Source organism: Aristolochia californica, unplaced genomic scaffold (genome assembly GCF_029961685.1).
Source record: "Aristolochia californica isolate CCGP_79_NKW_82.1479 unplaced genomic scaffold, dmAriCali1.0.hap1 SCAF_10, whole genome shotgun sequence".
NCBI lineage: Eukaryota > Viridiplantae > Streptophyta > Magnoliopsida > Piperales > Aristolochiaceae > Aristolochia > Aristolochia californica.
The window spans coordinates 18,543,326-18,831,683 of record NW_027181771.1 but is presented as its reverse complement, the minus strand read 5'-3'; the positions used below and the strand labels follow the sequence as shown (position 1 = coordinate 18,831,683).

At 30.7% G+C, this 288,358-nt stretch overlaps 1 protein-coding gene across 1 annotated transcript; it reads right to left on the bottom strand.

Annotated features, from left to right (window-relative positions):
* Window positions 1-47,880: 47,880 nt before the first annotated feature.
* On the bottom strand, window positions 47,881-49,396 carry LOC137942879 (uncharacterized). Its single transcript, XM_068788602.1, has 3 exons — window positions 49,208-49,396; window positions 48,697-49,128; window positions 47,881-48,615 (listed from the first exon to the last, which is right to left on the bottom strand). Exons 1-3 carry the CDS (start codon window positions 49,394-49,396, stop codon window positions 47,881-47,883), a joined length of 1,356 nt encoding a protein of 451 aa, XP_068644703.1.
* Window positions 49,397-288,358: the final 238,962 nt, after the last annotated feature.

Sequence of the window (288,358 nt, the reverse complement as noted above, 5' to 3'; positions counted from 1 at the left end):
GAAAATTATAAAGTTTATGTATACAAAAAAATTTGAAATATAAAACATTTAAGTGAAGAAAATTATTTCACACACTAAAAATCAACACCAATGTATTGTTATCCATGTTTGGAAAATCCCACTAGTACAACCCCTAATAGCTTGATGGAAATTTAAAAGAAAGATATTTATAATTGATCCTAACATATTTTAAATGTGGTGGATATGCATGCCTGAAATATGTTGAAGATGCAAATGACCTAATGATCCAAAAATTTTAAAGAGTAGAAAAAATTAAATTCTCAAGTTAACGTGCGGTGGGATATTTACCAGAGCCAAAAAACCAACTTTTTGCCTATTTTACAAAAAGCGGACCTAACAATCATAGATCATCGTAAATATTTTGATCAATTAATGATGGGTAACTGCTATAATTTTTGCTAGAAATGACTTATGGTTTGGGAGTCAACACTCATTTAAAAATGTCTCCCCCCTCTTCCGATGATTGCAAAACCCAATATATAAAAAACTAAAAGAGTTTACAATCCTTAAAAATCACAGATAATTTTTGGAATTATCTCTCTCAGTATTTGTGCTTTTCCATTTTGGATGTTCAATATTGTTTCAAATCAAAACTTGAGTTTTCACTCTCCTCGTTTTCTTATTAACAAAAAGATTAGGCAAATAGCTCACAACAAAATGAAAATTTTATAGTTTAAGAATGCAAAAAAATTCAAAAAATATAATAAATTTAAGTGAAGAAAATTATTTCACGCTCTAAAAATGAAAACCAAAGTATTGCTAGCCACGTTTTGGAAATTCCACAAGTAAAACTCCTAATAGTTTGGTGGAATTTTTTAAGAAAGAAATTTCTAATTGATCCTAACATGTTTTAAATGTGGTGGATATGCATGCCTAAAACATGTTGAAGATGCAAATGACTTATTGATGCAAAATTTTGAAGGAATAGAAAAAATTAAATTCTCAAGTTAACGTGCGGTGGGATATTTACCAGAGCCAAACAACCCACTTTTTGCCTTTTTTACACAAAGCGGGCCTAACAATCATAGATCATCCCAAATGTTGTGATATATTAATTATGTTTAACGGCTATAATTTTTCTAAGAAATGACTTATGGTTTTGGTGTCAACACTCAGTTAAAAATTCCTCATTCCCTCCCTCCCCCCCCCCCCCCCCCCTCCCCCCTCTCTTTCGATGATTGCAAAACCCAATATATAAAAAACTAAAAGAGTTTACAATCCTTAAAAATCGCAGATACTTTTTGGACTTATCTCTCTTAGCATTTGTCTATTTCCATTTTAGATGTTAAATATTTTTTCAAATCCAAACTTGAGTTTTCACTCTCCCATTTTTCTCGTAAACAAAAAGAGAAGACAAATAGATCACAACCAAATGAAAAATTTAGAGTTTATCAATGCAAAAAATTTTGAAAACTATAATAAATGTAAGTGAAGAAAAATATTTCACGCACAAAAAATGAACACACAAGTTTTGTTATTCTTGTTTGCGAAATTCCACTAGTACAACCCCTAATTTCATGGTGGAATTTTATAAGAAAGAGATTTCTAAATGATCCAAAATTTTTTTAAATGTAGTGGATATGCATGCCTGAACCATGTTGAAGATGCAAATGACCTAATGATCCAAAAATTTCGAGTGGAAAAAATTAAATTCTCATGTTATTGTGCTATGGGATATTTACCTAAGCCAAACAACCCACTTTTTCCCTATTTTACAAAAAGCGGACCTAACAATCATAGATCATCGTATATATTTTGATCGATTTATGATGTGTAATGGCTATAATTTTTATTAGAAATGACTTATGGTTTGGGAGTCAACACTCAGTTAAAAATGCCTTCCCCCCCCCTCTTTTGATGATTGCAAAACCCAATATATAAAAAACTAAAAGAGTTTACAATCCTTAAAAATCACAGATACTTTTTGGAATTATCTCTCTCAGAATTTTTTCATTTCAATTTTGGATGTTCAATTTTTTTCAAATCCAAACTTGAGTTTGCACACTCCTATTTATCTCGTAAACAAAAAGATAAGGCAAATAGATCACAACAAAATGAAAATTTTAGAGTTTATTAATATAAAAAAATTTGAAAACTATAATAAATGTAGGGGAAAAAAATTATTTCACGCACTAAAAATGAAATCACAAGTTTTGTTATCTATGTTTAGGAAATTCCACTAGTCCAACACCTAATAGCTTGTTGGAATTATCTGTCTCAGCATTTGTGCATTTCCTTTTTGGATGTTCAATTTTTTTTCAAATCAAAACTTGAGTTTTCACTCTCTCATTTTTCTCGTAAACAAAAAGATAAGGCAAATAGATCACAATAAAATGAAAATTTTAGAGTTTATGTGTGCAAAAAAATTATAAAACTATAATAAATGTAAGTGAAGAAAATTATATCACGCACTAAAAACGAAAACCAAACTTTTGTTATCAACATTTAGGAAATTCCACTAGTACAATCCCTAATAGCTTGGTTGAATTTTATAAGAAAGAGATTTCTCATTGATCCTAACATGTTTTAAATGTGGTGGATATGCAAAGGGATATTTACCAGTGCTAAACAACCCACTTTTTGCCTATTTTACAAAAAACAGACCAAACAATCATAGATCATCATAAATGTTTTGATCGATTAATGATGTGTAATGGCTATAATTTGTGTTAGAAATGACAAATGGTTTGGGAGTCAACACTCGGTTAAAAATGCCTTGCCCCCCTCTTCCAATGATTGCAAAACCCAATATATTAAAAACTAAAAACGTCTACAATCCTTAAAAATCATAGATATTTTTTGGAATTATCACTCTAGGCATTTGTGCATTTCCATTTTGGAAGTTCAATTTTTTTTCAAATCCAAACTTGAGTTTTACTCACTCATTTTTCTCGTAAAAAAAAAAAGGCAAAAAGATCACAAAAAAAATAAATTTTAGAGTTTATGTATGCAAAAAATTGAAAACTATAATAAATGTAAGTGAAGAAAATTATTTCATGCACTAAAAATGAACACGAAAGTTTTGTTATCCATGTTTGGGAAATTCCACTACTACAACCCCTCATAGCTTGGTGGAATTTTATAAGAAAGAGATCTCTAATTAATCCTAACATATTTTAAATGTGGTGGATATGCATGCCTGAAACATGTTGAAGATGCAAATGACCTAATGATCCAAAATTTTCAAGGAGTAGAAAAAATTAAATTCTCAAGTTAATGTGCGGTGAGATATTTGCCAGAGCTAAACAACCCTCTTTTTGCCTATTTTACAAAATGCGGACCTAAAAATCATAGATAATCATAAATGTTTTATCAATTTATGATGTGTAACAGCTATAATATTTGTTAGAAATGACTTATGGTTTGGGAGCCAACACTCAGTTAAAAAAGCCACACACCCAAACCACCCCCCCCCCCCCCCCCCCCCTCTCCCCTCTCCCCTCCCCCCCTCTTCAAATGATTGCTAAACGCAGTATATAAAAAAACTAAAAGAGTTTACCATCCATAAATATCACAGATAATTTTTTTTTCAAATCCAAACTTGAGTTTTCACTCTCTCATTTTTCAAGTAAACAAAAAAATAAGGCAAATAGATCACAACAAAATGAAAATTTTAGAGTTTATGTATGCAAAAAAATTTGAAAACTATAATAAATGTAATTGAAGAAAATTATTTCATGCACTAAAAACGAAAACCAAAGTTTCATTATCAATGTTTGGGAAATTCCACTAGTACAACCCCTAATAGCTTGGTGGAATTTTATAAGAAAGAGATTTCTAATTGATCCTAACATATTTTAAATGTGGTGTATTGCATGCCTGAAACATGTTGAAGATGCAAATGACCTAATGATCCAAAAATTTCAAGGAGTAAAAAAAATTAAATTCTGAAGTTAACATGCGGTGGGATATTTACCAATGCTAAACAACCCACTTTGGCCTATTTTACAAAAAGTGGACCAAACCATCATAGATCATCATAAATGCTTTGATCAATTAATGATGTGTAATGGCTATAATTTTTGTTAGAGATGACTTATGGTTTGGGAGTCAACACACCCTCCCCACCCCCCCCTCTTGCGATGATTGCAAAACCCAATATATTAAAAATAGAAAAAATTTACAATCCTTAAAAATCACAGATACTTTTTGGAATTATCTCCCTCGACATTTGTGCATTTCCATTTTGGATGTTCAATTTGTTTTCAAATCCAAACTTGAGTTTTCACTCTCCCATTTTTCTCGTAAAGAAAACGATAAGAAAAATATATCACAACAAAATGAAAATTTTAGAGTTTATGTATGCAAAAAATTTAAAACTATAATAAATGTAAGTGAAGAAAAATTTTTCACACACTAAAAATGAACACCAAAATTTTCTTCTTCATGTTTGGAAAATTCCACTAGTACAACTCCTAATAACTAGGCGGAATTTTGTAAGAAAGAGATTTCTAATTGATCCTAACATGTTTTAAATGTGGTGGATATGCATGCCTAAAACATGTTGAAGATGCAAATGACCTAATGATCCAAAAATTTTGAGTAGAAAAAATTAAATTCTCATGTTAACTTGCGGTGGGATATTTTTACCAAAGCCAAACAACCCACTTTTTGCCTATTTTAAAAAAAGCGGACCTAAAAATTGTTGATCATCATAAATGTTTTGATCAATTAATGATGTGTCACGACTATAATTTTCTAGAGAAATGACTCATGGTTTGGGAGTCAACACTCAGTTAAAAATGCCACACCCCCTTTTTCTGATGATTGCAAAACCCAATATATAAAAAACTAAAAGAGTTTACAATCCTTAAAAATCACAGATACTTTTTGAAATTATCTCTCTCAGCATTTGTGCATTCCCATTTTGGATGTTCAATTTTTTTTTCAAATACAAACTTGAGTTTTCTCTCTCCCTTTTTTCTCGTAAACAAAAAGATAAGGCAAATAGATCTCAACAAAATAAAAATTTTAGAGTTTATGTCTGCAAAAAAAAATTTAAACTATAAAAAATGTAAGTGAAGAAAATGATTTCACGTACTAAAAATGAAAACCAAAGTTTTATTATCCATGTTTGGGAAATTCCATTAGTACAACCCCTAATAGCTTGGTGGAATTTTGAAAGAAAGACATTTCTAATTGATCCTAACATGTTTTAAATGTGGTGGATATGCATGCCTTAAACATGCTGAAGATGCAAATGACCCAAAGATCCCAAAATTTCAAGGTGTAGAAAATTTAATTCTCAAGTTAACGTGCGGTGAGATATTTATCTGAGCTAAACAACCCACTTTTTGACTATTTTACAAAAATAGTACCTAACAATCATAGATCATCGTAAATGTTTTGATCAATTAATGATGTGTAACGGCTATAATTTTTGTTAGAAATGACTTCTGGTTTGGGAGTCATCACTCAGTTAAAACTACATCGCCCCCCATCTTCCGATGATTGCAAAACCCAGTATACAAAAAACTATACGAGTTTTAATCCTAAAAAATATCATATAATTTTTGGAATTATCTCTCTTAGCATTGTGCATTTCCATTTTGGAAGTTCAATTTTTTTTCAAATCCAAACTTGAATTTTCACTATCCCATTTTTCTAGTTAAAAAAAAGATAAGGCAAATATATCAATTAAAAAATGAAAATTTTAGAGTTGATGTATGCAAAAAATTGAAAACTATAATAAATGTATGCGAACAAAATTATTTTACGCACTAAAAATAAACACCAAAGTTTTGTTATCCATGTCTAGGAAATTCCACTTGTACAACCCCTAATAGTTTGGTGGAATTATATAAGAAAGAGATTTCTAATTTATCCTAACATTTTTTAAATTTGGCGGATATGCATGAAAGAAACATGATGAAGATGCAAAAGACCTAATGATCCAAAAATTTCAAGGAGTAAAAAAAATTAAATTCTCAAGTTAACGTGCGGTGGGATATTTACCAGAGGCAAACAACCCTCTTTTGCATATTTACAAAAAGCATACCTAACCATCATAGATCACCGTAAATGTTTTGATCAATTAATTATGTGTAATGGCTATAACTTTTGTTAGACATGAGTGATGGTTTGGGAGTCGACACTATGTTAAAAATACATCGCCCCCTCTCTTCGGATGAAAGAAAAACCCGATATTGAAAAAACTAAAAGAGTTTCCAATCCTTTAAAATCATAGATACTTTTTGGCATTATCTCTCTCAGCATTTGTGCATTTCCTACTTTTTTGGCATTATCTCTCTCAACATTTGTACATTTCCTACTTTTTGGAATTTTCTTTCTCAGCATTTGTGCATTTCCTACTTTTTGGAATTTTCTTTCTCAGCATTTGTCCATTTCCTTTTTGGATGTTTATTTTTTTTTCAAAGCCAAACTTGAGTTTTCACTCTCCCATTTTTCTAGAAAACAAAAAGATAAAGAAAATAAATCAGAAAAAATGAAAATTTTTGAGTTTAAGTAGGCAAAAAATTGAAAAGCATAAGAAAAATAAGTGAAGAAAATTATTGCAAGCACTAAAAATGAGCACCAAAGTTTTGTCATCCATGTTTGGGAAATTCCACTAGTACAACCCCTAATAGCTTGGTGGAATTTTGTAAGAAAGAGATTTCTAATTGATCCTAAAATATTTTAAATGTGGTGGATATGCATGCCAGAAACATGTTGAATATGCAAATGACCTAATGATCCAAAAATTTCAACTAGAAAAAATTAAATTCTCAAGTTAACGTGCAGTGGGATATTTACCACAGCCAAACAACACACTTTTTGCCTATTTTACAAAAAGCGGACCTAACAATCTTAGATCATCATAAATGTTTTGATCGATTAATGATATGTAACGGCTACAATTTTTGTTAGAAATGATTAATGGTTTGGGAGTCAACACTCAGTTTAAAATGCCTCCCCCCCCCCCTGTTCCAATGATTGCGAAACGCTATATATACAAAACTAAAAGAGTTTAAAATCCATAAAAATTACAGATACTTTTTGGATTTATCTATCTCATCATTTGTCCATTTCCTTTTTGAATGTTGGATTTTTTTTCAAATCCAAAATTGAGTTTTCACTCTCCCATTTTTCTCGAAAACAAAAAAAAGGCAAAAACATCACAACAAAATGAAAATTTAAGAGTTTCTGTGTGACACAAAATTTGAAAACTATAATAAATTAAAATGAATAAAATTATTTCACAAACTAAAATTGAACACCAAAGTTTTGGTATACATGTTGGGGAAATTCCACTAGTACAATCCTTAAAAGCTTGGTGAAATTTTATAAGAAAGCGATTTCTAATTGATCCTAACATGTTTTAAATGTGGTGGATATGCATGTCTGAAACATGTTGAAGATGCAAATGACCAAATGATCCAAAAATTTTAGGGAGAATAAAAAATAAAATTCTCAATTTAACGTGCAGTGGGATATTTACTTGAGCCAAACAACCCACTTTTTGCCTATTTTTAAAAAAGCAGACCTAACAATCATTGATCATCGTAAATTTTTTGTTTGATTAATGATGTGTAAAGGCTATAATTTTTTTTAGAAATGACTTTTGGTTTGGGAGTCAACACTCGGTTAAAAATGCCTCGCCCCCCTCTTCCTATGATTGCAAAACTTTCTATATAAAAAACTAAAGGAGTTTGAAATCCTTAAAAATAATACATACTTTTTGGAATTACCTATCTCAACATTTGTCCATTTCCATTTTGCATGTTCAATTTTTTTTAAATCTAAACTTGATTTTTCATTCTCCTATTTTTCTTGTAAACAAAAAGATAAGGAAAATAGATCACAACAAAATGAAAATTTTGGAGTTTATGTATGCAAAAAATTGAAAACTGTAATAATTGTAAGTGCAGAAAATTGTTTCACGCCCTAAAAATGAACACCAAAGTTTTGTTATCCATGTTTGGGAAATTCCACAAGTACAACCTCTAATAGCTTGGTGTAATTTTATAATAAAGTGATTTCTAATTGATCCTAGCATGTTTTAAATGCGGTGGACATGCATGCCTGAAACATGTTGATGATTCAAATGACCTAATGATCCAAAAATTTCAAGGAGAATAAAAAATTAAATTCTCAAGTTAACGTGTGGTGGATATTTACCAGAGCCAAACAACCCACTTTTTGCCTATTTTAAAAAAACCGGACCTAACAATCATAAATCATCATCGTAAATGTTTTGACCGATTAATGATTTTTAACTGCTATAATTTTTGTTAGCATTGACTTATGGTTTGGGAGTCAACACTCAGTTAAAAATGTCTCGCCTCTTCCGATGATTGCAAAACCTAATATATAAAAAACTAAAAAGTTTACAATCCTTAAAAATCACAGATACTTTTTGGATTTATCTCTCTCAGCATTTGTGCTTTTCCATTTTGGATGTTCAATTTTCTTTCACATCCAAACTTGAGTTTTCACTCTCCCATTTTTCTTGTAAACAAAAGGATGAGGCAAATAGATTAGAACAAAATGGAAATTTTAGAGTTTATGTATGCAAAAAATTGAAAACTATAATAAATGTAAGTGAAATAAATTATTTCACGCCCTAAAAATGAACACCAAATTTTTGTTATCCATGTTTGGGAAATTCCACTAGTACAAACCCCTAATAGCTAGGTGGAATTTTATAAGAAAGAGATTTCTAATTGATCCTAACATGTATTAAATGTAGTGGATATGCATGCCTGAAACATGTTGAAGATGCAAATGACCTAATGATCCAAAAATTTCAAGGAGAATAAAAAATTAAATTCTGAAGTTAACGTGCAGTGGGATATTTACCAGAGCCAGACAACCCACGTTTTGCCTATTTTTAGAAAACCAAACCGAACAATCATTTATCATCGTAAATGTTTTGATTGATTAATGATGTGTAAAGGCTATAATTTTTGTTAGAAATGACTTTTGGTTTTGGTGTCAACACTCGGTTAAAAATGCCTCGCCCCCCTCTTCTGATGATTGCAAAACCTTCTATATAAAAAACTAAAGGAGTTTAAAATCCTTAAAAATAATAGATACTTTTTGGAATTATCTCTCTCAGCATTTGTGCATTTCCATTTTGGATGTTCAATTTTTTTCACATCCAAACTTCAGTTTTCACTCACCCATTTTTCTCGTAAACAAAAAGATAAGGCAAATTGATCAAAACAAAATTAAAATTTAAGACTTTATGTATGCAAAGAATAAAAAACTATAATAAATGTAAGTTAAGAAAATTATTTCACGTACTCAATAGGAACACGAAAGTTTTTCCATCCAAATTTGGGAAATTGCACTAGTACAACCTAATAGGTTGATGGAATTTTATAAGAAAGAAATTTCTAAGTGATCCTAACATGTTTTAAATGTGGTGGATAGGCATGCCTAAAACATGTTGAAGAAGCAAATGACCTAATGATCCAAAACTTTCGAGCAAGAAAAATTAAATTCTCAAGTTGACGTGTAGTGGAATATTTACTAGAGCCCAAAAACCCACTTTTTGCCTATTTACAAAAAGCAAACCTAACCATCCTAGCTCATAAATGTTTTGATCGATTAATGATGTGTAATGGAAATAATTTTTGTTAGAAATGACTTATGGTTGGGGAGTCAACACTCATATAAAAATGCTTCGCCCCCCTTTTTTCTGATAATTGCAAAACCTAATATATAAAAAAATAAAAGAGTTTAAAATCCTTAAAAATCACATATACTTTTTTGGAAATGTCTCTCTCAGCATTTGTGCATTTCCATTTTGGATGTTCAATTTTTTTTCAAATCCAAACTTGAATTTTCACTCTCCCATTTTTCTCGTAAACAAAAAGATAAGGCAAATGGATCACAAAAAAATGAAAATTTTAGAGTTTATGTATGCAAAAAATTGAAAACTATAATAGAAGTAACTGAAGAAAATTATTTCACCCACTAAAAATGAACACGAATGTTTTGTTATCTATGTTTGGGAACTTCCACTAGTACAACCCCTAATAGCTTGGTGGAATTTTATAAGAAAGAGATTTCTAATTTATCCTAACATGTTTTAGATGTGGTGGATATGTATGCCTAAAACAAGTTGAAGATGCAAATGACCTAACGATCAAAAAATTTCTCTTAGAAAAAATTAAATTCTCAAGTTAACGTGCGGTGGGATATTTACCAAAGCCAAACAACCCACTTTTTGCCTATTTTACAAAAGGCGGACCTAACAATCATAAATCATTGTAAAAGTTTTAATTGATTAATGATGTGTAACAACTATAATTTTAATTGGAAATGACTTATGGTTTGGGACTCACCACACAGTTAAAAATGCCTTGCTGACCCCTCTTCCGATGATTGCACAACCTAATATATAAAAAACTAAACGAGTTTAAAATCTTTAAAAATCACAGATACTATTTGGAATTATATCTCTCAGCAATTGTGCTTTTCCTTTTTGGATGTTCAATTTTTTTTCTAATCCAAGCTTGAGTTTTAACTCACCCATTTTTCTCGTAAACAAAAAGATAAGGAAAAAAGATAACAACAAAATGAAAATTGAAGAGTTTATGTATGCCAAAAATTGAAAAATATAATAGCTGTAAGTGAAGAAAATTAATTCTTGCACTAAAAATGAACACCAAAGTTTTGTTATCCATGTTTTGGAAATTCCACTAGTACAACCCCTATATAGCTTGGAGGAATTTAATACGAAAGAGATTTCTAATTGATCCTAACATGTTTTGAATTTTGTGGATATGCATGCCTGAAACATGTTGAAGATGCAAATGACCTAATCATTCAAAAATTTCAAGGAGTAGAAAAAATTAAATTATCAAGTTAACATGCGGTGGGATAATAACCAGAGCCAAACAACACTCTTTTTGTCTATTTTTCAAAAAGCGGACCTAACATTCATAGATCATCGTAAATGTTTTGATCAATTAATGATGTGTAACGGCTATAATTTTTTTTAGAAATGATTTATCATGTGGGAGACAACACTCAGTTAAAAATACCTCGCCCCGATGATTGCAAAACCTAATATATAAAAAACTGAAAGAGTTTACAATCTTTAAAAATCAAAGATACTTTATGGAATTATCTTTCTCAGAATTTGTGCATTTCCATTTTGGATGTTCAATTTTGTTTTTAAATCCAAACTAGAGTTTTTTGTTACTCACCCATTTTTCTCGTAAACAAAAAGAAATGGCAAATAGATAACAACAAAATGAAAATTTAAGAGTTTATGTATGCAAAAAATTGAAAACGATAATAAATGTAAGTGAAGAAAATTATTTCACACACTAAAAATGAACACCAAAGTTTTGTTATCCATGTTTGGCAAATTCCACTAGTACAACCCCTAATAGGTTGGTGGAATTTTATAAGAAAGAGATTTCAAAGTGATTCCAAAAAGTTTTGAATGTGCTGGATGTTTTGAATATGGTGGAAATGTATGCCTGAAACATGTTGAAGATGCAAATGACCTAATGATCCAAAAATTTCACGGAGAATAAAAAATTAAATTCTCTAGTTAATGTACGGTGGGATATTTACCTGAGCCAAACAACCCACATTTTTTCCTCAACACCCCTCTTCCGATGATTGCAAAACCTAATATATAAAATTTTAAAAGTGTTTACAATCCATAAAAATCACATATACTTTTTGGAATTATCTTTCTCATCATTTTTACATTTCCATATTGGATGTTAAATTTTTTTCCACATCCTAACTTGAGTTTTCACTCTCCCATTTTTCTTGTGAACAAAAAGATAAGGCAAATAGATCACAAAAAATGAAAATTTTAGATTTTATTTATAAAAAAATTGAAAAATATAATAAATGTAAGTGAAGAAAATTATTTCACGCATTAAAAATGAACACCAAAGTTTTGTTATCCATCTTTAGGAAATTCCACTAGTACAACCCGTAATAGCTTGGTGGAATTTTATAAGAAAGAGACTTCTAACTGATCCTAACATGTTTTAAATGTGGTGGATATGTACGCCTAAAACATGTTGTAGATGCAAATGACCAAATGATCCAAAAATTTCAAGGAGAATAAAAAATTAAATTCTCAATTTAACGTGCGGTGGGATATTTACCTGAGCCAAACAACCCACTTTTTGCCTATTTAATTTAGGCGGACCTAACAATAATGATCATCGTCAATGTTTTGATCGATTAATGATGTGTAACGGCTATAATTTTTGTTAGAAATGACTTATGGTTTGGGAGTCAACACTAAGTTAAAAATGCTTCGCCGCCCCTCTTCCGATTATTGCAGAACCTAAAATATAAAAAAACTAAAAGATTCTAAAATCCTTAAAAATCACATATACTCTTTGGAATTGTCTCACTCAGCATTTGAGCATTTCAATTTTGGATGTTCTATTTTTTTTTCAAATCCAAACTTGAGTTTTCACTCTCCCAATTTTTTCGTAAACAAAAAGATAATGCAAATAGATCACAACAAAATGAAAATTTTAGACTTTATCTATGGAAAAAATTGAAAAATATAATAAATGTAAGTGAATAGAATTATTTCATGCACTAAAAATGAACACCAAAGTTTTGTTATCAATGTTTTGGAAATTCCAGTAGTACAACCACTAATAGCTTGGTGGAATTTTATAAGAAAGAGCTTTCTAATTGATCCTAACATGTTTTAAATGTGGCAAATATGCATGCCTGAAACATGTTGAAGACGCAAATGACCTAATGATAAAAAAATTTCAATGAGAATAAGATATTTACCTGAGCCAAACACCCAACTTTTTGCCTATTTTACAAAAAGCGGACCTAACAATCATTGATCATCGTAAATGTTTTGATTGATTAATGATGTGTAACAGCTATAATTTTTGTTAGAAATGACTTATGGTTTGGGAGTCAACACAGTTAAAAATGCCTCGCCCCCTCTTCCAAAGATTGCAAAACCTAATATAAAAAAATAAAAGATTTTACAATCCTTTAAAATCCAAGATACTTTTTGGAATTATCTCTCTCGGAATTTGAGCATTTCCATTTTGGATGTTAGATTTATTTTCAAATCCAAAGTTGAGTTTTTCCTCTCCCATTTTTCTCATAAACAAAAATATAAGGCAAATAGATCACAACAAAATGTAAATTTTAGAGTTTTTGTAGGCAAAAATTTGAAAACTATAATAAATGTAAGAAAAGAAAATTATTTCCCGCACTAAAAATGAACACCAAAGTTTTGTTATCCATGTTTTTGAAATTCCACTAGTACAACACCTAATAACTTGGTGGAAATTTATAAGAAAGAGGTTTCTAATTGATCCTAACCTATTTTAAATGTGGTGGATATGCATGCCGGAAACAAGTTGAAGATGCAAATAACCTAATCATCCAAAAATTACAAGGAATACAAAAAATTAAATTCTCAAGTTAATGTGCGGTGGGATATTTACCAGAGCCAAACAACCCGCTTTTTGCTTATTTTACCAAAAGCGGACCTAACAATCATACATCATCGTAAATGTTTTGATCGATTAATGATTTGTAACGGCTATAAATTTTGTTAGAAATGATTTTTTTTCAAATCCAAGCTTGAGAATTCACTCTCTCATTTTTATCATAAACAAAAAGATAAGGCAAATAGATCAGAACAAAAAGAAAATTTTAGAGTTCATGTGTGCAAAAACAATTAAAACTATAATAAATAAAAGTGAAGAAAATTATTTCACGCACAAAAAATGAACTTCAAAGTTTTGTTATCCATGTTTGGGAAATTCCACAAGTACAACCATAACTTGGTGGAATTTTACAACAAAGAGATATCTAATTCATCCTAACATATTTTAAATGTGGTGGATATGCATGCCTGAAACATGTTAAAGATGCAAATGACCTAATGATCCAAAAATTTCAATAAGAAAAAATTATATTCTCAAGTTAACATGTAGTGGGATATTTACTCGAGACAAACAACCAACTTTTTGCCAATTTTCCAAAAAGTGGACCTAACAATCATAGATCATCGTAAATGTTTTGATCGATTAATGATGTGTAATGGCTATAATTATCTTTTAGAAATGACTTATGGTTTGGGAGTGAACACTAAGTAAAAAATGCCTCGCCCCCTCTTCTGATGATTGCAAAACCTAATATATAAAAAACTAAAAGAGTTTACAATCCTTAAAAATCACATATACTTCTTGGAATTATCTCTCTCAATATATGTGCATTTCTATTTTGAATGTTAAATTTTTTTTCAAATCCAAACTTTAGTTTTCACTCTCCCTATTTTCTCGTAAACAAAAAGATAAGGCAAATAGCTCACAACAAAATGAAAATTTATGAGATTATGTATGCAAAAAAATAAAAACTATAATAAATGTACGTGAAGAAAATTATTTCACGCACTAAATATGAACACCAAAGTTTTATCATCCATGTTTGGGAAATTCCACTAGTACAACCTAACAGGTTGGTGGAATTTTATAAGAAAGAGATTTCTATGTGATCCTATCATGTTTTAAATGTAGTCGATAAGCATGCCAGAAACATGTTGAAGAAGGAAATGACCTAATGATCCAAAAGTTTCGAGTAGGAAAAATTAAATTCTCAAGTTAACGTGCAATGGAATATTTACCAAAGCCCAACAACCCACTTTTTTCCTATTTACGAAAAGCAGACCTAACAATCATAGATCATCGTAAATGATTTCATCAATTAATGATGTGTAACGTCTATAATTTTTTTAGAAAAGGCATATGGTTGGGGAGTCAACACTCAATGCCTTCCCCCCCCCCCCTTCGATAATTACAAAACCAATTACATAAAAAACTAAAAAAGTTTACAATAAAATCATACATACTTTGTGGAAAGATCTCTCTCTGCATTTGTGCATTTCCATTTTGGATGTTAATTTTTCAACTCCAAACTTGAGTTTTCACTCTCCCATTTTTCTCGTAAACCAAAAGATAAGGCAAATAGATCACAACAAAATGAAAATTTTAGAGTTTATGTAAGCAATAAAATTTGAAAACTATAATAAATGTAAGTGAAGAAAATTATTTCATGCACTAAAAATGAACACCAAAGTTTTGTTATGCATGTTTGGGAAATTCCACTAGGACAACCCCTAATAGCTTGGTGGAATTTTATAAGAAAGAGATTTCTAATTGATCCTAACATGTTTTAAATGTGGTGGATATGCATGCTTGAAACATGTTGAAGATGATGGCGTAGAAAAAACTAAATTCTCAAGTTAACATGTGGTGGGATATTCACCTGAGCCATACAACCCACTTTTCCCCTATTTTACAAAAAACCAACCAAAAAATCATAGATCATCGTAAATGTTTTGATTGATTTATGATGTGTAAGAACTATAATTTTTATTAGAAATGACTTATGGTTTGGGAGTCAACACTAAGTTAAAAATGCCTCGCCACCACTCTTCCGATGATTGCAAAACCTAATATTTAAAAAACTAAAAGATTTTAAAATCCTTAAAAGTCACAGATACTTTTTGGTATTATCTCACTCAGCATTTGAGCATTTCTGCTTTGGATGTTCGATTTTTTTTCAAATCCAAACATGAGTTTTCACTCTCTGATTTTTCTTGCAAACAAAAAGAAAAAACAAATACATCACAACAAAATGAAAATTTTAGAATTTATGTATACCAAAAATAGAAAACTATAATAAATGTAAGTGAAGAAAATTATTTCATGTACTAAAAATGAATACCAAAGTTTTGTGATCCATGTTTTGGAAATTCCACTAGTACAACCCCTAATAGCTTGGTGGAATTTTATAAGAAAGAGATTTCTAATTGATCCTAACATTTTTTAAATGTGGTGGATATGCATGCCTGAAACATGTTGAAGATGCAAATGATCTAATCATCCAAAAAGTTCATGGAGTAAAAAAAAAATTCTCAAGTTAATTTGCGGTGGGATATTTACCACAGCCAAAACACCCACTTTTTGCCAATTTTACCAAAACTGGACCTAACAATCATAGATATTTAATGATGTGTAACGGCTATAATTTTTTTTAGAAATGACTAATGGTTTGGGAGTTACCACTCTATTAAAAATGCATCACCCCCATTCTTCTGATGATTGCAAAACCTAATATGTAAAAAACTAAAAGAGTTTATAATATTTAAAATTGACAGATACTTTTTGCAATTATTTCACTGACAAAAATTGAACACCAAAGTTTTGTCATCCATGTTTGGGAAATTCCACTAGTACAATTTAATAGGTTGGTGCAATTTTATAAGAAAGAGACTTCTAAGTTATCTTAACATGTTTTAAATGTGGCGGATTGCTAGCCTGAAACATGTTGAAGAAGAAAATGACCTAATGATCCAAAAATTTCCATTAGGAAAAATTAAATTCTCAAGTTAACGTGCAGTGGGATATTAACTAGAGCCAAACAACCCACTTTTTGCCTATTTTACAAAAAAGAAGACCTCACAATCAAAGATCATCGTAAATGTTTTGATCGATTAATAATGTGTAATAATCATAATTTTTATTAGAAATGATTTATTGATTGGGAGTCAACACTCTTTTAAAAATGCCTCGTCGACCCCTCTTTCGTTGATTGCAAAACCTAATATATAAAAAACCATAAAAGTTTACAATCCTTAAAAATTATAGATACTATTTGGAATTATCTCTCTCAGCATTTGTGCATTTCCATTTCAGATATTCTATTTTTTTCCAAATCCAAACTTGAGTTATCACTCTCTCATTTTCCTTGTAAACAAAAAGATAAGGTAAATAGATCACAACAAAATAAAAAATTTAGAGTGTATGAATGGAAAAAATTGAATACTATAATAAATGTAAGTGAAGGAAATTATTTCACGCACTAAAAATGGACACCAAAGTTTTGTTATCCATGTTTGGGAAATTCCACTAGTACAACCCCTAATAGCTTGGTGGAATTTTATAAGAAAAAGATTTCTAATTGATCCTAACATGTTTTAAATGTGGTGGATATGTATGCCTGAAACATGTTGAAGATGCAAAATGACCTAATGATCTAAAAATTTCAAGGAGTAGGAAAAGTTAAATTCTCAAGTTAACAAGTAGTGGAATATTTACCAGAGCCCAACAACCCACATTTTGCCTTTTTACAAAAAGCAGACATCACAATCATAGATCATCATGAATTTTTTGATCGATTAATGATGGGTAATGGCTACAATTTTTGTTAGAAATGACTTATGGTTTGGGAGTCAACGCTCAGTTAAAAATGCTTCGCCCTCTTTTTTCGATGATTGCAAAACCTAATATATAAAAAAAAAAAGTGTTTAAAATCCTTAAAAATCACAGATATTTTTTTTAAATATCTCACTCAGTATTTGTGCATTTTCATTTTGGATGTTCAATTTTTTTTCAAATCCAAAGTTGAGTTTTCACTCTCCCATTTTTCTTGTAAACAAAAAGATAAGGCAAATAGATCACAAAAAAATGAAAATTTTAGAGTTTATGTATGCAAAAAAATAGAAAACTACAATAAATTTAAGTGAAGAAAAAATTTTCACGCACTAAAAATGAACACCAAAGTTTTGTTATCCATGTTTGGGAAATTCCACTAGTACAACCCATAATGGCATGGTGGAATTTTATAAGAAACAAATTTCTAATTGATCCTAACATATTTTTAATGTGGTGGATATGCATACCTGAAACATGTTGAAGATGCAAATTACCTAATGATCCAAAAATTTTGAGTAGAAAAAATTATATTCTGAAGTTAACATGCAGTGGGATATTTACCTGAGACAAACAACCCACTTTTTGCTTATTTTACAAAAAAAGGACCTAACAATCACAGATCATCACAAATTTTTTAATCGATTCATGATGTGTTACGGCTATAATTTTTTTTTAGAAATGAATTAGGGTTTGGGAGTCAACACTCAATCAAAAATGCCTCACAGCCCCTCTTCCGATGATTGCAAAACTTTATATATAAAAAACTAAACGAGTTTACAATCCTTCAAAATCACAGATACTTTTTGGAATTATCTCTCTCAGCATTTGTGCATTTCCATTTTGGATGTTCAATTTTTTTTCAAATCCAAATTTGAGTTTTTACTCTCCCATTTTTCTCTTAAACAAAAAGATAAGGCAAATAGATCACAATAAAATGAAAATTTAAGAGTTCACGTAAGCCAAAAACTGAAAACTATAATAAATGTAAGTGACAAAAATTATTTCGTGCACTAAAAATGAACACCAAACTTTTGTTATCCATGTTTGGGAAATTCCACTAGTACAACCACTAATAGCTTGGTAGAATTTTACAAGAAAGAGATTTCTAATTGATCCTAACATGTTTTAAATGTGGTGGAAATGCATGCCTGAAACATGTTGAAGATGCAAATGACCTCATGATCCCAAAATTTCAAAGAGAATAAAAAATTAAATTCTCAAGTTAACGAATGGTGGGATATTTACCTGTGCGAAACATCCCACTTTTTGCCTATTTTAAAGAAAGCAGACAAAACCATCATAGTATATCGTAAATGTTTTGATCAATTAATGATGTTTAACGGCTATAATTTTTGTTAGAAATGACTTATGGTTTGGGAATCAACACTCAGTTAAAAATGCCTCGCCCCCCTATTCCGATGATTGCAAAACGTAATATATAAAAAACTAAAAGAGTTTACCATCCTTACAAATCACATATACTTTTTGGAATTATCTCTCTCAGCATCTATGGATTTCCATTTTGGATGTTCAATTTTTTTTCAAATCCAAACTTGAGTTTTCACTCTCCCATTTTTCTCGTAAACAAAAAGATAAGGCAAATAGATCCCATAAAAATGAAAATAATAGATTTTATGCATGCAAAAAATAGAAAAATATAATAAATGTAAATGTAAACAAAAAGATAAGGCAAACAACCCCCTTTTTGCATATTTTACCAAAAGCGGACCTAACAATCGTACATTATCATAAAAGTTTTGATCGATTAATGAAGTGTAACGACTATAACTTTTGTTAGAAATGACTAATGGTTTGGGAATCAACATAGAATTAAAATTGGCTCACCCCCCTCTTCTGATGATTGCAAAACCTTATATGTAAAAAACTAAAAGAGTTTAAAAACCTTAAAAAAGACAAATACTTTTTGGAATTATCTTTCTCAGCATTTGTGGATTTCCATTTTGGATGTTCAATTTTTTTTCAAATCCAAACTTGAGTTTTCAATCTCCCATTTTTCTCGTAAACAAAAAGAAAAGGCAGATAGATAACAAAAAAAATGAAAATTTTAGAGTTTATTTATGGAAAAAATTGAAAAATATAATAAATTTTAGTGAAGAAAATTATTTCATGCACTAAAAATGAACACCAAAGTTTTGTTATCAATGCTTTGGAAATTCCACTAGTACAACCTCTAATAGCTTGGTGGAATTTTATAAGAAAGAGCTTTCTAATTGATCCTAACATGTTTTAAATGTGGTGGATATGCATGCCTGAAACATGTTGAAGATGCAAATGACCTAATGACCAAAAAATTTCAATGAGAATAAAAAATTAAATTCGCAAGTTAATGTGCGGTGGGATATTTACCTGAGCCAAACACCCAACTTTTTGCCTATTTTACAAAAAGCAGACTTAACAATCATTGATCATCGTAAATGTTTTTATTGATTAATGATGTGTAACGGCTATAATTTTTGTTAGAAATGACTTATGGTTTGGGAGTCAACACAATTAAAAATGCCTCGCCCCCTCTTCCGAAGATTGCTAAACCTAATATAAAAAAAACTCAAAGATTTTAAAATACCAGATACTTTTTGGAATTATCTCTCTCAGAATTTGAGCATTTCCACTTTCGATGTTAGATTTTTTTTTCAAATCCAAAGTTGAGTTTTCCCTCTCCCATTTTTCTCATAAACAAAAAGATAAGGCAAATAGATCAAGACAAAATAAAAATTTTAGAGTTTATGTATGAAAAAAATTGAAAATTATAATAAATGTAAGAGAAGAAAATTATTTAACGCACTAAAAATGAACACCAAAGTTTTGTTATCCATGTTTTGGAAATTCCACTAGTACAACCCCTAATAGCTTGGTGGAATTTTATAAGAAAGAGGTTTCTAATTGATCCTAACCTGTTATAAATGTGGTGGATATGCATGGCGGAAACAAGTTAAAGATGCAATTGACCTAATCATCCAAAAATTTCAAAGAATACAAAAAATTAAATTCTCAAGTTAATTTGAGCTTTTCCATTTTGGATGTTAGATTTTTTTTCAAATCCAAAGTTGAGTTTTCCCTCTCCCATTTTTCTCATAAACAAAAAAATAAGGCAAATAGATCACAACAAAATGAAAATTTTAGAGTTTATGTATGCAAAAAATTGAATTATCTCTATCAATATTTGTGCATTTCTATTTCCAAACTTGAGTTTTCACTCTTCCATTTTTCTCGTAAACAAAAAGATAAGGCAAATAGCTCATCACAAAATGAAATTTTAAGTGGTTATGTATGCAAAAAAATGAAAACTATATTAAATGTACGTGAAGAAAATTATTTCACGCACTTAATATGAACACCAAAGTTTTGTCATCCATGTTTGGGAAATTCCACTAGTACAACCTAATAGGTTGGTGGAATTTTATAAGAAAGAGATTTCTATGTGATCCTATCATGTTTTAAATTTGGTGGATAAGCATGCTAGAAAAAATTTGAAAAAGGAAATGACCTAATGATCCAAAACTTTCGAGTAGGAAAAATTAAATTCTCAAGTTAACGTGCAGTGGAATATTTACCAAAGCCCAACAACCCACTTTTTTCTGATTTACGAAAAGCGGACCTAACAATCATAGATCATCGTAAATGTTTTCATCGATTAATGATGTGTAACGTCTATAATTTTTGTTAGAAATGACAAATGGTTGGGGAGTCAACACTCAGTTAAAAAGGCCTCCCCCCCCCCCCCCTTACCCCTTCGATAATTGTAAAACCTATTATATAAAAAACTAAAAGAGTTTACAATAAAATCGTACATACTTTGTGGAAATATCTCTCTCAGCATTTGTGCATTTCCATTTTGGATGTTAATTTTTTTTTCAAATCCAAACTTGAATTTTCACTCTCCCATTTTTCTCGTAAACCAAAAGATAAGGCAAATAGATCACAACAAAATGAAAATTTTAGAGTTTATGTAAACAATAAAATTTGAAAACTATAATAAATGTAAGTGAAGAAAATTATTTCATGCACTAAAAATGAACACCAAATTTTTGTTATCCATGTTTGGGAAATTCTACTAGGACAACCCCTGATAGCTTGGTGGAATTTTATAAGAAAAAGATTTCTAATTGATCCTATCATGTTTTAAATGTGGTGGATATGCATGCCTGAAACATGTTGAAGATGCAAATGACATAAAGATCCAAACATTTTGCGTAGAAAAAACTAAATTGTCAAGTTAACGTGTGGTGGGATATTTACCAGAGCCAAACAACCCACTTTTTGCCTATTTTAAAAAAAGCCTACCAAATAATCATAGATCATCGTAAATGTTTTGATCGATTAATGATGTGTAAGAACTATAATTTTTGTTAGAAATGACTTATGGTTTGGGAGTCAACACTAAGTTAAAAATGCCTCGCATCCACTCTTCCGATGATTGCAAAACCTAATATTTAAAAAAATAAAAGATTTTAAAATCCTTAAAAATCACAGATACTTTTTGGAATTTTCTCACTCATCATTTGAGCATTTCCGCTTTGGATGTTCAATTTTTTTTCAAATCCAAACTTGAGTTTTCACTCCCTGATTTTTCTTGTAAACAAAAAGATAAAGCAAAGACATCACAACAAAATGAAAATTTTAGAGTTTATGAATACCAAAAATAGTAAAATATATTAAATGTAAGTGAAGAAAATTATTTCATGCACTAAAAATGAACACCAAAGTTTTGTTATCCATGTTTTGGAAATTCCACTGGTACAACCCCTAATAGCTTGGTGGAATTTTATAAGAAAGAGATTTCTAATTGATCTTAACATGTTTTAAATGTGGTGGATATGCATGCCTAAAACATGTTGAAGATGCAAATGACTTAATCATCCAAAAGTTTCATGGAGTACAAAAAAATAAATTCTCAAGTTAATGTGCGGTGGGATATTTACCAAAGCCAAAACACCCAGTTTTTGCCAATTTTACCAAAATTGGAGCTAACAATCATAGATATTTAATGATGTGTAACAGCTATAATATTTGTTAGAAATGACTAATTGTTTGGGAGTTACCACTCTACTAAAAATGCCTCACCCCCAATCTTCCGATGATTGAAAAACCTAATATATAAAAAACTAAAAGAGTTTATAATTTTTAAAATTGACAGATTCTTTTTGCAATTATCTCTCTTAGCATTTGTGCAGTTCCATTTTGGATATACAATTTTTTTTCAAATCCAAAATTGAGTTTTTACTCTCTCATTTTTCTCGTAAGCAAATAGATAAGGCAAATAGAACAGAACAAAATGAAATTTTAGAGTTTATGTATGCAAAAAATTGAAAACTATAATATTTGTAAGTGAAAAAAAATTTTCACTGACAAAAACTGAACAACAAAGTTTTGTCAGCCATATTTGGGAAATTCCACTAGTACAATTTAATAGGTTGGTGCAATTTTATAAGAAAGACTTTTAAGTGATCCTAGCATGTTTTAAATGTGGTGGATTGCAAGCCTGAAACATGTTGAAGAAGCGAATGACCTAATGATCGAAAACTTTCCAGTAGGAAAAATTAAATTCTCAAGTTAACGTGCAGTGGAATATTTACTAGAGCCCAACAACCCACTTTTTGGCTATTTACAAAAAGCAGACCTAACAATCATAGTTCAACGTAAATGTTTTGATCAATTATTGATGTGTAACGGCTATAATTTTTGTTAGAAATGACTTATGGTTTGGGTGTCAACACTCAATTTAAAATGCCTCGCCCTCTCTTCCGATGAATGCAAAACCTAATATATAAAAAAATAAAAAGAGTTTACAATCCTTAAAATTGACAAATACTTTTTGGAATTATCTCTTTTAGCATTTGTGCATTTCCATTTTGGATGTTAATTTTTTTTTCAAATCCAAACTTGAGTTTCCACTCTCCCATATTTCTCATTAACAAAAAGATAAGGTAAATAGATCACAACAAAATGAAAATTTTAGAGTTTATGTATGCAAAAAATTGAAAACTATAATCAATGTAAGTGAAGAAAATTTTTTCTCACACTAAAAATGAACACCAAAGTTTTGTTATCTATATTTTGGAAATTCGACTAGTAGAACCCCTAAATAGCTTGGAGGAATTTAATACGAACGAGATTTCTAATTGATCCTAACATGTTTTAAATGTGGTGGATATGCATGCCTAAAACAGGTTGAAGATGCAAATGACCTAATGATCCAAAAATTTCAAGGAGTAGAAAAAATTAAATTATCAAGTTAACGTGCAATGGGATATTAACTAGAGCCAAACAACCCACTTTTTGCCTATTTTACAAAAAAGAGGACCTCACAATCATAGATCATCGTAAATGTTTTGATCGATTAAGGATGTGTAACAACTATAATTTTTATTAGAAATAATTTATGGTTTGGGAGTCAACACTCAGTTAAAAATGCCTCGCCGACCCCTCTTCCGTTTATTGCAAAACCTAATATATAAAAAACCAAAAGATTTTACAATCCTTAAAAATTATAGAAACTATTTGGAATTATCTCTCTCAGCATTTGTGCATTTCCATTTCGGATATTCCATTTTTTTCAAATCCAAACTTGAGTTTTTACTCTCTCATTTTCCTTGTAAACAAAAAGATAAGGCAAATAGATCACAACAAAATAAAAATTTTAGAGTGTTTGTATGGAAAAAATTGAAAAATATATCAAATGTAAGTGAAGAAAATTATTTCAAGTACTAAAAATGAACACCAAAGTTTTGTTATCCATGTTTGGGAAATTCCACTAGTACAACCCCTAATAGCTTGATGGAATTTGGTAAGAAAGATATTTCTACTTGATCCTAACATGTTTTAAATGTGGTGGATATGTATGCCTGAAACATGTTGAAGATGCAAAATGACCTAATGATCTAAAAATTTAAAGGAGTAGAAAAAGTTAAATTCTCAAGTTAACAAGGGGTAAAATATTTACCAGAGCCCAACAACCCACTTTTTGCCTTTTTACAAAAAAGCGGACATCACAATCATAGATCAACATAAAATTTTTGATCGATTAATGATGTGTAACGGCTATAATTTTTGTTAGAAATGACTTATGGTTTGGGAGTCAACACTCAGTTAAAAATGTTTCGCCCCACTTTTTTCAATGATTGCAAAACCTAATTTATAAAAAACTAAAAGAGTTTTCAATCCTTAAAAATCACAGATACTTTTTTTAAATATCTCTCATAGTATTTGTGCATTTTCATTTTGGATGTTCAATTTTTTTTCAAATCCAAACTTGAGTTTTCACTCTCCCATTTTTCTCGTAAACAAAAAGATAAGGCAAATAGATCACAACAAAATGAAAATTTTAGAGTTTATGTATGAAAAAAAATAGAAAACTAAATAAATTTAAGTGAAGAAAATTATTTCATGCACTAAAAATGAACAACAAAGTTTTGTTATCCATGTTTGGGAAATTCCACTAGTACAACCCATAATAGCTTGGTGGAATTTTATAAGAAAGAGATTTCTAATTGATCCTAACATATTTTAAATGTGGTGGATATGCAAACCTGAAACTTGTTGAAGATGCAAATGACCTAATGATCAAAAAATTTTGACTAGAAAAAATTATATTCTGAAGTTAGCATGTAGTGGGATATTTACCTGAGACATACAACCCACTTTTTGCCTATTTTACAAAAAGCTGACCTAACAATCATAGATCATCATAAAAGTTTTGATCGATTCACAATGTGTTACGGCTATAATTCTTGTTAGAAATGAATTATGGTTTGGGAGTCAACACTCAATAAAAAATGCCTCACTGCCCCTCTTCCGATGATTGCAAAACCTTATATATAAAAAACTAAAACAGTTTACAATCCTTACAAATCACAGATACATTTTGGAATTATGTCTCTCAGCATTTGTGCATTTCCATTTTGGATGTTCAATTTTTTTTCAAATACAAACTTGAGTTTTTAATCTCCCTTTTTTCTCGTAAACAAAAAGATAAGGCAAATAGATCACAACAAAATGAAAATTTAAGAGTTCATGTATGCAAAAATTTGAAAACTATAATAAATGTAAGTGACGAAAATTATTTTATGCACTAAAAATGAACACCAAACTTTTGTTATCCATGTTTGGGAAATTCCACTAATACAACCACTAATAGCTTGGTGAAATTTTACAAGAAAGAGATTTCTAATTGATCCTAACATGTTTTAAATGTGGTGGAAATGCATGTCTGAAACATATTGAAGATGCAAATGACCTAATGATCCCAAAATTTCAAAGAGAATAAAAAATTAAATTCTCAAGTTAACAAGCGGTGGGATATTTACCTGAGTCAAACATCCCACTTTTTGCCTATTTTAAAGAAAGCAGAGCAACCATCATAGTATATCATAAATGTTTTGATCAATTAATGATGTTTAACGACTATAATTTTTGTTAGAAATGACTTATGGTTTGGGAGTCGACACTCAGTTAAAAATGCCACGTCCCCCTCTTCCGATGAATGCAAAACCTAATATATAAAAAACTAAAAGAGTATACAATCCTTAAAAATCACATATACTTTTTGGAATTATCTCTCCCAGCTTCTATGCATTTCCATTTTGGATGTTCAATTTTTTTTCAAATCCAAACTTGAGTTGTCACTCTCCCATTTTTCTCGTAAACAAAAAGATAAGGCAAATAGATCCCAACAAAATGAAAATAATAGAGTTTATGTATGCAAAAAATTGAAAACTATAATAAATATAAGTGAAGAAAATTATTTCACGTACTAAAATTTAACAACAAAGTTTTGTTATCCATGTTTTGGAAATTCCACTAGTACAACCCTTAATAGCTTAGTGGAATTTTATATGAAAGATATTTCTAATTGGTGCTAACCTGTTTTAAATGTGGTGGATATGCATGCCTGAAACATGTTGAAGATGCAAATGACCTAATGATCCAAAAAATTCAAGGAGTAAAAAAAATTAAATTCTCAAGTTAACGTGCGTTGGGATATTTACCAGAGCCAAACAACCCACTTTTTTCCTATTTCACCAAAAGCGGACCTAACAATCAGACATTATCATAAATGTTTGATCGATTAATGATGTGTAACGACTATAATTTTTGTTAGAAATGACTTATGGTTTGGGAATCAACACATAATTAAAAATGGCTCGCCCCCCTCTTCCGATTATTGCAAAACCTTATATGTAAAAAACTAAAAGAGTTTACAAACCTTAAAAATGACTGATACTTTTTGGAATTATCTCTCTCAGTATTTGTGCATTTCCATTTTGGATGTTCAATTTTTTTTCAAATCCAAACTTGAGTTTTCACTCTCCCATTTTTCTCGTAAACAAAAAGAAAAGGTAGATAGATAACAAAAAAAATGAAAATTTCAGAGTTTATGTTTACAAAAATTTGAAAACTATAATAAATGTAAGTGAAGAAAATTATTTCACTCAGTAAAATTGAACACCAATGTTTTATTATCCATGTTTGGGAAATTCCACTAGTACAACCCCTAATAGCTTGGTCGAATTTTATAAGAAAGATATTTCTAATTGATCCTCACATGTTTTAAATATCATGGATATGGATGCCTGAAACATGTTGAAGATGCAAATCATCTTATGATCAAAAAATTTCTAGGAGTACGAAAAATTAAAATCTCAAGTTAACGTGCAGTGGAATATTTACCAGAGCCCAACAACCCAGTTTTTGTCTATTTACAAAAAGCGGACCTCACAATCATAGATCTCCGTAAATGTTTTGATCAATTAATGATGTGTAACGGCTATAATTTTTGTTTGAAATGACTTATGGTTTGGGTGTCAACACTCAGTTAAAAATGCCTCGCCCCCCTTTTTTCGATGATTGGAAAACTTAATATATAAAAAACTAAAAGAGTTTACAATCTTTAAAAATCGCAGATACTTTTTGGAAATATCTCTCTCTGCATTTGTGCATTTCCATTTTGGATGTTCAAAGTTTTTTTCAAATCCAAACTTGAGTTTTCAGTCTCCCATTTATCTAGTAAACAAAAAGATAAGGCAAATAGATCACAAAAAAATGAAAATTTTAGTGTTTATGTATGAAAAAAATTGAAAACTATAACAAATGTAAGTGAATAAAATTATTTCACGTACTGCAAATGGACACCAAAGTTTTGTTATCCCTGTTTGGGAAATTTCACTAGTACAACCCATAATAGCTTCGTGGAATTTTATTAGAAAGAGATTTCTAATTGAACCTAACATGTTTTAAAATTTGTGGATATGCATGCTTGAAACATGTTGAAGATGCAAATGACCTAATGATCCCAAAAATTTGACTAGAAAAAATTATATTCTCAAGTTAACTTGCGGTGGGATATTTAACAGAGCCAAACTACCCACCTTTTGCCGATTTTACGTAAAGCGAACCTAACAAACATAGATCATCATAAATGTTTTGATCAATTAATGATGTGTAACGGCTATAATTATCTTTTAGAAATGACTTAAGTTTTGGGAGTCAACACTCAGTTAAAAGTGCCTCGCCCCCCTCTTCCATTGATTGCAAAACCAAATATATAAAAAACTAAAAGAGTTCAAAATCCTTAAAAATCACATATACATTTTGGAATTATCCCTCTCAGCATTTGTGCTTTTCCATTTTGGACGTTCAATTTTTTTTCAAATCCAAACTTGAGTTTTCACTCTCCCATTTTTCTCATAAACAAAAAGATAGGGCAAATATATCACAACAAAATAAAAATTTAAGAGTTTATGTAGGAAAAAAAACTCTAATAAATGTAAGTGAAGAAAATTATTTCACACACAAAAAATGAACACTAAAGTTTTGTCATCCACGTTTAGCAAATTCCACCAGTACTACCTATTAGCTTGGTGGAATTTTATAAGAAAGAGATTTCTAAGTGATCTTAACATGTTTTAAATGTGGTGGATATGCATGCCTGAAACATGTTGAAGAAGCAAATGACCTAATGATCCAAAAATTTCAAGGAGTATGAAAAAATAAATTCTCAAGTTAACGTGCAGTGGAATATTTACCAGAGCCCAACAACCCACTTTTTGCCTATTTAAAAAAAGTGGACCTAACAATCATAGATCATCGTAAATATTTTGATTAATTAATGATGTGTAACGGCTATAATTTTTGTTAGAAATGACTTATGGTGAGGGAGTCAACACTCAATTAAAAATGCGTCGCCCCCCTTTTTCCGATAATTGCAAAACCTAAGATATAAAAAACTTAAAGAGTTTACAATCCTTAAAAATCACTGATACTTTTTGGAAATATCTCTCACAGCATTTGTGCATTTCCATTTTGGATGTTCAATTTTTTTTCAAATCCAAACTTGAGTTTTCACTCTCCCATTTTTCTCGTAAACAAAAAGATAATGCACTAAAAATGAACACCAAAGTTTTGTCATCCATGTTTGGTGGAATTTTATAAAAAAGAGATTTCTAATTGGATCCTAACATTTTTTAAATGTGGTGGATATGCATGCCTGAAACATGTTGAAGAAGTAAATGATCTAAATTCCAAAAATTTCAAGGACTAGGAAACATTAAATTCTCAAGTTAACGTGTAGTGGAATAATTACCAGAGCCCAACAACCCACTTTTTGCCTATTCACAAAAATGGACCTAACTATCATAGATCATCGTAAAAGTTTTGATCGATTAATGATGTGTAATGGCTATAATTTTGGTTAGAAATGAGTTATGGTAGGGGTGTCAACATTCAGATAAAAATGCCTCGACCCCCTTTTTCCGAACCTAATATATAAAAAACTAAAAGAGTTTACAATCCTTAATAATCACTGATACATTTTGAAAATATCTCTCTCGGCATTTGTGCATTTCCATTCTGGATGTTCAATTTTTTTTTATATTCAAACTTGAGTTTTCACTCTCCCAATTTTCTCGTAAACAAAAAGATAATGCAAATAGATCACAACAAAATGAAAATTTTAGAGTTTATGTATGGAAAAAATTGAAAAATATCATAAATGTAAGTGATGAAAATTATTTCACACACTAAAAATGAGCACCAAAGTTTTGTTATCCATGTTTGGGAATTCCACAAGTACAACCCCTAATAGCTTGGTGGAATTTTATATGAAAGAGATTTCTAATTGATCCTAACATTTTTTAAATGTGGTGGATATGCATGCCTTAAACATATTGAAGATGGAAATGACCAAATGATCCATAGATTTTTAGGAGTAGAAAAAATTAAATTCTCAAGTTAACGTGCGGTGGGATATTTACCAGACCCAAACGACCCACATTTTGCCTATTTTACAAAAAGATGACCTAACAATCATAGATCATCGTAAATTTTTTGATCAATTAATGATGTGTAACGGTTATAATTTTTGTTAGAAATGACCTATGGCTTGGCAGTCAACACGCAGTTAAAAATGCCTCGCTCTTCCGATGATTGCAAAATCTAATATATAAAAAGCTAAAAGAGTTTACAATCCTTAAGAATCACATATACTCTTATGAATTACGTTTCTCAGCATTTGTGCATTTCCATTTTGGATGTGCAATTTTTTTTCAAATTCAAACTTCTATTTTCACTCTCCTATTTTTCTTGTAAACAAAAACAAAAGGCAAATAGATCACACAAAAATGAAAATTTAAGAGTTTACGTATGAAAAAAATTGGAAACTATAATAAATTTAAGTGAAGAAAATTATTTTGTTGTCCATGTTTGGGAAATTCCACTAGTACACCCCCCATATAGATTGGTGGAATTTTATAAGAAAGAGATTTCTAATTGATCCTAACATGTTTTAAATCTGGTGGATTTGCATGCCTGAAACATGTTGCAGATGCAAATGAGCTAATGGTCCAAAATTTTCATGGAGTAAAAAAAATTAAATTCTCAAGTAAACATGTAGTGGGATATATACCAAAGCCAAACAACCCACTTTTTGGCTATTTTTAAAAAAGTGAACCTAACAATCATAGATCATCGTACATGTTTTGATCGATTAATGATGTGTAACAGCTATAATTTTTATTGGAAATGACTTATGGTGTGGGAGTCAACACTCAGTTAAAATAGCATCCCCCACCAACCCCCCCCCCCCCCCCCCCCCCCCCCCCCCCCCTCCCCTCTTCCGATGATTGCAAAACCTTATATATAAAAAACTAAAGGACTTTAAAATCCTTAAAAATCATAGATATTTTTTGGAATTATTTCTCTCAGCATTTGTGCATTTCCATTTTGGATGTTCAATTTTTTTTCAAATCCAAACTTGAGTTTTCACTCTCCCATTTTTCTCGTAAACAAAAAGATATGGCAAATAGATCACAACAAAATGAAAATTTTAGAGTTCATGTATGCAAAAAATTGAAAACTATAATAAATGTAGGAGAAGAAAATTATTTCACGCAAAAAAAATGTACACCAAAGTTTTGTTATCCATGTTTTGGAAATTCCAATAGTACAACACCCAAATAGCTTCGTGGAATTTTATAAGAAAGAGATTTCTTATTGATCCTAACATGTTTTAAATGTGGTGGGTATGCATGCCTAAAATGTTGAAGATGCAAATGACCAAATGATCCAAAAATTTCAAGGACAATAAAAAATTAATTTCTCAAGTTGACGTGTTGTGGGATATTTACCTGAACCAAACAAACCACTTTTGGTCTAATTTAGAAAAAATGGACCTAACAATCATAGATCATTGTAAATGTTTTGATCGATTAATGATGTGTAACGACTATAATTTTTCTTAGAAATGACTAATGGTTTGGGAGTCAACGCTCAGTTAAAAATGCCTTGCCCCCCATCTTCCGACGATTGCAAAGCCTAATATATAAAAAACAAAAAGAGTTTACATTCCTTAAAAATCACAGATAATTTTTGGAATTATTTCTCTCAATATTGGTATATTTCCATTTTGGATGTTCAATTTTTTTTCAAATCCAAACTTTAGTTTTCACTCTACAATTTTTCTCGTAAACAAAACAAAAAGGCAAATAGATCACAACAAAATGAAAAATTTAGATTTTATGTATGAAAAAAATAGAAAACTATAATAAATGTAAGTGAAGAAAATTATTTCACGCACTAAAAATGAACACCAAAGTTTTGGTATCCATATTTGGTTAATTCCACTAGAACAACCCCTAATAGCTGGTGAAATTTTATAAGAAAGAGATTTCTAATTGATCCTAACATGTTTTATATGTGGTGGATATGCATGCCTGAAACATGTTGAAGATGCAAATAACCTAATGGTCCAAAAATTTCATGGAGAAGAAAAATATAAATTCTCAAGTTAACGTGTGGTGGGATATTTACTAGAGCCAAACAACCCACTTTTTGCCTTTTTTACAAAAAGCGGACCAAACAATCATAGATCATCGTCAATGTTTGATCAATTAATGATGTGAAATGGCTATAATTTTTGTTAGAAATGACACATGGTTTGGGAGTCAACTCTCTGTTAAAAACGCCTCCCCCCTCCCTCCTTCTTCTAATGATTGCAAAAAAAAATATATATATAAAACTAAAGGAGTTTAAAATCCTTAAAAATGACAGATACTTTTTGGAATTATTTCTCTCAGCATTTGTGCATTTCCATTTTGGATGTTCAACTTTTTTTCAAATCCAAACTTGAGTTCTCACTCTCCCATTTTTCTTGAAACAAGAAGATAAGGCAAATAGATCACAACAAAATGAAAATATTAGTGTTTATGTACGGAAAAAATTGAAAACTATAATAAATGTAAGAGAAGAAAATTTTTCACGCACTTAAAATGAACACAAAAGTTTTGTTATCCATGTTTGGGAAATTCCACTAGTTCAACCACTAATAGCTTCGTGGAGTTTTACAAGAAATAGATTTCTAATTGATCCTAACTTGTTTTAAATGTGGTGGATAAGCATGCCTGAAACATGTTGAAGATGCAAATGACCGAATGATCCAAAAATTTCATGGAGAATAAAAAATTATATTCTCAAGTTGAAGTGCAGTGGGATATTTACCGGAGCCAAACAACCCACTTTTTGCCTATTTTAAAAAAGAGGACCTAACAATCATTGATCCTCGTAAATGTTTTGAACGATTGATGATGTGTAATAGCTATAATTTTTGTATGAAAAGACTTATCGTGTGGGAATAAACACTCAGTTAGAAATGCCTCGCCCCCTCTTCCGATGATTGCAAAACCCTGTATATAAAAAACTAAAGGATTTTAAAATCCTTAAAAATCATAGAAAATTTTTGGTATTATCACTCTCAGCATTTGTGCATTTCCATTTTGGATGTTCAATTTTTTTTCAAATCCAAACTTGAGTATTCACTCTCCCATTTTTCTCGTAAACAAAAAGATAAGGCAAATAGATCACAACAAAAGGAAAATTTTAGAGTTTATGAATGCAAAACTTTTAAAAATATAATAAATGGAGGAGAAAAAAATTATTTCACGCACTAAAAATGAACACCAAAGTTTTGTTATCCATGTTTGGACAATTCCACTAGTACAACAATTAATAGCTTGGTGGAATTTTATAAGAAAGATTTCTAATTGATCTTCACATGTTTTAAATGTGGTGGATATGCATGCCCAAAACATGTTGAAGATGCAAATGACCTAATGATCACAAAAGTTTCAAGAAGGATAAAAAATTAAATTGTCAAGTTGACGTGCAGTGGGATATTTACCTATGCCAATCAAACCACTTTTTGCATATTTTAAAAAAAGCGGTCCTAACAATCATAGATTATCGTAAATGTTTTGATCGATTAATGATGTGTAACGGCTATAATTTTTGTTAGAAATGACTTATGGTTTGGGAGTCAACACTCAGGTAAAAATGCCTCGCCCCCCTTTTTCCGTTAATTGCAAAACCTAATATACCAAAAACTAAAAGAGTTTACAATACTTAAAAAATCACAGATACTTTTGGGAAATATCTCTTTCAGCATTTGTGCATTTCCATTTTGGATGTTCAATTTTTTTTTCAAATCCAAACTTGAGTTTTCACTCTCCCATTTTTCTCGTAATAAAAAAGATAAGGCAAATAGATCACAAGAATGTGAAAATTTTAGAGTTTATGAATGTAAAAAATTGAAAACTATAACAAATATAAGTGAAGAAAATTATTTCACGCACTAAAAATGAACACAAAGTTTCGTTATCCATGTTTGGGAAATTCCACTACTAGAATGCGTAATATTTTGGTGGAATTTTATAAGAAAGAGATTTCTAATTGTTCTTAACATGTTTTAAATGTGGTGGATAGCCATGCCTAAAACATGTTGAAGATGAAAATGACCCAATGATATAAAAATTTCAAGGTGAAGAAAAAACTTAATTTCCCAAGTTAACGTGCGGTGAGATATTTACCAGATCCAAACAACTCACTTTTTGCTTATTTTACAAAAACCGAACCTAACTATCATAGATCATCGTAAATTTTGTAATCGATTAATGATGTCTAATTTTGGTTAGAAATGACTTATGGTTTGGGAGTCAACACTCAGTTAAAAATGCCTCGTCCGCCCTCTTCCGATCATTACAAAACCTAATTAATAAAAAACTAAAGGAGTTTACAATCCTTTAAAATCATAATTACTTTTTGGAATTATCTCTCTCAGCATTTGTACATTTCCATTTTGGATGTTCAATTTTTTTTCAAATCCAAACTAGAGTTTTCACTCTCCCATTTTTCTTGTAAACAAAAAGATAAGGCAAATAGATCACAAAAAAATGAAAATTTTAGAGTTTATGTATGTAAAAAAATTGAAAACTATATTAAATTTAAGTGAAAAAAATTATTTCACGCACAAAAAATGAACACCAAAGTTTTGGTATCCATGTTTGGAAAATTCCTGTAGTACAATCCCTAATAGCTGGAGGGATTTTATAAGAAAGATATTTCTCATATATCCTAAAATGTTTTTAATGTGGTGGATATGCATGCCAGAAACATGTTGAAGATGCAAATGACCTAATGGTCCAAAAAATTTCAAGGAGCAGAAAAAATTAAAATCTCAAGTTAACGTGCGGTGGGATATTTACCAGAGCCAAACAACCTACTTTTTGCCTATTTTACAAAAAGCGGACCTAACAATCATAGAACATCGTAAATATTTTGATCGATTAATGCTATGTAACGGCTATAATTTTTTTATAAATGAATTATGGTGTGGGAGTGAACACTCAGTTAAAAATGCCACGCCCCCACCCCCCACTTCCATTGATTGCAAAACCTTTCTTATAAAAACTAAAGGAGTTTACAATCTTTAAAAATCACAGATACTTTTTGGAATTATCTCTCTCATCATTTGTGCATTTCCATTTTGGATGTTAATTTTTTTTTTCAATCCAAACATGAGTTTTCGCTCTCTCATTTTTCTCATAAACAAAAAGCTAAGGCAAATAGATCACAACAAAATGAAAATTTTAGAGATTATATATGCAAAAAATTGAAAGCTAAAATAAATGTAGTAGAAGAAAATAATTTCACGCACTACAAATGAACACCAAAGTTTTGTTGTCCATGTTTGGGAAATTCCACTAGTACAACCCCCAAATAGCTTGGTGGAATTTTATAAGAAAGAGATTTCTAATTTATCCTAACATGTTTTAAATGTGGTGGATATGCATGCCTGTAACATATTGAAGATGCAAATGACCAAATGATCCAAAAATTTCAAGGAGAATAAAAAATTAAATTACCAAGTTGACGGGCCGAGGGATATTTACTACAGCCAAACAATCCACTTTTTGCCTATTTTACAAAAAATGGAGCTAACAATCATAGATCATCATAAATATTTTTATCAATTAATGATGTGCAACGGCTAGAATTTTTGTTAGAAATGACTTATGGTTTGGGAGTCAACACTTAGCTAAAAATGGCTCGTCCCCCTCCTCTGATGATAGAAAAACCTTATATATCAAAAACTAAAAGAGTTTACAATCCTTAAGAATCATAGATAATTTTTTGAATTATCTCTCTCAGCATTTGTCCATTTCTATTTTCGATGTTCAATTTTTTTTCAAATCCAAACTTGAGTTTCACTCTACAATTTTTCTCGTAAACAAAAAGATAAGGCAAATTTATCACAAAAAAAAGAAAATTTTAGATTTTATGTATGCAAAAAATTGAAAACTATAATAAATGTAAATGAAGAAAATTATTTCACGCACTAAAAATGAACACCAAAGTTTTGGTATCCATGTTTGGGTAATTCCACTAGAACAACCCCTAATAGTTGGTGGAATTTTGTAACAATGATATTTCTAATTGATCCTAACATGTTTTAAATATGGTGGATATGCATGCCTGAAACATGTAGAAGATTCAAATGACCTAATAGTCCAAAATTTTCATTGAGTAGAAAAAATTAAATTCGCAAGTTAACGTGCGGTGGGATATTTACCAAAGCCAAACAACCCACTTTTAGCCTATTTTTTAAAAAAGCAGACCTAACAATCATAGATCTTCGTAAATATTTTGATCGATTAATGATGTGTAATGGCTATAATTTTTGTTAGAAATGACTTATGGTTTGAGAGTCAACTCTCAGTTCAAAATGCCTCCCCCCCCCCCCCCCCCCCCTCTTCTTCCGATGATTGCAAAACCTATAATATAAAAAACTAAAAGAGTTTACTTTCCTTAAAAATCTCAAATACTTTTTAGAATTATCTCTCGTAGAATTTGTGCATTTCCATTTTGGATGTTCAATTTCTTTTCATATCCAAACTTGAGTTTTCACTCTCCCATTTTTCTCGAAACAAAAAGATAAGGCAAATAGATCACAACAAAATGAAAATATTAGAGTTTATGTATGGGAAAAATTGAAAACTACCAAAAATTTAAGTGAAGAAAATTATTTCATGCACTAAGAATGAACACCAAAGTTTTGTTATCCTTGTTTGGGAAATTCCACTAGTACAACCACTAATAGCTTCGTGGAATTTTACAAGAAAGAGATTTATAATTGATCCTAACATGTTTTAAATGTGGTGGATAAGCTTACCTGAAACATGTTGAAGATGAAAATGACCTAATGATCCAAAAATTTCAAGGAGAATAAAAAATTAAATTCTCAAGTTGACGTGCGGTGGGAAATTTACCATAGCCAAACAACCCACTTTTTGCCTATCTTACAAAAAATGGACCAAACAATCATAGATCATCGTAAATGTTTTTACAGATTAATGATTTGTAATGGCAATAATTTTTGTTAACAATGACCTATGGTTTGGGAGTCAACACTCAGTCAAAAATGCCTCCCCCCCCCCCCCCCCCCCCCCCCCCCCCCCCCCCCCTCTACCAATGATTGCAAAACAAAATATATAAAAACTAAAAGAGTTTACTTTCCTTAAAAATCACAGATACTTTTTGGAATTATCTCTCTCATCATTTGTGCATTTCCTTTTTGGATGTTCAATTTTTTTTCAAATCCAAACTTCAGTTTTCACTCTCCTATTTTTCTCGTAAACAAAAAGATAAGGCAAATAGATCACAACAATATGAAAATTTAAGAGTTTATGTATGCAAAATATTGAAAACTGTAATAAATGTAAGTGAAGAAAATTATTTCACGCACAAAAAATGCCCCCCCCCCCTCTCCCCATCTCCCTTCTTCCGATGATTGTAAAACCTTATATATAAAAAACTAAAGGAGTTTACAATCCTTAAAAATCACAGATAGTTTTTGGAATTATCTCTCTCAGCATATGTTCATTTCCATTTTGGATGTTCAATTTTTTCTCAAATCCAAATTTGAGTTTTCACTCTTCCATTTTTCTCGAGAACAAAAAGATTAGGCAAATAGATCATAACAAAATGAAAATTTTAGAGTTTATGTATGCAAAAAACAGAAAACTATAATAAATATAAAAGAAGAAAATTATATCACGCACTAAAAATGAACACCAAAGTTTTGCTATCCACGTTTGGCAAATTTCACTAGTACAACCCCTAATAGCTTGGTGGAATTTTATAAGAAAGAGATTTCTAATTGATCCTAACATGTTTTAAATGTAGTTGACAAGCATGCCTGAAACATGTTGAAGATGCAAATAACCTATTGATCCAAAAATTTCAAGGAGAAGAAAAAATTAAATTCTCAAGTTAACATGCGGTGGGATATTTACCAGAGCCAAACAACCCACTTTTTTCCTATTTTACAAAAAGCTGATCTGACAATCATAGATCATCGTAAATTTTTTGATCGATTAATGATGTGTAACGGCTATAATGTTTGTTAGAAATGACTTATGGTTTGGGAGTCAACACTTAGGTAAAAAGTACCAATCCACCCCCCCCCCCCCCCCCCCCCCCCCCTTTCCTCCACTCTTCCGATGATAGCAAAACCTAATATATAAAAAAACTAAAAGAGTTTAAAATCCTTAAAAATCACAGATACTTTTTGGAATTATCTCTCTCAGCCTTTGTGCATTTACATTTTTTATTTTAAATTTTTTTTCAAATCCAAAATTGAGTTTTCACTCTCTCATTTTTCTCGTAAACAAAAAGATAAGGCAAATAGATCACAAAAAAATTAAGATTTTAGAGTTTATGTATGCAAAAAATATATAACTATAATAAATGTAAGTTAAGAAAATTATTTCACGCACTAAAAATCAACATCACAGTTTTTTTATACTTGTTTGGGAAATTCCACTAGTACAACCCTTAATAGCTTGGTGGAATTTTATAAGAAAGAGATTTATAATTGATCCTAACATATTTTAAATGTGGTGGAGATGCATGCCTGAAACATGTTGATGATGCAAATGAGCTAATGATCCAAAAAATTTAACGAGTCGAAAAAATTCAATTCTCAAGTTAACGTGTTGTGGGATATTTACTAGAGCCAAACAACCCCCATTTTGCCTCTTTTACAAACAGCGGACCTATCAATCATTGATCATCGTAAATGTTTTTATCAATTAATGATGAGTTATGGCTATAATGTTTTTTTAGAAATGACTTATGGTTTGGGAGTCAACACTAAGTTAAAAATGAGTCGCTCCCTTTTTTTGATTATTACAAAACCTAATATATAAAAAACTAAAAGAGTTTACAATCCTTAAATATCACAGATATTTTTTGGAAATATCTCTCTCAGCATTTGTGCATTTCCATTTTGGATGTTCAATTTTTTTTAAAATCCAAACCTGAGTTTTCATTCTCCCCTTTTTCTCGCAATAAAAAAGATAAGGCAAATAGATCACAAGAATATGAAATTTTTAGAGTTTATGTATGCAAAAAATTAAAAACTATAATAAATTTAAGTGAAGAAAATTATTTCACACACTAAAAATGAACACCAAAGTTTCATTATCCATGGGGAAATTCCACTAGCACAACCTGTAATACTTCGGTGGAATTTTATAAGAAAGAGATTTCTAATTGATCCTAACATGTTTTAAATGTGGTGGAAAGCCATGCCTCAAACATTTTGAAGACGCTATATGACCAAATGATTCAAAAATTTCAATGAGAACAAAATATTAAATTTCCAAGTTAACATTCGGTGGGATATTTACCAGAGGCAAACAACCCACTTTTTACTTATTTTAAAAAAAGCTGACCTAACAATCATAGATCATCGTAAATGTTTTGATGTTTAATGGTGTGTAATGGCTATAATTTTTGTTAGAAATGACTTATGGTTTGGGAGTCAACACTCACTTAAAAATGACTCGTCCCCCCTCTTCCGATGATAGCAAAACCTATTTAATAAAAAACTAAAGAAGTTTACAATACTTAAAAATCACAGATAATTTTTGGAATGATCTCTCTCAGCATTCTTGCATTCCCATTTTAGATTTTCAAGTTTTTTTCAAATCCAAACTTGAGTTTTCACTCTCCCATTTTTCTCGTAAACAAAAAGATATGGCAATTAGATCACAACAAAATGAAAATTTTTGAGTTTATATATGAAAAAAATTGAAAACTATAATAAATGTAAGTGAAGAAAATTATTTCATGCACAAAAAATGAACACCAAATTTTTGGTATCCATGTTTGGGAAATTCCAGCAGTACAACCCCTAAGAGCTGGTGGAATTTTATAAGAAAGAGATTTCTAGTTGTTCCTAACATCTTTTAAATGTGATGGATATGCATGCCTGAAACATGTTGAAGATGTAAATGACCTAATGGTCCAAAAATTTCAAGGAGTAGAAAATATTAAAATCTCAAGTTAATGTGAGGTGGGATATTTACCAGAGCCAAACAATCATAGATCATCGTAAATGTTTTGATCAATTAATGATGTGTAACAAATTAATTTTTGTTAGAAATGACTTATGGCGTGGGAGTCAACACCCCCCCCCCCCCCCCCCCCCCCCCCCTCCCACCTCTTCTGATCATTGGAAAACCTTATATATAAAAAACTAAAGGAGTTTACAATCCTGAAAAATCACAGTTACTTTTTGGAATTATCTCTCTCATCATTTGTGCATTTCCATTTTGGATGTTCAATTTTTTTTCAAATCCAAACTTGAGTTTTCACTCTCCATTTTTTCTCATAAACAAAAAGATAAGGCAAATAGATCACAACAAAATGAAAATTTTAGAGTTTATATATGCAAAAAATTGAAAACTATAATAAATGTAAGTGAAGCAGATGCAAATGACCTAATCATCTAAAAATTTCTTGGAGTAAGAAAAATTAAATTCTCAAGTTAACATGCAGTGGAATATTTACCAGAGTCCAACAACCCACTTTTTGCCTTATTAAAAAAAGTGGACCTCACAATCATAGATTATCGTAAATTTATTGATCGATTAATGATGTGTAATGGTTATAATTTTTGTTAGAAATGACTTATGGTTTGGGAGTCAACACTAAGTTAAAAATACCTCGCCACCCCTTTTTCTAATGATTACGAAACCTTATATATAAAAAACTAAACAAGTTTACAATCCTTAAAAATCACAGACACTTTTTGAAAATATCTCTCTCAGGATTTGTGCATTTCCATTTTCGAAGATCAATGTTTTTTTCAAATCCTTACTTGAATTTTCACTCTACAATTTTTCTCGTAAACAAAAAGATAAGGCAAATAGATCACAACAAAAAAAAAATTTAAACTATAATAAATATTAGAAAATAAAATTATTTCAAGCACTAAAAATGAACACCAAAGTTTTGTGATCCATGTTTGGGAAATTCCACAAGTACATTCCCTAATAGCTTGGTGGAATTTTATAAGAAAGAGATTTCTAATTGATCCTAACATGTTTTAAATATGGTGGATATGCATGCATGAAACATGTTCAAGATGCAAATGACCTAATGATCCAAAAAATTCAAGGAGAATATGAAATTAAATTCTAAAGTTAATGTGCGGAGGGATATTTACGTGAGCCAAACAACACACTTTTTGCCTATTTTACAAAAAGTGGACCTAAAGATCATTGATCAGTGTAAATGTATTGATCGATTAAGGATGTGTAACAGGTATAATTTTTGTTAGAAATGACTTATGGTTTGGGAGTCAACACTCAGTTAAAAATGCCTCACACCCTATCTTCCGATGATTGCAAAACCTAAGATATAAAAAACTAAAAGAGTTTACGATTCTTAAAAATCACAGATAGTTTTAGGAAATATCTCTCTCAGCATTTGTGCATTTCCATTTTGGTTGTTCAATTTTTTTCCAAATCCAAACTTGAGTTTTCACTCTCCCATTGTTCTCGTAAACAAAAAAGATATAAGGCAAAAGATCACAACAAAATGAAAAATTTTAAGTTTATGTATGCAAAAAATTGAAAACTATAATAAATGTATGTGAAGAAAATTATTTCATGCACTAAAAATGAACACCAAAGTTTTGTCATCCATGTTTGGGAAATTCCACTAGTACAACCTATTAGCTTGGTGGAATTTTATAAGAAAGAGATTTCTGAGTGATCCTAACATGTTTTAAATGTGGTGGATATGTATGCCTAAAACATGTTGAAGAAGCAAATCACCTAATGATCCAAAAATTTCAAGGAGTAGGAAAAATTAAATTCTCAAATTAACGTGCAGTGGAATATTTATCAAAGGTCAATAACCCACTCTTTGCCTATTTACAAAAAGCGGACCTAACAATAATAGATCATTGTAAATGTTTTGATCAATTAATGATGTGTAAAGGCTATAATTTTTGTAAGAAATGACTTATGCTTTGGGAGTCAACACTCAGTTAAAAATGCCTCGCCCCCCCCCCCCCTCTTCCAATGATTGCAAAACCCAATATATTAAACACTAAAAGAGTTTAAAATCCTTAAAAATCACACAAAAATTTTGGAATTATCTCTCTCAGAAATTGTACATTTCCATTTTGGATGTTCAATTTTTTTTCAAATCCAAACTTGAGTTTTCACTCTCCCATTATTCTCGTAAAAAAAAGATAAGGCAAATAGATCACAACAAAATGAAAATTTAGAGTTTATGTATGCAAAAAATTGAAAACAATAATAAATGTAAGTGAAGAAAATTATTTTATGCACTAAAAACTAAAACCAAAGTTTTGTTATCCATTTTGGGAAATTCCACTAGTACTACCCCTAATTGCTTGGTGGAATTTTATAAGAAAAAGATTTGTAATTGATCCTAACATGTTTTACATGTGGTGGATATGCATGCCTGATACATGTTGAAGCTGCAAATGATCTAATGATCCTAAAATTTAAAGGAGTAGAAAAAATTTAATTTTCAAGTTAATGTGCGGTGGGATATTTACCAGAGCCAAACAACCCACTTTTTGCCTAATTAAGAAAAACAGAACTTAACAATCATATATCGTCACAGCTGTTTTGATCGATTAATGATGTGTAACGGCTATAATTTTTGTTAGAAATGACTTATGGTTTGGAAGTCAACACTCAGTTAAAAATACCTCGCCCCCCTCTTCCGATGATTACAAAACCTAATATGTAAAATATTGAAACGAGTTTATAATCCTTAAAAATCGCAGATACTTTGAGGAATTATCTCTCTCAGCATTTTTGCATTTCCTTTTTGGATGTTCTATTTTTTTTCAAATCCAATTTTTAGTTTTCACTCTCCCATATTTCCCATAATAAAAATGATAAGGCAAATAGTCACAAGAATATGAAATTTTTTGAGTTTTTGTTTGCAAAATATTGAAAACTACAATAAATGTAAGTGAAGAAAATTATTTCACGCACTAAAAATGAACACCAAAGTTTTGTTATCCATGTTTGGGAAATTCTACTTGTACAACCCCTAATTGCTTGGTGGAATTTTATTAGTAAGAGATTTGTAATTGATCCGAACATGTTTTAAATGTGGTGGATAAGCATTCCTGAAAAAGGAAATTTCAAGTTAAAGTGCGGTGGGATATTTACCAGAACAAACAACCCCCTTTTTGCCAATTTTACAAAAAGCGGACCTAACAATCATACATCATCATAAATATTTTGATCGATTAATGATGTGTAACGGCTATAATTTTTGTTAGAATTTATACTTGGTTTGGGATTCAACACTCAGTTAAAAATGCCTCACCCGCCCTCTTTCGATGATTGCAAAACTTAATATATAAAAAACAAAAAGAGTTTACAATTCTTAAAAATCACAGATACTTTTTTGAATTATCTCTCTCAGTATTTGAGTTTTTCCATTTTGGATGTTCAATTTTTTTTCAAATCCAAACTTTTGTTTTCACTCTCTCTTGTTTCTCGTAAACCAAAAGTTAAGGCAAATAGATCAGAGCAAAATAAAAATTTTAGAGTTTATGTGAGCAAACAATTGAAAAATAAAATAAATGTAAGTGAAGAAAATTTTTTCATGCACTAAAAATGAACACCAAAGTTTTGTTATCCATGTTTGAGAAATTCCACTAGTACAACCCCTAATAGCTTGGCGTAATTTTAGAAGAAAGAGATTTCTAATTGATGCTAACATGTTTTAAATGTGGTGGATATGCATGCCAGAAACATGTGGAAGATGCAAATGACCTAATGATCCTAAAATTTCGAGGAGTTGAAAAAATAAAATTGTCAAGTTAACATGCGTTGGGATATTTACCTGAGCCAAACATCCCACTTTTGCCTATTTTAAAAAAAGCGGACCTAACAATCATAGATCATCGTAAATATTTTGATCGATTAATGATGTGTAACAGCAATAATTTTTGTGATAAATGACTTATTGTTTGGGAGTCAAGACTCGGTTAAAAATGCCTCCTTCCCCCTCTTCCGATGATTGCAAAACCTAATATATAAAATACTATAAGAGTTTAAAATCCTTAAAAATCACAAATACTTTTTGGAATTATCTCTCTTAGCATTTGTGCATTTCCGTTTTGGATGTTCAATTTTTTTTCAAATCCAAACTTGAGTTTTCACTCTCCCATTTTTCTCGTATACAAAAAGATAACGCAAATAGATCACAACAAATTGAAAATTTTAGACTTTATGTTCGCAAAAAATTGAAAACTATAATAAATGTAAGAGATGAAAATTATTTCATGCACTAAAAATGAACACCAAAGTTTTGTTATCCATGATTAGGAAATTCCACTAGTACGACCTCAAATAGCTTGGTGGAATTGTGTAAGAAAGAGATTTCTAATTGATCCTAACATGTTTTCAATGTGGTGGATATGCATGCCAGAAACATGTTGAAGATGCAAATGACTTAGTGATCCAAAAATTTCAAGGAGTAGAAAAAAAATTAAATTCTCAAACTAGAGCCAAACAACCCACTTTTTGCCTATTTTACAAAAAGCGGACCTCACAATCGTAGATCGTCGTAAATGTTTTCATCGATTAAAAATTTCTAACTACTATAATTTTTGTTAGAATTACTTATGGTTTGAGAGCCAACACTTAGTTACAAATGCCTCGCCCCCTCTTCCGATGATTGCAAAACCCAATATATAAAAAACTAAAAGAGTTTACAATCCGTAAAAATCACAGATACTTTTTGGAATTATCTCTATCAGCATTTGTGCATTTCCATTTTGGATGTTCAATTATTTTTCAAATCCAAACTTGAGTTTTCACTCCCCAATTTTTCTTGCAAACAAAAAGATAAGGCAAATAGATCACAACAAAATGAAAATTTTAGAGTTTATGTAGGCAAAAATTTAAAACTATAATAAATGTAAGTGAAGAAAATTATTTCACGCACTAAAAATGAACACCAAAGTTTTGTTATCCACACTTGGGAAATTTCACTAGTACAACCCCTAATAGCTTGGTGGAATTTTATAAGAAAGAGATTTCTAATTGATCCTAACATGTTTTAAATGTAGTGGACATGCATGCCTGAATCATGTTGAAGATGCAAATGACCTAATGAACCAAAAATTTCAAGGAGAAGAAAAAATTAAATTCTCAAGTTAACAAGCGGTGGGATATTTACCTGAGCCAAACAACCCACTTTTTTGCCTATTTTACAGAAAAGCGGACCTAACAATCATAGATCATTATAAATGTTTTGATCGATTAATGATGTGTAACGCCTATAATTTTTGTTAGAAATGACTTATGGTTTGGGAGTCAACACTCAGTTAAAAATGCCTCGCCCATTCTTCTGATGATTGCAAAACTAAATATATAAAAAAATAGAAGAGTTTATAATCCTTAAAAATCACAGATACTTTATGTAATAATCTCTCTCAGCATTTGTGCATTTCCATTTGGGATGTTAATTTTTTTTTTCAAATCCAAACTTGAGTTTTCACTCTCCCAATATTGTCATAAAAAAAAAAGATACGGCAAAAAACTCACAACAAAATGTAAATTTTTGAGTTTATGTTTGCAAAAAATCAAAAACTTTAATAAATGTAAGTGAAGAAAATTATTTCACGCACTAAAAATGAAAAGCAAAGTTTTGTTATCCATGTTTGGGAAATTCTACTAGTACAACCCATAATAGCTTGGTGAAATTTTACATGAAAGAGATTTCTAATTGATCCTATCTTATTTTAAATGTGGTGGATATGCATGCCTGATACATGTTGAAGATGAAAATGACCTAATGGTCCAAAAATTTCGAGTTGAAAAAATTAAATTCTCAAGTTAACGTGCAGTGGGATATTTACCAGAGACAAACAACCCACGTTTTGCCTATTTTACAAAATGCGAACTGCACAATCATATATCATCATAATTGTTTTGATAGATTAATGTTGTGTAACAGCTATAATTTTTGTTAGATATGACTTATGGTTTGGGAGTCAACTCTCAGTAAAAAATACCTTATCCTCCTCTTCTGATGATTACAACACTTGATACATATAAAACTTAAAGAGTTTACAATCATTAAAATCACAGATACTTTTTGGAAATATCTCTCTCAGCATTTGTGCATTTCCATTTTGGATTTTCAATTTTTTTTCAAATCCAAACATGAGTTTTCACTCTACCATTTTTTCTCATAAACAAAAAGATAAGGCAAATAGATCACAAAAAAACGAAAATTTTCTAGTTTATATATGTCAAAAATTGAAAATTATACTAGATGTAAGTGAAGACAATTAATTCTTGCACTAAAAATGAACACAAAAGTTTTGTTATTGATGTTTTGGAAATTCCATTAGTACAACCCCTATATAGCTTGGAGAAATTTAATATGAAAGAGATTTCTAATTGATCCTAACATGTTTTAAATGTGGTGGATATGCATGCCTGACACATGTTGAAGATGCAAATGACCTAATGATCCAAAAATTTTAAGGAGTAGAAAAAAATAAATTATCAAGTTAACGTGCGGTGGAATAATAACTAGAGCCAAACAACCCTCTTTTTGCCTATTTTACAAAAAGCGGACCTAACAGTCATAGATGATCAAAAATGTTTTGATCGATTAATGATGTGTAACGGCTATAATTTTTTTTAGAAATGACTTATGGTTTGAGAGTCAACACTCTGTTAAAAATGCCCCCCCCCTGCGTCTCTTTCGATGATTGCCTCCCCCCCCCCCTGTGTCTCTTTCGATGATTGCAAAAACTAATATATAAAAAACTATAAGAGTTTACAATCCTTAAAAAACCAAAGATACTTTTTGGAATTATCTCTTTCAACATTTGTGCATTTCCATTTTGGATGTTCAATTTTTTTTACAATCCAAACTTGAGTTTTCACTCACCATTTTTCTCGTAAACCAAAAGATAAAGCAAATAGATCACAACAAAATGAAAATTTTAGAGTTTATGTATGCAAAAAATTGAAAACTATAATAAATATAAGTGAATAAAACTATTTGACGCACTAAAAATGAACACCAAAGTTTTGTTATCCATGTTTGGGAAATTCCACTAGTACAACCCCTAATAGCTTGGTGGATTTTTATAAGAAAGAGATTTCTAATTGATCCTAACATGTTGTAAATGTCGTGGATATGCATTCTGAAACATGTTGAAGATGCAAATGACCAAATGATCCAAAAATTTCTAGGAGTAGAAAAATTTAAATTCTCAAGTTAACGTGCGTTGGGATATTTACCAGAGCCAAACAACTTGGTTTTTGCCTATTTTTCAAAAAGCGGACCTAAAAATCAAACGTCATCATAAATGTTTTGATCGATTAGTGATGTGTAATGACTATAACTTTTTTTAGAAATTACTTATTGTTTGGGAGTCAACACTGAGTTAAAATTCCCCCCTCCTCTTCCGACAATTGCTAAACCTAATACCTAATATATAAAAAACTAACAGAGTTTACAATCCTTAAAAATCACAGATACTTTTTGGAATTATCTATCTCAGCATTTGTGCATTTCCATTTTGGATGTTCAATTTTTTGTCAAATCCAAACTTGAGTTTTCACTCTCCCATTTTTCTCGTAAACAAAACGATAAGGAAAATAGATCACAAAAAAATGAAAATTTTAGAGGTTATGTATGCAAAAAATTAAAAACTATAATTAATGTAAGTGAAGAAAATTATTTCACGCACGAAAATTAATACCAAAGTTTTATTATCCATGTTTGGGAAATTCCACTAGTACAACCCCTAATAGCTAGGTGGACTTTTATAAGAAAGCGATTTCTAATTGATGCTAACATATTTTAAATGTGGTGGATATGCGTGCCTGGAACATGTTGAAGATGCAAATGACCTCATGATCCAAAAACTTCTAAGAGTAGAAAAAAATTAAATTCTCAAGTTAATGTGTGGTGGGATATTTACTAGAGCCAAACAACCCACTTTTTGCCTATTTTACAAAAAGCGGACCTAACAATCATAGATTAGTACGAACCAGTCAACCTGTGATGAAACTAGATACCAAATCTGGTAATTGCCCCCATGACCTTTCAAGTTTGGATGGAAACCGCGACCCGTTGCTTAGCAAAGCAAGAACCTTGGTATGGTGAAGACGCTAAAAACGGGGATGGAAATCCGTTTGATAAGTCAATATTGAACGCCACAAGGAAAACCTTGATAAGTTTGGAAAAATTGAATAACTCACACAATATCAATAATGATCAAAGGTTTTTTAATCCTTGTACAAGTCTTCTATTTGTAATGGTGGACGTGGTAGAATCTAGGTAAATAAATCTCTACCCCTAATTACATCCAATTAAAGGAAAACTTAAGTAACTTGGCTAAAAATAGAAACCTAATTTAATTTCAACATGATCTTTTTAGATAAGCTACCAACTCGTGGATATTGTGGTGGATTCCACGACATCTTCTAAGATAAGCTGCCTACACGTGGTTATCCTTGTGGGTCCCACGAGATCGCTTGGTGGGTCCAACTAGCTTGTACCTCCATGGTGGGTCCCACAATATAACAGTGTAAAACCAACCCTTGTGGGTAGGTCCCACTAGCTTGTGGCTCCATGGTGGGTCCCACAATATAACAGTGTAAAACCAACCTTGGTCCTTATCATTCCCCCCCTCTTGAGATGGATTTGTCCTCAAATCCTCACCATGGTCGATCTTTCTCAATTGTTGCACCCTCACTTGATACTCATATACTTGTTTAGGTGTCATCAGAAATAGAGTGATTGATTTCTGATTGAGCTTAAATGAGTACTTGTTGGTGAAACCGTCATGTTGCACACATTTGTCAAATTGCCTTGATCTTCCTAAGAGGAGATGTCCAACTTGTATTGGTACCACATCACACAATACCTCATCCTCATATTTATCAATTTGTAACGGTACAACAACCTCTTCTTTCACGTGGCAGTGAGTGTGAAAGATATTCTTCCGCAATACTTCTACTTCCTCTTCTTTAGCTGTCAAGCTTAAGGCACCTTGTGCGACTAGTTCAAGCATGTCACCATTATCTTCTCGTAACTCCTCAACTCTGCTAGGAGCGTCCTCCAATGGTGGCATGCTATCTAGATCAGCTTCATCTTCCGAATCAATTTCAACATTTTCTTGGATCATCATAACTTGCTTGTTTGGACATTGGCTAGCTATGTGTCCTATCCCCTGACATTTGCAACATGCAATCTAACTATAATGAGTCAAAATAGGGGATAATTTACCTTGAGAATCCTTGGTAGTGGTGACTGTTTTGGGCTCTCGTTTGGCCTTGAAGGTGGATGAAGTTTCTTCTTTATTTGGGTAGCTTGACCTCCAAGGTGTTGTACTTGAATTCTGTGGTCTTGGACTTGTACCACTTCTCTTGAGTTGTCTCTCAACTGTGATTGCCATATCCACCAAATCTTCCAATTCCACATAATCGTTTATGTATATCTCGATTGCATTAGTAATCTCTCGGTTTAAACCATTAAAAAATCTGGCCATTGTCGCGTCTCGATCCTCCTTCACATTGGCTCTAATCATAGCCATCTCCATCTCTTTATTATAATCATAAACGCTTCGGTTACCTTGATAGAGACCTTGCAACTTGAGGTATAGATCCCGGTAGTAATGTCTTGGCACATATCGTCCTCTCATCACTTTCTTCATCTCATCCCAATTTTCAATAGGATATTCTCCCTTTCAATAGGATATTCCCACCACACAATAGCATAATCAGTAAATTGAATCGAGTTTTACCTTCTTGACAATCGAAAACCAACTCCATCTTCCTTTCCCACTTGAGGTACGCTTCAGGATCACTTCTGCCTTGAAACACTGGAATTTTCATCTTGATATTTCCCAAGTTTTGATCTACCCGGTTCCTAGCTTCTTGATTCCGGTCATATCTCCTATGACTGGCCATTGACATCCTACCAGACTCCTCGAAATCATAAAATTCACCCATATCCTCAACTTCCCTTCGGTACAACTTGTTCCTCCTTGGGATATTCGGCACAAATGATGATTGCACTCGTTGTGTTTCATTTTTTGTCCATTATAACTCCTCCCTCATCATCCGTCTCATCTCCCCCATTAATTCTTGCATTTGCAGATTCAGAATACCGGATGATGGAATCTCTTGATCTTGCCACATGATTAAAAAAATCTGCAAACAAGGTTAGAATAATATGCAAAAGAGAATGGGTCCAACACTTTTTTTTTTTTTTTTGCTTTGATCCAAGTTGACCTGGTCCGAGTTGGATAGGGAATCCTCTTTTTTGTTTTTTTGGACCCGAGTTGACCCCGTCCGAGTTGGCCTGGGTTGACTCGTTTCAGTCAGCCCGGTCCGACACGAGACTCAGTTCACTGAGTTGAAGAGGCTAGACCCGTAGCTGATTCAATTTTTCATAACTTAGGAAAATTTTTAATTGGGCAACAGCGTCTTCTTACTTCTTTCCTTCTACCGATCCATCCCGAACAGTGCGGCGTCGGTAAGTTCGAGAAATCAATCGACAGCAGAGCCTTCACTCACGGTACCAAAAATGGCAGGCGATGTGGTTCTTTTCTTCTCACGGCACAGAACAAGCGGTATTCTCCCTCATGGCACCATACAGTATTCCACACGGCACCAAGACCAGAGACGGAAATCCAGTGGCTCTCCGAGGATAAAGGAATGTCAGACTGGCTTCCCGAAAGCTCGATGATAATCCAACGGGCTCAGAGGCCATTGTCTTTGTTAGCACAATTTTTTTTTCATCGTCTTCTTCGGCAATGGCTCCGAACAGAGCTTCTCGTCTCTGGCGACGGCAACGAGAAGGCTTCTCCTTCATCAGCAATGACACAAACAGATATGCAAAATAATAAACTCCTCCTTCTCTTTCGCAAGCCTCAACAGCAACATTCTCTGTCTTTTTTTTTTTTTTTGACAATGGTGCCGAACAATATCTTCCTTCTTCGGCGACGGCAAGAACAGACTCGTTTGCACTTTTTTTTCTTCTTTCTTCTTCTTCTCGACAACGACTAAACTTCTTCTTTGTTCCTTTTTTTTCTTCTTCCTCTCGGCTTCAATCGTTCATTTTTTTCTCCAATCAATCGTTCTTCTTTTTTTTTTCTTTCGGATTTTTTTTCTCCTTCTTGGCTACGCACAAATCAGACGTTTGTCTCCGATTTTAATTTTTTTAATAAAAAATTAAACAAAAAGGTTAAAAAAACCTGATAAACCAAAGCTCTGATACCAACTGATACGAACCACCCCAACCTGTGACGAAACCCGATACCAAATCTGGTAATCGTCCCCAAGAACGATTAAAGGAAAACTTAAGTAACTTGGCTAAAAATAGAAACCTAATTTAATTCAGACGCTATCTTCTTAGATAAGCTGCCAACTCGTGGATATTGTGGTGGATTCCACAAGATCTTCTAAGATAAGCTGCCAACTAGTCGATATCCATGTGGGCCCCACTAGATTTCATGGTGGGTCTCACTAGCTTGTACCTCCATGGTGGGTCCCACAATATAACAGTGTAAAATCAACCCTTGTGGGTAGGTCCCACTAGCTTGTGGCTACATGGTGGGTCCCACAATATAATAGTTTAAAACCAACCATGGTTCACATCACAGATCATCGTAAATGTTTTGATCGATTAATGATGTGTAATGGCAATAATTTTAGTTAACAAAGAAATAGATATAAAAGGCAAATAGATCACAACAAAATGAAAATTTTAGAGTTTATGAATGGAAAAAAATTTAAGCAAATAACAAATGTAAGTAAAGAAAATTTATTCACACACCACAAAAGAACACAAAAGTTTTGTTATCCAAGTTTGGGTAATTCCACTAGTTCAACCCAATAGCATGGGATTTTATAAGAAACAGATTTTTCTACACATGTTTTAAAAAAAGGATATGCATGCTTGAAACATGTTAAAGATGCAATTGACCTATGGATCCAAACTTTATTAAGAGAATAAAATTAAATTATCAAGTGAACGTGCGGTGGGATATTTACCCGAGTCAAACAAGCCATTATTTTTCCCATTTACATAAAGCTGACCTAATGATCATAGATGATTGTAAAGTGATTTATCATACATAACATGCTATATTTTTGTAAGGAATGACTTACGGAGTGGGAGTCAACACTCAGTTAAAAATCCCCCGCCTCCCCCTTTTCTCGATGATTGCAAAACCATATATATAAAAACTAAAAAGAGTTTACAATCCCTAAAAATTGATGACACTTTTTGGAATTATCACTCTCTACATTTGTGCATTGTGCATTTCCTTCTTAGATGTGTACTTTTTTTTTCTTAAATCAAAACTTGAGTTTTCACTTTCCCTTCATATCGTAAACAAAGAAAAAGAGATAAAAGGCAAATAGATCACAACAAAATGAAAATTTTAGAGTTTATGTATGGAAAAAAATTTAAAGCAATAACAAACTTAATTAAAGAAAATTTATTCACACACCACAAATGAACACAAAAGTTTTGTTATCCAAGTTTGGGAAATTCCACTAGTTCAACCCTAATAGCATGGAATTTTATAAGAAAGAGCTTTTCAACACATGTTTTTAAAAATTGATATGCATGCTTGAAACATGTTAAAGATGCAAATGACCTATGGATCCAAACCTTTTAAAGAGAATAACATTAAATTCTCAAGTGAACGTGCGGTGGGATATTTACCCAAGTCAAACAAGCCATTATTTTGCCCATTTACAAAAAGTTGACGTAAAGATCATAGACGATTGTAAAGTGATTTATCGTGCATAACGGACTATATTTTTGTAAGGAATGACTTACGGATTGGGAGTCAACACTCAGTTAAAAATCCCACCCCCTCCCCCTTTTCCCGACAATTGCAAAACCTTATATGTAAAAACTAAAAAAGTTTTAAATCCCTAAAAATTACAGACACTTTATGAAATTATCACTCGCAACATTTGTGAATTGAGCATTTTCGTTTTAGATATGTACTTTTTCCTCTTAAATCAAAACTTGAGTTTTCACTTTCCATTCATCACGTAAACAAAAAAAAAAAAAAGAGATAAAAGGCAAATAGATCACAAAAAAATAAAAATTTTAGAGTTTACGTATGGGAAAACCTTAAAGCAATAAAAAATTTTGTAAAAAAAAATTTATTTACATACCACAACTGAACACAAAAGTTTTGTTATCCATGTTTGGGAAATTCCACTAGTTCAACCCTAATAGCATGGAATTTTATAAGAAACAAATTTTTCTACATATGTTTTCAAAAATGGATATGCATGCTTGAAACATGTTAAAGATGCAAATGACCTATGAATCCAAACCTTATCAAGAGAATAAGATTAAATTCTCTAGTGAACGTGCGGTGGGATATTTACCCGAGTCAAACAAGCCTTTATTTTGCACATTTACATAAAGCTGACCTAACGATCATAGATCATTGTAAAGTGATTTATGATGCGTAACAGGCTATATTTTTGTAAGGAATAACATACGGATTGGGATTCAACACTCGGTTAAAAATCCCCGTCCTCCCCCTTTTCTTGACAATTGCAAAACCTGATATATAGAAACTAAAAAGAGTTTACAATCCCCAAAAATTAAAGACACTTTTTGGAATTATCACTCTATACATTTGTGCATTGTGCATTTTAATTTTAGATATGTACTTTTTTTTCTTAAATCAAAACTTGAGTTTTCACTTTCCCTTTTTCTCGAAATCAAAAAAAGAGATAAAAGGCAAGTAGATCACAACAAAATGAAACTTTTAGAGTTTATATATGGAAAAAATTTAAAGCAATAACAAATGTAAGTAAAGAAAATTTAATCACACACCACAAATAAACTCAAAAGTTTTTTTATCAAAGTTTGGGAAATTCCACTAGTTGAATCTTAATAGCTCGGAATTTTACAAGAAAGAGATTTTTCTACACATGTTTTAGAAAATGGATATGCATGCTTGAAACATGTTAAAGATGCAAATGACCTATGGATCCAAACCTTTTAAAGAGAATAACATTAAATTCTCAACTGAACATGCGGTGGGATATTTACCCGAGTCAAATAGGCCATTAATTTGCCCATTTACAAAAAGCAGACCTAACGATCATAAATGATTGTAAAAGTGATTGATCACGCGTAACGGGCTATTTTTTTTAACGAATGACTTATGGATTGGGAGTTAACACTCTGTTAAAAATCCCCCTCCTCCCCCTTTTCCCGACTATTGCAAAACCTGATATAAAAATACTAAAAAGAGATTCCAATCCTTAAATATTACAGACACTTTTAGGAATTATCACTCTCTATATTTATGCATTGTGCATTTCCATTTTAGATGTCTACTTTTTTTTCTTATATCAAAACATGAGTTTTCATTTTCCCTTCATCTCATGAAAAAGAAGAAGAGATAAAAAAAAAAAAGATCACAACAAAATGAAAATTTTAGAGTTTATGTATGGAAAAAATTTAAAGCAATAACATATTTAAGTAAAGAAAATTTATTCACACACCACAAATGAACACAAAAGTTTTGTTATCCATGTTTGGGTAATTTCACTAGTTCAACCCTAACAACTTGGAATTTTATAAGAAAGAGATTTTTCTACGAATGTTTTAAAAAATGGATATGGATGATCGAAACAAGTTAAAGATGCAAATCACCTATGGATCCAAACCTTTTAAAGGGAATAACATTAAATTCTCAACTGAACATGCGGTGGGGTATTTACCCGAGTAAAACAAGCCATTATTTTGCCCATTTACAAAAAGTTGACCTATGGATCATAGATGATTGTAAAGTTATTTATCAAGTGTAACGGGCTATAATTTTGTAAGGAATGACATATGGATTGGGAGTCAACACTCAGTTAAAAATACACCGCCTCCCCCATTTCCTGACGATTGCAAAACCTGATATATAAAAACTAAAAAGAGTTTACAATCCCTAAAAATGATAGACACTTTTTAGAATTATCACACTCTACATTTCTGAATTTTCATTTTAGATGTGTACTTTTTTTCCTTAAATCAAAAATTGAGTGTTCACTTTCCCTTCTCCTCGTAAACAAAAAAAAAAAAAGAGATAAAAGGTAAAAAGATCACAATCAAATAAAAATTTTAGAGTTTATTTATGGAAAAAAATTTTAAGCAATAACAAATGTTTGTAACGAAAAATTATTCACACACCACAAATGAACACAAAAGTTTTGTTATCCAAGTTATGGAAATTTCACTAGTTCAACCCTAATATCTTGGAATTTTATAAGAAAGAGATATTTCTACACATTGTTTAAAAAATGGATATGCATGCTTCAAAAATTTTAAAAATGCAAATGACTTATGGATCCAATCCTTTTAAAGAGAATAACATTAAATTCTCCAATGAACGTGCGGTGGGATATTTACCCGAGTCAAACAAGCCATTATTTTGCCCATTTACCAAAAGTTGACCTGACGATCATAGATGATTGTACAGTGATTTATCATGCGTCACCGGCTATATTTTTGTAAGGAATGACTTATGGATTAGTAGTCAACACTTAGTTAAAAATCCTCAGCCTCCCCCTTTACCTGACGATTGCAAAACCTGATATATATAAACAAAAAAGAGTTTACAATGCCTAAAAAATTACTTTTTGGAGTTATCACTCTCTACATTTGTGCATTGTGCATTTCCATTTTAGAAGTGTACGTTTTTTCACAAATCAAAACTTGTGTTTTCACTTTCCCTTTATCTCATAAAAAAAAAAGAGATAAATGGCAAATAGATCTCAACAAAATGAAAATTTTAGAGTTTATGTATGGAAAAAATTGAAAGCAATAACAAATGTTAGTAAAAGAAATTTGTTCACACACCTCAAATAAACACAAAAGATTTGTTAACCAAGTTTGGGAAATTCCACTAGTTCAACCCTAATATCTTGGAATTTTATAAGAAAGAGATTTTTCTACAGATGTTTTAAAAAATGGATATGCATGCTTGAAACAGGTTAAAGATGCAAATGACCTTTGGATCCAAACCTTTTAAAGAGAATAACATTAAATTCTCAAGTGAACGTATGGTGGCATATTTACTTGAGTCAAACAAGCCATTATTTTGTCCATTTACAAAAAGTTGACCTAACGATCATAGATGATTGAAAAGTGATTTCTCATGCGTAATGGGCTATATTTTTGTAAGGAATGACTGGTGGATTGGGAGTCAACACTCAGTTTAAAATCCCCTGCCTCCTCTTTTTCTTGACAATTGCAAAACCTGATATATAAAAACTAAAAAGAGTTTACAATCCCTAAATATTACCGACACTTTTTTAAATTATCACTCTCCACATTTTTGCTTTCTGCATTTCCATTTTAGATGTGTAGTTGTTTTTCTTAAATCAAAAATTGAGTTTTCACATTCCCTTCATCTCGTAAACTTTAAAAAAAGAGATAAAAGGCAAAATGATCACAAAAAAAAAGAACTTTTGAGTTTATGTTTTGAAAAAAATAAAAGCAATAACAAATGTTAGTAAAGAAAATTTATTCACACACCACAAATGAACACAAAAGTTTTGTTATCCAAGTTTGGGAAATTCCACTAGTTCAACCCTTATAGCTTGGAATTTTATAAGAAACAAATTTTTCTACACATGTTTTAAAAAATGGATATACATGCTTGAAACATGTTAAAGATACAAATGACCTATGGATCCAAACCTTTACAAGAGAATAACATTAAATTCTCATGTAAACATGTGGTGGGATATTTACCCGAGTCAAACAAGCCAATATTTTGCCCATTTACAAAAAGCTGACCTAACGATCATAAATGATTGAAAAGTGATTTCTCATGCATAACGGCCTATATTTTTGTAAGGAATGACTGGTGGATTGGGAGTCAACACTTAGTTAAAAATTCCATTCCTCCTCCTTTTCCCGACAATTGCAAAACCTGATATATAAAAACTAAAAAGAGTTTACAATCCCTAAAAATTTATGACACTTTTTGGAATTATCATTCTCTACAATTGTGCATTGTGATTTTCCATTTTAGATATGTACTTTTTTCTTAAATCAAAACTTGAGTTTTCACTTTCCCTTCATCTCGTAAACAAAAAAAAAGAGATAAAGGCAAATAGAGCGCAACGAAATAAAAATTTTAGACTTTATGTATGGAAAAAAAATTTAAAGAAATCAATAATGTAAGTAAAGAAAATTTATTCACACACCACAAATGAACACAAAATTTTTTTATCCAAGTTTGGGAAATTCCTCTAGTACAACCCTAATAGATTGGAATTTTATGACCAAGAAATTTTTCTACACATGTTTTAAAAAAAGAATATGCATGCTTGAAACATGTTAAAGATTCAAATGACCTATGGATCCCAACCTTTTAAAGAGAATAACATTAAATTCTCAAGTGAAAGTGCGGTGGGATATTTACCCAAGTCAAACAAGCCTTTATTTTGCCCATTTACAAAAATAGACCTAACGATCATAATGTTTGTAAAATCATTTATCATGCATAATGAGCTATATTTTTTTAAGGAATGGCTTATGTATTGGGAGTCAACACTCAGTAAAAAATCCCCCGCCTCTCCCTTTTCCTGACGATTGCAAAACTTGATATATAAAAACTAAAATGAGTTTACAATACCTACAAATTACAGACACTTTTGGAGTTATCACTCTCTTCATTTGTGCATTGTGTATTTCCATTTTTCATATGTAATTTTTTTTCTTAAATCAAAACTTGAGATTTCACTTTCCCTTCATCTATTAAAAAAAAACAAAGAGATAAAAGGCAAATTGAACACAACAAAATGAAAATTTTCGTGTTTATGGATGGAAAAATAGAAAGCAATAACAAATGTAAGTAAAGAAAATTTATGAACACACCTCAAATAAATACAAAAGATTTGTTATCCAAGTTTGGGAAATTCCACTAGTTCAACCCTAGTAGCTTGGTTTTTTTTATTAAAAAGAGATTTTTCTACACATGTTTTAAAAAATGGATATGCATGCTTGAAACATGTTAAAGATGCAAATGACCTATGGATCCAAATTTTTTAAAGAGAATAGCATTAAATTCTCAAGTCGACGTGTGGCAGGATATTTACCTGAGTCAAACAAGCCCTTATTTTGCCATTTACATAAAGCTGACCTAACGATCATAGATGATTGTAAAGTGATTTATCATGAGTAACGGGCTATATTTTTGTAATGAATGACTTATGGATTGGGAGGCAACACTCAGTTAAAAATCCCCTGCCTCCCCCTTTTCCCGACGATTGCAAAATTTGATATATAAAAACTAAAAAGAGTTTACAATCCCTAAACATTTATGACACTTTTTGGATTGTGCATTTCCATTTTAGATGTGTACTTTTTTTTCTTAAAACAAAACTTGAGTTTTCACTTTCCCTTCTTCTCGTAAACAAAAAAAAAAAGAGATAAAATGCAAATAGATCAAAACAAAATGAAAATTTTAGAGTTTGTGTATGGAAAAAATTAAATGTAAGTAAAGAAAATTTATTCACACACACAAATGAACACAAAAGTATTTTTATCTAAGTTTGGTGAATTCTACTAGTTCAACCCCAATAGATTGGAATTTTATAAGAAAGAGTTTTTTCTACACATGTTTTAAAAAATGGATATTCAAGCTTGAAACAAGTTAAAGATGCAAATGACCTATGGATCCAAACCTTTTATAGAGAATAACATTAAATTCTCAAGTGAACGTGTGGTGGGATATTTAGCCGAGTCAAACAAGCCCATATTTTGCCCATTTACATAAAGCTGACCTAAAGATCATAGATGATTGTAAAGTGATTTATCATGCGTAACAGACTATATTTTTTTAAGGAATGATTTATGGATTGGGAGTCAACACTCTGTTAAAAATTCCCTGCCTCCCCCTTTTCCCGTCAATTGCAAAACATGATATTTAAAAACTAAAAGGAGTTTAGAATCCCTAAAAATTTATGACACTTTTTAGAATTATCACTCTTCACAATTGTGCATTCTGCTTTTCCATTATAGAGGTGTAGTTTTTCTTCTGAAATCAAAACTTGAGTTTTCTCTTTTCCTTCATCTCGTAAACAAAAAAAAAAAAAGATAAAAGGCAAATAGATCACAACAAAATGAAAATTTAAGAGTTTACGTATGGAAAACATTTAAAGCAATAACAAATGTAACTAAAGAAAATTCTCAAGTGAACGTGCAGTGGGATATTTACCAAAGTCCAACAAGCCATTATTTTGCCCATTTACATAATGCTAACCTAACAATCATAGATGATTGTAAAGTGATTTATCATGCGTAACAGGCTATATTTTTTTAAGGAATGACTTATGGATGGGAGTCAACACTCGGTTAAAAATCCCCCTCCTCCCCCTTTTCCCGACGATTGTAAAACTTGATATATAAAAACTTAAAAGAGTTTACAATCCCTAAAATTTAAAGGCACTTTTTGGAATTATCACTCTTTACATTTGTGCATTGTGCATTTCAATTTAGATATGTACCTGTTTTTTCTTAAATCAAAACTTGAGTTTTCACTTCCCTTCTTCTCGAAAACAAAAAAAGAGATACAAGGCAAATAGATCACAACAAAATGAAAATTTTATAGTTTATGTATGGAAAAAATTTAAAGCAATAACAAATGTAACTAAAGAAAATTTAATCATACACCCCAAATAAACAAAAAAGTTTTGTTATCAAAGTTTGGGAAATTCCACTAGTTCAACTATAATAGCTTGGAATTATAAAAGAAAGAGATTTTTCTACACATGTTTTAAAAAATGGATATGCATGATTGAAACATGTTAAAGATGCAAATGACCTATGGCTCCAAACCTTTTAAAGAGAATAACTTTAAATTCTCAACTGAATATACGGCGGAATATTTACCCGAGTCAAACAGGCCATTATTTTGCCCATTTACAAAAAGTTGACCTAACGATCATAGATGATTGTAAAAGTGATTGATCACGCGTAACAGGCTATATTTTTTTAAGGAATGACTTATGGATTGTGAGTCAACACTTAGTTAAAAATCCCCCGCCTCCCATTTTTCCCAACTGTAGCAAAACCTGATATAAAATAACTAAAAAGAGATTACAATCCCTAAATATTACAGATACTTTTTGGAATTATCACTCTCTATATTTCTGCATTGTACATTTCCATTTTAGATGTCTACTTTTTTTTCTTAAATCAAAACATGAGTTTTCACTTTCCCTTCATCTCGTAAAAAAAAAGAAAAGATAAGGCAAAAAGATTGCAACAAAATGAAAATTTTAGAGTTTATGTATGGAAAAGAATTTAAAGCAATAACAAATGTCAGTATAGAAAATTTATCAACACACCACAAATGAACACAAAAGTTTTGTTGTCCAAGTTTGGGAAATTTCACTAGTTCAACCCTAACAACTTGGAATTTTATAAGAAAGCGATATTTCTACACATGTTTTAAAAAATGGATTTTCAAGCTTGAAACATGTAAAAGATGCAAATAACCAATGGATCCAATCCTTTTAAAGAGAATAACATTAAATTCTCGAGTGAACGTACGGTGGGATATTTACCCGAGTCAAACAAGCCATTAATTTACCCATTTACAAAAAGTTGACCTATTGATCATAGATGATTGTAAAGTGATTTATCTCACGTAACGGGATATATTTTTTTAAGGAATAACTTATGGATTGGGAGTCAGCACTTTGTTAAAAATCCCCCGCCTACCCCTTTTCCCGACGATTGGAAAACCTGATATATATAAATGCTAAAAAGAGTTTACAATCCCAAGAAATTACAGATACTTTTTGGAATTATCACTCTCTACATTTCTGAATTGTACATTTCCATTTTAGATGTGTACTTTTTTTTCTTAAATCAAAACTTGAGTTTTCACATTCTCTTCATCTCGTAAACAAAAAAAAAGAGATAAAAGGCAAATAGATTACAAAAAAATGAAAATATTTAGTGTATGTATGGAAAAACTTTAAAGCAATAGCAAATGTAAGTTAAGAAAGTTTATTCACACCCCACAATAAAACACAGGTTTTGTTATCCAAGTTTGGGAAATTCCACTAGTTTAACCTTAATAGCTTGGAATTTTATAAGAAAGAAATTTTTCTACACATGTTTTAAAAAATGGATATGCATGCTTGAAACATATTAAAGATTCAAATCACCTATGGATCCAAACCTTTTAAAGAGAATAACATTAAATTCTCAACTGAACATGCGGTGGGGTATTTACCCGAGTCAAACAAGCCATTATTTTGCCCATTTGCAAAAAGCTGACCTAAGGATCAAAGATGATTGTGAAGTTATTTATCTAACATAACGGGCTATAATTTTGTAAGGAATGACATATGGATTGGGAGTCAACACTCAGTTAAAAATCCCCCACCTCCCCCTTTTCCCCAGCGATAACAAAACCTAATATATAAAAACTAAAAACACTTTACAATCCCTAAAAATAGCAGACACTTTTTGGAATTATCACTCTCTACATTTCTGCATTGGGCATTTCCTTTTGAGATGTGTACTTTTTTTTTTAAAATCAAAACATGTGTTTTCACTTTCCCTTCATCTTGTAAAAAAAAAAGATAAAAAAGGTAAATAGGTCACAACAAAATGAAAATTTTAGAGTTTATGTATGGAAAAAATTTAAAAATATATCAAATGTAAGTGAAGAAAATTTATTCACACACCACAAATGAACACAAAAGTTTTGTTATCCACATTTGGGAAATTCCACTAGTTCGACCCATATTGCTTGGAATTTTATAAGAAAGAGATTTTTCTACACATCTTTTAAAAAATGGATTAACATGCTTGAAACATGTTAAAGATGCAAATGACCTATGGATCCAAACCTTTTCAAGAGAATAACATTAAATTCTCAAGTAAACATGTGGTGGGATATTTACCCAAGTCAAACAAGCCATGTTTTAGCCCATTTACAAAAAGCTGACCTAACGATCGTAGATGATGGAAAAGTGCTTTATCATGTGTAACGGGCTATATTTTTGTAAGAAATGATTTATGGATTGGCACTCAACACTCAGTTAAAAATTCCCTGCCCCTCCCCCCCCTTTTCCCGACGATTGCAAAACATGATATATAAAAACTACAAAGAGTTTACAATCCCTAAAAAATTATGACACTTTTTGGAATTATCACTCTCTACAATTGTGCATTGTGCATTTCCATTTTAGAAGTGTACTTTTTTTCTTAAATCAAAACTTGAGTTTTCATTTTCCCTAAATCTCGTAAACAAAAAAAACAGATAAATGGCAAAAAGATCACAACAAAATGAAAATTTAAGATTTTACGTATGGAAAAAATTTAAAGCACTAACAAATTTAATTAAAGAAAAATGATTCACACACCACAAATGAATACAAAAGTTTTGTTATCCAAGTTTGGGAAATTCCACTAGTTCAACCCTAATAGCTTGGAATTTTATAAGAAATCGAATTTTCTACACATGTTCTAAAAAATGGAAATGCAATCTTGAAACTTGTTAAAGATGCAAATGACCTATGGATCCAAACCATATAAAGAGAATAACATTAAATTCTCAAGTGAACGTGTGGTGGGATATTTACCCGAGTCAAACAAGCCATTATTTTGCCCATTTACATAAACTAGACCTAACGATCATAGATGATTGTAAAGTGATTTACCATGAGTAACGGGCTATATTTTTGTAAGGAATGACTTTTGTATTGGGAGTCAACACTTGATTAAAAATCCCCCTCCTCCCCCTTTTCCCGACGTTTGCAAAACCTGATATATAAAAACTAAAAAGAATTTACAATCCCTAAAAGTTTATGACACTTTTTGGAATTATCACTCTCTACATTTGTGCATTGTGCATTTCAATTTTAGATGAATATAAACTTGAACGTTCACTTTCCCTTCTTCTCGAAAACAAAAAAAGAGATAAAAGGCAAATAGATCACAACATAATGAAAATTTTAGAGTTTATGTATGGAAAACATTTAAAGCAATAATAAATATAAGTAAAGAAAATATAATCACACTCCACAAATAAAAACAAAACTTTTGTTATGAGAGTTTGGGAAATTCCACTAGTTCAACCCTAATTGCTTGGAATTTTAAAAGAAAGAGATTTTTCTACACATGTTTTAAAAAATGGATATGCATGCTTGAAATATGTTAAAGATGCAAATGACCTTTGGATACAAACCTTCTAAAGAGAATAACATTAAATTCTCAACTGAACAAGCGGTGGGATATTTACCTGAGTCAAACAAGCCATTATTTAGCCTATTTACAAAAAGCTAACCTACCGATCAAAGATGATTGTAAAAGTGAGTTATGACACATAACAAGGTATATTTTTGTAAGGAATGGCTTATGGATTGGGAGTCAACACTTAATTAAAAATCCCCCTTCTCCCTCTTTTCCCGATATAAAAAGAACTAAAAAGAGATTACAATTTTTAAATATTATAGACATTTTTTGGAATTATCACTATCTACATTTCTGCATTGTGCATTTCAATTTTAGAAGTGTACTTTTTTTCATAAATCAAAACATGAGTTTTCACTTTCTCTTCATCTCGTTTAAAAAAACAGAGATAAAAGGCAAATAGATCACGACAAAATAAAAATTTGAGAGTTTATGTATGGAAAAAATTTAAAGCAATAACAAATGGAAGTAAAGAAAATTTATTCACACACCGCAAATGAACACAAAAGTTTTGTTATGCAAGTTTGGGAAATTCCACTAGTTCAACCCTTATCGCTTGGAATTTTATATAACAGGGATTTTTCTACACATGTTTTAAAAAATGGATATACATGCTTGAAACATGTTAAAGATGCAAATGACCTATGGATCCAAACCTTTTAAATAGAATAACATTAAATTCTTTAGTGAACGTGCGGTGGGATATTTACCAAAGTCAAACAAGCCATTATTGTGCCCTTTTACAAAAAGCTGACCTAACGATCATAGATGATTGTAAAGTGATTTATCATGCATAACGGGCTATATTTTTGTAAGGAATGACTTATAGATTGGGAGTCAACACTCAGTTAAAAATCCCCCGCCACCCCCTTTTCCCGACGATTGCAAAACCTGATATATAAAAACTAAAAAGAGTTTACAATCCCTAAAAGTTACATACACTTTTTGGAATTATCACTCTCAACATTTGTGCATTGTGCGTTTCCATTTTAGATGTGTAACTTTTTTTCTTAAATCAAAACTTGAGTTTTCACTTTCCCTTCATCTCGTAAACAAAAAAAAAAGAGATAAAAGGCAAATAGATCACAATAAAATGAAAATTTGAGAGTTTTTGTATGGAAAAAATATAAAGCCATAACAAATGTAAGTATAGAAAATTTATTCACACACAACAAATGAACACAAAAGGTTTGTTAACCAAGTTCGGGAAATTCCAATAGTTCAACCATAATAGCTTGGAATTTTATAAGACAGATATTTCGACACATGTTTTAAAAAAAGGATATACATGCTTGTAACAGAATAACATTAAATTCTCTAGTGAACGTGTAGTGGGATATTTAACCGAGTAAAACATGCCAATAATTTGCCCGTTTACAAAAAGCTGACCTAATGATCATAGATGATTGTAAAAAGATTTATTATGCACAACGGGCTATATTTTTGTCAGGAATGACTTATGGATTGGGAGTCAATACTCAGTCAAAAATCTCCCACCTCCCCCTTTTCCCGACGATTGCAAAACCTGATATATAAAAACCAAAAGGAGTTTACAATCCCTAAAACCTACTGACACCTTTTTGAATTATCACTCTCTATATTTGTGAATAGTGCATTTCCATTTTAGATGTGTACTTTTTTTTCTTAAATCAAAACTTGAGTTTTCACTTTCCCTTCATCTCGTAAACAAAACAAAAAAAAAAGATAAAAGGCAAGTAGATTACACCAAAATGAAAATTTGAGAGTTTGCGTAAGGAAAAAATTTTAAGAAATAACAAATGTAAGTAAAGAAAATTTATTCACACACCAAAAATGAACACAAAAATTTTGCTATCCAAGTTTGGTAAATACCACTAGTTCTAGCCTAATAGCTTGGAATTTTATAAGAAACAGATTTTTTCAACAAATATTTTAAAAAATGGATATGCTTGCTTGTAACTTGTAAAAGATGCAAATGACCTATGGATCCAAACCTTTTAAAGACAATAACATTAAATTCTCAAGTGAACGTACGGTGGGATATTTACCCGAGTCAAACAAGCCATTATTTTGCCCATTTACAAAAAGCTGACCTAACAATCATAGATTATTGTAAGTGATTTATCTTGCTTAACAGGCTATATTTTTTTAAGGAATGACGTATGGTTTGGGAGTCAACACTCAGTTAAAAATCTCCCGCCTCCCCCTTTTCCTGACGATTGCCAAACCTGATATATTAAAACTAAAAAGAGTTTATAATCCCTAAAAATTACAAACACTTATTGGAATTATCACTCTCTACATTTGTGCATTGTGCATTTCCATTTTAGATGTGTACTTTTTTTCTTAAATCAAAACTTGAGTGTTCACTTTCCCTTCATCTCATAAACAAAAAGAAAGAGATAAAAGGCAAAAACATCACAACGAAATTAAAATTTTAGAGTTTATAAATGAAAAAAAATTTAAAGCAATAACAAATGTATGTAAAGAAAATTTATTCACACACCACAAATGAACAAAAAAGTTTTGTTTCAACCCTAATAGCTTGGAATTTTATTAGAAAGAGATTTTTCTATACATGTTTTAAAAAATGGATGTGCATGCTTGAAACATGTTAAAGATGCAAATGACTTATGGATCAAATCCTTTTAAAGAGAAAAACATTAAATTCTCCAGTGAATGTGCAGTGGGATATTTACCCGAGTCAAACAAGCCGTTATTTTGTCCATTTACAAAAACTTAACCTAATGATCATAGATGATTCTACAGTGATTTAACATGCGTAACAGGCTATGGATTCGGAGTCAACACTTAGTTAAAAATCCCCCTCCTCCCCTTTTATCCGACGATTGCAAAACCTGATATATAAAAACAAAAAAGAGTTTACAATGCCTAAAAATTATAGACACTTTTTGGAGTTATCACTCTCTACATTTGTGCATTGTGGATTTCCATTTTAAAAAGTTTACTTTTTTTTCTTAAATCAAAACTTGTGTTTTCACTTTCCCTTCATCTCGTAAAAAAATAAAAAAGAGATAAAAGGCAAATAGATCACAACAAAATGAAAATTTTAGAGTATATGTATGGAAAAAAATTGAAAGCAATAAAAAATGTAAGTAAAGAAAATTTATTCACACAACTTAAATAAACACAAAAGATTTGTTATCCAAGTTTGAGAAATTCCACTAGTTCAACCCTAATAGCTTGGAATTTTATAAGAAAGAGATTTTACACATGTTTGAAAATGGATATGCATGCTTGAAACATGTTAAAGATACAAATGACCTATGGATCCAAATCTTTTAAAGAGAATAACATTAAATTCTCAAGAGAACGTACGGTGGGTTATTTACCCGAGTAGAACAAGCCATAATTTTGCCAATTTACAAAAAGCTGACCAAACAATCATAGAAGATTGTAAAGTTATTTATCATGCGTAATGGGCTATATTTTTGTAAGGTACTCAGTTAAAAATCCCCTGGCTCCCCCTTTTACCGATGATTACAAAACCTGATATATAAAAACTAAAAAGAGTTTACAATCCCTAAATATTACAAACACTTTTTTAAATTATCACTCTCCACATTTGTGCTTTGTGCATTTCCATATTAGACGTGTAGTTGTTTTTCTTAAATCAAAACTTGAGTTTTCACTTTCCCTTCATCTCGTAAACAAAAAAAAAACCATAAAAGGCAAATTGATCACAACAAAAAAAGAATTTTGAGTTTATGTTTTGAAAAAAATTAAAGCAATAAAGAATGTAAGTAAAGAAAATTTATTCACACACCAAATATGAACACAAAAGTTTCGTTATCCAAGTTTTGGAAATTACACTAGTTCAATCATAATTGATTGGATTTTATAAGAAAGAGATTTTTCTACACATGTTTTAAAAAATGGATATGCATGCTTGAAATATGTTAAAGATGCAAATGACCTACGGATCCAAACCTTTTAAAGAGAATAACGATAAATTCTCAAGTAAACGTGAGGTGGGATATTTACTAGAGTCAAACAAGCCGTTATTTTGCCCATTTACAAAAAGCCGACTTAACGATCATAGATGATTGTAAAGTGATTTATCATGCATAACGCACTATATTTTTGTAAGGAATGACTTATGGATTGGGAGTGAACACTCAGTTAAAACTCCCCCGCCTCCCCCTTTTCCCAACAATTCCAAAGCCTGATATATAAAAACTAAAAAGAATTTACAATCCCTAAAATTTACAGACATTTTTGGAATTATCACTCTATAAATTTCTGCATTGTGCATTTCAATTTTAGATGTGTACTTTTTTTACTTAAATCAAAACTTGAACTTTCACTTTCCCTTCATCTCGTAAACAAAAAAAAAAAAGATAAAGGCAAATAGACCACAACAAAATAAAATTTTTACATTTTATGTATGAAAAAGAAATTAAAGCAACAAATTATGTAAGTAAAGAAAATTTATTCACACACCACCAGTGAACACAAAATTTTTGTTATCCAAGTTTTGGAAATTCCACTAGTTCAACCCTAATAGATTGGAATTTTATGAGAAATAAATTTTTCTACACATGTTTTAAAAAAAGGATATGCATGCTTGAAACATGTTAAAGATTCAAATGACCTATGGATCCAAACCTTTTAAAGAGAATAACATTAAATTCACAAGTGAACGTGCGATGGGATATTTCCCGAGTCAAACAAGCCTTTATTTTGCCCATTAACAAAAATAGACCTAATGATCATAGATGATTTTAATGTGATTTATCATGCGTAACGAGATATATTTTTGTAAGGAATGACTTATGGATTGGGAGTCAACACTCAGTAAAAAATACCCCACCTCCCCCTTTTCCCGACAATTGCAAAACCTGATATATAAAAACTAAAAAGAGTTTACAATCTCTAAAAATTACAGACACTTTTTGAATTATCACTCTCTTCATTTGTGCATTGAGCACTTCCATTTTTCATATGTAATTTTTTTCTTATATCAAAACTTGAGTTTTCAATTTCCCTTCATCTAGTAAAAAAAAAAGAGATAAAAGGCAAATAGAACACAACAAAATGAAAATTTTCGAGTTTATGAATGGAAAAAATTGAAAGCAATAACAAATGTAAGTATAGAAAATTTATTCACACACCTCAAATAAACACAAAATTTTTGTTGACCAAGTTTTGGAAATTCCACTAGTTCAACCCTAATAGCTTGGAATTTTATAAGAAAGTGGATTTTTCTATACATGTTTTAAAAAATGGATATGCATGCTTGAAACATGTTAAAGATTCAAATGACCTATGGATCCAAACCTTTTAAATAGAATAACATTAAATTCTAAAGTGAACGTGCGGTGGGATATTTACCCGAGTCAAACAGGCCATTAGTTTGCCCATTTACAAAGAGCTGACCTAACGGTCATATATGATTGTAAAGTGATTTATCATGCATAACGGGCAATATTTTGTGAGGAATGACTTATGGATAGGAAGTCAATACTCAGTTAAAAATCCCTCACCAGCCCCTTTTTCCGACGATTGAAAAATCTGATATATAAAAACTAAAAAGAGTTTACAATCCCTAAAAGTTACAAACACTTTTTGGAATCATCACTCTCTATATTTGTGCATATTTTTTTTCCATTTTAGATGTGAAATTTTTTTTCTTAAATCAAAACATGAGTTTCCACTTTCTCTTCATCTCGTAAACAAAAACAAGAGATAAAAGGCGAATAGATCACAACAAAATGAAAATTTTAGAGTTTATGTATAGAAAAAATTTAAAACAATAACAAATATTAGTAAAGAAAATTTATTCAGACACCACAAATGAACACAAATGTTTTGTTATCCAAGTTTGGGAAATTCCACTAGTTCAACCCCAATAGCTTGGAATTTTATAAGAAAGAGATTTTTCTACACATGTTTTAAAAAATGGATATTCATGCTTGAAACATGTTAAAGATGGAAATGACCTACAGATCCAAACCTTTTAAAGAGAATAACATTAAATTCTCAAGTGAACGTGCGGTGGGATATTTACCCGAGTCAAACAAGCTAGTATTTTGCCCATTTACAAAAAGCTGACCTAATGATCATAGAAGATTGTAAAATGATTTATCATGCGTAGCGGGCTATATTTTTTTAAAGAATGTCTTATGGATTGGGAGGCAACACTCAGTTAAAAATCCCCTGCCTCCCCCATTTCCCGACCATTGCAAAACCTGATATATAGAGACAAAAAAGAGTTTACAATCCCTAAAAATTGCAGATACTTTCTGAAATTATCGCTGTTGACATTTGTGCATATTGCATTTCCATTATAGATGTGTACTTTTTTTTCTTAAATCAAAACTTGAGTTTTCACTTTCCCTTCATCTCGTAAAAAAAAAAAGAAATAAAAGGCAAATAGATCACAACAAAATGAAAATTTTAGAGTTTACGTATGAAAAAAATTTAAAGAAATAAAAAATTTAAGTAAAGAAAATTTATTCACACACCGCAAATGAACACAAAAGTTTTTTTATCCAAGTTTGGGATATTCCACGAGTTCAACCCTATAAGCTTGGAATTTTATAAGAAAGCGATTTTTGAATACATGTTTTAAAAAAATACATATGCATGTTTGAAACATGTTAAAGATGCAAATCACCTATGGATCCAAACCTTTTAAAGAGAATAACATTAAATTCTCAAGAGAACGTGCGGTGGGATATGTGCCCGAGTCAAACAAGCAATTATTTTGCCCATTTACAAAAACCTGACGTAAAGATCATAGATGATTGTAAAGTGTTTATCATACGTAACGGGCTATATTATTGTAAGGAATGACTTATGGATTGGGTCTCAACACTCAGTTAAAAATCCCCTGCCTCCCCCATTTCCATTTCACCTGTGTACATTTTTTTCTTAAATAAAAACTTGAGTTTTCACTTTCCCTTCATCTCGTAAACAAAAAAAGAGATAAAAGGACAATAGATCACAAGAAAATGACAATTTTATAGTTTACGTATGGAAATAATTTAAAGAAATAACAAATAAAAATAAATAAAATTTATTCACACACCACAAATGAACACAAAAGTTTTGTTATCCATGTTCGGGAAATTCCACTCGTTCAACCCTAATAGCTTGGAATTTTAAAAGAAATAGATTTTTCTAGACATATTTTAAAAAATGGATATACATGCTTGGAACATGTTAAAGATGCAAATGACCAAATAAGCCATTATCAAGTGAACATGCAGTGGGATATTTACCAGAGTCAAATAAGCCATTATTTTTCCCATTTACAAAAAGCTTACCTAACGATCATAGATGATTGTAAAGTGATTTATCATGGGTAACAGGCTAGATTTTTGTAAGAAATGACTTAAGGATGGGGAGACAACACTCAGTTAAACGTCCCCCGCCTCCCCTGTTTCCTGACGATTGCAAAAACTGATATATAGAAACTAAAAAGAGTTTACAATCCCTAAACATAACAGACACTTTTTGGAGTTATCGCTGTTGACATTTGTCCATTGTGCATTTCCATTTTAGATGTGCACTTTTTTTCTCTAATCAAAACGTGAGTTTTCACTTTTCCTTCATCTCGTAAACAAAAACAAGAGATAAAAGGCGAATAGATCACAACAAAATGAAAATTTTAGAGTTGACGAAAGGAAAAATTTTAAAGAAATAAAAAATGTAAGTAAATAAAATTTCTTCAATGACCACAAATGAACACAAAAGTTTTGTTATCCAAGTTTGGGAAATTCCACTTCTTCAACCCTAATAGCTTGGAATTTTATAAGAAAGAGATTTTTCTTCACTTGTTTTAAAAAATGGATATGCATGCTTGAAACATGTTAATGATGCAAATGACCTATGGATTCAAACCTTTAAAATAGAGTAACATTAAATTCTCTAGTGAATGTGTGGTGGGATATTCACCAGAGTCAAACAAGCCATTATTTTTCCCATTTACAAAAAGCTAACCTACCGATCATAGATGATTGTAAAATGAGTAATGGGCTATATTTTTGTAATGAATGACTTACGGATTGGGAGTCAACACTCAGTAAAAAATCCCCCGCCTCCCCCCTTTTCCCGACGATTGCAAAACCCGATATATAAAAACTAAAAACAGTTTACAATCCCTAAAAATTGCTGGCACTTTTTGGAATTATCACTCTCTACATTTGGGCATTGTGAATTTCAATTTTAGTTGTGTTCTTTTTTTTCTTGGATCAAAACTTGAGTTTTCACTTTCCCTTCATCTCATAAACAAAAAAAAAAAAAAAAAAAAAAAAGAGATAAAAGGGAAATAGATCACAACAAAATGAAAGTTTTAGAGTTTATGTTTGGAAAAAATTTAATGAAATAACAAATTTAAGTAAAGAAAATTGATTCACACACAACAAATGAACACAAAAGTTTTGTTATCCAAGTTTGGGAAATTCTCCTAGTTCAACCCTTATAGCTTGGAATTTTATAAGAAAGAGATTTTTGTGCACATGTTTTAAAAAATGGATATGCATGCTTGAAACATGTTAAAGATGCAAATGACCTATAGATCCAAATTTTTTGAAGAGAATAACATTTAATTCTCAAGTGAACGTCTGGTGGGATATTTACCCGAGTCAAACAAACCATTATTTTGCCAATATACAAAAAGCTGACCTAACGTTCATAGATGATTGTAAAGTTATTTATCATGCGTAACGGGCTATATTTTTGTAAGGAATGACTTATGGATTGGAAGTCAACACTCAGTTAAAAATCCACCGCCTCCCCCTTTTCCTGACGATTGCAAAACCTGATATATAAAAACTAAAAGGAGTTTACAATCCCTAAAAATTGTAGACACTTTTTGGAATTATCACTTTCTACATTTGTGCATTGTGCATTTCCATTTTATATGTGTACATTTTCTTCTTAAATCAAAACTTGAGTTTTCACTTTGCCTTCATCTCGTAAACAAAAAAAGAGATAAAAGGCGAATAGATCACAACAAAATGAAAATTTTAGAGTTTACGTATGACAATAATTTAAAGCAATAACAAATGTAAGTAATTAAAATTTATTCACACACGACAAATGAACACAAAAGTTTTGTTATCCATGTATGGGAAATTTTACTAGTTCAACACTAATAGCTTGGAATTTATAAGAAAGAGATTTTTCTACACATGTTTTAAAAAATGGATATGCATGCTTGAAACATGTTGAAGATGCAAATAAACTATTGATCCAAACCTTTTAAATAGAATAACATTAAATTATCTAGTGAACGTGTGGTGGGATATTTACCTAAGTCAAACAAGCCATTATTTTGCCCATTTAAAAAAAGTTGACGTTACGATCATAGATGATTGTAAAGTGATTTATCATGCGTAACGGGCGATATTTTTGTAAGGTATGAATTATGGTTTGGGACTCAACACTCAATTAAAAATCCCCCGCCTCCCCATTTTTTCGACAATTGAAAAACCTGATATATAAAAAATAAAACAATTTAAAATCCCTAAAAATTGTAGACACTTTTTGGAATTATCGTTGTCTACATTTTTGCAATGTGCATTTCCATTTTAGATCAGTACTTTTTTTTCTTAAATCAAAACTTGAGTTTTCACTTTCCCTTCATCTCGTAAAAAAAAAAAAGAGATAAAAGGCAAATAGATCACAATAAAATGAAAATTTTAGAGTTTATGTATGGAAAAAATTAAAAACAATAACAGTTTTAAGTAAAAAAAATTTATTTTGACACCACAAATGAACACAAAAGTTTTGTTATCAAAGTTTGGGATATTCCACTAGTTCAACCCTAATAGCATGGAAATTTAAAAGTAAGAGAATTTTTCTATACATGTTTGAAGAAATGGATATGCATGCTTGAAACATGTTAAATATGCAAATGACCTATGGATCCAAACCTTATAAAGAGAATAACATTAAATTCTCAAGTGAACAAGCGGTGGGATATTTACCCGAGTCAAACAAGCCATTATTTTGCCCATTTACAAAAAGTTGACCAAACGCTCATAGATGATTTTAAAGTGATTTATCATGCGTAATGGGCTATGTTTTTGTTAGAAATAACATATGGATTGGGATTCAACACTCAGTTAAACATCCTCCACCTCCCCCATTTCCCGACGATTGCAAAACCTGATGTATAGAAACATAAAAGAGTTAACAATCCTTAAAAATTGCCGAAATTTTTTGGAATTATCGCTGTTGACATTTTTGCATTGTGCATTTCCATTTTAGATGTGTACTTTTGTTTCTTAAATCAAAACTTGAGTTTTCACTTTCCCTTCATCTCATAAATAAAAGGAAGAGACAAAAGGCAAATAGATCACAACAAAATCAAATTTTAGAGTTGACGAATGGAAAAAATTTAAAGCAATAATAAATGTAAGTAATGAAAATTTATTCACAGACCACAAATGAACACAAAAGTTTTGTTATCCAAGTTTGGGAAATTCCACTAGTTCAACCCTAATAGCTTGAAATTTTATAAGAAAGAGATTTTTCTACACATGTTTAAAGAAATGGATATGCATGTTTGAAACATGTGAAAGATGCAAATGACCTATGGATCCAAACCTTTTAAAGAAAATAAAATAAAATTCTCAAGAGAATGTGCGGTGGGATAATTACCCGGGTCAAACAAGCCATTATTTTGCCCACTTACAAAAAGCAGACCTGACGATCATAGATGATGTAAAGTGATTTATCTTGCGTAACGGGCTATATTTTTGTAACGAATGACTTATGGATTGGGAGTTTACACTTAGTTAAAAATCCCCCGCCTCCCCCTTTTCCCGATGACTGCAAAACCTTCTATATAATAACTAAAGAGAGTTTACAATCCTTAAAAATTACAGACACTTTTTGGAATTATCACTTTCTACGTTTGTGCATTGTGAATTTCGATTTTAGATATGTATGTTTTTTCTTAAATCAAAACTTGAGTTTTCACTTTCTCTTCATCTGGTAAAAAAAAAAAAAAAGAGATAAAAGGCAAATAGATAAACAAAAAAATGAAAATATTAGAGTTTACGTATGGCAAATTTTTTAAGCAAAAACAAATATACGTAAAGAAAATTTATTCGCAGCCCACAAATGAACACAACAGTTTTGTTATCCGAGTTTGAGAAATTCCACTAGTTCATCCCTAATAACATGGAATTTTATAAAAAAGAGATTTTTCTACACATGTTTTAAAAAATGGATATGCATTCTTGAAACACGTTAAAGAACCAAATGACCTATGGATCCAAACCTTTTAAAGAGAATAGCATTAAATTCTCAAGTGAACGTGTGGTGGGATACTTACATGAGTCAAACAACCCATTATTTTGCCCGTTACCAAAAGCTGACCTAACGATCAAAGATGATTGTAAAGGGATTTATCATGCGTAACGGGCTACATTTTAGTAAGGAATGACTTATGGATTGGGAGTCAACACTCAGTAAAAAATCCCCCGCCACCCCCTTTTCCTAATGATTTCCAAACCCGATATATAAAAACAAAAAAGAGTTTATAATCCCTAAAAATTACAGACACTTTTTGGAATTATCACTCTCCACATTTGTGTATTGTGCATTTCCATTTTGGATGTGTAATTTTTTTTCTTTAATCAAAACTTGAGTTTTCACTTTCCCTTCATGGCATAAACAAAAAAATAGAGATAAAAGGCAAATAGATCACAACAAATTGGAAATTTTAGAGTTTATGTAAAGAAAAAATTTAAAGCAATAACAAATGTAAGAAAAGAAAATTTATTCACACACCACAAATGTACACAAAAGTTTTGATATCCAAGTTTGGGAAATTCCACTAGTTCAACCCTCATAGCTTGGAATTTTCTAAGAAAGGGATTTTTTGACACATGTTTTAAAAAATGGGTATGCATGTATGAAACATGTTAAAGATGCAAATGACCTATGGTTCTAAACCTTTTAAATAAAATAACAATAAATATTCAAGTGAATGTGCGGTGGGATATTTACCCGAGATAAACAAGTCATTCTTTTGCCCATTTAAAAAAAGCTGATCTAACGATCATAGATGATTTTAAAGTGATTTATCATTCGTAAGGGGTTATATTTTTGGAAGGAATGATTTATGGATAAGGAGTCAACACTCAATTAAAAATCTTGCGCCTTCTCCTTTTCCCGATGATTGCAAAACCTGATATATTAAAACAAAAAAGAGTTTACAATCCATAAAAATTAATGACACTTATTGGAATTATCACTCTCTACATTTGTGCATTGTGCATTTCCTTTTTAGATGTGTACTTTTCTCTCTTAAATCAAAACTTGAGTTTTCACTTTCCCTTCATGTCGTAAGCAAAAAAAGAGATAAAAAGCAAATAGAACACAATAAAATAAAAATTTTAGAGTTTACGTATGGAAATAATTTAACGCAATAAAAAATGTAAGTAAAGAAAATTTATTCACACACGACAATTGAACACAAAAGTTTTGTTATCCAAGTTTAGGAAATTCCACTAGTTCAACCCTAATAGCTTGGAATTTTATAAGAAAGAGATTTTTCTACACATGTTCTAAAAAATGGATATGCATGCTGTAAACATGTTAGAGATGCAAATCACCTATGATTCCAAATCTTTTAAAGAGAATAACTTTAAATTCTGAATTGAAGGTGCGGTGGGATATTTACCCGAGTCACGCAAGCCATTATTTTTCCCATTTACAAAAAGCTGACCTAACGATCATAAATGATTGTAAAGTGATTTATCAAGCGTAACAGGCTTTAATTTTGTAAGGAATGACTTATGGATTGGGAGTTAACATTCAGTTAAAAATATCCCGCCTCCCCCTTTTTTCCCGACGATTGCAAAACCTGATATATAAAAACAAAAAAGAGTTTACAATCCGTAAAAATTAGAGACACTTTTTGGAATTATCACTCTCTACATTTGTGCATTGTGCATTTCCATTTTAGATGTGTACTTGTCTTTCTTAAATCAAAACTTAAGCTTCCACTTTCCCATCATCTCCTAAAGAAAAAAAGAGATAAAAGGCAAATAGATCACAACTAAATGAAAATTTTAGAGTTTACATATGGAAAAAATTTAAAGCAATAACAAATGTAAGTAAAGAAAATTTATTCACACACGACAATTGAACAAAAAAGTTTTGTTATCCAAGTTTAGGAAATTCCACTAGTTCAACCCTAATAGCTTGGAATTTTATAAGAAAGAGATTTTTCTACACATGTTCTAAAAAATGGATATGCATGCTGTAAACATGTTAGAGATGCAAATCACCTATGATTCCAAATCTTTTAAAGAGAATAACTTTAAATTCTGAATTGAAGGTGCGGTGGGATATTTACCCGAGTCAAACAAGCAATTATTTTTCCCATTTACAAAAAGATGACCTAACGATCATAGCTGATTCTCAAGTGAATTTTCATGCGTAACAGCCTATATTTTTGTAAGGAATGATTTATGGATCCGGAGTCAACACTCAGTTAAAAATCCTCCGTCTCCCCCTTTTCCCGACGATTGCAAAACCTGATATATAAAAACTAAAAAGAATTTACAATCCCTAAAAATTAAGACACTTTTTGGCATTATCACTCTATACATTTGTGCATTGTGCATTTCCATTTTAGATGTGTATTGTTCTTTCTTAAATCAAAACTTGAGATTTCACTTTTCCTTCATCTCGTAAACAAAAAAAGAGATAATTTTTAGTGCATTATGTATTTACATATGGAAAAAATTTAAAGCAATAACAAATGTAAGTAAAGAAAATTTATTCACACACCACAAATGAACACAAAAGTTTTTTTATCTAAGTTTGGGAAATCCCACTGGTTGAACCCTAATAGCTTGGAATTTTATAAGAAAGCGATTTTTCTACACATGTTTTAAAAAATGGATATGCATGTTTGAAACATGTTAAAGATGCAAATGACATATGGATCCAAACCTTTTAAAGAGAATAACATTAAACTCTCAAGTGAACGTGCGGTGGGATATTTACCCGAGTCAAACAAGCCATTATTTTTCCCATTTACAAAAACTTGACCTAACATTCATAGATGATTGTGAAGTGATTTGTCAAGCGTAACGGGCTATAGTTTTGTAAGGAATGACTTGTCGATTAGGAGTCAACACCCAGTTAAAAATTCCCCGCCTTCCCTTTTTCCTGAAGATTGCAAAACCTATAATATAAAAACTAAAAAGAGTTTACAATACCTAAAAATTATAGACACTTTTTGGAATTATCACTCTTTACATTTGTGCATTGTGCATTTCAATTTTAGATGTGTACTTGTCTTTCTTAAATCCAAACTTGAGTTTTCACTTTCCCATCATCTCCTAAACAAAAAAAGAGATAAAAGGCAAATAGATCACAACTAAAAACCTTTAGAGTTTACATATGGAAAAAATTTAAAGCGATTACAAATGAATGTAAAGAAAATTTATTCACACACCAAAAATGAACACAAAAGTTTTGTTATCCAAGTGTTGGAAATTCCACTAGTTTAACCTTTGTAGCTTGGAATTTTATAAGAAAGAGATTTTTCTACACATGTTTTTAAAAATGGATATGCATGCTTGAAACAAGTTAAAGATGAAAATTTCCTATGATTCCAAACTTTTTATAGAGAAAACATTAAATTCTCAAGAGAACGTGGGGTGGGATATTTACCAGAGTCAAACAAGCAATTATTTTGCCCATTTACAAAAAGCTGACCTAACGATCATAGATGATTGTAAAGTTATTTATAAGGCTTAATGGGTTATATTTTTGTAAGAAATGACATATGGATTGGGAGTCAACACTCAGTTAAAAACCCCCCATCTCCCCCTTTTCCCGTCAATTTTAAAACCTAATATATAAAAACTAAAAGGAGTTTACAATCCCTAAAAATTACAGACACTCTTTGGAATTATCTCTCTCTACATTAGTGCATTATGTATTTCCATTTTTTATGTATACTTTTTTCTTAAATAAAAACTTTGACTTTTCGGTCTCGCTTGATCCAATAAACAAAAAAGGCAAATAGATCATAACAAAATGAAAATTTTAGAGTTTATGTAAGGAAAATTTTTAAAACAATAACAAATGTAAGTAAAGAAAATTTATTCACACACCACAAACGAAAACAAAAGTTTTGTTATCCAAGTTTGGGAAATTCCACTAGTTCAACGCTAATATCTTGGAATTTTATAAAAAAGGTTTTTCTTCTACGCATGTTTTAAAAATGGTTATGCATGCTTGAAACATGTTAAATATGCAAATGATCTGTGGATCCAAACCTTTTACATAGAATAACAAACGCTCATTAAATTCTCAAGTAAACATGTAGTGGGATATTTACCCGAGTCAAACAAGCCATTATTTTGCCCATTTACGAAAAGTTAACGTAACAATCATAGATGATTGTAAAGTTATTTATAATCCGTAACGGGCTATATTTTTTTTTAAAATGACTTATGGATTGGGAGTCAACACTTAGGTTAATATCCCCCGCCTCCCCCTTTTCACGACCATTGCAAAACCTAATAAATAAAAACTAAAAGGAGTTTACATTCCTAAAAATTATAGACACTCTCTGGAATTATCTCTCTCTACATTTGTTTCCTTTTTTATGTATACTTTTTTATTAAATCAAAACTTTGAGTTTTCTCTCTCACTTCATCCCGTAAACAAAAAAGGCAAATAGATCACGACAAAATGAAAATTTAATAGTTTATGTATGGAAAATTTTTAAAAAGTAACAAATGTAAGTAAAGAAAATTTATTCACACACGACAACTGAACTCAAAAGTTTTGTTATCCAAGTTTTGGAAATTCCATTAGCTCAACCCTAATAGCATGGAATTTTATAATGGATTTCTTCTATATAAGTTTTAAAAATGGATATGCATCATTGAAACTTGTTAAAGATGCAAATGACCTATGGATCCAAACCTTTTAAAGAGAATAACAAATGCTCATTAAATTCTCAAGTGAACGTGAGGAGGGATATTTACTCGAGTGAAACAAGCCATTATTTCGCCCATTTACAAAAGAGCTGAACTTAAAATCATAGATGATTGTAAAGTGATTTATTATGCGTAAGGGTAATATTTTTGTAAGAAATGTGTTATGGACTAGGAGTCAACACTCAGTCAAAAATCCCCTGCCTCCCCCTTTTCCCCATGATTGCAAAACCTAATATATAAAAACTAAAAGGAGTTTAAAATCCCTAAAAATTACAGACACTATTTGGAATTATCTCTCTCTACATTTGTTTCCATTTTTGTTGTATAGTTTTTTCTTAAATCAAAACTTTGAGTTTTCGCTCTCCTTTCATCCGATAAACAAAAAAGGTAAAAAGATCACAGCAAAATGAAATTTTAGAGTTTATGTATGCCAAAAATTTAAAACAATAGTAAATGTAAGTAAAGAAATTTTATTCACACACCATAAATGAACAAAAAAAATTTCTTATCGAAGTTTGGGAAATTCCACTAGTCTAATCCTAAAAGCATAAAATTTTTTAAGAAAGGGATTTCTTCTACACAGGTTTAAAAAATAGATATGCGTGCTTGAAACATGTTCAAGATGTAAACGACCTATCGATCCAAACCTTTTAAAGATAATAACAAACGCTCATTAAATTCTCAAGTGAACGTGCGGTGGGATATTTACTCGAGTCAAACAAGCCATTATTTTGCCCATTTAGAAAAAGTTGACCTAACAATCATAGATGATTGTCAAGTGATTTATCATGCGTGCTGGGCTATATTTTTGTATGAAATGACTTGTGGATTGGGAATCAAAACTCTGTTAAAAATCCCCCACCTCCCTCTTCTCCCGACAATTGCAAAACTAAATATTTAAAAACTAAAAGGAGTTTACAATCCCTAAAAATTACAGACATTCTTTGGAATTATCTCTCCCTATATTAGTGCATTGTGCATTTTCATTTTAGATGTATAATTTGTTCTTAAATCAAAACATTGAGTTTTTGCTTTCCCTTCATCCAGTAAACAAAAAAGGCAAATAGATCACAACAAAATGAAAATTTTTGAGTTTATGTATGGAAAAATTTTAAAACAATAACAAGTGTAAGTAAAAAAAATGTATTTACACACCACAAATGAACACAAAAGTTTTGTTATCCAAGTTTGCGAAATTCCACTAGTTCAATCATAATAGCTTGGAATTTTATAAAAAAAGGGATTTCTTCTACACATGTTTTAAAAATGGATATGCATGCTTGAAACATGTTAAATATGCAAATGACGTATGGATGCAAACTTTTTAAAGAGAATAACAACTGCTCATTAAATTCTCAAGTGAACGTGCTGTGGGATAATTACCCAAGTCAAACATGCCATTATTTTTCCCTTTTACGAAAAGCTGACCTAACAATCATAGAGGATTGTAAAGTGATTTATCTTGCATAACGGGCTATATTTTTGTAAGAAATGACTTATGGATTGGGAATCAACACTCAGTTAAAATCCCCTCGCCTCCCCCCTTTTCCCCACAATTGCAAAACCTAATATATAAAAACTCGAAGGAGTTTACAATCCCAAGAAATTTCAGGCACTCTTCGGAATTATCTCTCTCTACATTTGTGCATTGTGCATATCCATTTTAGATTTATACTTTTTTCTTCAATCAAAACTTTGAGTGTTCGCATCCCTTCATGCCGTTAATAAAAAAAGCAAATAGATCAATACAAAATGAAAGTTTTAGAGTTTATGTACGGAAAAAATTTAAAACAATAACAAATGTAAGTAAAGAAAATTTATTCACACACCACAAATGAACACAAAAGTTATGTTATCAAAGTTTTGGAAATTCTACTTATACAACCCTAATAGTTTGGAATCTTATAAGATAGAAATTTCTTCTACACATGTTGTAAAAATGGATATGCATGCTTGAAACATGTTAAAGATGCAAATGACCTATGGATCAAAGCATTTTAAAGAGAATAACAAACACTCATTAAACTCTCAAGTGAACGTGCGGTGGGATATTTACCCGAGTCAAACAAGCCATTATTTTGCGTATTTACAAAAAGCTTACCTAACAATCATAGATAATTGTAAAATAATTTATCATGCATAATGGGCTATATTTTTGTAAGAAATGACTTATGTATTAGGAGTGAACACTCAGTGAACATTCCCCTTTTCCCCCTTTTCCCAAGGATTGGAAATCCTAATATGTAAAAACTAAGAGTTTACAATCCATAAAAGTTACAGACACTCTTTGGAATTATTTCTCTCTACATTTTTGCATTGTACATTTCCATTTTAGAAGTATACTTCTTTCTTTAATTAAAACTTTGAGTTTTCGCTCTCCCTTCATCGCGTAAAAAAAAAGGTAAAAAGATCGCAACAAAAAGAAAATTTTAGAGTTCACGTATGGAAAAAATTTAACACAATAAAAAATGTTAGTAAAGAAAATTTATTCACACACCACAAATGAACTCAAAAGTTTTTTTATCCAAGTTTGGGAAATTGCATTACTTCCATCCTATTAGCTTGGAATTATATAAGTTAGGGTTTAGATCACAATATGTTTTAAAAATGGATATGCAGGAATGAAACATGTTAAAGATGCAAATGACCTATGGATCCAAACCTTTTAAACATAATAAAAAACGCACATTAAATTCTCAAGTGAACGTGCGGTGGGATATTTACCCGAGTCAAACAAGCCATTATTTTTCCCATTTATAAAAAGCTGACCTAACAATCATAGAAGATTGTAAAGTGATTTATCATGCGTAACGGGCTATATTTTAGTAAGAAATAACTGATGGATTGGGAGTCAACACTCAGTTAAAAATCCCCTACCTCCCCTTTTTCCCAACAATTGTAAAACCTAATATATAAAAACTAAAAGGATTTTAAATTTGCAAAAATTTTTAGACACTCTTTGGAATTATCTTTCTACACTTGTGCATTGTGCATTTCCATTTTAGATGTATTCTTTTTCTTAAATCAAAACTTTGAGTTTTTGCTCTCCCTTCATCCAATAAAAAAAAGGCAAATAGATCATAACAAAATGAAATTTGTTGAGTTTATATATGGAAAATTTTTAAAACAATAACATATTTAAAGAAAATTTATTCACACACCACAAATGAACACAAAAATTTTGTTATCCAAATTTCGGAAATTTCACTAGTTCAACCCTAATAGCATTGAATTTTATAAGAAAGAGATTTCTTCTACACATAATTTTAAAATGGATGTGCATGTTGGAAACATGTTAAAGATGCAAATGACTATGGATCCAAACCTTTTAAAGAGAATAAAAAATGCTCAAGAAATTCTCAAGTGAACGTGCGGTGGGATATTTACCCGAGTCAAACAAGCCATTATTTTGCCCATTTACAAAAAAGCTGACCTTACAATCATAGATGATTGTAAAGTGATTTATTATGCGTAACGGGCAATATTTTTGTAAGAAATGTCTTATGGATTGAAAGTCAACACTCAGTTAAAAATCCCCCGCCTCCCCCTTTTTCTCATGATTGCAAAACCTAATATGTAAAAACTAAAAGGAGTCTACAATCCCTAAAAATTACAGACACTATTTGCAATTATGTCTCTCTGCATTTGTTTCCATTTTTTTATGTAAAGTTTCTTCTTAAATCAAAACTTTGAGTTTTCGGTCTACTTTCATCCCTTAAACAAAAAAGGTAAAAAGATCACAACATAATGAAAATTTAAGAGTTTATGTATGCCAAAAATTTATAACAATAGTAAATGTAAGTAAAGAAAATTTATTCACACACCGTAAATGAACACAAAATTTGTGTTGTCTAAGTTTGAGAAATTCCACTAGTCTAACACTAAAAGCTTAGAAAAAGGGATTTCTTGCACATATGTTTTAAAAAAGAGATGCGTGCTTGAAATATGTTCAAGATGATAATGACCTATCGATCCAAACCTTTTAAAGATAATAACAAACCCTCATTAAATTCTTAAGTGAACGTGCGGCGGGATATTTACTCGAGTAAAACAAGCCATTATTTTGCCCATTTACAAAAAGCTGACCTAACAATCATAGATGATTGTCAAGTGATTTATCATGCATAATGGGCTGTATTTTTGTACGAAATGACTTGAGGATTGGGATTCAACGCTTTGTTGCAAATCCCCCGCATCCCCCTTCTCCCAACGATTGAAAATCCTAATATATAAAAACTGAAAGGAGTTTACAATCCCTAAAAATTACAAACAGTCTTTGGAATTTTCTCTCTCTATATTAGTGCATTGTGAATTTTTATTTTAGATGTATAATTTTTTCTTAAATCAGAACTTTGAGTTTTCGCTCTCCCTTCATCTAGTAAACAAAAAAGGCAAATAGATCACAACAAAATGAAAATTTTTGAGTTTATGTATGGAAAAATTTTAAAACAATAACTAATGTAAGTAAAGAAAATTTATTTACACACCACAAATGAACACAAAAGTTTTGTTATCCAAGTTTGGGAAATTCCACTAGTTCAATCATAATAGCTTGGAATTTTATAAATAAGGGATTTCTTGTACACATGTTATAAAAATTGATATGCATGCTTGAAACATGTTAATTATGAAAATGATGTATGGATCCAAACCTTTTAAAGAGAATAACAAACGCTCATTAAATTCTCAAGTGAACGTGCTATGGGATAATTACCCGAGTCAAACATGCCATTATTTTTCTCTTTTACAAAAAGTTGACCTGACCTATGGATCCAAACCTTTTAAAGAGAATAACCAACACTCTTTAAACTCTCAAAAGAACGTGCAGTGGGATATTTACCCTAGTCAAACATGCCATTATTTTTCTGATTTACAAAAATCTGACCTAATAATCATATATATTGTAAAGTGATTTATCATGCTTAGAGGGCTACATTTTTTAAGAAATGACTTATGGATTGGGAGTCAATACACAGTTACAAATCCCTCGCCTCCCCCTTTCCGTTACGATTGCAAAACCTAATATATTAAAACTAAATGGAGTTTACAATCCCTAAAAATTACAGAAACTCTTTTGAATCATCTCTCTCTACTTTTGCTTCCACTTTAGATGTATACATTTTTCTTAAATTAAAATTTGAGTTTTTGCTCTCCCTTCATCCCTTAAAGAAAAAAGGCAAATAGATCACAACAAAATTAAAACTTTTGAGTTTATGTATGGAAAATATTTAAAACAATAACTAATTGAAGTAAAGAAAATTTATTCACACACCACAAATGAACACAAAAGTTTTGTTATCCATGTTTGGAAATTCCACTTGTTCAACCATAATAGCTTGAAATTTTATAAGAAAGGGATTTCTTCTACACATGTTTTAAAAATGGATATGGATGCTTGAAACATGTTAAAAATGCAAATGACCTATAGAACCAAACCTTTTAAAGAGAATAACAAACACTCATTAAATTCTCAAGTCAACGTGCGGTGGGATATTTACCCCACTCAAAAAACCATTATTTTGCCGATTTAGAAAAAGCTGACCTAACAATCATAGATTATTATAAAGTGATTTATCATGCTTAACGGACTATATTTTTGTAAGAAATTACTTATGGATTGGGAGTCAATAGTCAGTTAAAAATCCTCCGCCTCCCCCTTTTCCCGACGATTGAAAAACCTAATATATAAAAACTAAAAGCAATTTACAATCCCTAAAAATTACAGAAAATCTTTTGAATTATCTCTCTCCACTTTTGTTTCCATTTTAGATGTGTACTTTTTTCTTAAATCAAATCTTTGAGTTCTCACTCTCCCTTCATCCCGTAAACAAAACGGGCAAATATCACAACGAAATGAAAAGTTTAGACTTTATGTATGGAAAAATTTAAAACATTAACAAATATAAGTAAAGAAAAATTATTCACACACCACAAATGAACTCAAAAGTATTGCTATCCAAGTTTGGGAAATTCCACTAGTTCAACCCTAATTGCTTGGAATTTAATAAAGGGATTTCTTCTACACATGTTTTAAAAATGGATATGCATGCTTGAAACATGTTAAAGATGCTAATGACCTATGGATCCAAACCATTTAAAGATAATTACAAACGCTCATTAAATTCTAAAGTGAACATGGGGTGGGATATTTACCCCAGTCAAACAAGCCCTTATTTTTCCGATTTACAAAAAGATGACCTAACAATCATAGATGATTGTTAGGTGATTTATCATGCTTAATGGGCTATATTTTCTTAAGAAATGACTTATGGATTGGGAGTCAATACTTAGTTAAAAATCCCCCGCCTCCCCCTTTTCCCGACGTTTGCAAAACCTAATATATAAAAACTAAAAGGAGTTTACAATCCCAAAAAATTAAAGACACTCTTTGGAATTATCTCTCTGTAAATTTTTTTCCATTTTAGATGTATACTTTTTTCTTAAATTAAAACTTTGATTTTTCGCTCTTTCTTCATCTCGTAAATAAAAAAGGCAATTAGATCACAACAAAATGAAAATTTTAGAGTTTATGTATTGAAACAATTTAAAGGAATAACAAATGTAAGTAAAGAAAATTTATACACACACCACAAATGAACACAAAAGTTTTTTAATCCAAGTTTAGGAACTTCCACTAGTTCAACCCTAATAGCATGGAATTTTATAAGAAAGAGATTTCTTCTACACATGTTTTAAAAATGCATACGCATGCTTGAAACATGTTAAAGATGCAAATGACCTACGGATCCTCACATTTTAAAGAGAATAACAAAGGTTCATTAAATTTTCAAGTGAACATGCGGTGGGATATTTACCCGAGTTAAAGTAGCCAATATTTTACCCATTAATAAAAAGCTGACCTAACAATCATAGATGATTTTAAAGTGATTTCTCATGCATAACGGGCTATATTTTTGTTTGAAGCAAACACTCAGCTAAAAATCCCCCGCCTCCCCCTTTCACGACGATTGAAAAAACTAAAATATAAAAATAAAAGGATTTTACACTCCCAAAAAATTACAGACACTCTTTTGAATTATCTCTCTCTACATTTCTTTCCATTTTAGATTCATACTTTTTTCTAAAATTAAAACTTTGAGTGTTCGCACTCCCTTTATCCTGTAAAGAAAAAAGTCAAATAGATCACAACAAAATGAAAATTTTTGGGTTTATGTGTCGAAAAATTTAAAACAATAACAAATTTAAGTGAAAAAAACTTATTCACACACCACAAATGAATACAAAAGTTTTGTTATCCAAGTTTTGAAATTCCACTAATTCAATCCTAATAGGTTGGAATTTTATAAGAAAGGGATTTCTTCGACACATGTTTTAAAAATGGAAATGCATGCTTGAAAGAAGTTAAAGATGCAAATGACCTATGGATCCAAACCTTTTAAAGAGAATAACAAACGCTCATTAAATTATCTAGTGAATGTGCGGTGGGATATTTACCCAAGTCAAACAAGCAATTATTTTGCTGATTTACAAAAAGCTGACCTAACAATCATAGATTATTGTAAAGTCATTTATCATGCTTAACGGGCTACATTTTTTAAGAAATGACTTATGGATTGGGAGTCAATACTCAGTTAAAAATCCCCCACCTCCCGCTTTTCCCGACGATTGAAAAACCTAATATAAAAATACTAAAAAGAGTTTACAAACCCTAAAAATTACATGCACACTTTTGAATTATCTCTCTCTACTTTTGTTTCCATTTTAGATGTATACATTTTTCTAAAATTAAAATATTGAGTTTTTGCTCTCCCTTCATCCTGTAAAGAAAAAAGGCAAACATTTCACTACAAAATGAAAAACTTTTAGTATATGTATGGAAAAAATATAAAACAATAACAAATGGAAGTAAATAAAATTTATTCACACACCACAAATGAATATAAAAGTTTTGTTATCTAAATTTGGAAATTCCACTTTTTCTACCCTAATAGCTTGGAATTTTATAAGAAAGGGATTTCTTCTACACATATTTTAAAAATGGATATGAATGCTTGAAAAGGGTTAATGATGCAAATGACTTATGGAACCAAACCATTTAAAGAGAATAACAAACGCTCATTAAATTCTATAGTGAACGTGTTGAGGGATATTTACCCCAGTCAAACAAACCATTATTTTGCCGATTTACTAAAAGCTGACCTAACAATCATAGTTGATTGTAAAGTGATTTATCATGCATAAAGGTCTATATTTTTGTAAGAAATGACTTATGGATTGGGAGTCAACACTCTGGTAAAAATACCCAGCTTCCCCTTTTCCCAACGATTGTAAAACCTAATATATAAAAAGTAAAAGGAGTTTACCATCCATAAAAATTACAGAAACTCTTTGGAATTATCTCTCTCTACATTTGTGTATTGTGCATTTCCATTTTGGATGTATACTTTTTTATTAAATCAAAACTTTGAGTTTTTTCTCTCCCTTCATCCTGTAAACCAAAAAGGCAAATAGATCACAACAAAATGAAAATTTTAGTGTTTATGAATGGAAAATTTTAAAAACTATAACAAATGTAAGTAAAGAAAATTTATTCTCACACCACAAATGAACACAAAATTTTTATTATCTAACTTTGGGAAATTGCACTAGTTCAACCCTAATTGCTTGGAATTTTATAAAAAAGGGTTTTCTTTTACACACGTCTTAAAAATGGATATGCATGCTTGAAACATGTTAAAGATACAAATGACCTATGGATCCAAACCATTTAAAGAGAATAACAAACGCTCATTAAATTCTTTTGTGAACGTGCGGTGGGATATTTACCGAGTCAAACAAGCCTATATTTTGCCCATTTACAAAAACCTTACCTAAAAATTATAGATGATTGTAAAGTAATTTAAAATGCATAATGTGATATATTTTTTTAAGAAATGACATATGGATTGGGAGTCAATAGTCAGTTAAAAATCCCCCGCCCGATGATTGCAAAACCTAAGATATAAAAACTAAAAAGAGTTTACAATCCCTAAAAATTAAAGACACTCTTTGGAATTATATCTCTCTACATTTGTTTCCATTTTAGATGTATTCTTTTTTCTTAAATCAAAACTTTGAGTTTTCACTCACCCTTCATCCCGTAAACATAAAAGGCAAATAGATCACAACAAAATGAAATTTTATAGTTTAAGCATGGAAAAATTTAAAATAATAACAAATGTAAGTAAATAAAATTTATTCATACACCACAAATGAACACAAAATTTTTGTTATCCAAGTTTGGGAAATTCCACTACTTCAACCCTAATGGCTTGGAATTTTATAAGAAAGAGATTTCTGCTACACATGTTTTAAAAATGGATATGCATGCTTGAAACATGTTAAAGATGCAAATGACCATTGGATCCAAACCTTTTAAAGAGAATAACAAACGCTCATTAAATTCTCAAGTGAACGTGCGTTGGGATATTTAACCGAGACTAATAAGCCATTATTTTTCCCATTTAGAAAAAGCTGACGTAAAAATCATAGATGATTGTAAATAGATTTGTCATGCGTAACGGGCTATATTTTTGAAAGAAATGACTTATGGTTTGGAAGTCAATACTCAGTTAAAAATCCTCCGCCTCCCACTTTTCCTGACGATTGCAAAACCTAATAGATAAAAACTAAAAGGAGTTTACAATCTCTAAAAATTAAAAACACTCTTTGGAATTATCTCTATGTACATTTGTGCATTGGGCATTTCCATTTTAGATGTACATCCCGTAATCAAAAAAGGCAAATAGATCATAACAAAATGAAAATTTTAGAGTTTATGTATGGAATAAATTTAAAACAATAACAAATGTAAGGAAAGAAAATTTATTCACACACCACAAATGAACACAAAGATTTTGTTATCCAAGTTTGGGAAATTCCACAAGTTCAACCCTAATAGCTTAGAATTTTATAAGAAAGAGATTTCTTCTACACATGTTTTAAAAATGGATATGCAAGCTTGAAACATGTTAAATATGCAAAAGACCTAAGGATCCAAACCTTTTAAAGAGAATAACAAACGCTCATTAAATTCTCAAGTCAATGTGTGCTGAGATATTTAACCGAGTCAAACAAGCCATTATTTTGCCCATTTACAAAAGCTGACCTAACAATCGTAAATGTTTTTAAAGTGATTTATCATGCGTAACGGGATATATTTTTGTAAGAAATGACTTACGGATTGGGAGTCAACACAGTTAGAAATCCCTCGACTCCCCCTTTTCCCAACGATTGCAAAACCTAATATATAAAAACTTAACGGAGTTTACAATCCAAAAAAATATTAGACACTCTTTGGAATTATCACTCTCCATATTTGTGCATGGTGCATTTCCATTTTAGAAGTGTATTTTTTTCTTAAATAAAAACTTTGAGTTTTCGCTCTCCCTTCATCCCGTAAACAAAAAAGTAAAATAGATGACAACTAAATGAAAATTTTAGAGTTTATGTATGGAAAAAATTTAAAATAGGAAAAAATGTAAGTAAAGAAAATTTATTCACACACCACAAATGAACACAAAATTTTGTTTTTCCAATTTTTGGAAATTCCAGTTGTCTAACCCTAGTTGCTTGGAATTTTAAAAGAAAGGGATTTCTTTTACACATGTGTTAAAAATAGATATGCATGCTTGAAACCTGTTAAAGATGCAAATCACCTATGGATCCAAAACTTTTAAAGATAATCACAAACACTCATTAAATTCTTAATTGAACGTAAAGTGGGATATTTACCTAAGTCAAACAAGCCATTATTTTGCCAATTTACAAAAAGCTGACCAAACATTCATAGATGATTGTAAAGTGATTTATCTTGCGTAACGGGCAATATTTTGGTAAGAAATGACAAATGGATTGGCAGTCAACACTCATTTAAAACCCCCCCACCTCCCCCTTTACCCGTCGATTTTAAAACCTAATATATAAAAACTAAATGGAGTTTACAATCCCTAAAAATTACAGACACTCTTTGGAATTATCTCCCTCTACATTAGTGCATTATGCATTTCCATTTTAGATGTATACCCTTTTCTTAAATAAAAAACTTTGAGTTGTCACTCTCCCTTCATCCCGTAAAAAAACAAAAAAGGCAAATAGATCATAACAAAATGAAAATTTTAGAGTTTATGTATGGAAAAATTTTAAAACAATAACAAATGTAAGTAAAGAAAATTTATTCACACACCACAAATGAAAACAAAATTTTTGTTATCAGAGTTTGGGAAATTCCACTAGTTCAACCCTAATAGCTTGGAATTTTATAAAAAAGGGATTTCTTATACACATGTTTTAAAAAAGGATATGCATGCTTGAAACATGTTAAATATGCAAATCACCTATGGATCCAAACCTTTTAAAGTTAATAACAAACGTTCATTAAATTCTCAAGTGAACATGTTGTGCGATAATTACCTGAGTCGAACATGCCATTATTTTGCCCATTTAAAAAAAGTTGACCTACAATCATAGATGATTGTAATGTGATTTATCATGCATAACTGGATATATTTTTAAAAATAATAACAAATGTAAATAAATAAAATTTATTCACACACCACAAATGAACACAAAATTTTTGTTATCCATGTTTTGGAAATTCTATGAGTTCAACCCTAATTGCTTCGAATTTTATAAGAAAGAGATTTCTTCTACACATGTTTCAAGTATGGATATGCATGCTTGAAACATGTTAGAGATGAAAATGACCTATGGATCCAAACATTTTAAAGAGAATAACCAACGCTCATTAAATTCTCAAGTCAACGTGCGGTGGGATATTTACGAGAGTCAAACATGCCATTATTTTGCCCATTTATAAAAAGCTGACCTAAAAATCATATATGATTGTAAAGTGATTTATCATGAATAGTGAGCTATATTTTTGTAAGAAATGACTTATGGATTGGGAGTCATAATTCAGTTAAAAATCCCCCGCCTCCCCCTTTTCCCGACGATTGCAAAACCTAATATATAAAAACTAAAAGACTTTAAAATCACTAAAATTTTCAGACACTCTTTGGAATTCTCTCTCTCTATATTTGTGCATTGTGCATTTCCAGTTTAGATGTATACTTTTTTCTTAAATCAAAACTTTGAGTTTTGGCTATCCCTTCATCCCGTAAACAAAAAAGGTAAGTAAATCACAACAAAATAAAAATTTTAGAGTTTATGTTTGGAAAAATTTTAAAACAGTAACAGATGTAAGTAAAGAAAATTTATTCAAACACCAGAAATGAACACAAAAGTTTTTTTATCCAAGTTTGGGAAATTCCACTACTTCAACCCTAATAGCTTGGAATTTTATAAAAAAGGGGTTTCTTCTACACATGTTTTAAAAATGGATATGCATGCTTGAAACATGTTAAATATGAAAATGACCGATGGATTCAAAACTTTTAAAGAGAATAAAAAACACTCATGAAATTCTCAAGTGAACGTGCGATGGGATAATTACCCAAGACAGACAAGCCATTATTTTGCCCATTTACAAAAAGCATACCAAACAATCATAGATGATTGTAAAGTGATTTATCATGCGTAACGGACTTTATTTTTGTAAGAAATGACATATGGTTTGGGAGTCAACACTCAGTTAAAAATACCCCGCCTCCCACTTTTCCTGACGATTGCAAAACCTAATATATAAAAAATAAAAGGATTTTAAAATCCCTAAAATTTACAGACACACTTTGGAATTATCTCTTTGTACATATGTGCATTGTGTATTTCCATTTTAGATGTATACTTTTTTCATAAAACAGAGCTATGAGTTTTTTCTCGGACTTCATCCTGTAAACAAAAAAGGCAAATAGATCATAACAAAATGAAAATTTTAGAGTTTATGTATGGAATAAATTTAAAAGAATGACAAATGTAAGTAAAGAAAATTTCATCACATACCACAAATGAACACAAAAGTTTTGTTATCCAAGTTTGGCTAATTCCACTAGTTCAACCCAAATAGCATGGAATTTTATAAAAAAAGGATTTCTTCTGCACATGTTTTAAAAATGGATATGCATTCTTGAAATTGTTAAATTAGCAAATGACCTATGGATCCAAACCTTCTAAAGAGAATAACAAACGCTCATTAAATTCTCAAGTGAACGCCAGGTTGGATAATTACACGAGTCAAGCAAGCCAATATTTTGCTCTTTTACAAAAAGTTGACCTAACAATCATAGATGATTGTAAAGTGATTTAACCTGCGTAACGGTCTATATTTTTGTTATAAATGACTTATGGATTGGGAGTCAACACTCAGTTAAAAATCCTCCACCTCCCACTTTTCCTGATGATTGAAAAACCTAATATATAAAAAATTCCTAAAAATTATAGACACTCTTTGGAATTAACTCTCTGTATATTTGTGCATTTAGCATTTCCAATTTAGGTGTATAATTTTTTCTTAAATCAAAAGTTTGAGTTTTCGTTCTCCGTAAACAAAAAAGGCAAATAGATCATAACAAAATGAAAATTTTTGAGTTTATGTATGGAATAAATTTTAAAAAATAAATGACTTATGAATTGAAAGTCAACACTCAGTTAAAAATCCCCCGCCTACTCCTTTTCCCGACCATTGCAAAACCAAATATATAAAAACTAAAAGGGGTTTATATTCCAAAAAAATTTCAGACACTCTTTGCAATTATCTCTCTCCACATTTGTGCATTGTGCATTTCCATTTTAAATGTATATTTTTTTCTTAAAACAAAATGTTGATTTTTCGCTCTCCCTTCATCCCATAAACAAAAAAGCCAAATAGATCACAACAAAATGAAAATTTTAGAGTTTATGTATGGAAAAAAAAATTAAAACAATAACTAATGTAAGTAAAGAAAATTTATTAACACACCAGATATGATCGCAAAAGTTTTGTTATCCAAGTTTAGGAAATACTACTAGTTCAACCCTAATAGCATGGAATTTTATAAGAAAGATATTTCTTCTACACATGTTTTAAAACTGGATATGCCTGTTTGAAACATGTTAAAGAAGCAAATGACCTATGGATCCAAATATTTTAAAGAGAATAACAAACGCTCATTAAATTCTCAAGTGAACGTGCGGTGGGATACTTACCAAGTCAAACAAGCCATTATTTTGCCCATTTAAAAAAAGTTAACCTAACAATCATAGATGATTGTAAAGTGATTTATCGGGCATAACTAGCTATATTTTTATAAGAAATGATTTATGGATTGGGAGTCAACACTCTGTTAAAATACCCCTATCTCGATGATTGCAAAACCTAATATAAAAACTAAAAGGACTTTACAATCACTAAAAGTTACAGAAATTCTTTGGAATTATCTCTCTCTACATTTGTGCATTGTGCATTTCCATTTTAGATGTATATTTTTTCTTAAATCGAAACTTTGAGTTTTCGCTCTCCCTTCATCCCGTTAAAAAAAAGGCAAATAGATCACTTCAAAATGAAAATTTTAGAGTTTATTTATTGAAAAATTTTAAAACAATAACAAATGTTAGTAAATAAAATTTATTCACACACCACAAATGAACACAAAAGTTTTCCTACCCAAGTTTTGGAAATTCCACTAGATCAACCCTAATAGCTTGGAATTTTATAAGTAGGAGATTTCTTCTACACATGTTTTAAAAATGGATATGCATGCTTGAAACAAGTTCAAGATGCAAATGACCTATGGATCCAAACATTTTAAAGAGAATAACAAACGCTCATTAAATTCTCAAGTGAACATGCGGTGGGATATTTACCCGGGTCAAACAAACCATTATTTTGCCCATTTACAAAAAGATGACCTAACAATCCTAGATGATTGTAAATTGATTTATCATGCATAACGGGCTATAATTTTATAATAAATGACTTATGAATTGGGAGTCAATACTCAGTTTAAAATCCCCCGCCTCCCCCTTATCCCAACGATTGGAAATCCTAATATGTGAAAACTCAATGGAGTTTACTATCCCTAAAAGTTACAAACACTCTTTGGAATTATCTCTCTCTACATTTGTGCATTGTGCATTCCCATTTCAGATGTGTACTTCTTTCTTAAATAAAAACTTTGAGTTTTCGCTATCCCTTCATCCCGTAAACAAAAAAGGTAAATAGATTACAACAAAAAGAAAACTTTAGAGTTTATATATGGAAAAAAATTATCACAATAACATATGTAAGTAAAGAAAATTTATTCACACACCACAAATGAACTCAAAAGTTTATTTATCCAAGTTTGGGAAATTCCATTAGTTCAACCCAAATATCTTGGAATTTCATAAGGGATTTCTTCTATACATGTTTTAAAATGGATATGCATGATTGAAACATGTTAAAGAAGAAAATTACCTATGGATCCAAACCTTTTAAACAGAATAAAAAAGGCACATTAAATTCTCAAGTGAACGTGCGGTGGGATATTTACCCGAGTCAAAGAAGCCATTATTTTGCCAATTTACAAAAAGCTGACCTAACAATCATAAATGATTGTAAAGTGATATATCATGGGTAACGAGCTATATTTTATTAAGAAATGACTTATGGATTGGGTGTCAACACTCAGTTAAAAATCCATCGTCCCTCTTTTCCCTACAATTGTAAAACTTAGTAAATAAAAACTAAAAGGAGTTTACAATCCCTAAAAATTAAAAACTCTCTTTGGAATTATCTCTCTATACATTTGTTTCCATTTTAGATGTATACTTTTTTCATAAATCAAAACTTTGAGTTTTCGCTCTCTCTTCATCCCGTATACAAAATAGGCAAATAGATCCCAACAAAATGAAAATTTTAGAGTTTATGTATGGAAAAAATTTATAACAATAAAAAATGTAAGTAAAGAAAATTTATTCACACACCACAAATGAACTCGAAAGTTTTGTTATTCATGTTTGGGAAATTCCATAGGTTCAACCCTAATAGCTTGGAATTTTATAAGTTAGGGATTTCTTCTACGCATGTTTTAAAAATGGATATGCTTGCTTGAAACATTTTAAAGATGCAAATGACCTATGGATCGAAAACTTTTAAAGACAATAACAAACGCTCATTAAATTCTCAAGTGAAAGTGCAGTGGGATATTTACCCGAGTCAAACAAGCCATTATTTTGCCCATTTACAAAAAGCTGACCTAACAATCATAGATGATATTAAAGTGTTTTATCATGCGTAATGGGCTATATTTTTTTAAGAAATGACTTATGGATTGGGAGTCAACAGTCTTTTAAAAATCCCCGCCTCCCCCTTTTCTCTTCAATAGCCAAACCTAATATATAAAAAAATAAAAGGAATTTGCAATCCCTAAAAGTTACAGGCACTCTTTGGAATTATCTTTGTCGACATTTGTGCATTGTGCATTTCCATTTTAGATTAATACTGTTTTTTTAAATCAAAACTTTGTGTTTTTGCTTTCCCTTCATCCCGTAAAAAAATGTAAATAGATCACAACAAAATAAAAAATTTAGAGTTTATGTATGCTTAAAACATATTATAGATTCAAATTACCTATGGATCCAAACCTTTTAAATAGAATTACAAACGCTCAATAAATTCTCAAGTGAATGAGCAGTGGGATATTTACCCGAGGCAAACAAGCCATTATTTTGCATATTTACAAAAAGCTGACCTAACAATCATAGATGATTATAAAGTGATTTATCATGTGTAACATGCTATATTTTTTTAAGAAATGACTCATTGATTGGGGTTCAACACTCAATTAAAAATCCCCCGCCTCCCCCTTTTCCCGACGATTGCAAAACCTAATATATTAAAACCTAGAGGAGTTTACAATTCCAAAAAATTTCCGAAACACTTTGGAATAATCTCTGTCTACATATGTCCATTGTGCATTTCCATTTTAGATGTATACTTTTTTCTTAAATCAAAATTGTCAGTTTTCGCTATCCCTTCTTCCCGTAAACAAAAAATACAAATAGATCACAACAAAATGAAAATTTTAGAGTTTATGTATGGAAAAAATTTAAAGCAATAAAAATTGTAAGTAATTAAAATTTATTCACACTTCGCAAATGAACAAAAAAGTTTTGTTATCCAAGTTTTAGAAATTCCACTAGATCAACCCAAATAGCTTGGAATTTTATCAGTAAGAGATTTCTACTACAAATATTTTAGAAATGGATATGCATGATTGAAACCTGTTAAAGATGCAAATGACCTATGGATCCAAACAACTTAAAGAGAATAACATACGCTCATTAAATTCTCATGAGAACATGCGGTGGGATATTTACCCGAGTCAAACAAGCCATTATTTTGCCCATTTAAAAAAAGCTGACGTAACAATCATATATGATTGTAAAGTGATTTGTCATGCGTAACGAGCTATATTTTTTTGTAAAAAATGACTTATGGATTGGGAGTCAACATTCAGTTAAAAAGCCCCCGCCTTACCCTTTTCCCAACGATTGGAAATCGTAATATGTAAAAACTAAAATAAGTTTAAAATCCCTAAAAGTTACAGACACTCTTTGGAATTATCTCTCTCTACTTTTGTGCGTTGTGCATTTCCATTTTAGATGTGTACTTCTTTCTTAAATCAAAACATTGAGTTTTCGCTCACCCTTCATCCCATAAAAAAAATGGTAAATAGATCACAACAAAAAGAAAATTTTAGAGTTGATGTATGGAAAAAATTTAACACAATAAAAAATGTATGTAAAGAAAATTTATTCACACACCACAATTGAACTCAAAAGTTTTTTTTTCCAAGTTTGGGAAATTCCATTAGCTCAACCCTAATAGCTTGGAATTTTATAAGGGATTTCTTCTATACATGTTTCAAAAATGGATTTGCATGATTGAAACATGTTAAAGATGAAAATGACCTATGGATCAATACATTTTAAACATAATAAAAAACGCTCATTAAATTCTTTGGAGAACGTGTGGTGGATATTTACCCGAGTCAAACCAGACATTATTTTTTCCATTTAAAAAAAGTTTGACCTAACAATCATTGTTGATTGTAAAATGATTTATCATGTGTAATGGCCTATATTTTTGTAAGAAATGACTTATGGATAGGTAGTCAACACTCAGTTAAAAATCCCCCGCCTCCCCCTTTTCCCGATGATTGAAAAACCTAATAAATAAAAACTAAAAGGAGTTTACAATCCCTAAAAATTACAGACACACTTTGGAATTATCTCTCTCTACATTTTTTTCCATTTTAGATTATACTTTTTTCTTAAATAAAAACTTTGAGTTTTCTCTCTCACTTCATCCCGTAAATAAAAAAGGCAATTAGATCACAACAAAATGAAAATTTATGAGTTTATGTGTGGAAAAAATTAAAAGATTAACAAATGTAAGTAAAGAAAATTTATTCACACACCACAACTGAACTCAAAAGTTTTGCTATCCAAGTTTGGGAAATTCCATTAGCTCAACCATAATAGCTAGGAATTTTATAAGTATGGGATTTCTTCTATATATGTTTTAAAAATGGATATGCTTGATTGAAACTTGTTAAAGAAGAAAATGACCTATGGATCCAAACCTTTTAAAGAGAATAAAAAATGCTCATTAAATTCTCAAGTGAACGTGCAGAGGGATATTTACCCGAGTCAAACAAGCCATTCTTTCGCCTATTTACAAAAAAGCTGACCTTACAATCATAGATGATTGTAAAGTGATTTTTTACGCGTAACGGGCAATATTTTTGTAAGAAATGTCTTATAGATTGGGAGTCAACACTCAGTTAAAAATCCCCCGCCTCCCCTTTTTCCCCACGATTGCAAAAATTAAAATATAAAAACTAAAAGGATTTAAAATCCCTAAAAATTGTAGACACTATTAGGAATTATCTCTCTTTACATTTGTTTCCATTTTTTATGTTTAGTTTCTTCCTAAATCAAAACTTTGAGTTTTCACTATCCTTTCATCCCATAAACAAAAAATGTAAAAAGATCACAACAAAATGAAAATTTTAGAGTTTATGTATGCAAAAAATTTAAAACAATAGTAAATGTCAGTAAAGAAAATTTATTCACACACCGCAATTGAACAAAAAAATTTTGTTATTAAAGTTTGGGAAAATCCACTAGTCTAGCCCTAAAAGCTTGGAATTTTTTAAGAAAGGGATTTCTTCTACACATGTTTTAAAAATAGATATGCATGCATGAAACATGTTCAAGATGCAAATGACCTATCGATCCAAACCTTTTAAAGATAATAACAAACGCTCATTAAGTTCTCAAGTAAACGTGTGGTGGGATATTTACTCGAGTCAAACAAGCCTTTACTTTTTCCATTTACAAAAAACTGACCTAACAATCATAGATGATTTTCAAGTGAATGCATTTCCATTTTAGATGTATACTTTTTTCTTAATTAAAAACTTTGATTTTTCACTCTCCCTTCATCCCGTAAACAAAAAAAGGCAAATAGATCATAACAATATGAAATTTTAGAGTTTATGTATGGAAATTTTTTTAAAAGAATAAAAATTGTAAGTAAAAAAAAATTATTCACACACAACAAATGAAAACAAAATTTTGGTAATCCATGTTTGGCAAATTACACTAGTTCAACCCTAATAGCTTGAAATTTTATAAAAAAGGGATTTCTTCTTCACATGTTTTAAAAATGGATATCCATGCTTGAAACATGTTAGATATGCAAATCACCTATGGATCCAAACCTTTTAAAGAGAGTAACAAACACTTATTAAATTCTCAATTGAATGTGCTGTGCGATAATTACTTGAGTCAAACATGCCATTATTTTGCCCTTTTAAAAAAAGCTGACCTACAATCATAGATGATTATAATGTGATTTATCATGCATAACTGGCTATATTTTTGTAGGAAAGGACATATGGATTGGGAATCAACACTCTATTAAAAATCCCTCGCCTCCCCAATTTGCCGACGATTGCAAAACCTAATATCCAAAAACTAAAAGGTGTTTACAAACCCAAAAATTTTCAGACACTCTTTGGAAATATCTCTCTCTACATTTTTGCATTGTGCATATCAATTTTAGTTGTATACTTTTTTCTTAAATCAAAACATTGAGTGTTTGTTCTCCCTTCATCCCGTAAAAATAAAAGGCAAATAGATCACAACAAAATGAAATTTTTATATTTTACGTATGGAAAAAATTTAAAACAATAACAAATGTAAGTAAAGAAAATTTATTCACACTCCACAAATGAACACAAAAGTTTTGTTATCCAAGTTTTGGAAATTCTATGAGTTGAACCCAAATTGCTTGGATTTTATAAGAAAGAGATTTCTTCTGCACATGTTTTAAAAATGGATATGCATGCTTGAAACATGTTAGAAATGAAAATGACCTATGGATCCAAACATTTTAAAAAGAATAACCAACGCTCATTAAATTCTCAAGTGAACGTGCGGTGGGATATTTACGAGAGTCAAACAAGCCATTATTTTGCCCATTTAGAAAAAGCTGACCTAAGAATCATAGATGATTGTAAAATGATTTATCATGCATAACGAGCTATATTTTTATAAGAAATGACTTATGGATTAGGAGTCAAAATTCAGTTAAAAATCCCCCGTCTTCCCCTTTTCCCGACGATTGCAAAACCTAATATATAAAAAATAAAAGACTTTACAATCACTAAAAGTTACAAAAACTCTTTGGACTTCTCTCTCTCTATATTCGTGCATTGTGTATTTCCATTTTAGATGTATACTTTTTTCTTAAATCAAAACTTTGAGTTTTCGCTATCCCTTCATCCTGTAAACAAAAAAGGTAAGTAGATCACAACAAAAAGAAAATTTAAGAGTTTATGTTTGGAAAAATTTTAAAACAATAACAAATGTAAGTAAAAAAAATTATTCAAACACCAGAAAATGAACAAAAGAGTTTTGTTATCCAAGTTTGGGAAATTCCACTAGTTCAATCCTAATAACTTGGAATTTTATAAAAAGAAATTTTCTTCTACACATGTTTTAAAAATGAATATGCATGATTGAAACATGTTTAATATGCAAATGACCTATTGATCCAAACCTTTTAAAGGGAATAAAAAATGCTCATTAAATTCTCAAGTGAACGTGTGGTGGGACAAGTACCCAAGACAGACAAGCCATTATTTTGCCATTTTAGAAAAAGCTGACCAAACAATCATAGATGATTGTAAAGTGATTTATCATGCGTAATGGGCCATACTTTTTTAAGAACTGACTTATGGTTTGGGAGTCAACACTCAGTTAAAAATCCTTTGCCTCACCCTTTTCCCGACGATTGCAAAACCAAATATATAAAAACTAAAAGGATTTTACAATCCAAAAAAATATCAGACACTCTTTGGAATTATCTCTCCCCACATTTGTGCATTTCCATTTTAGATGTATACTTTTTTCATTAATCAAAACTTTTAGTTTTCGCTCTCCCTTCATCCCGTAAACAAAAAAAGTCAAATAGATGACTACAAAATGAAAATTTTAGAGTTTATGTATGGAAAAAATTTAAAACAATAAAAAATATAAGTAACAAAAATTTATTCACACACCACAAATGAAGACAAAATTTTTGTTATCCAAGTTTGGGAAATTCCACTAGTCTAACCCTAATTGCTTGGAATTTTATAAGAAATGGATTTCTTCTACACATGTTTTAAAAATATATATGCATGCTTGAAACATGTTAGAGATGCAAATGATGGATGGATAACAAATGCTCATTAAATTCTCAAGTGAACGTGCGTTGGGATATTTACCCGAGTCAAACATGCCATTATTTTTCCCATTTACAAAAAGATGACCTAATAATCATAGATGATAGTAAAGTGATTTATCATGCGTAACGATCTATATTTTTGTAAGAAATGACTTATGGATTGGGAGTCAACACTCAGTTAAAAAATAAAATGCGTTTACAATCCCTATAAATTACAGAGACTCTTTGGAATTATCTCATTGTACATATGTGCAATGTGCATTTCCATTTTAGATGTACACTTTTTTCTTGAATCAAAACTTTTAGTTTTCACTCAACCTTCATCCCGTAAAAAAAAAGGGCAAATTGATCATAAGAAAATAAAAATTTTAGAGTTTATGTATGGAATAAATTTAAAACAATAAAAAATGTAGGTAAAAAAAATTTATTCACACTCCACAAATGAACACAAAATTTTTGTTATCCATGTTTGGGGAATTCCACAAGTTCAACCCTAATTGCTTGGAATTTTATAAGAAAGAGATTTTTCTACACATGTTTTAAAAATGGATATGCAAGCTTGAAACATGTTTAATATGGAAATGACCTAATGATCCAAACCATTTATTTAAATTCTCAAGTGAACATACGGTGGGATATTTAACCGTGTCAAACAAGCCATTATTTTGACCATTTACAAAAGCTGACCTAACAATCGTAGATGTTTTTAAAGCAATTTATCATGCGTAATGGGCTATATTTTTGTAAGAAATGACTTATGGATTGGGAGTCAACAATTGGTTTAAAATCCCACGACTTCTTTTTTCGACGATTGCAAAACCTAATATATAAAAACTAAAAGGAGTTTACATTCCAAAAAAATATCAAACTCTCTTTGGAATTATCTCTCTCCACATTTGTGCATTTCTATTTTAGATGTATATTTTTTTCTTTAAACAAAACTTTGAGTTTTCATTCTCCCTTCATCCCGTATACAAAAAAGTCAAATAGATGACAACAAAATTAATATTTTAGACTTTATGTATGGAAAAAATTTTAAAAAAATAACAAATGTAAGTATAGAAAATTTATTCACACACCACAAATGAACACAAAATTTATGATATCCAAGTTTTGGAAATTCCACTTGTCTAACCCTAATTGCTTGGAATTTTATAAGAAAAAGATTTCTTTTACATATGTTTTAAAAATAGATAAGCATGCTTGAAACATGTTAAAGATGCAAATGACCTATGGATCCAAAAATTTTAATGATAATAACAAAGGCTCATTAAATTCTCAATTGAACGTGCAGTGAGATATTTACCCAACTCAAACAAGCCATTATTTTGCCTATTTAAAAAAATGTGACCAAACAATCATAGATGATTGTAAAGTGATTTATCATGTGTAACAGTCTATATTTTAGTAAGAAATGACATATGGATTGGGAGTCAACACTCAGTAAATAACTACCCCCCGCCTCCCCCTTTTCCCGTCGATTTTAAAACCTAATATATAAAAACTAAAAGGAGTTTACAATCTCTAAAAATTACAGACACTCTTTAGAATTATCTCTCTCTACATTAGTGCATTATGCATTTCCATTTTACTTGTATACTTTTTTCTTAAATAAAAACTTTGAGTTTTCACTCTCCCTTGATCCTGTAAACAAAAAGGGAAAATAGATCATAACAAAATAAAAATTTTAGAGTTTATGTCTGGAAAAATTTTAAAACAAAAAAAAATTGTAAGTAAAGAAAATTTATTCACACACCACAAATGAAAACAAAATTTTTGTTATCTAAGTTTGGGAAATTCCACTAGTTCAACGCTAATAGCTTGGAATTTTATAAAAAAGGGATTTCTTCTATGCATGTTTTAAAAATGGATATGCATGCTTGAAACATGTTAAATATGCAAATGACCTGTGGATCCAAACCTTTTAAAGAGAATAAAAAACGCTCATTAAATTCCCAAGTGAACGAGCAGTGGGATATTTACCCAAGTCAAACAAGCCATTATTTTGCCCATTTACGAAAAGCTAACCTAACAATCATAGATGATTGGAAACTGATTTATAATCCATAACGGGCTTAATTTTTTTAAGAAATGACTTATGGATTGGGAGTCAACACTCCGTTAAAAATCCCCCACCTCCCTCTTTTCTTGACGTTTGCAAAACCTAGTATATAAAAAATAAGTGGAGTTTACAATCCCTAAAAATTATAGACACTCTTTGGAATTATCTCTCTGTACATTTGTGCATTGTGCATTTCCATTTTAGATGTACATCCTATAAACAAAAAAGGCAAGTAGATCATAACAAAATGAAAATTTTAGAGTTCATGTGTGGAATAAATTTAAAACAATAACAAATGTAAGGAAAGAAAATTTATTCACACACCACAAATGAAGACAAAATATTTGTTATCCAAGTTTTTGAAATTTCACTAATTCAACCTTAATAGCTTGGAATTTTATTAGAAAGAGATTTCTTCTACACATGTTTTAAAAGTGTATATGCAAGTTTGAAACATGTTAAATATGCAAATGACCTATGGATCCAAACCTTTTAAAGAGAATAACAAACGCTCATTAAATTCTCAAGTGAACGTGTGGTGGGATATTTAACCGAGTCAAACAAGCCATTATTTTGCCCTTTTACAAAAAACTGACCTAACAATCGTAGATGTTTTTAAAGTGATTTATCATGCGTAACGGGCTATATTTTTGTAAGAAATGACTTATGGATTGGGTGCCAACACAGTTAAAAATCCCTCGACTTCCCCTTTTCCCGACGATTGCAAAACCTAATATATAAAAACTAAAAGGAGTTTAAAATCCAAAAAAACATCAAACACTCTTTGGAATTATCCGTCTCCACATTTGGGCATTTGGGCATTTCCATTTTAGTTGTGCACTTTTTTCTTAAATAAAAATTTTCAGTTTTCGCTCTCCCTTCATCTCATAAACAAAAAAGTCAAAGAGATGACAACAAAATGAAAATTTTAGAGTTTATGTATGGGAAAAATTGAAAACAATAAAAAATGTAAGTAAAAAATAATTATTCACACACCACAAATGAACACAAAATTTTTGTTATCCATGTTTTGCAAATTCCACTTGTCTAACCCTAATTGCTTGGAATTTTATAAGAAATGGATTACTTCTACACATGTTTTAAAAGTAGATATGCATGCTTGAAACATGTTAAAGATGCAAATGACCTATGGATCCAAAACTTTTAAAGATAATAACAAACGCTCATTAAATTCTCAATTGAACGTGCAGTGGGATATTTACCTAAGTCAAACAAGACATTATTTTGCCTATTTATAAAAAGATGACAAACATTCATAGATGATTGTAAAGTGATTTATCATGCGTAACGGGCTATATTTTGGTAAGAAATGACATATGGATTTGGAGTCAACACTCAGTTAAACTCCCCCCCCCCCCCCCCCCCCCTTTTCCCATCTATTTTAAAACCTTATATATAAAAACTAAAAGGAGTTTACAATCCCTTAAAATTACAGACGCTCTTTGGAATTATCTCTCTCTACACTAGTGCATTTTGCATTTCCATTTTAGATGTATACTTTTTTCTTAAATAAAAACTTTGAGTTTTCACTCTCCCTTAATCCCGTAAACAAAAAAGGCAAATAGATCATAACAAAATGAAAATTTTAGAGTTTATGTATGGAAAAATTTTAAAACAATAACAAATGTAAGTAAAGAAAATTTATTCACACACCACAAATGAAAACAAAAGTTTTCTTATCCATGTTTGGGAAATTCCACTAGTTCCACCTAATAGCTTGGAATTTTATAAAAAAGGGATTTCTTCTTCACATTTTTTTAAAATAGATATCCATGTTTGAAACATGTTAGATATGAAAATCACCTATGGATCCAAACCTTTTAAAGAGAATAACAAACTCTCATTAAACTCTCAAGTGAACGTGCTATGCGATAATTACCTGAGTCAAACATGCCATTATTTTGCCTATTTAAAAAAAGATGACCTACAATCATAGGGATTGGGAATCAACACTCAATTAAAAATTGCCCGCCTCCCTTTTTTGCCGACGATTGCAAAACCAAATATCCAAAAACTAAAAGGAGTTTACAAACCCAAAAATTTTCAGACACTCTTTGGAAATATCTCTCTCTATATTTTTGCATTATGCATATCCATTTTAGATGTATACTTTTTTCTTAAATCAAAACTTTGAGTGTTTGTTCTCCCTTCATCCCGTAATAATAAAAGGCAAATAGATCACAACAAAATGAAATTTTTATAGTTTATGTATGGAAATAATTTAAAACCATAACAAATGTAAGTAAAGAAAAATTATTCACACTCCACAAATGAACATAAAAGTTTTGTTATCCAAGTTTTGGAAATTCTATGAGTTGAACCCTAATTTCTTGGAATTTTATAAGAAAGAGATTTCTTCTGCACTTGTTTTAAAAATGGATATGCATGCTTGAAACATCTTAGAGATGAAATTGAAATATGAATCCAAACATTTTAAAGAGAATAACCAACGCTCATTAAATTCTCATGTGAACGTGCGGTGGGCTATTTATGAGAGTAAAACAAGCCATTATTTTGCCCATTTAGAAAAAGCTGACCTAAGAATCATAGATGATTGTAAAGTGATTTATCATGCATAACGAGCTATATTTTTTTAAGGAAAGACTTATGGATTGGGAGTGAAAATTTAGTTAAAAATCCCCCACCTCCCCCTTTTCCCTACGATTGCAAAACCTAATATCTCTCTCTATATTTGTGCATTGTGCATTTCCAATTTAGATGTATACTTTTTTCTTAAATCAAAAGTTTGAGTTTTCGCTATCCCATCATCCCATAAAAAAAAAAAGGTTAATAGATCACAACAAAATGAAAATTTAAGAGTTTATGTTTGGAAAAATTTTAAAACAATAACAAATATAAGTAAAGAAAATTTATTCAAAAACCATAAATGAACACGAGTTTTGTTATCCAAGTTTGGGAAATTCCACTTGTACAACCCTAAATGCTTGAAATTTTATTAAAAAGGGATTTCTTCCACAAATGTTTTAAAAATGGATATGCATGCTTAAAACATGTTTAATATGCAAATGACCTATTGATCCAAACCTTTTAAAGCGAATAAAAAGCACTCATTAAATTCTCAAGTGAACGTGCGATGGGACAATTACCCAAAATAGACAAGCCATTATTTTGCCCATTTACAAAAAGCTGACCAAACGATCATAGATGATTGTAAAGTGATTTATCATGTGTAACGGACTTTATTTTTTTAAGAAATGACTTATGGTTTGGGAGTCAACACTCAGTTAAAAATACTCAGCCTCACCCTTTTCCCAACGATTGCAAAACCTAATATATAAAAACTAAAAGGAGTTTAGAATCCAAAAAAATCTCAGACACTCTTTGGAATTATCTCTCCAGTCATTTGTGCATTGTGCCTTTCCATTTTAGATGTATACTTTTTTCTTAAATCAAAACTTTGAGTTTTCGCTCTCCTTTCATCTCGTAAACAAAAAAGGTAAGTAGATCACAACAAAATGAAACTTTTAGAGTTTACGTATGGAAAAAATTTAAAACAATAACAAATGTAAGTAACGAAAATTTATTCACACACCACAAATGAACACAAAATTTTAGTGATCCAAGTTTTGGAAATTCCACTAGTCTAACCCTAATGGCTTGGAATTTTATAAGAAATGGATTTCTTCTACACATGTTTTAAAAATATATATGCATGCTTGAAACATGTTAGAGATGCAAATGACTGATGAATCCAAACCTTTTATAGAGAATAAAAAACGCTCTTTAAATTCTCAAGTGAACGTGCGTTGGGATATTTACCCGAGTCAAACAAGCCATTATTTTGCCCATTTACAAAAAGATGACCTAATAATCATAGATGATACTAAAGTGATTTACCGTGTGTAATGGTCTATATTTTTGTAAGAAATGGCTTATGGATTGGGAGTCAACACTCAGTTAAAAAATAAAAGGAGTTTAAAATCCCTAAAAATTACAGGCACTCTTTGGAATTATCTCATTGTACATATGTGCATTGTGCATTTCCATTTTAGATGTACATTTTTTTCTTAAATCAGAACTTTTAGTTTTCACTCTACCTTCATCCCGTAAACAAAAAAAGGCAAATGGAGCATAACAAAATAAAAATTAAAGAGTATATGTATGGAATAAATTAAAAAAAATAAAAAATGAAGGTAAAGAAAATTCATTCACTCTCCACAAATGAACACAAAATTTTTGTTATCCAAGTTTGGGGAATTCCACGAGTTCAACCCTAATTGCTTCGAATTTTATAAGAAAGAAATTTCTTCTACACATGTTTTAAAACTGGATATGCAAGCTTGAAACATGTTAAATATGCAAATGACCTAAGGATCCTAACCTTTTAAAGAGAATAGCAAACACTCATTAAATTCTCAAGTGAACGTGCGGTAGAATATTTAACCGTGTCAAACAAGCCATTATTTTGCGCATTTAAAAAAAGCTGACCTAGCAATCATAGATGTTTTTAAAGTGATTTATCGTGAGTCACGGGCTATATTTTTGTAAGAAATGACTTATGGATTGGGAGTCAACACTCGGTTAAAAATCCCACGACTCCTCCTTTTCCCGACGATTGCAAAACCTAATATATAAAAACTAAAAGGAGTTTACGATCCAAAAAAATATCAAACTCTCATTGGAATTATCTCTCTCCACATTTGTGCATTTAAATTTTAGATGTATACTTTTTTCTTTAGTCAAAACTTTGAGTTTTCGCTCTCCCTTCATCCCGTATACAAAAAAGTCAAATCGATGACAACTAAATAAAACTTTTAGAATTTATGTATGGAAAAAATTTAAAACAAAAACAAATGTAAGCAAAGAAAATTTATTCACACAACATAAATGAACACAAAATTCTTTTTTATCCAAGTTTTGGAAATTCCACTTGTCTAACCCTAATTGCTTGGAATTTTATAAGAAAGGGATTTCTTTTACATATGTTTTAAAAATAGATATGCAAGCTTGAAACATGTAAAAGATGCAAATGACCTATGGATCCAAAACTTTTAAAGATAATAACAAAGGCTCATTAAATTCTCAATTGACGTGCAATGAGATATTTACCCAAGTCAAACAAGCAGTTATTTTGCCAATTTACAACAAGCTGACCAAACAATTATTGATAATTGTAAAGTGATTTATCACGTGTAACAGGCTATATTTTCGTAAGAAATGACATATGGATTGGGTGTCAACACTGAATAATATTAACCCCCCGCCTTCCCTTTTTCCCGTCGATTTTAAAACCTAATAAATAAAAACTAAAAGGAGTTTACAATCCCTAAAAATTACAAACACTATTTGGAATTATCTCACTCTAGATTAGTGCATTATGCATTTCCATTTTAGATGTATACTTTTTTCTTAAATAAAAATTTGGAGTTATCACTCTCCCTTGATCCTGTAAACAAAAAAGGCAAATAGATCATACCAAAATGAAAATTTTAGAGTTTATGTATGGAAAAATTTTAAAAATAACAAATGTAAGTAAAGAAAATTTATTCACACACCACAAATGAAAACAAAAGCTTTGTTATCCAAGTTTGGGAAATTCCACTAGTTCAACTCTAATAGCTTGGAATTTTATAAAAAAAGGGATTTCTTCTACGCATGTTTTAAAAATGGATATGCATGCTTGCAACATGTTAAATATGCAAATGACCTGTGGATCCAAACCTTTTAAAGAGAATAACAAACGCTCATTAAATTCTCAAGTGAACGTGCAGTGGGACATTTACCCGACTCAAACAAGCCATTATTTCGCCCATTTAGAAAAATCTAACCTAACACTCATAGATGATTGGAAAGTGATTTAAAATCCGTAACAGGCTTAATTTTTATAAGAAATGACTTATGGATTGGGAGTCAACACTCCGTTAAAAATCCCCTACATCCCTCTTTTCTCGATGACTGCAAAACCTAATATTTAAAAACTAAAAGTAGTTTACATTCCAAAAAAACTACTGACACTATTTGGAAACATCTCTCTCTACATTTGTTTCCATTTTATATGTATACTACTTTCTTAAATTAAAACTTTGAGTTTCCGCTCTCCCTTCATCCCGTAAACAATAAAGGCAAATAGGTCACAAAAAAATTAAAATTTTCGAGTTTATGTATGGAAAAATTTTAAAACAATTACAAATGTAAGTGAAGAAAATTTATTCACACAACAGGAATGAACACAAAATCTTAGTTAACCAAGTTTGGGAAATTCCACTAATTTAACCCAAATAGCTTGGAATTTTATAAAAAAGGGATTTCTTCTACACATGTTTTAAAAATGGACATGCATGCTTGAAACATGTCAAATATGCAAATGACCTATGGATCCAAACCTTCTGAGGAGAATAACAAACGCTCATTAAATTCTCAAGTGAACATGTGGTGGGAAAATTACCCAAGACAAACAAGCCATTATTTTTCCAATTTACAAAAAGCTGACCAAACAATCATAGATGATTGTAAAATGATTTATCATGCGTAACGAGCTATATTTTTGTAAGAAATGACTTATGGTTTGGGAGTCAACACTCAGTTAAAAATCCTCTGCCTCCCCCTTTTCCCGACAATTGAAAATCCTAATTTATAAAAACTATAAGGAGTTTACAATCCTTAAAAATATCAGACACTCTTTGGAATTATCTCTCCCCTCATTTGTGCATTTTACATTTCCATTTTAGATTTATACTTTTTTTCTTAAATCAAAACTTTGAGTTTTCGCTCTCCCTTCATCCCGTAAACAAAAAAGTCAAATAGATGACAACCAAAAGAAAATTTTAGAATTTATGTATGGAAAAAATTAAAAACAATAAGAAATGTAAGTAACGAAAATTTATTCACACACCACAAATGAACACAAAATTTTTGTTATCCAAGTTTGGGAAATTCCACTAGTCTAACCCTAATTGCTTGAAATTTTATAAGAAATGGATTTCTTCTACACATGTTTTAAAAATATATATGCATGCATGAAACATGTTAAAGATGCAAATGACCGATGGATCCAAACCTTTTATAGAGAATAACAAACACTCATTAAATTCTCAAGTGAACGTGCGTTGGGATATTTACCCGAGTCAAACAAGCCACTATTTAGCCCATTTACAAAAAGTTGACCTAATAATCATAGGTGATTGTAAAGTGATTTATCCTGAGTAACGGGCTATATTTTTTAAAGAATTGACTTATGGATTTGGAGTCAACACTCAGTTAAAAATCCCCTTCCTCCCTCTTTTCCTTACGATTGCAAAACCAAATATATAAAAAATAAAATGATTTTACAATCCCTAAAAATTGTAGACACTCTTTGGAATTATCTCTCTGTACATATGTGCATTGTGCATTTCCATTTTAGATGTATACTTTTTTCATAAATTAGAACTTTGATTTTTTTGCTCTCCCTTCATCCCGTAAACAAAAAAGGCAAATAGATCTTAACAAAATTAAAATTTTAGAGTTTATGTATGGAATAAATTTAAAAGAATGACAAATGTAAGTAAAGAAAATTTTTGCACTCACCACAAATGAACACAAAATTTTTGTTATCCAAGTTTGGGAAATTCCACGAGTTTAACCCTTATAGGTTGGAATTTTATAAGAAAGTGATTTCTTCTACACATGTTTTTAAAATGGATATGCAAGCTTGAAACATGTTCAAGATGCAAATGACCGATGGACCCAAACCTTTTAAAAAAGAATAACAAATGCTCATTAAATTCTCAAGTGAACGTTTGGTGGGATATTTAACCTAGTCAAACAAGCCACTATTTTGCCCATTTACTAAAAGTTGACCTAACAATTGTAGATGATTTTATAATGATTTATCATGCATAACTGCCTATTTTTTTTTTTGTAAGAAATGACTTATTGATTGGAATTCAACACTCTGTTAAAAATCCCTCGCCTCCCCCTTTTCCCAAGAGTTGCAAAACCTAATATATATAAAAAAATAAATAGAGTTTACAATCCCTAAAATTTACAGACACTCTTAGGAATTATCTCTGTCTACATTTGTGCATTGTGAATTTCCATTTTAGATGTTTGCTTTTTTCTAAAATCAAAATTTTGAATTTTTGCTCTCCCATCATCCTGTTAAAAAAAATGTAAATAGATCACAACAAAATAAAAATTTTAGAGTTTATGGATGGAAAAAAATTTTAAAAATAAAAAATTTAAGTAAAGAAAAGTTATTCACACACCACAAATGAACACAAAAGTTTTGTTATCCAAGTTTGGGTAATTCCACGAGTTCAAACCTAATAGCATGGAATTTTATAAAAAAGGGATTTCTTCTACACATGTTTTAAAAATGGATATGCATGCTTGAAACAAGTTAACTTAGAAAATGACCTATGGATCCAAACCTTCTAAAGAGAATAACAAACGGTCATTAAATTCTCAAGTGAACGCCAGGTGGGATAATTACACGAGTCAAACAAGCCAATATTTTGCCCTTTTAAAAAAAGTTGACCTAACAATCATAGATTATTGTAAAGTGATTTATCCTGCTTACCGGGGTAAATTTTTTTAGTAAATGACTTATGGATTGGGAGTCAACACTCTATTAAAAATCCCTTGTCTCCCCCTTTTCCCAACGATTACAAAACCTCATATTTAAAAAATAAAAGGACTTTACAATCACTAAAAGTTACAGACACCCTTCAGAATTATCTCTCTCTACATTATTGCATTATGCATTACCATTTTTGATGTATACTTTTTTCTTAAGTCACAACTTTGAGTTTTCGCTCTCCCTTCATCCTGTAAACAAAAAACGTAAATAGATCACAACAAAATGAAAATTTTAGAATTTATGTATGGAAAAATTTTAAAACAATAACAAATCTAAGTAAAGAAAATTTATTCACACACCACAAATGTACACAAAAGTTTAGTTATTCAAGTTTTGTAAATTCCACTAGCTCAACCCTAATAGATTGAAATTTAATAAACAAGGGATTTCTTCTACACATGTTTTAAAAATGGACATGCTTGCTTGAAACATGTTAAAGATTCAAATGACCTATGGATCTAAACCTTTTAAAAAGAATAACAAACACTCATTAAATTCTCAAATGAACGAGCGGTGGGATATTTACTCGAGTCAAACAAGCCATTATGTTGCCCTTTTACAAAAAGCTGACCTAACTATCATATTGATTGGGAGTAAACACTCAGTTAAAAATCCCCCGCCTCCCCCTTTTCCCGACGATTGAAAACCCTAATATATAAAAGCTAAAAGAAGTTTACAATCCAAAAAAATATCAGACACTCTTTGGAATTATCACTCTCCACATTTGTGCATTGTGCATTTCCATTTTAAATGTGTCCTTTTTTCTTAAATCAAAACTTTGAGTTTTCTCTCTCCCTTCATCCCATAAACAAAAAAGTCAAATAGTTGACAACTAAATGAAAATTTTAGAGTTTATGTATGGAAAAAATTTAAAACAATAACAAATGTAAGTAAAGAAAATTTATACACACACCGCAAATGAACACAAAATATTTTTTATTCAAGTTTTGGAAATTCCACTTGTCTAACCCTAATTGTTTGGAATTTTATAAGAAAGGGATTTCTTTTACACATGTTTTAAAAATAGATATGCATGCTTGAAACATGTTAACGATACAAATGACCTACGGATCCAAAACTTTTAAAAATAATAACAAATGCACATTAAATTCTCAATTGAACGTGCAGTGGGATATTTACCTAAGTAAAACAAGCCATTATTTTGCCTATTTAAAAAAATCTGACCAAACATTCATAGATGATTGTAAAGTGATTTATCATGTGTAACAGGCTATATTTTAGAAAGAAATGACATATGGATTGGGAGTCAACCTTTTCCTATCGATTTTAAAACCTAATATATAAAAACTAAAAGGACTTTACAATCCCTAAAAATTATAGACACACTTTGTAATTATCTCTCTTTACATTAGTGCATTATGCATTTCCATTTAAGATGTATACTTTTTCTTAATTAAAAACTTTTGAGTTTTCACTCTCCCTTCATCCCGTAAACAAAAAAGGAAAATAGATCATAACAAAATGAAAAATTTAGAGTTTATGTATGGAAAAATTTTAAAGCAATAACAAATGTAAGTAAAGAAAATTTATCCACACACCACAAATGAAAACAAAAGTTTTGTTATCCAAGTTTGGGAAATTCCACTAGTTCAACCCTAATAGGTTGGAATTTTATAAAAAAAAGGATTTCTTCTACACATGTTTTAAAAATGGATATGCATGCTTGAAACATGTTAAATATGCAAATCACCTATGGATCCAAACCTTTTAAAGATAATAATAAACGCTCATTAAATTTTCAAGTGAACGTGCTGTGGGATAATTACCTGAGTCAAACTGGCCATTAGTTTGCACATTTAAAAAAGGCTGACCTACAATCATAGATGATTGTAATGTGATTTATCATGTGTAACTAGCTATATTTTTGTAGGAAATGACATATGGATTGGGAATCAAAAGTCAATTAAAAATCCCCCGCCTCCCTATTTGCCGACGTCTGCAAAACCTAATATCCAAAAACTAAAAGGAGTTTACAATCCAAAAAATTTCAAACACACTTTGAAGATATCTCTCTCTACATTTTTGCATTGTGCATATCCATTTTAGATATATACTTTTTTCTTAAATCAAAACTTTGAGTGTTTGCACTCCCTTCTTCCCATAAAAAAAAGGCAAATAGATCACAACAAAATAAAAATTGTAGAGTTTATGTATGGAAACAATTTAAAATGATAACAAATGTAAGTAAAGAAAATTTATTCACACACCACAAATGAAAACAACAGTTTTGTATCCAAGTTTTGGAAATTCTATGAGTTCAACCCTAATTGCTTGGAATTTTGTAAGAAAGAGATTTATTCTATACATGTTTTAAAAATGGATATGCATGCTTGAAACATGATAGAGATGAAAATGACCTATGGATCCAAAGATTTAAAAGAGAATAACCAACGCTCATTAAATTTTCCAGTGAACTTGCTGTGGGATATTTACCTGAGTCAAACAAGCCATTATTTTTCCTTTTTACAAAAAGCTGACCTAACAACCATAGATGATTGTAAAGTGATTTATCAAGCGTAACGGGCTATATTTTTGTAAGAAATGACTTATGGATTGGGAGTCAACACTCAGTTAAAAATCCCCCGCCTCCCCCTTTTCCCCACGAATTCAAAACCAAATATATAAAAATTAAAAGGAGTTTACAATCCATAAAAATTACATACAATCTTTGGAATTATCGCTCTCTTCATATGTGAATTGTGCATTTCCATTTTAGATGTATACTTTTTTCTTAAATCAAAACTTTGAGTTTTAGCTATTCCTTCATCTCATAAACAAAAAAGGTAAGTAGATCACAAAAAAATGAAACTTTTAAAGTTTATGGTTGGAAAATTTTAAAACAATAACAAATGTAAGTAAAGAAAATTTATTCAAACACCAGAAATGAACACAAAAGTTTTGTTATCCAAGTTTGGGAAATTCCACTAGTTCAACCCTAATAGCTTGGAATTTTATAAAAAAGGGATTTCTTCTACATGTTTTAAAAATGGATATGCATGCTTCAAACATGTTAAATATGCAAATGACCTATGGATCCAAACCTTTTAAAGAGAATAAAAAATGCTCATTAAATTCTCAAGTGAACGTGCGGTGGGATAATTACCCAAGACAAACAAGCCATAATTTTTCTAATGTACAAAAAGTTGACCAAACAATCATAGATGATTGTAAAGTAGTTTATCATGCGTAACGGTCTACATTTTTTTAAGAAATGACTTATGGTATGGGAGTCAATACTCAGTTAAAAATCCTTTGCCTCTCCATTTTCCCGACGATTGTAAAACCTAATATATAAAAACTAAAAAGAGTTTACAATCCAAAAAAAATCAGACACTCTTTGGAATTATCTCTGTCCACATTTGTGCATTGTGCATTTCCATTTTAGAAGTATACTTTTTTCTTAAATCAAAACTTTTATTTTTCGTTCTCCATCATCCCGTAAACAAAAAAGTCAAATAGATGACTACAAAAGGAAAATTTTAGAGTTTATGTATGGAAATTTTTTTAAAAAATAACAAATTTAAGTAACAAAAATTTATTCACACACCATAAATGAACGCAAAATTTTTGTTATCCAGGTTTGGGAAATTTCACTAGTCTAACCCTAATTGCTTGGAATTTTATAAAAAAAAGGTTTTCTTCTACACATTTCTTAAAAATGGATATGCATGCTTGAAACATGTTAAAGATACAAATGACCTATGGATCCTAACCTTTTAAAGAGAATAACAAACGCTCATTAAATTCTCTTGTGAACGTGCGGTGGGATATTTACCCAAGTCAAACAAACCATTATTTTGTCAATTTACAAAAAGCTGACCTAACAATTATAGAGGATTGTAAAGTAATTTAAAATGGGTAATGGGATATATTTTTTAAAGAAATAACCTTTGGATTGAGAGTCAACAGTCAGTTAAAAATCCCCCGCCTCCCTCTTTTCCCGATGATTGCTAAACCTCAGATATAAAAACTAAAAGGAGTTTAAAATCCCAAAAAATTACAGACACACTTTGCAATTATACTTTTTTATTAAATAAAAAATTTGAGTTTTTGCTCACCATTCATCCCCTAGACATAAAAGGCAAATAGATCACAACAAAATGAAAATTTTTGACTTTAAGTATGAAAAAATTTAAAACAATAACAAATGTAAGTAACGAAAATTTAATCACACACCACAAATGAACACAAAATTTTTTTTATCCAAGTTTGGGAAATTCCGCAAGTTCAACCCTAATAGCTTGGAATTTTCTAAGAAAGAGATTTCTGCTACACATGTTTTAAAAATGGAAATGCATGCTTGAAACATGTTAAAGATGCAAATGACCAATGGATCCAAACCTTTTACGGAAAATAACAAAAGCTCATTAAATTCTCAAGTGAACGTGCATTGGGATATTTAACCGAGTCAAATAAGCCATTATTTTACCCATTTAAACAAAGTTGTCCTAAAATTCATAGATGATTGTAAAGTGATTTATCATGCATAACGGGCGATATTTTTGTAAGAAATGACTTATGGTTTCGAAGTCATCACTCTGTTAAAAATCCTCCGCCTCCCACTTGTCTTGACGATTGCAAAACCTAATATATAAAAACTAAAAGGAGTTTACAATCCCTAAAATTTATAGACACTCTTTGGATTTATCTCTTTGTACATTTGTGCATTGTGCATTTCAATTTTAGATGTACATCCCAATCATGTAAACAAAAAAGGCAAATAGATCATAAACAAATGAAAATTTTAGAGTTTATGTAAGAAATAAATTTTAAAAAATAACAAATGTAAGGAAAGAAAATTTATTCACACACCACAAATGAACACAAAATTTTTGTTATCTAAGTTTAGGAAATTCCACGAGTTCAACCCTAATAACTTGGAATTTTATAAGAAAGAGATTTCTTCTACACATATTTTAAAAATGGATATGCAAGCTTGAAACATGTTAAATATGCAAATGACCTATGGATCCAAACCATTTAAAGAGAATAACAAACGCTCATTAAATTCTAAAGTGAACGTGTGGTGGGATATTTAACCGAGTCAAACAAGCCATTATTTTGCCCATTTACAAAAAAACTGACCTAACAATCGTAGATGTTTTTAAAGTGATTTTATCTTGCGTAACGGGCTATATTTTTGTACGAAATGACTTATGGATTGGGAGTCAACACAGTTAAAATACCTCGACTCCCCCTTTTCCCGACGATTGCAAAACCAAATATATAAAAATTAAAAGGTGTTTACAATCCAAAAAAATATCAAACACTCTTTGGAATTATCACTGTCCACATTTGTGCATTGTGCATTTCCATTTAAGATGTGTACTTTTTTCTTAAATCAAAATTTTGAGTTTATGCTTACCCTTCATCCCATTAACAAAAAAGTCAAATAGATGACGGCTAAATGAAAATTTTAGAGTTTATGTATGGAAAAAATTAAAAAATAACAAATGTAAGTAAACAAAATTTATTCACAGACCACAAATGAACACAAAATTTTTGTTATCCAAGTTTTGGAAATTCCACTTGTCTAACCCTAATTACATGGAATTTTATAAGAAAGGGATTTCTTTTACACATGTTTTAAAAATAGATATGCATTCTTGAAACATGTTAAAGATGCAAATGACCTATGGATCCAAAACTTTTAAAGATAATGACAAATGCTCATTAAATTCTTAATTGAACGTGCAGTGGGATATTTACCTAAGTCAAAGAAGCCATTATTTTGCCTATTCACAAAAAGCTTACCAAACATTCATAGATGATTGTAAAGTGATTTAACATGTGTAACGGGCCATCTTTTAGTAAGAAATGACATATGTATTGGGAGTCAACACTCACTTAAAACCAACCCACGTCCCCTTTTCCTATCGATTTTAAAGAGTAATATATAAAAACTAAAAGGAGTTTACAATCCCTAAAAATTATAGACACTCTTTGTAATTATCTCTCTCTACATTAGTGCAGTATGTATTTCCAATTTAATTTCATACTTTTTTCTTAAATAAAAACTTTGAGTTTTCACTCTCCCTTCATCCCGTAAACAAAAAAGGTAAATAGATCATAATAAAATGAAAATTTTAGAGTTTATGTATGGAAAAATTTTTAAAACAATAAAAAATTTAAGTAAAGAAAATTTATTCACACACAACAAATGAAAACAATAGTTTTGTTATCCAAGTTTGGGAAATTCCACTAGTTTAACCCTAATAGCTTGGAATTTCATAAAAGAGGGATTTCTTCTGCACATGTTTTAAAAATTGATATGCATGCTTGAAACATGTTAAATATGCAAATCACCTATGGTTCCAAACCTTTTAAAGATAATAACAAACGGTCTTTAAAGTTTCAAGTGAACGTGTTGTGGGATAATTACCTGAGTCAAACATGCCATTATTTTGCCCATTTAAAAAAGCTGACCTATAATCATAGATGATTGTAATGTGATTTATCTTATGTAACTAGCTATATTTTTATAGGAAATGAAATATGGATTGGGAATCAACACTCAATTAAAAATCCCCACCTCCCCTATTTGCCGACGATTGCAAAACCTAATATATAAAAGCTAAAAGGAGTTTACAATCCAAAAAATTTCAGACACTCTTTGGAAATATCTCTCTCTCTATTTTTTGCATTGTGCATATCTATTTTATATCTATAATTTTTTCTTAAATCAAAACTTTGAGTGTTTGCTCTCCTTTCATCCCGTAAAAAAAAAGGCAAATAGATCACAACAAAATGAAAATTTTAGAGTTTATGTATGGAAACAATTTAAAACAATAACAAATGTAAGTAAAAAAAATTTATTCACACACCACAAATGAACACAAAAGTTTTGTTATCCAAGTTTTGGAAATTTTATGAGTTCAACCCTAATTGCTTGTAATTTTATAAGAAAGAGATTTCTTCTGCACACGTTTTAAAAATGGATATGCATGCTTGAAACATGTTAGAGATGAAAATGACCTATGGATCCAAACATTTTAAAGAGAATAACCAATGCTCATTAAATATTCCAGTGAACATGCGGTGGGATATTTACCTGACTCAAACAAGCCATTATTTTTTCTTTTTACAAAAAGTTGACCTAACAACCATAGATGATTGTAAAGTGATTTACCATGTGTAACGAGCTATGGATTGGTAGTCAACACTCAGTTAAAAATCCCTTGCCTCCTCCTTTTCCCCACGAATTCAAAACCAAATATATAAAAACTAAAAGGAGTTTACAATCCATATAAATTACAGACAATCTTTGGAATTATCGCTCTCTACATATGTGAATTGTGCATTTCCATTTTAGATGTATACTTTTTTCTTAAATCAAAACTTTGAGTTTTCGCTATTCCTTCTTCTCGTAAACAAAAAAGGTAAGTAGATCACAACAAAATGAAACTTTTAGAGTTTATGTTTGGAAAATTTTAAAATAATAACAAATATATGTAAAGAAAATTTATTCAAACACCAGAAATGAACACAAAAGTTTTGTTATCCAAGTTAGGGAAATTCTACTAGTTCAACCCTAATAGCTAGGAATTTTATAAAAAAAGGGATTTCTTCTAACATGTTTTAAAAATGGATATGCATGCTTCAAACATGTTAAATAAGCAAATGACCTATGGATCCAAACCTTTTAATGAGAATATAAAACGCTCATTAAATTCTCAAGTGATGGTGCGGTGGGATAATTACCCAAGACAAACAAGCCATTATTTTGCCTATTTACAAAAAGTTGACCTAACAATCATAGATGATTGCTAAGTAATTTATCATGCGTAACGGGCTTTATTTTTGTAAGAAATGACTTATGGTTTGGGAGTCAACACTCAGTTAAAATCCTCTGCCTCTCCATTTTCCCGACGATTGTAAAACCTAATATATAAAAACTAAAAGGAGTTTACAATCCCAAAAAATATCAGACACTCTTTGGAATTATCTCTCCACATTTGTGCATTGTGCATTTCCGTTTTAGATGTATACTTTTTTCTTAAATCCAAACTTTGAGTTTTCGCTCTCCCTTCATCCCGTAAACAAAAAAGTCAAATAGATGACTACAAAATGAAAATTTTAGAGTTTTATGTATTGAAAAAATTTAAAACAATAACAAATATTAGTAAGGAAAATTTATTCACACACCACAAATGAACACAAAATTTTTGTTATCCAAGTTTTGGAAATTCCACTAGTCTAACCCTAATTACTTGGATTTTTATAAGAAATGCATTTCTTCTGCACATGATTTTAAAAAATATATGCATGTCTGAAACATGTTAAAGTTGCAAATGACCGATGGATCCAAACCTTTTATAGAGAATAAAAAATGTTCCTTAAATTTTATAGTGAATGTGCATTGGGATATTTACCCGAGTCAAACAAGCCATTATTTTGCCCATTTACAAAAAGCTGACCTAATAATCATAGATGATAGTAAAGTGATTTATTATACGTAACGGTCTATATTTTTGTAAGAAATGACATATGGATTGGGAGTCAACACTCAGTTAAAAAATATAAGGAGTTTACAATCCCTAAAACTTACAGACACTCTTTGGAATTATCTCATTGTACATATGTGCATTGTGCATTTCCATTTTAGATGTATACATTTTTCTTATACAAAAAAGGCAAATAGATCATAAAAAAATAAAAATTTTACAGTTTATGTATGTGGTAAATTTAAAACAATAACAAATGTAGGTAAAGAAAATTTATTCACACACCACAATGAACACAAAATTTTTGTTATCCGAGTTTGGGAAATTCCATGAGTTGAACCCTAATTGCTTGAAATTTAATAAGAAAGAGATTTCTTCTACATATGTTTTAAAAATGGATCTGCAAACTTCAAACATGTTAAATATGCAAATGACCTATGGATCCAAACCTTTTAAAGGGAATAACAAACGCTCATTAAATTCTCAAGTGAACATGCAGTGGGATATTTAATCGAGTCAAACAAGCCATTATTTTTCCCATTTACAAAAAGCTGAGCTAACAATCGTAGATGTTTTTAAAGTGATTTATGATGCGTAACGGGCTATATTTTTTGTAAGAAATGACTTATGGATTGGGACTCAACACTCGGATAAAAATCCCACGACCCCCTTTTCCCGAAGATTGCAAAACCTAATATATAAAAACTAAAAGGAGTTTACAATCCAAAAAAATATCAAACTCTCTATGGAATTATCTCTCTCCACAATTTTTCATTTCCATTTTAGATGAATACTTTTTTCTTTAATCAAAACTTTGAGTTTTCGCTCTCCCTTCATCCCGTATACAAAAAAGTCAAATAGATGACAACCTAATGAATATTTTAGACTTTATGTATGGAAAAATTTAAAACAACAACAAATGTAAGTAAAGAAAATTTATTCACACACCACAAATGAACACAAAATTTTTGTTATCCAATTTTTGGAAATTCCACTTGTCTAACCCTAATTGCTTGAAATTTTATAAGCAAGGGATTTCTTTTACATATGTTTTAAAAATAGATATGCATGCTTGAAACATGTTAAAGATGCAAATGACCTATTGATCATAAACTTTTAAAGATAATAACAAACACTCATTAAATTCTCAATTGAACGGGTAGTGAGATACTTACCCAAGTCAAACAAGCCATTATTTTGCCTATTTACAAAAAGCTGACTAAACAATCATAGTGATTGTAAAGTGATTTATCATCCCTAACGGGGTATATTTTTGTAAGAAATTACATATGTATTGGGAGTCTACACTCAGTTAAACCCCCCCCCCCCTTTTCCCATCGATTATAAAACTTAATATATAAAAACTAAAAGGAGTTTACAATCCCTAAAAATTACAGACTCTCTTTGGAATTATCTCTCTCTACATTAGTGCATTATGCATTTCCATTTTAGATGTATACTTTTTTTTAAATAAAAACTTTGATTTTTCACTCTCCCTTGATCCTATAAACAAAAAAGGCAAATAGATCATAACAAAATGAAAATTTTAGAGTTCATGTATGGAAAAATTTTAAAACAATAACAAATGTAAGTAAAGAAAATTTATTCACACACCACAAATGAAAACAAAAGTTTTGTTATCCAAGTTTGGGAAATTCCACTAGTTCAACGCTAATATCTTGGAATTTTATAAAAAAAGGGATTTATTTTACGCATATTTTAAAAATGGATATTCATGCTTGAAACATGTTAAATATGCAAATGACCTGTGGATCAAAACCTTTTAAACAAAATAACAAACGCTCATTAAATTCTCAAGTGAACGTGCAGTGGGATATTTACCCGAGTTAAACAAGCCATTATTTTACCCATTTAAGAAAAGTTGACCAAAAATCATTGATGATTGTGAAGTGATTTATAATCCGTAATGGGCTATATTTTTTTAAGAAATGACTTATGGATTGGGAGTCAACACTCCATTAAAAATCCCCCGCCTCCTTCTTTTAATGATGACTGCAAAACCAAATATTTAAAAACTAAAAGTATTTTACATTCCGTAAAAATTACTGACACTCTTTGGAATCATCTCTCTCTACATTTGTTTCCATTTAAGAAGTATATATTTTTCTTAAATTAAAACTTTGAGTTTCCGCTGTCCCTTCATCCCGTAAACAAAAAATGCAAATAGGTCACAACAAATTGAAAATTTTAGAGTTTATGTATGGAAAATTTTTAAAACAATTACAAATTTAAGTAAAGAAAATTTATTCACACACCTGGAATGAACACAAAAACTTAGTTATCCAAGTTTGGGAAATTCCACTAATTCAACCCTAATAGCTTGGAATTTTATAAAAAAATGGATTTCTTCTACACATGTTTTAAAAATGGACATGCATCCTTGAAACATGTTAAATATGCAAATGGCCTATGGATCCAAACCTTTTAAAGTGAATAAAAAACGCTCATTAAATTCTCAAGTGAACGTGCGGTGGGATAATTACCCAAGACAAACAAGCCATTATTTTGCCAATTTACAAAAAGCCGACCAAACAATCATGGATGATTGTAAAGTGATGTATCATGCGTAACGGGCTATATTTTTGTAAGAAATGACTTATGGTTTGGGAGTCAACACTCAATTAAAAATACTCTGCCTCCCCTTTTTCCCGACGATTGCAAAACCTAATATATAAAAACTTAAAGGAGTTTACAATCCAAAAAAATATCATACACTATTTGGAATTATCTCTCTCCAAATTTTTGCATTGTGCATTTCCTTTTTAGATGTATACTTTTTTCTTAAATCAAAACTTTCAGTTTTCCCTCTCCCTTCATCCCGTAGACAAAAAAGTCAAATAGATGACAAAAAAATAAAAATTTTAGAGTTTATGTATGGAAAAAATTTAAAACAATAAGAAATGTAAGTAAAGAAAATTTATACACACACCACAAATGAACACAAAATTTTTGTTCTCCAAGTTTGGAAAATTCCACTAGTCTAACCCAATTTGTTGGAATTTTATAATAAATGGATTTCTTCTACACATGTTTTAAAAATATATATGCATGCTTGAAACATGTTAAAGATGCAAATGATAGATGGATCCAAACCTTTTATAGAGAATAACAAACGCTCATTTTGTTGTGATCTATTTGCCTTTTTGGTTTACGGGATGAAGAGAGAGAAAAAAATCAAAGTTTTGATTTAAGAATAAAGTATACATCTAAAATGGAAATGCACAATGTAGAAATGTGGAGAGAGATAATTCCAAAGAGTGTCTGTAATTATTAAGGATTGTTAACTCCTTTTAGTTTTTATATATTAGGTTTTGCAATCGTCCGAAAAAGGGGGAGGCGGGGGATTTTTAACTGTGTGTTAACTCCCAATCCATAAGTCATTTCTTAGAAAAAATATAGTCCGTTACGCATGATAAATCACTTTACAATCATCTATCATTGTAAAGTCAGCCTTTTGAAAATGGGCAAAATAATGGATTGTTTGACTCGGGTAAATATCTCACCATACGTTCACTTGGGAATTTAATGAACGTTTGCTATTCTCGTTAAAAGGTTTGGATCCATAGGTCATTTGCATCTTTAACATGTTTCAAGCATGCATATCATTTTTAAAAAAATGTGTAGAATAAATCTATTTCTTAAAAAATTCCAAGCTATTAAGGTTGAACTAGGGGAATTACCAAAACCTGGATAACAAAACATTTTTTTTCATTTGTGGTGTGTGAATAAATTTTCTTGACTTACATTTTTTATTGTTTTAAATTTTTTTTGTACATAAACTCTAAAATTTTCATTTTGTTGTGATCTATTTGCCGTTTTTATTCACTGGATGAAGGGAGAGCGAAAACTCAAAGTTTTGATATAAGAAAAAATTATACATCTAAAATGGAAAAATGTAAAGAGAGATAATTCCAAAGAGTGTCTGTAAATTTTAGGGATTGTAAACTCCTTTTAATTTTTATATATTAGGTTTTTCAATCGTCGGGAAAAGGGGGAGGAAGAGGATTTTTAACTGAGTGTTGACTCCCAATACATAAGTAATTTCTTACAAAAATATAGCCCGTTATGCATGATAAATCATTTTACAATCATCTATGATTGTGAGGTCTGCTTTTTGTAAATGGGCAAGATAATGACTTGTTTGACTTGGGTAAATATCCCAATGCTCGTTCACGTGAGAATTTAATAAGCGTTTGTTAATCTCTTTAAAAGGTTTGGATCCATAGGTCATTTGCATCTTGATCGTGTTTCAAGCATGAATATCAATTTTTTAAAATTGTGTAGAAGAAATCTCTTTCTTATAAAATTGAAAGCTATTTAGGGTTGAACTAGTGGAATTTCCCAAACTTGGGTAACGAAACTTTTGTGTTAATTTCTAGTGTGTGAATAGATTTGCTTTACTTACATTTGTTATTGTTTAATTTTTTTTCCGTATTTAAACTCTAAAATTTTCATTTTGTTATGATCTATTTCCCTTTAATTTTTTACAAGATGAAGGAAGAGCGAAAACTCAAAGTTTTGATTTAAGAAAAAAGTATACATCTAAAATGGAAATGCACAATGCACAAATGTAAAAAGAGATAATTCCAAAGAGTGTCTGTAATTTTTAGGGATTGTAAACTCCTTTTATTTTTAATATTTAAGGTTTTACAATCATTGGGAAAACGGGGAGGCTGGGGATTTTTAATAGAGTGTTGACTCCAAATCCATAAGTCATTTCTTACTAAAATATAGCCAGTTATGCATCATAAATCACGTTACAATCATCTATGATTGTTAGGTTAGCTTATTGTAAATGGGCAAAATAATGGATATTTTTAGTCGAGTAAATATCCCATCGCACGGTCACTTGAGAATTTAATGAGCATTTATTATTCTCTTTAAAAGGTTTGGATCCATAGGTCATTTGCATCTTTAACATGTTTCAAGCATGCACACATTTTTAAAACATGTGTAGATGAAATATCTTGCTTATAAAATTCCAAGCTATTAGGGTTGAACTAGTGGAATTTCCCAAACTTGGATAACAAAACTTTTGTGTTCATTTGTGGTGTGTGAATAAATTTTCTGTACTGACAATTGTTATTATTTTAAACTATTTCCTTAAATAAACTCTAAAATTTTCATTTTGTTGTGATCTTTTTGCCTTTTTTGTTTACTAGATGAAGGGAGAGTGAAAGCTAAAAGTTTTGATCTAAGAAAAAAATATAAATCTAAAATGGAAATGCACAATGCACAAATATAGAGTGAGATAATTCCGAAGAGTGTCTGCATTTTTTAGTGATTTTAAACTCTTTTTTGTTTTTATATATCAGGTTTTGCAATCGTTGGGAAAAGGGGGAGGCGGGGGATTTTTAACCTAGTGTTGACTCCCAATCCATAACTCATTTCTATCAAAAATATAGCCCGTTATGCATGATAAATCGTTTTACAATCATATATGATTGTTGGGTCAACTTTTTGTAAATGAACAAAATAATGGCTTGTTTGACACGGGCAAATATCCCACCACACGTTCACTTGAAAATTTAATGAGCGTTTTTTTATTTCTTTAAAAGGTTTGGATCCATAAGTCATTTGCATCTTTAACATGTTTCAAGCATGCATATCCATTTTTAAAACATGTGTAGAGGAAATCATTTTCTTATAAAATTCCAAGCTATTCGGGTTCATTTAGTGGAATTTTTATAACTTGGATCACAAAAATTTTGTGTTCATTTGTGGTGTGAGAATAAATTTTCCTTATTCACATTTGGTATTGTTTTAAATTTTTTCCATACATAAAGTCAAAATTTTTCATTTTGTTGTGATGTATTTGCCATTTTTGTTTACGGGATGCAGGGAGAGCGAAAAGTTTTGATTTAAGAAAGAAGTACACATCTTAAATTGAAATGCATAATGCACAAATGTAGAGAGAGATAATTCCAAAGTGTGTCTGCAATTTTTGAAGATTTTAAACTCCTTTTATTTTATATATATTAGGTTTTGCAATCATCGGGAAAAGGGGGAGGCGGGGGATTTTTAACTGAGGGTTGACACCCAATCCATAAGTCATTTCTTAAAAAAATATAGCCCATTACGCATGGTAAATCACTTTATAATCATCTATGATTGTTAGGTGGGCTTATTGTAAATGGGAAAAATAATGGTTTGTTTGAGTTGGGCAAATATCCCTCCACATGTTCACTTGATAATTAAAAGAGTGTTTGTTATTCTCTTTAAAAGGTTTGGACCCATAGGTTATTTGCATCTTTAGCATGTTTCAAGCATGCATATCCATACAGAAATCTCTTTCTTATTAAATTCCTAACTATTAGGGTTCAACTACTGGAATTTTCCAAACTTGGATAACAAAACTTCTATGTTCATTTGTGGTGTGTGAATAAATTTTCTCTACTTAAATTTGTTATAGTTTTAAATTTTTTCCATACACAAACTCTAAAATTTCATTTTGTACTGATCTATTTGCCTATTTTGTTTACTGGATGAAGGGAGAGCAAAAACTCAAAGTTTTGATTTAAGAAAAAATTATATATCTGAAATGGAAATGCACAATGTAAAAATGTAGAGAGAGATAATTCCAAAGAGTGTCTACAATTTTTAGGCATTTTAAACTCCTTTTGGTTTTTATATATTAGGTTTTGCAATTTTCGGGAAAAGGGGGAGGCAGAGGATTTTTAACTGAATGTTGACTCCCAATCCATAAGTCATTTATTAAAAAAATATAGCCCGTTACACATGATAAATCACTTTTCAATCATCTATGATTGTTAGGTCAGCTTTTTGTAAATGGGCAAAATAATGGCTTGTTTGACTCGGGTAAATATCCCACCACACGTTCACTTGAGAATTTAATGAGCGTTTGTTATTCTCTTTAATAGGTTTGGATCCATAGGTCATTTGCATCTTTAACATCTTTCAAGCATGCATATCCATTTTTAAAACATGTGAAGAAGAAATCTCTTTCTTATAAAATTCCTAGCTATTAGGGTTCAACTAGTGGAATTTCTGAAATTTGGATAACAAAACTTTTGTGTTCATTTGTGATGTGTGAATAAATTTTCTCTACTTACGTTTGTTATAGTTTTAAATTTTTTCCTTACATTAGCTCTAGAATTTTCATTTTGTTGTGATCTATTTGCCTTTTTTGTTTACTGGATAAAGGGAGAGCGAAAACTCAAAGTTTTGATTTAAGAAAAAAGTATACATCTAAAATAGAAATGCACAATGCACAAATTTAGAGAGAGATAATTCCAAAGAGTGTCTGTAATTTTTTTGGATTTTAAACTCCTTTTAGTTTTTATATAATAGGTTTTGCAATCGTTAGGAAAAAGGGGAGGCAGGGCATTTTTAACTGAGTGTTGACTCCCAATCCATAAGTCATTTCTTAAAAAATTATAGCCCATTATGGAATGTAAATCAGTTTACAATCATCTATGATTCTTAGGTCAGCTTTTTGTTAATGGGCCAAATAATGGCTTGTTTGGCTCTAGTAAATATCCCACCACATGTTCACTTGAGAACTTAAGGAGCGTTTGTTATTCTCTTTAAAAGGTTTGGATCCATAGGTCATTTGCATCTTTAACATGTTTCAAGCAGGCATATCCATTTTGAAAACATGTGTTGAAGAAATCTATTTCTTATAAAATTCCAAGCTATTAGGGTTCAACTAGTGGAATTTCCTAAACTTGGATAACAAAACTTTTGTGTTCATTTGTGGTGTGTAAATAAATTTTCTTTACTTACATTGGTTATTGTTTTAAATTTTTTCCATACATATACTCTGAAAATTTAATTTTATTGTGATCTATTTGCCTTTTTTGTTTATGAGATGAAGGGAGAGCGAAAACTCAAAGTTTTGATTTAACAAAAAAGTATACATCTAAAATGGAAATGCACAATGCACAAATGTAGAGAGAGATTATTCCAAAGATTGTCTCCAATTTCTAGGGATTTTAAACTTCTTTTAGTTTTTATAAATTAGGTTTTTCAATCTTTAGGAAAAGGAGGAGGTGGGGATTTTTAACTGAGTGTTTGATAGGAACGATGCCAACCTGTGAGAAAACCTGATACCAAATTTGGTAAACATCCCCAAGACCTTTCAAGTTTGGATGGAAAATTGAAGACGCCACAAACGGGGATGGAAATCCGTTTTGTGAGTCGATGAACGTTAGCAGGAAAATCCTTGATAAGTTCTAATAGTTCTGGCAAGAACCCAAGGAGAATGCTTTCACTCAAAAATGACAAAAGTTCGAAAACTATTTTAGAAGCCTCCATTTATAGTGGAGCCCTGAAACCCTAATTACATTAAATAAAAGAGACATAAGGAAACCCTAATGTATTGCCAACTCGTGCCCACATGCACTTCCTCGTGTCTGGCTGTTGGGCCCTCTTCCGGATCAACCTTGATGAGCGTAATCAGCCTTTGCTCCCCTTCCTTTGTGGCCACACTCGTTTCTTGTTGCATAACACTTTGGACTAAATTTTTCAGCATGGCTTTGCATCTTTTATCTTGTGCCCTCATCACTGGACCAACTGGAACTTGAGTTGGTTCATGAGTATTCCTTCTACGCTTGATGTCTCATCATACATAAACTCTAAAATTTTCATTTTTTTGTGATCTATTTGCCTTTTTTGTTTACGGGATGAAGGGAGAGCGGAAACTCAAAGTTTTGATTTAAGAAAAAAGTATACATCTAAAATGGAAATGCACAATGCACAAATGTAGAGAGAGATAGTTCGAAAGAGTGTCTGTAATTTTTAGGGATTGTAAACTCCTTTAGTTTTTATATTTTAGGTTTTGCAATCGTAGGGTAAAGGGGGAGGCAAGGGATTTTTTACTGAGTGTGGACTCCCAATCGATAAGTCATTTCTTACAAAAATATAGCCCGTTACGCATGATAAATCACTTTATAATCATCTATGATTATTAGGTCAACTTTTTGTAAATGGGCAAAATAATCGGTTGTTTGACTCGGGTAAATATCCCACCGCTCGTTCACTTGAGAATTTAATGAGAGTTTGTTATTCTCTTTAAAAAGTTTGGATCCATAGGTCATTTGCATCTTTAACATGTTTCAAGCATGAAGATCCATTTTTAAAACCTATGTAGGAGAAATCTCTTTCTTACACAATTCCAAGTTATTAGGGTTCAACTAGTGGAATTTGCCAAACATGGATACCAAAACTTTTGTGTTCATTTTTGGGTTGTGAATAAATTTTCTTTACTTACCTTTGTTATTGTTTTATATTTTTCTATACATAAACTCTTAAATTTTCATTTACCTGTGATTAATTGTCTTTTTTGTTTACGGGATGAAGGGAGTGTAAAAACTCATAGTTTGATTTAAGAAAAAAGTATAAATCTAAAATGGAAATGCAAAATGCACAAATGTAGAGAGATATAATTCCAAAGAATGGCTGTAAATTTTAGGGATTGTAAAGTGCTTTTAGTTTTTACAATCTTCAGGAAATGGGGGAGGAGGGGAATTTTTAACTGAGTGTTGACTCCCAAACCATAAGTCATTTCTTACAAAATATAGCCCGTTACGCATGATAAAAAACTTTACAATCATCTATGATTGTAGGTCAGCATTTTTTAAATGGGCAAAATAATGGCTTGTTTGACTCGGGTAAATATCCCACCGAACGTTCACTTGAGAATCTAATGAGCGTTTGTTATTCTCTTTAAAAGGTTTGGATCCATAGGTCATTTGCATCTTTAACATGTTTCAAGCATGCATATCCGTTTTTAAAACTTTTGTAGAAGAAATCTCTTTCTAATAAAATTCCAAGCTATTAGGGTTGAACTAGTGGAATTTCTAAAACATGGATAACAAAACTTTTGTGTTCATTTGAGGTGTGTGAATAAATTTTCTTTACATACATTTGTTTTTGTTTTCCGTACATAAAATCTAAAATTTTCATTTAGTTGTGATCTTTTTACCTTTTTTGTTTACGGGATGCAGAGAGAGCGAAAACTCAAAGTTTTGATTTATGAAAAAGTTAAACATCTAAAATGGAAAAACACAATGCACAAATGTAGGGAGAGAAAATTCCAAAGAGTGTTTGTAATTTTTAGGGATTGTAAACTCCTTTAAGTTATTATATATTAGGTTTTTGCAATCATCGGGAAAAGGGGGAGGCAGAGGAATTTTAACTTGGTGTTGACTCCCAATCCATAAGTCATTTTTTACAAAAATATAGCCTGTTATGCATGATAAATCACTTTACAATCATCTATGATTTTTTGGTCAGGTTTTTGTAAATGGGCAAAATAATGGCTTGTTGACTCGGGTAAATTATCCACCCCACATTCACTTGAGTATATATTGAGCATTTGTTATTCTCTTTAAAAGGTTTGGATCCATAGGTCATTTGCATCTTTAACACGTTTCAAGTATGCATTTCCAAGCTGTTAGGGTTTCAACTAGTGGAATTTCCCAAACTTGGATAACAAAAATTTTGTGTTCATTTGTGGTGTGTGAATAAATTTTATTTAATTACATATTTTATTATATTAAATTTTTTGATACATAAACTCAAAATTTTTCATTTTGTAGTGATTTATTTGCCTTTTTTTTACGGGATGGAGGGATAGCGAAAAGTCAATGATTTGATTTAAGAAAAAGTATAGATCTTAAATGGAAATGCACAATGTACAAATGTAGAGAGAAATAATTCCGAAGAGAGTCTATAATTTTTAGGGATTTTAAACTCCTTTTAGTTATTTAAATTAGGTTTTTCAATCATCGAGAAAAGGGGGAGGTAGGGGATTTTTAACTGAGTGTTGACTCCCAATCCATAAGTCATTTCATACAAAAATATAGACCATTACGCGTGATAAATCACATTACAATCATCTACGATTGTTAGGTCAGCTTTTTTTAAATAGGCAAAATAATGGCTTTTTTTACTCGGGTAAATATCCCACCACCCGTTCACTTGAGAATTTAATGAGCGTTTGTCATTCTCTTTAAAAGGTTTGCATCCATAGGTCATTTGCATCTTTAACATGTTTCAAGCATGCATATCCATTTTTAAAACATGTGTAGAAGAAATCTCTTTCTTATAAAATTCGAAGCTCTTTGAGTTGAACTAGTGGAATTTCTCAACCTTAGATAAAAAAACTTTTCTGTTCATTTGAGGTGTGTGAATAAATTTTATTTACTTACTTTTGTTATTGTTTTAAATTTTTTCCTTATATAAACTCTAAAATTTTCATTTAGTTGTGATCTATTTGAATTTTTTGTTTACGGGATGTAGAGAGAGCGAAAACTCAAAGTTTGGATCTGAGAAAAAAGTGTAGATCTAAAATAGAAATGCACAGTGCAAAAATGTAGAGAGAGATAGTTCCAAAGACTGTCTGTAATTTTTAGGGATTGTAAACTCCTTTAAGTTTTTATATATTACGTTTTGCAATGGTCGGGAAAAGGGGGAATGGGGGGATTTTTAACTAAGTGTTGACTCCCAATCCATATGTCATTTCTTACAAAAATATAGCCCGTTACGCATGATAAATCACTTTACAATCATCTATGATTGTTACATCTGCTTTTTGTAAATGGGCAAAATAATGGCTTGTTTGACTCGGGTAAATAACCCACCACACGTTCAATTGTGTATTTATTGAGCGTTTGTAATTCTCTTTAAAAGGTTTGGATCCGTAGGTCATTTACATCTTTAAGATGTTTCCAGAATGCATGTCCATATTCAAAACATGTGTAGAAGAAATCTCTATCTCATAAAATTCCAAGCTGTTAGGGTTGAACAAGTGGAATTTCCCAAACTTGGATAAAAAAACTTTTGTGTACATTTTTTTGTGTGTGAATAAATTTTATTTATTTAAATTTTTTGTTGTATTTAAATTTATTGTGATCTATTTACCTTTTTTTGTTTACAGGATGAATGGAGAGCGAAAACTTAATGTTTTGATTTAAGAAAAAAATATACATCTAAAATGGAAGTTCACAATGCACAAATGTAGAGAGATAACTCAAAAGATTTTTTGTAATTTTTATGGATTGTAAAATCTTTAGAGTTTTTATATATTAGGTTTTGCAATCTTCCGAAAAAGGGGGAGGCGGGGGATTTATAATTGAGTGTTGACTCCCAATCCATAAGTCGTTTCCTTCCAAAATATTGACCATTACGCGTGATAAATCACATTACAATTATCTATGATTGTTAGGTTAGGTTTTTTTAAATAGGCAAAATAATGGCTTGTTTGGCTTTGGTAAATATCCCACCATACGTTCACTTGAGAATTTAATGAGCGTTTGTTATTCTCTTTAAAGGTTTGGATCCATAGGTCACTTGCATCTTTAACTTGTTTCAAGGATCCATATCCATTTTTCAAACATGCGTAGAAGAAATCTCTTTCTTATAAAATTCCAAGTTATTAGGGTCTAACTAGTCGAATTTTCCAACCTTAGATAACAAAACTTTTGTGTTCATTTGAGGTGTCTGAATAGATTTTCTTTACTTACATTTGTTATTGTTTTAAATTTTTTCCGTACATAAACTCTAAATTTTTCATTTAGTTGTGATCTATTTGCCTTTTATTTACGGGATGCAGAGAGAGCGAAAGCTCAAAGTTTAGATTTGAGAAAAAATGTAGATCTAAAATAGAAATGCACAATGCACAAATGTAGAGAGAGATAGTTCCAAAGACTGTCTATAATTTTTAGGGATTGTAAACTCCTTTTAGTTTTTATATATTAGGTTTTGCAATCGTCAGGAAAAGGGGGAAAGGGGGGATTTTTAACTGAGTGTTGACTCCCAATCCAAATGTCATTTCTTACAAAAATATAGCCCATTACACATGATAAATCACTTTACAATCATCGATGATTGTTACGTTTGCTTTTTGTAAATGGGCAAAATAATGGTTTGTTTGACTCGGGTAAATAACCCACCACACGTTCAATTGTGTATTTATTGAGCGTTTGTAATTCTCTTTAAAAGGTTTGGATCCATAGGTCATTTACATCTTTAAGATGTTTCCAGCATGCATGTCCCTTTTCAAAACATGTGTAGAAGAAATCTCTTTCTAATAAAATTCCAAGCTATTAGGGTTGAACTAGTGGAATTTCCCAAACTTCGATAAAAAAACTTTTGTGTTCATTTTTTTGTGTGTGAATAAATTTTATTTATTTACATTTGTTGTTGTATTAAATTTGTTGCATACATAAACTTGAAAATTTTCTTTTTGTTGTGATCTATTTACCTTTTTTGTTACAGGATGAATGGAGAGCAAAAACTCAATGTTTTGATTTAAGAAAAAAGTATACATCTAAAATGGAAGTTCACAATGCACAAATGTAGAGAGATAACTCCAAAGATTGTTTGTAATTTTTATGGATTGTAAAATCTTTGGGGTTTTTATATATTAGGTTTTGCAATCTTCGGGAAAAGGGGGAGGCGGCGGATTTATAACTGAGTGTTGACTCCCAATCCATAAGTCATTTCTTTCCAAAATAATGACCATTACGCGTGATAAATCACATTACAATTATCTATGATTGTTAGGTCAGCCTTTTATAAATAGGCAAAATAATGGCTTGTTTGGCTTTGGTAAATATCTCTCCATACGTTCACTTGAGAATTTAATGAGCGTTTGTTATTCTCTTTAAAGGTTTGGATCCATAGGTCACTTGCTTCTTTAACTTGTTTCAAGGATGCATATCCTTTTTTCAAACATGCGTAGAAGAAATCTCTTTCTTATAAAATTCCAAGCTGTTAGGGTTTAACTAGTCGAATTTCCCAACCTTAGATAACAAAACTTTTGTGTTCATTTGAGGTGTGTGAATAGATTTTCTTTACTTACATTTGTTATTGTTTTAATTTTTTTCCATACATAAAATCTAAAATTTTCATTTAGTTGTGATCTATTTGCCTTTTTTTTAGGGGATGCAGAGAGAGCGAAAACTCAAAGTTTTGATTTAAGAAAAAAGTAGACATCTAAAATGGAAATGCACAATGCAAAAATGTAGAGAGAGATAATTCCAAAGAGTGTCTATAATTTTTAGTGATAGTAAACTCTTTTTAGTTTTTATATATTAGGTTTTGCAATCTTCAGGAAAAGGGGGAGTCAGAGGATTTTTAACTGAGTGTTGACTCCCAACCCATAAGTCATTTCTTACAAAAATATAGCTTGTTATGCATGATAAAAAACTTTATAATCATCTATGACTGTTAGATCTACTTTTTGTAAATGGGCAAAATAATGGCTTGTTTCATTCGGGTAAATAACCCACCGCACGTTCACTTGAGTATTTATTGAGCGTTTTTAATTTTGTTTAAAAGGTTTGGATCCATAGGTCATTTACATCTTTAAGATGTTTCAGGCATGCATGTCGATTTTTAAAACATGTGTAGAAGAAATCTCTTTCTGATAAAATTCAAGGATGTTAGGGTTTAACTAGTGGAATTTGCCCAACTTGGATAACAAAACTTTTGTGTTCTTTTGTGGTGTGTGAATAAATTTTCTTTATTTATATTTGATGTTGTATGAAAATTTTTCCATACATAAACTCAAAAATTTTCATTTTGTTGTGATCTATTTGCCTTTTTAGTTTACGGGGTGAAGGGAGAGCGAAAACTCAATGTTTTGATTTAAGAAAAAAGTATAGATCCAAAATGGAAATGCACAATGCACAAATGTAGAGAGAGATAATTCCTAAGAGTGTCTGTAATTTTTAGTGATTTTAAACTCCTTTTAGTTTTTATAAATTAGGTTTTGCAATCTTATGGGGCCGGGGATTTTTGACTCAGTGTTGATGCCCAATATATAAGTCGTTTATTACAAAAATATTGACATTACGCGTGATAAATCACATTACATTTATCTATGATTTTTAGGTCATCTTTTGTGAATAGGCTAAATAATGGCTTGTTTGGCTTGGGTAAATATCCCACTGTACGTTCACTTGAAAATTTAAAGACCGTTTCTTATTCTCTTTAAAAGGTTTGGATACTTAGGTCATTTGCATCTTTAATTTGTTTCAAGGATGCATATCCATTTTTAAAACATGCGTAAAAGAAATCTCTTTCTTATAAAATTCCTAGCTATTAGGGTTTAACTAGGGGAATTTCCCAAACTTAGATAAACAAACTTTTGTGTTCATTTGTGGTGTGTGAATAAATTTTCTTTACTTACATTTGTTATTGTTTTAAATTTTTTCCATACATAAACTCTAAAATTTTCATTTTGTTGTGATCTTTTTGCCTTTTTTGCTTTCGAGATGAAGGGAGAGTGAAAACACAAAGTTTTGACTTAAGAAAATTATATACATCTAAAATGGAAATTCAAAATGCTCAAATGTAGAGACAAATAATTCCAAAGAGTGTCTGCATTTTTTAGGGATTGTAAAGTCCATTTAGTTTTTATATATTAGGTTTTGCAATCGTCAGGAAAAGGGAGTGGCGGGGGCTTTCTAACTGAGTGTTGACTCCCAATCCATAAGTCATTTCGTAAAAAAAATATAGCCTGTTATGCATGATAAATTACTTCACAATCATCTATGATTGTTAGGTCAACTTTTTGTAAATTGGAAAAATAATAGCTTCTTTGACTCGGGTAAATATCCCACCGCACGTTCACTTGAGTATTTAATGAGCGTTTGTTATTCTCTTTAAAAGGTTTGCATCAATAGGTCATTTGCATCTTTAACGTGTTTCAAGCATGCATATCCATTTTTAAAACATGAGTAGAAGAAATCTCTTTCTTATAAAATTCCAAGCTATTTGAGTCGAACTAGTGGAATTTCCCAACCTTGGATAACAAAACTTTTGTACTCAGTTGAGGTGTGCGAATAAATTTTCTTTACTTACATTTGTTATTGTTTTAAATTTTTTCCTTACAAACTCTAAAATTTTCATTTAGTTGTGATCTATTTTCCTTTTTTTGTTTACGGGATGTAGAGAGAGCGAGAACTCAAAGTTCTGATTTAAGAAAAATGAAGACATCTAAAATGGAAATTCAAAATGCACAAATGTAGAGAGAGACAATTCCAAAGAGTGTATGTAATTTTTAGGGATTGTAAACTCCTTTTAGTTTTTATATATTAGGTTTTGCAATCGCCAGGAAAAGGGAGAAGCGGGGGCTTTTTAACTAAGTGTTGACTCCTGATCCATAAGCCATTTCTTGCAAAAATATAGCCCGTTATGCATGATAAATCACTTTACAATCTTCTATGATTGTTTGGTCAGCTTTTTGTAAATGGGAAAAATAATGGCTTCTTTGGCTCAGGTAAATATGCCACCGCACGTTCAATTTAAAATTTAATGAGCGCTTGTTATTCTCTTTAAAAGGTTTGAATTCATAGGTCATTTGCATCTTTAACATGTTTCAAGCATTCATATCCATTTTTAAAAACATGTGTAGAAGTAATCTCTTTCTTACAAAATTCCTAGCTATTAGGGTTGAACAAGTAGAATATCCCAAACTTATATAACAAAACTTTTGTTTTCATTAGTAGTGTGTGAAAAAAAAAAATCTTACATTTTTTTTTTGTTTTAAATTTTTTCCACACATAAACTCAAAATTTTTTATTTTTTAGTGATCTATTTACCTTTTTCGTTTAGGGTTGAAGCGAGAGCGAAAACTCAAAGTTTTGATTTAAGAAAAAAGTATACATCTAAAATGGAAATACACAATGCACAAATGTAGAGAGAGATAATTCCAAAGAGTGACTGCAATTTTTAGGGATTGTAAACTCCTTTTAGTTTTTATATATTAGGTTTTGCAATCGTCGGGAAAAAGGAGAGGGGGGGATTTTTAATTGAGTGTTGACTCCCAATCCATAAGTCATTTATTATAAAAATATATCACGTTACGCATGATAAATCACTTTACAATCATCTATGATTGTTAGGTCAGCTTTTTCTAAATCGGAAAAATAATGGCTTGTTTGACACGGGTTAATATCCCACCCCACGTTCACTTGAGAATTTAATGAGCATTTTTAATTCTCTTCAAAAGGTTTGGATACACATGTCATTTGCATCATTAACATGTTTCTAACATGTATATCCATTTTTAAAACATGAGTAGAAGAAATCTTTTTCTTATAAAATTCCAAGCAATTCGGGTTGAACTAGTGGAATTTTCCAAACTTTGATAAAAAATTTGTTTTGGTCATTTGTGGTGTGTGAATAAATTTTCTTTACTTACATTTGATATTGTTTTAAATTTTTTCCTTACATCAACACTAAAATATTCATTTCGTTGTGATCTATTTGCCTTTTTTTTGTTTACGGGATGAACGGAGAGCGAAATCTCAAAGTTTTTATTTAAGAAAAAAGTACAAAACTAAAATATAAATGCTCAATGTGAAAATGTAGAGAGAGATAATTCCAAAGAGTGTCTGTAATTTTTAGGGATATTAAACTCCTTTTAGTTTTTATATATTAGGTTTTGCAATCGTTTGGAAAATGGAGAGGCGGAGTATTCTTAATTGAGAGTTGACTCCCAATCCATAAGTTATTTGTTACAAAAGTATAGCCCATTACGCATGATAAATAACTTTACAATCATGTATGATTGTTAGATCAACTTTTTGTAAATGTGCAAAATAATGGCTTGTTTGACTCGGGTAAATATCCCTCCGCACCATCACTTCAGAATTTAATGAGCCTTTTTTATTCTCTTTAAAAGGTTTGGATACATAGGTCTTTTGCATATTTGACATGTTTCAAACGTGCATATCTATTTTTAAAACATGTGTAGTAGAAATCTCTCTCTTATAAAACTCCAAACTATTAGGGTTGAACTACAGGAATTTCCCAAACTAGGATACCAAAATTTTTGTGTTCATTTGTGGTGGGTGACAAATTTTTATATACTTTCATCTGTTATTGTTTTAAATTTTTTCCATACCGAAAATCTAAAATTTTAATTTTGTTGTGATCTATTTGCCTTTTTTCTTTATGGGATGAAGGAAGAGCGAAAACTCAAAGTTTTGATTTAAGAAAAATTATACTCCTAAAATGGAAATACACTATGTACAAATGTGGAGAGAGATAATTCCAAAGAGTGTCTACAATTTTTGGGATTTTAAACTCCTTTTATTTTTTATATATTAGGTTTTGCAATCGTCGGGAAAAGGGGGTGGTGGTGGATTTTTAACTAGGTGTTGACTCCCAATTCATAAGTCATTTCTTACAAAAATATAGTTCATTACGAATGATAAATCACTTTAAAATCATCTATGATTGTTAGGTTAGCTTTTTGTAAATGGGCAAAATAATGGCTTGTTAGACTCAGGTAAATATCCCACCGCACTTTATCTTGAGAATTTAATGAGCGTTTGTTATTCTGTTTAAAAGTTTTGGATCCATAGGTCATTTGCATCTATAAGATGTTTAAAGCATGCATATCCAATTTTAAAATATGCGTAGAAGAAATCTCTTTCTTAAACAATTCCATGTTATTAGGGTTCAACAAGTGGACATTCCCAAACTTGGATACCAAAACTTTTGTGTTCATTTGTGGGTTGTGAATAAATTTTCTTTACTTACATTTGTTATTGTTTTAAATTTTTTCCGTACATAAACTCTGAAATATTCATTTTGCTGTGATCTATTTGCCTTTTTTTTTTACGGGAAGAAAGAAGAGCGAAAACTCAATGTTTTAATTTAATAAAAAAGTATACATCTAAAATGGAAATGCACAATGCAAAAATGTAGAGAGAGATAATTTCAAAAAGTGTTTGTAATTTTTAGGGATTGGAAACTCCTTTTAGTTTTTATATATTAGGTTTTCCAATCGTTGGGATAAGGGGGAGGCAAGGGATTTTTAACTGAGTGTTGATTACCAATCCATAAGTCATTTCTTTAAAAAATATAGCCTGTCACGCATGATAAATCACTTTAAAATCATCTATGATTGTGTGGTCAGCTTTTTCTAAATGGGCAAAATAGTGGCTTTTTTTACTCGGGTAAATATCCCACTTCATGTTCACTTGAGAATTTAATGAGCGTTTGTTATTCTATTTACAAGTTTTGCATGCATAGGTCATTTGCATCTTTAACATGTTTCAAGCATGCATATCCATTTTTAAAACATATGTAGAAGAAATCACATTCTAATAAAATTCCAAGCAATCAGGGTTGAACTAGTGGAATTTCCCAAACTTGAATAAAAAAACTTTTGTGTTCATTTGTGGTGTGTGAATAAATTTTCCTTATTTACATTTAGTATTGTTTTAAATTTTTTTCGTAAGTAAACGCTCTAATTTTCATTTTGTTGTGATGTATTTGCCTTTTAAGTTTACGGGATGAAGGGAGAGCGAAAACTCAAAGTTTTGATTTAAGAAAAAATAATACATCTAAAATAGAAATGCAATTTGCACAAATGTAGAGAGAGATAATTCATAAGAGTGTCATTAATTTTTAGGGATTGTAAGCTCCTTTTAGTTTTTATATATTAGGTATTGGAATCGTCAGGAAAATGGGGAGGCGTGGGATTTTTAATTGAGTGTTAACTCCCAATCCATAAGTCATTTATTAAAAAAATATAGCCCTTTATGCATGATAAATCAATTTACAATCAACTTTGATTGTTAGGTCAGCTTATTGTAAATGAGAAAAATAATGGATTGTTTGACTCGAGTAAATATCGCACCGCACGTTCACTTGAGAATTTAATGAGCGTTTGTTATTCTCTTTAAAAGTTTTTGATCCATAGGTCATTTGCATCTTTAACATGTTTAGAGCATGCATATCCATTTTTAAAACGTGTAGAGGAAATCACTTTCTTATAAAATTCCAAGCTATTTGGGTTGAACTAGTGGAATTTCCAAAACTTCGATAACAAAGCTTTTGTGTTCATTTGTGGTGTCTGAATAAATTTTCTCTACTTACATTTGTTATAGTTTTAAATTATTTCCATACATAAACTCTAAAATTTTAATTTTGCTGTGATCTATTTGCCTTTTTTGTTTACGGCATGAAGGGAAAGCGAAAACTCAAAGTTTTGATGTATGAAAAAAGTATAAATATAGAATGGAAATGCACAGTGCACAAATGTGGAGAGATAATTCCAAAGAGTGTCTGCAATTTTTAGGGATTGGAAACTCCTTTTAGTTTTTATATATTAGGTTTTGCAATGATCAGGAAAAGGGGGAGGCAGAGAAAGGGGGAGGCAGAGGATTTTTAACTGTGTTCACTCCTAATCTATAAGTCATTTCTTAAAAAAATATTGCCCGTTACGCATGATAAATCCCTTTACAATCATCTATAATTGTTAGGTATGCTTTTCAAAAATGGGCAAAATAATGGCTTGTTTGACTCGGGTAAATATCCCACTGCACGTTCACTTGAGAATTTAATGAGCGTTTGTAATTCTCTTTATAAGGTTTGGATCCAAAGGTCATTTGCATCTTTAACATGTTTCAAGCATGAATATCCATTTTTAAAGCAAGTGTAGAAGAAATCTATTTCTTATAAAATTCGAACCTATTAGGGTTCAACTAGTGGAATTACCCAAACTTGTATAACAAAACTTTTGTGTTCATATTTGGTGTGTGAATAATTTTTCAATACTTACATTTGTTATTGTTTTAAAATTTTTCCACAAATAAACTCTAAAATTTTCATTTCGTAGAAATTTATTTGCCTTTATTGTTTACTGAATGAAGGGAGAGTGAAAACTCAAAGTTTTGATTTAAGAAAAAAGTATACATCTAAAATGGAAATGCACAATGCACAAATGTAGAGAGAGATAATTCCAAATAGTGTTTGTAATTTTTTGGTATTTTAAACTCCTTTAAGTTTTATATATTAGGTTTTGCAATTGTTAGGAAAAGGAAGGGGGATGGAATTTTTAACTGAGTGTTGACTCGAAATACTCTTTATAAGGTTTGGATCCATAAGTCATTTGTTACAAAAATATAGCCCATTACACATGAAAATCACTTTACAATCATCTATGATTGTTAGGTCAGCTTTTTGTAAATGGGCAAAATAATGGCTTGTTTGACTCGAGTAAATATCCCACCACACGTTCACTTGAGAATTTAATGAGCGTTTGTTATTATCTTTAATAGGTTTGGATCCATCGGTCATTTGCATCTTTAACATTTTTCAAGCATGCATATCCATTTTTAAAACATGTGTAGAAGAAATCTCTTTCTTATAAATTCCAAGCTATTATTGTTCAACTAGTGTCATTTCCCAAACTTGGATAAAAAGACATTTGTGTTCATTTGTGGTGTGTGAATAAATTTTCTCCACTTACCTTTGTTATAGTTTTAAATTTTTTCCATACATAAACTCTAAAATTTTGATTTTGTTGTGATCTATTTGCCTTTTTTGTTTACTGGAAGAAGGGAGAGCGAAAACACAAAGTTTTGATTTAATAAAAAAGTATCCATCTAGAGAGGAAATGCACAATGCACAAATTTACTTAGAGATAATTCCAAAGATTGTCTGCAATTTTTAGCGATTTTAAATTCTTTTAGTATTTATATATTAGGTTTTGCAATCCTCGGGAAAAGGGGACGGTGGGGGATTCTTAACTAAGTGTTTACTCCCAATCAATAAGTCATTTCTTACAAAAATATAGCCTGTTATGCATGAGAAATCACTTTACAATCATCTATGATTGTTAGGTCAACCTTTTGTAAATGGGAAAAATAATGGCTTGTTTGACTTGGGTAAATATCCCACCACATGTTCACTTAAGAACTTAAGGAGCGTTTGTTATTCTATTTAAAAGGTTTGGATCCACAGGTCATTTGCATCTTTAACAAGTTTCAAGCATTCATATCCATTTTTAAAACATGTGTCGAAGAAATCAAATTTTTATAAAATTCCAAGTTATTAGGGTTCAACTAGTGGAATTTCCCAAACTTGGATAACAAAACTTTTTTCTTCATTTGTGGTGTGTGAATCAATTTTCTTTACTTACATTTGTTGTTGTTTTAAATTTTTTCCTTACACAAACTCTAAAATTTTAATTTTGTTGTGATCTATTTGCCTTTTTTGTTTACTGGAAGAAGGGAGAGCAAAAACTCAAAGTTTTGATTTAATAAAAAAGTATCCATCTAAAGAGGAAATGTACAATGCACAAATTTACCGAGAGATAATTCCAAAGAGTGTCTTCAATTTTTACCGATTTTAAATTATTTTAGTATTTATATATTAGGTTTTGCAATCCTCAGGAAAAGGGAACGGTGGGGGATTCTTAACTAACTGTTGACTCCCAATCCATAAGTCATTTCTTACAAAAATATAGCCTGTTATGCATGAGAAATCACTTTACAATCATCTATGATTGTTAGGTCAACTTTTTGTAAATGGGAAAAATAGTGGCTTGTTTGACTCGGGTAAATATCCCACCACATGTTCACTTAAGAACTTAAGGAGCGTTTGTTATTCTATTTAAAAAGTTTGGATCCACAGGTCATTTGCATCTTTAACATGTTTCAAGCATTCATATCCATTTTTAAAACATGTGTTGAAGAAATCAAATTTTTATAAAATTCCAAGTTATTAGGGTTCAACTAGTGGAATTTCCCAAACTTGGATAACAAAACTTTTTTCTTCATTTGTGGTGTGTGAATAAATTTTCTTTACTTACATTTGTTGTTGTTTTAAATTTTTTCCCTACACAAACTCTAAAATTTTAATTTTGTTGTGATCTATTTGTCTTTTTTGTTTTCGACATGAAGGGAGAGCAAAAGCTCAAAGTTTTGATTTAAGAAAAAAGTATACATCTAAAATAGAAATGCACAATGTACAAATGTAGAGAGAGATAATTCCAAAAAGTGTCTCTAATTTTTAAGGATTGTAAACTCCTTTTAGTTTTTATAAATTAGGTTTTGCAATCTTCGGGAAAAGGGGGAGGCGGGGGATTTTCAACTGAGTATTTGATACGAACAATGACAACCTAGGACGAAACCTGATACAAATTATGGTAAATGTCCCCAAGACCTTTCCAGTTTGGATGGAAAATCGAAGATGCCACAAAGGGGGATGGAAATCCATTTGATATGTTGATGAACGCAACAAGGAAAATCCTTGATAAGTTCGAATAGTTTTCTGGCAAGAAACCAAGGAGAATGTTTTCACTTAAAAATGACAAAAGTTCAAAAAATTTTTTAGAAGCCTCTATAGTGGAGGCCCGAAACCCTAATTACATTCACTAAAAGAGACTTAAGGAAACCCTAATGTCTTGCCAACACGTGGCCCACATTCTCTTCCTCAATGCACATGTGTGGATGCTGGGCCCTCTTCCGGATCAACCTTGATGAGTGAAATCAGCCTTTTCTCCCTTCCTTTGTGGCCACACTCGCTTCTTGTTGCATAACAATCTGGACTAAATAATTCAGCATGTCTTTGCATCTTTTAGCTTGTGCCCTCGTCACTGGACCAACTAGAACTTGAGTTGGTTAATGAGTATTCCCCGTAGGCTTGATGTCCTCATCATACATAAACACTAAAATTTTCATTTTGTAATGATCTATTTGCCTTTTTTGTTTACGAGATGAAGGGAGAGCGAAAACTCAAAGTTTTGATTTAAGAAAAAAGTATACATCTAAAATGGAAATACAGAATGCACAAATGTAGAGAGAGATAATTCCAAAGAGTGCCTGTAATTTTTAGGGATTGTAAACTCCTTTTAGTTTTTATATGTTAGGTTTTGCAATTTTTGGGAAAAGGGGGAGGCGGGAGATTTTTAACTGAGTGTTGACTTCCAATCCATAAGTCATTTATTACAAAAATATAGCCCGTTATGCATGATAAATCACATTACTATCATCTCTCTTTGTTAAGTCAGTTTTTTGTAAATGGGCACAATAATGGTTGTTTGACTCAGGTAAATATCCACCGCACGTTCACTTAAGAATTTAATGAACGTTTTCCATTCTCTTTAAAAGGTTTGGACCACATGTCATTTGCATCTTTAACATGTTCAACCTTGCATATCCATTTTTAAAACATGTGTAGAAGAAATCACTTTCTTATAAAATTCCAAGCTATTAGGGTTGAACTAGTGTAATTTCCCAAACTAGGATAACAAAACTATTGTGTTCATTTGAAGTGTGTGAATAAATTTTCTTTACTTACATTTGTTATTTTTTTAAATTTTTTCCGTACATAAACTCTAAAATTTTCTTTTTGTTGTGATATATTTGGTTTTTTTGTTTACGGGAAGAAGGGAGAGTGAAAACTCAAAGTTTTGATTTACAAAAAAAGTATACATCTAAAATGCAAATGCACAATGAACAACTGTAGAGAGAGACAATTACAAAGGGTGTTTGTAATTTTTAGGGATTGTAAACTCCTTTAAGTGTTTATATATTAGGTTTTCAAGTCGTCAGGAGAAGGGGGAGGCGGGAGATTTTTAACTAAGTGTTGACTTCCAATCCATAAGTCATTTCATAAAAAAATATAGCCCATTACGGATGATAAGTCACTTTACAATCATCTATGATTGTTAGGTTAGCTTTTTGTAAATATGCAAAATAATGGCTTGTTTGACTCGGGAAAATATCCCACCGCACGTTCCCTTAAGAATTTAATGAGTGCTTGTTATTCTCTTTAAAAGGTTTGGATCCATAGGTCATTTGCATCTTTAACATGTTTCAAGCATGCATATCCATTTTTAAAACATGTGTACAAGAAATCACTTTCTTATAAAATTCCAAGCTATTAGGGTTGAACTACTAGAATTTCCAAAACTTGGATAACAAAACTTTTGTCTTGAATTGAGGTGTGTGAATAAATTTTCTTTTCTGAAAATTGTTATTGTTTTAAATTTTTTCCGTACATAAACTCTGAAATATTCATTTTGTTGTGATCTATTTGCCTTTTTGTTTACGGGATGAAAGGAGAGCAAAAACTCAAATTTTTAATTTAAGAAAAAAGTATACATCTAAAATGGAAATGTACAATGCACAAATGTAGTGAGAGAGAATTCCGAAGAGTGTTTGTAATTTTTAGGGATTGGAAACTCCTTTTGGTTTTTATATATTAGGTTTTGCAATCGTTGGGATAAGGGGGAAGCAGAGGATTTTTAACTAAGTGTTGAATACCAATCCATAAGTCATTTATTTAAAAAATATAGCCCGTTATGCATGATAAATCACTTTACAATCATCTATGATTGTGAGGTCAGCTTATTCTCAATGGGCAAAATAATGGCTTGTTTGACTCGAGTAAATATCCCATTGCACGTTCACTTGAGAATTTAATGAGCGTCTGTTATTCTCTTTAATTTCGATCAATAGGCGATTTTCCTCTTTAACATGTTTAGAGCATGCGTATCCATTTTTCAAAACGTGTAGAAGAAATCACTTTCTTATTAAATTCCAAGCTATTAGGGTTCAAACTTGGATAAAAAAACTTTTGTTTTCATTTGTGGTGTGTGAGTAAATTTCCTTTACATACATTTGTTATTGTTTTAAATTTTTTCCGTTACATAAACTCTAAAATTTTCATTTTGTTGTGATCGATTTGCCTTTTTTGTTCACTAGATGAAGGGAGAGCGAAAAGCTCAAGGTTTTGATTTAAGAAAAAATTTATTCATCTAAAATGGAAACGCACAATGAACAAATGTAGAGAGAGATAATTCCAAAGAAGGTCTGCAATTTTTTGGAATTTTAAACTCCTTTTAGTTTTTATATATTAGGTTTTGCAATCATCGGGAAAAGGAGGAGGCGGGGGATTTTTAACTGAGTGTTGACTCCCAATCCATAAGTCATTTCTTACAAAAATATAGGGCGTTATGCATGATAAATCACTTTACAATCATCTATGTTTGTTTGGTCAGCTTTTTGTAAATGGGCAAAATAATGACTTCTTTGACTCGGGTAAATATCCCCCCATAAGTTCACTTGAGAACTTAAGGAGTGTTTGTTATTCTCTTTAAAAGGTTTGGATCAATTTGTGATTTGCATCTTTAACATGTTTCAAGCATGCATATCCATTTTTAAAACATGTGTAGAAGAAATCTCTTTCTTATAAAATTCCAACCTATTAGGGTTCAACTAGTGGAATTTCCAAAACATGGATAACAAAACTTTGTGTTCATTTGAGGTGTGTGAATAAATTTTCTTTACTTACATTTGTTGTTGTATTAAATTTTTTCCTTACATAAACTCGAAAATTTTCATTTTGTTGTGATCTATTTGCCTTTTTTGTTTAGGGGATGAAGGGAGAGCGAAAACTCAATGTTTTGATTTAAGAAAAAATTATAGGTCTGAAATGGAAAAGCACAATTCACAAATGTAGAGAGAGATAATTCAAAAGAGTGTCGGTAATTTTTAGGGATTTTAAACTCCTTTTAGCTTTTATAAATTAGGATTTGTAATCTTTGGGAAAAGGGGGATGCAGAGGATTTTTAACGGAGTGTTGACTCCCAATCCATAAATCGTTTCTTACAAAATATTGACCATTACGCGTGATAAATCACATTAAAATTATCTATGATTGTTAGGGCAACTTTTTGTAAATAGGAAAAATAATGGCTTGTTTGACTCGGGTAAATATCCCACTACACGTTCACTTTAGAATTTAATGAGCGTTTGTTATTCTCCTTAAAAAGTTTGGATCCTTAGGTCATTTGCATCTTTAACATGTTTCAAGCATGCATATCCATTTTCAAAACATGCGTGGAAGAAATTTCTTACTTATAAAATTCCAAGCTATTAGGGTTCAACTAGTGGAATTACCCAAACTTGGATAAAAAAATTTTATGTTCATTTGTGGTGTGTGAATAAATTTTCTCTACTTACATTTGTTATTGTTTTAAATTTTTTCTAAACACAAACTCTAAAATTTTCATTTTGTTGTGATCTATTTCCCTTTTTTGTTTACTGGATGAAGGGAGAGCGAAAACTCAAAGTTTTGATTTAAGAACAAAGTACACATCTAAAATGAAAATGTGCAATGAACAAATGTAGAGAGAGATAATTCAGAAGACTGTTTGCAATTTTTAGGCATTTTAATCTCCATTTAGTTTTTATATATTAGGTTATGCAATCGTCGGGAAAAGGGGGTGGTAGGGGATTTTTAACTGAGTGTTGACTCCCAATCCATAAGTCATTTCTTAAAAAAATATGCCCCGTTACCCATGATAAATCACTTTACAGTCATCTATGATTGTTATATCAGTTTTTATAAATGGGCAAAATAATTACTTGTTTGACTCGGGTAAATATCCCACCGTACGTTCACTTGAAAATTTAATGAGTGTTTGTTGTTCTCTTTAAAAGGTTTCGATCCGTAGGTCATTTTCATCTTTAACATGTTTCAAGCATGAATATCCATTTTAAAACACGTGTAGAAGAAATCTCTTTCTTACAAAATTCCATGCTGTTAAGGTTCAACTAGTGGAATTTCCCAAACTTAGATAACAAAACATTTGTGTTCATTTGTGGTGAGTGAATTAATTTTCTCTACTTACATTTGTTATTATTTTTAATTTTTTCTCTACATAAACTCTAAAATTTTCGTTTTGTTGTGATCTATTTGCCTTTTTCTTTACGGGATGAATGGAGAGCGAAAAGTCAAAGTTTGGATTTATGAAAAAAGTATACATCAAAAATGGAAATGCACAACGCACAAATGTAGAGAGAGAAAATTCTAAAGAGTGTCTGTAATTTTAAGGGATTGTAAAGACCTTTTAGTTTTTATATATTAGGTTTTGTAATCATCGGGAAAAGGGGGAGGCGGGGGATTTTTAACTGAGTTTTGACTCCCTATCCATAAGTCATTTATTTAAAAAATATAGCTCGTTACGCATGTTAAATCACTTTACAATCATCTATGATTGTGAAATCAAGTTTTTGTAAATGGGCAAAATAGTGGCTTTATTTACTTGAGTTTTTTAATCTCTTTAAAAGGTTTGCATCCATAGGTCATTTGCATCTTTAACATGTTTCAAGCATTCAAATCCATTTTTGAAACATGTGTGGAGGAAATCTATTTCTTATAAAATTACAAGCTTTTAGGGTTGAACTAGTGGAATTTCCCAAACATGGATAACAAAACTTTTGCGTTCAATTGTGGTGTGTGAATAAATTTTCCTTATTTACATTTGGTATTGTCTAAACAATTTTCTGTACACAAACCCTAAAATTTTTATTTTGTATTGATGTATTTGCCGTTTTTGTTTACATGATGAAGGAAGAGCGAAAAACTTAAAGTTTTGATTTAAGAAAAAAGCATACATCTAAAATGGAAAAGCACAATGCACAAATGTACAGAGAGATAATTCATAAGAGTATCAGTAATTTTTAGGGATTGTAAACTCCTTTAAGTTTTTATATATTAGGTTTTACAATCGTCGGGAAAACGGGGAGGCTGGGGATTTCTAACAGAGTGTTGACTTCAAATCGATAAGTCATTTCTTAAAAAAATATAGCTTGTTATGCATGATAAATCACTTTACAATCATTTATGGTTGTTAGGTCAGCTTATTGTAAATGGGCAAAATAATGGCTTGTTTGAGTCGAGTAAATATCCCACCGCACATTAACTTTAACATGTTATTCTCTTTAAAAGGTTTGGATCCATAGGTCATTTGCATCTTTAACATGTTTCATGCGTGCTTATCAATTTTTAAAACATGTGTAGAAGAAATCACGTTCTTATAAATTCCAAGCTATAAGGGTTGAACTAGTGGAATTTCCAAAATAAAAAAACTTTTATGTTCATTTTTGTTGTGTGAATAAATTTTTTCTACTGAGATTTGTTATTGTTTTAAATTTTTTCCATACATAAACTCTAAAATTTTCATTTTGTTGTGATCTTTTTGCCTATTTTGTTTACTTGATGAAGGGTGAGCGAAATCTCAAAGTTCAGATTTAAGAAAAAAGTATACATAAAAAAAGGAAATGCATAATGCAAAAATGTAAAGAGAGATAATTCCATAGAGTGCCTACAATATTTAGGGATTTTTAACTGAGCGTTGACTCCCAATCCATAGGTCAGTTATAACAAAAATATTGCTTGTTACACATGATAAGTCATTTTACAATCATCTATGATTGTTAGGTCATTTTTTTCTAAATGGGTAAAATAATGGCTTGTTTGACTCGGGAAAATATCCCACCACACGTTCACTTGAGAATTTAATGAGCGTTTGTAATTCTCTTTAATAGGTTTGGATCCATAGGGCATTTGCATCTTTAACATCTTCCAAGCATGCATATCCATTTTTAAAACATGTGTAGAAGAAATCTCTTTCTTATAAAATTCCAAGCTATTAGGGTAGTGGAATTTGAAAAACTTGGATAACAAAACTTTTGTGTTAATTTGTGGTGTGTGAAAAAATTTTATTTAAATACATTTGTTATAGTTTTACATTTTTTCCATACATAAGCTCTAAAATTTTCATTTTGTTGTGATCCATTTGCCTTTTTTGTTTACTGGATGAAGAGAGAGCGAAAACTCAAAGTTTTGATTTAAGAAAAAAGTATACATAAAAAATGGAGATGCACAATGCACAAATTTAGAGAGAGATAATTCCAAAGAGTGTCTTCAAATTTTTGGGATTTTAAACTCCTTTTAGTTTTATATATTAGGCTTTCCAATCATCGGGAAACGTGAGACGCAGGGGATTTTTAACTGAGTGTTGATTCCCAATCCATAAGTAATTTCTTAAAAAAACAAAGGCCGTTACGCATGATAAATCACTTTACAATCACCTATGAATGTTTGGTCAGCTTTTTGTAAACGGGCAAAATAATAGCTTTTTCGACTCGGGTAAATATCCCACCACATATTCACATGAAAACTTAAGGAGCGTTTGTTATTCTCTTTAAAAGTTTGGATCCATAAGTCATTTGCATCTTTAACATCTTTCATGCATGAATATCCATTTTTAAAACATGTGTAGAAGAAATCTATTTCTTATAAAATTCCAAGCTATTAGGGTTCAACTTGTGGAATTTCCCAAACTTGGATAACAAAGCATTTGTATTCATTTGTGGTGTTTGAATAAATTTTCTTTACTTACATTTGTTTTTTTTTTAAATTTTTTCCATACATTAACTCGAAAAGTTTCATTTTGTTGTGATCTATTTGCCTTCTTTTTATGGGATGAGGGGAGAGCGAAAACTCAATCTTTTGATTTAAGAAAAAAGTATAGATAAAAAATAGAAATGAAAAATGCACAAAAGTAGAGAGAGATAATTCCAAAGAGTGTCTATAATTTTTAGGGATTTTAAACTCCTTTTAGTTTTTGAAAATTTGGTTTTCCAATCTTCGGGGAAAGTGGGAAGCGGGGGATTTTTAACTGTGTGTTGACTCCCAATCCATAAGTCGTTTCTTACAAAAATATTGACCAATATGCGTGATAAATCATATTGCAATTACCTATGATTGTTTGGTCAGTTTTTTGTAAATAGGCCAAATAATTGCTTGTTTGACTTGAGTAAATATCCCCCCGTATGTTCACTTGAGAATTGAATGAGCGTTTATTATCCTCTTTAAAAATTTTGGATCCTTAGGTCATTTGTATTTTTAACATGTTTCAAGCATGCATATCCATTTTTAAAACATGCATAGAAGAAATCTCTTTCTTATAAAATTCCAAGCAATTAGGGTTCAACTAGTGGAATTTCCCAAACTTGGATAACAAAACTTTTCTGTTCATTTGTGGTGTGTGAAAAAATTTCTCTACTTACATTTGTTATTTCTATAAAAATTTTCCATACACAAACTCTAAAATTATCATTTTGTTGTGACCTATTTGCCTTCTTTGTTTACTAGATGAAGGGACAGCAAAAACTCAAATTTTGATTTAAGACAAAATTATATATCTAAAATGGAAATGGACAATGCACAAATGTAGAGAGAGATAAATCCAAAGAGTGTCTGAAATTTTTAGGGATTTTAAACTCCATTTAGTTTTTATACATTAGGTTTTGCAATTGTCGGGAAAAAGAGGAGGCGCGGGATTTTTAACTAAATGTTGACTCCCAATCCATAAGTCATTTCTTAAAAAAATATAGCCTGTTATGCATGATAAATCACTTTACAATCATCTATGATTGTTAGGTCACCATTTTGTAAGTGGGCAAAATAATGGTTTGCTTGACTCGGGTAAATATCTCACCGCACGTTCACTTGAAAATTTATTGAGCGTTTGTTATTCTCTTTAAAAGGTTTGGCTCCATAGTTCATTTGCATCTTTAACATGTTTGAAGCATGAATATCCATTTTAGAACATGTGTAGAAGAAATCTCTTTCTTATTAAATTCCAAGCTGTAAGGGTTCAACTAGTGGAATTTCCCAAACTTGGATAACAAAATTTTTGTGTTCATTTGTGGTGTGTGAATAAATTTTCTCTACTTACATTTGTTATTGTTTTTAATTTTTTCCCGACATAAACTCTAAAATTTTTGTTTTGTTGTGATCTGTTTGCCTCCTTTTTTTATAGGATGAACTGAGAGGAAAAACTATAAGTTTTGATTTAAGAAAAAAGTATACATCTATAATGGAAATGAACAATGCACAAATGTAGAGAGAGATAATTCCAAAGAGGGTATGTAATTTTTAGGGATTGTAAACTCCTTTTGGTTTTTATATACTAGGTTTTGCAATCGTCGGGAAAACGGGGAGGCGGGGGATTTTTAACTGAGTTTTGACTCCCTATCCATAAGTCCTTTATTTCAAAAATATAGCCCATTACGCATGATAAATCACTTTACAATCATCTATGATTGTGAGGTCAGCTTTTTGTAAATGGGGAAAATAGTGGCTTTATTTACTCGGGTAAATATCCCACCGCATGTTCACTTGAGAATTTAATGAGCGTTTTTTATTCTCTTTAAAAGGTTTGCATCCATAGGTCATTTGCATTTTTAACTTGTTTCACGCATTCATATCAATTTTTAAAACATGTGTAGAGGAAATCACTTTCTTATAAAATTCCAAAGTATTAGGGTTGAACTAGTGGAATTTCCCAAACTTGGATAACAAAACTTTTGTGTTCATTTTTGGTGTGTGAATAAATTTACCTTATTTACATTTGGTTTTTTTTTAAACTTTTTCCGTACATAAACTCTAAAATTTTCATTTTGATGTGATGTATTTGCCTTTTTTGTTTACGGGATGAAGGGAGAGAGAAAACTCATAGTTTTGATTTAATAAAAAGGTAGCCATCTAAAATGGAAATTCACAATGCACAAATGTAGAGAGAGATAATTCATAAGATTGTCAGTAATTTTTAGGGATTGTAATCTCCTTTTAGTTTTTATATATTAGGTTTTACGATCGTCAGGAAAACGGGGAGGTTGGGGATTTTTAACCGAGTGTTGACTCCAAATCCATAAGTCATTTCTTAAAAAAATATAGCCCATTACACATGATAAATAAATTTACAATCATCTATGGTTGTTCGGTCAACTTATTGTAAATTGGCAAAATAATGGCTGTTTTAGTCGAGTAAATATCCCACCGAATGTTTGCTTGAGAATTTAATGTGCTTTTGTTATTCTTTTTAAAAGGTTAGGATCCGTAGGTCATTTGCATCTTGAACATGTCTTAAGCATGCATATCATTTTTAAAAACAAGTCTAGAGGAAATCTCTTTCTTTTAAAATACAAAGCTATTAGGGTTGAACTAGTGGAAATTCCAAAACTGGGATAACAAAACTTTTGTGTTCTTTTCTGGAGTGTGAATAAATTTTCTCTACTTACATTTGTTATTGTTTTAAATTTTTTCCTAAAATAAACTCTAAAATTTTCATTTTGTTGTGATCTTTTTGCCTTTTTAGTTTACTGGATTAAGGGAGAGCAAACGCCCAAATTTCAGATTTAAGAAAAAAGTATGCATCTAAAATGGAAATGCAAAATTCAAAAATGTATAAAAAGATAATTCCAAAGAGTGTCTGTAATTTTTAGGGATTTTAAACTCCATTTAGTTTTTTTATATTAGCTTTTGCAATCGTTGGGAAAAGGGGGAGGCGAGGGATTTTTAACTGAGTGTTGACTCCCAATCCATAAGTCATTTCTTACAAAAATATAGCCCGTTACACATGATAAATTAATTTACAATCATCTATGATTGGTAGGTCAGTTTTTTGTAAATTGGCTTGTTTGACTCGGGTAAATATCCCACCACATGTTCACTTGAGAATTTAATGATTCTCTTTAAAAGGTTTGGATCCATAGGTTATTTGCATCTTTAACATGTTTCAAGCTTGCATATCCATTTTTAAAACATATGTAGAAGAAATCTCTTTCTCATATAATTTCAAGCTATTAGGGTTCAACTAGTGGAATTTCCCAAACTTGGATAACAAAACTTTTGTGCTCATTTGTGGTGTGTGAATAAATTTTCTCTACTTAAATTTCTTATTGTTTTAAATTTTTTCCATACATAGACTCTAAAATTTTCATTTTGTTGTGATCTATTTGCATTTTTGGTTAATGGGATGAAAGGAGAGAGAAAACTCAAAGTTTTGATTTAAGAAAAAAGTATACATCTAAAATGGAAATGCACAATACACAAAAGTAGAGAGAAACAATTCCAAAGAGTGCCTGTAATTTTTAGGGATTCTAAACTCCTTTTAGTTTTTATATATTAGGTTTTGGAATCGTCAGGAAAAGAGGGAGGCGGGGGATTTTTAACTGAGTGTTGACTCCCCATCCATAAGTCATTTCTTTAAAAAATATAGCCCGTTACGCATGATAAACCACTTAACAATCATCTGTGATTGTGAGGTCAGCTTTTTCTAAATGGGAAAAATAGTGGCTTTTTTTACTTGGGTAAATATCCCACGGCATGTTCACTTGAGAATTTAATGAGCATTTGTTATTCTCTTTCAGAAGGTTTGCATCTATAGGTCATTTGAATCTTTAACATGTTTCAAGCATGCATATCCATTTGTAAAACATGTGTAGAGGAAATCACTTTCTTATAAAATTCCAAGCTATTAGGGTTGAACTAGTGGAATTTCCCAAACTTGGATAACAAAACTTTTGTGTTCATTTTTGGTGTGTTAAAAAATTTTCCTTATATACATTTGGTATTGTTTTAAATTTTTTCCATACATAAACTCTCAAATTTTCATTTTGTTGTGATGTATTTGCCTTTTTTGGTTACGGGATGAAGGGAGAGCAAAAACACAACGTTTTGATTAATGAAAAAAGTATACATCTGAAATGGAAATCCACAATGCAGAAATGTAGACAAAGATAATTTCATAAGAGTGTCAGTAATTTTAAGGGATTGTAAACTCCTATTAGTTTTTATATATTAGGTTTTGCAATCGTCGGGAAAATGGGAAGGCGTGGTATTTTTAACTGAGTGTTAACTCCCAATCCATAAGTCATTTATTACAAAAATATTGCTTGTTACACATAATAAATCACTTTACAATCATCTATGATTATTAGGTCAGCTTATAGTAAATGGGCCAAATAATGGCTTGTTTGACTCAAGTAAATATCCCACCACACGTTCACTTGAGAATTTAATGAGCGTTTGTTATTCTCTTTACAAGATTTGGATCCATAGGTAATTTGGATCTATAATATGTTTCAAGCATGCATATCCATTTTTAAAACGTGTAAAAAAAATCACTTTCTTATAAAATTCCAAGCTATTAGGGTTGAACTAGTGGAATTTCCCAAACTTGGATAACAAAACTTTTGTGTTCATTTGTGGTGTGTGAGTAAATTTTCTCTACTTACATTTGTTATTTGTTTAATTTTTTTCCTTACATAAACTCTTACATTTTTATTTTTTTGTGATCTATTGGCCTTTTTTGTTTACGGGATGAAGGGAGAGCGAAAACTATAAGTTTTGATTTATGAAAAAAGTATACATCTAAAATGGAAATGCACAATGCACAAATGAGGAGAGAGATAATTCCAAAGAGTTTCTGAAATTTTTAGGGATTGTAAACTACTTTTAGTTTTTATATAATAGGTTTTGCAATCATCAGGAAAAGGGGGAGGTAGAGGATTTTTAACTGAGTGTTTACTCCCAATCTATAAGTCATTGCTCAAAAAAAATAGCCCGTTACACATGATAAATCACTTTACAATCATCTATGATTGTTAGGTTAGCTTTTTGTAAATGGGCAAAATAAAGGCTAGTTTGACTCAGGTAAATATCCCACCGCACGTGCACTTGAGAATTTAATGAGTATTTTTTATTTTCTAAAAAAAGTTTGGATCCATAGGTCATTTGCATCTTTAAAATGTTTCAAGCATGCATATCGATTTTCAAAACATATGTAGAAGAAATCTCTTTGTTATAAAATTCCAAGCTATTAGGGTTTAACTAGTGGAATTACCCAAACTAGGATAGCAAAACTTGTGTTCTGTTTTGTTGTGTGAATATATTTTCTCTACTTACATTTGTTATTCTTTTAAATTTTTACCACATATAAACTCTAAAATTTTCATTTTGTTGTGATCTATTTGCCTTTTTAGATGACAGGATGAAGGGAGAGAGAAAACACAAAGTTTTGATTTAAGAAAAAAGTATACATCTAAAAATGAAATGCACAATGCACAAATGTAGAGAGAGATAATTCAAAAGAGTCCCTGCAATTTTAAGGGATTGTAAACTCCTTTTCATTTTTATATATTAGGTTTTGCAATTGTCAGGAAAAGCGGGAGGTGGGGGATTTTTAATAGAGTGCTGACACCCAATCCATAAGTCATTTATTACAAAAATATAGCCTGTTACACATGATAAATCACTTTTCAATCATTTATGATTGTTAGGTCAGTTTTTTTTAAATGGGCAAAATAATGGCTTGTTTGACTCAGGTAAATATCCCACCACATGTTCACTTGAGAATTTAATGAGCGTTCATTATTCTCTTCAATAGGTTTGGAGCAATAGGTCATTTTCATCTTTAACATCTTTCAAGCATGCATATCCATTTTTAAAACATGTGTAGAAGAAATTTTTTTCTTATAAAATTCCAAGCAATTATGGTTCAACTAGTTGAATTTCCCAAACTTGGATAACAAAAATTTTGTCTTCATTTGTGATGTATGAATAAATTTCTTTACTTACATTTTTTATTGTTTTAAATTTGTTCCAAACTTAAACTCTAAAATTTTCATTTTGTTGTGATCTATTTGCCTTTTTTGTTTACTGGATAAAGGGACAGTGAAAACTCATAGTTTTGATTTAAGAAAAAAATATACATATAAAATGGAAATGCACAATGCACAAATTTAGAGAGAGATAATTCCAAAGAGTGTCTGCAATTTTTTTGGATTTTGAACTCCATTTAGTTTTTATATATTAGGTTTTGCAAACGTCAGGAAAAGGGGGAGGCGGGGGATTTTTAACTAAGTGTTGACTCCCAATCCATGAGTCATTTCTTACAAAAGTATAGGCCGTTCCTCATGATAAAGCACTTTACAATCATCTATGAATGTTTGGTCAGTTTTTTTTAAATGGGCAAAATAATGGCTTGTTTGACTCGGGTAAATATCCCACCACACGTTCACTTGAGAATTTAATAAGCGTTTGTTATTCTCTTTAATAGGTTTGGATCCTTAGGTCATTTGCATCTTTAACATGTTTCAAGCATGCATATCCATTTTTAAAACTTGTGTAGAAGAAATCTCTTTCTTATAAAATTCCAAGCTATTAGGGTTCAACTAGTGGAATTTTCCAAACTTGGATAACAAAACTTTTGACTTCATTTGTGGAGTGTGAATAAATTTTCTTTACTTACATTTTTTGTTGTATTAAATTTTTTCCATACATAAACTCGAAATTCTTTATTTTGTTGTGATCTATTTGCCTTTTTTTTTTATAGGATGAAGGGAGAGCGAAAACTCATTGTTTTGATTTAAGAAAAAAGTATAGATCTAAAATGGAAATGCACAATGCACAAATGTAGACAGAGATAATTCCAAAGAGGGTCTGAAATTTTTAGGGATTTTAAAATCCTTTTAGTTTTTATAAATTAGGTTTTGCAATCTTAAGGAAAAGGGGGAGGCGGGGGAATTTTAACTGAGTGTTGACTCCCAATCCATAAGTCGTTTCTTACAAAAATATTGACCATTACGCGTGATAAATCATATTACAATTATCTATGCGATCTATGTCAGCTTTTTGTAAATAGGTAAAATAATGGATTGTTTGACTCGGGTAAATATCGACCGTACGTTCACTTGAGAATTTTATGAGTGTTTGTTATTCTCTTTAAAAGGTTTGGATCCTTTGGTCATTTGCATCTTTAACATGTTTCAAGGATGCATATCCATTTTTAAAACATGCGTAGAAGAAATCTCTTTCTTATAAAATTCCAAGCTACTAGGGTTCAACTAGCTGAATTTCCCAAACTTGGATAACAAAATTTTGTGTTCATTTGCGGTGTGTGAATAAATTTTCTCTACTTACATTTTCTATTGTTTTAAATTTCTTCTATACATAAACTCTAAAATTTTCATTTTGTTGTGATCTATTTGCATTTTTTGTTTACTGGATGAAGGGAGAGCAAAAACTCAAAGTTTTGATTTAAGAAAAAAGTATACGTCTAAAATGGAAATGCACAATGCACAAATGTATAGAGAGATAATTCCAAAGAGCGTCTGCAATTTTTAGGGATTTTTAACACCATTTAGTTTATATATATTAGGTTTTACAATTGTCGGGAAAAGGGGGAGGCGCGGGATTTTTAACTGAGTGTTGACTCCCAATCCATAAGTCATTTCTATAGCCTGTTATGCATGATAAATTACTTTACAATCATCTATGATTGTTAGGTCATTTTTTTGTAAATGGGCAAAATAATGACTTGTTTGACTCGGGTAAATATCTCCCTGCACATTAACTTAAGAATTTAATGAGGGTCTTTTATTCTCTTTAAAAGGTTTGGCTCCCTAGGTCATTTGCATCTTTAACATGTTTCAAGCATGAATATCCATTTTAAAACATGTGTAGAAGAAATATCTTTCTTATAAAATTCCAAGCTTTTAGGGTTCAACAAGTGGAATTTTCCAAACTTGGTTAGCAAAACTTTTGTTATCATTTGTGGTGTGTGAATAAATTTTCTCTACTTACATTTGTTATTGTTTTTAATTTTTTTCCTACATAAACTCTAAAATTTTCGTTTTGTCCTGATCTATTTGCCTTTTTTTTGCGAGATGAATGGAGTGCGAAAACTCGAAGTTTTTATTTATGAAAAAAGTATACATCAAAAATAGAAATACCCAACACACAAATGTAGAGAGATATAATTCCAAAGAGGGTCTGTAATTTCAACGGACAAGGGGGAGGCGGGGGATTTTTAACTGAGTTTTGACTACCTATCCTTAAGTCATTTATTTCAAAAATATAGCTCGTTATGCATGGTAAATCACTATACAATCATCTATGATTGTGAGGTCAAGTTTTTGTAAATGGGCAAAATAGTGGCTTTATTTACTCGGGTAAAAATCCCACTACATGTTTACTTGAGAATTTAATGAGTGTTTGTTATTCTCTTTAAAAGGTTTGCATCCATAGGTCATTTGCCTCTTTAAGATGTTTCAAACATTCATATCCATTTTAAAAACATGTGTAGAGGAAATCTATTTCTTATAAAATTCCAAGCTATTAGGGTTGAACTAGTGGAATTTCCCAAACTTGGATAACAAAACTTTTGTGTTCATTTGTGGTGTATGAATAAATTTTCCTTATTTACATTTGGTATTGTTTTAAATTTTTTCCTTACATAAACTCTAAAATTTTTATTTTGTTGTGATGTATTTGCCTTTTTTGTTTACAGGATGAAGGGAGAGCGAAAACTCAAAGTTTTGATTTAAGAAAAAGTATACATCTAAAATGGAATTGCACAATGCAAAAATGTACAGAGAGATAATTCATAAGAGTGTCAGTAATTTTTAGGGATTGTAATCTCCTTTTAGTTTTTATATATTTGGTTTTACAATTGTCGGGAAAACGGGGAGGTTGGGGATTTTTAACAGAGTGTTGATTTCAAATCGATAAGTCATTTCTTAAAAAAATATAGCCCGTTACGCATGATAAATCACTTTACAATCATTTATGGTTTTTAGGTCAGCTTATTGTAAGTGGGCAAAATAATGGCTTGTTTGAGTTGAGTAAATATCCCACCGCACATTCACTTGAGAATTTAATGAGTGTTTGTTATTCTCTTTAAATGTTTGGATCCATTGGTCATTTGAATATTTAACATGTTTCATGCATGAATATCAATTTTAAAAACATGTGTAGAAGAAATCTCTTTCTTATAAAATTCCGAGCTATTAGGGTTGAACTAGTGGAATTTCCCAAACTTGGATAGCAAAACTTTTATGTTGAATTGTGATGTGTGAATAAATTTTCTCTATTTACATTTGTTATTGTTTAAAATTTTTTGATTAAATAAATTCTAAAATTTTCATTTTGTTGTGATCTTTTTGCCTTTTATGTTTATTGGATAAGGGAGAGTGAAAGCTCAAAGTTCCAATTTAAGAAAAAAATATACATCTAAAAAGGAAATGCACAATGTAAAAATGTATAGAGAGATAATTCCATAGTGTCTACTATTTTTAGGGATTTTAAACTCCACTTCTTTTTTATATATTAGGTTTTTCAATCGTCGGGAAAAGGTGGAGGCGAGGGATTTTTAAGTGAGTGTTGACTCCCAATCCATAAGTCATTTCTTAGCAAAATATATCCCGTTACACATGATAAATCACTTTACAATCAACATGAGAATTTAATGAGCGTTTGTTATTCTCTTTAAAAGGTTTGGATCCATAGGTTATTTGCATCTTTAACATGTTTCAAGCATGCATACCCATTTTTAAAACATGTGTACAAGAAATCCCTTTTTTTATAAAATTCCAAGCTCTTAGGGTTCAACTAGTGGAATTTCCGTAACTTGGATAACAAAACTTTTGTGTTCATTTGTGGTGTGTGAATAAATTTTCTTTACTTACATTTGTTATTGTTTTAAATTTCTTCCATACATAAACTTTAAAATTTAAATTTTCTTGTGATCTATTAGCATTTTTTGTTTACGATATGAAGGGAGAGCGAAAACTCAAAGTTTTTATTTAAGAAAAAAGTTTAAAATTAAAATGGGAAAGCACAATAAAAAAATGTAGAAATATATAATTCCAAAGTTTGCCTAAAATTTTTAGGGATTTTAAACTCCTTTTAGTTTTTATATATTAGGTTTTGCAATCGTCGGGAAAAGGGGGAGGCGGGAAATTTTTAATTGATAGTTAACTCCCAATCCATAAGTCATTTCTTACAAAAATATATGCCGTTACGCATGATAAATCACTTTAAAATCATCTATGATCGTTACGTCAACTTTTTGTAAATGGGCAAAATAAAGGCTTGTTTAACGCGGGTAAATATCCCACCACACATTCACTTGATAATTTAATGAGCGTTTGTTATTCTCTTTAAAAGGTTTGGATCCACAGGTCATTTCCATCTTTAATATGTTTCAAGCTTGCATATCCATTTTTAAAACATGTGTAGAAGAAATCACTTTCTTATAAAATTCCAAGCTATTACGTTTCAACTAGTGTAATTTCCTAAACCTGGATAACAAAACTATTTAGTTCATTTGTAGAGTGTGAATAAATTTTATTTACTTACATTTGTTATTGTTTAAAATTTTTTACATACATAAACTCTAAAATTTTATTTTGTTGTGATGTATTTGCCTTTTTTGTTTACTGGATGAAGCGAGAGGGAAAACTCAAAGTTTTGTATTAAGAAAAAAGTATACATTTAAAACATAAAATGCACAATGCAAAAATGTAGGGAGAGATAATTCCAAAGGGTGTCTGTAATTTTTAGGGAATGTAAACTCCTTTAAGTTTTTATATATTAGCTTTTCAATCGGCAGGAGAAGGGGAAGGTGGGTCAACTTTTTGTAAATATACAAAATAATGGCTTGTTTGACTCGGGTAAATATCTCACCGCACATTCACTTTAGAAATTAATGAGCGTTTGTTATTCTCTTTGAAAGGTTTGGATCCTTAGGTCATTTGCATGTTTAACATGTTTCATGCATGCATATCCATTTTTAAAATATGTGTAGAAGAAATCGCTTTCTTTTAAAATTCCAAGCTATTAAGGTTCCACTAGATGAATTTCCAAAACTTGGATAACAAAACTTTTGTGTTCATTTGTGGTGTGTGAAAAAATTTTCTCTACTTACATTTCTTATTGTTTTAAATTTTTTCCATACATAAACTCTAAAATATTCATTTGGTTGTGATCTATTTGCATTTTTTATTAATGGGATGAAAGGAGAACGAAAACTCAAAGTTTTGATTTAAGAAAAAAGTATACATCTAAAATGGAAATGCACAATGTACAAATGTAGAGAGAGATAATTCCAAAGAGGGTCTGCAACTATTGGGGATTGAAAAATCCTTTTTCGTTTTTATATATTAGGTTTTGGAATCGTCGGGAAAAGGGGGAGGCATGGGATTTTTAACTGAGTGTTGACTCCCTATCCATAAGTCATTTCTTTAAAAAGTGTAGCTCGTTAAGCATGATAAATCACATAACAATCATTTGTGATTGTGAGGTCAGCTTTTTCTAAATGAGCAAAATAGTGGCTTTGTTGACTCGGGTAAATATTCCACCACATGTTCACTTGAGAATTTAATGACATTTGTTATTATCTTTCAAAAGGTTTGCATCTATAGGTCATTTGCATCTTTAAAATTTTTCAAATATGCATATCCATTTTTAAAACATGTGTAGAGGAAATCACTTTCTTATAAAATTCCAAGCTATTAGGGTTGAACTAGTGGAATTTTCCAAACTTGGATTACAAAACTTTTGTGTTCATTTGTGGTCTGTGAATAAATTTTCGCTACTTACATTTTTTATTTGTTTAAATTTTTTCCATACATAAACTCTAAAATTTTTATTTTGCTGTGATCTATTTGCCTTTTTTGTTGACTGGAAGAAGGGAGAGCGAAAAATCAAAGTTTTGATTTATGAAAAATGTATACATCTAAAATGGAAATGCACAATGCACAAATGTGGAGAGAGATAATTCCAAGGAGTGGTTGAAATTTTTTTGGATTTTAAGCTCCTTTTAGTTTTTATATATTAGGTTTTGCAATCATCGGGAAAAGGTGGAAGCCGAGGATTTTTAACTGAGTGTTTAGTTTCAATCTATAAGTCTTTTCTTAAAAAAATATAGCTCGTTACGCATGATAAATCACTTTACAATCATCTATGATTGTTAGGTGATTGTTAGGTCAACTTTCTATAAATGGGCAAAATAATGGCTTCTTTGACCCGAGTAAATATCCCACCGCATGTTCACTTGAGAATTTAATGAGCGTTTGTTATTCTCTTAAAAAGATTTGGATCCATAGGTTATTTGCATCTTTAACATGTTTCAAGAATGCATATCAATTTTTAAAACTTGTAGAAAAAATCTCTTTGTTATAAAATTCCAAGCTATTAGGGTTTTACTAGTGGAATTACCCAAACTCTGATAACAAAACTTTTGTGTTCATTTTTGTGTGTGAATAAATGTTCTCTACTTAAATTTCTTATTGTTTTAAATTTTTTCCATAGATAAACTCTAAAATTTTCATTTTGTTGTGCTCTATTTGCCTTTTTTGTTAACAAGATCAAGGGAGAGCGAAAACTCAATGTTTTGATTTAAGAAAAAAGTATACATCTAAAATTGAAAGGCACAATGTACAAACGTAGAGAGAGATATTTCCAAAGAGTGCCGGCGATTTTTAGGGATTTTAAACTTCTTTTATTTATTATATATTATGTTTTGCAATTGTCGGGAAATGGCAGAGGCGAGGGATTTTTAAGTGACTGTTGACTCCCAATCCATAAGTCATTGATAACAAAACTATAGGCCGTTACACATGATAAGTCACTTTACAATCATCTATGATTGTTAGGTCAACGTTTTCTAAATGGGCAAAATAATGGCTTATTTGACTCGGGTAAATATCCCACGACAGGTTCACTTGAGAATTTAATAATGTTTATTATTCTCTTTAATAGGTTTGGATCCATAGGTCATTTGCATCTTTAACATATTTCAAGCATTCATATCCATTTTTAAAACATGTGTAGAAGAAATCTCTTTCTTATAAAATTCCAAGCTATTAGGGTTCAAATAGTGGAATTTCCCAAACTTGGATAACAAAACTTTTGTGTTCATTTGTGGTCTGTGAATAAATTTTCACTACTTACATTTGTTATTTTTTTAAATTTTTTCCATACATAAACTCTAAAAATTTTTTTTGTTGTGATCTATTCGCCTTTTTTGTTTACGGGAAGAAGAGAGAGCAAAAAATCAAAGTTTTCATTTATGAAAAATGTATAGATCAAAAATGGAAATGCACAATGCACAACTGTGGAGAGAGATAATTCTGAAGAGTGTCTGCAATTTTTAGGGATTGTAAAGTGCTTTTAGTTTTTATATATTAGGTTTTGCAATCATTAGGAAAAAGGGGAGGAAGAGGATTTTTAGCTGAGTGTTTACTCTCAATCTATAAGTCATTTCTTAAAAAAATATTACCATTTATGCATGATAAATCACTTTATAGTCATCTATGATTGTTAGGTCAGCTTTCTGTAAATGGGCAAAATAATGGCTTGTTTGACCCGAGTAAATATCCCACCGCAGGTTCACTTGCGAATTTAATGAGCGTTTGTTATGCACTTAAAAAGGTTTGGATCCATAGGTCATTTGCATCTTTAACATGTTTCAAGAATGCATATCAATTTTTAAAACATGTGTGGAAGAAATCTCTTTGTTATAAAACTCCTATCTATTAGGGTTCAACTACTGGAATTACCCATACTTGGATAACAAAAATTTTGTGTCCATTTTTGGTGTGTGAATAAATTTTCTCTGCTTACATTTGTTATTGTTTAAAATTTTTCCCATACATAAACTCTAAAATTTTCATTTTGTTGTGATCTATTTCCCTTTTTTGTTAACAGGATCAAGGGAGAGCGAAAACTCAATGTTTTGATTTGAGAAAAAAGTATACATCTAAAATAGAAATGTACAATGCAAAAATGTAGAGAGAGATAATTCCAAAGAGTGCCTGCGATTTTTAGGGATTTTAAACTCCTTTTAGTTATTATATATTAAGTTTTTCAATTGTCGGGAAATGGCAGAGGCGGGGGATTTTTAACTGATTGTCGACCCCCAATCCATAAGTCATTTGTAACAAAAAAATAGCCCGTTACACATAATAATTCACTTTACAATCATCTATGATTTTTAGGTCAGCGTTTTCTAAATGGGCAAAAATAGGGCTTATTTGACTCGGGTAAATATCCCACCACACGTTCACTTTAGAATTTAATGACGTTTGTTATTCTCTTTAATAGGTTTGGATCCATAGATCATTTGCATCTTTAACATCTTTGAAGTATGCATATCCCTTTTGAAAACATGTGTAGAAGAAATCTCTTTCTTATAAAATTCCAAGCTATTAGGGTTCAACTAGTGGAATTTCCCAAACTTGAATAACAGAACTTTTGTGTTCATTTGTGGTGTGTGAATAAATTTTCTTTAATTACATTTGTTATAGTTTTAAATTTTTTCCATACATAAATTCTAAAATTTTCATTTTGTTGTAATCCATTAGCCTTTTTTGTTTACTAGATGAAGGGAGAGCGAAAACTCAAAGTTTTGATTTAAGAAAAAATTATACATATAAAATGGAAATGCACAATGCACAAATTTAGAAAGAGATAATTCCAAAGAGTGTCTGCAAATTTTTTGGATTTTAAACTCTTTTTAATTTTTATGTATTAGGTTTTGCTAACGACAGGAAAAGGCGGAGGCAGGGGAATTTTAACTGAGTGTTGACTCCCAATCCATAGGTCATTTCTTAAAAAAAATATAGGTCGTTACGCATGATAAATCACTTTACAATCACCTATGATTGTTTGGTCAGGTTTTTGTAAATGGGCAAAATAATGGCTTGTTTGACTCGGGTAAATATCCCATGACATGTTCACTTGAAAAGTTAAGGAGTGTTTGTTATTCTCTTCAAAAGGTTTGGATCCATAGGTCATTTGCATCTTTAACATGTTTCCAACATGCATATCCCTTTTTAAAACATGTGTAGAAGAAATTTGTTTCTTATAAAATTCCAAACTACTAGGGTTGAACTAGTGGAATTTCCCAAACTTGGATAACAAAACTTTTGTGTTCATTTTTGGTATGTGAATAAATTTTATTTTCTTACATATGTTGTTTTATAAAAAAATTTCCATACATGAACTCGAAAATTTTCATTTTGTTGTGATCTATTTGCCTTTTTTGTTTACGCGATGAAGGGAGAACGAAAACTCAATCTTTTGATTTAAGAAAAAAGTATAGATCTAAAATAGAAATGCATAGTGCACAAATGTAGAGAGAGATAATTCCGAAGAGTGTCTTTAATTTTTAGGGATTTTAAACTCCTTTTAGTTTTTAAAATTATGTTTTGCAATCTTTGGGAAAAGGGTGAAGCGGGGGATTTTTAACTGAGTGTTGATTCGAAATCCATAAGTCATTTCTTACTAAAATATTGACCAATATGCATGATAAATCACATATCAATTACCTATGATTGTTAGGTCAGTTTTTTGTAAATAGGAAAAATAATGGCTTGTTTGACTAGGGTAAATATCCCCCTGTACGTTCACATGAGAATTTAATGAGCGTTTATTAGCCACTTTAAAAGGTTTGGATCCTTATGTCATTTGCATCTTTAACATGTTTCAAGCATGCATATCCATTTTTAAAACATGCATAGAAGAAATATCTTTCTTATAAATTCCAAGCAATTAGGGTCCAACTAGTGGAATTTCCCAAACTTGGATAACAAAACTTTTGTGTTCATTTGTGGTGGGTGAATAATTTTTTCTACTTACATTTGTTATTGTTTTAAATTTTTTCCATTCAAAAACTCGAAAACTTTCATTTTGTTGTGATCTATTTGACTTTTTTTTACTTCATGAAGGGAGAGCGAAAACTCAAAGTTTTGATTTAAAAAAAATTATACATCTAAAATGGAAATGCACATTGGACAAATATCGAGAGAGATAATTCCAAAGAGTGTCTGTAATTTTTAGGCATTTTAAACTCCATTTAGTTTTTATGTATTAGTTGTTGCAATCGTCAGGAAAAGGGGGAGGTGCGGTATTTTTAACTGAATGTTGATTTCCAATCCATAAGTCATTTCTTAACTCACTTTAAAATCATCTATGATTGTTGGGTCACCTCTTTGTAAATGGGAAAAATAATGGTTTGTTTGACTCTGGCAAATATCTCACCGCATGTGCACTTGAGAATTTAATGAGCATTTTTTATTCTCTTTAAAAGGTTTGGCTCCATAGGTCATTTGCATCTTTAACATGTTTCAAGCATGAATATGAATTTTAAAATATGTGTAGAAGAAATCTCTTTCTTATAAAATTCCAAGCTGTTACGGTTCAACTAGTGGAATTTCCCAAACTTGGATAACAAAACTTTTGTGTTCATTTGTCGTGTGTGAATAAATTTTGTCTACTTACATTGTTATTGTTTGTAATTGTTTCCCTACATCAACTCTAAAATTTTCATTTTTTTGTGATCTATTTGCCACTTTTTTTATGGGATGAATGGAGAGCAAAAACTCAAAGTTTTGATTTAAGAAAAAAGTATACATCTAAAATGGAAATGCACAACGCACAAATGTAGAGAGAGATAATTCCAAAGAGGGTCTGTAATTTTTAGGGAATGTAAACTCCTTTTGGTTTTTATATATTAGATTTTGCAATAGTCGGGAAAAAGGGGAGGCGGGGGATTTTTAACTGAGTTTTGACTCCCTATCCATAAGTCATGTATTTCAAAAATATAGCCCGTTACGCATGATAAATCACTTTACAATCATTTATGATTGTGAGGTCAGCTTTTTGTAAATGGGCAAAATAGTGGGTTTATTTCCTCGGGTAAATATCCCACCCATCTATGATTGTGAGGTTAGCTTTTATTAAATAGGCAAAATAGTGGCTTTATTTACTCGGGTAAATATCGCACCGCATGTTCACCTGGGAATTTAATGAGCGTTTTTTATTCTCTTCAAATGGTTTGCATCCATAGGTCATTTTTGTCTTTAACATGTTTCAAACATTCATATCCATTTTTAAAACATGTGTAGAGGAAATCTCTTTCTTATAAAATTCCAAGCTATTAGGGTTGAACTAGTGGAATTTCCCAAACTTGGATAATAAAACTTTTGTGTTCATTTGTGGTGTGTGAAAAAATTTTCCTTATTTAAATTTGGTATTGTTTTAAACATTTTTCGTACATAAACTCTATAATTTTCACTTTGTTGTGATGTATTTGCCTTTTTTGTTTACTAGGAAGAAGGGAGAGTGAAAACTCATAGTTTTGATTTAATAAAAAAAAAGTATACATGTAAAATGGAAATACACAATGCACAAATGTAGATAGAGATAATTCATAAGAGTTTCAGTAATTTTTAGGGATTGTAAACTCCTTTTAGTTTTTATATATTAGGTTTTACGATCGTGGGGAAAACGGGGAGGCAGGGGATTTTTAACAGAGTGTTGACTCGAAATCCATAAGTCATTTCTTACAAAAATTAAGCCCGTTACGCATGATAAATAACTTCACAATCATCCATGGTTGTTAGGTCCGCTTATTGTAAATGGGCAAAATAATGGCTTGTTTAGGTCGAGTAAATATCCCACCGCACGTTCGCTTGAGAATTTAATGAGCGTTTGTTAATCTTTTTAAAAGGTTTGGATCCATAGGTCATTTGCATCTTTAACATGTGTCAAGCATGCATATCAATTTCTAAAACATGTGTAGAAGAAATCTTTTTCTTATAAAATTCCAAGCTATTAGGGTTGAGCAAGTGGAATTTTCTCTACATTTCTGGAGTGTGAATAAATTTTCTCTACTTACATTTGTTTTTGTTTTCAATTTTTTCCTTCAATAAACTCTAAATTTTTCATTTTCTTTTTTCCTTTTTTGTTTACTGGATGAAGGGAGAGAGAATGCTAAAAGTACAAATTTAAGAAAAAAGAATGCATCTAAAATGGAAATGCACATTGCAGAAATGTATAAAGAGATAATTCCAAACAGTGTCTGCAATTTTTAGGGATTTTAAACTCCATTTATTTTTTAAATATTAGGTCATGCAATCGTTGGGAAAAGGGGGCGGTAAGGGATTTTTAACTGAGTGTTGACTCCCAATCCATAAGTCATTTTTTAAAAAATATAGCCTGTTAGACATGATAAATCACTTTACATCTATGATTGGTAGGTCACCTTTTTGTAAATGGTCAAAATAATGTCTTGTTTGACTCGGGTAAATATCCCACCAAACGTTCACTTGAAAATTTAATGAGCATTTGTTATTCTCTTTAAAAAGTTTGGATCCATAGGTTATTTGCATCTTTAACATGTTTTAAGCTTGCATATCCATTTTTAAAACTTGTGTTGAAGAAATCTCTTTCTTATAAAATTCCAAGCTATTTGGGTTCAACTAGTGGAATTTCCCAAACTTGGATAACAAAAATTTTGTGTTCATTTGCGGTGTGTGAATAAATTTTTTTTACTTACATTTTTTATTGTTTCAAATTTATTCCGGACATAAACTCTAAAATTTTAATTTTCTTGTGATCTATTTGCCTTTTTTTGTTTATAAGATGAAGGGAGAGCGAAAAGTCAAAGTTTTTATTTAAGAAAAAATATACATCTAAAATGGAAATGCACAAAGCACAAATGTAGAGAGATATATTTCCAAAGCGTGCATGTAATTTTTAGGGATTATAAACTCCTTTTAGGCTTTATATATTAGGTTTTTCAATCTACAAAAAAAGGGGGAGACGGAGAATTTTTAATTGAGTGTTGACTCCCAATCCATAAGTCATTTCTTACAAAAATATAGGCCGTTATGCATGGTAAATCACTTTATAATCATCTATGATTGGTAGGTCAGCTTTATGTAAATGGGCAAAATAATGGCTTGTTTGACTCGGGTAAATATCCCACCGCACGTTCACTTGATAATTTAATGAGAATTTTTTATTCTCTTTAAAAGGTTTGGATCAAGAGGTTATTTATATCTTTAATATGTTTCAAGCTTGTATATCCATTTTTAAAACATATGTAGAAGAAATCACTTTCTTATAAAATGCCAAGCTGTAAGGGTTGAACTAGTGTAATTTCCCAAACTTGGATAACAAAACTATTGTGTTCATATGTGGCATGTGAATAAATTTTCTTTACTTACATTTGTTATTTTTTCAATTTTGTTCGTACATAAACTCTAAAATTTTGTTTTTGTCGTGATCTATTTGCCTTTTTTCTTTACGGGATGAAGGAAGAACGAAAACTCAAAGTTTTTCTTTATGAAAAAAGTATACATCTAAAATGGAAATGCACAATGCAGAAATATGGAGAGAGATAATTCCAAAGAGTGTCTGCAATTTTTAGAGATTGTAAACTCCTTTTAGTTTTTATATATTAGGTTTTCCAATCATCGGGAAAATGGGGAGGCAAAGGATTTTTAACTGAGTGTTTACTCCCAATCTATAAGTCATTTCTTACAAAAATATAGCCAGTTACGCATGATAAATAACTTTACAATCATCTATGACTGTTAGGTCAGCTTTTTGTAAGAGGGCAAAATAAGGGCTTGTTTGACTCAGGTAAATATCCCACCGCACGTTCACTTGAGAATTTAATGAGTGTTTTGTTATTCTCTTAAAAAGTTTGGATCCATAGGTCATTTGCATCTTTAGCATGTTTCAAACATGCATATCCATTTTTAAAACATGTGTAGAAGAAATCTTTTTGTTATAAAATTCCAAGCTATTTGGATTTAACTAGTGGAATGACCCTAACTAGGATAACAAAACTTCAGTGTTCAATTTTGGTGTGTGAATATATTTTCTCTACTTACATTTTTTATTGTTTTAAATTTTTATCACACATAAGCTGTAAAATTTTCATTTTTTTGTGATTTATTTGCCTTTTTTGATAACAGGATGAAGGGAGAGCGAAAACTCAAAGTTTTGATTGGAGAAAAAAGTATACAACTAAAAATGAAATGCACAATGCACAAATGTAGAGAGAGATAATTCCAAAGAGTGCCTGCAATTTCTAGGGATTGTAAACTCTTTTTTGTTTTTATATATTAGGTTTAGCAATTGACGAAAAAAGGGGGAGGCGAGGGATTTTTAATAGAGTGTTGACTCCCAATCCATAAGTCATTTATCAAAAAAATATAGCCCGTTACACATGATAAATCACTTTACAATCATCTATGATTGTTAGGTTAGCTTTTTCTAAATGGGCAAAATAATGGCTTGTTTGACTCAGGTAAATATCCCACCACACATTCACTTGAGAATTTAATGAGTGTTTGTTATGCTCTTTAATCAGTTTGGATCCATAGGTCATTTTCATCTTTAACATCTTTCAATCATATATATCCATTTTTAAAACATGTGTAGAAAAAATCTCTTTCTTATAAAATTCCAAGCTATTAGGGTTCAATAGTGGAATTTCCCAAACTTGGATAACAAAACTTTTTTCTTCATTTGTGATGTGTGAATAAATTTTCTTTACTTACATTTGTTATAATTTTAAATTTTTTCCATACATAAACTCTAAAATTTTCATTTTGTTGTCATCTATTTGCCTTTTTTGTTTTCTGGATAAAGGGACAACGAAAACTCAAAGTTTTGATTGAAAAAAAAAGTATACATATAAAATGGAAATGCACAATGCAAAAATTTAGAGAGAGATAATTCCAAAGTGTGTCTGCAATTTTTTTGGATTTTAAACTCCTTTCAGTTTTTATATATTAGGTTTTGCAATCGTCTGGAAAAGGGGGACGCAAAGGATTTTTAACTGAGTGTTGACTCCCAATCCATAAGTAATTTATTACAAAAATATAGGTCATTACGCATGATAAATCACTTTACAATCATCTATGATTGTTTGGTCAGCTTTTTGCAAATGGGCAAAATAATGGCTTGTTTGACTCGGGTAAATATCCCACCACACATTCACTTGAGAATTTAATATGAGTTTTTTATTATTTTTAATAGGTTTGGATCCATAGGTCATTTGCATCTTTAAAACATGTGTAGAAGAAATCTCTTTCTGATAAAATTCCAAGCTATTAGGGTTCTACTAGTGGAATTTCTCAAACTCTGATAACAAAACTTTTGTTCCATTTGTGGTGTGTGAATAAATTTTCTTTACTTACATTTGTTGTTGTATTAAATTTTTTCCATACATAAACTCGAAAATTTTCATTTTGTTGTGATCTATTTCCCTTTTTCTTTAAAGGATGAAGGGAGAGCAAAAACTCAAAGTTTTGATTTAAGAAAAAAGTATAGATCTAAAATTGAAATACACAATGCACAAATGTAGAGAGAGATAATTCCAAAGAGTGTCTATAATTTTAAGGGATTTTAAAATCCTTTTAGTTTTTATAAATTAGGTTTTGCAATCTTTTGGAAAAGGTGGTGGTAGGGGATTTTTAACTAAGTGTTGACTCCCAATCCATAAGTCGTTTCTTACAAAAACATTGACCAATACGCGTGATAAATCACATTAAAATTATCTATGACTGCTATGTCCGGTTTTTGTAAATTGGCAAAATAATGGCTTGTTTGACTCGGGTAAATATCTAGCATACGTTCACTTGAGATTTTAATGAGCATTTGTTATTCTTTTTAAAAGGTTTGGATCCTCAGGTCATTTGCATTTTTAACATGTTTCAAGCACGCATATCCATTTTTCAAACATGCGTAGAAGAAATCTCTTTCTTATAAAATTCCAAGCTACTAGGGTTCAACTAGTGGAATTTCCCAAACTTGGATAAGAAAACATGTGTTCATTTGTGGTGTGGGAATAAATTTTCTCTACTTACATTTGTTATTGTTTTCAATTTTTTCCATACAAAAACTCTAAAATTTTCATTTTGTTGTGATCTATTTGTCTTTTTTGTTTACTGGATGAAGGGAGAGTGAAAACTCAAAGTTTTGATTTAAGAAAAAAGTATACATCTAAAATGGAAATGCACAGTGCACAAATGTAGAGAGAGATAATTACAAAGAGTGTCTGCAATTTTTAGGGATTTTTAACTCCATTTAGTTTTTATATATTTGGTTATGCAATCATCAGGAAAAGGGGGAGGCGAGCGATTTTTAACTCCATTAAGTTTTTTTATATTAGGTTTTGCAATCGTCGAGAAAAGGGGGAGGCGCGGGATTTTTAACTGAGTGTGGACTCCCAATCCATAACTAATTTCATAAAAAAATAAAGGCCGTTATGCTTGATAAATTACTTTACAATCATCTATGATTGATAGGTCACCTTTTGTTAAATGGGCAAAATAATGGCTTGTTTGACTCGGGTAAATATCTCACTAGACGTTCACTTGAGAAATTAATTAGGGTTTGTTATTCTCTTAAAAAATTTTGGCTCCATAGGTCATTTGCATCTTTAACAGGTTTCAAGCATGAATATCCATTTTAAAACATGTGTAAAATAAATCTCTTTCTTATAAAATTCCAAGTTACTAGGGTTCAACTAGTGGAATTTCCCAAACTAGGATAACAAAACTTTTGTGTTCATTTGAGGTGTGGGAATAAATTTTCTCTACTTACATTTGTTATTTTTTTCAATTTTTTCCATACAAAAACTCTAAAATTTTCATTTTGTTGTGATCTATTTGCCTTTTTTGTTTACGGGATGAATGCATAGCGAAAACTCAAAGTTTTGATTTAAGAAAAAGTATACATCTAAAATGGAAATGCACAGTGCACAAATGTAGAGAGAGATAATTATAAAGAGTGTCTACAATTTTTAGGGATTTTTAACTCCACTTAGTTTTTATATATTAGGTTATGCAATCATCGGGAAAAGGGGGAGGCGAGCGATTTTTAACTCCATTAAGTTTTTATATTAGGTTTCGCAATCGTCGGGAAAAGGGGGAGGCGCGGGATTTTTAACTGAGTGTGGAATCCCAATCCATAACTAATTTCATAAAAAAATGAAGGTCGTTATGCTTGATAAAGTACTTTACAATCATCTATGATTGATAGGTCACCTTTTATTAAATGGGCAAAATAATGGCTTGTTTGACTCGGGTAAATATCTCACTAGACGTTCACTTGAGAAATTAGTTAGGGTTTGTTATTCTCTTAAAATTTTTTGGCTCCATAGGTCATTTGCATCTTTAACATGTTTCAAGCATGAATATCCATTTTAAAACATGTGTAGAATAAATTTCTTTCTTATAAAATTCAAAGTTGTTAGGGTTCCACTAGTGGAATTTCCCAAACTAGGATAACAAAACTTTTGTGTTCATTTGAGGTGTGTTAATAAATTTTCTCTACCTACATTTGTTATTGTTTTTAATTTTTCCCAACATAAACTCTAAAATTTCATTCTTTTGTGATCGATTTGCCTTTTTTGTTTACGGGATGAATGCAAAGCGAAAAATCAAAGTTTTGATTTAAGGAAAAAGTATACATCTGAAATGGAAATACACAATGCACAAATGTAGAGAGAGATAATTCCAAAGTCGGTCCGTAATTTTTAGGGATTGTAAACTCCTTTTGGTTTTTATATATTAGGTTTTACAATAGTCAGGAAAATGGGGAGGCAGGGGATTTTTAACTAAGTTTTGAATCCCTATCCATAAGTCATTTATTTCAAAAATATAGCCCGTAATGCATGATAAAGCACTTTACAATCATCTATGATTGTGAGGTCAGCTTTTTGTAAATGGGAAAAATAGTGGCTTTATTTACTAGGGTAAATATCCCACCGCATGTTTACTTGAGAATTTAATGAGCGTTTGTTATTCTCTTTAAAAGGTTTGCATCCATAGGTCATTTGCATCTTTAACATGTTTCAAGCATTCATATCCATTTTTAAAACATGTTTAGAGGAAATCTCTTTCTTATAAAATTTCAAGCTATTAGGGTTGAACTAGTGGAATTTCCGAAACTTGGATAACAAAACTTTTGTGTTCATTTGTGGTGTGTTAAAAAATTTTCCTTATTTACATTTGGTATTGTTTTAAAATTTTTTCGTACATAAACTCTAAAATTTTTATTCTGTTGTGATGTATTTGCCTTTTTTGTTTATGGGATGAATGGAGAGCGAAAACTCAAAGTTTTGATTTAAGAAAGAAATATACATCTAAAATAGAAATGCACAATGCACGAATGTAGAGAGAGATAATTCATAAGAGTGTCAGTAATTTTTAGGGATTGTAAACTCTTTTTAGTTTTTATATATTAGTTTTTACAATCGTCAGGAAAACGGGGAGGCAGGGGATTTTTTACAGAGTGTTGACTTCAAATCCATAAGTCATTTCTTACAAAAATAAAGCCTGTTATGCATGATAAATCACTTTACAATCATCTATGGTTGTTAGGTCAGTTTATTGTAAATGGGAAAAATAATGGCTTGTTTGACTCGAGTAAATATCCCATTGCATGTTCTCCTGAGAATTTAATGAGGGTTTTTTATTCTCTTTATAAGGTTTGGATCCATAGGCCATTTGCATCTTTAACATGTTTCAAGCACGCATATGAATTTTTAAAACATGGGGAGAAGAAATCTCTTTCTTATTAAATTCCAAGCTATTACGGTTGAACTAGTGGAATTTCCCAAACTTGAATATCAAAAATTTTGTGTTCATTTGTGGTGTGTGAATAAATTTTCTCTACTTACATTTGTTATTGTCTTAAATATTTTCCTTAAATAAAGTCTGAAATTTTCATTTTGTTGTGATCTTCTTGCCTTTTTTGTTAACTGGATGAAGGGTGAATGAAAGCTCAAAGTTCAGATATAAGAAAAAATTATACATCTAAAATTGAAATGCACAATGCACAAAGGTAGAGAGAGATAATTCCAAAGAGTGTGTATAACTTTCAGGGACTTTAAACTCCATTTAGTTTTTATATATTAGGTTTTGCAATCGTCAGGAAAAAGGGGAGGCGTGGAATTTTTATCTGAGTGTTGACTCCCAATCCATAAGTCATTTCTTACTAAAATATAGCCCGTTACACATGATAAATCTTTTTAGAATCATCTATGATAGGTAGGTTAGTTTTTTGTGAATGGGCAAAATAAAGGCTTGTTTGAGTCGGGTAAATATCCCACCACACGTTCTCTTGAGAATTTAATGAGCATTTGTTATTCTCTTTAAAAGGTTCGGATCCACAGGTCATTTGCATCTTTAACTTGTTTCAAGCTTGCATATCTATTTTTAAAACATGTGTAGAAGAAATCACTTTCTTATAAAATTCCAAGCTATTAGGGTTAAACTAGTGTAATTTCCCAAACTTGGATAACAAAACTATTGTGTTCATTTGTGGTGTGAGAATAAATTTTCTTTACTCACATTTGTAATTGTTATAAATTTTTTTCGTACATAAACACTAAAATTTTCTTTTTGTTGTGATCTATTTGTCTTTTTTGTTTACAGGAGGAAGGGATAGTGAAAACTCAAAGTTTTGATTTAATAAAAAAATATACATCTAAAATGGAAATGGACAATGCATAAATGTAGATAGAGATAATTCCAAAGGGTGTCTGTATATTCTAGGGATTGTAAACTCCTTTTAGTTTTTATATATTTGGTTTTCCAACCGGCAGGAGAAGGGGGAGGCGGGGGATTTTTAACTGAGTGTTGACTCCCAATCCGTAAGTCATTTCTTACAAAAATAAGGCCTGTTACCCATGATAAATCACTTTACAATCATCCATCATTGTTAGGTCAGCTTTTTGTAAATATGCAAAATAATGGCTTGTTTGACTCAGGTAAATATCCCACCACGCGTTCACTTGAGAATTCAATGAGCGTTTGTTATTCTCTTTCAAAAGGTTTGCATCCATAGGTCATTTGCATCTTTAACATGTTCCAAGCTTGCATATCCATTTTTAAAACATGTCTAGAGGAAATCACTTTCTTATAAAATTCCAAGCTATTAGGGTTGAACTAGTGAAAATTCCCAAACTTGGATAACAAAACTTATGTGTTCATTTGTGGTGTGTGAATAAATTTTCCTTATATATATTTGGTATTTTTTAAAAAATTTACCGTACATAAACTCTAAAATTTTTATTTTGCTGTGATGTTTTTGCCTTTTTTTGTTTACGGGATAAAGGGGGAGCGAAATCTCAAAGTTTTGATTTAAGAAAAAAGTATACATCTAAAATGGAAATGTACAATGCACAAATGTAGAGTGAGATAATTCATAAGAGTGTCAGTAATTTTTAGGGATTGTAAGCTCTTTTTAGTTTTTATATATTAGGTTTTACAATCATCAGGAAAACGGGGAGGCAGGGAATTTTTAATAGAGTGTTGACTTCAAATCCATAAGTCATTTCTTACAAAAATATAGCCTGTCATGCATGATAAATCACTTTAAAATCATCTATGGGTGTTAGGTCAGCTTATTGTAATTGGGAAAAATAATGGCTTGTTTGAGTCAAGTAAATATCCCACCGCACGTGATCGGAGAATTTAATGAGCATTTGTTATTCTCTTTAAAAGGTTTGGATCCATAGGTCATTTGCATCTTTAACATGTTTCAAGCATGCATATCAATTTTTAAAACATGGATAACAAAACTATTGTGTTCATTTGTGGTGTGTGAATAAATTTTATTTACTTACATTTGTTATTGTTTTAAATTTTTTCCGTACATCAACACAATAATTTTATTTTTGTTGTGATCTATTTGCCTTTTTATTTACGGGATGAAGGGAGAGCGAAAACTCAAAGTTTTGATTTAAGAAAAAATTATACATCTAATAAGGAAATAGACAATTCATAAATGTAGTTAGAGATAACTCCAAAGGGTGTCCGTAATTTTTAGGGATTGTAAACTCCTTTTAGTTTTTATATATTTGGTTTTCCAATCGGCAAGAGAAGGTGCAGGCGGGGGATTTTTAACCCACCACATGTTCACTTAAGAATTTAATGAGCGTTTGTTATTCTCTTTCAAAAGGTTTGCATCCATAGGTCATTTGCATCTTTAACATGTTTCAAGCTTGCATATCCATTTTTAAAACAAGTGTAGAAGAAATACCTTTCTTATAAAATTCCAAGCAATTAGGGTTGAACTAGTGGAATTTCCCAAACTTGGATAACAAAACTTTTGTGTTCATTTGTGGTGTGTGAATAAATTTTCCTTATATACATTTGGTAGTTTTTAAAATTTTTACCTTACATAAACTCTAATTTTTTTATTTTGTTGTGATCTATTTGCCTTTTTTGTTTACGGGATGAAGGGAGAGCGAACACTCAAAGCTTTGATTTATGAAAAAAGTACACATCTAAAATGGAAATGTACAATAGAAAAATGTGGAGAGAGATAATTCCAAAGAGTGTCTGCAATTTTTAGGGATTGAAAGCTCCTTTTAGTTTTTATATATGAGGTTTTGCAATCATCGGGAAAAGGGGGAGGCAGAGGATTTTTAACTGATTGTTTACTCAGAATCTGTATGTCATTTATTATACAAATATAGCCCGTTACGCATGATAAATCACATTACAATCATCTATAATTGTTAGGTCAGATTTTTGTTAATGGGTAAAATAATGGCAGGTTTGACTTGGGTAAATATCCCACCACACGTTCACTTGGGAATTTAAGGAGCGTTTGTTATTCTCTTTATAAGATTTGGATCCATAGTTCATTTGAATCTTTAACAAGTTTTAAGCATGCATATCCATTTTTAAAATATGTCTAGAAGAAATCTCTTTGTTATAAAATTCCAAGCTATTAGGGTTCAACTAGTGGAATTTACCCAAACTTGGATAACAAAACTTTTGTGTTCATTTTTTGTGTGTGAATAATTTTTCTACTTATATTTTTTATTGTTTTAATATTTTTCCATACATAAACTCTAAAATTTTCATTTTGTTGTGATCTATTTGCCTTTTTTGTTAGCAGGATGAAGGGAGAGCGAAAACTCAAAGTTTTGATTTAAGAAAAAAATATACATCTAAAATGTAAATGCACAATGCACAAATGTAGAGAGAGATAATTCCAAAGAGTGCCTGCAATTTTTAGGGATTTTAAACTCCTTTTATTTTTTATATATTAGGATTTGCAATTATCAGGAAAAGGGGGAGGCGTAGGATTTTTAACTGAGTGTTGTCTCCCAATCAATAAGTCATTTCTTAAAAATATATAGCCCATTATGCATGATAAATCACTTTACAATCATCTATTATTGTTAGGTCAACTTGTTGTAAATGGGCAAAATAATGGGATGTTTGACTCGGGCAAATAACCTACAACACGTTCGTTCACTTGAGAATTTAATGAACATTTGTTATTCTCTTTAAGAGGTTTGGACCCATAGGTCGTTTGCGTCTTGAACATGTTTCAAGCATGCATATCCACTTTTAAAACATGTGTAGAAGAAAACTCTTTCTTATAAAATTCCAAGCTATTAGGGTTGAACTTGGATAACAAACTTTTGTGTTCATTTGTGGTGTGTGAATAAGTTTTCTTTATTTACATTTGATAATGTTTGACATTTTTTCCATACATAAACTCTAAAATTTTAATATTTGTTGTGATCTATTTTCCTTTTATTTTTACGGGATGAAGGGTTAGAGAAAACTCAAAGTTTTGATTTAGGAAAAAAGTATACATCTAAATGGAAATGCACAATGTACAAATTTAGAGAGAGATAATTCGAAAGAGTGTCTATAATTTTTAGGGATGGTAAAAATCCCTTTAGTTTTTATATATTAGGTTTTGCTACCGTCAGGAAAATGGAGAGGCGAGGTATTCATAACTGAGGGTTGACTCCCAATTCATATGTCAATTCTTACAAAAATATAGCCCGTTACGCATGATAAATCACTTTACAATCATCTATGACTATTAGGTGAGCTTTTTGTAAATGGGCAAAATAATGGCTTGTTTGACTCACGTATATATCCCACTAAACGTTCACTTAAGAATTTAATGAGCGTTTGTTATTCTCTTTAAAAGGTATGGATCCATAGGTCATTTGCATTTTTAACTTGTTTCAAGCATGCATATCCATTTTTAAAACATGTGTAGAAGAAATCTCTTTCGTATAACACTCAGAGCTATTAGAGTTAAACTTCAGGAATTTCCCAAACTTGGATACCAAAATTTTTGTGTTCATTTGTGGAGTGTGAATATATTTTCTTTACTGCATTTATTATTGTTTTAAATTTTTTCCATACATTAACTCAAAAATTTTCATTTTGTTGTGATCTATTTTCCTTTTTTTTTTTTAGGGATGAAGGGAGAGCGAAAACTAAAAGTTTTGAAAAAATAAAAAAGTATATATCAAAAATGGAAATGCACAATGCACAAATGTAGAGAGAGATAATTCATAAGAGTGTCTGAGATTTTTTGGGATTGTACACTCCTTTTAGTTTTTAAATTATAGGTTTTGCAATCGTTGGGAAAAGGGGGAGGCGGGGGATATTTACCTGAGTGTTGACTCCTAATCCATATGTCATTTCTTACAAAAATATAGCCATTACAGATGCTCAATCACTTTATATTTATCTATGATTTTTAGGTTAGCTTTTGGTAAATGGGAAAAATAATGGCTTGTTAGACTCAGGTAAATATCCCACCGCACTTTCACTTGAGAATTTAATGAGCGTTTGTTATTCTCTTTTAAAGGTTTGGATCCATAGGTCATTTGCATCCTTAGCATGTTTCAAGAAAACATATCCATTTTTAAAATATGCGTACAAGAAATCTCTTTCTTATAAAATTCCTAGCTATTAGTGTTAAACAAGTGGAATTTCTCAAACTTGGATAACAAAACTTTTGTGTTCATTTGTGGTGTATGAATAAATTTACTTTACTTACATTTTATATTGTTTTAATTTTTTTCCATACATAAACTCTAAAATTCTCATTTTGTTGTGATCTATTTGCGTTTTTTGTTTACGAGAAGAAGGGAGAGCGAAAATCAAGGTTTTTATTTAAGAAAAAGTATACATATAAAATGAAAACGCAGAAAAAATATTGAGAGAGATAATTCCAAAGAGTGTCTGTTATTTTTTGGGACTGTAAACTCCTTTTAGTTTTTATATATTAGGTTTTTCAATCGTCTGGAAAAGGGGGAGGCGGGGGATTTTGAATTGAGTGTTGACTCCCAATCCAAAAGTTATTTCATACAAAAATATAGCCCGTTACGCAAGATAAATCACTTTACAATCATCTATGATTGTTAGGTCATCTTTTTGTAAACGGGCAAAATATTGGCTTGTTTGACTCGGGTATATATCCCACCGCATGTTCGCTTGAGTATTTAATGAGCGTTTGTTATTCTCTGGAAAAGGTTTGGATCCATAGGTTATTTGCATCTTTAACATGTTTCTAGAACGCATATCCATTTTTAAAACATGTGTAGAAGAAGTATCTTTCTTATAAAATTCCATGCTATTAGGGTCAACTAATAAAATTTCCCAAACTTGGATAACAATACTTTTGTGTTCATTTGTGGTGTGTGACTAAATTTTATATACTTACATTTTTTATTATTTTAAATTTTTTCCAAACATAAATTTAAAATTTTCATTTCGCTGGGATCTATTTGTCTTTTTTGTTTACAGGATGAAGGGAGAGCAAAAACCCTAAGTTTTGATTTAAGAAAAAAGTATACATCTAAAATGGAAATGCACAATGCACAAATGTAGAGAGAGATAATTCCAAAGAGTGTGTGTAATTTATAGGATTGTTAACTCGTTTTAGTTTTTACATATTAGGTTTTGCATTCCTCGGGAAAAGGTGGAGGCGGGGGATTTTTAACTGAGCATTGACTCGCAATCCATACGTCATTTCTGACAAAAATATAGCCCATTACACATGATAAATCACTTTACATTCGTCTATGATTGTTAGGTCAGCAGTTTGTAAATGGGAAAAATAATGGCTTGTTTGACTCGGGCAAATAACCCACTCTACGTTCACTTGAGAATTTAATGAATATTTTTTATTCTCTTTAAGAGGTTTGGATCCATATGTCATTTGCGTCCTGAACATGTTTCAAGCATGCATATCCATTTTTAAAACATGTGTAGAAGAAATCTCTTTCTTATAAAATTCCAAGCTATTAGGGTTGAACTAGAGGAATTTCCCAAACTTGGATAACAAAACTTTTGTGTTCATTTGTGGTGTTTGAATAAATTTTCTTTACTTACATTTGTAATTTTTTTAAAAATTTTCCATACATAAACTCTAAAATTTGCATTTTATTGTGATCAATTTGCCTTTTTTGTTTATGGGATGAAGGGAGTGAGAAAACTCAAAGTTTTGATTTAAGAAAAAAGTATACATCTAAAATGGAAATTCACAATGCAAAAATGTAGAGAGAGATATATCCAAAGAGTTTCTGCAAATTTTAGGGATTGTAAACTGCTTTCAGTTTTTATATATTAGGTTTTGCAATCGTCAGGAAAATGGAGAGGTGGGGGATTTTTAACTGAGTGTTGACTCCCATTCCATAAGTCATTTCTTATAAAAATATAGCCCGTTACGCATGATAAATCACTTTACAATCATCTATGATTGTTACGTCATCTTTTTTTAAATGGGCAAAATAATGGCTTGTTTGACTCGGGTAAATATCCCACCGTATGTTCACTTGAGTATTTAATGAGCTTTTTTTATTCTTTTTAAAAGGTTTGGATCCATAGGTCATTTCCATCTTTAACATGTTTCAAGCACCCATATCCATTTTTAAAACATGTGTAGAAGAAATCTTCTTCTGAAAAAATTCATAGCTATTATGGTTAAACAAGTGGAATTTCCCAAACTTGGATAACAAAACATTTGTGTTCATTTGTGGTCCGTGAACAAATTTTCTTTACATACATATGTTATTGTTTTAATTTTTTTCCAAACAAAAATTCTAAAATTTTAATTTTTGTTGTGATGTATTTGCCTTTTTTGTTTACGGGATGAAGGGAGAACAAAATATAGAGAGAGATAATTCCAAAGAGTATCTGAAATTTTTAGGGATTGTAAAATCCTTTTAGTTTTTATATATTATGTTTTGCTATCGTAGAGAAAAGGGGGAGGCAGGGGATTTTTAATTGAGTGTTGACTCCAAATCCAAAAGTCATATCTTATAAAAATATAGCCAGTTATGCATGATAAATCATATTACAATCATCTATGATTGTTAGGTGAGCTTTTTGTAAATGGGCAAAATAATGGCTTGTTTGACTCGGGTAAATATCCCACCGCACATTCACTTGAGTATTTAATGAGCGTTTGTTATTCTCTTTAAAAGGTTTGGATTCATCGGTCATTTGCATCATTAACATGTTTCAAGCACGCATATCCATTTTTAAACATGTGTAAAAGAAATCTCTTTCGTATAAGATTCCAAGCTAATAGGGTCAACTAGTGGAATTTCCCAAACTTGGATAACGAAACTTTTGTGTTCATTTGTGGTGTTTGAATATATTTTCTTTGCATACATTTTTTATTGCTTTAAATTTTTCCATACATAAGCTCTAAAATTTGTATTTTTATGTGATCTACTTGCCTTTTTTGTTTACGGGATGAAGTGAGAGCGAAATCTCAAAAGTTTTGATTTAAGAAAAAAAGTATATATCTAAAATAGAAATGCACAATGCACAAATTTAGAGAGAGATAATTCCAAAGAGTGTCTGTAATTTTTTGGGATTGTAAACTCCTTTAAGTTTTTAAATATTAGGTTTTGCAATCGTCAGGAAAAGTGGAAGGCGGGGAATTTTGAATTGAGTGTTGACACCCAATCCAAAAGTCATTTATTACAAAAATATATCCCGTTACACATGATAAATCACTTTACAATCGTCTATGATTGTTAGGTCAGCTTTTTGTTAATGGACAAAATAATTGCTTGTTTGACTCGGGTAAATATCCCACGCCATGTTCGCTTGAGTATTTAATGAGCATTTTTTATTCACTTTAAAAGGTTTGGATCCATAGGTCATTTGCATCTTCAACATGTTTCAAGCACGCAGATCCATTTTTAAAACATGTGTAGAAGAAATCTCTTTCTTATAAAATTCCAAGCTATTTGGGTCCACTAGTGGAATTTCTTAAACTTGGATAATAAAACTTTTGTTTTCAAACATAAATTCTAATATTTTCATTTTTTTGTGACCTATTTGCCTTTTTTATTTATGGGATAAAGGGAGTGAGAAAACTCAATGTTTTGATTTAAGAAAAAAGTATACATCTAAAATGGAAATGCATAATGCACAAATGAAGAGAGAGATAATTCCAAAAAGTGTTTGTAATTTATAGGGATTGTAAACTCTGAGTTTTTATCCATAAGTCATCTCTTACAAAAATATAGTCCGTTACACATGATAAATCACTTTACGATCATCTATGATTGTTAGGCCAGCTTTTTGTAAATGGGCAAAATAATGGCTTGTTGGACTCGGGTAAATATCCCACCACACGTTCACTTGAGAATTTAATGAACATTTGTTATTCTCTTTAAAATATTTGGATTCATAGGTCATTTGCGTCCATAACATGTTCCAAGCATGCATATCCATTTTTAAAACATGTATAGAAGAAATCTCTTTCTTATAAAATTCCAAGCTATTAGGGTTGAAATAGAAGAATTTCCCAAACTTGGATAATACAACTTTTGTGTTCATTTGTGGTTTGTTTTAAATTTTTTCCATACATAAACTCTAAATTTTTTTTTTGTTGTGATAAATTTGCCTTTTTTGTTTATGGGATGAAAGGAGTGCGAAAACTCAAAGTTTTAATTTTAAAAAAAAGTATACAGCTAAAATGGAAAATCACAATGCAAAAATTTAGAGAGAGATAATTCCAAAGAGTTTCGGCAAATTTTAGGGATTGTAAAGTCCTTTTAGTTTTTATATATTAGGTTTTGCAATCATCGAGAAAAGGGAGAGGTGGGGGATTTTCTACTAAGTGTTGACTCCCATTCCATAAGTCATTTCTTATAAAAATATAGCTTGTTACGCATGATAAATCTCTTTACAATCATCTATGATTGGTAGGTCAGCTTTTTGTAAATGGGCAAAATAATGGCTTGTTTGACTCGGGTATATATCCCACCGAACGTTCACTTGAGAATTTAATGACCGTTTGTTATTCTCTTTAAAAGGTTTGGATCCACAGGTCATTTGCATCTTTAACATGTTTCAAGCATGTATATCCATTTTTATAACATGTGTAGAAGAAATCTCTTTCTTATAACAATCCAACCTATTAGAGTTCAACTATAGGAATTTCCCAAACTTGGATACCAAAACTTTTGTGTTCATTTGTGGTGTGTGAATATATCTTCTTTACTTAAATTTATTATTGTTTTAAATATTTTGCATACATTTACTCAAAAAGTTTCATTTTGTTGTGATCTATTTTCCCTTTTTTGTTTACGGAAAGAAGGGAGAGTGAAAACTCAATTTTTTGAATTAAAAAAAAAAGTATATATCTAAAATGGAAATGCACAATGCACAAATGGAGAGAGAAATAATTCATAAGAGTGTCTACAATTTTTAGGGATTGTACACTCCTTTTTGTTTTTATATTGTAGGTTTTGCAATCATCCGGAAAAGGGAGAGGCGGGGGATTTTTAACTGAGTGTTGACTCCCAATCCATAACTCATTCCTTAAAAAAATATAGCGGTTACGGATTCTAAATCACTTTATAATTATCTATTATTTTTAGGTTAGCTTTTTGTAAATGGGCAAAATAATGGCTTGTTATACTCTGGTAAATATCCCACCGCACTTTCACTTGAGAATTTAATGAGCGTTTGTTATTCTCTTTAAAAGGTTTGGATCTATAGGTCATTTGCATCTTTAACATGTTTCAAGCAAACATATCGATTTTTAAAACATGAGTAAAAGAAATATATTTCTTCTAAAATTCCTAGCTATTAGGGTTGAACAAGTGGAATTTCCCAAACTTGGATAACAAAACTTTTGTGTTCATTTGTGGTGTATGAATAAATTTTCTTTACTTACATTTCATATTTTTTTAATTTTTTTCCATACATAAACTCTAAAACTCACATTTTGTTGTGATCTATTTGCGTTTTTTGTTTACGGGATGAAGGGTGAATGGAAACTCAAAGTTTTGATTTAAGAAAAAAATATACATCTAAAATGGAAAAGCACAATGCACAAATATAGAGAGAGATAATTCCAAAGAGTGTTTGTTATTTTTAGAGATTGTAAACTCCTTTTAGTTTTTATATATTAGGATTTTCAATCATTAGGAAAAGGGGGAGGGGGAGATTTTGAATTGAGTGTTGACTCCTAATCCAAAAGTCATTTTTACAAAAATATAGCCCGTTACGCAAGATAAATCACTTTATAAAGATCTATGATTGTTTGGTCAGCTTTTTGTAAATGGGCAAAATAATGGCTTGTTTGACTCGCGTAAATATCCCACTGCACGTTCGCTTGAGTTTTTAATGAGCGTTTGTTATTCTCTTCAAAAAGTTTGGATCCATAGGTCATTTGCATCTTAAACACATTTCAAGCATGCATATCCACTGCACGTTCACTTGAGTATTTAATGAGTGTTTTTTATTCTCTTTAAAAAATTTAGATCCATGGGTCATTTGCATCTTTAACATGTTTCATGCACGCATATCATTTTATAAAACATGTGTAGAAGAAATGTCTTTCTTATAAAATTCCTTGCTATTAGGGTTGAACTTGGATAACAAAACTTTTGTCTTTATTTTTGGTGTGTGAATAAATTTTCTTTACTTACATTTGTTATTGTTTTAATTTTTTTCCATACATAAACTCTAAAATTTTCATTTTGTTGTGATCTATTTTCCTTTTTTGTTTACGGGATGAAGGGAGAGAGAAAACTCAAAATTATGATTTAAGAAAAAAAGTATACATTTAAAATGGAAATGCACAATGCAAAAATGTGGAGAGAGATAATTCCAAAGAGTGTCTATAATTTTTAGGGATTATAAACTTCTTTTAGTTCTTATATATTAGGTTTTGCAATCGTCAGGAATAGGGGGAGGCGGGGGATTTTCAATTGAGTGTTAACTCTAGATCCAAAAGTCATTTCTTACAGAAATATAGCCCATTACGCATGAAAAATTACTTTACAATCATCAATGATTGTTAGGTCAACTTTTTGTAAATGGTCAAAATAATGGTTTGTTTGACTCGAGTTTAGATCCCATCGCATGTTCGCTAGATTATTTAATAAGCGTTTGTTATTCTCTTTAAAAGGTTTTGATCCATAGGTCATTTGCATCTTTAACATGTTTCAAGCAGGCATATCCATTTTTAAAATATGTTTAGAAGAAGTATATTTCTCATAAAATTCCATGCTATTAGGGTCAACTTATGGAATTTCCAAAACTTAGATAACAAAACTTTTGTGTTCATATGTGGTGTGTGACTAAATTTTCTTTACTTACATTTTTTATCGTTTTAATTTTTTTCCAAACATTAATTCTAAAAGTTTCATTTTGATGGGATCTATTTGCCTTTTTTGTTTACAAGATGAAGGGAGATCAAAACTCAAAGTTTTGATTTAAGAAAAAAGTATACATCTAAAAAGGAAATACACAATGCACAAATGTAGAGAGAAGTAATTCCGAAGTGTTAGTAATTATTAGGGATTGTAAACTCCTTTTAGTTTTTATATATTAGGTTTTGCAATCGTTGGGAAAAGCGAGAGGCGGGGGATTTTTAATTGAGTGTTGACTCCCAATCCATAAGTCATTTCTTACCAAAATAAAGCCCATTACGCATGATAAATTACCTTACAATCATTTTTGATTGTTAGGTCAGCTTTTTGTAAATGGTCAAAATAATGGCTTGTTTGACTCAGGCAGATAACGCACAACACGTTTCTTTTTCTCTTTAAGAGGTTTGGATTCATAGGTCATTTGCATCATAAACGTGTTTCAAGCATGCATATCCATTTTTAAAACATGTGTAGAAGAAATCTCTTTCTTATAAAATTCCAAACTGTTAGGGTTGAACTAGAGGAATTTCCTAAACTTGGATAAAAAAACTTTTGTGTTCATTTGTGGTGTGTGAATAAATTTTCTATACTTACATTTGTAATTGTTTTAAATTTTTTCCATACATAAACTCTAAAATTTTCATTTTGTGTGATCAATTTGCCTTTTTTGTTTATGGGATGAAGGGAGTGCGAAAACTCAAAGTTTTTCTTTAAGAAAAAAGTATTCTTCTAAAATGGAAATTCACAATGCGAAAATGTAGAGAGAGATAATTTCAAAGAATTTCTGAAAATTTTAGAGATTGTAAAGTCCTTTTAGTTTTTATATATTAGGTTTTGCAATCGTCTGGAAAATGGAGAGGCGGGGGATTTTTAACCGAGTGTTCACACCCAATCCATAAGTCATTTTTTATAAAAATATAGCCCGTTACGCATGATAAATCACTTTACAATCATCTATGATTGTTATGTCATCTTTTTGTAAATTGGCAAAGTAATGGCGTTTTTGACTCAGGTATATATACCACCACACGTTCACTTGAGTATTTAATGAGCTTAGCTTATTCTCTTTAAAAGGTTTGGATCCATAGGTCATTTGCATCTAGAACATGTTTCAAGAACGCATATCCATTTTTAAAACATGTGTAGAATAAATCTCCTTCTTATAAAATTCCAAGCTATTATGGTTAAACTAGTGAAATTTCCCAAACTTAGATAACAAAACATTTGTGTTCATTTCTAGTGTGTAAACAAAATTTCTTTACGTACATTTGTTATTGTTTTAAATTTTTTCCACACAAAAAATCTAAAATTTTTATTTTGTTGTGATGTATTTTTTTTTTTTTTTTGTTTACGGGAAGAAGGGAGTGTGAAATATAGAGAGAGATAATTCCAAAGAGTGTCTGAAATATTTAGGGATTTTAAACTCCTTTTAGTTTTTATATATTAGGTTTTGCAATCGTTGGGAAAAGGGGGAGGTAGGGGATTTTTAATTGAGTGTTGACTCCAATCCAAAAATCATTTCTTATAAAAATAAAGCTATTACGCATGATAAATCACATTAAAATCATCTATGATTGTTAGGTCAGCTTTTTCTAAATTGGCAAAATAATGGCTTGTTTGACTCGGGTAAATATCCCACCGCACGTTGAGAATTTAATGAACTTTTGTTGTTATGTTTAAAAGGTTTGGATCCATCGGTCATTTGAATCATTAACATGTTTCAAGCACGCATATCCATTTTTAAACATGTGTAGAAGAAATATCTTTTGTATAAGATTGGGAGCTATTAGGGTCAGCTAGTTGAATTTCCCAAACTTGGATAACAAAACTTTTGTGTTCATTTGTGGGGTTTGAATATATTTTCTTTACTTACATTTATTTATTTTTAAATGTTTTCCATACATAAACTATAAAGTTTTTATTTTGTTTTGATCTAATTGCCCCTTTTTTTTACGGGATGAAGGGAGAGTGAAAACTCAAAGTTTTGATTTAAGAAAAAAGTATACATCTAAAATAGAAATGCACAATGCAGAAGAAATGTAGAGAGACATAAATCCAAAGAGTGTATGTTATTTTTAGGAATTGTAAACTCCTTTTAGTTTTTATATATTAGGTTTTCCAATCGTCAGTTAAAGGGGGAGGCAGCGAATTTTTAACTGAGTTTTGACTCCTAATCCATCAGTCATTTCTTACAAAAATATAGCCCATTATGCATGATCAATCACTTTACATTCATCTATGCTTGTTAGGTAACTTTTTTGTAATAGGGAGAAATAATGGCTTGTTTGACTCGGGTAAATCCCACCGAACGTTCACTTGACTATTTTATGAGCGTTTGTTATTCTCTTTAAAAGGTTTGGATCCATAGGTCATTTGCATCTTTAACATGTTTCAAGCACGCATATCCATTTTTAAAACATGTGTAGAAGAAATCTCTTTCTTATAAAAATCCAAGCTATTATGGTTGAACTAGTGGAATTTCCCAAACTTGGATAACAAAACTTCTTTATTCATTTGTGGGGTGTGAACAAATTTTCTTTACTTACATTTCTTATTTTTTAAAATTTTTTCCATACCAAAACTCAAAAATTTCATTTTGTTGTGAGCTATTTCCCATTTTTGTTTACGGGATAAAGGGAGAGCGAAAACTCAAAAGTTTTGATTTAAGAAAAAAGTATACTTCTAAAATGGGAATGCACAATACACAAATGCAGAGAGAGATAATTCTTTAGAGTGTCTATAATTTTTAGGGCTTTTAAACTCCATTTAGATTTTATATATTCAGTTTTGCAATCGCCGGGAAGTGGGGGAGGTGGGGGATTTTGAATTGAGTGTTGACACCCACTCAAAAAGTCATTTATTACAAAAAAATAGCCCGTTACGCATGATAAATCACTTTACAATCATCTGTGATTGTTAGGTCAGCTTTTTGTTAATGGGAAAAATAATGGCTTGTTTGACACGGGTAAATATCCCACCACACGTTCGCTAGAGTATTTAATGAGAGTTTCTTATTCTCTTTAAAAGGTTTGGATCCATAGGTCATTTGCCTCTTTAACATGTTTCAAGCACGAATATCCATTTTTAAAACATTTGTAGATGAAATCTCTTTCTTATAACACTCCAACCTATTAGAGTTCAACTACACGAATTTCCCAAACTTGGATACGAAAACTTTTGTGTTCAGTTTTGGTGTGTGAATATATTTTCTTTACGTAAATTTATTATTTTTTTTAAATTTTTTTCATACATTTACTCAAAAAATTTCATTTTGTTGTGATCTATTTTGCCTTTTTTTTTTTTTTACAAGAAGAAGGGAGAGCGAAAACTCAAAGTTTTGAATTAAGAAAAAAGTATATTTCTAAAATGGAAATGCACAACGCACAAATTTAGAGAGAGATAATTCATAAGAGTGTCTGCAATTTTTAGGGATTGTACACTCCTTTTAGTTTTTATATTGTAGGTTTTGCAATCGTCGGGAAAAGGGGGAGGCGGGGGATTTTTAACTGAGTGTTGACTCCAATCCATAAGTCATTCCTTGATAAAATATAGTCATTACGGATTCTAAATCACTTTACAATCATCTATTACTGTTAGGTTAGCTTTTTGTAAATGGGAAAAATAATGGCTTGTTATACTAGGGTAAATATCCTACCGCACTTTCACTTGAGAATTTAATGAGCGTTTGTAATTCTCTTTAAAAGGTTTGGATCCATAGGTGATTTGCATCTTTAACATGTTTCAAGCATGCATATTCATTTTTAAAGCATGTGTGGAAGAAATCTCTTTCTTATAAAATTTCAAGCTATTTGGGTTGAAATAGTGGAATTTCCCAAACTTGGACAACAAAACTTTTGTGTTCATTTGTGGTGTATGAATAAGTTTTCTTTACTTACATTTCATATTGTTTTAATTTTTTTCCATACATACACTCTAAAATTTTCATTTTTTTGTGATCTATTTGCGTTTTTTGTTTACGGGTTGAAGGGTGAGCGAAAACTAGAAGTTTTGATTTAAGAAAAAAATATACATCTAAAATTGAAAAGCACAATGCACAAATATAAAGAGATAATTCCAAAGAGTGTTTGTTATTTTTAGGTATTGTAAACTCCTTTTAGTTTTTATATATTAGATTTTTCAATCCCGAGAAAGGGGGGGGGGGGGGGGGATTTGGAATTGAATGTTGACTCCCAATCCAAAAGTCGTTTCTTATAAAAATATAGCCGTTACGCAAGACAAATCACTTTACAATTATCTATGATTGTTAGGTCAGCTTTGTTTAAATGGGCAAAATAATGGCTTGTTTGAGTCGGGTAAATATCCCACTACACATTCGCTTGAGTATTTAATGAACGTTTTTTATTTGCTTTAAAAGGTTTGGATCCGTAGGTCATTTGCATCTTTAACATATTTCATGCACACATATCATTTTATAAAACATGTGTAGAAAAAATCTCTTTCTTCTAAAATTCCTTGCTTTTAGGGTTGAACTAGTGCTATTTCCCAAACTTGGATAACAAAACTTTTGTCTTCATTTGTGATGTGCAAATAAATTTTCTTTTGATAAATTTTTTATTTATTAAATTTTTTTCCATACATAAGCTCTAAAATTTTCATTTTGTTGTGATCTATTTCCCTTTTTTGTTTACGGGATGAACGGAGAGCGAAAGCTCAAAGTTATGATTCAAGAAAAATGTATACTTTTAAAATGGAAATGCACAATGCACAAATGTGGAGAGAGATAATTCTGAAGAGTGTCTTTAATTTTTAGGGATTATAAACTTCTTTTACTTTTTATATATTAGGTTTTGCAATCGTCGATAAAAGAGGGAGGCGGGGGATTTTGAATTGAGAGTTGACTCCAGATCCAAAAGTCATTTCTTACAAAAATCTAGGCCATTATGCATGAAAGATCACTTTACAATTATCTATGATTGTTAGGTCAGCTTTTTGTAAATGGGAAAAATAATGGCTTGTTTGACTCGAGTATATATCCCACCGCACGTTTGCTTGATTATTTAATGAGTGTTTGTTATTCTCTTTAAAAGATTTGGATCCATAGGTCATTTGCATCTTTAACATGTTTCAGGCACGCATATCCATTTTTAAAACATGTGTAGAAGAAGTATATTTCTTATAAAATTCCATGCTATTAGGGTCAATTTGTGAAATTTCCCTAACTTAGATAACAAAACTTTTGTGCTCTAATGTGGTGTGTGACTAAATTTTTTTTACTTACATTTTTTATCGTTTTAAAAATTTTCCAAACATAAATTCCAAAATTTTGATTTTGATGGGATCTATTTGCCTTTTTGGTTTAAAGGATGAAGGGATTGCGAAAACTCAAAGTTTTGATTTAAGAAAAAAGTATACATCTAAAACATAAATGCACAATGCACAAATGTAGAGAGAGATAATTCCAAAGAGTTTCAGTAATTTTTTAGGGATTGTAAACTCCTTTTAGTTTTTATATATTAGGTTTTGCAATCATTGGGAAAAGCGGGAGGTGGGGGATTTTTAACTGAGTGATGACTCCTAGGCCATAAGTCATTTCTTACAAAAACAAAGCGCATTACACATGATAAATCACTTTACAATCATCTATGATTGTTGGGTCAACTTTTTGTAAATGGGCAAAATAATGGCTTGTTTGACTGGGCCAAATAACCCACCGCACATTCACTTGAGAATTTAATGAACGTTTGTTATTCTCTTTAATAGGTTTGGATCCATAGGTCATTTGCATCCTTAACATGTTTCAACCATGCATATCCATTTTTAAAACATGTGTAAGAGAAATCTCTTTCTTATAAAATTCCAAGCTATTATGGTTGAACTAGAGGAATTTCCAAAACTTGGATAAAAAAAATTTTGTGTTCATTTGTGGTGTGTGAACAAATTTTCTTTACTTACATTTGTAATTGTTTTGAATGTTTCCCATACATAAACTCTAAAATTTTCATTTTTTTGTGATGAATTTGCCTTTTTTGTTTTTGGGATGAAGCGACTACGAAAACTCAAAGTTTTGATTTAAGAAAAAATTATACTTCTAAAATGGAAATTCACATTGCAAAAATGTAGAGAGAGATAATTCCAAAGTGTTTCTGCTAATTTTATTGATTGGAAAGTCCTTTTAGTTTTTATATATTAGGTTTTGCAATCGGTGGAGGATTTTTAACTGAGTGTTGACACCCAATCCATAAGTCATTGTTATAAAAATATAGCCCGTTACGCATGATAAATCTCATTAAAATCATCTATGATTGTTAGGTCAGCTTTTTGTAAATGGGTAAAATAATGGCTTGTTTGACTCGGGTAAATATCCCACCGCACGTTCACTTGAGTATTTAATGAACGTTTGTTATTCTCTTTAAATAGATTGGATCTATCGGTCATTTGAATCATTAACATGTTTGAAGCACGCATATCCATTTTTTAAGAATACGTAGAAGAAATTTCTTTCGTATAAGATTCCAAGCTATTAGGGTCAACTAGTGGAATTTCCCAAACTTGGATAACAAAACTTTTGTGTTCATTTGTGGTGTTTGAATATATTTTCTTTACTTACAATTGTTTTTGTTTAACTTTTTTCCATACATAAACTCTGAAGTTTTTATTTTGTTGTCTTCTATTTGCCTTTTTTGTTTATGGGATGAAGGGAGAGTGAAAACTCAAAGTTTTGATTTAAGAAAAAAGTATAGATCTAAAATTGAAATGCACAATGTACAAATGTAGAGTGAGATAATTCCAAAGAGTGTCTGTAATTTTTAGGAATTGTAAACTCCTTTTAGTTTTTATATATTAGGTTTTGCAATCGTCGGGAAAAGAGGGAGGAAGGGGATTTTGAATTGAGTGTTGACACCCATTCCAAAAGTCATTTATTACAAAAATATAGCCCGTTACGCATGATAAATCACTTTACAGTTGTCTATGATTGTTTGGTCAGCTTTTTGTTAATGGGCAAAAGAATTGCTTGTTTGACTCGGGTAAATATCCCACCGCACATTCACTTGAGTATTTAATTAACGTTTGTTATTCTCTTTAAAAGGTTTGGATCCATAGGTCATTTGCATCTTTAACATGTTTCAAGCACGCATATCCATTTTTAAAACATGTGTAGAATAAATCTCTTTCTTATAAAACTCCAAGCTATTATGGTAGAACCAGTGGAATTTCCAAAACTTGGATAACAAAACTTCTTTGTTCATTGTGGTGTGTGAACAAATTTTCTTTACTCACATTTGTTATTGTTTTAAATTTTTTTCCATACAAAAACTCAAAAATTTCATTTTGTTGCGAGCTATTTGCCTTTTTTGTTTACGGGATAAAGGGAGAGCGAAAACTCAAAAGGTTTGATTTAAGAAAAAAGTATACGTCTAGAATGGAAATGCACAATACACATATACAGAGAGAGATAATTCTTTATAGTGTCTATAATTTTTAGGGCTTGTAAACTTCGTTTATAATTTATATATTAGGTTTTCCAATCGTCGGAAAAGGGGGAGGCGGGGGATTTTGAATTGAGTGTTGACACCCACTCCAAAAGTAATTTATTAAAAAAATATAGCCCCTTACGCATGATAAATCACTTTACAATCATCTGTGATTCTTAGGTCAGCTTTTTGTTAATGGGAAAAATAATGGCTTGTTTGACTCGGGTAAATATTCCACCACACTTTTGATAGTGTATTTAATGAGCGTTTGTTATTCTCTTTAAAAGGTTTGGATCCATAGGTCATTTGCATCTTTAACATGTTTCAAGCATGCATATCCATTTTTAAAACATGTGTAGAAGAAATTTTTTCTTATAAAATTCCAAGATATTAGGGTTGAAATAGTGGTATTTCCCAAACTTGGATAACAAAAATTTTGTGTTCATTTGTGGTGTGTGAATAATTTTTCTTTACTTATATTTGTTAAAGTTTTAAAATTTTCTCTTACATAAATTCTAAAATTTTCATATTGTTGTGATCTATTAGCCTTTTTTTTTTTTTACGGAATGAAGGGATAGAGAAAACTAAATGTTTCGATTTAAGAAAAAAGTATACATCTAAAATGGAAATGCTTAATGCACAAATCTAGAGAGAGATAATTCCAAAGAGAGTCTGTAATTTTTAGGGATTGCAAACTCCTTTGATTTTTTATTTAATAGGTTTTGCAAACGTCGAGAAAAGTGGGAGGTGGGGGATTTTTAACTGAATCTTGACTCCCAGTCCATAAGTCATTTCTTACAAAAATATAGCCCGTTACGCATGATTAATCACTTTACAATCATCTATGATTTTTAGGTCATCTTTTTGTACATGGGCAAAATAATGGCTTGTTTGACTCGGGTAAATATCCCACCGCACGTTCGCTTGAGTATTTAATGTGCGTTTGTTATTCTTTTTAAAAGGTTTGGATCCCTAAGTCATTTGCATCTTTAACATGTGTAGAAGAAATCTCTTTCTTATAAAATTCCAAGCTATTAGGGTCAACTAGTGGAATTTCCAAAACTTGGATAGCAAAACTTTTATGTTCTTTTGTTGTGTGTGAATAAATTTTCTTTTCTTACATTTGTTATTGTTTTAAATTTTTTTCATACATAAATTCTAAAATTTCCATTTTCTTGTGGTCTATTTGCCTTTTTTGTTTAAGGGATGAATGGAGAGCGAAAAATCAATGTTTTTATTTAAAAAAAAAGTATACATCTAAAATTGAAATGCATAATGCACAAATGTAGAGAGAGATAATTCCAAAGAGTGTATGTAATTTTTAGGGACTCTAAACTCCTTTTAGTTTTGATATATTAGGTTTTCCAAACGTCGGGAAAAGGGGGAAGCGGGGGATTTTTAACCGAGTGTTGACTCCCAATCCATAAGTCATTTCTTACAAAAATATAGCCCGTTACAGATGATAAATCACATTAAAATCATCTATGATTGTTAGGTCAGCTTTTTGTAAATGGGAAAAATAATGGCTTGTTTAACATGGGTAAATATCCCACCACACGTTCACTTGAGAATTTAATGAACGTTTGTTATTCTCTTTAAAAGTTTTGGATCCATAGGTCATTTCCATCCTGAACATGCTTCAAGCACGCATATCCATTTTTAAAACATGAGTAAAAGAAATATCTTTCTTATAAAATTCCAAGCTATTAGGGTTGAACTAGAGGAATTTCCCCAACTTGGATAACAAAACTTTTGTCTTCATTTTTGGTTTGTGAATAAATTTTCTTTACTTACATTTGTTATTGTTTTAAATTTTTTCCATACATAAACTCTAAAATTTTCATTTTGTTGTGATAAATCTACCATTTTGTTTTATGGGATGAAAGGAGTGCGAAAACTCAAAGTTTATATTTAAGAAGAAAGTATACATCTAAAATGGAAATTCACATTGCAAAAATTTTGAGAGAGATAAGTCCAAAGAGTTTCTGGAAATTTTAGGGATTTTAAAGTCTTTTTAATTTTTATATATTAGGTTTTTCTATCGTCGGGAAAAGGGAGAGGCAGGGGATTTTTTACAGAGTGTTGACTCCCATCTATAAGTAATTTCTTAAAAAAATATAGCATGTGACAGATGAAAAATCACTTTACAATCATCTGTGATTGGTAGGTTAACTTTTTGTAAATGGGCAAAATAGTGGCTGTTTGACTCTGGTAATTATCCCACTGCACGTTCACTAGAGTATTTAATCAGCGTTTGTTATTCTCTTTAAAAGGTTTGGATCCATAGGTCATTCACGTCATTGACATGTTTCAAGCACGCATATCCATTTTTAAAACATGTGTAGAAGAAATATCTTTCTAATAAAATTCCAAGCTATTATGGTTGAACTAGTGGAATTTCCCAAACTTGAATAACAAAACTTTTGTGTTAATTTGTGGTGTGTGAAAAAAATTTCTTTACTTACATTTTTTATTGTTTTAAATTTTTTCCATACAAAAACTCTCAAATTTTCATTTTGTTTTGATCTATTTTCCTTTTTTGTTTACGGTATGAAGGGAGAGTGAAAACTCAAAAGTTTTGATTTAAGAAAAAAGTATACCTCTAAAATGGAAATGCACAATGCACAAATTCAGGGAGAGATAATTCCATAGAGTGTCTATAATTTTTAGGGATTGTAAACTCCTTTCAGTTTTATATATTAGCTTTTGGAATCGTAGGGAAAAGGGCGAGGTGGGAGATTTTTAATTTAGTGTTGACTCCCAATCCAAAATTCATTTGTTACAAAAATATAGCCCGTTACGCATGATAAATCACATTACAATCATCTATGATTGTTAGGTCAACTTTTTTTAAATGTGCAAAATAATGGCTTATTTGACTCGAGTAAATATGCCCTGCACGTTCACTGGAGAATTTAATGAGCATTTGTTATTCTCTTTAAATGGTTTGGATCCATAGGTCATTTACATCTTTAACATGTTTCAAGCACGCATATCCATTTTTAAAACATGTGTAGAAGAAATCACTTTGTTATTAAATTCCAAGCTATTAGAGTCAAGAAGTGGAATTTCCCAAACTTGGATAACAAACTTTTGTGTTCATTTGTGGTGTGAAAATAAATTTTCTTTACATACATTTGTTATTGTTTGAAATTTTTTCCATAAAAATACTCTAAAATTGTCATTTTGTTGTGATCGATTTGCCTTTTTTTACGGGATGAAGGGAGAGCGAAAACTCAAAGTTTTGATTTAAGAAAAAAGTATACATCTAAAATGGTAATGCACAATGTACAAATACACAGAGAGATAATTCCGAAGAGTGTCTATAATTTTTAGGAATTGTAAACTCCTTTTAGTTTTTATATATTATGTTTTGCAATCGTCAAGAAAAAGGGGAGGCGGGGGATTTTTTAAGAAGTGTTGACTCCCAATCCATAAGTCATTTCTTACAAAAAAATAGCCCATTTCGCACAATAAATCTCTTTACATCATTTATGATTGTTAGGTCACCTTTTTTTAAATGGGCAAAATAATGGCTTGTTTGACTTGGGTAAATATCCCACCACACGTTCACTTGAGAATTTAATGAGTGTTTTTTATTCTCTTTAAAAGGTTTGGATCCATAGGTCATTTGCATCTTTAACATGTTCCAAGCATGCATATCCATTTTTAAAACATGTGTAGAAGAAATCTCTTTCTTATAAAATTCCTAGCTAATAGGGTTGAACTAGTGGAATTCCCAAACTTGGATAACAAAACAATTGTGTTCATTTGAGGTGTGTGAAAAAATGTTATTTACTTACATTTGTTATTGTTTTAAATATTTTCCTTACATAATCTCTAAAATTTTCATTTTGTTGTGATCTATTTGCCTTTTTTGTTTATGGGATGAAGGGAGAGCGAAAACACAATATTTTGATTTAAGAAAAATGTATACATCTAAAATGGAAATGCACAATGCACAAATGTAGAGAGAGATAATTTCAAAGAGTTTCTGTAATTTTTAGGGATTGTAAACTTATTTTAGTTTGTATATATTAGGTTTTTTAATTGTCGGGAAAAGGGAGAGGCGAGAGATTTTTAATTGAGTGTTGACTCCAAATCCATAAGCCATTTCTTAAAAAAATATAGCCCATTACGCATGATAAATCACTTTACAATCATCTATGATTGTTAAGTCCGCTTTTTGAAAATGGGTAAAATAATGGCTTGTTTGACTCAGGTAAATATCCCACAACACGTTCACTTGAGAATTTAACGAGCGTTTGTTATTCTCTTTTAAAGTTTTGGTTCCATAGATCATTTCCATCTTTAACATGTTTCAAGCATGCATATCCATTTTAAAACATGTGTAGAAGAAATCTCTTTCTTTTAAAATTCCAAGCTATTTGGATTTAACTAGTGGAATTTCCCAATCTTGGATAACAAAAATTTTGTGTTCATTTGTGGTGTTTGAATAAATTTTTTTTACTTACATTTGTTGTTGTTTTAAACTTTTTCCATACATAAACTCTGAAATTTTCATTTTGTTGTGATCTATTTGCCTTTTTAGTTTACGGGATGAAGGTAGAGTGAAAACTCAAAGTTTTGATTTAAGAAAAAAGTTTACATCAAAAATAGAAATGCACAATGCACAAATGCAGGGAGAGATAATTCCAAAAAGTGTTTTTAAAATTTATGGATTGTAAACTTCTTTTAGGTTTTATATATTAGTTTTGTTATCTTTAGGAAAAGGGGGAGGCGGGGAATTTTTAACTTAGTGTTGAACCCCAATCCATAAGTCATTTCTTATAAAAAAATGCCCGTTACGCATGATAAATCACTTTACAATCATCTATGATTGTTAGGTCAGCTAATTGTAAATGGGTAGAATAATGGCTTGTTTGACTCGGGTAAATATCCCACTGCACGTTCACTTGAGAATTTAATGAGCATTTGTTTTTATCTTTAAAAGGTTTGGACCCATAGGTCATTTGCATCTTTAACATATTTCAAGCATGCATATCCATTTTTAAAACATGTGTAGAAGAAATCTCTTTCTTATAAAATTCCAAGCTATTACGGTTGAACTAGTAGAATTTCCCGAACTTGGAACAAATCTTTTGTGTTCATTTGTGGTGTGTGAATAAATTTTCCATAGTTAGATTTTTTATTGTTTTAAATTTTGTTGTGATCTATTTGGCTTTTTTGTTTATGGGATGAAGGGAGAGCGAAAACTCAAAGTTTTTTTTTAAGAAAAAAGTATACATCTCAAATGGAAATAAATAATGCACAAATTTTGAGAGAGGTAATTCCAAAGAATGTCTGCAATTTTTAGGGATTGTAAACTTTTTTTGTTTTCATATATTGGGTTTTACAATCGTCAAGAAAAGGGGGAGGCGAGGGATTTTTAACTGAGTGTTAACTCCCAATCCAAAAGCCATTTCTTACAAAAATATAGCCCATTACACATGACAAATCACTTTACAATCATCTATGATTGTTAGGTCAGCTTTTTGTAAATTGGTAAAATAATGGCTTGTTTGATTCAGGTAAATATCCCACCACACGACCACCTGAGTATTTAATGAGCGTTTGTTATTCTCTTAAAACATTTGGATCCATAGGTCACTTGCATCTTTAACATATTTCAAGCGTGCATATCCATTTTTAAATCATGTGTAAAAGAAATCTCTTTCTGATAAAATTCCTTGTTATTAGGTTTGAGCTAGTCGAATTTCCCAAACTTCGATACCAAAACTTTTGTGTTCATTTGTGGTGTGTCAATAAATTTTCTTTACTTACATTTGTTATTGTTTGAAATATTTTTCATACATAAACTCTAAAATTTTTATTTTGTTGTGATCTATTTGACTTTTTTGTTTACGGGATGAAGGTAGAGCAAAAAATCAAAATTTTAATTTAACAAAAAGTATACATCTAAAATAGAAATGCACAATGCACAAATGTAGAGATAATTCCAAAGAGTGTCTGTAATTTTCAGGGATTGTAAACTACTTTTTGTTTTTATATTAGGTATTGCAATCGTTGAGAAAAGAGGGAGGTGGGGGATTTTTAACTGAGTGTTGACTCCCAATCCATAAGTCATTTATTAAAAAAATATAGCCCGTTAAGCATGATAAATCACTTTACAATCATCTATGATTGTTAAGTAAGCTTTTTGCAAATGGGCAAAATAATGGCTTGTTGGACTCGGGTAAATATCCCACCACACGTTCACTTGAGAATTTAACGAGCGTTTGTTATTCTCTTTTAAAGATTTGGGTCCATAGATCATTTGCATTTGTAACTTGTTTCAAGCATGCATATCCATTTTAAAACATGTGTAGAAGAAATCTCTTTCTTTTAAAATTCAAAGCTATTAGGGTTGAACTAGTGGAATTTCCCAAACTTGGATAACAAAATTTTTGTGTTCATTTGTGGTGAGTGGATAAATTTTCTTTACTTACATTTTTTTTTTTTTAAAATTTCAAATATAAACTCTAAAATTTTAATTTTGTTGTGATCTATTTGCCTTCTTTGTTTATGGGATGAAGGGAGAGCAAAAACTCAAAGTTTTGAGTTAAGAAAAAGTATACATCTAAAATGGACATGCACAATGCACAAATGTTGAGAGAGATAATTCCAAAGAGTGCCTGCAATTTTTAGGGATTATAAATTCTTTTTTAGTTTTTATAAATTTGGTTTTGCAATCGTTGGGAATATAGTGAGGCGGGGGATTTGTAACTGAATGTTGACTCCCAATACATAAGTTATTTCTTACATAAATGTATCCAATTACACATGATAAATCACTTTACAATCATCTATGATTGTTTGGTCAGCTTTTTGTAAATGGACAAAATAATGGCATGCTTGACTCTAGTAAATATCCCACCACACCTTCACTGGAGAATTTAATGATTGTGTGTTATTCTATTTAAAAGGTTTGGATCCATAGGTCATTTGCATCTTTAACATGTTTCAAGCATGCATGTCCATTTTTAAAACATGTGTAGAAGAAATCTCTTTCTTATAAAACTCTAAGCTATTAGGGTTGAACTAGTGGAATTTCCAATACTTGGATAACAAAACTTTTGTGTTCATTTGCAATGTGTGAATAAATTTTCTTCACTTACATTTGTTATTGTTTTTATTTTTTTTTGTACGTAAACTTTAAATTTTTTATTTTCTTGTGATCTATTTGCCTTTTTTTTTTTACAGGATGAGGGGAGAGCGAAAAGTAAGTGTTTTTATTTAAGAAAAAAGTAAACATCTAAAATGGAAATGCAATGCACAATGCACGAATGTAGAGAGAGATATTTCAAAAGAGTGTCTGTAATTTTTAGGGATTGTAAACTCCTTTTAATTTTTATATATTCGATTTTGCAATGATCAGGAAAAGGCGGAGCCGGGGGATTTTTACCTAAGTGTTGACTCCCAATGCTTAAGTCAGTTCTTACAAAAATATAGTCCGTTACGCATGATAAATCACTTTACAATCATCTATGATTGTTAAGTCAGCTTTTTGTAAATGGGCAAAATAATGGCTTGTTTGACTCAGGTAAATATCCCACCGCACGTTCATTTGAGAATTTAATGAGTGTTTGTTATTCTCTTATAAATATTTGTTTTCATCGGTCATTTGCATCTTTAACATGTTTCAAGCATGCATATCCACTTTTAAAACGTGTGTTGAAATCGCTTTCTTATAAAATTCCAAGTTTTTAGGGTTGAACTCGTGGAATATCCTAAAGTTGGAAAACAAAACTTTTGTGTTCATTTTTGGTGTGTGAAAAAATTTTCTTTACTTACATTTGCTATTGTTTTAAATTTTTTTCATACATAAACTCTAAAATTTTCAATTTGTTGTGATCTATTTGCCTTTTTTTGGTATACGGTATGAAGGGAGAGCAAAAACACAAAGTTTTGATTTAAGAAAAAAGTATACATCTAAAATGGAAATGCAGAATGCACAAATGTAGAGAGAGATAATTCTGAAGAGTGTCTACAATTTTTAGGGATTATAAAGTCCGTTTAGTTTTTATATATTAGGTTTTGTAATCGTTGGGAATAGAGAGAGGTGGGGGATTTTTTACTGAGTGTTGACTCCCAGTCCATAAGTCATTTCTTACAAAAATATAGCCCGTTACGCATGATAAATCACTTTACAATCATCTATGATTGTTGGTTCTACTTTTTGTAAATGAGCAAAATAATGACTTGTTTGACTTAGGTAAATATCTCTCCACTCGTTCACAGGAGAATTTAATGAGCTTTTTTTATTCTATTTAAAAGGTTTGCATCCATAGGTCATTTGTATCTTGAACATTATTCAAACATGCATATCCATTTTTAAAACATGTGTAGAAGAAATATCTTTCTTATAAAATTCCAAGCTATTAGGGTTGAAGTAGTGGAATTTCCCAAACTTGGATAACAAAACTTTTGTTTTCATTTATGGAGTCTGAATAAATTTTCTTTACTTACTTTTGTTATTGTTTTAAATTTTTTCCATACAAAACTCTAAAATTTTCATTTTGTTGTTTTCTATTTGGCTTGTTTGTTTACGAGATGAAGGGAGAGCGAAAAACTTAAAGTTTTGATTTAAGAAAAAAGTATACATTTAAAATGGAAATGTACAATGCACATATGTAGAGATAGATACTTCCAAAGAGTGTCTTTAATTTTTAGGGTTTGTAAACTCCTTTTAGTTTTTATAAATTAGGTTTTGCAATTTTCGGGAAAAGAGGGAGGTGGGGGATTTTTAACTGAGTGTTGACTCCCAATCCATAAGTCATTTTTTAGAAAAATATAGCCCGTTACACATGATAAATCACATTAAAATCATCTATGATTGTTAGGTAAGCTTTTTGAAAATGGGCAAAATAATGGTTTTTTGAGAATATAATGAGCGTTTGTTATTCTCTTCAAAAGGTTATGATCCATAAGTCATTTTCATTTTTAACATGTTTCAAGCATGCATATCGATTTTTAAAACATGTGTAGAAGAAATCTCTTTCTTATAAAAATTCCAAGCTATTAGTGTTGAACTAGTCGAATTTCCCAGATTTGGATAACCAAACTTTTGTGTTCGTTTGTGGTATGTGAATAAATTGTTTATACTTACATTCGTGATTTTTTTTAAATTTTTTCCATACAAACTTTAAAATTTTCATTTTTTTGTGATTTGTTTCCCTTTTTTGTTTACGAAATGAAGGGAGAGCGAAAACACAAAGTTTTGATTTAAGAAAAAAGTATACATCTAAATTGGAAAAGCACAATGCATAAATGTAGAGAGAGATGATTCCAAAGAGTGTCTGTTTGAAATCATCGAGAGAAAAGGGAGGCAGGGGAATTTTAAAGAGTGTTGTCTTCCAGTCCATAAGTTATTTCTTATAAAAATATAGCCCATTACGCATGATAAATCACTTTACATCATCTACGATTGTGGGGTCAGCTTTTTGTAAATGGGAAAAATAATGGCTTGTATGACTCGTGTAAATATCCCATCGCATGTTCACTTGAGAATTTAATGATCGTTTGTTATTCTTTTTAAAAGGTTTGGATCCATAGGTCATTTGCATCTTTAACATTTTTCAACCAGGCATATCTATTTTTAAGAGATGTCTGGAAGAAATCTCTTTCTTATAAAATTCCAAGCTATTAGGGTTGAACTAGTGCAATTTCCCAAACTTGGATAAAATTTTTTTTTTGTTCATTTGTGGAGTATGAATAAATTTTCTTTACTTACTTTTGTTTTAGTTTCAAAAGAATTTCCATGCAGAAACTCTAAAATTTTCATTTTGTTGTGATCTCCTTGCCATTCTTGTTTACTGGATGAAGGGAGAACGAATTATCAAAGTTTTGATTTAAGAAAAAAGTGTACATCTAAAAAGAAAATGCACATTGCCCAAAGTAGAAAAAGATAATTCCAAAGGGTATCTGTAATTTTAAGGGATTATAATTTGCTTTTAGTTTTTATTTATTAGGTATTTCAATCTTCGATAATAGGGGGAGGCGGGGGATTTTTAACTGAGTGTTGACTCCCAATCCATAAGTCATTTCTTATAAAAATATAGCCCGTTATGCATGATAAATCAATTTACAATCATCTATGATTGTTTGGTCAGCTTTTAGTAAATGGGCAAAATAATGGATTGTTTGACTCGGGTAAATATGCCACCGCACGTTCACTTGAGAATTTAATGAGTGTTTCTTGTTCTCTTTAAGAGGTTGGAATCCATGGGTCATTTCCATCTTGAACATGTTTCAAGCATGCACATGCATTTTTAAAACATGTGTAGAAGAAATCTTTCTTATAAAATTCCAAGCTATTAGGGTTGAACTAGTGGAATTTCCCTAACTTGGATAACCAAACTTTTGTGTTCATTTGTGGTGTGTGAATAAATTTACTTACCTCACAGTGGTTATTGTTTTAAATTTTTTCCATTCATAAACTCTTAAATTTTCATTTTGTCGTGACAAATTTGCCTTTTTTGTTTACGAGATGAAGGGAGAGCGAAAACTCAAAGTTTTGATTTAAGAAAAAACTAAACATCTGAAATGGAAATGCATAATGCACAAATGAAGAGAGAGATAATTCCGAAGAGTATCTGCAATTTTTAGGGATTTTAAAGTCCTTTTAGTTTTTATATATCAGGTTTTGCAATCGTCGAGAAAAGGGAGAGGTGGGAGATTTTTTACTGAGTGTTGACTCCCAATCCATAAGTTATTTCTTTCAGAAATATAGCCCATTAAGAATGATAAATCACTTTACAATCGTTTATGATAGTTTGGTCAGCTTTTTGTAAAAGGGCAACATAATGGCTTGTTTGATGGGCAAATATCGCACCGCACGTTCACTGGAGAATTTAATGAGCGCTTGTTATTCTCTTTAAAAGGTTTGGTTCCATAGGTCATTTGCATATTTAACATGTTTCAAGCTTGCATATCCATATTTAAAACATGTGTAGAAGAAATATCTTTCTGACAAAATTCCAAGCTATTAGGGTTGAACTAATGGAATTTAACAAACTTGCATAACAAAACTATTGTGTTCTTTAGTGGTGTGTGAATAAATTTTCTTTACTTACATTCGTTATTGTTTTAAATTTTTTCCATACAAACTTTAAAATTTTTAATTTTTTGTGATCTATTTCCTTTGTTTGTTTTGCGGAATAAAGGGAGAGTGAAAACTCAAAGTTTTGATTTAAGAAAAAAGTATACAACTAAATTGGAAATACACAATGCATAAATGTATAGAGATAATTCCAAAGTGTGTCTGTAATTTTTAGGGATTGTAAACTCCTTTTAGTTTTTATATATTAGGTTTTGAAATCATCGGGAAAAGGGGGAGGAAGAGGATTTTTAACTAAGTGTTGACTCCCAGTCCATAAGTTATTTTATATAAAAATATAGCCCGTTACACACGATAAATCTCTTTACAATCATCAATGATTGTGAGGTCAGCTTTTTGTAAATGGGAAAAATAATGGCTTGTATGATTCGGGTAAATATCCCACCGCACGTTCAATTGAGAATTTAATAATCGTTTGTTATTCTTTTTAAAAGGTTTAGATCCATAGGTCATTTGCATCTTTATCATTTTTCAAGCATGCATATCTATTTTCAAAATATGTCTGGAAGAAATCTCTTTCTTATAAAATTCCAAGCTATTAGGGTTGAACTAGTGCAATTTCCCAAACTTGGATAATAAAAATTTTGTGTTCATTTGTGATGTATGAATAAATTTTCTTCCCTTACTTTTTTTTTGTTTGAAATTTTTTCCATACAGAAACTCTAAAATTTTCATTTCGTTGTGATCTCTTTGCCTTTTTTGTTTACGGGATGAATGGACAGTGAAATCTCAAAGTTTTTATTAAAGAAAAAAGTGTACATCTAAAATGGAAATGCACAATGCACAAATGTAGAGAGAGATAATTCCAAAAAGTATCTATAATTTTAAGGCAGTGTAAACTGCTTTTAGTTTTTATTTATGGGGTGTTACAATCGTCGGTCAAAGGGGGAGGCGAGGGCTTTTTTACTGAGTGTTGACTCCCAATCCATAAGTCATTTTTTACAAAAGTATAGCCCTTTACGCATGATAAATCACTTTACAATCATCTATGGTTGTTTGGTCAACTTTTAGTAAATGGGAAAAATAATGGCTTGTGTGACTCGTGTAAATATCCCACCGCACGTTCACTTGAGAATTTAATGAGCGTTTCTTATTCTCTTTAAAAGGTTTGGATCCATGGGTCATTTCCATCTTTAACATGTTTCAAGCATGCATATCCATTTTTAAAACATGTGTAGAAGAAATCTCTTTCATATAAAATTCCAAGCTATTAGGGTTGAACTAGTGGAATTACCCTAACTTGGATAACAAAACTTGTGTTCATTTCTGCTGTGTTAATAAATTTACTTTCCTCACATTGGTTATTGTTTTAAATTTTTTCCATACATAAACTCAAAAATTTTCATTTTGTCGTGATCTATTTGCCTTTTTTTTTTTACGGGAGGAAGGGAGAACGAAAACTGAAATTTTGATTTAAGAAAAAAGTAAACATCCTAAATGGAAATGTGCAATGCAAAAATGAAGAGAGCAATAATTCCAAAGAGTATCTGCAATTTTTAAGGATTGTAAAGTCCATTTAGTTTTTATATATTAGGTTTTGCAATCATCGGGAAAAGGGAGAGGTGGGGAATTTTTACCTGAGCGTTGACTCCCAATCCATAAGTCATTTCTCACAAAAATATAGCCCTTACACATAAAAAATCACTTTACAATCCTCTATGTTTGTTAGGTCAGCTTTTTGTAAATGGGCAAAATCATGGCTTGTTTGACTCAGGTAAATATCCCACCGCACATTCCCTAGAGAATTTAATGAGCGCTTGTTATTCTCTTTAAAATGTTTGAATCCACAGGTCATTTGCATCTTTAACATGTTTCAAGCATGCATATCCATATTTAAAACTTGTGTAGAAGAAATCTCTTTCATATAAAACTCCACGCTATTAGGGTTGAACTAGTGGAATTTCCAAAACTAGCATAACAAAACTATTGTGTTCATTTGTGGTGAGTGAATAAATTTTCTTTAATTATATTTGTTATTGTTTAAAATTTTTACCATACTTAAAATCTAAAATTTTCTTTTTGTTGTGATCTATTTGCCTTTTTTCTTTACGGGATGAAGGGAGAGCGAAAATTCAAAGTTTTGATTTAAGAAAAAAGAATACATCTAAAATGAAAATGAACAATGCACAAATGTAGAGAGAGATAGTTCCAAAGAGTATCTGCAATTTTTGGTATTGTAAACTCCTTTTTATTTTTATATATTAGGTTTTACAATTGTCGAAAAATTGGGGAGGCGGGGGATTTTTAACTAAGTGTTGACTCCCTATCCATAAGTCATTTCTACCAAAAATATAGCCCATAACACAGGATAAATAAATTTACAATCATCTATGAAATTTAGGTTAGTTTTTTGTAAATGTGCAAAATAATGGCTTGTTTGACGGGTAAATATCCCACCGCACGTTTACTTGAGAATTTAATGTGCGAGTTTTGTTCTCTTTAAAAGGTTTGGATCCATAGTTCAGTTGAATCTTTAACATGTTTCAAGCATGCATATCCATTTTTATAACATGTGGAGAAGAAATATCTTTCTGATAAAATTCCAAACTATTAGGGTTGAACTAGTGGAATTTCCCAAACTTGGATAACAAAAATTTTCTGTTCATTTGTGGTGTTTGTATAAATTTTTTTTACTTACTTTTGTTATTTTTTAAAATTTGTTCCATACTAAAACTCTAAAATTTTCATTTTGTTGTGATCTCTTTGCCTTTTTTGTTTATGGGATGAAGGGAGAGCGAAATCTCAAAGTTTTCATTTAAGAAAAAAGTTTACATCTAAATTGGACATTCACACTTCATAAATGTAGAGAGAGATAATTGCAAAGAGTGTCTGTAATTTTATAGGATTGTAAACTGTTTTATTTTTTATTTATTAGGTTTTGCAATCATCGATAAAAGGGGGAGGCAGGGGTTTTTTAACTGAGTGTTGACTCCCAATTCATAAGTCATTTCTTACAAAAGTATAGCTCCTTACGCATGATAAATCACTTTACAATCATCTATGGTTTTTTGCTCAGCTTTTAGTAAATTGGCAAAACAATGGCATGTTTGACTCTTGTAAATATCCCACCGCACGCTCACTTGAGAATTTAATGAGTGTTTCTGATTCCCTTTAAAAGGTTTGGATCCATGGGTGATTTCCATCTTGAACATGTTTGAAATCTGCATTTCCATTTTTAAAACACGTGTAGAAGAAATCTCTTTATTACAAAATTCCAAGCTATTAGGGTTGAACTAGTGGAATTTCCCTAACTTGGTTAACAAAACTTTTGTGTTCATTTGTGGTGTGTGAATAAATTTACTTTCCTCACATTGGTTATCGTTTTAAATTTTTTCCAATCATAAACTCTTAAATTTTCATTTTGTCGTGATCAATTTGCCTTTTTTGTTTACGAGATGTAGGGAGAGCGAAAATTCAAAGTTTTGATTTAAGAAAAAACTAAACATCTGAAATGGAAATGCATAATGCACAAATGAAGAGAGAGATAATTCCAAAGAGTATTTGAAATTTTTAGGGATTTTAAAGTCCTTTTAGTTTTTATATATCAGGTTTTGCAATCGTCGAGAAAAGGGAGAGGCGGGGGATTTTTAATTGAGTGTTGACTCAGAATCCATAAGTCATTTCTTTCAAAAATATAGCCCATTAATAATGATAAATCACTTTACAATCGTCTATGATTTTTTGGTCAGCTTTTTGTAAATGGGCAACATAATGGCTTGTTTGACGGGTAAATATCCCACCGCGCGTTCACTGGAGATTTTAATGAGCACTTGTTATTCTTTTTAAAAGGTTTGGTTCCATAGGTCATTTGCATATTTAACATGTTTCAAGCATGCATATCCATATTTAAAACATGTGTAGAAGAAATATCTTTCTTAATAAATTCCAAGCTATTAGGGTTGAACTAGTGGAATTTCCCAAACATGCATAACAAAACTATTGTGTTCTTTGGTGGTGTGTGAATAAATTTTCTTTACTTACATTCATTATTGTTTTAAAATTTTTCCATACAAACTTTAAAATTTTCATTTTGTTGTGATCTATTTCCCTTGTTCGTTTAGCAAAATAAAGGGAGAGTGAAAGCTCAAAGTTTTGATTTAAGAAAAATGTATACAACTAAATTGGAAATATACAATGCATAAATGTAGAGGGAGAAAATTCCAAAGAGTGTCTGTAATTTTTAGGGATTGTAAACTCCTTTTAGTTTTTATATATTAGGTTTTGAAATCATGGGGAAAAGGGGGAGGAAGAGGATTTTTAACTAAGTGTTGATATATAAAAATATAGCCCGTTACATACGATAAATCACTTTACAATCATCTATGATTGTGAGGTCAGCTTTTTGTAAATGGGCAAAAAAATGGCTTGTATGACTCGGGTAAATATCCCACCGCATGTTCACTTGAGAATTTAATGATCGTTTGTTATTCTTTTTAAAAGGTTTGGATCCATAGGTCATTTGCATCTTTATCATTTTTCAAGCATGCATATCTATTTTTAAAACATGTCTGGAAGAAATCTCTTTCTTATAAAATTCCAAGCTATTAGGGTTGAACTAGTGCAATTTCCAAAACTTGGATAGTAAAAATTTTGTGTTTATTTGTGTTGTATGAATAAATTTTCTTCCCTTACTTTTTTTTTTGTTTGAAATTTTTTCCATACAAAAACTTTGAAATTTTCATTTTGTTGTGATCTCTTTGCCTTTTTTGTTTACGGGATGAATTGACAGTGAAATCTCAAAGTTTTTATTTAAGAAAAAAGGGTACATCTAAAATGGAAATGCATAATGCACAAAATAAAGTGAGATAATTCCAAAGAGTATCGGTAATTTTAAGGCATTGTAAACTGCTTTTAGTTTTTATTTATTGGGTGTTGCAATCATCGGTAAAAGGGGGCGAGGGATTTTTTACTGAGTGTTGACTCCCAATCCATAAGCCATTTCTTAAAAAAGTATAGCCCGTTACGCATGATAAATCACTTTACAATCATCTATGGTTGTTTGGTCAACTTTTAGTAAATGGGCAAAATAATGGCTTGTTTGACTCGTGTAAATATCCCACTGCACGTTCACTTGAGAATTTAATGAGCGTTTCTTATTCTCTTTAAAAGGTTTGGATCCATGGGTTATTTCCATCTTTAACATGTTTCAAACATGCATATCCATTTTTAAAACATGTGTAGAAGAAATCTCTTTCTTATAAAATTCCAAGCTATTAGGCTTGAACTAGTGAAATTTCCCTAACTTGGATAACAAAACTTTTGTGTTCATTTGTGGTGTGTGAATAAATTTACTCTCCTCACATTGGTTATTGTTTTAAATTTTTTCCATACATAAACTCTAAAATTTTCATATTGTCATGATCTATTTGCCTTTTTTATTTACGGAAGGATGGGAGAACGAAAACTGAAATTTTTGATTTAAGAAAAATGTAAACATCTGAAATGTAAATGTGCAATGCACAAATGAAGAGAGCAATAATTCGAAAGAGTATATGCAATTTTTAAGGATTTTAAAGTCCTTTTAGTTTTTATATATTAGGTTTTGCAATCATCGGTAAAAGGGAGAGGTGGGGAATTTTTACCTGAGCGTTGACTCCTAGTCCATAAGTCATTTCTCACAAAAATATGGCCTGTTACGCATGATAAATCACTTTACAATCCTCTATGATTGTTAGGTCAGATTTTTGTAAATGGGCAAAATAATGGCTCGTTTGAGTCAGGTAAATATCCCACCGCACGTTCACTAGAGAATTTAATGAGCGCTTGTTATTCTCTTTAAAAGGTTCGAATCCACAAGTCATTTGCATCTTTAACATGTTTCAAGCATGCATATCCATATTTAAACTTGTGTAGAAGAAATCTCTTTCTTATAAAACTCCACGCTATTAGGGTTGAACTAGTGGAATTTCCTAAACTTGCATTACAAAATTATCGTGTACATTTGCAGTGAGTGTATAAATTTTTTTTACTTACATTTGTTATTGTTTTAAATTTTTTCCATACTTAAACTCTAAAATTTTCTTTTTGTTGTGATTTATTTGCCTTTTTTCTTTACGGGATGGAGGGAGAGCGAAAACTCAAAGTTTTGATTTAAGAAAAAAGAATACATCTAAAGTGGAAATGAACAATGCAGAAATGTAGAGAGAGATAGTTCCAAAGAGTGTCTCCAATTTTTGGTATTGTAAACTCCTTTTTGCTTTTATATATTAGGTTTTGCAATCGTCGGGAAATGGGGGAGGCGGGAGATTTTTAACTAAGGGTTGACTCCCTATCCACAAGTCATTTCTTACAAAAATATAGCCCGTAACACAGGATAAATAAATTTACAATCATCAATGAATAATGGCTTGTTTGACAGGTAAATATCCCACCGCATGTTTACTTGAGAATTTAATGTGCGTTTTTTGTTCTGTTTAAAAGGTTTGGATCCATAGTTCATTTGAACCTTTAACATGTTTCAAGCATGCATATCCATTTTTAAAACATGTGGAGAAGAAATATCTTTCTGATAAAATTCCAAACTATTAGGGTTGAACTAGTGGAATTTCCCAAACTTGGATAACAAATTTTTTTTGTTCATTTGTGGTGTTTGTATAAATTTTTTTTACTTACTTTTTTTATTTTTTAAAATTCTTTCCATACTAAAACTCTAAAATTTTCATTTTGTTGTGATCTCTTTGCCTTTTTTGTTTACTGGATGAAGGGAGAACGAAATCTCAAAGTTTTGATTTATGAAAAAAGTGTACATCTAAAATGGAAATGCACACTTCACAAATGTAGAGAGAGATAATTGCAAAGAGTGTCTGTAATTTTATGGGATTGAAAACTGCTTTTAGTTTTTATTTCTTAGGGTTTGCAATCATCGATAAAAGGAGGTGGCGGGGGTTTTTTAACTGAGTGTTGACTCCCAATCCATAAGTCATTTCTTAAAAAAATATAGCCCCTTACGCATGATAAATCACTTTACAATCATCCATGGTTTTTTGGTCAGCTTTTAGTAAATTGGCAACATAATGGCTTGTTTGACTCGGGTAAATATCCCACCGCACGTTCACTTGAGAATTTAATGAGTGTTTCTAATTCCCTTTAAAAGGTTTGGATCCATGGGTCATTTCCATCTTGAACATGTTTCAAGCATGCATTTCCATTTTTAAAACATGTGTAGAAGAAATCTGTTTAATATAAAATTCCAAGCTATTAGTGTTGAACTAGTGGAATTTCCCTAACTTGGTTAACAAAAATTTTGTGTTCATTTGTGGTGTGTGAATAAATTTACTTTCCTCACATTGGTTATATTTTTAAATTTTTTCCATTCATAAACTCTTAAATTTTCATTTTGTCGTGATCAATTTGCCTTTTTTGTTTACGAGATGAACGGAGAGCGAAAACTCAAAGTTTTGATTTAAGAAAAAACAAAACATCTGAAATAGCAATGCATAATGCACAAATGAAGAGAGAGATAATTCCAAAGAGTATCTGCAATTTTTAGGGATTTTAAAGTCCTTTTAGTTTTTATATATCAGGTTTTGCAATCATCGAGAAAAGGGAGAGGTGGAGGTTTTTTAACTGAGTGTTGACTCCCAATCCATAAGTCATTTATATAAAAAATATAGCCCATTAATAATGATAAATCACTTTGCAATCGTTTATGATTGTTTGTTCAGCTTTTTTTAAATGGGCAACATAATGGCTTGTTTGACGGGTAAATATCCCACCGCGCGTTCACTGGAGAATTTAATGAGCGCTAGTTATTCTCTTTAAAAGGTTTGGTTCCATAGGTCATTTGCATATTTAACATGTTTCAAGGATGCATATCCATATTTAAAATATGTGTAGAAGAAATATCTTGCTTATTAAATTCCAAGCTATTAGGGTTGAACTAGTGGAATTTCCCAAACATGCATGACAAAACTATTGTGTTCTTTAGTGGTTTGTGAATAAATTTTCTTTACTTATATTCGTTATTGTTTTAAATTTTTTCCATACAAACTTTAAAATTTTCATTTTGTTGTGATCTATTTCCCTTGTTTGTTTTGCGGAATAAAGGGAGAGTGAAATCTCAAAGTTTTGATTTAAGAAAAAAGTATACAACTAAATTGGAAATACACACTTCATAAATGTAAAGAGAGATAATTCCAAAGTGTGTCTGTAATTTTTAGGGATTGTAAACTCCTTTCATTTTTTATATATTAGGTTTTGATATCATCGGGAAAAGGGGGAGGAAGAGGATTTTTAACTAAGTGTTGACTCCCAGTCCATAAGTTATTTCATATAAAAATATAGCCCGTTACACATGATAAATCTTTTTACAATCATCTATTATTGTGAGGTCAGGTTTTTGTAAATGGGCAAAATAATGGCTTGTATGACTCGGGTAAATATCCCACCGCAAGTTCACTTGAGAATTTAATGATCGTTTGTTATTCCTTTTAAAAGGTTTGGATCCATAGGTCATTTGCATCTTTATCATTTTTCAAGCATGCATATCTATTTTCAAAACATGTCTGGAAGAAATCTCTTTCTTTTAAAATTCCTAGCTATTAGGGTTGAACTAGTTCAATTTCCCAAACTTGGATAATAAAAATTTTGTGTTCATTTGTGTTGTATGAATAAATTTTCTTCCCTTAATTTTTTTTTTGTTTGAAATTTTTTCCATACAAAAACTCTAAAATTTTCATTTTGTTGTGATCTCTTTGCCTTTTTTGTTTACGGGATGAATGGACAACGAAATCTCAATGTTTTTATTTATGAAAAAAGTGTACATCTAAAATGGAAATGTACAAGGCACAAATGTAAAGAGAGATAATTCCAAAGAGTATCTGTAATTTTAAGGCATTGAAAACTGCTTTTAGTTTTTATTTATTGGGTGTTGCAATCGTCGGTAAAAGGGGGAGGCGAGGGATTTTTTACTGAGTGTTGACTCCCAATCCATAAGTAATTTCTTACAAAAATATAGCCCGTTACGCATGATAAATCACTTTACAATCATCTATGGTTGTTTGGTCAACTTTTAGTAATTGGGCAAAATAATGGCTTGTTTGACTTGTGTAAATATCCCACTGGACGTTCACTTGAGAATTTAATGAGCGTTTCTTATTCTCTTGAAAAGGTTTGGATCCATGGGTCATTTCCATCTTTAACATGTTTCAAGCATGCATATCCATTTTTAAAACATGTGTAGAAGAAATCTCTTTCTTATAAAATTCCAAGCTAATTCCAAGCTATTAGGGTTGAACTAGTGGAATTTCCCTAACTTGGATAACAAAACTTTTGTGTTCATTTGTGGTGTGTGAATAAATTTACTTTCCTCACATTGGTTATTGTTTTAAAATTTTTCCATAAATAAACTCTAAAATTTTCATTTTGTCGTGATCTATTTGCCTTTTTTATTAACGGAAGGAAGGGAGAACGGAAACTGAAATTTTTGATTTACGAAAAAAGTAAACATCTGAAATGGAAATGTGCAATGCACAAATGAATAGAGCAATAATTCCAAAGAGTATTAAGGATTGTAAAGTCCTTTTAGTTTTTATATATAAGGTTTTGCAATCGTCGGGAAAAGGGAGAGGTGGGGAATTTTTACCTGAGCGTTGACTCCCAATCCAGAAATCATTTCTCACAAAAATATAGCCCATTACGCATGATAAATCACTTTACAATCCTCTATGATTGTTAGGTCAGCTTTTTTGTAAATGGGCAAAATAATGGCTTGTTTGACTCAGGTAAATATCCCACCGCACGTTCACTGGAGAGTTTAATGAGCGCTTGTTATTCTCTTTAAAAGGTTTGAATCCATAGGTCATTTGCATCTTTAACTTGTTTCAAGCATGCATATCCATATTTAAAACTTGTGTATAAGAAATCTCTTTCTTATAAAACTCCACGCTATTAGGGTTGAACAAGTGGAATTTCCAAAACTTGCATAACAAAACTATTGTGTTCATTTGTGGTGAGTGAATAAATTTTCTTTACTTACATTTGTTATTGTTTTAAATTTTTTCCATATTTAAACTCTAAAATTTTCTTTTTGTTGTGATCTATTTTCCTTTTTTCTTTACGGGATGGAGGGAGAGTGAAAACTCAAAGTTTTGATTTAAGAAAAAAGAATACATCTAAAATATAAATGTACAATGCAGAAATGTAGAGAGAGATAGTTCCAAAGAGTGTCTGCAATTTTTGGTATTGTGAACTCCTTTTTGTTTTTATATATTAGGTTTTGCAATCGTTGGGAAATGGGGGAGGCGGGGGATTTTTAACTAAGTGTTGACTCCCTATCCATAAGTCATTTCTTACAAAAATATAGCCCCTTACGCATGATAAATCACTTTACAATCATCTATGGTTTTTTTGTCAGCTTTTAGTAAATTGGCAAAATAATGGCTTGTTTGACTCGGGTAAATATCCCACCGCACGTTCACTTGAGAATTTAATGAGTTTTTTTGATTCCCTTTAAAAGGTTTGGATCCATGGGTCATTTCCATCTTGAACATGTTTCAAGCATGCATTTCCATTTTTAAAACACATGTAGAAGAAATCTCTTTATTATAAAATTCCAAGCTATTAGGGTTGAACTAGTGGAATTTCCCTAACTTGGTCAACAAAACTTTTGTGTTCATTTGTGGTGTGTGAATAAATTTACTTTCCTCACATTGGTTATCGTTTTAAATTTTTTCCATTCATAAACTCTTAAATTTTCATTTTGTTGTGATCAATTTGCCTTTTTTGTTTACAAGATGAACGGAGAGCGAAAACTCAAAGTTTTGATTTAAAAAAAAACTAAACATCTGAAATGGAAATGCATAATGCAAAATTGAAGAGAGAGATAATTCCAAAGATTATCTGCAATTTTTAGGGATTTTAAAGTCCTTTTAGTTTTTATATATCAGGTTTTGCAATCGTCGAGAAAAGGGAGAGGTGGGTGATTTGTAACTGAGTGTTGACTCCCAATCCATAAGTCATTTCTTTCAAAAATATAGCCCATTAAGAATGATAAATCACTTTACAATCGTCTCTGATTGTTTGGTCAACTTTTGTAAATGGGCAACATAATGGCTTGTTTGACGGGTAAATATCCCACTGCACGTTCACTGGAGAATTTAATGAGCACTTGTTATTCTCTTTAAAAGGTTTGGTTCCATAGGTCATTTGCATATTTAACATGTTTCAAGCATCCATATCCATATTTAAAACATGTGTAGAAGAAATAGCTTTCTTATTAAATTCCAAGCAATTAGGGTTGAACTAGTGGAACTTCCCAAACATGCATAACAAAACTATTGTGTTCTTTTGTGGTGGGTGAATAAATTTTCTTTACTTATATTGGTTATTGTTTTAAATTTTTTCCATAAAAACTTTAAAATTTTCATTATGTTGTGATCTATTTCCCTTGTTTGTTTTGCGGAATAAAGGGAGAGTGAAATCTCAAAGTTTTGATTTAAGAAAAAAGTATACAACTAAATTGGAAATACACAATGCATAAATGTAGAGAGAGAAAATTCCAAAGTGTGTCTTTAATTTTTAGGGATTGTAAACTCCTTTTAGTTTTTATATATTAGGTTTTGATATCATCGGGAAAAGGAGGAGGAAGAGGATTTTTAACTAAGTGTTGACTCCCAGTCCATAAGTTATTTCATATAAAAATATAGCCCGTTACACACGATAAATCTCTTTAGAATCATCTATGATTGTGAGGTCAGCTTTTTGTAAATGGGCAAAATAATGGCTTGTATGACTCGGGTAAATATCCCACCGCACGTTCACTTGAGAATTTAATGATCGTTTGTTATTCTTTTTAAAAGGTTTGGATCCATAGGTCATTTGCATCTTTATCATTTTTCAAGCATGCATATCTATTTTCAAAACATGTCTGGAAGAAATCTCTTTCTTATAAAATTCGGCATGCATATCCATATTTAACTCATGTTAGGTTCAATTAGAAATTTCTTTCTTATAAAATTTGACCAAGCTATTAGGGGTTGTACTGGTGGAATTTCCCAAACATGGATAACAAAATTTTGATGTTCATTTATAGTGCGTAAAATTATTTTCTTCACCTTCATTTATTATAGTTTTCATTTTTTTGCATACATAAACTCTAAATTTTCATATTATTGTGATATATTTGCCTTATCTTTTTGTTTATGAGTAAAATGGGAGAGTGAAAACTCAAGTTTGGATTTGAAAATAAAATTGATCATCCAAAACGGAAATGCCCAAATACTCAGAGAGATAATTCCAAAATGTACCTGTGATTTTTAAGGATCGTAAACTCTTTTAGTTTTTTATATATTAGGTTTTGCAATCATCGAAAAATGGGGGGCAAGAAATTTTGAACTGAGTCTTGACTTCTAAAGCAAAAAACATTTCTAACAAAAATTAAAGCCATTACACATCATTAATCGATAAAAACATTTACGATGATCTATGATTGTTAAGTCCGCTTTTTGTAAATAGGCAAAAACTGGGTTGTTTGGCTTGGTAAAATCGCACTGCACGTTAACTTGAGAATTTTATTTTTTCTACTCCTTGAAATTTTTGGATCACTAGATCCTTTGGAACTTGAACATATTTCAGGCATGCATATCCATATTTAAAACATGTTAGGATCAATTAAAAATCTCTTTCTTTTAAAATTCGACCAAGGTTTTAGGGGTTGTACTAGTGGAATTTCCCAAACATGGATAACAAAATTTTGGTGTTCATTTTTAGTACGTGAAATCATTTCCTCACCAAACTTTATTATATTTTTCAATTTTTTTCATACATAAGCTCAAAATTTTTAATTTTATTGTGATCTATTTGCCTTATCTTTTTGTTTAAGAGTAAAATGGGAGAGTGAAAACTCAAGTTTGGATTTGAAAAAAAAATTCAACATCAAAAGGGAAATGCACAAATGCAGAGGGAGATAATTCCAAAAAGTATCTGTCATTTTTAAGGATCGTAAACTCTTTTAGTTTTTTATATATTACATTTTTCAATTATCGAAAAGGGGGGGGGGGGGGGGGGGGGGGGGAGGGGGGGGGGGGGGGGGGGGGGGGGGGGGGTGGCAGGCGTTTTTAATTGAGTGTTGACTCCCAAACCAAATTTTTTTTTAACAAAAATTAAAGTCATTACACATCATTAACCGATCAAAACATTTACAATGATCTATGATTGTTAAGTTCACTTTTTCTAAACAGGCAAAAACAGGGTTATTTGGCACAAGTAATCCCACCGCACGTTAACTTGAGAATTTAATTTTTTCTACTCCTTATAAGTTTTGGATCATTAGATTATTTGCATCTTCAACATGTTGAAGGCATGCATATCCATATTTAAAACATGTTAGGATCAATTAGAAGTCTCTTTCTTATAAAATTTCACCAAGCTATTAGCGGTTATATTCGTGGAATTTCCCAAACTTGGATAACAAAACTTTGGTGTTCATTTTTACTGTATGAAATTATTTTCTTCACTTTTATAGTCTTAAATTTTTTTTCATAGATAAAATCTAAAATTTTCTTTGTCTTCTGAACTATTTGCCTTATTGTTTTGTTTACGAGAAAAATGGGAGAGTGAAAACTCATTTTTGGATTTGAAACAAAATTGAACATCCAAAATAAAAATGCAAAAATTCTAAGAGAAATAATTCCAAAAAGTATATGTGATTTTCAAGGCTTGTAAACTCTTTTAGTTTTTTATATATTAGGTTTTGTAATCATCGGATAGGGGGGGCCGAGGAATTTTTAACTGAGTGTTGACTCCCAAACCATAAGCCATTTCTAAAAAAAATTATAGTAGTTACACATCATTAATTGATCAAAACATTTATGATGATCTATGATTGTTCGGTCCCCTTTTTGTAAATAGGCAAAAAGTGGGTTGTTTGGCTCTGGTAAAAATCGCACCACATGTTAACTTGAGAATTTAATTTTTTCTACACCTTGAAAATTTTGGATCATTAGGTTATTTGCATCTTCAACAAGTTTCAGGCATGCATATCCATATTTAAAACATTTTAGGATCAATTAGAAATCTCTTTCTTATAAAATTTCACCAAGCTATTAGGGGTTGTATTGGTGGAATTTCCCAAACATCGATAACAAAACATTGGTGTTCATTTTTAGTGCGAGAAATAATTTTCTTCACATACATTTATTATAGTTTTCAATTTTTTGCATATTTAAACTCCAAAATTTTCATTTTGCTGTAATCATTTTGCCTTATCTTTTTGTCAACGAGAAAAATGGGAGATTGAAAACTCAAGTTTGGAATTGAAATAAAATTTAACATCCTACATGGAAAGCCACAAATTCTGTGAGAGATAATTCCAAAAAGTATCTACGATTTTTAAGGATTGTAAACTCTTTGGGTAGTTTATATATTAGATTTTGCAATCATCGAAAAAGTGGGGGTGAGGAATTTTTAACTTAGTATTGACTCCCAAACCATAAGTCATTTCTACAAAAAATTATGACCGTTACGCATCATTAATCCTTCAAAACATTTACAATGATCATTGATTGTTAGGTCTGCGTTTTGTAAATAGGCAAAAAGTGGTTTGTTTGGCTCAGGTAAATATCCCATCGCACGTTATCTTGAGAATTTAATTTTTGATTCTGCTAAAATTTTTTGAATCATTAGGTCATTTGCATTTTCAACATATTTCAGGCTTGCATATCCATATTTAAAACATGTTAGGATCAATTAGAAATCTTTTTCATATAAAATTCCACCAAGCTATTAGGGGTTTTACTAGTGGAATTTCCCAAACATGGATAACAAAACATTGGTGTTCATTTTTAGTGCGTGAAATAATTTTCTTCACTTACATTTATTATAGTTTTCATTTTTTTGCATATATATACTCTGAAATTTTCATTTTGTTGTGATCTATTTGCCTTATGTTTTTGTTTACGAGAAAATTGGAGAGTGAAAACTCAATTTTGGATTTAAAAAAAAAATTGAACAACCAAAATGGAAATGCACAAATGCTGATAGAGATCATTTCAAAAATTAAATATGATTTTTAAGGATTGTAAACATTTTTTGTTTTTTATAAATTAGGTTTTGCAATATTCGAAAAAGGGGGGGCAAGACATTTTTAACTGAGGGTTGACTCCCAATCCATAAGTCATTTCTAAAAAAAACTAATAGCCGTTACACATCATTAATCGATCAAAATATTTACGATGATCTATGATTTGTAGGTACGCTTTTATTAAATAGGCAAAAAGTGGGTTCTTTGGCTCTGGTAAATATCCCATCGCACGTTGACGTGAGAATTTAATTTTTTCTTCTCCTTGAAATTTTTGGATCATTACGTCATTTGCATCTTCAACATGTTTCAGGCATGCATATCCATATTTAAAACATGTTAGGATCAATTAGATATCTCTTTCTTATGAAATTCCACCAAGCTATTAGGGGTTGTTCAAGTGGAATTTCCCAAACATGGATAACAAAACTTTGGTGTTCATTTTTAGTGCGTGAAAAAATTTTCTTCACTTACATTTATTATAGTTTTCAATTTTTTGCATACATAAACTCTATAATTTTCATTGCTTGTGATCTTTTTGTCTTATCTTTTTGTTTACAAGTCAAATGGCAAAGTGAAAACTCAAGTTTGGATTTGAAAACAAATTGAACATCGAAAATGGAAAAGCACTAATTCTGAAAGAGATAATTCCAAAAAGTATATGTGATTTTCAAGGATTGTAAACTCTTTTAGATTTTTATACATTAGGTGTTGCAATCAACGGAAATGGGGGGGCCCGACATTTTTAACTAAGTGTTGACTCCAAAACTATAAGTCTTTTCTAAAAATAATTACCGCCATTACACATCATTAATCAATCAAAACCTTAATGATGATATATGATTGTTAGATCCGCTTTTTGTAAATAGGTAAAACTTGGGTAGTTTTGCTTTGGTAAATATCCCACCACACAACTTGAGAATTTAATATTTTCTACTCCTTGAAATTTTTGGATCATTAGGTCATTTGCATCTTCAACATGTTTCAGGCATGCATATCCATATTTAAAACATGTTAGGATCAATTAGATATCTCTTTCTTATAAAATTCCACCAAGTAATTAGGGGTTACATTTTGGTGGAATTTCCCAAACATGGATAACAAAACTCTGGTGTTCATTTTTAGTGTGTGAAATAATTTTCTTCACTTACATTTATTATAGTTTTCAGTTTTTTGCTTACATAAACTCTGAAAATTTCAATTTTTTGTGATCTATTTTCCTTATCTTTTTGTTTACGAGAAAAATGGGAAAGTGAAAACTCAAGTTTGGATTTGAAAAAATATTGAACATGCAAAATGGAAATGCACAAATGTGGAAAGACATAATTCCAAAAAGTATACTTGATTTTTAGGGACTGTAAACTCTTTTAGTATTTTTATATATTAGTTTTTGCAATCATCGTAAAAGGGGGTAGCGACTCATTTTTAACTGAGAGTTGAGTCACAAAAATATAAATCTTTGATGAAAGAAATTGTAGCCGTTACGCATCATTAATCAATAAAAACATTTGAGATGATCTATGATTCTTAGATCCACTTTTTGTAAAAAGGGAAAAAGTGGGTTGTTTGGCTCTGGTAAATATCCCGCCGCTCGTTAACTATAGAAGTTAATTTTTTCTAGTCCTTGAAATTTTTGGATCATTAGATCATTTGCATCTTCAACATGTTTAATGCATGCATCTCCATATTTAAATCATGTTCAGATCAATTAGAAATATCTTTCTTATAAAATTCCACCAAACTATTAGGGGTTGTATTGGTGGAATTTCCCAAACATGGATAACAAAAATTTGGTGCTAATTTTTAGTGAGTGAAATAATTTTCTTCTCTTACATTTATTATTGTTTTATATTTTTTTCATACATAAACTCTGAAATTTTCATTTTTTGTGATCTATTTGCCTTTTCTTTTTGTTTTCGAGAAAAATGGGAGAGTGAAAACTCAAGTTTGGATTTGGTAAAAATTGAACATCCAAAATGGAAATGCACAAATTCTAAGAGAGATTATTTCAAAAAGTATCTGTGATTTTTATAGATTGAAACTCTTTTAGTTGTTTATAAATTAGGTATTGCAATCATCAAAAATGGGGGGACGAGACATTTTTAACTGGGTGTTGACTCCCAAACGATACGTCATTTCAAACAAAAATTATAGCCTTTACACATCATTAATCGATCGAAACATTTAAGGTGATCTATGATTGGTAGGTCCATTTTTATTAAATAGGCAAAAAGTGGGTTGTTTGGCTCAGGTAAATATCCCACCGCATGTTAACTTGAGAATTTAATTTTTTCTTCTGCTTGAAAATTTTGGATCATTAGGTCATTTGCATCTTCAACATGTTTTAGGCTTGCATATCCATATTTAAAACATGTTAGGATCAAATAAAAATCTTATTCTTATGAAATTCCACCAAACTATTAGGGGTTGTACTGGTGGAATTTCCCAAACATGGATAACAAAACTTTGGTGTTCATTTTTAGTCGTGAAATCATTTTCGTCACTTACATTTATTATAGTTTTCAATTTTTTGCATACATAAACTCTAAAATTTTCATTTTCTTGTGATCTATTTGCCTTATCTTTTTGTTTACAAGTAAAATGGGAGAGTGAAAGCTCAAGTTTGGATTAGAAGAAAAATTGAACATAGAAAATGGAAATGCAAGAATGTTGAAAGAGATAATTCCAAAAAGTATATGTGATTTTTAAGGTGTGTAAATTCTTTTAGCTTTTTATATATTAGGTTTTGCAATCATCGAAAGAAGGGGGGCCAGACAATTTTAACTGAGTGTTGACTCCCAAACCAGGAGTCATTTCTAAAAACAATTACCGCCATTACACATCATTAATCAATCAAAACCTTTATGATGATATATGATTTTTAGATCCACTTTTTTTAAATAGAAAAAAATTGGGTAGTTTGGCTTTGGTAAATATCCCACCTCACGCTAAATTGAGAATTAAAAATTTTAACTCTTTGAAATTGTTGGAACATTAGATCATTTGCATCTTCAACATGTTTTAGGCATGCATATCCATATGTAAAACATGTTAGGATCAATTAGAAATTTCTTTCTTATAAAATTCCACCACGCTAATAGGGGTTGCACTAGTGGAATTTCCCAAACTTGGATAACAAAACTTTTGTGATAATTTTTAGTGCGTGAAATAATTTTATTCACTTAAATTTGTTATAATTTTCAATTTTTTGCACACATAAATTTTGAAATTTTCAATTTGCTGTGATCTATTTGGCTTATCTTTTTGTTGACGAGAAAAATGGAAAAATGAAAACTCAAGTTTGGATTTGAAAAAATATTTAACATCCAAAATGGAAATGTACAAATGCGGAAAGAGATAATTTCAAGAAGTATATGTGATTTTTAAGGACTGTAAACTCTTTTATTTTTTTATATATTAGTTTTTGCAATCATCGTAAAAGAGGGGGGGGGGGGGGGGGGGGGGGGGGGGGGGGGTGCGAGACATTTTTAACTAAGTGCTGACTCCCAAACCATAACTCATGGATAACAAAAATTTTAGCCATTACACATCATTAATCAATCAAAACATTTATGATGCTCTATGATTGTTAGATCCGCTTTTTGTTAATAGGCAAAAACTGGGTTGTTTGGCTTTGGTAAATATCCCACCACACGTTAACTTGAGATTTTAATTTTCTCTAATCCTTGAAATTTTTGGATCATTAGATCATTTGCATCTTCAATATGTTTCATGGATGCATATCCATGTTTAAAACATGTTAAGATCAATTAGAAATCTCTTTCTTATAAAATTCCACCAAGCTCTTAGGGATTGTACTAGTGGAATTTCCCAAACTTGGATAACAAAACTTTGGTGTTATTTTTTAGTGCGTGAAATAATTTTGTTGCCTAAAATTTATTATAGTTTTCAATTTTGTGCATACATAAACTCTGCAATTTACATTTTGTGATGTTCTATTTGCCTTATCTTTTTTATTACGAGAAAAATGGGAGAGTGAAAACTCAAGTTTTGATTTGAAAAAGAATTGAACATCCAAAATGGAAATGTACAAATGAAAAAGTATATGTGCTTTTTATGGATAGTAAACTCTTTTAGTTTTTTTATAAATTAGGTTTTGCAATCATCGGAAAAGGAGGGGTGATGCATTTTTAACTGAGTGTTGACTCCCTAGCCATCAGTCATTTCTAACAAAAATTATGGCCGTTATACATCATTAACTATTCAAAACATTTTCCAGTGATCTATGATTGTTAGGTCCGCTTTTTTTAAATAGGCAAAAATGGGTTGTTTGGCTCTGGTAAATATCCTACCGCACGTTAACTTGAGAATTTAATTTTTTCTTCTCCTTTAAATTTTTCGCTCATTTGGTAATTTACGTCTTCCACAAGTTTCAGGCATGCATATCCATATTTAAAACATGTTAGGATCAATTAGAAATCTCTTTCTTATAAAATTCCACTAAGCTATTAGGGGTTGTTGTAAAACAGAGTAAACTCAGCCCAGGAACATCTAAACAGCAATCAAGAAGAAAACCAACACTGATCTATTACAAATACGATAAGAAACTTCGTCCCACCACACGCTCTAGAAGAGCTTCAATGGTTTCTGGACTGAACAGAAATTACAAGAAGAAACTAAACAATAAAACAGAGTAATGAAGAAGGAATTACTCTCATTTTCTGGATACCAATGCAGCTGAAGAACACCTCTATTTATAAGTGTTTTTCATTGAGGAAGCTTGTAGAGCAAGCCATCTAGGAAGCTTGTAGAGCACACCATCTAGGAAGCTTGTAGAGCAAGCCATCTTGGAAGCTTGTAGAGCACACCATCTAGGAAGCTTGTAGAGCAAGCCATCTAGGAAGCTTGTAAAGCAAGCCATCTAGGAAGCTTGTAGAGCATACCATCTAGGAAACTTGTAGAGCAAGCCGTCTAGGAAGCTTGTAGAGCAAGCCATCCAGCTATCCTCCACGTTGGCACTTGGTGATGCAATCGTGACACGTGCATACCATGGGGTCAGCCCCCTTAGACCCCCGTTAGGGCTGACGCCCCAAACCCTACTATTTGTTTTACAGTTTATTCACAAGTAACCATTGCGGTCACAATTTGACCTCATCAGCGTCTAAGCTGGAACCGTTAACTAATTACTCACTATCGACATTGGCGCTCCTCATACTTGGGGGCCAGTGAATACATTACATTAACGGTAACTTGAGAGAGGTGGGTATTGATACACTAACAGTTGTAATAGTGGCATTTCCCAAACATGGATAAAAAAACTTTGGTGTTCATTTTTTGTGCATGAAATTATTTTATTCACTTACATTTATTATAGTTTTAAATTTTTTTCAAACATAAACTCTAAAATTTTATTTTTATTGTGATCTTTTTGCCTTTACTTTTTGTTTACAAGTAAAATGGGAGAGTAAAAACTCAATTTTGGTTTTGAAAAAAAACAGAACATACAAAATGGAAATGCACAATTGCTAAGAGAGATAATTCAAAAGAGTTTCTGTCATTTTTAAGGTTTTTAAACTCTTTTAGTTTTTCATATATTAGGTTTTGCAATCATCGGAAAAAGAGGGGCAAGGTATTTTTAATAGAGTGTTGACTCCCAAACCATAAGTCATTTCGAACAAAAATTATCGGCGTTACACATCATTAATCGATCAAAACATTTACGATGATCTATGATTTTTAGGTTCGCTTTTTCTAAATAGGCAAAAAGTTGGTTGTTTGGCACTGGTAAATATCCCATCGCACGTAAACTTGAGAATTTAATTTTTTCTACTACTTGAAATTTTAGGATCATTAGGTCATTTGCATCTTCAACATGTTTCAGGCTTGCATATCCATATTTAAAACATGCTATGATCAATTAGAGTTTTCTTCCCTATAAAATTCCACCAAGCTATTAGGGGTCGTACTAGTGGAATTTCCCAAACATGGAAAACAATAATTTGGTGTTCTTTTTAAGTGCATGAAATAATTTTCTTCACTTACATTTAATATATTTTTAAATTTTTTGCATACCGAAACTCTAAAATTTTCATTTTCTTGTGATCTATTTTCCATATCTATTTGTTTACGAGAAAAATGGCAGAGTGTAAACTCAAGTTTGGACTTGAAAAAAATTTGAACATCCAAAATAAAAATGCACATATGCTGAGAGAGATAATTCCAAAATGTATCTGTGATTTTTACGGATTGGAAACTCTAGTAGTTTTTTATATATTATGTTTTGCAAGAATTATTTTTAATTGAGTGTTGACTCCCAAACCATAAATCATTTCTAACAAAAAGTATAGTCGTCACACATCATTAATCGATTTAAACATTTATGATGATCTATGAATGTTAGGTCCGCTTTTTGTAAGTAGGCAAAAAGTGGGTTGTTTGACTTTGGTAAATATCCCACTGCACGTTAACTCGAAAATTTTATTTTTCCCACTACTTGAAATTTTTGCATCATTAGGTCGTTTGCATCTTCAACATGTTTCAGTCATGCATATCCATATTTAAAATATGTTAGGATTAATTAGAAATTTCTTCCTTTTAAAATTCCACCAAGCTATTAGGGGTTGTACTGGTGGAATTTCCCAAACATGGATAACAAAACTTTTGTGTTCATTTTTAGTGTGTGAAATAATTTTCTTCACTTACTTATAATATAGGTTTCAATTTTTTGCATACATAAAATCTAAAATTTTTTTTATGTTGTGATCTATTTGCCTTACCTTTTGTTTTCGAGTAATATGGGACAGTGAAAACTCAAGTTTGGATTTGAAAAATAATTGAACATCCAAAATGGAAATGGACAAATGCTGAGAGAGATAATTCCAAAATATTTTTGTGATTTATATGGATTGTACACTCTTTTAGTTTTTTTATAAATTATGTTTTGCAATGATTGGAAAAGAGGGGGGGGGGGGGGGGGGGGGGGGGGGGCTGTGACTCCCTAACCATATGTCATTTCTAAAAAAAATTATAGCCGTTACGCATCATTAATTGATCAAAAAGATTATCATGATCTATGACTGTTAGTCCGCTTTTTGTAAATAGGCAAAAAGTGGGTTGTTGGGCTATGGTAAATGTCCCACCGCAGGTTAACTTGAGAATTTAATTTTTTCTATTCCTTGAAATTTTTGGATCAATATGTCATTTTGCATCTTCAACATGTTTCAGGAATGCATATCCATATTTAAAACATGTTAGGATCATTTAGAAATCACTTTCTTATAAAGTTCCACCAAGCTATTAGGGGTTGTACTAGTGGAATTTCCCAAACAACGAAAACAAAACTTTGGTGTACATTTTTTGTGCATGAAATAATTTTCTTCAATTACATTTATTATAGTTTTTAACTTTTTGCATACTTAAACTCTAAAATTTTCATTTTCTTGTGATCTATTTCCCTTATCCTTTTTTTTAAGAGAAACATTGCAGAGCGAAAACTCAAGTTTGGATTTGAAAAAAAATTTAACATCCAAATGGAAAATCACAATTTCTGAGAGAGATAATTCCAAAAAGTATCTGTGATTTTTAAGGATTGTAAACTCTTTTAGTTTTTCATATATTAGGTTTTGAGATCATCGAAAAAGGGAGGGAGCGGCATTTTTAACCGAATGTTCTCTCCCAAACCATAGGTCATTTTTAAGAAACATTATAGCCGTTACATATCATTAATCGATCAAAAATTTTACGCTGATCTATCATAGTTAAGTCTGCGTTTTGTAAAGAGGCAAAAACTGGGTTGTTTGGCTCAGGTAAATATCCCACCGTACGTTAACTTGAAAATTTAATTTTTTCTACTCTTTGAAATTTTAAGATCATTAGGTCATTTGCATCTTCAACATGTTTCACGCATGCATATCTATATTTAAAACATGTTATGATCAATTAGAAATCTCTTCCTTATTAAATTCCACCAAGCTATTAGGGGTTGTACTAGTGGAATTTCCCAAACATGGATAACAATACTTTGGTGTTGATTTTTAGTGCGTGAAATAATTTTCTTCACTTACATTTAATATATTTTTCAATTTTTTGCATACATAAACTCTAAAATTTTCATTTTCTTGTGATCTATTTGCCACATCTATTTGTTTACGAGAAAAATGGCAGAGTGAAAACTAAAGTTTGGATTTGAAAAAAAATTGAACATCCAAAATAAAAATGCAGAAATGTTGAGAGAGATAATTCCAAAAAGTATCTATGATTTTTAAGGATTGGAAATTCTATTAGTTTTTTATATATATTAGGTTTTGCATTCATCGAAAAAGAGGGGGGGGGGGGGGGGGGATGGCGAGGCATTTGTAATTGAGTGTTGACTCCCAAACCATAAGTCATTTCTAACGAAAATTATAGCCGTCACACATCATTAATCGATCTAAACATTTATGATGATCTATGAATGTTAGGTCCGCTTTTTGTAAGTAGGCAAAAAGTTGGTTGTTTGACTTTGGTAAATATCCCACTGCACGTTAACTCAAAAATTTAATTTTTCCCACTCCTTGAAATTTTTACATCATTAGGTCATTTGCATCTTCAACATGTTTCACTCATGCATATCCATATTTAAAATATTTTAGGATCAATTAGAAATCTCTTTCTTTTAACATTCAACCAAGCTATTAGGGGTTGTACTGGTGGAATTTCCCAAACATGGATAACAAAACTTTTGTGTTCATTTTTAGTGTGTGAAATAATTTTCTTCACTTACTTCTAATATAGGTTTCTATTTTTTGCATACATAAACTCTAAGATTTTTGTTATGTTGTGATCTATTTGCCTTACCTTTTTGTTTTCGAGTAATATGGGACAGTGAAAACTCAAGTTTGGATTTGAAAAATAATTGAACATCCAAAATGGAAATGCACAAATGCTGAGAGAGATAATTCCAAAATATTTCTGTGATTTATATGGATTGTACACTCTTTTAGTTTTTTATAAATTATGTTTTGCAATGATTGGAAAAGGGAGGAGGGGACGAGGCATTTTTCAACTGAGTGTTGACTCCCAAACCATATGTCATTTCTAAAAAAAATTATAGCCGTTACGCATCATTAATTGATCAAAACAATTATCATGATCTATGACTGTCAGGTCCCCTTTTTGTAAATAAGCAAAAAGTGGGTTGTTGGGCTCTGGTAAATGTCCCAGCGCACGTTAACTTGAGAATTTAATTTTTTTTACTCGAAATTTTTGGATCAATAGGTCATTTGCATCTTCAACATGTTTCAGGCATGCATATCCGTATTTAAAACATGTTAGGATTAATTAGCACTTTCTTATAAAATTCCACCAAGCAATTAGGGGTTGTACTAGTGAAATTTCCCAAACATCGAAAACAAAAATTTGGTGTTCATTTTTCGTGTGTGAAATAATTTTCTTCACTTACATTTATTATAGTTTTCAACTTTTTGCATAATTAAACTCTAAAATTTTCATTTTCTTGTGATCTATTTCCCTTGTCCTTTTTTTAAGAGAAAAATTGTAGAGCGAAAACTCAAGTTTGGATTTGAAAAAAAATTGAACATCCAAAATGGAAATGCACAATTTTTGAGAGAGATAAATCCAAAATGTACCTATGATTTTTAAGGATTGTAAACTCTTTTAGTTTTTCATATATTAGGTTTTGCGATCATTGGAAAAGGGGGGGAGAGGCGTTTTTAATCGTAAATCATTTTTAAGAAACATTATAGCTGTTAGACATCATTAATTGATCAAAACTTTTACGATGATCTATGATAGTTAGGTCCGATTTTTGTAAATAAGCAAAAACTAGGTAGTTTGGCTCAAGTAAATATCCCACCGTACGTTAACTTGAAAATTTAATTTTTTTTACTCCTTGAAATTTTAGGATCATTAGGTCATTTGCATCTTCAACATGTTTCAGGCATGCATGTCCATATTTAAAACATGTTATGATCAATTAGAAATCTCTTCCTTATAAAATTCCACGAAGCTATTAGGGGTTTTACTAGTGGAATTTCCCAAACATGGATAACAATACTTTGGTATTCATTTTTAGTGCGTGAAATAATTTTATTCACTTACATTTAATATATTTTTCAATTTTTTACATACATAAACTCTAAAATTTTCATTTTCTTGTGATCTATTTGCCATATCTATTTGTTTACGAGAAAAATGGCAGAGTAAAAACTGAAGTTTGGATTTGAAAAAAAATTGAACATCCAAAGTAAAAATGCACAAATGCTGAGAGAGATAATTCCAAAAAGTATCTGTGATTTTTAAGGATTGGAAACTCTATTATTTTTTTATATATTAGGATTTTCAATCAGCGAAAAAGGGGGGGGGGAGGCATTTTTAATTGAGTGTTGACTCCCAAACCATAAGTCATTTTTGACAAAAATTATAGTCATCACATCATTAATCGATCTAAACATTTACGATGATCTATGAATGTTAGCTCTGCTTTTTGTAAGTAGGCAAAAAGTGGGTTGTTTGTCTTTGGTAAATATCCCACTGCACGTTAACTCGAGAATTTAATTTTTCCCACTCCTTGAAATTTTTGCATTGTTGTACTGGTGGAATTTCTCAAACATGGATAACAAAACTTTTGTGCTTATTTTTGGTGTGTGAAATAATTTTCTTCACTTATATTTATTGTAGTTTTCAATTTTTTGCATACATAAACTCTAAATTTTTTTTATGTTGTCATGTATTTTCGAGTAAAATAGGACTCCCAATCCAAATGTCATTTCTAAAAACAATTATAGCCGTTACCCATCATTAATTGTTCAAAACAATTCTGATGATCAATGATTGTTAGGTCCCCTTTTTGTAAAGAGGCAAAAAGTGGGTTGTTGGGCTCTAGTAAATGTCCCACCGCACGTTAACTTGAGAATTTAATTTTTTTCTACTCGATTTTTTATTGTCAATAGGTCATTTGCATCTTCAACATGTTTCAGGCATGTATATCCATATTTAGAACATGTTAGGATCAATTAGAAATCACTTTCTTATAAAATTCCACCAAACTATTAGGGGTTGTGCTAGTGGAATTTCCGTAACATAAAAAAAAAACTTTGGTGTTCATTTTTTGTGCGTGAAATAATTTTCTTCACCTAAATTTATTATAGTTTTCAACTTTCTTCATACTTAAACTCTAAAATTTTCATTTTTCTTGTGATCTATTTCCCTAATCCTTTTTTTTTAAGTGAAAAATTGCAAAGCGAAAACTCAAGTTTGGATTTGAAAAAAAATTGAACATCCAAAATGGAAATGCACAATTTCTGAGAGAGATAATTCCAAAAAATATCTATGATTTTTAAGGATTGTAACCTCTTTTAGTTTTTCATATATTAGGTTTTGCGATCATATGAAAAGGGGGGAAGAGACATTTTTAACCGAATGTTCACTCCCAAACCATAAGTCATTTTTAAGAAACATTATAGCCGTTACACATCATTAATCGATCAAATATTTTATGATTATCTATGATAGTTAGGTCCGCGTTTTGTAAATAGGCAAAAACTTGGTTGTTTGGCTCAGGTAAATATCCCACCGTACGTTAACTTGAAAATTTAATTTTTTCTACTCGAATGTTTTAGATCATTAGGTCATATGCATCTTCAACATGTTTCAAGCATTCATATCCATATTTAAAACATGTTAGGATCAATTAGAAATCTCTTTCTTATAAAATTCCTCCAAGCTATTAGGGGTTGTATTGGTGGAATTTCCCAAACATGGATAACAAAACTTGGTGTTCATTTTTAGTGCGTGAAATGATTTTCTGCACTTACATTTATTATAGTTTTCAATTTTTTACATACATAAACTCTAAAAGTTTCATTTTATTGTGATCTATTTGCCTTATCCTTTTGTGTACTTGAAAAAATGGCAGAGTGAAAACTCAAGTTTGGATTTGAAAAAAAATCAAACATCCAGTATGAAAATGCAAAAATTTTTAGAGAGATAATTCCAAAAAGTATATGTGATTTGTAAGGATTAAACTCTTTTATATTTTTATATTTTTTGTTTTGTAATCATCAAATAAGGGGGGTCGAGGCATTTTTAACTGAGTGTTGACTCCCATGCCATAAGTGATTTCTAACAAAAATTATAACCATAACACTTTATTAATCGATTAAAACATTTATGATGATCTATGATTGTTAGGTTCACTTTTTGTAAATAAAAAGTGGGTTGTTTGGCACAGGTAGATATCCCACCACACGTTAACTTAAGAATTTAATTTTTTCTAATCCTTTAAATTTTTGGATAATTAGGTTATTTGCATCTTCAACATGTTTCAGGCATGCTTATCCCTATTTAAAACATGTTAGAATCATTTAGAAATCTCTTTCTTATAAATTTCCACCAAGCTATTAGGGGTTGTATTGGTAGAATTTTTCAAACATGAATTACAAAACTTTGGTGTTCATTTTTAGTGCGTGAAATAATTTTCTTCACATACATTTATTATATTTTTCAATTTTTTTCATACATAAACTCTAAAATTTTCATTTTGTTGTAATCTTTTTACCTTATCTTTTTGTTTACGAGAAAAATGGGAGAGTGAAAAATCACATTTGGATTTGAAAAAAAATTGAACATCCAAAATGGAAAGGCACAAATTTTGAGAGTGATAATTCCAAAAAGTATCTATGATTTTTAAGGATTGAAAACTCTTTTAGTTTTTTATATATTAGGTTTTGCAATCATTGGAAAAGTGGGGGCGAAGCATTTTTAACTTAGTGCTGACTCCCAAACAATAAGTCATTTCTACCAAAAATTATAGCCATAACACATCATTAATCTATCAAAACATTTATGTTGATCTATGATTGTTAGATCCGCATTTTGTGAATAGGCAAAAAGTGGGTTGTTTGGCTCTGGTAAATATCCCACCACACGTTAACTTGAGAATTTAATTTTTTCTACTCGAAATTTTTGGATCATTAGGTCATTTGCATCTCAACATGTTCCAAGCATTCATATCCATATTTAAAACTTGTTAGGATCAATTAGAAATCTCTTTCTTATCAAATTCCACCAAGCTATTAGGGGTTGTACTAGTGGAATTTACCAAACAGGGATAACAAAACATTGGTGTTCATTTTTAGTGTGTGAAATAATTTTCTTCACTTACATTTATTATAGTTTTCAATTTTTTACTTACATAAACTCTAAAATTTTCATTTTCTTTTGATCTATTTTGCTTATCTTTTTGTTTACAAGAAAAATTGCAGAGAAAAAACTCAAGTTTGGATTTGAAAAAAAATTTAACATCCAAAATGGAAATGCACAAATGCTGATAGAGATATTTCCAAAAATTATCTATGATTTTTAAGGATCATAAACACTTTTATTATTTTATATATTAGGTTTTTCAATCATCGGAAAAGGGGGGGGGGATGCATTTTTAATTGACTGTTTACTCCCAAACAATAAATCATTTCTAACAAAAATTATAGCCCTTACACATCATTAATCGATCAAAACTTTTACGATGATCTATGGTTGTTCGGTCCGCTTTTTGTAAATTGGCAAAAAGTGGGTTGTTCGGCGCTAGTAAATATCCCACCAAACGTTAACTTGAGAATTTAATTTGTTTGACTCCTTGAAATTTTTCGATCATTAGATCATTTGCATCTTCAACATGTTTCAGTAATGCATATCCATATTTAAAATATGTTAGGATCAATTAAAAATATCTTTCTTATAAAATTCCACCAAGCTATTAGGGGTTGTATTGGTGGAATTTCCCAAATATGGATAACAAAACTTTAGTGCTCATTTTTAGTGCGTGAAATAATTTTTTGCACATAAATTTATTATTTTTTTCAACTTTTTGTATACATAAACTCTAAAATTATCATTTTCTTGTGATTTATTTGCCTTATCCTTTTATTTACGAGAAAAACACCAGAGTGAAAACTCAAGTTTGGATTTGAAATAAAATATAACATCCAAAATGAAAATACACAAATTCTGAGAGAGATAATTCCTAAAAGTATATGTTATTTTTAAGTATTGTAAACTCTTTTAGATTTTTATATATTAGGTTTTGCAATCATCGAAAAAGGGGGGGCAACGCATTTTTAACTAAGTGTCGACTCCCAAACCATAAGTCATTTCTAACAAAAATTATAGCCATTACACATCATTAATCGATCAAAACATTTACGATGATCTATGATTGTCAGGTCCACTTTTTGTAAATACGCAAAAAGTACGTTGTTTGGCTCTAGTAAATATCCCACCACAAGTTAACTTGAGAATTTAATTTTTTCAACTCCTTGAAATTTTTGGATCATTAGGTCTTTTGCATCTTCAACATGTTTCAGGCATGCATATGCATATTTAAAACAGTTAGGATCAATTAGAAATCTCTTTCTTATAAAATTCCACCAAGCTATTAGGGGTTGTATTGGTGGAATTTCCCAAACATGGATAATAAAACTTTCGTGTTCATTTTTAGTGCAAGAAATAATTTTCTTCACATACATTTATTATAGCTTTCAATTTTTTGCATATATAAAATCCAAAATTTTCATTTTGTTGTAATCTTTTTGCCTTATCTTTTTGTTTACGAGAAAAATAGGAGAGTGAAAACTCAAGTTTGGATTTGAAAAAAAATTGTGCATCCAAAATGGAAATGCACAAATGCTGAGAGAGATCATTCCAAAAAGTATCTATGATATTTATGGATTGTAAACTCTTTTAGTTTTTTATAAACTAGGTTTTGCAATCATCGAAAAAGGGGGGGCAAGACATTTTTAACAGTGTTGACTCCCAAACCATAAGTCATTTCTTCCAAAAATTATAGCCGTTACACATCATTAATCAATCAAAACATTTATGATGATATGTGATTGTTAGATCCGCTTTCTGTAAATAGGTAGAAACTTGGTAGTTTGGCTTTGGTAAATATCCCACCACTCGTTAACTTGAGAATTTAATTTTTTCTTCTCCTTGAAATTTTTGAATCATTCATTCATTTGCATCTTCAACATGTTTCAGGCATGCATATCTATATTTAAAACATGTTAGGATCAATTAGAAATTTCTTTCTTATAAAATTCCACGAAGCTATTAGGGGTTATACTAGTGGAATTTCCCAAACATGGATAAAAAAACTTTGGTGTTCATTTTTAGTGCATGAAATAATTTTCTTCACTTACATTTATTATAATTTTCAATTTTTTTGCATACATAAACTCTCAAATTTTCATTTTGTTGTGATCTATTTTCCTTATCTTTTTGTTTACAAGAAAAATGGGAGAATGAAAACTCAAGTTTGGATTTGAAAAAAAAATTGTATATCCAAATTTGAAAAACACAAATGCTGAAAGTGATAATTCCAAAAATTATCTATGATTTTTAAGGATTGTAAACTCTTTTAGTTTTTTATATATTAGGTTTTGCAATCATCGGAAAGGGGGGGGGGGGGGGGGGGGGGGGGGGGGGGGGGGGGGTGCGATGCATTTTTAATAGATTGTTGACTCCCAAACCATAAGTCATTTCTAAAAATCATTTTAGCCATTACACATCATTAATCAATCAAAACATTTATGATGATCTATGATTGTTAGATCCTCTTTTTCTTAATAGGCAAAAACTGGGTTGTTTGGCTCTTGTAAATATCCCACAGGACGTTAACTTGAGAATTTAATTTTTTCTACCTTGAATTTTTTGGATCATTAGATCATTTGCATCTTAAACATGTCTCATACATGCATATCCATATTTAAAACAAGTTAGGATGAATTAGGAATCTCTTTCTTATAAAATTCCACCAAGCTATTAGGGGTTGTACTAGCGAAATTTCCCAAACATGGATAACAAAACTTTGGTGTTCAATTTTAGTGCATGAAATATTTTTCTTTACTTCCATTTATTATAGTTTTCAATTTTTTGTGTAGATAAAGTCTGAAATTTTCATTTTTTTAATCTTTTTTCCTTATCTTTTTGTTTATGAGAAAAATGGGAGAGTGAAAACTCAAGTATGGATTTGAAAAACAATTGAACATCCAAAATGCACAAATTCTTAGGGAGATAATTCCAAAAAATATCTGTAATTTTTTTGTATTGTAAACTCTTTTAGTTTTTTATAAATTAGGTTTTGTAATCATCGGAAAAGAGGGGGCGAGGCATTTTTAATTGACTCCCAAACCATAAGTCATTTCTAACAAAAATTTGAGACGTTAAAGTTTTATGGTCCTGGGTTAAGTATATATGTCTTCCGCTCCTAATAGGCCGGTTTTTTGGGTAGTATTGGCTAGGTGCTTGACATTTGGTATCAGAGCGGGATCCCACGTTGCGAGTTCAAATCCCAAAGGGGGTGACCTAGCGGAGGGGCTGACCTAGAGGCCAAAATAAAATTACTGGTAGGCCATAGGAACTTAACCCAGGTCCGGCCAATGTCGCTAAAGTGGGCTATTGCTAGAGTAGGCCATTGCTAGAGTGGGCTGCTGTGGTCGTCGGCTCACGAAGGTGGGTGTGATGTTATGGTCTTGGGTTAGGTACCTATGTCTTCTGCTCCTAACAGGTCTGTCTTTTGGGTAGTATTGGCTAGGTGTTTAACAAACATATCATTAATTGATCAAAACATTTACAATGATCTATGATTGTTAGGTCCGCTTTATGTAAATAGCCAAAAACTTGGTTGTTTGGCTCAGGAAAATATCCCACCGCAAGTTAACTTCAGAATTTAATTTTTTCTAATCCTTGAAATTTTTGGATCATTAGGTCATTTGCATCTGCAACATCTTTTAGGCAAGCATATTCATATTTAAAAGTGTTAGGATCAATTAGAAATCACTTTCTTGTCAATATCCACCAAGCTATTAGGGGTTGTACAGGTGGCATTTCCCAAACATGGATGACCAAACTTTGGTGATCATTTTTAGTACGTGAAATTATTTTCCCACTTACATTTATTATAGTTTTAAATTTTTTGCATAGATAAACTCTAAAATTTTCTTTTTATTGTGATCAATTTGCCTTTTCTTTTACTTTACGAAAAAAATCGGAGAGTGAAAAGTCAAGTTTGGATTTGAAAAAAAAATTGAAAATCCAAAATTGAAATGTACAAATGCTGGGAAAGATAATTTCAAAGAGTATCTGTCATTTTTAAGGATTGTAAACTCCTTTCGTTTTTCATATATTAGGTTTTGCAATCATAGGAAAAGGGGGGGGGGGGGGGGGGGGGGGGGGGGTTGTGGTATTTTTAACAGAGAGTTGACTCCCAAAACATAAGTCATTTCTAAAAAAAATTATAGCCGTTACACTTCATTAATCAATCAAAACATTTACGATGATCTATGATTTTTAGGTTCGCTTTTTGTAAATAGGAAAAAAGTGGATTGTTTTGCTCTGGTAAATATGCCATGACACGTTAACTTGAGAATTTAATTTTTTCTACTACTTGAAATTTTTGGATCAAAGGTCATTTGCATCTTCAACATGTTTCAGGCATGCATATCCATAATTAAAATATGTTAGGATCAATTAGAAATCTCTTTCGTATAAAATTCCACCAAGCTAATCGGGGTTGTATTGGTGAAATTACCCAAACATGGATAACAAAACTTTGTCGTTAATTTTTAGAGCGTAAAATAATTTTCTTCCCTTACATTTAATATAGTTTTTGATTTTTTGCATACATAAACTCTAAAATTTTCATTTTCTTGTGATTTTTTTGCCTTATTTTTTCTTTACGAGAAAAATGGCAGAGTGAAAACTCAAGTTTGGATTTGAAAAAAAATTGAACATCCAAAATGGAAATGCACAAATTCTGAGAGAAAAAATTCCAAAAAGTATCCGTGATTTTTAAGGATTGTAAACTCTTTTAGTTTTTTATATAGTAGATTTTTCAATCATAAAAAAGGGGGGGTGAGGCATTTTTTACTGAGTGTTGACTCCCAAACCATAAGTCATTTCTAGAAAAAATTATAGCCGTTACACTGCATTAATCAATCAAAACATTTACGATGATCTATGATTTTTAGGTTCGCTTTTTGTAAATAGGAAAAAAGTGGATTGTTTGGTTCTGGTAAATATGCCACGACACGTTAACTTGAGAATTTAATTTTTTCTACTCCTTGAAATTTTTGGATCATAGGTCATTTGCATCTTCAACATGTTTCAAGCATGCATATCCATAATTAAAACATGTTAGGATCAATTAGAAATCTCTTTCGTATAAAATTCCACCAAGCTAATCGGGGTTGTACTGGTGAAATTACCCAAACATGGATAACAAAACTTTGGCGTTCATTTTTAGAGCGTAAAATAATTTTCTTCATTTACATTTAATATAGTTTTTGATTTTTTGCATACATAAACTCTAAAATTTTCATTTTCTTGTGATCTTTTTGCCTTATTTTTTCTTTACAAGAAAAAAGGCAGAGTGAAAACTCAAGTTTGGATTTGAAAAAATATTGAACATCCAAAATGGAAATGCACAAATGCTGAGAGAGAAAATTCCAAAAAGTATCTATGATTTTTAAGGATTTTAAACTCTTTTAGTTTTTTATATATTAGATTTTTCAATCATAAAAAAAAGGGGGGGTGAGGCATTTTTGACTGAGTGTTGACTCCCAAACCAGAAGTAATTTCTAACAAAAATTATAGCTGTTACACATCATTAATCGATCAAATCATTTACGATGATTTATGACTGTTAGGTCCACTTTTTGTAAATAGGCAAAAAGTGGGTTGTTTGGCTCTAGTAAATATCCCACCGCACGTTAACTCGAGAATTTACTTTTTCCCACTCCTTGAAATTTTTGCATCATTAGGTCCTTTGCATCTTCAACATGTTTCAGGCATCCATAACCATATTTAAAATATGTTAGGATTAATTAGAAATCTCTTTCTTATAAAATTCCACCAAGCTATTAGGGGTTATACTGGTGGAATTTCCCAAACAGGGTTAATAAAACATTTGTGTTTATTTTTAGTGCATGAAATAATTTTATTCACTTACATTTATTATAGTTTTCAATTTTTTCCATACAAAAACTCTAAAATTTTCATTTTGTTGTGATCTATTTGCCTTATCTTTTTGTTTACGAGTAAAATGGGAGAGTGAAAACTCAAAGTTTGGATTTGATAAATAATTGACCATCCAAAATGAAAATGTAGAAATGTTGAGAGAGATAATTCCAAAAATTTTCTCTAATTTTTAAGGATTTTAAACTCTTTTAGTTTTTTATAAATTAGGTTTTGCAATCATAAAAAATGGGAGAGCAAAGCATTTTTAACTGAGTGTTCACTCCCAAACCATAATTTTTTTCTAACAAAAATATAGTCATTTCACATCATTAATTGATCAAAACATTTACGATGATCTATGATTGTTAGGTCTGCTTTTTGTAAATAGGCAAAATGTGGGTTGTTTGTCTTTGGTAAATATCCCACTACATGCTAACTTGAGAATTTAATTTTTGCTATGCCTTGAAATTTTTGGATCATTAGGTCATTTCCATCTTCAACATGTTTCAGGCATGCATATTCATATTTCAAACATGTTAGGATCAATTTGAAATCTCTTTCTTATAAAATTCCACAAAAATATTAGGGGTTGTTTTGGTGGAATTTTCCAAACATGGTTAACAGAAATTGTGTTCATTTTCATCTTCAACATGTTTCAGGCATGCATGTCCATATTTAAAACATGTTAGGATCAATTAGAGATCTCTTTCTTATAAAATTCCACCAAGCTATTAGGGGTTGTACTAGTGGAATTTCCCAAACAAAGATAACAAAACTTTGGTGTACATTTTTAGTGCGTTAAACAAGTTTCTTCACTTACAATTATTATACTTTCCAACTTTTTTGCATACATACACTCTAAATTTTTATTTTGTTGTGATTTATTCAGCTTATCATTTTGTTTACGGGTAAAATGGGAGAGTGAAAACTCAAGTTCAGATTTGAAAAAAAATGGGACATCCATAATAGAAATGCACAAATGTTGAAAGAGATAATTACAAAAAGTATATGTGATTTTTTTACGACTCTAAACTCTTTTAGCTTTTTTATATATTAGGTTTTGCAATCATCAGAAAAGGGGGTGGGGGGACGAGGCATTTTTAATTGAGTGTTGACTCCCAAACCATAAGTCATTTCTAAAAAAAATTATAGCCGTTACACAACATTAATCATTCAAAACATTTATGATGATATATGATTGTTAGATCCGCTTTTTGTAAAGAGGTAAAAACTGGGTAGTTTGGCTTTGATAAATATACCACCGCACGTTAACTTGAGAATTTATTTTTTCTGACTCCTTGAAAATTTTAGATCATTAAGTCATTTGCATCTTCAAAATTTTCCAGTCATGCATATCCATATTAAAAATATGTTAGGATCAATTAGAAATCTCTTTCTTATAAAATTCCACCAACCTATTAGGGGTTGTACTGGTGGATTTTCCCAAACAAGGATAACAAAACTTTGGTGTTCCTTTTTAGTGCGTGAAATAATTTTCTTCACTTACATTTATTATAGTTTTCAATTTTTGCATACATAAACTCTAAAATTTTTCTTTTTCTTGTGATCAATTTGCCTAAACTTTTTGTTAACGTGAAAAATGGCAAAGTGAAAACTCATGTTTGGATTTGAAAAAATTTGAACATCCAAACAGGAAATGCACAAATGCTGTCAGGGATAATTCCAAAAATTATCTATGATTTTTAAGGATCGTAAACACTTTTAGTTTTTTATATGTTAGGTATTGCAATCATCGGAAAAGGGGGGGGGGGGGGGGGGGGGGGGGGGGTGCGATGCATTTTGAATTGAGTGTTGACTTCCAAACCATAAGTCATTCCTAACAAAAATTATAGTCATTACACGTCATTAATAGATCAAAACATTTACGATGATCTATAATTGTTAGGTCCGCTTTTTTTAAATTGGCAAAAAGTGGATTGCTTGGCTCTGGTAATTATCCCACTGCACGTAAACTTGAGAATTTAATTTTTTGGACTCCCTCAAATTTTTGAATCATTTGGTCATTGGCATCTTCAACATGTTACAGTCATGCATATCCTTATTTAAAATATGTTAGGATCAATTAGAAATCTCTTTCTTATAAAATTCCACCTAGCTATTTGGGGTTGTACCGGTGGAATTTCCCAAATAAGGATAACAAAACTTTTGTGTTCATATTTAGTGCGTGAAATAATTTTATTTACTTACATTTATTGTTGTTTTTAATTTTTTGCATACATAAACTCTAACATTTTTATTTTGATGTAATCTATTTGCCTTATCTATTTGTTTAAGAGCAAAATGGGTGATTGAAAACTCAAGTATGGATTGGAAAAATAATTGAACATCCAAAATGAAAATGCAAAAATGTTGAGAGAGATAATTCTACAAAGTTTCTGTGATTTTTATGGATTGTAAACACTTTTAGTTTTTTATTAATTAGGTTTTGCAATAATCGGAAAAGGGGGGGGCAAGGCATTTTTAACTGAGTGTTGACTCCCAAACCATAGGTCATTTCTAAAAAAAATTATAGCGGTTTCACATCAATAATTGATCAAACATTTATGATGATCTATAATTGTTAGGTCTGCTTTTTGTTAATAGGCAAAAAGTGGGTTGTTTGGCTCTGGTAAATATCCCACTGCACATTAACTTGAGAATTTAATTTTTTCTAGTCTTTGAAATTTTTGGATCATTAGGTCATTTGCATCTTCAACAAGTTTCAGGCATGCATATCCATATTTAAAACAGGTTTGGATCAATTCGAAATCTCTTTCTTATGAAATTCCACCAAGCTATTAGTGGTTGTATCGGTGGAATTTCCCAAACACGGATAACAAAACTTTGGTGTTCATTTTTAGTGCGTGAAATAATTTTCTTCACTTACATTTAATATAATTTTCAATTTTTTGCATACAAAAACTCTAAAATTTTCATTTTCTTGTGTTCTATTTGCCATATCTTTTTGTTTACGATAAAAATGGAAGATTGAAAGCTCAAGTTTGGATTTGAAAAAAAATTGAACATCCAAAATGGAAATGCACAAATACTGAGAGAGATAATTCCAAAAATTATCTATGATTTTTAAGGATCGTAAACACATTGAGTTTTTTATTTCTTAGGTTTTGCAATCAAGAGAAAAGGGGGGCATGGGTGATGCATTTTTAACTGAGCGCTGACTCCCAAACATAAGTCATTTCTAAGAAAAATTATAGTCGTTATACATCCTTAATCGATGAAAACTTTTACGATGATCTATCATAGTTAGGACCGCTTTTTGTAAATAGGCAAAAAGTGGGTTGTTTGGCTCAAGTAAATATCCCACCGCACGTTAACATGAGAATTTAATAATTTCGACTCCTTGAAATTTTTGGATCATTAGGTCATTTGCATCTTCAACATGTTTCAGGCATTCATATCCATATTTAAAACATGTTAGGATCAATTAGAAATCTCTTTCTTATGAAATTCCACCAAGCTATTAGGGGTTGTATTGGTGGAATTTCCCAAACATGGATAACAAAACATTGGTGTTCCTTTTTAGTGTGCGAAATAATTTTCTTCACTTATATTTATTATATTTTTATTTTTTTGCAAACTTAAACTCTAAAATTTTGATTTTTTAGTGATCTATTTGCCTTTTCTTTTTGTTTACAAGAAAATTGGGAGGGTGAAAACTCAAGTTTGAATTTGAAAAAAAATTGTACATCCAAAATGGAAATGCACAAATGCTGAGAGGGATAATTCCAAAAACTATATGGGATTTTTACAGAATGTAAACTCCTTTAGTTTTTTATAAATTAGATTTTTCAATCATCGGAAATGGGGGGGAAGGCATTTTTAACTGAGTGTTGACTCCCAAAACATAAGTCATTTCTAACTAAAATTATAGCCGTTACACATCAATAGTTAATCAAAACATTTACGATGATCAATGATTGTTAGGTTTGCTTTTTGTAACAAGGCAAAAAGTTGGTTGTTTGGCTCTGGAAAATATCCCACCGCACGTTAACTAGAGAATTTAATTTTTTCTACTCGAAATTTTTGGGTCATTAGATCATTTGAATCTTCAACATGTTTCAGTCATGCATATCCATATTTAAAACATGTTAGGATCAATTAGAAATCTCTTTCTTGTAAAATTCCTCCAAGCTAATAGGGGTTGTACTGGTGGAATTTTCCTAACATAGATTATGAAACTTTGGTGTTCATTTCAAGTGCGTGAAATAATTTTCTACACTTAATCTTATTATTGTTATAAATTTTTTGCTTACATAACTCTAAATTTTTTATTTTGTTGTGATCTATTTGCTTTATATTTTTGTTTACGAGAAAAAAGGGAGAGTAAAAACTCAAGTTCGGAATTGAAAAATAATTGAACATCCAAAATGGAAATCCACAAATGCTGAGAGAGATCATCCCAAAAAGTATCTTTTTACCTGAGGGTTGACTCCCAAACCATAAGTCATTTCTAAAAAAAATTATAGCCCTTACACAAGATTAATTGATCAAAACATTTACGATGATCTATGATTGTTAGATCTACTTTTTTAAATAGGCAAAAAGTGGGTTATTTTGCTCTGGTAAATATCCCACCACACGTCAAGTTGAGAATTTAATTTTTTCTACTCCTTGAAATTTTTGGATGATTAGGTCTTTTGCATCTTCAACATGTTTCAGGCATGCATATCCATATTTAAAAGAGGTTTGGATCAATTCAAAATCTCCTTCTTATGAAATTCCACCAAGCTATTAGTGGTTGTATTAGTGGAATTTCCCAAACAGGGATAACAAAACTTTGGTGTTCATTTTTAGTGCGTGAAATAATTTTCTTCACTTACATTTAATATAATTTTCAATTTTTTGCATACAAAAACTCTAAAATTTTCATTTTCTTGTGTTCTATTTGCCATATCTTTTTGTTTACGATAAAAATGGAAGATTGAAAGCTCAAGTTTGGATTTGAAAAAAAATTGAACATCCAAAATGGAAATGCACAAATGCTGAGAGAGATAATTCCAAAAATTATCTATGATTTTTAAGGATCGTAAATACTTTGAGTTTTTTATTTCTTAGGTTTTGCAATCAAGAGAAAAGGGGGGGGCATGGGTGATGCATTTTTAACTGAGCGCTGACTCCCAAACATAAGTCATTTCTAAGAAAAATTATAGTCGTTACACATCCTTAATCGATGAAAACTTTTACGATGATCTATCATAGTTAGGACCGCTTTTTGTAAATAGGCAAAAAGTGGGTTGTTTGTCTCAAGTAAATATCCCACCGCACGTTAACATGAGAATTTAATAATTTCGACTCCTTGAAATTTTTGGATCATTAGGTCATTTGCATCTTCAACATGTTTCAGGCATTCATATCCATATTTAAAACATGTTAGGATCAATTAGAAATCTCTTTCTTATGAAATTCCACCAAGCTATTAGGGGTTGTATTGGTGGAATTTCCCAAACATGGATAACAAAACATTGGTGTTCCTTTTTAGTGTGCGAAATAATTTTCTTCACTTATATTTATTATATTTTTATTTTTTTGCAAACTTAAACTCTAAAATTTTGATTTTTTAGTGACCTATTTACCTTTTCTTTTTGTTTACAAGAAAATTGGGAGGGTGAAAACTCAAGTTTGAATTTGAAAAAAAATTGTACATCCAAAATGGAAATGCACAAATGCTGAGAGGGATAATTCCAAAAACTATATGGGATTTTTACAGAATGTAAACTCCTTTAGTTTTTTATAAATTAGATTTTGCAATCATCGGAAATGGGGGGGGAGAGGCATTTTTAAATGAGTGTTGACTCCCAAAACATAAGTCATTTCTAAATAAAATTATAGCCATTACACATCAATAGTTAATCGAAATATTTACGATGATCAATGATTGTTAGGTTCGCTTTTTGTAACAAGGCAAAAAGTAGGTGGTTTGGCTCTGGAAAATATCCCACCGCACGTTAACTAGAGAATTTAATTTTTTCTACTCGAAATTTTTGGGTCATTAGATCATTTGAATCTTCAACATGTTTCAGTCATGCATATCCATATTTAAAACATGTTAGGATCAATTAGAAATCTCTTTCTTATAAAATTCCTCCAAGCTAATAGGGGTTGTATTGGTGGAATTTCCCTAACATGGATTACAAAACTTTGGTGTTCATTTCAAGTGCGTGAAATAATTTTCTACACTTAATCTTATTATTGTTATAAATTTTTTGCTTACATAACTCTAAAATTTTTATTTTGTTGTGATCTATTTGCTTTATATTTTTGTTTACGAGAAAAAAGGGAGAGTAAAAACTCAAGTTCGGAATTGAAAAATAATTGAACATCCAAAATGAAAATGCACAAATGCTGAGAGAGATCATCCCAAAAAGTATCTGTGATTTTTATGGATTGTAAACTCTTTTAGTTTTTTATAAATTAGGTTTTGCAATCAAAGGAAAGGGGGGTGAGCCATTTTCACCTGAGTGTTGACTCCCAAACCATAAGTCATTTCTAACTTAAATTATAGCCGTTACACAACATTAATTGATCAAAACATTTACGATGATCTATGATTGTTAGGTCCGCTTTTTTAAAATAGGCAAAAAGTGGGTTGTTTGGCTCTGGTTAATATCCCACCACATGTCAACTTGAGTATTTAATTTTTTCTACTCCTTGAAATTTTTGGATCATTAGGTCTTTTGCCTCTTCAACATGTTTCAAGCATGCATATCCATATTAAAAACATGTTTGGATCGATTAGAAATCTCTTTCTTATGAAATTCCATCAAGCTATTAGTGGTTATACTGGTGGAATTTCCCAATCACGGATAACAAAACTTTGGTTTTCATTTTTATTGACTGAAATAAATTTGTTCCCTTACTTTTATTATAATTTTCAATTTTTTACATACATGAACTCTAAAATTTGTATTTTCTTGTGTTCTATTTGCCTTATCTTTTTGTTTACGAGAAAAAAGGCAAAGTGAAAGCTCAAGTTTGGATTTTAAAAAATAATTGAACATCCAAAATAGAAATGCACTAATGCTGAGAGAGATAATTCAAAAAATTATCTATGATTTTTAAGGATTGTAAACACTTTTAGTTGTTTATTTCTTAGGTTTTGTAATCACCTGAAAGGGGGGGAGGGGGGAGGTGATGCTTTTTTACCTGAGTGTTGACTCCCAAACCATAAGTCATTTCTAAGAAAAATTATAGTCGTTACACATCATTAATCGATCAAAAATTTTACGATGATCTATCATAGTTAGGTCCGCTTTTTGTAAATAGGAAAAAAGTGGGTTGTTTGGCTCTAGTAAATATCCACGTTAACATGAGAATGTATTTCTTTCGACTCCTTGAAATTTTTGGATCATTAGGTCATTTCCATCTTCAACATGTTTCAGACATTCATATCCATATTTAAAACATCTTAGCATCAATTAGAAATCTCTTACTTATGAAATTCCACCATGCTATTAGGGGTTGTATTGGTGGAATTTCCCAAACATGGATAAAAAAACATTGGTGTTCATTTTTAGTGTGAGAAATAATTTTCTTCACTTATATTTATTATATTTTTCATTTTTTTTCAAACTTAAACTCTAAAATTTTCATTTTCTTGTGATCTATTTGCCTTTTCTTTTTGTTTACAAGAAAATTGGGAGGGTGAAAACTCAAGTTTTCATTTCAAAAAAAATTGTACATCACAAATGCTGAGAGAGATGATTCCAAAAAGTATATGGGATTTTTATGGAATGTAAAACTCTTTTAGTTTTTTATAAATTAGGTTTTGGAATCATCGGAAAAGGGAGGCAAGGCATTTTTAACTGAGTGTTGACTCCCAAACCATAAGTCATTTCAAACTAAAATTATAGCCGTTACACATCAATAGTTGGTCAAAACATTTACGGTGATCAATGATTGTTAGGTCCGCTTTTTGTAAAAAGGCAAAAAGTGGGTTGTTTGGCTTGGGTAAAAATCCCACCGCACGTTAATTAGAGAATTTTATTTTTTCTAGTCCTTGAAATTTTCGGATCATTAGATCATTTGAATCTTCAACATTTTTCAGGCAAGCATATCAGTATTTAAAACTTGTTAGGATCAATTAGAAATCTCTTTCTTATAAAATTTCACCAAGCTAATACTAGTTGTACTGGTGGAATTTCCCTAAGATGGATAACAAAACTTTGGTGCTCATTATAAGTGCGAGAAATAATTTTTACCTAAGTGTTGTCTCCCAAACCATAAGTCATTTCTAAAAACAATTATAGCCATTACACAACATTAATTCATCAAAACATTTATGATGATCTATGATTGTTAGGTCTGCTTTTTTTAAATAGGCAAAAAGTGGGTTATTTTGCTCTGGTAAATATCCCACCACACGTCATCTTGAGAATTTAATTTTTTATACTCGAAATTTTTGGATCATTAGGTCTTTTGCATCTTCAACATGTTTCAGGCATGCATATCCATATTTAAAACATGTTTGAATCAATTCAAAATCTCTTTCTTATGAAATTCCACCAAGCTATTAGTGGTTGTATCGGTGGAATTTCCCAAACACTGATAACAAAACTATGGTGTTCATTTTTAGTGCGTGAAATAATTTTCTTCACTTACATTTATTATAATTTTCAATTTTTTTGCATACATAAACTCTAAAATTTTCATTTTCTTGTGCTCTATTTGCCATACCTTTTTGTTTACGAGAAAAATGGCAGTGTGAAAGCTCAAGTTTGGATTTGAAAAAAATTGAACATCCAAAATGGAAATGCACAATTGCTTAGAGAGATAATTCAAAAAATTATCCATGATTTTTAAGGATTGTAAACACTTTTAGTTTTTTATATTTTAGGTTTTGCAATCAACGGAAAAGGGGGGGTGATGCATTTTTAACTGAGCGCAGACTCCCAAACATAAGTCATTTCTAAAAAAAATTATAGTCGTTACACATCCTTAATCGAACAAAACTTTTACGATGATCTATCGTAGTTAGGTCCGCTTTTTGTAAATAGGAAAAAAGTGGGTTGTTTGACTCTAGTAAATATCCCACCACACGTTAAGATGAGAATTTAATTTTTTCGACTCCTCGAAAATTTTGGATCATTAGGTCATTTGCATCTTCAACATGTTTTAGGCATTCATATCCATATTTAAAACATGTTAGGATCAATCAGAAATCTCTTTCTTATGAAATTCCACCAAGCTATTAGGGACTGTATTGGTGGAATTTCCCAAACATGGATAACAAAACATTGGTGTTCATTTTTTGTGTGAGAAATAATTTTCTTCACTTATATTTATTATATTTTTAATTTTTTTGCAAACATAAACTCTAAAATTTTGATTTTCTTGTGATCTATTTGCCTTTTCTTTTTGTTTACAAGAAAATTGGGAGGGTGAAAACTCAAGTTTGAATTTGAAAAAAAATTGTACATCCAAAATGGAAATGCACAAATGCTGAGAGAGATAATTCCAAAAAGTATATAGGATTTTTATGGAATTTAAACTCCTTTAATTTTTTATAAATTATGTTTTTCAATCATCGGAAAAAGGGGGGCGAGGCATTTTTAACTGAGTGTTGACTCCCAAACCATATGTCATTTCTAACTAAAATTATAGCCGTTACACGTCAATAGTTGATCAAAACATTTACGATGATCAATGATTTTTAGGTCCACTTTTTGTAAAAAGGCAAAAAGTGGGTTGTTTAGCTCTGGTAAGTATCCAACCACACGTTAACTAGAGAATTTAATTTTTTCTACTCAAAATTTTTGGATCATTACATAATTTGAATCTTCAACATGTTTCAGGCATACATATTCATATTTAAAACATGTTAGAATCAATTAGAAATCTCTTTCTTATAAAATTCCACCAAGCAAATAGGGGTTGTACTGGTGGAATTTTCCTAACATGGATTACAAAAATTTGGTGTTCATTTCAAGTGAGTGAAATAATTTTCTAGACTTAATCTTATTATTGTTTTAAATTTTTTGCTTACATACCTCTAAAATTTTTATTTTGTTGTGTTCTATTTGCCTTATCTTTTCGATTACAAGGAAAAAGGGAGAGTAAAAACTCAAGTTCGGAATTGAGAAATAATTAAACATCCTAAATGGAAATGCACAAATGCTGAGAGAGATCATTCCAAAAAGTATCTGTGATTTTTATGGATTGTAAACTCTTTTAGTTTTTTATAAATTAGGTTTTGCAATCACAGGAAAAGGGGGCGCGAGCCCTTTTTGCCTGAGTGTTGACTCCCAAACCATAAGTCATTTCTTACTAAAATTATAGCCGTTACACAACATTAATTGATCAAAACATTTACGATGATCTATGATTGTTAGGTCAGCTTTTTTTAAATAGGCCAAAAGTGGGTTGTTTGGCTCTGGTAAATATCCCACCACACGTCAACATGAGAATTTAATTTTTTCTACTCTTTGAAATTTTTGGATCATTAGGTCTTTTGCATCTTCAACATGTTTCAAGCATGCATATCCATATTTAAAAAAATGTTTGGATCAATTAGAAATCTCTTTCTTATGAAATTCCACCAAGCTATTAGTGGTTGTACCGGTGGAATTTCCCAATCATGGATAACAATACTTTGGTTTTCATTTTTATTGACTGAAATAATTTTGTTCACTTACTTTTATTATAATTTTCAATTTTTTACATACACAAACTCTAAAATTTTCATTTTCTTGTGTTCTATTTGCCTTATCTTTTTGTTTACGAGAAAAAAGGCAGAGTGAAAGCTCAAGTTTGGATTTAAAAAAATACTTGAACATCCAAAATTGAAATGCACAAATGCTGAGAGAGATAATTCCAAAAATTATCTATGATTTTTAAGGATCTTAAACACTTTTAGTGGTTTATTTCTTAGGTTTTGTAATCACCGGAAAAGGGGGGGGGGGGGGGGGGGGGGGTGATGCATTTTTACCTCAGTGTTGACTGCCAAACCATAGGTTATTTCTAAGAAAAATTATAGTCATTACACATCATTAATCTATCAAAAAATTTAAGATGATCTATCATAGTTAGGTCCTCTTTTTGTAAATAGGCAAAAAGTGGATTGTTTGGCTCTAGTAAATATCCACGTTAACATGGGAATTTAATTTTTTCGACTCCTTGAATTTTTTGGATCATTAGGTCATTTGCATCTTCAACATGTTTCAGACATTCATATCCATATTTAAAACATCTTAGGATCAATTAGAAATCTCTTACTTATGAAATTACACCATGCTATTTGGGGTTGTATTGGTGGAATTTCCCAAACATGGATAACAAAACATTGGTGTTCATTTTTAGTGTGAGAAATAATTTTCTTCACTTATATTTATTATATTTTTCATTTTTTTACAAACTTAAACTTTAAAATTTTTATTTTCTTGTGATCTATTTGCCTTTTTTTTTTGTTTACAAGAAAATTGGAAGGGTGAAAATTCAGGTTTTGATTTGAAAAAAAAATTGTACATCCAAAATGGAAATGCACAAATGTTGAGAGAGATAATTCCAAAAAGTATATGGGATTTTTATGGAATGCAAACTCTTTTAGTTTTTTATAAATTAGGTTGTGCAATCATCGAAAAAGGGGGGCAAGGCATTTTTAACTGTGTTGACTCCCAAACCATAAGTCATTTCTAACTAAAATTATAGCCGTTACACATCAATACCCTCATTAAATTCTATCGTGAACTTGCGGTGGGATATTTACCCGAGTCAGAGAAGCCCTTTTTTTGCCCATTAACAAAAAGCTCACCTAACAACCATAGATGATTGTACAATGATTTATCATACATAACTGGCTATATTTTTGTATAAAATGACTTATGGATTGGGAGTCAACACTCAATTAAAAATCCCCCTCCTCCCCCTTTTCTCAATGATTGCAAAACCTAATATATAAAAACTAAAAGTAGTTTACAATCCCTAAACATTACAGACACTCTTTGGAATTATCTCTCTATACACTTGTGCAACGTGCATTTCAATTTTAGATGTATATTTTTTTTCTTAAATCAAAACTTTGAGTTTTCGCTCTTCCCTCATCTTGTCAACAAAAAAGGCAAATAGATCACAAAAAAATGAAAATTTAGATTTTAAGTATGGAAAATCTTTTAAACAATACAAATGTAAGAAAAGAAAATTTAGTTACACACCCCAAATGAACACAAAATTTTTCTTATCCATTTTTTTGGAAATTCCTCTAGTTAACCCCTAATAGCTAGGAATTTTATAAGAAATAGTTTTTTTCTACACATGTTTTAAAAATGTATGTGCATGCTTGAAACATGTTAAAGATGCAAATGACCTGTGAATCCAAACTTTTTAAAGAGAATAAAAAATCCTCATTAAATTCTCAAGTGAACTTGTGGTGAAATATTTACCCGAGTCAAACAAGCCATTGTTTTGCCCATTTACAGAAAGCTCACCTAACAACCATAGATTATATTAAAGTGATTTATCATACATAACGGGCTATATTATTGTAAGAAATGACTTATGGATTGGGAGTCAACACACAATTAAAAATCCCTCGCTTCCCCTTTTCCCCCACGATTGCAAAACCTAATGAATAAAAACTAAAAGGAGTTTACAATCCCTAAAAATTACAGACACTCTTTGGAATTATCTCTCTCTACATTTGTGCATTGTGCATTTCCATTTTAGATTTATATTTTTTACTTAAATCAAAACTGTGAGTTTCGCTCTCCCTTAATCCATTAAACAAAAAAGGCAAATAGATCACAACAAAATGAAAATTTTAGAGTTTAAGTAGGGAAAAAATTTAAAACAATAACATATGTAAGGAAAGAAAATTTATTCACACACCACAAATGAACACAAAAGTTTTCTTATTCAAGTTTTGGAAATTCCACTAGTTCAACCCTAATTACTTGGAATTTTACAAGAAAGAGATTTTTTCAACACATGTTTTAATAATGGATATGCATGCTTGAAACATGTTAAAGATGCAAATGACCTACGGTTCCAAACCTTTTAAAGATAATAACAAACGCTCATGAAATTCTCAATTGAACGTGCAATGGGATATTTACTCGAGTCAAACAAGCCATTATTTTTCCCATTTACAAAAAGCTGACCTAACAACCATAGATGATTTTAAAAGTGATTTATCATGCGTAACGGGCAATATTTTTGTAAGGAATGACTTTTGGATTGGGAGTCCACACTCAGTTAAAAATCCCCCACCTCACCCTTTTCTCGATGATTGCAAAACCCAATGTACAAAAAATAAAAGGAGTTTACAATCCCTAAAAAATACAGACACACTTTGGAATTATCGCTCTCTACATTTGTGCATTGTGCATTTCCCGTTTTGATGTATATTCTTTTCCTAAATCAAAACTTTGAGTTTTCGCTCGCCCTTCATCCCTTAAACAAGAGGTAAATACATCACAACAAAATGAAAATTTTAGAGTTTGTGTGGAAAAAATTTAAGACAATAACAATGTAAATAAAGAAAATTTATTCACACACCACAAATGAATGCAAAAGTTTTGTTATGCAAGTTTGAGAAATTCCTTTAGTTCTTCCCTAATAGCTAGGAATTTTATAAGAAAGAGATTTCTTCTACCCATGTTTTAAAAATGGATATGCATGCTTGAAACATGTTAAATATGCAAATGACCTATGGATCCAAGAGAATAACAGGCGCTCATTAAATCCTCAAGTGAATTTGCGGAGGAATATTTACCCAAGTCAAACAAGCCATTATTTTGCCCATTTACAAAAAGCTGACCTAACAACCATAGTTTATTTTAAAATGATTTATCATGCACAACGGGCTATATTTTTGTAAGAAATGACTTACAGATTGGGAGTCAACACTCAGTTAAAAATCCCCCACCTCCTCCTCTTTTCGGCGATTGCAAAACCAAATATATAAAAACTAAAAGTAGTTTACTATCCCTATAAATTACTGACACTCTTTTGAATTATCTCTCTCTACATTTGTGCTTAGTGCATTTCCTTTTTAGATGTATATTTCTTTCTTAAATCAAAACTTTGAGTTTTCGTTCCCCCTTCATAACATAACAAAATGGGAAATATATCAAACCAAAATGAAAATTTTAGAGTTTATGTGGGGAAAAATTTAAGACAAAAACAAATGTAAGTAAAGAAAATTTATTCACACACCACAAATGAACACAAAAGTTTTGTTATCAAAGTTGGGGAAATTCCACAAGTTCAACCCTAATAGCTAGGAATTTTATAAGAAAGAGATTTCTTCTAACCATGTTTTAAAAATGGATATGCATGCTAGAAACTTGTTAAAGATGCAAATAACCTTTGGATCCAAACTTTTTAAAGAGAATAACAAACCCTCATTAAATTCTCAAGTGAACGTGCGGTGAGATATTTACCCGAGTCAAACAAGCCATTTTTTTACCCATTTACAAAAAGCTGACCTAAGAACCATAGATGATTGTAAAGTGATTTATCATACATAACAGGCTATATTTTTTTAAGAAATTACTTATGGATTGGGAGTCAACACCCAATTAAAAATCCCCGCCTCCCCCTTTTCCTGACGATTGTAAAACCTAATATATAAAAACTAAATGGAGTTTACAATCACAAATAACTATAGAAAATCTTTGGAATTATCTCTCTCTATATTTGTGCATTGTGAATTTCTATTTTAGATGTATACTTTTTTCTTAAATCAAAACTTTGAGTTTTCGCTCTCCCTTCATCCAGTAAACAAAAAGGCAAAAGGATCAACACAAAATGAAATATTTAGAGTTTATGTATGGAAAAAATTTAAAACAATAACAAATGTAAGTAATGAAAATTTATACACATACCACAAATGAACACAAAATTTTTGTTATCCACGTTTGGGAAATTCCACTAGTTCAACCCTCATAGCTTGGAATTTTATTAGAAAGGGATTTCTTCTACACATGTTTTAAAAATTGATATGGATCATTGAAACATCTTAAAGATGCAAGTGACCTATGGATTCAAACCTCTTAAAGAGAATAACAAACGCTCATTAAATTCTAAAGTGAACGTGTGGTAGGATATTTACCCGAGTCAAACAAGCCATTATTTTTCCCATTTACAAAAAGCTGACCTCACAGCCATAAATGATTCTAAAGTGATTTATCATGCGTATCGGGCAATATTTTTGTAAGAAACGACTTATGGATTGGGAGTCAACACTCAGTTAAAAATCCCCCGACTCCCCCTTTTCCCAACGATTGCAAAACCTAATATATAAAAACTTAAGGGAGTTTACAATCCCTAAAAATTACTGGCAATCTTTGCAATTATCTTTCTCTACATTTATGCATTGTGCATTTCTATTTTAGATGTATACTTTTTTCTTAAATCAAAACTTTGAGTTTTCGCTATCTCTTCATCCCGTAAACAAAAAGGCAAATAGATCAACACAAAATGAAAACTTTAGAGTTTATGTATGGATAAAATTTAAAACAATAACAAATGTAAGTAATGAAAATTTATACACACACCACCACAAATAAACAAAAAAATTTTGTTATCCACGTTTAGGAAATTCCACTAGTTCAACCCTTATAGCTTGGAATTTTGTTAGAAAGAGATTTCTTCTACACATGTTTTAAAAATTGATGTGCATCCTTGAAACATGTTAAAGATGCAAATGAACTATGGATCCAAGCCTCTTAAAGAGAATAACAAACGGTCATTAAATTCTCAAGTGAACATGTGGTAGGATATTTACCCGAGTCCAAAAAGCTGACCTAACAGCCATAGATGATTCTAAAGTGATTTATCATGCGTAACGGGCTATATTTTTGTAAGGAATGACTTATGGATTGGGAGTCAACACTCAGTTAAAAATCCCCCACTTCCCCCTTTTCTCGACGATTGCAAAACCTAATATATAAAAACTAAAAAGAGTTTACAATCCCTAAAAATTGCAGACACACTTTGGAATTACCTCTCTCTAAATTTGTCCATTGTGCATTTCTATTTTAGATGTATATTTTTTTCTTAAATCCCGTAAACAAAAAGGCAAATATATCACAAAAAAATTAAAATTTTAGAATTTATGTGGGGAAAATTTTTAAGAGAACAAAAAATGTAAGTAAAGAAAATTTATTCACACACCACAAATGAACACAAAAGTTTTGTTTTCCAAGTTTTTGAAATTCCACTAGTTCAACCCTAATAGCTAGGAATTTTATAAGAACAAGATTTCTTCTACCCATGTTTTAAAAATGGATATGCATGTTTGAAACTTGTTAAAAGATGCAAATTATCTATGGATCCAAACTTTTTAAATAGAATAAAAAACCCTCATTAAATTCTCAAGTGAACGTGCGGTGGGATATTTACCCGAGTCAAACAAGCCATTTTTTTGCTCATTTACAAAAAGTTGACCAAACAACCATGGATGATTTTAAAGTATTTATCATACATAACCGGCTATATTTTTGTAAGAAATGACTTATGGATTGCGAGTCAACAATCAGTTAAAAATCTCCCGACTCCCCCTTTTACCGACGATTGCAAAATGTGACATATAAAAAATAAAAGGAGTTTACAATCCCTAAAAAATACAGACAATCTTTGGAATTATCTCTCTCTACATTTGTGCATTGTGCATTTCCAGTTTAGTTGTATACTTTTTTCTTAAATCAAAACTTTGAATTTTCGCTATCCCTTCATCCCGTAAACAAAAAACCAAATAGATATAAACAAAAAGAAAATTTATTCACACACCACAATTGAAAACAAAAGTTTTTTCATTCAAGTTTGGGAAGTTCCACTAGTTGAACCATAATAGCTTGGAATTTTATAAGAAATAGATTTTTTCAACACATGTTTTAAAAATGGATATGCATGCTTAAAACATGTTAAAGATGCAAATGACCTATGGATCCAAAAATTTTGTAGTGAATAACAAACCCTCATTAAATTCTCAAGTAAACGTGCGGTGGGATATATACCCAAGTCAAATATGCCATTTTTTTGCCCATTTACAAAAAGCTAACCTAACAACCATAGATGATTGTAAAGTGAAATATCACACATTATGGGCAATATTTTTGTAAGAAATGACTTATGGATTGGGAGTCAACACTCAGTTAAAAATCCCCCGACTCCCCCTTTTACCGACGATTGCAAAACCTAATAAATAAAAACTGAAAGGAGTCTACAATCCCTAAAAACTACTGACAATCTTTGGAATTATCTCCCTCTACATTTTTGCATTATGCATTTCTATTTTAGATGTATACTTTTTTCTTAAAACAAAGCTTTTATTTTTCTCTCTTCCTTCATCCTGTAAACAAAAAGGTAAATAGATCACAACAAAATGTAAATTTGTGAATTGATGTATGAAAAAAATATAAAACAATAACAAATGTAAGTAATGAAAATTTATTCACACACAACAGATGAACACAAAAGTTTTGTTATCCCCGTTGGGCAAATTCCACTAGTTCAACCCTCATAGCTTGGAATTTTATAAGAAAGAGATTTCATCTACAGATGTTTTAAAAATTGATATGCATCCTTGAAACATTATAAAGATGCAAATGTCCTATTGATCCAAACCTCTTATAGAGAACTTGCTCATTAAATTCTCAAGTAAACTTGCGGTAGGATATTTACCCGAGTCAAACAAGCCAATATTTTTCCCATTTACAAAAAGCTGACCTAACAACCATAGATGATTCTAAAGTGATTTATCATGTGTAATGGGCTATATTTTCTTAGGTAATGACTTATAGATTGGGAGTCAACACTATGCAAAATATCCCCTACCACCCCCTTTTCGCGATGCTTGCAAAACCTAATATATAAAAACTAAAAGGAGTTTTCAATCCCTAAAAACTATACACACACTTTTGAATTATCACTCTCTACATTTGTGCATTTTGCAATTGCATTTTAGATGTATACTTTTTTCTTAAATCAAAACTTTGAGTTTTCGCTCTCTCTTCATCCCATACACAAAAAGGCAAATGCATCACAAAAAAATGAAAATTTTAGAGTTTATGTGTGGAAAAAAATTAAGACAATAAAAAATGTAAGTAAAGAAAATTTATTCACACACCACAAAGGAACACAAAAGTTTTCTGATCCAAGTTTGGGAAATTCAACTAATTCAACCCTAATCGCTTGGAATTTTATAAAGAAGAGATTTCTTCTACCCATGTCTTAAAAATAGATATGCATGTTTGAAACATGTTAAAGATGCAAATGACCTATGGATCCAAACCTTTTAAAGAAAATAACAAACGCTTATTAAATCCTCAAGTCAATTTGCGGTGGGATATTTACCCGAGTCAAACAAGCCATTTTTTTGGTCATTTACAAAAAGCTGACCTAACAACCATAGGTGATTGTAAAGTGATTTATCATACATAACGGGCTATATTTTTTTAAGAAATGACTTATGGATTGGGAGTCAACACTCAGCTAAAAATCCCCCGACTCCCCCTTTTCCCTACGATTGCAAAACCTAATATATAAAAACTAAACGAAGTTTACATTCCCAAAAAGTTATAGACACACTTTGGAATTATCGCTCTCTACATTTTTGCATTGTGCATTTCCATTTTAGATGTACATTTTTTTCTTAAATCCAAACTTTGAGTTGTCGCTCTCCATTCATCCCGTAAAAAAAGGCAAATAGATCACAACAAAAGGAAAATTTTAGAGTTTATGTATGGAAAAAATTTAAAACATTAACAAATGTAAGTAAAGAAAATTTACTTACACACCACAAATGTACACAAAAGTTTTGTTGTCCACGTTTGGGAAATTCCACTAGTTCAACCATCATAGCTTTGAATTTTATAATAAAGAGATTTATTCTACACATGTTATAAAAATGGATATGCATGCTTGAAACATGTTAAAGATGCAAATGACCTATGGATCCAAACCTCTTAAAGAGAATAACCAATGCTCATTAAAGTCTTAAGTGAAAGTGCGGTGGGATATTTACCTGAATCAGACAAGCCATTATTTTTCCCATGAACAAAAAGATGACCTAACAACCATAGATGATTCTAAAGTGATTTATCATGAGTAACGGGCTATATTTTTGTCAGAAATGACTTATGGATTGGGAGTCAACACTCAGTTAAAAATCTCCCACCTCCCCCTTTTCCTACGATTGCAAAACCTAATAAATAAAAACTAAAAGGAGTTTACAATCCCTAAAAATTATAGACACTCTTAGGAATTATAACTCTCTACATTTTTTCATAGTGCATTTCCATTTTGGATGTATACTTTTTTCTTAAATCAAAACTTTGTGTTTTCACTCTCCCTTCATCTTGTAAACAAAAAGACAAATACACTACAACAAAATGAAAATTTTAAAGTTTATGTGAGGAATGTTTTTTAAAAAATAGAAAATTTATTCACACACCACAAATGAACACAAAAAGTTTACTTATCCATGTTTGGGAAATTCCACTAGTTCAACCCAAATAGCTAGGAATTCTATAAGAAAGAGATTTCTTCTACCCATGTTATAAAAATGCATATGCATGTTTGAAACATGTTAAAGATGTAAATGATCTATGGATCCATACCTTTTAAAAAGAATAATAAACGCTCATTAAATCCTCAAGTGAATTTGCAGTGGAATATTTACCCTAGTCAAACAAGCCTTTATTTTTCCCATTTACAAAATGGTGATCTAACAACCATAGTTGATTGTAAAGAGATTTATCATGCGCAATGGGCTATATTTTAGTAAGAAATGACTTACGGATTGGGAGTGAACACTCAGTTAAAAATCCCCCGCCTCCCCCTTTTCCCGACGATTGCGAAACATAAAATAGAAAAACTAAAAGTAGTTTACAACCCCTAAAAATTACTGACACTCTTTGGAATTATCTCTCTTAATATTTGTACGTTGTGCATTTCCATTTTAGACTTATATTTTTATCTTAAATCAAAACATTGTGTTTTCACTCACCCTTCATCCCCAAAAAAAAGGCAAATAGATCACAACAAAAAGAAAATTTTAGAGTTTAAGTATGGAAAAAATTTTGAACAGTAACATACCTAAGGAAAGAAAGTTTATTCACACACCACAAATGAACACAAAAGTTTTTTTATTCAAGTTTGGGAAATTCCACTAGTTCAACCCAAATAGCTTGGATTTTTACAAGAAAGATTTTTTCAACAAATGTTTAAAAAAATGGATATGCATGCTTTAAACTTGTTAAAGATGCAAATGACCTATGGATCCAAACTTTTTAAACAAATTAAAAAATCCTCATTAAATTCTCAAGTGAACTTGCGGTGGGATATTTACCCGAGTCAAACAAGCCATTTTTTTGCCCATTTACAAAAATCTGACCTAACAACCATAGATGATTGTAAAGTGATTTATCTTACTCAATGTGCTATATTTTTGTAAGAAATGACTTATGGATAGGGAGTCAACACTCAGTTATAAATTCTTTGACTCCCCCTTTTCCCGACGATTGCAAAACCTAATATATAAATACTAAAAGGAGTTTACAATCCCTAAAAATTACAGACAATCTTTAGAAATATCTCTCTCTACATTTTTGCATTGTACTTTTCTATTTTAGATGTATACTTTTTTCTTAAATAAAAACTTTGAGTTTTTGTTCTCCCTTCATCCCGTAAACAAAAAGGCAAATAGATCACAACAAATTAAAAATTTTAGAGTTAATGAATGGAAAACATTGTAAGTAATGAAAATTTATTCACACACCACAAATGAACACAAAATTTTTTTTATCCACGTTTGGGAAATTCCACTAGTTCAACCCTCATAGCTTGGAATTTTATTAGAAATTGATTTCTCCTACATATAATTTAAAAATTGATACGCATGCTGGAAACATGTTAAATATGGAAATGACCTATGGATCCAAACCTTTTAAAGAGAATAAAAAATGCTCATTATATTCTCAAGTGAACGTGCGGTGGGATACTAGCCCAGTCAAACCAGCAATTATTTTTCCTATTCCCCAAAAGTTGACCTAACTACCATAGATGATTCTAAAGTGATTTATCACGCATAACGGGCTATATTTTTTTAAGAAATGACTTATGGATTGGGAGTCAACACTCAGTTAAAAATCCCCTGCCTCCCCCTTTTCCATACGATTGCAATACCTAAAATATAAAAACTAAAAGTAGTTTATAATCCCTAAAATTTAAAGACACTCTTTGGAATTATCGTTCTCTACATTTGTGCATTGTGCATTTGCAATTTAAATTTATATTTTTTTCTTAAATCAAAACTTTGAGTTTTTGCTCTCCCTTCATCTTGTAAAATAAAATAGGCAAATAGATCACAACAAAATGAAAATTTTAGAGTTTAAGAATGGAAATTTTTTAAAACTATAACATGTGTAAGTAAAGAAAGTTTATTCACACACCACAAATGAACACAAAATTTTTGTTATCCACGTTTGGAAAATTCCACTAGTTCAACCCTCATAGCTTGGAATTTTATTAGAAAGGGATTTCTTCTACACATGTTTTAAAAATTGATATGGATCCTTGAAACATGTTAAAGATGCAAGTGACCTATGGATTCAAACCTCTTAAAGAGAATAACAAACGCTCATTAAATTCTAAAGTGAACGTGTGGTAGGATATTTACCCGAGTCAAACAAGCCATTATTTTTCCCATTTACAAAAAGCTGACCTCACAGCCATAAATGATTCTAAAGTGATTTATCATGCGTATCGGGCAATATTTTTGTAAGAAACGACTTATGGATTGGGAGTCAACACTCAGTTAAAAATCCCCCGACTCCCCCTTTTCCCAACGATTGCAAAACCTAATATATAAAAACTTAAGGGAGTTTACAATCCCTAAAAATTACTGGCAATCTTTGGAATTATCTTTCTCTACATTTATGCATTGTGCATTTCTATTTTAGATGTATACTTTTTTCTTAAATCAAAACTTTGAGTTTTCGCTATCTCTTCATCCCGTAAACAAAAAGGCAAATAGATCAACACAAAATGAAAACTTTAGAGTTTATGTATGGATAAAATTTAAAACAATAACAAATGTAAGTAATGAAAATTTATACACACACCACCACAAATAAACAAAAAAATTTTGTTATCCACGTTTAGGAAATTCCACTAGTTCAACCCTTATAGCTTGGAATTTTGTTAGAAAGAGATTTCTTCTACACATGTTTTAAAAATTGATGTGCATCCTTGAAACATGTTAAAGATGCAAATGAACTATGGATCCAAGCCTCTTAAAGAGAATAACAAACGGTCATTAAATTCTCAAGTGAACATGTGGTAGGATATTTACCCGAGTCCAAAAAGCTGACCTAACAGCCATAGATGATTCTAAAGTGATTTATCATGCGTAACGGGCTATATTTTTGTAAGGAATGACTTATGGATTGGGAGTCAACACTCAGTGAAAAATCCCCCACTTCCCCCTTTTCTCGACGATTGCAAAACCTAATATATAAAAACTAAAAAGAGTTTACAATCCCTAAAAATTGCAGACACACTTTGGAATTATCTCTCTCTAAATTTGTCCATTGTGCATTTCTATTTTAGATGTATATTTTTTTCTTAAATCCCGTAAACAAAAAGGCAAATATATCACAAAAAAATTAAAATTTTAGAATTTATGTGGGGAAAATTTTTAAGAGAACAAAAAATGTAAGTAAAGAAAATTTATTCACACACCACAAATGAACACAAAAGTTTTGTTTTCCAAGTTTTTGAAATTCCACTAGTTCAACCCTAATAGCTAGGAATTTTATAAGAACAAGATTTCTTCTACCCATGTTTTAAAAATGGATATGCATGTTTGAAACTTGTTAAAAGATGCAAATTATCTATGGATCCAAACTTTTTAAATAGAATAAAAAACCCTCATTAAATTCTCAAGTGAACGCGCGGTGGGATATTTACCCGAGTCAAACAAGCCATTTTTTTGCTCATTTACAAAAAGTTGACCAAACAACCATGGATGATTTTAAAGTATTTATCATACATAACCGGCTATATTTTTGTAAGAAATGACTTATGGATTGCGAGTCAACAATCAGTTAAAAATCTCCCGACTCCCCCTTTTACCGACGATTGCAAAATGTGACATATAAAAAATAAAAGGAGTTTACAATCCCTAAAAAATACAGACAATCTTTGGAATTATCTCTCTCTACATTTGTGCATTGTGCATTTCCAGTTTAGTTGTATACTTTTTTCTTAAATCAAAACTTTGAATTTTCGCTATCCCTTCATCCCGTAAACAAAAAACCAAATAGATATAAACAAAAAGAAAATTTATTCACACACCACAATTGAAAACAAAAGTTTTTTCATTCAAGTTTGGGAAGTTCCACTAGTTGAACCATAATAGCTTGGAATTTTATAAGAAATAGATTTTTTCAACACATGTTTTAAAAATGGATATGCATGCTTAAAACATGTTAAAGATGCAAATGACCTATGGATCCAAAAATTTTGTAGTGAATAACAAACCCTCATTAAATTCTCAAGTAAACGTGCGGTGGGATATATACCCAAGTCAAATATGCCATTTTTTTGCCCATTTACAAAAAGCTAACCTAACAACCATAGATGATTGTAAAGTGAAATATCACACATTATGGGCAATATTTTTGTAAGAAATGACTTATGGATTGGGAGTCAACACTCAGTTAAAAATCCCCCGACTCCCCCTTTTACCGACGATTGCAAAACCTAATAAATAAAAACTGAAAGGAGTCTACAATCCCTAAAAACTACTGACAATCTTTGGAATTATCTCCCTCTACATTTTTGCATTATGCATTTCTATTTTAGATGTATACTTTTTTCTTAAAACAAAGCTTTTATTTTTCTCTCTTCCTTCATCCTGTAAACAAAAAGGTAAATAGATCACAACAAAATGTAAATTTGTGAATTGATGTATGAAAAAAATATAAAACAATAACAAATGTAAGTAATGAAAATTTATTCACACACAACAGATGAACACAAAAGTTTTGTTATCCCCGTTGGGCAAATTCCACTAGTTCAACCCTCATAGCTTGGAATTTTATAAGAAAGAGATTTCATCTACAGATGTTTTAAAAATTGATATGCATCCTTGAAACATTATAAAGATGCAAATGTCCTATTGATCCAAACCTCTTATAGAGAACTTGCTCATTAAATTCTCAAGTAAACTTGCGGTAGGATATTTACCCGAGTCAAACAAGCCAATATTTTTCCCATTTACAAAAAGCTGACCTAACAACCATAGATGATTCTAAAGTGATTTATCATGTGTAATGGGCTATATTTTCTTAGGTAATGACTTATAGATTGGGAGTCAACACTATGCAAAATATCCCCTACCACCCCCTTTTCGCGATGCTTGCAAAACCTAATATATAAAAACTAAAAGGAGTTTTCAATCCCTAAAAACTATACACACACTTTTGAATTATCACTCTCTACATTTGTGCATTTTGCAATTGCATTTTAGATGTATACTTTTTTCTTAAATCAAAACTTTGAGTTTTCGCTCTCTCTTCATCCCATACACAAAAAGGCAAATGCATCACAAAAAAATGAAAATTTTAGAGTTTATGTGTGGAAAAAAATTAAGACAATAAAAAATGTAAGTAAAGAAAATTTATTCACACACCACAAAGGAACACAAAAGTTTTCTGATCCAAGTTTGGGAAATTCAACTAATTCAACCCTAATCGCTTGGAATTTTATAAAGAAGAGATTTCTTCTACCCATGTCTTAAAAATAGATATGCATGTTTGAAACATGTTAAAGATGCAAATGACCTATGGATCCAAACCTTTTAAAGAAAATAACAAACGCTTATTAAATCCTCAAGTCAATTTGCGGTGGGATATTTACCCGAGTCAAACAAGCCATTTTTTTGGTCATTTACAAAAAGCTGACCTAACAACCATAGGTGATTGTAAAGTGATTTATCATACATAACGGGCTATATTTTTTTAAGAAATGACTTATGGATTGGGAGTCAACACTCAGCTAAAAATCCCCCGACTCCCCCTTTTCCCTACGATTGCAAAACCTAATATATAAAAACTAAACGAAGTTTACATTCCCAAAAAGTTATAGACACACTTTGGAATTATCGCTCTCTACATTTTTGCATTGTGCATTTCCATTTTAGATGTACATTTTTTTCTTAAATCCAAACTTTGAGTTGTCGCTCTCCATTCATCCCGTAAAAAAAGGCAAATAGATCACAACAAAAGGAAAATTTTAGAGTTTATGTATGGAAAAAATTTAAAACATTAACAAATGTAAGTAAAGAAAATTTACTTACACACCACAAATGTACACAAAAGTTTTGTTGTCCACGTTTGGGAAATTCCACTAGTTCAACCATCATAGCTTTGAATTTTATAATAAAGAGATTTATTCTACACATGTTATAAAAATGGATATGCATGCTTGAAACATGTTAAAGATGCAAATGACCTATGGATCCAAACCTCTTAAAGAGAATAACCAATGCTCATTAAAGTCTTAAGTGAAAGTGCGGTGGGATATTTACCTGAATCAGACAAGCCATTATTTTTCCCATGAACAAAAAGATGACCTAACAACCATAGATGATTCTAAAGTGATTTATCATGAGTAACGGGCTATATTTTTGTCAGAAATGACTTATGGATTGGGAGTCAACACTCAGTTAAAAATCTCCCACCTCCCCCTTTTCCTACGATTGCAAAACCTAATAAATAAAAACTAAAAGGAGTTTACAATCCCTAAAAATTATAGACACTCTTAGGAATTATAACTCTCTACATTTTTTCATAGTGCATTTCCATTTTGGATGTATACTTTTTTCTTAAATCAAAACTTTGTGTTTTCACTCTCCCTTCATCTTGTAAACAAAAAGACAAATACACTACAACAAAATGAAAATTTTAAAGTTTATGTGAGGAATGTTTTTTAAAAAATAGAAAATTTATTCACACACCACAAATGAACACAAAAAGTTTACTTATCCATGTTTGGGAAATTCCACTAGTTCAACCCAAATAGCTAGGAATTCTATAAGAAAGAGATTTCTTCTACCCATGTTATAAAAATGCATATGCATGTTTGAAACATGTTAAAGATGTAAATGATCTATGGATCCATACCTTTTAAAAAGAATAATAAACGCTCATTAAATCCTCAAGTGAATTTGCAGTGGAATATTTACCCTAGTCAAACAAGCCTTTATTTTTCCCATTTACAAAATGGTGATCTAACAACCATAGTTGATTGTAAAGAGATTTATCATGCGCAATGGGCTATATTTTAGTAAGAAATGACTTACGGATTGGGAGTGAACACTCAGTTAAAAATCCCCCGCCTCCCCCTTTTCCCGACGATTGCGAAACATAAAATAGAAAAACTAAAAGTAGTTTACAACCCCTAAAAATTACTGACACTCTTTGGAATTATCTCTCTTAATATTTGTACGTTGTGCATTTCCATTTTAGACTTATATTTTTATCTTAAATCAAAACATTGTGTTTTCACTCACCCTTCATCCCCAAAAAAAAGGCAAATAGATCACAACAAAAAGAAAATTTTAGAGTTTAAGTATGGAAAAAATTTTGAACAGTAACATACCTAAGGAAAGAAAGTTTATTCACACACCACAAATGAACACAAAAGTTTTTTTATTCAAGTTTGGGAAATTCCACTAGTTCAACCCAAATAGCTTGGATTTTTACAAGAAAGATTTTTTCAACAAATGTTTAAAAAAATGGATATGCATGCTTTAAACTTGTTAAAGATGCAAATGACCTATGGATCCAAACTTTTTAAACAAATTAAAAAATCCTCATTAAATTCTCAAGTGAACTTGCGGTGGGATATTTACCCGAGTCAAACAAGCCATTTTTTTGCCCATTTACAAAAATCTGACCTAACAACCATAGATGATTGTAAAGTGATTTATCTTACTCAATGTGCTATATTTTTGTAAGAAATGACTTATGGATAGGGAGTCAACACTCAGTTATAAATTCTTTGACTCCCCCTTTTCCCGACGATTGCAAAACCTAATATATAAATACTAAAAGGAGTTTACAATCCCTAAAAATTACAGACAATCTTTAGAAATATCTCTCTCTACATTTTTGCATTGTACTTTTCTATTTTAGATGTATACTTTTTTCTTAAATAAAAACTTTGAGTTTTTGTTCTCCCTTCATCCCGTAAACAAAAAGGCAAATAGATCACAACAAATTAAAAATTTTAGAGTTAATGAATGGAAAACATTGTAAGTAATGAAAATTTATTCACACACCACAAATGAACACAAAATTTTTTTTATCCACGTTTGGGAAATTCCACTAGTTCAACCCTCATAGCTTGGAATTTTATTAGAAATTGATTTCTCCTACATATAATTTAAAAATTGATACGCATGCTGGAAACATGTTAAATATGGAAATGACCTATGGATCCAAACCTTTTAAAGAGAATAAAAAATGCTCATTATATTCTCAAGTGAACGTGCGGTGGGATACTAGCCCAGTCAAACCAGCAATTATTTTTCCTATTCCCCAAAAGTTGACCTAACTACCATAGATGATTCTAAAGTGATTTATCACGCATAACGGGCTATATTTTTTTAAGAAATGACTTATGGATTGGGAGTCAACACTCAGTTAAAAATCCCCTGCCTCCCCCTTTTCCATACGATTGCAATACCTAAAATATAAAAACTAAAAGTAGTTTATAATCCCTAAAATTTAAAGACACTCTTTGGAATTATCGTTCTCTACATTTGTGCATTGTGCATTTGCAATTTAAATTTATATTTTTTTCTTAAATCAAAACTTTGAGTTTTTGCTCTCCCTTCATCTTGTAAAATAAAATAGGCAAATAGATCACAACAAAATGAAAATTTTAGAGTTTAAGAATGGAAATTTTTTAAAACTATAACATGTGTAAGTAAAGAAAGTTTATTCACACACCACAAATGAACACAAAATTTTTGTTATCCACGTTTGGGAAATTCCACTAGTTCAACCCTCATAGCTTGGAATTTTATTAGAAAGGGATTTCTTCTACACATGTTTTAAAAATTGATATGGATCCTTGAAACATGTTAAAGATGCAAGTGACCTATGGATTCAAACCTCTTAAAGAGAATAACAAACGCTCATTAAATTCTAAAGTGAACGTGTGGTAGGATATTTACCCGAGTCAAACAAGCCATTATTTTTCCCATTTACAAAAAGCTGACCTCACAGCCATAAATGATTCTAAAGTGATTTATCATGCGTATCGGGCAATATTTTTGTAAGAAACGACTTATGGATTGGGAGTCAACACTCAGTTAAAAATCCCCCGACTCCCCCTTTTCCCAACGATTGCAAAACCTAATATATAAAAACTTAAGGGAGTTTACAATCCCTAAAAATTACTGGCAATCTTTGGAATTATCTTTCTCTACATTTATGCATTGTGCATTTCTATTTTAGATGTATACTTTTTTCTTAAATCAAAACTTTGAGTTTTCGCTATCTCTTCATCCCGTAAACAAAAAGGCAAATAGATCAACACAAAATGAAAACTTTAGAGTTTATGTATGGATAAAATTTAAAACAATAACAAATGTAAGTAATGAAAATTTATACACACACCACCACAAATAAACAAAAAAATTTTGTTATCCACGTTTAGGAAATTCCACTAGTTCAACCCTTATAGCTTGGAATTTTGTTAGAAAGAGATTTCTTCTACACATGTTTTAAAAATTGATGTGCATCCTTGAAACATGTTAAAGATGCAAATGAACTATGGATCCAAGCCTCTTAAAGAGAATAACAAACGGTCATTAAATTCTCAAGTGAACATGTGGTAGGATATTTACCCGAGTCCAAAAAGCTGACCTAACAGCCATAGATGATTCTAAAGTGATTTATCATGCGTAACGGGCTATATTTTTGTAAGGAATGACTTATGGATTGGGAGTCAACACTCAGTTAAAAATCCCCCACTTCCCCCTTTTCTCGACGATTGCAAAACCTAATATATAAAAACTAAAAAGAGTTTACAATCCCTAAAAATTGCAGACACACTTTGGAATTATCTCTCTCTAAATTTGTCCATTGTGCATTTCTATTTTAGATGTATATTTTTTTCTTAAATCCCGTAAACAAAAAGGCAAATATATCACAAAAAAATTAAAATTTTAGAATTTATGTGGGGAAAATTTTTAAGAGAACAAAAAATGTAAGTAAAGAAAATTTATTCACACACCACAAATGAACACAAAAGTTTTGTTTTCCAAGTTTTTGAAATTCCACTAGTTCAACCCTAATAGCTAGGAATTTTATAAGAACAAGATTTCTTCTACCCATGTTTTAAAAATGGATATGCATGTTTGAAACTTGTTAAAAGATGCAAATTATCTATGGATCCAAACTTTTTAAATAGAATAAAAAACCCTCATTAAATTCTCAAGTGAACGCGCGGTGGGATATTTACCCGAGTCAAACAAGCCATTTTTTTGCTCATTTACAAAAAGTTGACCAAACAACCATGGATGATTTTAAAGTATTTATCATACATAACCGGCTATATTTTTGTAAGAAATGACTTATGGATTGCGAGTCAACAATCAGTTAAAAATCTCCCGACTCCCCCTTTTACCGACGATTGCAAAATGTGACATATAAAAAATAAAAGGAGTTTACAATCCCTAAAAAATACAGACAATCTTTGGAATTATCTCTCTCTACATTTGTGCATTGTGCATTTCCAGTTTAGTTGTATACTTTTTTCTTAAATCAAAACTTTGAATTTTCGCTATCCCTTCATCCCGTAAACAAAAAACCAAATAGATATAAACAAAAAGAAAATTTATTCACACACCACAATTGAAAACAAAAGTTTTTTCATTCAAGTTTGGGAAGTTCCACTAGTTGAACCATAATAGCTTGGAATTTTATAAGAAATAGATTTTTTCAACACATGTTTTAAAAATGGATATGCATGCTTAAAACATGTTAAAGATGCAAATGACCTATGGATCCAAAAATTTTGTAGTGAATAACAAACCCTCATTAAATTCTCAAGTAAACGTGCGGTGGGATATATACCCAAGTCAAATATGCCATTTTTTTGCCCATTTACAAAAAGCTAACCTAACAACCATAGATGATTGTAAAGTGAAATATCACACATTATGGGCAATATTTTTGTAAGAAATGACTTATGGATTGGGAGTCAACACTCAGTTAAAAATCCCCCGACTCCCCCTTTTACCGACGATTGCAAAACCTAATAAATAAAACTGAAAGGAGTCTACAATCCCTAAAAACTACTGACAATTCTTTGGAATTATCTTCCTCTACATTTTTGCATTATGCATTTCTATTTTAGATGTATACTTTTTTCTTAAAACAAAGCTTTTATTTTTCTCTCTTCCTTCATCCTGTAAACAAAAAGGTAAATAGATCACAACAAAATGTAAATTTGTGAATTGATGTATGAAAAAAATATAAAACAATAACAAATGTAAGTAATGAAAATTTATTCACACACAACAGATGAACACAAAAGTTTTGTTATCCCCATTGGGCAAATTCCACTAGTTCAACCCTCATAGCTTGGAATTTTATAAGAAAGAGATTTCATCTACAGATGTTTTAAAAATTGATATGCATCCTTGAAACATTATAAAGATGCAAATGTCCTATTGATCCAAACCTCTTATAGAGAACTTGCTCATTAAATTCTCAAGTAAACTTGCGGTAGGATATTTACCCGAGTCAAACAAGCCAATATTTTTCCCATTTACAAAAAGCTGACCTAACAACCATAGATGATTCTAAAGTGATTTATCATGTGTAATGGGCTATATTTTCTTAGGTAATGACTTATAGATTGGGAGTCAACACTATGCAAAATATCCCCTACCACCCCCTTTTCGCGATGCTTGCAAAACCTAATATATAAAAACTAAAAGGAGTTTTCAATCCCTAAAAACTATACACACACTTTTGAATTATCACTCTCTACATTTGTGCATTTTGCAATTGCATTTTAGATGTATACTTTTTTCTTAAATCAAAACTTTGAGTTTTCGCTCTCTCTTCATCCCATACACAAAAAGGCAAATGCATCACAAAAAAATGAAAATTTTAGAGTTTATGTGTGGAAAAAAATTAAGACAATAAAAAATGTAAGTAAAGAAAATTTATTCACACACCACAAAGGAACACAAAAGTTTTCTGATCCAAGTTTGGGAAATTCAACTAATTCAACCCTAATCGCTTGGAATTTTATAAAGAAGAGATTTCTTCTACCCATGTCTTAAAAATAGATATGCATGTTTGAAACATGTTAAAGATGCAAATGACCTATGGATCCAAACCTTTTAAAGAAAATAACAAACGCTTATTAAATCCTCAAGTCAATTTGCGGTGGGATATTTACCCGAGTCAAACAAGCCATTTTTTTGGTCATTTACAAAAAGCTGACCTAACAACCATAGGTGATTGTAAAGTGATTTATCATACATAACGGGCTATATTTTTTTAAGAAATGACTTATGGATTGGGAGTCAACACTCAGCTAAAAATCCCCCGACTCCCCCTTTTCCCTACGATTGCAAAACCTAATATATAAAAACTAAACGAAGTTTACATTCCCAAAAAGTTATAGACACACTTTGGAATTATCGCTCTCTACATTTTTGCATTGTGCATTTCCATTTTAGATGTACATTTTTTTCTTAAATCCAAACTTTGAGTTGTCGCTCTCCATTCATCCCGTAAAAAAAGGCAAATAGATCACAACAAAAGGAAAATTTTAGAGTTTATGTATGGAAAAAATTTAAAACATTAACAAATGTAAGTAAAGAAAATTTACTTACACACCACAAATGTACACAAAAGTTTTGTTGTCCACGTTTGGGAAATTCCACTAGTTCAACCATCATAGCTTTGAATTTTATAATAAAGAGATTTATTCTACACATGTTATAAAAATGGATATGCATGCTTGAAACATGTTAAAGATGCAAATGACCTATGGATCCAAACCTCTTAAAGAGAATAACCAATGCTCATTAAAGTCTTAAGTGAAAGTGCGGTGGGATATTTACCTGAATCAGACAAGCCATTATTTTTCCCATGAACAAAAAGATGACCTAACAACCATAGATGATTCTAAAGTGATTTATCATGAGTAACGGGCTATATTTTTGTCAGAAATGACTTATGGATTGGGAGTCAACACTCAGTTAAAAATCTCCCACCTCCCCCTTTTCCTACGATTGCAAAACCTAATAAATAAAAACTAAAAGGAGTTTACAATCCCTAAAAATTATAGACACTCTTAGGAATTATAACTCTCTACATTTTTTCATAGTGCATTTCCATTTTGGATGTATACTTTTTTCTTAAATCAAAACTTTGTGTTTTCACTCTCCCTTCATCTTGTAAACAAAAAGACAAATACACTACAACAAAATGAAAATTTTAAAGTTTATGTGAGGAATGTTTTTTAAAAAATAGAAAATTTATTCACACACCACAAATGAACACAAAAAGTTTACTTATCCATGTTTGGGAAATTCCACTAGTTCAACCCAAATAGCTAGGAATTCTATAAGAAAGAGATTTCTTCTACCCATGTTATAAAAATGCATATGCATGTTTGAAACATGTTAAAGATGTAAATGATCTATGGATCCATACCTTTTAAAAAGAATAATAAACGCTCATTAAATCCTCAAGTGAATTTGCAGTGGAATATTTACCCTAGTCAAACAAGCCTTTATTTTTCCCATTTACAAAATGGTGATCTAACAACCATAGTTGATTGTAAAGAGATTTATCATGCGCAATGGGCTATATTTTAGTAAGAAATGACTTACGGATTGGGAGTGAACACTCAGTTAAAAATCCCCCGCCTCCCCCTTTTCCCGACGATTGCGAAACATAAAATAGAAAAACTAAAAGTAGTTTACAACCCCTAAAAATTACTGACACTCTTTGGAATTATCTCTCTTAATATTTGTACGTTGTGCATTTCCATTTTAGACTTATATTTTTATCTTAAATCAAAACATTGTGTTTTCACTCACCCTTCATCCCCAAAAAAAAGGCAAATAGATCACAACAAAAAGAAAATTTTAGAGTTTAAGTATGGAAAAAATTTTGAACAGTAACATACCTAAGGAAAGAAAGTTTATTCACACACCACAAATGAACACAAAAGTTTTTTTATTCAAGTTTGGGAAATTCCACTAGTTCAACCCAAATAGCTTGGATTTTTACAAGAAAGATTTTTTCAACAAATGTTTAAAAAAATGGATATGCATGCTTTAAACTTGTTAAAGATGCAAATGACCTATGGATCCAAACTTTTTAAACAAATTAAAAAATCCTCATTAAATTCTCAAGTGAACTTGCGGTGGGATATTTACCCGAGTCAAACAAGCCATTTTTTTGCCCATTTACAAAAATCTGACCTAACAACCATAGATGATTGTAAAGTGATTTATCTTACTCAATGTGCTATATTTTTGTAAGAAATGACTTATGGATAGGGAGTCAACACTCAGTTATAAATTCTTTGACTCCCCCTTTTCCCGACGATTGCAAAACCTAATATATAAATACTAAAAGGAGTTTACAATCCCTAAAAATTACAGACAATCTTTAGAAATATCTCTCTCTACATTTTTGCATTGTACTTTTCTATTTTAGATGTATACTTTTTTCTTAAATAAAAACTTTGAGTTTTTGTTCTCCCTTCATCCCGTAAACAAAAAGGCAAATAGATCACAACAAATTAAAAATTTTAGAGTTAATGAATGGAAAACATTGTAAGTAATGAAAATTTATTCACACACCACAAATGAACACAAAATTTTTTTTATCCACGTTTGGGAAATTCCACTAGTTCAACCCTCATAGCTTGGAATTTTATTAGAAATTGATTTCTCCTACATATAATTTAAAAATTGATACGCATGCTGGAAACATGTTAAATATGGAAATGACCTATGGATCCAAACCTTTTAAAGAGAATAAAAAATGCTCATTATATTCTCAAGTGAACGTGCGGTGGGATACTAGCCCAGTCAAACCAGCAATTATTTTTCCTATTCCCCAAAAGTTGACCTAACTACCATAGATGATTCTAAAGTGATTTATCACGCATAACGGGCTATATTTTTTTAAGAAATGACTTATGGATTGGGAGTCAACACTCAGTTAAAAATCCCCTGCCTCCCCCTTTTCCATACGATTGCAATACCTAAAATATAAAAACTAAAAGTAGTTTATAATCCCTAAAATTTAAAGACACTCTTTGGAATTATCGTTCTCTACATTTGTGCATTGTGCATTTGCAATTTAAATTTATATTTTTTTCTTAAATCAAAACTTTGAGTTTTTGCTCTCCCTTCATCTTGTAAAAAAAAATAGGCAAATAGATCACAACAAAATGAAAATTTTAGAGTTTAAGAATGGAAATTTTTTAAAACTATAACATGTGTAAGTAAAGAAAGTTTATTCACACACCACAAATGAACACAAAATTTTTGTTATTCAAGTTTGGGAAATTCCACTAGTTCAACCCTAATTGCTTGGAATTTTATAAGAAAGAGATTTTTTCTACACATGTTTTAAAAATGGATACACATGCTTAAAACAAGTTAAAGATGCAAAAGACCTACGGATCCAAAATTTTTAAACAGATTAACAAATCCTCATTAAATTCTCAAGTGAACGTGCGGTGGGATATTTACCCGAGTCAAACAAACCATTTTTTTGCACATTTACAAAAAACTGACCTAACAACCATAGGTGATTGTAAAGTGATTTATCATACATAACGGGCTATATTTTTGAACAAAATGAGTTATGGATTGGGAGGCAACACTCAGTTAAAAATCTCTCAACTCCCCCTTTTCCCGATGATTGCAAATCCTAATATATAAAAACTAAAAGGAGTTTACAATCTCTAAAAATTATAAACAATCTTTGGAATAATTTCTGTCAACATTTGTGCATTGTGCATTTCTACTTTAGATGTATACTTTTTTCTTAAATAAAAACATTGAGTTTTCGCTCTCCCTTCATCCCATAAACAAAAAAGGAAATAGATCACAATAAAAAATGAAAATTTTAGAGTTTATGTATGGAAAAAATTTTAAACAATAACAAATGTAAGTAATGAAAATTTATTCATACACCACAAATGAACAAAAAAGTTTTGTTATCCACGTTTGGGAAATTCCACTAGTTCAACCCTCATAGCTTTGAATTTTATAAGAAATTGATTTCTTCTACACATGATTTAAAAATTGATACGCATACTTGAAACATGTTAAAGGTGCAAATGACCTATGGATACAAACCTTTTAAAGAGAATAACAAACACTCATTAAATTCTCAAGTGAAACGTGCGGTGGGATATTTACCCGAGTCAAACAACCCATTATTTTTCCCTTTCAAAAAAAGCTGACCTAAGAACCATAAATGATTCTAAAGTGATTTATCATGCATAATAGGCTATATTTTTGTAAGAAATGACTTACGGATTGGGAGTCAACACACAGTTAAAAATCCCCCACTGCCCCCTTTTCCCGATGATTGCAAAACCTTATATATAAAAACTAAAAGGAGTTTACAATCTCTAAAAATTACAGACACTCTTTGGAAAAATCTCTCTCTACATTTGTGCATTGTGCATTTCCATTTTAGACCAATATTTTTTTCTTCAATCAAAACAGTGAGTTTTCGCACTCCCTTCATCCTGTAAATAAAAAAGGCAAATAGATCACAACAAAATAAAAATTTTAGAGTTCATATAAATAAAATTTATTCACACTCCACAAATGAGCACAAAAGTTTTGTTATTAAAGTTTGGGAAATTCCACTTGTTCAACCCTAATAGCTGGGAATTTTATAAGAAAGAGATTTTTCTACACATGTTTTAAAAATGGATATGCATGCTTGAAACATGTTAAAGATGCAAATGACATATGGATCCAAACTTTAAAAAGAGAACGTGCGGTGGGATATTTACCCGAGTCAAACAGGCAATTTTTTTACCCATTTACAGAAAGCTGATCTAACAACCATAGATGATTGTAAAGTGATTTCTTATACTTAATGGGCTATATTTTTGTAAGAAATGACTTATGGATGGGGAGCCAACACTTAGTTAAAAATTTCCCGACCCTCCCTTTTCTTGACGATTGCATAACCTAATATATAAAAACAAAAAGGAGTTTACTGTCCCTAAAAATTACAGACACTCTTTGGAATTATCACTCTCTACATTTTTGCATTGTGCTTTTCTATTTTAGATATATTATTTTTTCTTAAATCAAAACTTTGAGTTTTTGTTCTCCCTTCATCCCTTAAACAAAAAGGCAAAAAGATCACAACAAAATGAAAATTTTAGAGTTTATGTGTGGAAAACATTTAAGACAATAACAAATGTAAGTAAAGAAAAGTTATTCAAACACCACATATGAACACAAAAGTTTTGTTATCCAAGTTTTGGAAATTCCACTAGTTCAATCCTAACAGCTAGGAATTTTATAAGGAAGAGATTTCTTCTACCCATCTTTTAAAAATGGATATGCATGCTTGAAACATGTAATAGATGCAAATGACCAATGGATCCGAACCTATTAAAGAGAACAACAAACACTCATTAAATTCTCAAGTGAACGTGCAGTGTGATATTTACCCAAGTCAAACAAGCCATTATTTTTCTCATTTACAAAAAGCTGACCTAACAACCATAGATGATTCTAAAGTGATTTATCATGCATAACGGAATATATTTTTGTAACAAATGACTTACGGATTGGGAGTCAACACTCAGTTAAAAATCCCCCACCTCCCTCTTTTCCCGACAATTGCAAAACCTAATATACAAAAACTAAAAGGAGTTTACAATCCCTAAAAGTTACAGACACTCTATGGAATTATCACTCTCTACATTTGTGCATTGTGCATTTCCATTTTAGATGTAAACTTTTTTATAAAATGAAAACTTTTAGTTTTCGCTCTCCCTTCATCCTGTAAATAAAAAGGCAAATACATCACAACAAAATAAAAATTTTAGAGTTTATGTGAGGAAAATATTTATAACAATAACAAATGTAAGTAAAGAAAGTTTATTCACACACCACAAATGAACACAAAAGTTTACTTATCCGTGTTTTTGAAATTCCACTAGTTCAACCCTAATAGCTAGGAATTTTATAAGAAAGAGATTTCTTCTACCCATGTTTTAAAAATAGATATACATGCTTGAAACATGATAAAGATGCAAATGACCTATGGATCCAAACCTTTTAAAGAGAATAAAAAACGATCATTAAATCCTCAAGTCAATTTAAGGTGGGATATTTACCCGAGTCAAACATACCATTATTTTGCCCAGTTACAAAAAGCTGACCTGACAACCATAGTTGATTGTAAAGTGATTTATCATGCGCAACGGGCTATATTTTTGTAAGAAATGACTTACGTAATTGGAGTCAACACTCAATTAAAAATCCCCCGCCTTCCCCTTTTCCTGATGATTGTGAAACCTAAAATATAAAAACTAAAAGTAGTTTACAATCCCTAAATATTACAGACACTCTTTGGAATTATCTCTCTCTACATTTGTGCATTGTGCATTTCCATTTTAGAAGTATATTTTTTTCTTAAGTCAAAACTTTGAGTATTCGCTCTCCCTTCATCCCCTAAACAAAAAAGACAAATAGTTCACGACAAAATGAAAATTTTAAAGTTTATGCATGGAAAAAATTTAAAACAATAACAAATGTAAGTAATGAAAATTTATTCACACACCACAAATGAACACAAAAGTTTTGTTATCCATGTTTGGGAAATTCCACTAGTTCAACCCTCATTGTTTGGAATTTTATAAGAAAGAGATTTCTTCTACACATGTTTTAAAATGGATATGCATGGTTTAAACATGTTTAAGATGCAAATGACCAATGGATCCACAACTTTTATAGAGAATAACAAACGCTCATTAAATTCTCAAGTGAACGTGCGGTGGGATATTTACCCTAGTCAAACAAACCTTTATTTTTCCCATTTACAGAAAGCTGACCTAAGAACCATAAATGATTCTAAAGTGATTTATCATGCGTAACGGACTATATTTTTGTAAGAAATGAGTTATGGATTGGGAGTCAACACTTAGTAAAAAATCTCCCACCTCGCCGATTTCCCGATGATTGCAAAACCTAATATATAAAAACAAAAAGGAGTTTACAATCCCTTAAAACTATAGACACTCTTTGGAATTATTGCTCTCTACATTTGTGCATTGTGCATTTCCATTTTAGATGTATACTTTTTCTTAAATCAAAACTTTGGGTTTTCACTCTCCCTTCATCCTGTAAACAAAAAGACAAATAGATCACTACAAAATTAAAATTTTAGAGTTTATGTGTGGAAAAAATTTAAGACAAGGACAAATTTAAGTAAAGAAAATTTATTGACACACCACAAATGAACACAAAAGTTTTCTTATCCTAGTTTGGGATATTTTTCTAGTTCAACCCTAATAGCTAGGAATTTTATAAGAAAGAGATTTCTTCTACCCATGTTTTAAAAATAGATATGCATGCTTGAAACATGTTAAAGATGCAAATGACCTATAGGTCCAAAAATTTTAAAGAGAATAACAAACGCTCATTATATCCTCAACTCAATTTAAGGTGGGATATTTACCTGAGTCAAACAAGCCATTTTTTTGCCCATTTACAAAAAGCTGACCTAACAAGCATAGTTGATTGTAAAATGATTTATCATGCTCAATGGGCTATATTTTTTTAATAAATTACTTACGGATTGGGAGTCAACACTCAAATAAAAATCCCCCACCTTCCCCTTTTCCTAAAAATTGCGAAACCTAAAATATAAAAACTAAAAGTAGTTTACAATCCCTAAATATTGCAGACACTCTTTGGAATTATTTCTCTCTACATTTGTGCATTTCCATTTTAGATGTATATTTTTTTCTTAAGTCAAAACTTTAATTTCCCCTCTCCCTTCATCCCTTAAACAAAAAAGGCAAATAGATCACGACAAAACGAAAATTTTAGAGTTTATGTATGGAAAAAGCTTAAAACAATAAAAAATGTAAGTAATGAAAATTTATTCACACACCACAAATGAACACAAAAGTTTTGTTATCCATGTTTGGGGAATTCCACTAGTTCAACCCTCTTTGCTTGGAATTTTATAAGAAAGAGATTTCTTCTACACATGTTTTAAAATTGGATATGCATGCTTGAAACATGTTCAAGATGCAAATGACCTATGGATACAAACCTCTTAAAGAGAATAACAAACGCTCATTAAATTCTCAAGTGAACGTGTGGTCAGATATTTACCAGAGTCAAACAAGCCATTGTTTTCCCCATTTACAAAAAGCTGAACTAACAACCATAGATGATTCTAAACTTATTTATCATGCATAACGGGTTATATTTTTGTAAGAAATGACTTATGGATTGGGAGTCAACACTCAGTTAAAAATCCCCCACCTCCCCCTTTTCCTACGATTGTTAATCCTAATATTTAAAAACTAAAAGGAGTTTACAATCCCTAAAATTTATAGACACTCTTTGGAATTATCACTCTCTACATTTGTGCATTGTGCATTTCCATTTTAGATGTATACTTTTTTCTTAGATCAAAACATTGAGTTTTCGCTCTCCCTTCATCCCGTAAACAAAAAGACAAATAAATCAGAACAAAATGAAATTTTTTTAGTTTTTGTGTGGAAAAAAATTAAGACTGTAACAAATTTAAGTAAAGAAAATTTATTCACACACCACAAATGAATACAACAGTTTTCTTATCCAAGTTTGGGAAATTTCACTAGTTCAACCCTAATAGCCAGGAATTTTATATGAAAGAGATTTCTTCTACCCATGTTTTAAAAATAGATATGCATGCTTGAAACATGTTAAAGATGCAAATGACCTATGGATCCAAAACTTTTAAAGAGAATAACGAATGCTCATTAATTCCTCAAGTGAATTTGCCGTAGGATATTTACCCGAGTCAAACAAGCCAATATTTTGCCCATTTAAAAAAAGCTTACCAAACAACCATAGTAAATTGTAAAGTGATTTATCATGTGCAACGGGCTATATTTTTGTAAGAAATTACTTATGAATTGGGAGTCAACACTCAGTTCAAAATCCCCCGCCTCCCCCTTTTCCTAACGATTGCAAAACCTAAAATATAAAAACTAAAAGTAGTTTACAATCCATAAAAATTACAAACACTTTTTGTACTTATCTCTCTCTACATTTTTGCATTGTGAATTACCATTTTAGATGTATTTTTATTTCTAAAATCAAAACATTGAGTTTTCCGTCTCCCTTCATCCTGTAAACAAAAAAGGCAAATAGATCACAACAAAAACAAAATTTTAGAGTTTAAGTATGAAAAAATTTTAAAACAATAACGTATGTAAGGAAAGAAAATGTATTCACACACCACAAATGAACACAAAAGTTTTGTTATTCAAGTTTGGGAAATTCCACTAGTCCAACCCTAATAGCTTGGCATTTTATAAGAAAGAGATTTTTTCAACAGATGTTTTAAAAATGGATATGCATGCTTGAAACATGTTAAAGATCCAAATGACCTATGGATCCAAACTTTTTAAAGAGATTAACAAACCCTCATTAAATTCTCAAGCGAATGTGCGGTGGGATATTTACCTGAGTCAAGCTTTCCATTTTTTTGCCATTTACTAAAAGCTGACCTAACAACCATAGATGTTTGTAAAGTGATTTATCATACATAACGGGCTATATTTTTTTAAGAAATGACTTACGGATAGGGAGTCAACACTCAATTAAAAATCCCCCGCCTCCGCCTTTTCTCGACGATCGCAAAACCTAAAATATAAAAACTAAAAGGAGTTTACAAACCCAAAAAATTACAAACACTCTTTGGAATTATCACTCTCAAAATTTTTGCATTGTGCATTTCTTTTTTAGATGTACACTTTTCTTAAATCAAAACTTTGAGTTTTCGTTCTCCCTTCATCCCGTAAATAAAAAGGCAAATACATCACAACAAAATGAAAATTTTAGAATTTATGTGAGGAAAAAATTTAAGATAATAACAAAAGTAAGTAAAGAAAATTTATTCACACACCACAAATGAACACAAAAGTTTTCTTATCCAAGTTTGGGAAATTCCACTTGTTCAACCCTAATAGCTAGGAATTTTATAAGAAAGAGATTTCTTCCACCAATGTTTTAAAAATAGATATGCATGCTTGAAACATGTTAAAGATGCAAATGACCTATGGATCCAAACCTTTTAAAGAGAATAACAAATGCTCATTAAATTCTCAAGTGAATGTGCAGTGGGATATTTACCCAAGTCAAACAGGCTAATATTTTGCCCATTTACAAAAAGTAGGCCTAATAACCATAGATGATGCTAAAGTGATTTATCATGTGTAACGGGCTATGTTTTTTTAAGAAATGACTTATGGATTTGAAGTCAACCCTCAGCTAAAAATCCCCCACCTCCCCTTTTTCCCGACAATTGCAAAACCTTATATATAAAAACAAAAAAGAGTATAAAATCCCTAAAAAGTACAAACACTCTTAGGAAGTATTTCTCTTTACATTTTTGCATTGTGTATTTCAATTTTAGATGTATACTTTTTTCTTAAATAAAAAAATTAACTTTTTGCTCGCCCTTCTTCCCGTAAACAAAAAGGCAAATAGATCACATCAAAATGAAAATTTTAGAGTTTATGTATGGAAAAAATTTTAAACAATTACAAATTTAAGTAAAGAAAATTTATTCACACACCACAAATGAAAACAAACGTTTTGTTATCCACGTTTTGGAAATTCCACTAGTTCAACCCTCATAGCTTGGAATTTTATAAGAAATTGATTTCTTCTACACATGATTTAAAAATTTATACGCATGCTTGAAACATGTTAAAGAAGCAAATGACCTATGGATCCAAACCTTTTAAAGAGAATAACAAACCCTCATTAAAATGTCAAGTGAACATGCGGAGGGATATTTACTCGAGTCAAACAACCAATTATTTTCCCATTTACAAAAAGCTGACCAAACAACCATAGATGATTCTAAAGTGATTTATCATGCATAACGGGCTATATTTTTTTAAGAAATGATTTACAGATTGGGAGTAAACACGTAGTTAAAAATCCCCCACCTCCCCCTTTTCTCGAGGATTGCAAAATCTAAAATTTAAAAACTAAAAGTATTTTACAATCCCTAAAAATTACAGACACTCTTTGGAATTATCGTTCTCGACATTTGTGCATTGTGCATTTTCATTTTAGATGTATATTTTTTTTTAAATCAAAACTTTGAGTTTTCGCTCTTCCTTCATCCTGAAATAAAAAAAAGGCAAATAGATCACAACAAAATGAAAATTTAAGAGTTTAAGTACGGAAAATTTTTAAAACTATAACATATGTAAGTAAATAAAATTTATTCACACACCACAAATGAACACAATAGTTTTGTTATTCAAGTTTTGGAAATTCCATTAGTTCACCCGTAATAGCTTGGAATTTTATAAGAAATAGATTTTTTCAACACATGTGTAAAAAATGCATATGCATGCTTGAAACGTGTTAAAGATGCAAATGACCTAGGAATCCAAAATTTTTAAAGAGAATAACAATCCCTCATTAAATTCTCAAGTGAACGTGCGGTGGGATATTTTCCCGACTCAAACAAGCCATTTTTTTGCCCATTTACAAAAAGCTGACCAAACAACCATAGATGATTATAAACTGATTTATAATACACAACGGGCTATATTTTTGTAAGAAATGACTTAGGTATTGGGAGCCAACACTTAGTTAAAAATCGCCCGACTCCCCCTTTTCTCGATGCTTGCAAAACCTAATATATAAAAACGAAAAGGAGTTTAGAATCCCTGAAAATTATAGACAATCTTTGGAATTATCTCTCTCTACATTTTTGCATTGTGCATTTCTTTTTTAGATATATACTATTTTCTTAAATAAAAAATTAGATTTTTCGCTCTCCCTTCATCCCGTAAACAAAACGGCAAATAGATCACAAAAAAATTAAAATTTTAGAGTTTATGTATGGAAAAAATTTAAAACAACAACAAATGTAAGTAATGAAAATTTATTCACACAAAAAAAATGTACACAAAAGTTTTTCTTATCCACATTTGGGAAATTCCACTAGTTCAATCCACATAGCTTGGAATTTTATCAGAGAGAGATTTCTTGTAAACATGTTTTAAAAATGGTTATGCATGCTTGAAACATGTTAAAGATGCAAATGATCTATGGATCCAAGCCTCTTAAAGAGAATAACAAATGCTCATTAAATTCTCAACTGAACGTGTTGTAGCCCGAGTCAAACAAGGCATTATTTTTCCCATTTACAAAAAGTTGACCTAACAACCATAAATTCTTCTAAAGTGATTTATCATGCATAACGCGCTATATTTTTGTAAGAAATGACTTATGGATTGGGAGTCAACACCCAGTTAAAAATCCCCAACCTCCCCCTTTTCTCGACGATCACAAAACCTAATATGTAAAAACTAAAAGGAGTTTACTATCCATAAAAATTACAGACACTCTTTGGAATTATCGCTCTCTACATTTGTGCATTGTGCATTTCCATTTTAGATGTATACTTTTTTCTTAAATAAAAACTTTGACTTTTCGCTCTCCCTTCATCGCGTAAACAAAAATGCAGAAAGATCACTAAAAAATGAAAATTTTAGAGTTTTTGTGTGGAAAAATTTTTAGACAATAACAAATGTAAGTAAAGAAAATTTATTCAAACACCACAAATGAACACAAAAGTTTTGTTATCCAAGTTTTGGAAATTCCACTAGTTCAACCCTAATAGCTAGGAATTTTATAAGAAAGAGATTTTTTCTACACGTCTTAAAAATGGATATGTTTGCTTGAAACATGTTAAAGATGCAAATGACCTATGGATATAAAATCTTTAAATAGAATAAAAACCCTCATTAAATTCTCAAGTGAATGTGCGGTGGGATATTTACCCGATCAAACAAACCCTTTTTTTGCCTATTTACAAAAAGCTGACCAAACAACCATAGATGATTGTAAAGTGATTTATCATACATAACGGGCTATATTTTTGTAAGAAATGACTTATGGATTGGGAACCAACACTTTGTTAAAAATCCCCCGACTTCCCCTTTTCTCGACAATTGCAAGATCTAATATATAAAAACTAAAAGGAGTTTACAATCCCAAAAAATTACAGACAATCTTTGGAATTATCTCTCTCTACATTTTTGCATTGTGCATTTATTTTTTAGATATATACTTTTTTCTTAAATCAAAACTTTGAGTTTTAACTCTCCCTTATCCCGTAAAGAAAAAGACAAATAGATCACAACAAAATGAAAATTTTAGAGTTTATGTATGGAAAAAGTTTAAAACAATAACAAAAGAAAGTAATGAAAATTTATTCAAACACCACAAATGAACACAAAAGTTTTGTTATCCAAGTTTGGGAAATTCCACAAGTTCAACCCTCATTGGTTGGAATTTTATAAGAAAGTGATTTCTTGTACACAAGTTTTAAAAATGGATATGGATGCATGAAACATGTTTAAGATACAAATGACCAATGGATCCACATCTTTTATAGAGAATAACAAACGCTCATTAAATTCTCAAGTGAATGTACTGTGGGATATTTACCCGACTCAAACAAGCCATTGTTTTTCCCATTTACAAAAAGCATACCTAACAACCATAGATGATTCTAAAGTGATTTATCATGCGTAATGGGCTATATTTTTTTAAGAAATGCTTTATGGATTGGGAGTCAACACTCAGTTAAAAATCCCCTTCCTCCCCCTTTTCCCAACGATTTGAAAACCTAAAATATAAAAACGAAAAGTAGTTTACAATCCCTAAATATTACAGACACTCTTTGGAATTATCTCTCTCCACATTTGTGCATTGTGCATTTCCATTTGTGATGTATATTTTTTTCTTATGTCAAAACTTTGAGTTTTCACTCTCCCTTCATCCCCTAAACAAAAAAGGCAAATAGATGACGACAAAATGAAAATTTTAGAGTTTATATATGGAAAAAATTTAAAACAATAACAAATGTAAGTAAAGAAAATTTATTCACACACCACAAATTAACACAAAAGTATTGTTATCCAAGTTTGGGAAATTCCACTAGTTAACCCCTCAGAGCTAGGAATTTTATTAGAAAGAGATTTCTTCTACACAAGTTTTAAAAATGGATATGCATACTTGAAACTTGTTAAAGATGCAAATGACCTATGGATCCAAACCTTTTAAAGAGAATAGAAAACACTCATTAAATTCTCAAGGGAACATGCGGTGGGATATTTACCCGTGTCAAACAAGCCATTATTTTTTCCATTTACAAAAAGCTTACTTAACAACCATGGATGATTCTAAAGTGATTTATCATGCGTAACGAGCAATATTTTTTTAAGAAATGACTTATCGATTGGGAGTCAACACTTAGTTAAAAATCCCCCACCTCCCCCTTTTCCCGATGATTGCAAAACCTAATATATCAAAACTAAATGGAGTTTACAATCCCTAAGAATTACAGACACTCTTTGGAATTATTGCTCTCTACATTTGTGTATTGTGTATTTCCATTTTAGATGTATACTTTTTCTTAAATCAAAACTTTGAGTTTTCCTTCTCCCTTCATCTCGTAAACAAAAAGGCATATAGATCACAAAAAAATGAAAATTTTAGAGTTTAAGTATGGAAAAAATTTAATAAATAAACAAATATAAGTAAAGAAAATTTATGCACGCACCACAAATGAACACAAAAGTTTTCTTATCCAAGTTTGGGAAATTCCACGAGTTCAACCCAAATAGATTGGAATTTTATAAGAAAGAGATGTTTTCTACACATGTTTTAAAAATGGATATTTATGCTTGAAATATGTTAAAGATGCAAATAACCTATGGATCCAAAATTTTTAAAGAGAACTACAAACCCTCATTAAATTCTCAAGTGATCCTGCGATGGGATATTTACCCGAGTCAAACAAACCATTTTTTTGCCCATTTAGAAAAAGCTGACCTAACAACCATAGATGATTGTAAAGTGATTTATCATACATAATTGGCTATAATTTTGTTAGAAATGACTTATGGATTGGGAGTCAACACTCAGTTCAAAATCCCCTGCGTTCCCCTTTTCCCGACGAATGCAAAACCTTAAATATAAAAACTAAAAGTAGTTTAAATTCCATAAAAATTATAGGCAATATTTAGAATTATCTCTCTCTAAATTTGTACATTGTGAATTTCCTTTTTAGATGTAAACTTTTTTTTAAAATCAAAACGTTGAGTTTTCGCTCTCCCTTCATCCCATAAAATAAAAAGGCAAATAGATTACAGCAAAATGAAAAATTTAGAGTTGACTTTTTGAAAAAATTTAAAACAATAACAAATGTAAGTAAATAAAATTTATTCACACACCACAAATGAAGACAAAAGTTTTGTTATCCAAGTTTGGGAAATTCCACTAATTCAACCCAAATACTTTTGAAATTTTATAAGATAGAGATTTCTTCTACACATGTTTTAAAAATGGATATGCATGCTTGAAACATGTTCAAGATGCAAATGACCTATGGATCCAAACCTTTTAAAGAGAATAAGAAATGCTCATTAAATACTCAAGTGAATTTGCAGTGGGATATTTGCCCGAGTCAAACAAGTCATTACTTTGCCCAATTACAAAAAGTTGACCTAACAACCATAGTCGATTGTCAAGTGATTTATCATGAGCAATGGGCTATATTTTTTTAATAAATGACTTACAGATTGGGAGTCAACACTCAGTTAAAAATCCCCGCCTCCCCCTTTCTCCGACGATTGTAAAACCTAAAATATAAAAACTAAAAGTAGTTTACAATCCCGAAAAATTATAGACACTCTTTGAAATTATCTCTCTCTACATTTGTGAATTGTGCATTTCCATTTTTAGATGTATACTTTTTTCTTAAATCAAAACTTTGAGTTTTTCGCTCTCCCTTCATCATGTAAACAAAACGGCAAATAGATCACCACAAAATGAAACTTTTAGAGTTTATGTATGGAAAACATTTAAAATAATAAAAAATTTTAAGTAAAGAAAATTTATTCACACACACAATGGAACACAAAATTTTTGTTATCCAAGTTTGGTAAATTTCACTAGTTCAACCCTCTTTGCTTGGAATTTTATAAGAAAGAGATTTCTTGTACACATGTTTTAAAAATTGATATGCATGCTTGAAACATGTTAAAGATGAAAATGACCAATGGATCCACACCTTTTATAGAGAATAACAAACGCTCATTAAATTCTCAAGTGAACGTGCGGTGGGATATTGACCCGAGTCAAACAATCCATTATTTTTCCCATTTGCACAAAGCTAGCCTAACAACCATAGATGATTGAAAAGTGATTTATCATGTGTAACGGGCTATATTTTTATAAGAAATGACTTATGGATTGGGATTCAACATTCCATTAAAAATCCCCCACCTCCCCCTTTTTCCGACGATTGCAAAACCTAATATACAAAAACTAAAAGGACTTTACAATCCCTAAAAATTACAGACACTCTTTGGAATTATTGCTCTCTAAATTTTTGCATTGTGATTTTCTATTTTAGATGAATACTTTTTTCTTTAATCTAAACTTTCAGTGTTCGCTCTCGCTTCATCCCGTAAACAAAAAGGCAAATAGATCACAACAAAATGAAAATTTAAGAGTTTAAGTGTGGAAAAAATTTAAAACAAGAGCGAATGTAAGTAAAGAAAATTTATTCACACACCACAAATGAACACAGAAGTTTAGTTATCCAAGTTTGAAAAATTCCACTAGTGTAACGCTAATAGTGGTGGGATATTTACCCGAGTAAAAAAAGCCATTATTTTGCCCATTTACAAAAAGCTTACCAATCAACCATAGTTGATTGTAGAGTGATTTATCATGCATAATGGGCTATATTTTTTGTAAGGAGTGACTTACGAATTGGGAGTCAACACTCAGTTAAAAATTCCCAACCTCCTCCCCCTTTTCCCAACGATTGCAAAACCTAAAATATAAAAAATAAAAGTAGTTTACAAACCCCAAAAATTACAGAAACTCTTTGGAATTATCTCTCTCTACATTTGTACATTGTGCATTTCCATTTTAGATGTATTTTTTTTCTTAAATCAAAACTATGAGTTTTCGCTCTCCCTTCATCCTTTAAACAAAAAAGGCAAATAGATCACAACAAAATGAAAATTTTAGAGTTTAAGTATGGAAAAAAATTAAAACAATAAGAAATTTAAGTAAAGAAAATTTATTCACACACCACAAATGAACACAAAAGTTTTCTTATCCAAGTGTGGGAAATTCCACTAGTTCAACACTTATAACTTGGAATTTAATATAAACGAGATTTTTTTTACACATGTTTTAAAAATGGATACGCCTACTTGAAACATGTTAAAGATAAAAATGACCTAAGGATCCAAAGTGTTTAAAGAGTTTAACAAACCCTCATTAAAATCTCAAGCGAACGTGCTGTGGGATATTTACCCGAGTCAAACAAGCCATTATTTTGCCCATTTAGAAAATGCTGACCAAACAACCATGGATTATTGTAAAGTGATTTATCATGCATAATGGGCTATATTTTTTTATGAAATGACTTAAGGATTGGGATTTAACACTCAGTTAAAAATCCCTCGCCTCCCACTTTCCCTACAATTGCAAAACATAACATATATAAACTAAAAGGAGTCTACAATCCCTAAAAATTACAGATAATCTTTGGAATTATCTCTCCCTACATTTGTGCGTTGTGAATTTCTATTTTAGATATATTCTTTTTTCTTAAATAAAAACATTGAGTTTTCGCTCGCCCTTCATCCCCTAACCAAAGAGGCAAATAGATCACAACAAAATGAAAATTTTAGAGTTTATGTCTGGAAAAAATGTAAAACTATAACAAATGTAAGTAAATAAAATTTATTGACACTCCACAAATGAACACAAAAATTTTGTTATCCAAGTTTGGGAAATGCCACTAGTTCAACCCTTAAAGCATGGAATTTTATAGGAAAGAGATTTTTTCTTCAGATGTTTAAAAAATGGATATGCATGCTTGAAACATGTTAAAGATGCAAATGACATATAGATCAAAACCTTTTAAATAGAATAACAAACACTCATTAAATTCTCAAGTAAACGTGTGGTGGGATATTTACCCGAGTGAAACAAGCCATTATTTTTTCCATTTACAAAAAGCTTACCAAAGTACCTAAGATGATTGTAAAGTGATTTACCATGCGTAACAGGCTATATTTTTGTAAGAAATGACTTATGGATTGGGGGTCAACACTTATTTAAAAATCCCCCACATCCCCCTTTGCCTGACGATTGCAAAACCAAATATATAAAAACTAAAAGGAATTTACAATCCATAAAAATTACAGACACTCTTAGGAATTATTGCTCTCTACATTTGTGCATGGTGCATTTCCATTTTAGATGTGTACTTTTTTCTTAAATCAAAACTTTTGAGTTTTCGCTCTCCCTTCATTCTGTAAACCAAAAGGCAAACAGGTCGCAAAAAAATGAAAATTTTAGAGTTTATGTGTGGAAAAAATTTTAAACAACAAAAAATGTATGTAAAGAAAATTTATTCACACACCACAAATGAACACAAAAATTTTGTTATCCAAGTTTGGGAAATTCCACTAGTTAAACCCTAATAGCTTGGAATTTGATAAGAAAGATTTATTCTACCCATGTTTTAAAAATGGATATGCATGCTTGAAACATGTTAAAGATGCAAATGAGCTATGGATCCAAACCTTTTAAA

Coding starts and splice junctions, on each gene's coding strand:
- LOC137942879 (XM_068788602.1), bottom strand. CDS start 49,396: ATGGGTGAATTTTATGATTTCGAGGAGTCTGGTAGGATGTCAATGGCC. Junction 49,129..49,207: donor GGGAAAGGAAGATGGAGTTG/GTTTTCGATTGT, acceptor TCCTATTGAAAG/GGAGAATATCCTATTGAAAA. Junction 48,616..48,696: donor CCAAACGAGAGCCCAAAACA/GTCACCACTACC, acceptor TGCAAATGTCAG/GGGATAGGACACATAGCTAG.